At 55.7% G+C, this 251,850-nt stretch overlaps 4 protein-coding genes across 6 annotated transcripts; 2 read left to right on the top strand and 2 right to left on the bottom strand.

Moving 5' to 3' along the window:
* Nucleotides 1-37,987: 37,987 nt before the first annotated feature.
* On the top strand, nucleotides 37,988-63,331 carry CLPTM1L (CLPTM1 like). Of its 3 annotated transcripts, none has more exons than XM_054555110.2 (17): nucleotides 37,988-38,379; nucleotides 38,608-38,708; nucleotides 41,172-41,361; nucleotides 43,646-43,788; nucleotides 44,663-44,741; nucleotides 47,319-47,436; nucleotides 48,088-48,182; nucleotides 52,281-52,365; nucleotides 53,760-53,863; nucleotides 55,296-55,361; nucleotides 56,300-56,350; nucleotides 57,246-57,328; nucleotides 58,029-58,063; nucleotides 59,116-59,171; nucleotides 59,256-59,300; nucleotides 60,255-60,370; nucleotides 62,743-63,331. In XM_054555110.2, the coding sequence occupies exons 1-17, from the start codon at nucleotides 38,218-38,220 to the stop codon at nucleotides 62,825-62,827; spliced, it is 1,614 nt and encodes a 537-aa protein (XP_054411085.1). In that variant the 5' UTR covers nucleotides 37,988-38,217; the 3' UTR covers nucleotides 62,828-63,331.
* Nucleotides 63,332-85,667: 22,336 nt separating this feature from the next.
* Nucleotides 85,668-132,954, top strand: TERT (telomerase reverse transcriptase). The gene is made up of 16 exons (XM_054555363.2): nucleotides 85,668-85,951; nucleotides 86,056-87,409; nucleotides 96,059-96,254; nucleotides 98,409-98,589; nucleotides 99,426-99,605; nucleotides 100,080-100,235; nucleotides 113,084-113,179; nucleotides 114,118-114,203; nucleotides 116,684-116,797; nucleotides 118,788-118,859; nucleotides 121,154-121,342; nucleotides 125,088-125,214; nucleotides 126,910-126,971; nucleotides 130,400-130,524; nucleotides 131,307-131,444; nucleotides 131,997-132,954. The coding sequence occupies exons 1-16, from the start codon at nucleotides 85,733-85,735 to the stop codon at nucleotides 132,098-132,100; spliced, it is 3,399 nt and encodes a 1,132-aa protein (XP_054411338.1). The 5' UTR covers nucleotides 85,668-85,732; the 3' UTR covers nucleotides 132,101-132,954.
* A 7,042-nt stretch (nucleotides 132,955-139,996) lies between these two features.
* Nucleotides 139,997-160,046, bottom strand: SLC6A18 (solute carrier family 6 member 18). The gene is made up of 12 exons (XM_002815387.5): nucleotides 159,887-160,046; nucleotides 153,415-153,555; nucleotides 152,887-153,024; nucleotides 150,107-150,288; nucleotides 147,728-147,838; nucleotides 146,635-146,747; nucleotides 145,537-145,665; nucleotides 143,453-143,609; nucleotides 142,555-142,759; nucleotides 141,957-142,116; nucleotides 141,560-141,722; nucleotides 139,997-140,475 (listed from the first exon to the last, which is right to left on the bottom strand). Exons 1-12 carry the CDS (start codon nucleotides 160,044-160,046, stop codon nucleotides 140,227-140,229), a joined length of 1,908 nt encoding a protein of 635 aa, XP_002815433.3. The 3' UTR covers nucleotides 139,997-140,226.
* Nucleotides 160,047-160,407: 361 nt separating this feature from the next.
* On the bottom strand, nucleotides 160,408-184,314 carry SLC6A19 (solute carrier family 6 member 19). The gene is given in 12 exon segments (NM_001133063.1): nucleotides 160,408-163,763; nucleotides 164,151-164,313; nucleotides 165,826-165,985; nucleotides 166,643-166,847; nucleotides 169,151-169,307; nucleotides 169,410-169,538; nucleotides 172,033-172,145; nucleotides 172,491-172,601; nucleotides 173,557-173,738; nucleotides 175,245-175,382; nucleotides 176,896-177,036; nucleotides 183,874-184,314. Coding segments are annotated over 12 exon segments (1,905 nt in total). The 5' UTR covers nucleotides 184,076-184,314; the 3' UTR covers nucleotides 160,408-163,559.
* Nucleotides 184,315-251,850: the final 67,536 nt, after the last annotated feature.

Raw genomic sequence — 251,850 nt, 5'->3', positions numbered from 1 at the left:
TGCATGGGTGTGTGCCAGCATGTATGGGTGTAGGGTGTGCAAGGCAGGTGTGTGCATGGGTGTGGGTGTGCATGTGTATGGGCACGTGCACGTGTGTGGGTATGTGCACCTGTGTATGGGTGTGCATGTAGGGGTGAGCATGTGTGTATGGATGTGTGTACGTGTGCACAGGTGGGTGTGCAAGTGTGTGTCGGTGTGGGGTGCACACAGAGCAGGGGTGTGTGGGTGTAGGTGTGCACACGCCTGATGGGGGACAGGAACCTCAGTTTCCTTCCTACTGTTCTTTCTGGCCCCACTAGTGGATCCGGAGTAGAAACCAGCCAGAGAGAAGCGCACAGGGGAAGCACAGCCATCACTTTGCAAAAACACTTAGTGAAATCTGGGGGAAAATGAGAGTGGGCTGAAGGCAAAATCAGTGTGCTCTTTCAACTGGAGAACACAGCAATCAGGGGAACAGGGGCATGGAACAGCCCGGAAGCTGGATACAGAGAGCTGCGCAGCCGTCATACGCCCCAGGAGGAGGAGGGCGGGGGATGTGTTCATGCACCACGTGCAGCCCCAGCTGCTCTGCTACTGGAGTCCATTCGAGCTGCTGTGACAACACGCCTATGCCTGGGCCACTTGTCAACAACAGACATTTATTGCTCACAGTCCTGGAGGCTGCAAGTCCAAGACCAGGGTGCTGGCGGATGTGGCGTCTCATGAGGCTGCCCTCTGCTTCCAAGATGGCGCCTCTTGACAAGGCTCGCGGTGGACAGAGCGAGGGAGCTCCCTGGAGCCTCTTCTACCGGGGACTCATGCCATTCGTGAGAGCACAGCCGTCATGATCTACTCACCTCCCAAAGGTCCCACCTGTTAACACCATCACATTGGGTATTAGATTCCAACCTATGAATTTTGGGGGCCACTAACACTCAGGCTACAGAAACTACTAATGCATCCTGGGATATTGTGAAACTGAGATGACAACGTGCCAGCAGCCCTCGCTCGCTCTCGGCGCTTCCTCGGCCCCCGTGTCGGCTCTGGCCGTGCTTGAGGAGCCCCTCAGCCTGCCGCTGCGCTGTGGGGCCCGCCTCCGGGGCTGGCCGAGGCCGGAGCCAGAGCCAGCTCCCTCTGCTGGCGGAGAGGCGCGGGCGGGAGCCGGGGCTGCGCGCAGCGCTCGCGGGCCGGCGCGGGTTCCGGGTGGGTGCAGGCTTGGCTGGCCTGCCGACGCCTGCTGGGCTTGATCTGGGGATGAGCTCCCTCTGGGCTGCCAGAGTGCCCGGAGTAGATGCTGCAAAGTCGTAAGGGGAATGCCACTGAGAGGTGAGGCTGGCTGGGCTTCTGGGTCCGGTGGGGACTTGGAGAACTTTTCCGTCTAGCTAAAGGATTGTAAACGCACCAATCAGCACTCTGTATCTAGCTAAAGGTTTGTAAATGCACCAATGAGTGCCCTGTCCAAATGGACCAATCAGCTCTTTGTAAAAAGGCCCAATCAGCTCGCTGTAAAATGGACCAATCAGCTCTCTGTAAAATGGACCAATCAGCAGGATGTGGGTGGGGTCAGATAAGGGAATAAAAGCAGGCTGCCCGAGCCAGCGGTGGGAAGTCGTTAGGGTCTTTTTTGGCGTGGAGGGGAGATTTGTTCTTTTGTTTTCTGTAGTAAATCTTGCTGCTGCTGGATGTTTGGGTCTGTGCTGCGTTTGTGAGTTGTAACACGGTTTAGAGGTCTACAGATTCACTCTTGAAGCTAGCGAGACTATAAATCTATTGGGAGAGACAAAGAACTCTGGATGTGCTGCCTTTAGGAGCTGTGATGCTTACCGCGGAAGTTTGCAGCTTCACTCCTGAAATCAGTGAGACCACGAACCGCACCAGAAGGAGCAAACTCCACACTATTTTTAAGAACCGTAACATTCACCGCGAGGGTCCACGGTTTCATTCTTGAAGTCAGCGAGACTATAGAACCCACCAAGTTCTGGACACAAAACCACCCCAAAATGTGAGTTTCTAAAGGATGAGCTGAAAATAAAGACCACGAACGTGTTGCCCATGGTGATGGCTCTACACGTCCAGAGACGATGTTTCAGCCCCGCTCCAGGAGAGGTATGTGGGCAGGTCGGGGAACAGCGTTCCTCCATGGAGCCTGCTCTGGAGGGCTGGTGCCTGCTTCGTGGTTGTATTCAGCCCCTAACAAAGCTGTAGGCAGCCGCTCCGTGTGGTGCTGGGGAAGCCGGTGCAGGCATTGCTCCTACAGCGTTCTGTGTGGTTTTTTTTCTCGGTACAACCCCACTGCTTCCACTGTGAGGTTTAGTTAATGCCGGATGGTAGTCTGATCTTATGTAGCCAGGTACAGATAAAGTACAACACACTCCTTAGTCTCCTCCCGTTTCTGTCCGCCAGGTCCCCACAGGGGGCCTGCACTTCAACTCCTGAGCAGCTGGGCTCCCACCCCTAGCCTGAGCCCTGCTGTTTCCTGCTCTCTGCCCTGTACCCTTCTTAGAGCCTCAGCCCCTCTCCCTGTGCTGGGCTGGCCCAGGTGAGACGGAGGGACGGACGCCTGGCCCTTAACGTCAGTACCCAGTGCACACTTACCCAGTGTGTGCAGGGCCAGCAAGCGGCACCCAGCCATGGGGCGGCAGAAATCCCTCACTGCCTGCAATCCTGCCACCTTGGTCCTCTGTCTCCCCAGGGAGTCTCCACTTTGCAGGAGAAGTGGGGGCCAGAGAGGTGGGGGGAGTCAGTGGAGGGAGCAGGGAGACAGGCCCTTCCCTCGTGGTCCTCAAAGGTACAGGCGCTGGTGGGCTTGCCTATTATGGAGGCTGCAGCTTTTGTGTTCCTTCTAGGACCGCAGAAATATACCACACACTCTCCAAAGTAAGTAAGTGATTAAAATCAACCAGGATGGGGGCTTCAAGCCGAAATGGAATATAAACAGTAACAGGTGAACTTCATCGAAGGGGGGGGGGAGAACACCTACCACATGCCTTGGAAGACAGTTTCATGGGTTGTAAGACAAAAAGAATGGCGTGCAGACACTGTGCCCTAGTTTGTGAAGCTGTTTTGCACAGCAACCTGAGTTAGCAATTATGAGATTACTTTGTGTGTGCTCCAGAATTGAGCAAGCAAGTACATTGTGGGTAATTAGAGCCGGGTACATAATTTGCGGGACCTGGTGCAAAATGAGATTTGCAGGGCCCTTGCTCAAAACTCATTAAGAACTTAAGGATGGCAACAACAGAGCCTTAAACCCTTTGAGCAGGAGGCCGTGTCTGGCAGCTCAGGTCACCTTCCGGCGGCCACGCTGTGGGTGACGAGCCTCGCTGCTGGAGAAGGGGAGCTACCAGTAAGGAGTATGAGAGGCTGGGAGGGGAGGCGAGGCGGCAGTAGGAGCTTGTAGTTTCAGCACGGAGGTGTCGGTAGACAGGTGGGTAGACGGGTGTGAGCCTGGCATGGGCCCGTGTGTTCTCACCGAGGCTTTAGCTGTGTCCACTGGGGGACCTCGGAGCAGGGACACCCCACAGCCATGGGCACCCCCAGAGCCGGATCTCGGGCACTAACATCCTTCTCCAGGGCCAGGCACTGGGGCCCCCAGATATAGTACTGAGGCAGGGAGGGTCCCGGGTGAACGTGGAGTGGTCCCCCAAAGTAAGATAGAGCGCCCAAAGGGCAGCGGGGGGCCGAAAGGACGCAGGACTGATCTACACGGCTCCAGAGCCAAACCTGGGACAATCGGAGCAAAACAATACATAAGTATACTAATAGGCCAGGTGCAGTGGCGCATGCCTGTGATCCCAGCACTTTGGGAAGCCGAGGCAGGCAGATTGCTTGAGTCCCGGAGTTCTAGACCAGCCTGGACACATGGTGAAACCTTGCCTCTTCAGGAAATGAAAAATTAGCTAGGCATGATGGTGCATGCCTGTGGTCCCAGCTACTCAGCAGGCTGAGGTGGGAGGATCATTTGAACCCGGGAGGCAGAGGTTGCAGTGAGCTGAGATCATGCCACTGCACTCCAGTCTGGGTGACAGAACGAGACCGTGTCTCAAAACAGAAAATTATAGAAATAGCTCATAACTCATGAGGCTAAATGCCCCCAAGTCCATACATAAATGCATAGATAAATAGGGGGAAAGAGGGTGAAATGCTCGTTTCCTCCGAATTGCAGTTAATAAATGCAGAAGGAATGATGGCAACAGAGAATGGCCATTTTGCAAACAACACAGGAACCATCCAGAGATGTTACGATTAGTAGGCAAAATTAGGATGAGAAATGGGATATTTCTTGGCCTCAAACTATCTCCCGACAAGATAATTAAAGGGAAAATGTAACTTTGTGGCAGAGAGGCCTGGCAGATAACCCCTGCTCCCAGCAACGGAGCTTAACACACCAGTAACAGGCCCACATCATAGGTCTCCTGATGAGATGCCCTGAAGTCAGCCTGGCATAGCTTCTGTGGGTCCTGCCCAGAGGACGTGTCCTAAACGCAGTCATGAGAAGCAACTGTGTGCTGGGCAATGGCCCCACACTCCAAGCTGTCCCCACTGGGAGGCAGCCAGGGAGAATGACAACCAAATGCAATGTGTGGGCCTGGACTGGGTTGTGGGCCAGAAAGACACTGGGATGGGGCCTGTAGATGAGTTAATAGTATTGCATTTAAAATAATTTTTTAAAAATAGTATTGCGTTGGTGTTAATTTCCTAATTTTGAACATTGCACCATGGTTCTATATGAGGTAACTTCCAGGGAAACTGCTTACAGGATATGCTGGAATTCTTTGCACTTTTTTTTGAAACTTTTTTCATAACTGAAATTATTTCAAAATGACTATTTAGAAATTAAAAATGAAAACAAAAGATCTTTTGTCCTCAGAGAATATCCTTCTAAGTATAAACAGTGTGAGTGCTGTGCTTACAAGTCACCTGAAAGCTGGGCGTGGTGACTCATGCCTGTAATCCCAGCACTTCGGGAGGCCAAGGTGGGCGGATCACCTGAGGTCAGGAGTTCAAGACCAGCCTGACCAACATGGTGACACCCCTGTCTCTACTAAAAATGCAGAAATTATCCGGGCGTGATATCCCAGCTACTCAGGAGGCTGAAAGAGGAGAATTGCTGGAACCTGGGAGGTGGAGGTTGCAGTGAGCTGAGACCACGTCACTGCACTCCAGCCTGGGCAACAGAGCAAGACTGTCTCCAAAAAAAAAAAAAAAAAATCACTTGAAATAATTGTGTGGGCACATCACCAGCACTGTGATATGTAGTTGTCCCATGGCAAACGGAGTCCTCCAAACACATGTTCACCCAGAACTGCAGAATGTGAACTTGTTTGGAAACAGGCTCTTTGCAGATGCAATGAGTTAAAGCGAAGTCATTCTGGATTAGGGCGGGCCCTAAATCCTATGGCTCGTATCTTACAAGAAGAGTACAGACAGACCAGCGCAGAGGAAGAGCCCTGTGCTGAGAGGGAGCGGACTGGAGGGATGCAGCCACTGTGGGAGAAGGGGGTGGGAGGAGCCCACTCTGCCCACACCTCACTGTCAGACCCTCGCCTCTGAGACAGAGAGCAGGTGCCTGTTGTTCCGAGCCATGCGGTGTGTAGCACCTTGTTATGGCAGCTACAGGAGACCAACATCACCATCCAGCTCACGTCTCCACTTTAGAGTTCACCTTCTTTCTTTCGATGGCGAGGACGGCATTCTGCAGACGTGGAAGACTTACACGCTCGGAAGCCAAAACCACAAAGCGGGATTCCTTTGGGGAGGTCTAGCTGCTGTACAGATAACTGCTTTATTAGATTTTAGGTTTCTTCCCACCCAGCCTTCATTTCCCCCATGATCAGACCAACGGTAAGGCAGCCTCACCCTTTTTCTGCCCCTTCGTCCTTTAATGCAGGAAAGATGAGCCCTAAAATTGGGGTTTTGCCGGGAGAGTTCTTGACTTCACCCAGGAAAGAGTTGGAGAGCAAGCCGGCGGTGTTAGCCGCTCCCTGTGGAGCGGGGTTGACTCACAGGCAGTGCGCCCAGAGCCCACAGTGTATGGGCTGTTGGCAACTGTATTTATACCCACTTTTACATGCAGATTAAGTGGGGATCAATGCAAATTGAGGAGCAGGTTATTTAGAATTGTCTAGGAAAGGAGTGACAACTTCTGGGTCATTGCCATGGAAAAAGGTGGTAACTTCCAAGTCATTGCCATGGCATTTGCAAACCATCATGGCACTGGTGGGAGGGTCTTATGCCAATGAGCAGTGATGGCAGCCAGGGTTCACCCTCCTCGCTGTCTCCTGATTCCTGTCTCCACTTCATCCCATCCAGACCAGATCCTGTTTTGGTCAGTGGGTCTGTGACCAGAAAATCCTGCCACCTTCCTACTTCATCCCCCACTTCGGAGATGAGATCCTTCACCTTAATCTTAAAGGGGGTGCAGAAGGGCAGGGTCTGTCTTCTAGAATTGCTTCCTGCTGTGTTCATGGGCATAGGCCCTGCGTAACGTTGGAGAAGGGAAAATCTCTGGTACCTGATCTAAGGGCCCCACAGGTCAGAGGATAGGATGGGTTGAAGCCTGTACTGGTGTTGTCTTTGTGTGGAATTGTTGCAATCTGTAGGACTCGAGCTTTGCTAGGAGCCAAAAGTTAGTAATGATAAGGTAGTTATTAAAGGTCCTGGGAAAGGTCCTTTGCCTTTCCAACAGCCCACACGGTTGCCAACATCCCATATGCTGTGGACTCTGGGCGCACTGCCTGTGAGTCAGCCCCGTTCCACAGGGAGCAGCTAACACCTCCGGCTTGCCCTCTGACTCGTTCCTGGGTGAAGCCAAGAACCCTCCTGGCTAAACTCCAATTTTTAGGGCTCATCTTTCCTGCATCAAAGGAAAATGAGGCAGAAAAAGGGTGAGGCTGCTTTACCGTTGGCCTGATCATGGGGGAAATGAAGGTTGGGTGGGAAGAAACCCAAAATCCGATAAGAGAGCCAAAAGTGAGGAATGATGAGATAGTTATTAAAGGCCCTGAGAAAGGTCAAAACCAGATGAGAAGAATCGGTATGGCTGATGACTGCACGTGCTCCTCGCCATGTGATTTATGTGTGTATTTGCAAAACAACAGCTTTACGCCTTCCAGGGGCTCACAGGTGAAGGGCATGGTGTCCTCCCCTCATGCCTTCAGGGACGCAGAAGACGCAGGTTTAACCCTGGGCAGGTGTACCCAGTGAGTGACTTCCTGCAGTTTAACAGCAGTGGGAACACTTAACACCTGACATAGGCCCTTTTATTTTGGTTGTAATTGATCCTTGGGGGATCCTCCTCTTTAAGGTTTTAATAAGACTGAGTCTTCTGGCTGAACAGGGAGCTATTTGCCGTCATTAGCCTGCCATCATGCCTGGCAAATTTTTCTATTTTTCGTAGAGATGGGGTTTCACCATGTTGCCCAGGCTGGTCTCCAATTCCTGACTTCAGGTGATATGCCCACCTCACCCTCCCAGAGTGCTGAGATTACAGGCGTGAGCCACTGCTCCTGGCTGCCTTATAATTTTTGAAGGGCCTTTGTGCCTGGCCTAAATTCCAGGCAGAGAGGCATAGTGAGGCGTGTCCAATCCCTGTTTCCTGTCATGGCCTGAATTAGATTTTTTAGGGTTTTTTTTTTTGGTGGGGGGAGCAGGGAGGGGATTTCCTTTGGCCAAAGAACTTAGAGTCAAAAGACTTCTAGCCAATAAAACATTCTAGGCCAGACAAGAATAGAGGGGGGGCAGGCATGCAGTAGTCCTCAAAACCCTTTAGAGCAATAAGAGTCAAAAACTAAAACCCAAAAAGAAGGTTATAAGTCAAGAAAATCCAGGGGCATAGCATCAAGCTGTACTGGGGCAAACACTGCTCCCACAGACCTCAGAGGAAACCTTTAGCATCAGGCCACAACATCAGTTAGAACTGGCAGAGAAAAAATTACAGGAGCTGACGAAGAAGCTAAAGGAAAGAGCCACCATCCCAGACCTTTTCAAAGGGAGAAAGCTGACAGCAGAGACACACAACAGCTGAACCTCTGGGACACCAACCCAGGCAGTTTTTGTTTGTTTTGTGGGACAGGGTTTTGCGCTCTCGCCCAGGCTGGAGTTCCTGGCCTCAAATGATCTTCCCACCTCAGCCTCCCAAGTAGCTGGGACTACAGGTGTGCACCACACCCAGACTACATTTCTTTTTAAAAGTGTTTTTTTTTGGTTTTTTTTTTGTTTTGTAGAGATGGGTTTTTGTCATGTTGCCCAGGCTGGTCACGAACTCCTAAGCTCAAGTGATCCACCTGCCTTGGCCTCCCAAAGTGCTGGGATTACAGGTGTGAGCCACTGCACTCAGCCCAAAGAAGTTCTAAAGGAAGCTGGTTATAGCATTAAAAGCAAAAATTCTCATAACTTAATAAATCAGTACCTTAAGAAAACCCGGTTCCAATACATAGACCATTCCCTAGAAAGTCTACCACAAACCATTTTTCTTTAATCAGCGGAATGCGGTGGCTCATGCCTGTGATCCTAGCACTTTAGGAGGCCAAGGCGGGCAGATCACAAGGTCAGGAGTTTGAGACCAGCCTGGCCAATATGGTAAAACCCTGTCTCTACTAAAAATACAAAAATTAGCCAGGCATGGTGGTAGGCACCTGTAGTCCCAGCTACTCGGGAGGCTGAGGCAGGAGAATCACTTGAACCCGAGAGGTGGAGGTTGCAGTGAGCCGAGATCACACCACTGCACTCCAGCCTGGGTGACAGAGTGAGACTCTGTCTCAAAAAAAAAAAAAAAAAAAAAAAAAAAAAAAAAAAAAATTTAATCACAGCAGGCTTAATTGCACACAAAACTCCTCTCAGAAATTCCCCTTCACAAATCCCATTACAACCCACACAGACCACCCATGACATGCATGGACTCTGACCTGTCCTACACCTCCCTCGCAACCAGTCTCTTTATTCTAGGACCAGAGATCCCTTCTCATACAAAGTCACTCTTTCTTGGCTGGGTGCAGTGGCTCACGCCTGTAATCCCAGCACTTTGGGAGGCCGAGGCGGGTGGATCACCTGAGGTTGGGAGTTTGAGACCAGCCTGGCCAACATGGTGAAACCCCGTCTCCACTAAAAATACAAAAATCAGCCAGGCATGGTGGCGGGTGCCTGTAAGTCACTCTTCATATCCCTCCTGAAAAAAAAAATATATATATATATGTGTGTGTATATATATATATAACTCTCCCCACTTCTCTTTTTTCTACTCATACTGGTTCTCTCATATTTTGAGCCTCTCATTTAATACTTTCTGGACGAAAGTTATTCTTTTCCCAATAAAGAATATATCTTCCCTAGCACATTTTACATACAGGTAGGAAGCAGTAGGAAGCAAGAAATCCTGAACTGCCCAACAGACATTAGCATCCTGTAGATGAGAAGCATTCTACAGTTTCAAGATTTTTCAGCCATACAAAAAAGCTCACTAGTCATTTTAACCATTCCAAAACCTATGAACATCAGTGGTTTACCTAGATAAAAATTTTTAAGTTAAATTTTAGAAGACGCAACATTCCCTTCAAACTAACATGTTTAGACTTATTTAATTTATGAGAACTCTTATTTATAAGCCAATTTGATAGCGTGCTAGACACAACACATCACGCAAATGAAGTGACCTGTATAAGACAGCTAGACCCAAATTATTTATAAAATTGGGACCTGTTTGCCTGACCAAATTTTATTTGCCCTGATAAGTACGAAAGACGGGGAAGTGGAGAAAGATTGTGTAGAAAGGAGGGGGGTGGATTACGTGGCTCAGCGTGAGTCCTTGCAGTCCCTGAGCCACCAGAGAGCTCACCCAGCAGCAGAGACACCAAAGAATGTTTAAGTGGCCGCTTGTCTGCCTGTAGGAAGCCATCCACCAAGCTAAGGGTTGGAGGCCCCCAGTACACTGACTTGAGCAAAACGCCTCGTTGGGGTCAGGAGATTGAGACCATCCTGACATGGTGAAACCCCATCTCTACTAAAAATACAAAAAATTAGCCAGGCGTGGTGGTGCACACCTGTAGTCCCAGCTACTCGGGAGGCTGAGGCAGGAGAATCACTTGAACCTAGGAGACAGGGTTTGCAGTGAGCCGAGATCGTGCCACTGCACTCCAGCCTGGGTGACAGTGAGACCCCAACTTAAAAAAAAAAAAAAAACCTTGTTGGGACTAGCATAAGAACGTTAGCTCTAGTGTTGAAAGGCAGCTTTTTTCTTTCTCACCAGGGAGGGTTAGGACATTCTCATTGCCAATGGCCCTTTTGCTTACGGTAGGCACACTGATTCTGACCCAGGGGCCGGCAAGTCAAGAAATCTTGTCTGGGCATGTCAGATGTCAATCTCACAACACTCAGGATGGGTAAGACTGAGGGGCAAGGCACTGACAGCAACTGTTAGCAGTTGCACATTTTGGCTATTTGTCTTGCTTTTAATTCTACCTCTTTTGCCCTGTTCCAATTGTTGCAAACTTTAAAGGGCATGTTTAGGAGTTGGCTCATAGGAGTTCAGGTCCCATTTCTGCTTTCTGTAACTTCCTCCTGTCGGAGGCAGATTCAGGGATAAAATGTATACCCAGGAGAGCTTGTCCTTCTGGGGAGTCGGGGTCTGCGTCAATACGTTTCCTGAGTGCCTCAACCAAACTACCTTGAAACAGAGTGCGATTTTTCATCCTTCTGTGAGTTATTTCTCTAACCTTGTCATAACTGACTGGCTTAATCTCACTTCTCCCTCTGCTTCTCCCTCCCATCACAGCAAGTGAGCAACAATGCTTGCAAGTCATGACAAGTGAAAGAGCATGGTAGACTTGATTCTTCCATAAAACCCCAGGTTATCTGAAAACCGGCCACATGCCTCCTTGCATGAAGCCAAGTCAGACATAGAAAATGGCACCTGCACTCCAAGTGCCCCCATTTCCATCAGCTGCCTCTCGCCACAGACACAAGTTTGACTTGAAGGGCTGATGTGGGGCCCTGCTGCTGGGGGTGCCCGTTGGGCTTGCTTTCTTAGCAGTCAGGGGTATAGGCTGGGGCTAGTTGGATAAGGGGGACGGGGGCCTGATGACCCTGGGTGGAATCCTGTGCTGGCTGAACCCCCCTCAGAATTGGGGAACTGAGGAGGGTCCAAGGAGGGCACAGGCCTTCTAGGGGGAGCAGCTACGAGGGGTTCCCTTAGATGTGCCTTCCTGGTGCCTGGAAGTAACATGAGCCAGTAAAGGGCCATAAAAGCATGTACATAAGGGACCTCATCCCATTTTTCTTTTTTATGGAATAAGTCCAATTGTGAAATAGCATTATAATGTATAGAACCATGTTTAGACCAATTCTCTTGATTTTCTAATTTTTGTATTGGACCCAAATGGTCCTTCAATAGAAAATGAATTTAAGTCGAATTTCATCTATTACATATTCTATACATCAAAGATGAAATTAACCCTTCGTGTACCATCAAAACTATAGGACACTGATGATACTGATGCTATGAATATGCAGATTATGAAGACTTAAATTTTGACTCTTCCATACTCAACAGATCTAAAGCCAGGAGAGCTATTGATTACTATGAGCTATGATAAAGCTGACAATTGAGTAGTCTTCCCTATAGAAATATCAATTCATACACTAATTTCATCAGAAGATGTTTTACGTTCATGAGCTGTACCGTCACCAGGCCTGAAAACAGATGCAATTCCAGAACACTGAAACCAAGCAACCTTGATGTCTACACCGCCAGGCCTTTGCCGTGACCAGTGCTCAGGAATCTGCAGGTCCAACCACAGCTTTATGCCAGTTGTTCTTGGGCTAGAGCTAGTACCCTGAAGAACATCGAACGCTGGCCAGCATAAAAGACACTCCAGCTGCAAGTGTTCTGGGATGCTCATCATCGTCCTTATGTCTAGCAAGGATTTCTACTGGGCACAGGCATTTTTCTAAGTCTAGCAAGAGCAGAAGCAGCTGGACCTTTGCTGTCGTCCCCTTTCAGATTCCCATGTCCTGTAGAGAAGGAATAAATCAGGGTAGCAAGGCATTAAAAAACTGCTGGCAAACAAAATATGACAAAGCAAGTATTTTTACCAAGCAAAGCATAGAAGGAAAAGTGTAGATAAAGTGACAATAAGAAAATGCTGTTTCAGAAAATAATTTTCAGTACAAAACAAGAAAAGGCAAGGCCAAGATTCCCCTAGGGTGGCCTCTAACCCACAATCCTAGAGGGAATGCCAGTGCCAAAAACTCTGGAGTGTCTGGGGGTGGCCTACAACCCCAAATGCCAAAAACCCAGCGCAGTCGAGTATCAGCCAACAAGAGTCCCCACACCAATGTCAAAAACCCCAGAGCATCTAGCTGGTGGCCAACAGTGAACCCCAAAGGCCAAGCTGGGGCCACGGAACAACATGACCCTGCTGTCCTAGGGTCAACACAACAGGGGACCTCCCACAACCAAGTGCCCCTTAAATAACTGCCCAAATAGAGTTAGCAGGGAGCCAAAGCAAAAATTGCAGATGAAATGTACATTTCAAAAGCAGAAATTAAAAGAAAATGGCCAACAGGCAGTGAAATGGCATTAGAGGAGAAAGGATCGAGAGAAGGAATGACAAGGATGTGGCTGGTCAGGCGTGCTACAGGGACTTCAAACTGACCATCTGGCCAAAGGCCTAACTTCCTGGTTAATATTGGCAGGGGTGGGCAAAGGGGAGGACACTCACCCAACCACAGGGGCCAAAATGGCGCTGCCCATTCTCCACCTTAATTCCTAGGTAAAGATCTCCTCCCAGGGTTTCCCCAGCTTGGGCAGGCTTGGCTGCTGCGAGGAGACTGGCACATGGACCGGTGACCTGCTGGCCAGGGCAGGGGTCCCACCTGTGGTGGTGGCACTATGGTCAGTCCCCCAACCAGTCGGCTCTGCTGCCCGCTGGGAAAGATGATGGCTCTGAAAAGAGCCTTTGGCTAAGGTTACAGCTCTGCTGCACTAGCAGCTCTGTGACTCTGATTTTCTTTGATGGCTGCAGAGCCAGTCGCCATCTCTCTCTGATCGCTGCTGCTTTCCATCTCACCAATCACCGTTTAGTCAATCACCAGATTGCTGGTTGCTGTCTTGCTACCTCTCCACCGTCCAGCCTTCTTGTCAATTGCCACCTCACCACTTACCATCTTTTGAGAGATCGCAGTTGTCCCACTCACTTCGGACCACCACCTCTCTGCTGTCTCACCACCCCTCCACCCACCACTGCTACCTCCACTGTTTCATCTTCATGGCTGTCAGGGGATGCAGGCCAAAACTGGGGCTTAGTAGCCCAGGAGGGTTCTTGGCTTTGCCCAGGAAAGAATTCAAGGGCAATCCCGCGGTGTTAGGCAGCAAACTTTTATTGACCAGCACTGTTCCTTGCAGAGTGGGGCTGACTCTTAGCATGCCCAGAGTCCACAGCATATGGGTTGTTGGCAACTGTATTTATACCCACTTCTACCCACTTTCAATTACATGCAACTTGAGGGGCAGGTTATATAGAACTTTCTAGGAAAGGGCTGATAACTTCCAGGTCATTGCCATAAAAAGCAGTGGTAATTTCTGGGTCGTTGCCATGGCATTTGTAAACTGTCATGGCACTGGTAGGTATGTCTTATGCTAGTGCAGCCAGGGTTTGCCCTCTTACCATCTTCTGGTCTCTGCCAGCTTCTCCACTTCACCTCATCTGGACCGGGTCTGGCTTTGGTCAGCAAGGCTGTGACCAAGAAACAAGCCCCACCACTCTCCTGCCTCCCTTGCACTTAATGCCACCTCTAGAAGATAACTGCTTATCAGCACAGAGATAGCTTTTTTATTCTTCTTTACAGATGCATTTTGTGGGTGTGTCTCAGTTATTCATTAAACCTTCTGCTCTTTGATATTTGGGTGTTGCCAAACCTTTGCCACTGCATGTGATGCCACAGTGAACAGCATGGAGCACTTGCTGCGTGTCTGGCCATCTCAGGGACGGATGTCACATTTGTTGCTGTAGCTGGGTAAGTGGGAGGCCCCCCCGCAACAGCCACCTCCCCTCCCAGGCAGTGGCACCCCATGAGCTGCCCATCTCTTTGGGGGTGCAGAGGCGCTGTTGGAAGTCTGCATCTCGGACAATCTGATGGGTGGGAAATGGTGTGCACAGGACCGGGAGGTGTGCACTTTTACTGTAAGTGAGGCTGAGTGTCTCTTCACAGGGGAGAGCCCATTGCCTTTCTTTTTCTGCCCATTTTTCCAGCAGATAATTGGGTTTTTGCCTGGATTTTTAGGAGCTTGTTATAGTTTGCAGAGCTTGATCCTTTGTGCGATAAGTTGTAAGCATTTCCTCATGTGCTATGGCTTTCATTTCCCCATGTGCTACACCTTTGATTTTCTTCATGGGTGTTTGTTCATGCAAAAATGTATATTTCTGTTTTGGTTTTGTTTTTTTTTTTGTTTTTTTTTTTTGTTTTTTTGAGACGGAGTTTCACTCTTGTCCGGGCTGGAGTGCAATAGCACCATCTGGGCTCACCACAGCCTCTGCCTGCCGGGTTCAAACAATTCTCCTGCCTCAGCCTCCGGAGTAGCTGGGATTACAGGCATGCGCCACCACACCCAGCTAATTTTTATATTTTTAGTAGAGACGGGGTTTCACCATGCTGGCCAGGCTGGTCTTGAACTCCCACCTCAGGTGATCTGCCCTCCTTGGCCTCCCAAAGTGCTGGTATTACAGGCATGAGCCACTCTGCCCAGCCTGTATATTTCATTTTTAATGTTTTATTTTTTAGAGCAGTTTTAGGTTCACAGTAAAATTAAGACAAAGGTACAGAGATTTCCTATAGCCCCCTTCCGCCACTACAGCCTTCCACAATGAACTTCCCCACCAGCGGTGCATGTGTTACAGCTGATTTTCCTGCACTGATCCCCGTCGTCATCACCCAGCGCCTGTAGCCTACATTCAGGCTCAGTCTCGGTGCTGTATCCTCTAAGGTTTGGACAAGTATCTAACGACACGTGTCTACAATTATAGCATCACATAGAGGAGTTTCACTGCCCTAAAAATCCTCTGTGCTCCTCCTGTTCAACCTTCCCCCCACCCCAGCCTCTGGCAACCACTGATCTAGTTATATCATCTCCATGGTTTTGCCGTTTCCCAAATGTCCTAGAGTTGGAAGCCCACAGGGTGTAGCCTTTGCACTTTGGCCACTTTCACTCAGTAATAAGTATTTAAGTTCTTTCCCTGCCTTTTCATAGTTTGGCAGCTCATTTCCTTTTAGTGTTGAGTCCACTGTCTGGATGTGCCACAGCTTGCTTACCCATCCGCCTACTGAAGGGCATCTCGGTTGCTTCCAGGTTTTGAAACTTACGAATAAAACTGCTATAAACACCCATGTACAGGTTTTGTGCGGACAGAAGTTTTCAGCCCCTTTGGGTATATACCAAGGAACACAATTACTGGACCGTATGGTGAGATCATGTCTAGTTTTGTGAGAAACTGCCAAACTGTCTTCCACAGTGGCAGCCCCATTTTGCATTCCCACCAGCGATAAAGAAGAGTTCCTGCTGTTCCGCATCCTTGTCAGCATTTGATGTTGCCAGTCCCTGGGTTTTGGCCACGCTAGTAGGTGTGTGTGGTGTCTCAGTGTTGCTGTAATTTGTATTTCTCCGATGATGCGTGATGCAGAACATCCTCATGCACATATTGCCATGTGCAGAACTTCTTTGGTGAGATTTACGTTTCAGTATTTTGCTTACTTTCAAAATCTGTTGTCCATTTGTTGTCGAGTTTTAAGAGTTCTTTGCATATTTTCAGTACTGTCCTCTATTAGATAAGTCTTTTGCAAGTATTTTCTCCCAGTCTGTGGCTTGTCTTCCCTTGACAGTGTCTCTTGCAGAGCAGAAGTTTCTCATGTTAATGAAGTCCAGCGTACCCATTATTTCTCTCATGGATCATGCCTTTTAGATCCAACAGGCATGTTGAATGTTGAATCTAGAAGGTCATCTCATGCCTAAGGCCATCTAGGTTTTATTCTATGTTCTAGGAGCTTTATAGTTTTGTGTTTTACATTGAGGTCTGTCATCCATTTGGAGTTCGTTTTTGTGAAGGGTGGGAAGTCTGTGTCTGGATTTGCTTTTCTGCACATCGGTGTCCTGTTGTCCCAGCACCATTTGTTGAGAAGACTCTCTGCCCCATGGAATTGGCTTTGCTCCTCTGACTGCATCCACTTGGGTCTGTTTCTGAGTTCTGCACTCTGCCCCCTTACCTGCCCCCTTATCCACCCCATACGCCCCCTTATCTGCCCCCTACCTGTCCCCTTATCTGCCCCCTCCCCACCCCCTTATCCACCCCTACCCGCCCCCTTGTCCACCCCCATCTGCCCCCTTACCCATCCCCCTTATCTGCTCCTTACCCACCCCCTATTCCCCCTTATCTGCCCCCCGACCCCCACTTATCCGCCTCCTACCCGCCCCCCCATCCGCCCCCTTATCTGCCCTCTCGCTACCCCCTTATCCACCCCCTTATCTGCCCCCTTACCCACCCCCCTTATCCGCCCCTTAATCTGCCCCCTTACCTGCCCCATTACCCGCCCCCCTTTATCCGCCCCTTAATCTGCCCCCTGACCCGCCCCCCTTTATCCGCCCCCTTACCCGCCCCCCTTTATCCGCCCCCTTACCCCCCCATCCGCCCCCTCCCTGCCCCTTTATCCGCCCTCTACCTGCCCTGTTATCTGCCCCCCCCTTACCCATCCCTACCCGCCCCCTTGTCCAGCCCCATCTGCTCCCTTACCCACCCCCCTTATCTGCCCCTTACGCCCCCTTATCTGCCCCCTTACCCGCCCCCCTTATCTGCCCCCATCCACCCCCCTAACTGCCCCCTACGCCCCCTTATCTTCCCCCTACCCACCCCTTTATCCACCCCCTACCAGCCCCCTCCCTGCCCCCTTATCTGCCCCTACCTGCTCTGCCCCCCTTACCCGCCCCCTATCTGCCCCCCCTTATCCACCCCTACCCGCCCCCGCTTATCTGCCCCTACCTGCCCCCTCATCCATCTTTCATTCACCACCCTGCTTTGATTAGTGCAGCTTCATCAGGAGCCTAGGAGCCGGGCAGCATGAGTCCCGTGACTTTGTTCTTCTTCAATTTTATGTTGGTTGTGCTGGGTCTTTTCTTTCTCTATGTAAACTTCAAAATCATTTCTCAATATCCACAAAATAACTTGCTAGGATTTTGATTGAGTATATATATATGTATACACACATATATATATCCACATATATATATACATACACATACACATACATAGACACACACACACATATTTGAGATGCTCCTGGAGTGCAGTGATGCGATCTCAGCTCACTGCAACCTCCACCTCCCGGGTTCATGCAATTCTCCTGCCTCAGCCTCCCTAGTAGCTGGGGTTACAGGCGTGTGCCACCAGGCCTGGCTAATTTTTGTATTTTTAGTAGAGATACGGTTTCATCATGTTGGCCAGGCTGGTCTCAATCTCCTGACCTCAGGTGATCCTCCTGCCTCGGCCTCCCAAAATGCTGGGATTATAGGTATGAGCCACTGTGCCAGACCTGAGTATACGTTATTTTAAGTGATAAATTTTGGCAATCTTGTATTTGTTCTTCTGAATTACAAGATATGGTTAGAAAGCCTTTTCCTCTACTGTGACATCCTGCAGCTGTGTTTTCAGCCAGATCTTCCTTCTTGCACAAAGATCTCTGGTCTTTGGGGATTATTCTGGTGTGGAAGATAAGCTAAAGGTTAAGTTGTATCTTTTTCTTTTCTTTTTCTTCGAGATAGAGTCTTGCTCTGTCACTCAGGCTGGAGTGCAATGACACGATCTCAGCTCACTGCAACCTCTGCTTCCCAGGTTCAAGCAATTCTCCTGCCTCAGCCTCCCAAGTAGCTGGGATTGCAGGCACCCACCACCACACCCGGCTAATTTTTGTATTTTTAGTAGAAATGGGGTTTCACTGTGTTGGCCAGGATGGTCTCGAACTCCTGGCCTCGTGATCCACCCACCTCAGCCTCCCAAAGTGCTGGGATTACAGGCGTGAGCCACCACGCCTGGCCACTTTTGTATTTTTAGAACTATGGGTTTCACCACGTTGACCAGGCTGGTATCGAATTCTTGATCTCGTGATCCACCCTCCTCGGCCTCCCAAAGTGCTGGGATTACAGGCGTGAGCCACTGTGCCTGGCCAGTTGTATCATTTTCTATGTGGCTATCCAACTGTCCCAAAAACCTATTGTCAAAAGTCCGTCTTTTTCCACCTCATCATATACCTAATCTCTACATATATTTGGTTCTATTTGTAGACTTTCTCATCTATTCCGTTGGTCTGCCTATCTAAAAAGCAAAATTTCAAATACTGACACCAATAGATGAAGACACTTTAGCTTCTTCCCTGTTTCATCCAGTTGGGGGCTAAGTGTCCTTCGGTTTGGACTGTGCAGCTTGGGTCACCTTCTCTCTGTAGAAGAGCAACTGAAGAGGCAGAGCCGTGTGTTCCAAACCACTCAAACAATTGAGAAAGTGGGAACCCATTATTCCCCAAGCCCAGCCAGCAAACCTCACCGATGTAACAGATAAGCACTTCCTGCAGGTGGGGCTGACACTGGCCAGGACACAGCCCTCTCTCTCACAACAGTGTTCCAGGTTGTTCGTGCACAAAATTTCACAAAGGTCAGAGCTCGTCTCTCCAAACAGATGAGCTTTGCGGTTAACCTGAATTCACTGAACTGGGATTTATTATTACTATTATTCTATTTTACCTCTAACAGAAGTTTAAGGTCCGTGTAAGTCTCGTTCCTTTCTCTGACTGTAGGGGAGACGCCCAGTGCGCCGTTTGGAGGGGAGAACCTGGCCTCCTTTCCTTATCTTCTTTTCAGGTACCCAACTCCTAGCAAATGTGTCTTCCTCCCGGGTTCTTTGGGGTAAAGAATTTGGTGAGAAGGAGCTGAATGTTACAGCTGCACTTCTCAGACACCTGCTCAGAGCCAAGCGTCCTCTCACCCTTTCTTTCAACTGGTAGCCAGAAAATACGGGCTGAGCATCAGGGATTCTCAACTTTGTCAGCTCCACCCCTGCCTGTTGTGACAGACATTTCCTGATGCCTCTTGCTCTCTGGAATGAAGGTCGTGGGCAATATTACCCACACAGCCCCATTCAAAATCAATCGGCTTTGTGACCTTTTGTGAAAGGATGGTGATTGCCGTGCCAGCATGTGACATGGACTTGGATGCCTGTGCACACAGGTGCACCTTCCAGAAGGTGAGGTCGGCCCGAGTGCCCACCGCCATGTGAGTGCACTGATGCACAATGACCAGTTGCTGGAATGTTCTGAACAGAGCCCAGTGCCACCCACTTTGATGTGTGCTATTGTCAGATCTCTGGAAAAATCGGAGTGCGTTAAATTCCTGCAAAAATTCTGTGTCTGTCTCTACGTAAATAAGCTAGGGCTTTGCTCAGCCTCGTCCCTGCATCTGGCAAGAAGAGAAGCAATTTTTAATTCATGTACTTGAGGGCAGCCAGCACCCAGCACCACACCACAGCAGCTCCTGCGGAGGGCAGCACCCAACACAGCACAACCCTAATTCGTGTACTTCAGGGTAGCCAGCACCCAACACACCACAGCCCTTCCCAGCCAGCGGGACAACCAGCGAGAGCCCCAGGAACTCCCACAGCAGCCCCCGGGGAGGGCAGCGCAGGGCCGTGCAGGGAAGAGGGAAGAACCAGGAGCAGCCCAGGCTGCCTGGACCCCAGCAGATGAGTCCAGTGGTCCACAGAGCACTCACTGAATGGCCCAAACTGCTTTTTCTTTTTCTTTTGAGACAGAGTCTCACTCTGTCTCCCAGGCTGGAGTGCAGTGGCGTGATCTCGGCTCACTTGCAACCTCCACCTCCACGGTTCCAATGACTCTCCTGCCTCAGCCTTCCGAGTAGCTGGGACTACAGGTACCCGCCACCTTGCCTGGCAATTTTTTTTACGTTTAGTAGCGACAGGGTTCTCCCATGTTGACCAGGCTGGTATCAAACTCCTGACTTCAGGTGATTCACCCTCCTCAGCCTCCTGAAGTGCTGGGATTAAGGTGTGAGCCACTGCACCTGGCCAAACTACTGCTTTTACTTTCATTTCCCTATGGAGAACCAATGCTAGTCACTTTGCGTGGAAACCTGACATTGGCTCTTGCCACAACTAGAAACAGGATGGCCGTGTAGACTCCTCCGGAGCTTTCTCAGCCTCGCTCACATTACCCTCCTTGCCACAATAAGGACTAGAATTATTGCAAAAGCTGGAGCCATGCACTTAAGAATAGGAAGTGGAAACTCGCTTTCTTTTTTGTGGATAAAGGAAAGCTGTTCCTTGATTCACAACACGGCCGACAACAAGCGTGTTGGTTTTACACACCAGCCAATTCTCCGGTTCTCTGCAGACACCACCCGAGTGTCCTGCAATTTAATTCAGCTCTGACACTGCCCGGCGCTAACGCAGACCCTGAAGGTCGAAGGCTTTGCCCATGAGGCTGCCCCCACTCCGCCAGTCACAAGCATCGTGTCCCCAAGCCACCCACATGTCTGTCCAACGTGGCTGCAGATGGAGGGTCCCACGGTCCCCTCGTTAAATTCAGTAATTTGCTGGGATGGCTCGTGGAAGTCAGGGAAACACTTTGCTTACCATTACTGCTTTCTTGGAGAAGAATATTGTGAAGAATACGAGTGAACATCCAGATGTGGAGGTGCCTGGGGCGAGGGCTGGAGGGGTCCCAGGCACAGGAGATTATGTTGTCCCCGTGGACTTGGGGTGCACCCCCTCCCACACGTGAATGTGTTCACCAACTCGGAAGCTCTCCAAATCCCATGGGCGAGGGTTTCTGATGGAGGTGTCCTCACGTGGACACAGTTGGTGACATCGCTGGTGATTGTTCATTGGCCTCCATCTCCAACCCCTGGCCCCAGAGATTGAGGAATGGGGCTGAAAGTTTCAGCCTTCAATCACACGGCTGGTTCCCCTAGCAACCAGCCCCACCCTCAAGCTATCTAGGAGCGTACCAAGAGTCCCCTTGTAGCATAAGCTCAGGAGAGGTTGAAAGGGGATTGTTATGAATACTCACCTCCTGCCATGCAGAACATTCCAAGAAGCACTGTCTCAGGAACTGGGGACAAAATAGAATATATATGTGTGTGTGTGTATTTTTTTTTTTTTTTTTTTGAGACGGGGTGTTGCTCTGTTGCACAGGCTGGAGTGCAATGGTGCGATCTTGGCTCACTACAACTTCCACTGCCCAGGTTCAAGCAGTTCTGCTTCAACTTTCCAAGTAGTTGGGATTACAGGTGCACGCCACCACACCCAGCTGATTTTATTATTTTTTTAGTAGAGATGGGGTTTCACCATGTTGGCCAGGCTGGTCTCAAACTCCTGGCCTCAAGTGATCCACCCGTCTCGGCCTCCCAAACTGCTGGGATTACAGGCGTGAGCCACTAGGCCAATCCTGAATATACGTTTTCTGTCACAGCAGATATTCCCAGCATCCCCCTCCAACTTCCCACCCCTGAACCCAGCCCCACCATGAGTCCCAGCCTGCAGAAGACCCCATACCAGCCTCAGTCCCAACCCAAGACAGCCTCCAGCCCCCAAGTGTTCCCTCCAGTGTGCCCCCTGGAACCCACAGACCTGCCCTCCGCCCTGCCCTGATTGGCCCCAGGCCTCTGCACCCCACCCCTGTGTCCTCACCAGCTTTCTCCACTCTGACAGGGCAACCCACCAGCAGCCACACCCCGAGGCTTTTTTTTCTTAAAGATCCCTCCCGCCCCGCAACGAGCCCATTGCACATCTAACTGATGCTGGCAGTTACCTGCGTCGTCCACGCCACAGCCCACCTCTCCTGTGGCTTAGCACCTGCGTTGGACACCATTAACCACCCCCTCCTCCTGCCCGCTCCCCAGCTTCTGCTCCCCCAATCCCTGCGTGTGGATGTCTGGGACACTCAGTAGCCTGGGTGCTCCTGGGACCTTGGAGAGTGCAAAGGTAGCTGGGGCTGTGCTCCACCCGGCCGGAAGATTCCAGGGTGTCCCCAGGACCATGAGGGGTCCCTGCAGGGACCCCTTGGCCACCCTCTCACCCCATCTGTCCAAAGCTGGTAGCTTTGGAAAACTCTCCTCACACCCCTCGTACTCTGAAGCAGGAGCTGGGTGTCAAGTGGAGGGTCCCTGCTGGGAATCCTCTGACCCGGGCCTGAGAAAGGAACCTCAGGCTGTGATCACCACGAGAGCCACTGTCAGGCCTTGTGTGGACCAGAAGCCACTTGAGGGTCAGACACCACGAGAAGGGTCCCTCCATCTGGCCCACTCAGGGCACTGTGCAAAGTGAAAATGTGGAGTGCCTCATTAAAAAGCAGGGGAAAGTGCCGTGCAAGGTATTAAAATATACAACTTTTTGTTTTTTATCAGACAGTCTTGCTCTGTCGCCCAGGCTGGAGTGCAATGTCACCATCTCAGCTCACTGTAACTTCTCCCTCCCGGGTTCAAGCAATTCTCCTGCCTCAGCCTCCCAGGTAGCTGGGACTACAGGCATAAGCCACTAAGCCCAGCTAATTGTATTTTTAGAAGAGACGGGGTTTCACCATGTTGGCCAGGCTGGTCTTGAACTCCTGACCTCAGGTGATCTGCCCGCCTTGGCCTCTCAAAATGCTGGGATTATAGGCATGAGCCACCGTGCCCCGCCTAGCTTTTGCTTTTTCCACAGTTTCTCAACTTATTTTTTAGTTGCTATTTTATGTAATTCTAAGTAAAGAAATTCCGAAAATTAGAATCATTAGCATGGATCTGCCATTTATCTTACATTGTCCAGTTTTATTTTTTTCACTTTAAATTTTATAAGAAACAAGACTTTTAAGAAATGAATATAAGATTCAAAACCACAGTGAGTTATTAAACCCATTTTCTGTATTCAAACACTAAAATTCCAAAGGTGGAATATCATCCAATGTGAGACACATCGTAGCCCGGCACATATATACATGGCACACAGAGCTCTGTCCATGTGTACACGGCACACACAGCTCAGCCTGCGCTCATCTGTGAACTGCTCATTTACATGTCACTGATACAAAACCTGCAAGGGAACTTCTACTCCTCAGTTCTCTTCCCCAATACATCGTCACATATTTTTAAGGAACTTCAGGGATATGAAGAAAATGCATTGAAGTGGGCTTCTGCTAAGGGCTCTCCATGTTTTGCTCTGACCAATTACGCACTACATCTTGAGAAAAACTTGCAGCTCATTTCCAGCTAAGATAGCAGAAAACTCTAGATCTTTGCCAACATGACATTGTCCAGTTTTAAATGCAAAAAGGAAAGCATGGAACTCATGCGGAAGGTGAAATCTGTTTCTGTTTCACAGTTCGCACATGCACCTGTCCTCAGGGACCCCCAGAAAGGAGGAAAGATCCCACAAAACAGCGCAGTGGCTGCTTTTATTCCACCTCCCAGTCACCACATTCCACCCTCTCTGTTACCACATGCCATCAGCACCGCACCTTCCACAGGACCGCCTGAGGAGGAAGGATGAGAGCCGGGCCGCTGGCGTTTGCTTCCACTGGAAGCTGCTCGGCATGAAGGGAAGGCGAGGCTGGGGCTGCAGCTCCTCACCCCATCCTGGCTGCGACCAGCCCTGTGGCCGCCGTGAGCCTTGCTCATGCGCTCTGTTCAGGTTCTGAGCGGCGTTGGGCTCAGAGGGCGCCCGTGGCTTGCTCTTGCAGGGGCTCTATGCCCGTCCTACCTTGCTTGAAAAACATAAGCTTAGTGATAAAATTGGTAAGAATTTGAAGACAGCAACCCGGGAGCCTTAAACTCAAAGTGACCCTTGCCCTCCCCAGGCACAGCGGGGCACCCAGGGGCAGGCAGGGTGGTCCTGGAGGTCATTCTGGGAGGGGCCAGTGCCTCGGCCTTGATGCCCATGCTGTCCCCTCCACATGTCCTCACCTATCCCTGAGAGCTGAGTGACCGCCAGGAGCCAGCCTGCACCCCTGCCGCAAGGCCTGGCCCTGCTCCTAGCATTGCAGGCTGGAGTTGCCTGTGGGGCTGCCCAGTGCACAGCTCCTGCATCACACAGGCATGGGTCCTCGTCTCCATGGGAGGGTGGTGCTGATGCAGGGGCACAGCGCAATTCTTGCATGGGGTGCTGGGTCCCCCACGTGTGACCCCGTGGTTGGGGGCTTGCAGCCTTTCCTGCCACCTGCTGGCCTCTCCATGGCCACATGCTTCTTTCCCACTCCCTGGATGGCACAGGTGTGGCGTGGCCTGTGTCCAATGTCAGGGGACACATGCATAGCCCCCAGGGGTGGCCCTCAGCCTTGCTCTCCCACCCTCTTCCCCCTCAGGTGGGGCTGGGAGTCTCAGGACAACACCTCCTCCCCACGGCCCTCCTTGTTGGCACCACCGGGCCCTTGCACACACTTGCCAGGGTGGGCCTAGCAGGCAGCTCAGCGGGTGGTCCTGAGCCCTGGCCCCAGCCCAGGCATCTGGCAAAATGCTTCCTGGCCTCGGCTCATCTGTGCAGTGGGCATGACCATCGCTCCGCCTCGGGCAGTCGTGGGCATGGAACTGAGTTAATCCACCAACAGAGCTCAGGATGGCACCCACTTAGGTCCATTGGTTTCTTTTATATCATCTGACGCCATCTCTTGTCAAGCGCCTGGGCCATATCTCTGTGACATGGAGCTTCCTGCCACTGGCATGCACCTGGGAGTACCTCAGGCCATCGGCATCTGCACCCCGTGTCCCAGGAGCCCAGGGTCCCCCAGTAGCCTGGTCCGCTTGGCCCACAGGGGAGCTGCCTTGCTCTGGGAGGGCTCTGTGTCCCACTTTGTAATCGTACATCACAGCTGTCACCATTGCAGTGGTCAAGGGGGCAGTGACAGCAACAGTCAGGCCAGGGGCTGAACTCCGGGCACCTGTCGGCACAGAGCGAGGGGAAGCTGGATGAAGCAGCAGGCGCGGTCGTGGGGAACCGACTTCTGCCAGGAGAAGGGCTATTTCCATAAGCTGCTGGCTGTCAAAAGGCATTTAGCTCCCCCTGTGTTCCAGAGAACATAATCTATTATTTGTTCAAAAGTAGGTTTCCTGAGGTAACTACAAAACCCCCAATATTGATGCTAAGTCACATGGAGAGCTGCGGGAGGCTGGCCGGGCTTTTTGTAAGATAATAGCATGGCTTGTGTGTTCTGTGCTGAAACCTGCCATCCCATCCATTTCCTCCTGGGAAACTGGGCCATCGATGAGGGTGACAGCCCTGCCAGCCAGCGACATCCTTCTATGCTCAGTGCCCAGGCAGTGCGGTCAAAAGGTGAAAATCTGAGTGCTGGAGAGCCCTCTCCTCCCCGCAGTGCCTGCCACCCATCCCTTCCTCCTCCTGACACTGGCCCCCAGTAAGGACAAGGGCAGCACGATGCCCCTCCCTACAGCCCTGCCCAAGTGGGGACCCCGTGGGCAGAGTCCAAGGTCCTTCCTCTTCCCGCCTCCCTCTCATCACTTGCAGCCCTCATTCCCATGAAGCTCACAAGGGCAAAGCCTGTGCTGACCCTTGGGGAAGACTCGAAGTGAGATTGGAGGGCTGTGGAGGACAATGGGCTGTGATGGGTGGGACTGTGCCTGCCTCCAAGTTTAAATGTTCAAGTCCTGACCCCCAGGATCTCAGAATGTGATGGTATTTGGAGATGGGGTCTTTACAGAAAGGATTTCTGTTAAATGAGATCAAGAGGGTGGGCCCGTTGTGACTGGTGTCCTTGTAAGAACAGGAGATCAGGAGGCGGACACGCAGAGAGGGGCGACCCGGTGAGGACTCAGGGAGAAGACGGTGTCTGGAAGCCGAGGAGAGGGCTCTGGAGGAAGTAGCCCTGCCACACCTCGATCTGGGATCGCCAGCCTCATGGACTGTACTTTGAGCAATAAATATCCTGTCTAAGCCCCAGCCTGCGGTCATCAGAGGCACTGGAACCAGAGCGACTCCACTTTGAGTGAGGGCTGGAAAATGAGGCTAGGGCTTGCTAGGCTCCACTCCCAGAGAGTCGGGCATTCCCAGCCTCTAGATGTTTACGGATAAGGGAACAAATAAGTAATGTTTACTAAACAGACCCAGACTTGGGAGTCCAGATACCCCGATATCGAGAGAACAAAGGCATTCCTAATTTTGCTTTAAAGATAATAATGATTCTTGCAAAATATACTAATTAAGAAAATTAATTCTTTATCATCAACCCTCGTAGCAGAGCACATCGCCGCATATATACCAGGATTCTACCCTGGGTGGGCGCCTTTCTCCTCTTAGTTTCGGGAATGTCCTGCTCTGTCTATGGAGCAGCCGTCCTTTCACTTTACTCTCTTAATAAACTCGCTTTCACATGGGACTGCGGACTCCCGCTGAATTCTATCTTGTGCGAGATCCAAGAACCCTCTCTTGGGTTCTGGATCAGGACCGCTTTGCTGTAACATGGTGCTGCTCCATGGCCACGTGAGCCGACCGATGCAGAGACCAACGGCAGGCTCTTCGTTACCCTGGCCTACCCAGGCTCCCACGCCCCCCAGCCCTTCTGTCCTCGTGCTCTGATGGTGGCACCGTGTGGCCTGCCCTGCGCGCTGGGCACTGCTCAGCTGCTCTGTGGGTTGTGGGCACGTCCTGACACTCTACAGCAAGGGGCCTTCCTGGAGTCATGAGACAGGACACTGAGAGCAGCCACCTCGTCTGGAGACTGAGTCCAGTGTCAGGGACAAGCAGTGGCTGCCTCCCTGATCTCTGCTTTCTCCACGCTGGCAACAAAGGCGGGAAGCAGGAGGTCAGCCTGACACCAAGGAGCAGACGGCAGGGGCCGCGTTTCATCCCAACGCCCAGGAGCTGTTCCTGCAAGTTCTGCTTGTACGTAGGTGACGCCCAAACTGCATTGTCTACACTTCGCCAAGCCTACAAATTCGCTTCGTAGGATTTTATTTTTACTGAATGAATCCTACAGGGCTTGTCTCCCAAGTGCTGAGATGAACGGATGATGGTTGCTGTCATCCCTGGAGCTCATACATCCCCCAAGGGCACCACAGCTCCTGCTGCAAATAAGCCTGTTGTTTTTTCTTTTCTTTCTTTTTTTTTTTTTTTTTTGAGATGGAGTCTCACTCTCTTGCCCAGGCTGGAGTGCAGTGGCACGATCTCGGCTCACTGCAACCTCCACATTCCAGGTTCAGGCAATTCTCCTGCCTCAGTCTCTTGAGTAGCTGGGATTACAGGTGCCTGCCTTCATGCTCGGCTAATTTTTTGTATTTTTAGTAGAGACGGGGTTTCACCATGTTGGCCAGGCTGGTCTTGAACTCCTGACCTCAGGTGATACACCCACCTTGGCCTCCTAAAGTGCTGGGATTACAGGCATGAGCCACTACACCAAGCCAAGCCTGTTAGTTTTCATGATCAGAGAACTAGAAATGAAAACATTGAGTTACAACATCTCTCCTATCAGGTTGGCAAAACTCCACAAGGTCACCAGCACACACTGATGGGGAGGCTGCAGGGAAACAACCTCATGCTTTGCTGCTGGGATGCAAACAGCACAGCCCCTGCGGGAAGAAGCTCAGAGATGCCCGGAAAGATGTATGCATTCACAACTGCATCCTTCAATTCCACTTCTAAGCAGCTATCTTAAAGTCACAAAATATCAGAAAATGGATGTTCAAGGTCATTCAACGTAACCCTGCTTTTAATACCTACAGACATATTTTTAACCAAAGGATATATCCTGGCAAAACACATTATGTATGTATATAACTAAATGGAACCTCTGAGATGAAAAATACATTTGAAATGAAAAATTCATAAAATGAGCTTAGCAGCAGTTTGAAAACTGCAGAAAAATACCAGTGAACTTGAATACAAGTGAGAACTTGAATACAAGCATTAGAAAGTATTCAAACCTAAGCACGGAGACGGGAGAAAAGTTTCAACATAAAAATAAACAGAACTTCACTGACATTGAAACAGCATCAAGCAGCTCATATACATATAACTGGAGTCCCAAAAGGAAGAGGCAGACAGAGAAATATTTGAAGAAACCTTGGCTGCACCATTTTTAAACTTGATAAATCTCACAGATTGATAAGCTCAGTAAGCCCCAAGCAGGACAAACAAGGCAAAAGCAGCCAGACAAATACACGTTAAACACAAAGAAACACAGAAGAACAGCTGCCAATCTGTCATCAGAAGCAATGCAAGTCAGAAGACAATCGACTGAACGATGTGATTTAACATGACAGAAGAAAAAGTGCCCATTAACTTAGAGAATTAGTGAAAATATCTTTCAAAAAACGAGGGCAAATTAAGGATATTTCCATACAAATGACAAGTGGTAGAATCCATTTTCAGTAGATCTGCATAACACAAAATGCTAAAGGAAGTTATTGAGGCTAAAGGAGTATATATATCAGCTGTATTTCACGTGAAAGTGAAATGTATGACAATAAAGAAAGGAATAGAACAGAAATGGATCGTTGCTGTTTAAAGTCATTAAAATCCACATGAAGGGGTATAATATCATCTGGAAGTAGACTGGCTTAAGTTTAAGCTGCAAATTGACAATTGTAGAAAAAAACACTGAACAAGTAAAGCAAAAAGATCTAGCTGAAAAGCCAATAAGACATATTTGAATCCAAAAAAGATAAATTTATAATTCTAAAAGAAGGAAGAAAAAAGAGGAAAAAGAACAAATAATGAATAGGACAAATAAGAAAACATTGATAATTACATTAAATTTAAATGATGTAATACTCCAATTAAATGGCAGAGATTGTTGATTGAAATAAACAACTAACTCTAAGCTGCCTACAAGAAACCCATTTTAAATATAAATACACAGATGGTTAAGGCCAAGCATGGTGGCTCACACCTGTTATCTCAGCACTTTGGGAGGCCGAGGAGGGAGGACTGCTTGAATCCAGGAGTTCAAGACCAGCCTGGGAAACACGGTGGAACCCCACCTCTACAAAAAGTACAAATATTACCTGGGTGTGGTGGCGCACCCCTGTGGTCCCAGCTACTTGGAAGGCTGCGGTGGGAGGATTGCTTGAGCCTGGGAGAGTGAGGCTGCAGTGAGCCAAGATGGTGCCACTGCACTCCAGGCTGGGTGATAGAGCAAAACCCTGTCTCAAAATTTTACTTAAGAAAAAAAAATAGGTTGGGCATGGTGGCTCACACCTATAATCCCAGCACTTTGGGAGGCCAAGGCAGGTGGATCACCTGAGGTCAGGAGTTCAAGACCACCCTGGCCAACATGGTGAAAACCTGACTTTACTAAAAGTACAAAATTAGCTGGGCATGGTGGCAGGTGCCTATAATCCCAGCTATTTGGGAGGCTGAGGCAGGAGAATCACGTGAACCTAGGAGGCACAGGTTGCAGTGAGAGTTAGATAGTGCCATTGCACTCCAGCCTGGGTGACAAGAGCAAAACTCCATCTCAAAAAAAATATAGATAGATAGATAGATAGATAGATAGATAGATAGATATGTATATTTAAGACACAGGTAGGTTAAAAGTTAAAGGAGAGAAAAGGGCATGCCAGGGAAGTGCTGTCAAAAGAAAGCTGAAGTAATTATGTTGACATGACACAAAGCAGACGTCAGAACAAAGAACATCACCAGGTATAAAGAAAGACAACAGGGTCAAGTCATCAAGAGGACACAGTGACCCCAAATGAGTATGCTCCTACTAACAGAGCTTCAAAACACATACAGCAAAATTCAAAAACTTTTATCACTGAAACATGATTACATTGGATGTAGTAAAAATGTTCATCTTTTCTCTTTGAAAGTCACCAGAAGGAGAGTGGTGTTGGCAAGAGGGCTGACTAGAACTGTCTGGCGCTCATCCCCTCCTCCCCACAAGGAAGGATCAAGGCAACAAGTTAACAGTGACAATTTGACTGGAGTGTTAAAGGTGGAGTGCTGGACTGCAGCAGAGGCCTGGAGACACTCCTGTGGTGCTTGGAAGCCCAGGAGGCCTCTGCCGCACACTCTTCCTCACCCACCAGTTTGACCTAGAAGCAAAGAGGGACTTCCTGTGGCAAGGAAAAGGTAAGCAGATCTCTGCCAGCTGCCACTGCTACAGCAAACGCTGACAGTCCTTGCTTCAGGAGAACCCACGGTCCTTGCAAGCCCTGAGCCCAGTTGGGAGCACTGCAGGGAATTCTCACAGCAGTATTCCCCCGATTAGGAGCACAAAGTGTGCACCTCCCACCCCACACCCACACCATGAGCCAAGCTGCTATTGCATCAGGAGGGGCTCTGCCCTGGGGCCAGTAGCACCTGCACCTCTCCAGCACTGGGGCTCCACCTTCATGCCACTGAGCCCACATGGGCAGCTGAACACCACAACCCCAGCTGCATGGAGCTTGGGCCCAGGCTCTACTGTGGCTCTGGTCCTGCACAGCAGGGAAACCCATCCCCACCACAGCTCTTCCAGCTGTCTGCTCCTCCCGCCTGCAGCAAACTCACCCTTGAGCCAGCCAAACAGCTGCAGGCCTCCTCACGTAGGACCCGTCGGCCTCCAAGCAACTGATAGCAGGAGCTCAGGGCCTGATAAATCAGCCCCATAGCACCCCCACCTGCAGGTACGCCCCTGGGCTGCCCAATGGCTCTGTGCCTCCAATAAGGGCCTAAGAAAAAGTGCCACAGGCTGCCCCTGGCAATATACAAAAATTAGTAGCATTTCTATATACAAACAAAAAACTAGCTGAAAAAGAAATCAAGAAGGCAATCCTATTTCCAATAGCAACAAAAAATATAAAATACCTAGGAATAAATTTAACAAAAGAAGTGAAAGACCTCTACAAGGAAAACTACAAAACACTGATGAAAGAAATTGAAGAGGATATGAACAAATGAGAAGACATCTCATGCTCAAGGATCGGAAGAATTAATATTGTTAAAACGATTGTGCTACCCAAGGCAATCTATATATTTAAGGCAATGCCTATCAAAATACCAATGGCATTCTTCATAAAGAAATAATATTAAAATTTGTATGGAACCACAAAAGACCCCAAATAGCCAAAGCCATCCTGAACAAAAAGAACAAAGCTGGAGGCATCATACTCCCAGACTCAAAATACACTACAAAGCTACAGTAATCAAAACAGCATGGAACTGGCATAAAAACAGACACACAGACACACGGACCAATGGAACAGAACAGAGGGCCCAGAAATTAATCCACTTTCTATAGCCAACTGATTTCCAACAAAGGTGCCAAGCACAGTCACCGTGGAAAGGACAGATTCTTCAATAAATGGTGCTAGGCTGTGGCTCACACCTACTACAGCTACTTGAGAGATGGGAGGATTACTTGTGCCCAGGAGTTCAAGACCAGCCTGGGCAACATAGCAAGACCCCATCTCTATAAAAAGTTTAAAAATTAGCCAAGTGTAGTGGTGTGTGCCTGTAGTTTCAGTTACTTGGGAGGCTGAGGTGGGAGGATTGCCTGAGCTCAGGAGTTTGAGGCTGCAGTGAGCTATGAGCCACTGTACTCCAGCCTGGATGACAGTACAAGACCCTGTCTCTAAAAAAAAATTTGTACTCTAGTGCTTACAGCAGACCAATTCATAGTGACCGGAAATGGGGACATCCTACTGCCTATCAACTGCCCATCAGCATCTGGGTGGCTAGCCCAGCTGTGGTACATTCATACCAAGGAATGCCACTTGGCAATTAAAAGGAACTACTGTTACGTGGAACAATGATGAGTTTCACAAACACTGTGCCAAGTAAAAGAAGCCAGATACAAAAGACTGAATGATGCCATCCATGTAAATTTCTAGAACAGATGCATCCACAATGACAGAAAACAGTCTGGCTGCAAAGGGGCAAGAAGGAGGTTTTGGTTTTTGTTTGGAGTCAGGGTCTGACTCTGTCACCCAGGCTGGAGTACAGTGGTGAGACCGTGGCTCACTGCAGCCTCGACCTCCCAGGCTCAAGCAATCCTCCCACCTCAGCCTCCCAAGTAGCTGGGATCACAGGCATGTAACACCATGCCCAGCTAATTTCTTCCATTTTTGTAGAGATGGGGCCTCACTATGTTGCCCAGGCTGGTTTTGAACTCCTGGGCTCAAGTAATCCTCTCGCCTCGACCTCCCAAAGTGCTGGGATTACAGGCATGAGCTACAGTGCCTGGCTGTTTTTAAGTAATGGAAATGTTCTATATCCCCATTGTAATAGGGTTTGTATGGGTGAAGACATTTGTCAAAACTCATAGAATTGCACACTTAAAATGGGTTTTCTTTAAATTATTCATCAGAAAATTAAAAGGGAAAAAAGGCTAGGGATAACAACAAAAATACCCTTTTAGATGAATATAAAATAATCCTCAGAGAACCATCATCTCCTTATCCTTGGCAAGCATCCCCTCAGGGAGAGCTGCTGTTCTCTTTCCACCCCTCTGATGTCAGCCCCAGTTCCTGGGAGCCCAGATTCACAGCGTTGTCAGCCTAAGAGAGAGATTCTCTAGAAGAATAGATGTTAGCTTGAGAACAGAACATTACAAGGAGAGTACACACACCATAGTAAACCATATGTCTATTCAGGGAGGTCAAGGAAGACGAAGGTCTTTAAAGGGAAAAGCGAGCAGGATCACAATGGTTTTGAGGTAATTATCCTTGGTTACAAACATCAATAACAAAGGTGATTCCAGTCTGAGGTTGGACAGGCAATTGCTGGGCAGTTGTCCTTGCCGAAATATTTTTTGTGTAAGGGTGCGATGGCCTCTGTGCCGGGTTATGGTTTTTGTAGTCCTTTCTGGTATCAGGCATGCAAGCATAAGTGTCCTCTCTTCGTGGCCTTCCCCACCACTCTTTGTCAGGGCTTTCTTAACATTAGTGACTCCATTTTGATTCTGACAACTTTCACAGCATGTATTTAGAGCAGCCGCTAGGTGTTCATCCACAGAGGTGGCCGTGAGCAGTTCATGGGATCATAACAAGAGTCCATTCTGCTTGGGGCTTATCACAAATGAATTAAAGACAGGCCCTTGGGGAAAGGTTGGGCAGACTGAGCCCCACATGAGCAGGGCAGGAGATGGGCCCGCACACCAACAGAAATGTCAGGCAATCGTCAGGTGATGGTCAAGTGGTTGTTAAACTGTCTAAAATAATTATTGGTTGCAGCTGGTGCCAGGGAAAGGCGGGCTCCCAACAGATAGAAAACACCTGAAACTGGTGATGAGCCACTTCCCTATAAGAGCTCAGGAGTCGGCACAGGTGGGAATTGAACAATGAGAACACTTGGACACAGGGCGGGGAACGTCACACACCGGGGCCTGCCGTGGGCTGGGAGGGACAGCATTAGGAGAAACACCTAATGTAAATGACGAGTTGATGGTGCAGCACACCAGCATGCACATGTATACCTATGTAACAAACCTGCACGTTGTGCACGTGTACCCTAGAACTTACATTAAAAAATAAAATCTCAGGACTTGGTGAGTGAAGTCAAGCATGCACACTACGAGGCAAAGTGGCAAAGTTTAACCAGCGTGTGACCTTCCCCTAGGAACTGGTAAGGGAAGACTGCCTCAAGAAGGCACCGCACAACTCCAGTAAGCACACTGTGCACGCGGCCCTCCCAAGTGCCAGCAGGCCACTGCACATGCGGACAGCCCACCCCAAGGGAAGAATCAGGGTAGAAGGGACATAGCCCCCCAGAAGCATGCCAACATATAAACCCCAAGTCAAAGGTCAAAACTGTGTACTTGCTCTCTCAAGAGGCCCACCTGGCCCTCCTCCAAGTGTACTTCCTTTCGTTCCTGCTTTAAAACTTTTTAAATAAATTTTCACTCTTGCTCTGAAACTTACCTCAGTCTCTCACGCTGCCTTATGCCCCCTGGATGAATTATTTCCTCTAAGGAGGCAAAAGCTAAGTTGCTGCAGACTCATACGGACTTGCTGCTGCTGACACCAGGAGATGGCGTTCTGGGCTCCCTGCGGCCCTGGAGAGTAGCAGCCTCCCCTCTTTCCCCAGGAGCCCCCCCACTAGGAAGTGGCAGCAGGCACTCAGCTCGTTACAGCCCATGCCATCGATACCTGTGTGTGCATGAGCCCCAGTCTCACCCAGGGTCCTAGGAATGAGCCACGGCCTCCCTCTGGCACGAACGGTTAGCCTTTGGGGAACCCTCAGCAGATGCCCACATTCAACTGGCAAGATTCTCAAACACTGGCCCACAAGCCAGCACCTGGAGGGCTGCTCATGCACATGGTGGTACTTATCAATGACTTTTCAATGATGGAGAAATCTTATCAATGACTTTTCAATGATGGAGAAATCTTATCAATAACTTTTCGATGATGGAAAAATGTTCTTGGGTGGGCTAGGAAGTCCTGTAAGAGCTGTGTCCTTGCCAAGAGGCAAGCCAGCACCTGGGCACAGGGGTCACACCTTGGGCCTAGATGTCCCTGCCCCTGACCTGCTAGAAAGCTGGCTGGTCTGCCACAGAACGCTTCTGCTTTGCCTCCAGGAAAAGGCCTTGTTATCTGCGAACTCCCAGAGGCACCCATCGCAGGATACCCAGCTTTGCCTGAGGGCTCTTGTCCCTGCTTGCCTATAAATATCTGCACCTGGGATGGAATTTAATCCGGATCAAAACTCAGTCTGAGACTTGCTTTCCTAGAACTACAACCCCAGGGGCAGGTAGTGTGGGCAGAGACAGAGTTCCACCCCGCCCTGCCAACACAACATCTGTTGAATGAGACCAAATGTGGGTTTGTGGCCCTTCATCCATAAATCCTGCAGATATGCCAGGCACGGTGGCTCACGCCTGTAATCCCAGCACTTTGGGAGGCCGAGGCGGGCGGATCACAAGGTCGGGAGATTGAGACCATCCTGGCTAACACGGTGAAACCCCGTCTCTACTAAAAATACAAAAAATTAGCCGGGCGTGGTGGCAGGCGCCTGTGGTCCCAGTTACTCGGGAGGCTGAGGCACGAGAATGGCATGAACCCTGGAGGCGGAGCTTGCAGCGAGCTGAGATTGCACCACTCCACTCCAGCCTGGGCGACAGAGCGAGACTCCGTCTCAAAAAAAAAAAAAATCCCGCAGATGTTAGAACACGCGGAAGAGAAAGAAACCCAAAGTGTGAACGAATACAGAGAGGCAGGAGATCCAACATCTTCCTCCCCAGGAAAGCCCGGGCACGAGGTCCCCGAGCTGAGCTGAGCCTGGGGGCGGGCTCCAGTCTGAGGACCCCCGCAGCCCTCACAGCAGGGTGTGTCCACATTCCGATGCCCTCCTCTCTCCCTCCATCCCCCTCGCAAGACTGCATCGGCAGCTGTGGCCTCGTAGGGAGAGGTGTGGTTTGGGGGTGCCATTCCTATTTCCTTCGTGTCTGACCACTGCCTGAGGGCCTCACAAAGGAACCAGATCTCTTGGCGCCTGCATTTCCTGTCATCCTGAGTGGCCGTTGGAGTCCTCAATGTATAAGGACAGCAAGGGCCAGCTCTTTGTGTTAGCTTTCTGGAACATTCCAGGCACTCCATGTACTAACAGGTTCCTTGCCAGAGGGCCCTCAAATGATGGAATTGATAAAAGCATTTTAAAACGTTGATAAATTCTCTAACCATAGACGTGGAGCTCAGTGAGTACGAATGCAAGATGTGACTCCCCCAGGCCTAGAAAGCAAGCCTTAGCTTCAGAGACATGGGTAACCTTGGCTCCCCACGGGAGTGAGGCCAACAAGGCCGGCAGAACAGGGTCAAGCAGCTCCTGTTGCCCAAGCAGCCACAGCTGCCTGGCCTTCACTGCATCCAGCTGTGCAGTGGCAGAGAGGGTGCTGCGTGGGGACAGCAGGAGGAGAGGCCTTCAAGACCCAGGCCAACTAAGCCTGGGGAGACAGAAGCAGCCACCACACTGGGGGAGTGTGGGCAGGAGTTTGAGGAGTTCTGTGGGGTGCTGAATGGGGTCCTCCTCTGGCGCTTTCTCGAGGGAGTTCTGCAATGATCCACATTCTTTCCAGGGACTTTCTTTCAAGTGCTGTCACATGCTGGCGTGGTTCGCCAGCAGCCCAGCCTCAGGCGGTCAGAGTCAGAAGGCGACAGATGCAGGACTCCCTTTCCTCATCTGGTCTCTCAACAGGGCAGGGGGACGGCCACGAGTGTGCAAATGTGTCCAGACCACTGCAGAACCTCTCATCTGCTCAGCTGGAGAGGCTCTTCCTGTCTCTGTCATCTTTCCCAAGATGGCGAATGTCCTGCACCACCAGCCACCCCTTCCGTTGGCCACTGTGGATGACACTAGGGGTGGACACTGACCAAGGAGGCACCAACCTGATTCCAGCTCCTAGAGCTGGCCAGGTGCCTGACAGGAAAATGAGGCATCTGAAGAACAGGGAGAGGTGGGGGTAGGGTGCTAGGGAGGGAGGGAGATGAAGCCACACCCCAGAGCTCCTGGGTTTGCAGCTCCTTCCTGAGGCCTGGCTAGGTCCCTGCCTCTGGATGCCGTGAGATGTCCACCCTGGATAGCCTGCCAGTCCCCTTATGTTTGACAGCTGGAGTTGGAATTTGCCTCCCGCAGACCACAGGTCTACAGCCTTCATTCACATGTCGCACAGACTGTGGCAGGACCAGCACCTGCTGCCGGTGTGGGACGCCTGGCCCTGTAGGGGCCCCCAAGAGTGGCTGGAGAGCAGGGCGTGATGCCTCTTGGGCCACCCTGCAAAGGGCTCACGAGCCTGCTGAGGAGGATGCATTTGATCAGGGTAACAGGAGTCAGCAGAGGGCTTTCCAAGGACAGGTTTGCCAAGAAGCGAGAACAGACTGAGGCGGGGAAGGACAGAGGCACTGGGTGTAGTCAGACACCATTGCAATGGTAGACGAAAACCGCGCCGTGAGAAGACTCTGTGGGGAGGGTAACCAGGTGCATGAGAGTGAGAGGGGCGAAAAAAGCCTCGGACAGCTCCGAAGATCCTGGCCCAGCTTTCAGGGGTTGGTGGCCCAGGACCGTCCCTGCACGCGGCCTCGGGTGCCTGCTCCAGGCAGGCCTCCTTCTCTGGCCCAGTCTCGGCACCAATCACTGTCCCATCCGCTAGGGAGCCAAGTCCTCTGAGTTCTTCCCGGAGCCCAGCACCCTGATGCAATTGTCCCTGCTCTGAAAACCCTCAGCAATCTATTGGGTCTTCAGTAGCATCTACTCTTTCTAGAAATGTCGAACAAGGTTTTCCGATTGTGGTGCACGTGTGGCAGACACAGACAGAAAAGGAAACGACCTTCCAGAGAACTGGCCAAAGGACGGGAGCTGCTCCAGTAACTGAAAGGCACAGACTGAGCGCTTCTGATGGAGTCAGGGAGGTCGCTGGCCCATCCACTGGCTGCCCGAGGGCCTCCCACTGACTTCCCCCGGCCGCCCTCCGAGGAGCCTCTGCTGACCTCGCCGTGCTGGGCACGCTCGGCCTTAGCGGGAAGCTGGGGGTCAGGTTCAAGGCTGTGAGAAGCCACTTCAGCCGGGGAATTTGAATTTTTTCTTCAAAAGCGCCTGTCCCCACAATGGGTTTGTACTGGGGAAAAAACCCCACACACGGGACGAGGTGCCTGGCTTCTGTGAGGGTTCTGAGCACTTCGTTTTTCTTCCCTTTAGATTTTGACAACTGTGGACTAAAAGGGTTGCAGGCCCAGTGCCGGAATTCCAGTACCACCTTCCACCAGGCTCCCCACACATCGACATGGCCCCCACTTGGTGGTCTGGCAGGCGTCGTCGGTTCGGGGCGGCGCCCCGGGGACCCCGCGGCCCTAGCCTTCCCCGGCGCCCCGCGAACGCCCTCCGCGGCCCCAACATCGGAGCGCCTGGGTGCCTGAGAGGCACGCCGGGAGGGCGGCGCGGGCGGGTAACGTCACACACGCGCCGCATCCCGGACGCGCGTGCGCGACGGCGGCCGAGACTCCGCTTCCCAGGGAGCCGCGCGGCGCGTCCACTTCCGGCAGGCGGCGGGGCCCGGAAGCGGCGCGCTGGGCCGGCGAATCCCGCGGCGCCAGGTCGGAGCGGGGCCGGAGCATGCGGGGCGGCCGGCGGTCTGCGGCGCGCGGCGCATTCGTTCCCCCGCGGCGGTGGCGGCGGCGCGCGGCGGCTCTCCAGTGAGCGGCGGAGCCCGGAGCGGCGGGCTGGGCGCCGGGCGGGCGGGGCCCGCGGCTGAGAGGCGGGCGGGCCGTGGGCGCCGGGCGCGGTGCGCGGGGCCGCCATGTGGAGCGGCCGCAGCTCCTTCACCAGCCTGGTGGTGGGCGTGTTCGTGGTCTACGTGGTGCACACCTGCTGGGTCATGTACGGCATCGTCTACACCCGCCCGTGCTCCGGCGACGCCAACTGCATCCAGCCCTACCTGGCGCGGCGGCCCAAGCTGCAGGTGAGCGTCCGCGGGGCCGGGGGCCGGGCGGGTTGGGGTGGGGGCCTCTCCTTCAGGCCCCAGACGCCGCTGTCCCTTCCCAGTTCGGAGCTGTGGCCGCGCGAGTCGAGATGGAACCTTTCCTGGTTCCCCAGCGGCCAGGTCTTCCGCCCTCCAGCTGGCCGTGGGATGCGAGTGCGTCCTGCCAGGGCCTGGCCGAGCTGGCTCTCGACGCCCCCTCCTTTCCAGCTGAGCGTGTACACCACGACGAGGTCCCACCTGGGTGCTGAGAACAACATCGACCTGGTCTTGAATGTGGAAGACTTTGATGTGGAGTCCAAATTTGAAAGGTATGGGCGTAGGACAAAATGCCAGTGAAAGGGAAAACATTACTCATGTTCAGATTGTTTAAAAGTTAGCTTTCTGTACATAACATGTTTATCTTAGAGAACTAGTCTTACCGAATGTCTTTAAGTGGTAGGATATCGTAACTGGAGGCCTATGCGTGGCCTGTAAACATTCAGCCTGGAAGGTGACAGGTGATGAATGTCGTTTAGGAAGTGGCTCTCAGCACGGTCTGATGGCAGTGGGATGTCCTGCACGGGGAGGCTCCGAAGGAGCAGGGGCCACGCTTGGTGAACCAGTGGAGAGCAGACAGCTCTGCAGTTTCACTACCGGGGCCAACTTGTCTTTTCCTGGTGGAAGTAGTTCGCTTAAGTTACTTGTGAGGGAAAAGGGATGAGGATGGAGGAAGTAATTTTGTAGAAAACCATAAATAAGTGACGTATAACGTTAAAATAGATCAATGTCCAAATATGTAGAGTACCTTAAAAATTACATCTGACATGGCCTAATTTTTTTAATTGAATAAGTATAATTTTAAATATGATTTGCTTCTCACAAGTCGACAATTTCCCTTCATTGCTTGGGAGATATCTGAGGAGAGAATAATGAAAGTTTGAGACTCATGCTGGACTCCACGCCCTCTGGGCGGCCAGCCCCTGTGGGTAGCTGGAGGCACTGGCAAGCCGGTTTCTGCCTGGCCTCTTTGGGCCTGTGACCTCAAGCCAGTTACTGCCCTCTCTCTGCCTCCATGAAAGAGGCCAGAAGTGCTGGCTTGGTCACCAGTCGGTTGTAGCTGCCCACACCTTTCAAAAATGTTCAGGATTCATCTGCACTGGGTTTAATTTCCCAGACATGAATACTTCCTCTTCCATGCCGGGCCCTGTACCAGTTACCAAGGACAGCTAGTAAGGTTTTCCATTTGACCTGGCACAGTGTCAGCCTGGAGGAAGTGGGGAGAATGAGCACTCTAACACAGCTCCCCCTCAAGTGTCTTGAAGTGCACATTCCACCAGAGATACACAGCCCTGCACCCCCTGCCTGAAGAGAGACACTTAAGATGTCTTGGTGGAGAGGTACTCTTTTCTGGGTAGTGAGGAGCCATAGATTCCTTTGTGTTTTTCATTACAACTTTGGCCGTAAGTTTTTTTTTTGTTTTTTTTTTTTGAGATGGAGTCTTGCTCTGTTGCCAGGCTGGAATGCAGTGGCACAATCTCTGCTTACTGCAACCTCCGGCTCCCAGGTTCAAGCGATTATCCTGCCTTAGCCTCCAAAGTAGCTGAGACTACAGGCACCCACCACCACGCCTGGCTAATTTTTTTATTTTTAGTAGAGACGGGGTTCACCATGTTGGCCAGGCTGGTCTCAAACTCCTGACCTCATGATCCGCCCGCCTCGGCCTCCCAAAGTGCTGGGATTACAGGCGTGAGCCGCCACACCTGGCCAACCATAAGATTTTTAAGGAGAGGCTGGGCACAGTGACTCGTGCCTATAATCTCAGCAGTTTGGGAGGCTAAGGCGGGAGGATCACTTGAGCCCAGCAGTTCGAGACCAGCCTAGGCAATGTAACAAAACCCCATCTCTACAACAGTTTTCAAAGTTAGCCAGGCGTGGTGGCACGCCCACCTGTAGTCCCAGCTACTCGGGAGACTGAGGCGGGAGGTCACTTGAGCTCAGGAGGTTGAGGATGCAGTGAGCTATGATTGCACCCTGCACTTTCAGCCTGGTGACAGCGAGACCTCGTCTCAAGAGACTTTTAAAGAGGAAGAAGAACTCATGTAACCATAAACAGGTGGAATGCGAGGTTTTTCCATGGGGCTGTAGTATGGACATCGGGCCCTGGTGTGCGGGTGAAGAGCCAGGCGCCTGGTCCGAGGCCTACAGTTGTAGCAGCTCAGCGGGCCTTTCCTCAGCTCGTGCTGGATGCCACACAGTCAGGGCAGACAGGCTTGAAAGTCAGTCCTTTGTGGCTGATTATCTTTTTTATCTTTAAAACTACAGCACCCAAAAAAACTACCCACATTAAATTTCTGAGACTCCAGTAGTGTGGGCCGAGGCACCTGGAGCCCTTGCGGCTACTGCCCTTCCCTTCTGTCGCTTCGGAGTTGGGTGATTCAGTGTGTGTGGTCAGCTGGTATCCTGGCCAGGCCCAGAAGCTGCTTTCCATCTGGCTGCTTCAGCCCTGTGGCCTCAGGTGGGTCATTGACCTCTCAGCCTCCTGAGATGGAGGCAGAAAGTGCAAGCCGTTTTGCTTTCAGTTGTAGGCGCCCACACCTGTGCCGAGTTCTCAGGACACACACACACACACACACCCCCACCCAGGACTCGTAAAGCCCCGGGCAAGTGGGTTTCATTTTTAGTACTTCTGAGCTAAAATTAGTTTATTGAAACAGCTTTGTAAAGGTATTTGAATAGTCTGTAAAGACACAGAATATAACATGTATGTAGTGGAAATCATTGTTCTGTTTCAGGACAGTTAATGTTTCTGTGCCAAAGAAAACGAGAAACAATGGGACGCTGTATGCCTACATCTTCCTCCATCATGCTGGGGTCCTGCCGTGGCATGATGGGAAGCAGGTGCACCTGGTCAGTCCTCTGACCACCTACATGGTCCCCAAGCCGGAAGAAATCAACCTGCTCACTGGGGAGTCTGATACACAGGTGAGGGTCTTCATGGGTTACTGACAACAGGCTGTGCCTCCCCGTCAGAACGGACATGTCTTTCTCCACACAGGCGGGCGATGTCTAGGGCTCCAGTGACTTTGTTGGGAGTAAAGCCAAAAGCCATTGGAATGTTACTGGCGTGCATTTCTGACTTTCAGCTGAATCATATCCATGAGTTTGCAGACAAGTTTTATCTAGAATTAGGGGCAGTTGAAGTGATCGCTGGCGTTCTTTATGCAGAGTCCCTCAGGGAGTGGGCCCTCTCAGTCTCTGGGGGCACCTACTGCACCTGGTGGGGTGGAGTGCTGGTCCTGCAGAGCTGGCCTGCAGCTTCTCACCAGGAGCTCTGGGATGAGAGCTGGGCTCATTCTGCATTCTGTGTAGGACTGGACTATTCCTAGATGTTTATTCTAAGAATGTAACTGGAGATTATGGAAAAGGTAGAGGTACAAGTTGTAGTTTGTACATCTGTAGAAAGGTGTATGCGCAAATAAAAACTGGAAGTCAATTAAGTGATCATGAACACAGGCCAAGGATAAAGCAAGGGAATTCTGACACCCACCTTTGTGTTGACTGGAAGGTGAGATAATTTACAAAACAAGGCTGGGTGCAGTGGCTCATGCCTGTAATCCCAGCACTTTGGTGGGCTGAGGCAGATGGATCACCTGAAGTCAGGAGTTCGAGACTAACCCAGCCAACATGGTGAAACCCTGTCTCTACTAAAAATACAAAACTTAGCTGGACGTGGTGGCACGCGCCTGTAATCCCAGCTACTCGGGAGGCTGAGGCAGGAGAATCGTTTGAACCCGGTGAGGTGAGATGATGCCACTGCATTCCAGCCTGGGCGACAGCGGGAGACTCTGCCTCAGAAAAATTTACAAAACAAGATGGCAGCTTTCCAGGAAGAGGCTGTGAAATTGTTCTGGACAGAGAGAAAGAGAGGCGTCTCGGAGTTGATGTGGTTTTGAAAGCCCTGCCAACACCTGCTCCTGCCTCTCCCCAGTTTGCATCTGTCTCCTTAGGAACATCCCTCACCTGCCCCTCTCCGTGTCCCCCTTATCTGGGGCCCGCATCCCTCCTCGCCAGTGTCCTGAAAAGTTGGTGGGGTGATGGGTATGTCGCATGTAGCGCAGGTAGCCTCCCTTGCAGGTAGCAAATGTGAGGAGGTGTGGAAGACCATTTGTAATGTAAATTATTGCTAAACTGTGTCTTTAGGTAGGAAAGGGATAAGGCGATAGTGTTTCCTAGAATGTATCAGATCTGAAACGAGCTAAGATTTCCATGTCAGTCAGTGTCCCTTTTAAGTTTAACTTCATTTAAGAGCCATGCATAATCCTCAGTGTATCTCCTCCTTTAGGCAGCTCCACATGCTTGGTTTTAGAAGCTGACTCCCTCTCACTCTCCTTACAGCCACAGGGCTGTGTGAGCTCTGGACTTGTACAGTCTTCTGCCAAGGTCAGGGGGCTCTCACCCTCTCAACTTCTGAGAAGTGGGCCCACTTAGTTTGAGGACCCCAAAAAAGGAATTGGTAAAGTCCGTGACCACATGTTGCAAAGCAGCACCCCCTGGCTTCTGTGAAGATAAGGATGGGGGAGTGTTTTGCGAGAGTCTGGGGGAATTGGCAGCTGTGGGGCTGCTGTGCCCTCTCTGCTGGGCTCTCCCCAGTTGTGCCCGTGCGTGGCCATCTGTTCACAGGTTAGGGTGCCGACCCTGCTGTCCGGGCACGGTTTTTCCATCTGCGTGGCCATCTGTTCACAGGTTAGGGTGCCGACCCTGCTGTCCGGGCGCGGTTTTTCCATCTGCGTGGCCATGTGTTCACAGGTTAGGGTGCCGACCCTGCTGTCCGGGCGCGGTTTTTCCATCTGCGTGGCCATGTGTTCACAGGTTAGGGTGCCGACCCTGCTGTCCGGGCGCAGTTTTTCCATCTGCGTGGCCATGTGTTCACAGGTTAGGGTGCCGACCCTGCTGTCCGGGCGCGGTTTTTCCATCTGCGTGGCCATGTGTTCACAGGTTAGGGTGCCGACCCTGCTGTCCGGGCGCGGTTTTTCCATCTGCGTGGCCATGTGTTCACAGGTTAGGGTGCCGACCCTGCTGTCCCGGGCACAGTTTGCCTGTCTGTGTGGCCATTCTGTTCACAGGTTAGGGTGCCGACCCTGCTGTCCCGGGCACGGTTTGCCTGTCTGTGTGGCCATTCTGTTCACAGGTTAGGGTGCTGACCCTGCTGTCCCGGGCATGGTTTTCTGTCCCAGCATTGGCCTCTGTTTTCCTCACTTAACAGCAGATCGAGGCAGAGAAGAAGCCGACGAGCGCCCTGGATGAGCCAGTGTCCCACTGGCGACCGCGGCTGGCACTGAATGTGATGGCGGACAACTTTGTCTTCGACGGGTCCTCCCTGCCTGCCGATGTGCATCGGTACATGAAGATGTAAGTGGGGCCCCAGAGCTGGAGCGCCAGAGGGAGGGTGCTGGGACCCTGGCTGGCCAGAACTCGCCAGTGGGCCACTCCTGCACCCTGGAGTCCCCTCTGTGGCGAGGCACTTGCTGCCCGGGCCTCCCAGCTCTTTCCCACTTCCTCGTTGAGGTTGTGCTGCTACCACAGGGCTGGAAGGGGGAAGAAAGGAATTCAAGCTGGAGCATCCTGCCCTTTGCTCCTGGCTGGCGAAGGCTTCCATGGAGAGAAAATGGAAGGCGCTGACAGGAACGGGTTGCTTTGCTCCCCTTGTGATTTTTTAACTTGGCTCATTTCGATTTACTTAAAAGTTAATGTTTAGATTATTTAGTATCACTTGCCATCAGTTAAATACAATAATTGGAATTCATGTGTTTGGCCACCTGAGCTCATCTCATGTCTCCCATGTGTTGGGGATCCCTCCCAACTCCTGCGCCACAGCTCCGCCTCCCAGGTGGCTGCAGGTGACTCGCCCTTCCAAGTGTAGCAGCCACATCCTGGGATTGCTCTGTGTCAGTGCGTCCTGGGATTGCGCCGTGTCAGTGCGCAGAGGGCCCTGGGCTCCGCTGTACGGCCGTGTCCCTGTAGTTCCCCCACTCCTAGTGGCCATGGAGGCATTTTCCCACCTGTGGCCATCACTTCGTGGGGAGTGGGTCTCACAAGCGTGCATATTTGTCAGGCTCTCTGCTTCCATTTGGGGAGGCCGTGCCCTGGGGTCATTGTGACTAAGAAGCAGTTGAGGGTGGTGCTGCGGGCACTTCTCTGGGGTATACCCAGTGTCTGGATGTGTTGATTCATTGAAAGGTAAAAGCCTTGGTGCTGGTTTTGGAAAGTTGTGCTTTAATCCCAGGATTCAGCTGGGGAAGACCGTGCATTACCTGCCCATCCTGTTCATCGACCAGCTCAGCAACCGCGTGAAGGACCTGATGGTGAGTGACGCCTCTGCCCACCGGTTGTGCAGCTGGCAAGACACTGACCCCAAGACTGGCCCCGCAGCCCCAGCACCCTAATGGACAGGGCCATTGCTGACATTTGACACGGAGCTTTTACCCGTGCTGGGAAGCACTGCCTTCGAGTGTGCGAGGGCTGTGACGGGGGGCCCTGGTGGTGCGCTGGGTTTGCTGTTGGCTGGCCGCGGGGTCCTGCTGAGCCTCTGGATCGTCACTGGTGAAAGGCCCCTGAAAGATTATTTATGCAGCGTGTAGAGGGCAGCGCTTAGAGGGCAGGTGCATGAGTACTGTGTGAAATAGCGTCTGCGTGTGACCTCCTGGTGTACCATGTAGATTAATGCACAGTGTCCTGAGCAAACTCCTGCTTTCCCCGCCAGGGCTGGTCCTGCACAGCAGCCAGAGGAGTGGGTGACAGCCCTTCCTTGGAGCTGGAGCCCCCGGGGTGGCCCCTGGCAAGGCGGAAGGCCTGTGCGAAAAGAAGTGGCTGCTCTCTGGGCTCTGGCGCCTGCTCTGCCAGGGTTGCTTTGAGAGGAGATGAAATGTAGCCAACCTTTGGCCAGTATTGAGACTCATAGAAGCGGTTAATATTTAATGTCTCTTACTGCACATGAGGCACTGTGCTAAGCACTTTGTGAACCTTTCTATAATCGTGGTGCTGGGAGCTGTGGCGTTGTTTCACGGATGAGGTTATTTGGGGTTCAGAGGTGAACGCTCAGCTGGGGCCCTGCAGGATCGCCGCCCTGTCCTGCCCTGCCTCCCTGCGAGCTGTCGCTGTCACTCCGGACCACCCACTAGGAGCCGGCCACTTCCACTTAAGGCTTTCGGCAGCTCTGAGGCGGGCCCTTTCCCCTTTTTTGTTGATGAGGAAACTGAGTCCTGGGGAGAGCAGAGAGCTTGCTGGTGGTGGGTGCAGCTGGGAAACGGAGGAGCGGGCACCTGGCTGCTTTGATCTCTGCCCAGGCCCTGCTGCCTCCTGCTGACTGTGGCTCTCAGAACAGTCCGTCTGTACGGCTGTTCCCTCAGACCCCTCGTGGTCCCTAACATTCTGCCTCCTTCCCTTCTGGGGTCACTGATTGCTCCTATACAACCTGCAGGCTGGGGGCTGCGCAGGCAGTGGCTGGCGAGCAGGTCTGGCGCTCCAGCCTCTCCCTGAATAGTTTGTCTGTCGGCCCCTGCAATTCCAACCTCTTTCTCTGTTTGCTGGAGTTTGCTGGTGTGCTGCTGACAAACCTCAGGACAGCAAGTTCTGCTAAAATGCCCCATGCAGAGCTGTGTGAGCTGTGGCACCAGCTCGTGGTCACCTCTTGTGAAGCTTCATGCCGCTGACTCCTTGCAGGTATTCAGGAGACGGTGGACGGGGGCAGGTAGCTGCAGAAGGCTGCCCTGTGTGTCTGTCTGCAGATCTGTCTCGTTAGAGGCCCAGGGCAGGCTTTGCGGTGCAGCTGTGCCAGTGGTGGCCCGCGCTGCAGTAGTTATGGGGACACGTGTGCTGACGGCAGCTTTTCCCCCGAATCACAGCCTCTCTCATGTGTCGCTGTTGCTGTGTCTCACTTGGGGCCAGATTTGAGAGGTGCTGTCTTGAGAGAGGAAGCAGGCAGCTGGGATGCAGCAGGTGCAGGAAGTCGGCACCTTCTGTGGCTGGGCCCGGCACTGCCAGATGGAGGAGGCAGTGACACCCTTCGGACACGCTGGGCAGCTCGAGGGGTGCCTGGAGGCCACTGTCCACGTGCACTGATGCCACTTGGCTGCGGGGGGCGCCCTGACAGCTGCTCTCAGAACAACCTGGCACCTGCTGGTTGTGGCTCTGATTCCACCACACCCTGACACCAGCAGTGCCTGCCATGACAGGGCAGGTGGATTAGAGCACAGCCCTCGTTGGATGTTCCAGCACGTGGAGGGTGGCGCTTACCGAGTGTGGTCACTGTCCACGTGCTCTAGGGTGTGGGCTCACGCTTGTGAACCCGTTCCTCACCCTCCTACCTCAGCACCCTGGGACCTGGCCCGCAGCCTGTGTGCATGAGGCCCTGGCGGGCTGCAGGACTAAGCTCATGCTTCTGAGGCCTACACATCCACCCTACTGCCTGTGCTAGCTTTGCGTTCCAGAAGCTTTCTGTTGTCCCCATGGCCACCCCTGCTCTGTGCCTTAGGCCCTGAGGGCACTTCGCCCATGTGCTGCAGGGCTGTGCTTGTCCCGTGGTCTCCAACTCTTAGGACGGGCCGGGGCTCTGCAGGCTAAGCTCAGCGCTGTATGCTGTGCCATGGATTCCTAGCAGATGGGTGGCAAGCACCACCTCTGGGGCACCAGGACTTGTGCGGCTTGAAATTGAAGGGGCACGTGCGGCAAAACAGACTAGACACTGCTGGTGCTGCTGAGCTCACAGGGTCCTGGCGGGGGTGGGACAGAAGGAGGGACTGGGGGACGCTTGCTGGGCCCAGTCATGGCTGACCTGGGGCCACACAGGGCTGGGAAGGGGGATGGCACGGTTGGCGAGGGCTGCCAGGAGGCTGGGCGCAAGGGTATGAGGGCAGGGCCCTCAGTGTGGCTTTCTTCATCAGGTCATAAACCGCTCCACCACCGAGCTGCCCCTCACCGTGTCCTACGACAAGGTCTCGCTGGGGCGGCTGCGCTTCTGGATCCACATGCAGGACGCCGTGTACTCCCTGCAGCAGTTTGGTATGTGCCGCACATGGCTGGCATCTGGGTGAGGCCGCCCTGGAGCCCCTCGGTCGTCCAAGCGCGAATCCTGACACAGGCTGGGGCCTCCACACCTCCTGCTGCAGATCCTCGCACAGACATTGAATCGGAGGCTCAGCAGCGCCTGCCTCACTTCTCTCCTTGGAGATGACCTGGTTGATTGTCTGGAAATTGGCTTTATTAAGAACATAATATGTGAAATGCTATGATTTTGGTCAAATGAACCTTAACTGTTGACGAGATTTATTTATTTTTTTTTTTGAGACAGAGTCTCGCTCTGTTGCCCAGGCTGGAGTGCAGTGGCTCAATCTCTGCTTATTGCAGCCTCCGCCCCCCAGATTCAAGCCATTCTTGTGCCTCAGTCCCCCCAGTAGCTAGGATTACAGGCGCGCGCCACCATGCCTGGCTAATTTTTGTATTTTTAGTAGAGATGGAGTTTCACCGTGTTCACCAGGCTGGTCTCGAACTCCTGACTTCAAGTGATCTGCCTGCCTGAGACTCCCAAAGTGCTGGGTTTACAGGCATGAGCCACTGCGCCCGGCCTAAATTTTTATATTGAAAACTGTATTTGTAATGTTAGGTAAGATTGACATTGCTTGTTTTATATTGTATGTTTTTTTTCTTTGACAGGGTTTTCAGAGAAAGATGCTGATGAGGTGAAAGGAATTTTTGTAGACACCAACTTGTACTTCCTGGCACTGACCTTCTTTGTCGCAGCGTTCCATGTGAGTCGTCCACCGGGGGGCTTGCCGCAGGCACTGGGGGGACTCCCTGGGTCCCGGGCCTCCTGCAGGGGCCCTGGACCTGGAGTTTGTGGGCGCCGTCCAGCCCTGTGGCCCTCAAGCGTCTGCTCCCATCACTCAGCAGCCAGCACGCCTGACACTTGGCGACCATTGTCCAAGTGGGCAGTTTCTCCCAGTTCTGAAAAGGGAGGGACCATAGAGCTCCGTCCACAGCCTTGGGGACTTGCGCTGTGCTGGCTTTGGGGACGATTTTGAAAAGGATCCAGGGTACTCTGAGCAATGTCCACACCAGTGACAGGAGTAGGTGCAGACATCTCACTCTCCCCTGCCCAGGCCCCGACCCCATGCAGAGCTGGGGCGGAGCTGGGCAGCCTCTGGCAGAAAGTACTTCTCTTGTATAAATTCTAACACACTGATTTTAAATGTAAAAAGTCAGTCCTGTGTGTATACAGTAGTTCCCCCTTACCCGATGTGTGTACAGTAGTCCCTCCTTATTCTCATCCGGTGTGTATATAGTAGTCCCACCTTATCCGGTGTGTATACAGCAGTCCCCCCTTATCCTCATCCGGTGTGTATACAGTAGTCCCCCCTTATCCTCATCCGGTGTGTATACAGTAGTCCCCCCTTATCCTCATCCGGTGTGTATACAGTAGTCCCCCCTTATCCTCATCCGGTGTGTATACAGCAGTCCCCCCTTATCCTCATCCGGTGTGTATACAGTAGTCCCCCCTTATCCTCATCCGGTGTGTATACAGTAGTCCCCCCTTATCCTCATCCGGTGTGTATACAGTAGTCCCCCCTTATCCTCATCCGGTGTGTATACAGTAGTCCCCCTTATCCTCATCCGGTGTGTATACAGTAGTCCCCCCTTATCCTCATCCGGTGTGTATACAGCAGTCCCCCCTTATCCTCATCCGGTGTGTATACAGCAGTCCCCCCTTATCCTCATCCGGTGTGTATACAGCAGTCTCCCCTTATCCTCATCCGGTGTGTATACAGCAGTCCCCCCTTATCCTCATCCGGTGTGTATACAGCAGTCCCCCCTTATCCTCATCCGGTGTGTATACAGTAGTCCCCCCTTATCCTCATCCGGTGTGTATACAGTAGTCCCCCCTTATCCTCATCCGGTGTGTATACAGTAGTCCCCCCTTATCCTCATCCGGTGTGTATACAGTAGTCCCCCTTATCCTCATCCGGTGTGTATACAGTAGTCCCCCCTTATCCTCATCCGGTGTGTATACAGTAGTCCCCCCTTATCCTCATCCGGTGTGTATACAGCAGTCCCCCCTTATCCTCATCCGGTGTGTATACAGCAGTCTCCCCTTATCCTCATCCGGTGTGTATACAGTAGTCCCCCCTTATCCTCATCCGGTGTGTATACAGTAGTCCCCCCTTATCCTCATCCGGTGTGTATACAGTAGTCCCCCCTTATCCTCATCCGGTGTGTATACAGCAGTCCCCCCTTATCCTCATCCGGTGTGTATACAGTAGTCCCCCCTTATCCTCATCCGGTGTGTATACAGTAGTCCCCCCTTATTCTCATCCGGTGTGTATACAGTACTCTCCCCCTTATCCTCATCTGGTTTGTGCACAGTAGTCCCCCGTTATCCTCATCTGGTGTGTATACAGTAGTCCCTCCTTATCCGGTGTGTATACAGCAGTCCCCCCTTATCCTCATCCAGTGTGTATACAGTAGTCCTCCCTTATCCTCATCTGGTGTGTATACAGTAGTCCCCCCTTATCCTCATCCGGTGTGTATACAGTAGTCCCCCGTTATCCTCATCCGGTGTGTATACAGTAGTCCCCCCTTATTCTCATCCGGTGTGTATACAGTAGTCCCCCCTTATCCTCATCCGGTGTGTATACAGCAGTCTCCCCTTATCCTCATCCGGTGTGTATACAGTAGTCCCCCGTTATCCTCATCCGGTGTGTATACAGTAGTCCCCCCTTATTCTCATCCGGTGTGTATACAGTAGTCCCCCCTTATTCTCATCCGGTGTGTATACAGTAGTCCCCCCTTATCCTCATCCGGTGTGTATACAGTAGTCCCCCGTTATCCTCATCCGATGTGTATACAGTAGTCCCCCCTTATTCTCATCCGGTGTGTATACAGTAGTCTCCCCCTTATCCTCATCCGGTGTGTATACAGTAGTCCCCCCTTATCCTCATCCGGTGTGTATACAGTAGTCCCCCCTTATCCTCATCCGGTGTGTATACAGTAGTCCCCCCTTATCCTCATCCGGTGTGTATACAGCAGTCCCCCCTTATTCTCATCCGGTGTGTATACAGTAGTCCCCCCTTATCCTCATCCGGTGTGTATACAGTAGTCCCCCGTTATCCTCATCCGATGTGTATACAGTAGTCCCCCCTTATTCTCATCCGGTGTGTATACAGTAGTCTCCCCCTTATCCTCATCTGGTTTGTGCACAGTAGTCCCCCGTTATCCTCATCTGGTGTGTATACAGTCGTCCCTCCTTATCCGGTGTGTATACAGCAGTCCCCCCTTATCCTCATCCAGTGTGTATACAGTAGTCCTCCCTTATCCTCATCCAGTGTGTATACAGTAGTCCCTTATCCTCATCTGGTGTGTATACAGTAGTCCCCCTTATCCTCATCCGGTGTGTATACAGTAGTCCCCCTTATCCTCATCCGGTGTGTATACAGTAGTCCCCCCTTATCCTCATCCGGTGTGTATACAGTAGTCCCCCTTATCCTCATCCGGTGTGTATACAGTAGTCCCCCCTTATCCTCATCCGGTGTGTATACAGTAGTCCCCCCTTATTCTCATCCGGTGTGTATACAGTAGTCTCCCCCTTATCCTCATCTGGTTTGTGCACAGTAGTCCCCCGTTATCCTCATCCGGTGTGTATACAGCAGTCCCCCCTTATCCTCATCCAGTGTGTATACAGTAGTCCTCCCTTATCCTCATCCAGTGTGTATACAGTAGTCCCTTATCCTCATCTGGTGTGTATACAGTAGTCCCCCCTTATCCTCATCCGGTGTGTATACAGTAGTCCCCCTTATCCTCATCCGGTGTGTATACAGTAGTCTCCCCTTATCGTCAGTGTATATGTTCAAAGACCTTCACTGGATGTCTGAAGCCAAAACCTAGAAAGACTGGTTTCTCCTGTAAATATATGTATTATATAATGGTTATGTTAAAGTTCAGTTTATAAATTAAGCACTTAGTAAGAGATTACCCACAGTAACTGGTAACAGAAACAGGACAGGACAGTGTGATAAAGTTACGTTGGTGTGGTCTCACTCTCAGAATATCTATCTCATCGCACTGCTCCGTGGTAACTGAAACCACAGACGGTAAACCATGGGTAAAGCAAGGCTGCTCTGCTGTTACTGTCGTTCGTGGAGCCGAGCTGCTAGGGAGAGCCATCCTTGTAGCTGTTGGGCTGGCCTGTGGTTAGGCAGCACCCAGGAGTGCGGCCGGCACTGGTTCTGAGTGCCTGGGAGTTTGGCTGCCAGTCAAGCTAAAACTTTCCAAAGCCGTACTGGAGAATTAAACGATTTTTATTAAAAGGTCAGTGTCTCTAAGGATGAGCTCATGCATGGTTAGGTTTTTTTAAGTTTTTTTTTTGGAGACAAGTCTCACTATGTTGCCCAGGCTGGTCTCAAACCCCTGGGCTTAGGCGGTCCTCCAGCCTTGGCCTTGCAGTAGCTGGGACCACAGGCATGGGCCACCATGCCCAGCCCTTGCGTTTTTAGCACAGTTGAGAGATGAGGCTGCCCTGAGTGGGCACAACCCGAGAGCAGGGGCACCCATCCAGGCCCACAATCCAGGGGAATTCAGAGCCTCCAATTGCCTGTGGGCCTTTCCAGCAATTCAAGTCAAAGATACATATTATTTCAGAAGTGCCCCTGTGAAGCCCGCCTGGGCACTCTAGGTTCTGACGTGGCAGGCCGGGCGCGTAGAGGCATGGGTCCCGAGTGTAGACATCTATCCTGATGCGTCCTGAGGCTGAGCACACCTGCAGTCTCACGGTCACACATGAAGCCTCTATCTCTGTCTCACAGGAGATAGAAACAGCAGGAGATGTGAGTTGCTGTTGTGTGTGTTCTCTCTAGCTTCTCTTTGATTTCCTGGCCTTTAAAAATGACATCAGTTTCTGGAAGAAGAAGAAGAGCATGATTGGCATGTCCACCAAGGCAGGTAGGTGCCCCGAGCGTGGCCCTGCTTAGATGCTCTGCCCAGGGGGCGCTCACTGGAGCGTGCGGTAGAGGGCTGCTTGCCTCACTGCTGGCTGCAGACACAGCCCCGGGTGTGTGCTTGGCTCTTGAGAAGCCTTTGAGACCAGGCACCGTAAAGCCCAGGGAGCCGTTGCGGCAATTGTGGTGGGACCGTCGGAGGCTGCGCGGCTCAGGGCCTCCAGAGGCTGTGCGGCTTCGGGCCTGGCTGCGGACTCTGGCGTGCAGGGGGTCTGGGCCTGGGCTGTGGAGAGTGAGATGCATGGACCTCTCGAGCCTTCCCGGCTGCTCATGGGCGCTGAGCAGGGCTGGGGCCTCACATCCCCTGTCTTGGTTCCCTCGCCCCGTCCTCCCACCGGTGTTCCTTCCCCGACCAGCGCAGGCCTGCGCGTGTGGGGCCTGCCAGGTGATGGCAGTTGATAGGCCCGTGGTGCTGTGCCTGGCAGTGGCAGGCAGTGTGCAGCTGTTAGGGAGGGCAGTCAGGGACCCCTGAGGCCAGGCAGCCCAGGCAGGAGGCCTGCCAAGATCTGGGACCGGTGTTCCTGGCCAAGGGTGCCTGCCGTGGTTAAGGGGCCCAAGTGAGTGAGGGGTCCTCCTGACCTTGCAGGGGTGGAGGTTGTCACAGTGGGATGGGGAGCTGCAGTCTGGACAGGGGCAAGGGGTTGACGGGTGTGAGGAGGAGGAGTGGGGGGTCCTGTTGGTTAGGAGTGAGGAGCATTGGGCTTCAGTATCAGACCCAAACAAGTTGTTTTTCTCACATGGAAAAGACAGCCAAGCAGGTGGCCCTGGAAGCCTGGGGGCCCTGCCATGTTCTGTGTTGTTGTCTCCGAACCCTAATGCCTTTCCCAGCGTCCCGGGTTGGGGTGCCCATGGCCACTCTTTGTCCTGTGGCTCCGTGGATCTGGCTCCCCTGCCTGCCCTGGGGGCTTGTGGGAGGAGGAAGATGTGTTGGATAAGCCAGAGTGGTTCTTAAGGTACAGCTGGGGAGGAAACAAATCCAGACTTGAAAAGCCACGCGCTTATCACAGAACTGGCATAAGACCCGCCCGGAAGCAAAGCTGTGCTGGCCCCGTCATCCGACCTCTGCCCACGTTCCATGCTCATTTGCAAGTGTGGCTCAGACATGTATTTGTGGAGCTGGTGTGGGGCCAACTGTTCAGTTCAGGAGCCTTCAAAACACTTTCCTAGCTGCTAGATGCTTCATTGTTCTTTTTAAACGGGGTGACGTGGACTGGGGAGTATCTGGAGCTTCTTGGGCGTGGTGGGTTGGGATGGGGGACTGGGGGTATGTGTGTGACTTGGGGGGCACAGGTGGGGTCTGCCCTGCACCCCCTCCCAGCCCGACCATCCTATCCCCAGTGCTCTGGCGCTGCTTCAGCACCGTGGTCATCTTCCTGTTCCTGCTGGATGAGCAGACGAGCCTGCTGGTGCTGGTCCCGGCGGGCGTTGGAGCTGCCATTGAGGTGAGTCCCGGGCAGTGACCTGAACTGTCTGAGGTCCATGGGCCTCCACACACTCAGGAAAGGCTTTCAGCCCCGGGACATGAGACCTTCGTTGGAAGCCTGCGTGCTTGTTCCCGATGGCCTCAGTGTTCTGGAAGCTGTGGGATGTCAGGTAGCGGGTGTAAAGGCTTTGAACAAGTGGAGAGCAGGGAAATGGGTGTTCGGGTGGTATCAGCTCATGAGGCCCCGTCCACCAAGCAGAGAGTCCTGAGGCCCCGTCCACCAGGCAGAGAGTCCTCAGGCCCCGTCCACCAGGCAGAGAGTCCCCAGGCCCCGTCCACCAGGCAGAGAGTCCTCAGGCCCCGTCCACCAGGCAGAGAGTCCTGAGGCCCTGTCCACCAAGCAGAGTGTTTTCACTTGCTTGAGAAATCCCACCATGCGCAAAGCATTGGTGTAAACCGTGGGGCCTTGAGAGGCTCGTGCTGCGGCTGGAGATCTGAGCACAGCGGCCAGGTAGGCAGTGATGGAAATCACTCGGTGCCCTGTGGTCCAGCCCTAGTTGTTCTGGAGCTCAGAAAACCCAGCCAAAAGGGAGCCTCGTGGGGCAGGGCCAGCTTGGGAGCAAAACTTGAGGGGGGCGATGGCCTTCAGGGTGAGAGGGCCCAGACATCCGCCTAGCTCCTCCCTGAGCTCTGTGCCACCCCGGTGGGAGCCGGAGTCTGAGGGTCCCGCAGTTGGTGGCCCACCTGTGGGTGGGGGCCTGTGCGGCCGTCATGCCTGTAGAGGAGGAGCTGGATTAAATGTGCCTGTAGAGGAGCTGGATTAAATGTGCCTGTAGAGGAGGAGCTGGATGAAATGTGCCTGTAGAGGAGGAGCTGGATGAAATGTGCCTGTAGAGGAGGAGCTGGATTAAATGTGCCTGTTGAGGAGGAGCTGGATTAAATGTGCCAGTTGAGGAGGAGCTGGATTAAATGACGCTGGAGCACCACAGGCAGGGGCCCTCCATAGGTACGAGTCACAGTGCCATGCCCGGCTCGGGCACCAGTCCTGAGCTCCGTGGGTGATGCCTTCCAAGGATGCAGCCAGGAGGTGGCGGCTCTCAGAGCGGTCCCAAAACAGGCTCCAGGGCTGCCCGAGTGCCAGGCAGAAGGAGATGGGGGCTAATTTGGGTGCAGGCAGGGTGGTGTAAAGAACCGCACTCGCATGCTGGTTTTGTTGTCTGCTGGGCGGTGGCCGTGCAGCCCACCTGACCAGGTATACCTGCCGGGTGTGGGTTAGAGGCCCAGGTCCGGCCCCCACTGCTCTGGCCTGAGCTGTGGGAGGGACAGGAAGAGGACAGTGGGCTGGGCAGGGCCGTGGGCAGCGGGTCCTACCCGTTACTGTTTGGGTCATTCATTCGGGGGCTCCTGGCCTTGGAATATTAAAGGAACTATTTCCCGATTTCTCCCCTCAGCTGTGGAAAGTTAAGAAGGCATTGAAGATGACTATTCTTTGGAGAGGCCTGATGCCCGAATTTGAGGTAGGATTTAGTTGTAGTGGCTGAACCCCAAGCCTCTCTGAAGAGTGTGGTTTTGCCCCCTGCGCATGGAGTAAGGTGGCTATCTGCAGATGAGTCACTGCAGGCTTCTGTCAGGGGAGCCTCCGTGGTGGAGGCAGCGCTGGTTTCTGATCGCAGCCACTCTCTTTGCCTGAGGATTCCCCAGTCATATACCTAGTTCTGACCCTCTTCAGTGCAGATGGCAGCACTTCTGGGCCTGAGCCGGCCTCTGGGAGAAAGGATGCTGGCTGGCCAGCACGGGTGCTTCGTTTTGGCACCTTGCCCAGAGGCGCTCCCAAGGCTGGTGCTGACTGGGGTCCGTACAGTCCTGGCAATCCTCAAGTGAGTGAGCCCCTGCTCTGAGCTGGTGGCTGCCCCAGTGCCTGGATGCTCATAAGGCCCCTAGGTAGATGAGGGCTGGGGCAGAGCTGGAGTTGAATCTCAGTGCCCACGGACGGACCTTGTTTGAGGCGGGGCCCTCAGCAGTCACAGGCTGAGATTTTCCATGCTGTGGGCAGGGGGTGGCAGAAAGCCCAGCAGATGCAGCGCACCCACTGTGTTCCACCTTGCCCCGTGGCTCCTGGCCGGCTGCTTCGGAGCAGTGTTGGCTGTGCCTGTGCACTCTGCAGTGTTCTCACTGAAGGAGTGGCACTGAAAACTGAGCCGCCTGAGCGAGGAACAGCAGTGAGGCTGCGTTGTCCCCGTCAGGCTTGCGGGACCCAGGGCCAGGGTGAGGCGGGAAGGATCCATGCAGATCCCTGTCCTCTGGGTCCTCTCCTCGCCCGGTAGGGACCTGAGCGCCCTCTGTAGCGAGGCCTGGGTCAGCTCTGCAGCCATGTGTGACGCCCCTTAGTCACAGCTCAGCTGTGCCCAGATCCTCCCTGAGTGTATTAATATGACTGTGTTGAATTTCACAACAGTTTGGCACTTACAGCGAATCTGAGAGGAAAACCGAGGAGTACGATACTCAGGTAAGTCACGTGTGACTCAGGGCACGTGCATCCCAGGCAAATCCAACACTCTTGAAGACGGGGCTGTCACGGTCATTGCTCGGTGCGGAAGTCTCCTTGGAGTACGGGTCAGCCCGCCTTGAGCAGGGATCCCAAGAGCGAACACATAAAACCCAAATTTCTTACTGGGAAGGGCGGGGGCTCGCAGAGACTCATTTCCCAGTCCTTACAGGCACAGCCTGCCTGTGTCACCGTATAGTAGGGGTATTTTCATCGTTTGTAAGTCACATTCGCCAGGCAGCTGACGCAGGCCATGGTGTCTGCTGTGGTTGCTGGGAACGCACTTGCCGTCACCAGGGCCATGACGGCCGCAGCCGCACGGTGGCCTGGAGGAAGGGCCCCAGCAGCACAGGGCGCCACCTTTCCCCATTGCTGTCGGGGGAGCTGGAATTCTCAGTGCAAGTTAATAGAACATTTCTGCACAGGAATGATTTTAGTTTGGTTTAATCTTCACCAGCTTATATCTGACTTTCATGGAGTTGTAAAGCTGAAATCAGAATAGATACAGCTGGTGATGTAACTACATCACTTAGTAGGCATTTTTTTCAGGTTTCTTTCCATTATGTTTATTGATCTGTTGTGGGTTGGTTGGTTTTGACCAACCAGAATTGATCTATTATTGTTAACTAGCGCCTGTAGTTACACCCGGGCTCTGGCGTGTGCAGTGCCTCCCGGGGCTGTGGCGAGTGCGCGATGTCCTGCCTGTGCCCCTCACGCCGCCCCCTGCAGGGCAGCCCTGCCACCCCGAGTGCTGTAGCTCGTTCTGTCTGTCCCTGTCGGGGTGAGCTCCGTGCAGTGTGTTTGCAGAGGCTTGGCGTTTGGGCCTCTAACTGGAAGCCATCTTTGTTCCCTGCAGGCCATGAAGTACTTGTCGTACCTGCTGTACCCGCTCTGTGTCGGGGGCGCTGTCTATTCACTCCTGAACATCAAATACAAGAGGTAGGAGGCCGCGCACGCTTCGCCTGCTGCGTCTTTCCCCTGAGAAAGCCATTTGGATGACTGAGCCAGAGCAGGGTGCAACTGGAGGGCAGACCCGGGGCCGGGGCACTGGGGCAAGCGCCTGGGAGGGGTCCTGCCCCTGCAGCCGCACACGGTGGGCTCTGGGCCTCAGTGTCCCCCCTGGTAAGGTGTAGCTGAGAGGACTGACTCCGGCCACCAGGCTTCATGAGAGGCTTGGGCCTGAGCTGAGAGGGGTCCTGGAGCCCCTGGCCTCTGCTGCCCAGGTGGGGTGCTGGCCCTGAGCCGAGAGGGGTCCCGGAGCCTCCAGCCTCTGCTGCCTGGACAGGGTGCTGGCCCTGAGCTGAGAGGGGTTCCGGAGCCCTCTGCCTCTGCTGCCCAGGTAGGGTGCTGGCCGTGAGCCGAGAGGGGTCCTGGAGCCCCCGGCCTCTGCTGCCCAGGTGGGGTGCTGGCCCTGAGCCGAGAGGAGTCCTGGAGCCCCCGGCCTCTGCTGGCCTGGCGCGGGTGCTCAGCGCTGTCTCCAGCTTGAGAACCAGGCTCAGCACTGCTGCTCTTGGCTGCCGAGCTGCCGTGAGAGCACCTGGGTGTTTTCAGAGGATTTTTAATGAATTATTTTTCATCAATTTAATACAGATATTAAGCTATGCGAGAAATGGGTCTTCTCTTTTTTTTTCCGTTTCAGCTGGTACTCCTGGTTAATCAACAGCTTCGTCAACGGTGAGTCCATGTGCTTCCCTGCTTCAGTAATAGTGTTTACAGCAGACACCAATTTAATTGTTCTTGCATTGTAACCCATTGTGGCAGGCCCCCCTGTGATTTAAGGCTAATCCCTCCCCACCCTGTTCAGGCGCATGTGCGGTGCCCAGGGCTCCCCCCAGGCTGTGAGCAGATAAAGCCCTGCGTGGCTTCATGACAGTGACTGATTCTGAGAAACAGGTCCTTGTACAAGCGACGGAGAGCTTACACCAGATGTGGCTGCCCCTCCACGCCAGGCTGTGTGGTGCAGCCGCCTGGTACATGTGTCCATCGCTGATGAAAACGGCGTTGTGTGGTGCATGACTGTTGTCTGTTTTCTTCATGGAAACAAGGAAACCTAAGCATTAAAACAACACCATCCACGTCTGGTTCCTTAGAGCAAATGGAAGCACCAGGCTCTGGTGCACGGCACGCCCCCTCCTGCCGATGCAGTGTGGGGACCCTGCAGGACCCTGTGCTTGGGGCCACATGTCCTGGGAGGCCCGCCCACCCCCGCCTACCCCAGGTGGCACCTTCAGCTGCATGGGCTGCTGTGTCCATCCCCCAGCCCCACCAGACCAGCCCCGATCGCAGCTTTGTGGTCTCTTTGGGAAGTGGTCCCGTGAGCATTAAGGACAAGGGCCTGTCTGGTGTACAGCAGGTGGGTCCTGCACTGCCGTCCTCCCTGGTAGGAGTCCCACACCTGACCCCTGGGGCAGGACCTTGTGGGTCAAGAGGCCGTGTCCTCATAGCCCCAGGGTGCTCCAGTGCTCTCACTGACTTGACCCCGTGGGCAGCAGTTACACTGATTAATAAATAGAAGAGCTTTGCTCTCCAAAGTTGTCGTAGACTCTTGATAAACTTACCAGCCAGAAAGCTGCTTCACACCATGACAGACTCTGAAGTTGTCTGGACAGCAGACCTTGTTTTCTGCCCACTATGCATAGACATGGCACACCTCGTAAGTGCTGTCTGTGAGTAGACGTGGCAGCCCGGCCCTCCGCACCTCGTGAGTGCTGTCTGTCTTTCTGCAGGGGTCTATGCCTTCGGTTTCCTCTTCATGTTGCCCCAGCTCTTTGTGAACTACAAGGTAAGGCGGTGTGTGCTGCCCGCAGCCCGGCCCCCGTCTCCTGTGCTGCCCACAGCTGACCTGTGCCTGTCTTTCCTGTTTCAGTTGAAGTCAGTGGCACATTTGCCCTGGAAGGCTTTCACCTACAAGGTGAGTGTGACAGCTGGTGAGGAGTCACTTCTCACTGAGCAGAGCTTAAGCAAGGGCATCTTCCAGCCAACAGCATTACCGGGGCCATCTCTGCCCAGAGTGCATCTGCAGCTATCCCTTTCATTGAAAAATATTAAGGAGGCTCCTTTAAAAAAAAGCGAAGAGCTGTAGAGTAACTTCAGATCCTGAAAGACTGGGGTGCTTCTCTCACTTGTCACAGATTTGGTTTTCTTTTTCTTTTCTTTCTTTTTTTTTTAGTGTTTATGTTTCTTCTTAGCACATGTGTCAAGACACAGACCCCCTGTGGCCCAGTAACCAGTGCCTGGGGACAACGGATTCAGGCCTCCCAGGCAGGAATGGAAGCCCCCATGGGCCGTGGCCATTCCCCGCCGGCAGAGCTGTGGAGGCCCCCTTGGCTCCATGTGGGATTAGAAGTGCCTCAGCATTGCAGGCGGAGCTGAGTTAATGGGACATGATTTGCACTTTTCTGAAATCAATTACAAGCTCCCAGAGGAAAGGGCAATGCTCAGGCGGCTCTCCCCTTGGCTCTGTCTTGGGCGGCTCCAGCCTTGGCTCTGCCCTTGGCGCTCCCCTTGGCTGTGGTCTCGGGCGGCTCCAGCCTTGGCTCTCCCCTTGGCTCTCCTGTTGGCTGTGGTCTCGGGTGGCTCTGCCCTTGGCTCTGGTCTCGGGCCATTCTCTTTGGGTTCACTGATGTGGGAGCCTGGGCGAGACCCGCAGTGTGTCGGGTGCCAGCGGCTGTGGGGAGCCCATGAGGGAACAGAGCGCCGTGTCTCCACTTGCCGGCTTTCTGCTCTTTTTGTTGTTGCTGTGAGGAGTTCCAGTTAGTTAGTTCCAAGTATCTGCCAAAAGCCGTTTGCTTGGTTAGGTTACCAAAAACAGTAGGATTCCAGCCCCAGCAACTGGAGTTCACCCTCCTCCCGTCTGGCCCTGCAGGCTTTCAACACCTTCATTGATGACGTTTTTGCCTTCATCATCACCATGCCCACGTCTCACCGGCTGGCCTGCTTCCGGGACGACGTGGTGTTTCTGGTCTACCTGTACCAGCGGTGGTGAGTGCGGCTGTGCATGCTCGGCTCTTGGTCCGTCTCAGCGGCGTGGCGCTGCTGCTAAACAGAATGATGGCTTTCACAGCACCCTGCGCCTGTTTATCCATTTGAGGGAAAAGATAATTTGCAGGTGGTGGTTTTTCCTGTCTTGCCTAAACTTGGGTTCCAGTTGCCCATGATATGTCCTGGCAAGAAACTGTTCCAGCTCTGTCTCCTCATTGTGCTTTAGAAATACTCGTTTCTGTGTGAATTATTGATTAGCTACTGAAAGCAAATTTCTCTCCTTAAGCTATTTACCTATTCACAGTCATTGCTATTGAGCAGAACAGAGACCGTAGCACGGCTAATCCATACTTGGCGCTAGCCTTGAAGTGTCCGGCTGGCAGTCCCGGGCCCAGGTCTCCAGCGTCGGGAACAGGCCCTGGGCCACTCTTGGGCTGTGTGTCCCTGCAGAGCAGAATGTCACTGGAGAGCTCGCTCACCTCAACATTGGCCACACCCCTTAAACCAGCCACCAGGGCCTCTGAAGACTACCTTGTGTTGACCTCTCAGCTTGGCCTTCAGGTTGAAGGCTGACGGCTAAGGAAAAGGCTTTGTGGAATTTTCTAAACGCAGAGGCTCAGGCCCCACCCTGGGCCTCCCGCTTCCCCACCAGGGCTGACATCTGTCCTCTCTGTCAACATTTCTAAACACAGAAGCTCAGGCCCCACCCCGGGCCTCGGAATTTTCTAAATGCAGAAGCTCAGGCCCCACCCTGGGCCTCGGAATTTTCTAAACGCAGAGGCTCAGTCCCCACCCTGGGCCTCCCGCTTCCCTCCAGGGCTGACATCTGCCCTCTCAGTCAGCAAAAGCTCCCTCCAGCTGTGCTGTGCCAGGGTAGGAGCCAGGGATCTGGGGCTCCCCTCGGGAGGGTTGTATCTGGACCACTGCAAGCACTGCCCTCACCTCCAGTCCTGGCCCCAGGGCCTTGTCCAGGGGTGGAAGGAGTGTGTCACCCCCAAGACCTGCTGCCAAGTGTCTCAGAGTCTCCTGGCTGTGTCTTTTCTCTGGCCCTCGAGGTCCCTCTTCCCATCTCCCTCCCCCCCGGCCAGGAGGCCACCACTCACACACCATGGCTGTGACACTTCCCTGCACCCTTCCGAGGCCATGGCTCCCCTCAGGGCCTGGGGCCATCCTACTAGTGCAGGAGAGGGATCCTCTTCCCCCAGGCCGTCCTGGTGAGTCCTGCCTAGGTCCGGGGTGCCGGCCCTTGGGGAGCGCAGTGCTCCCGTCCCCGCCCTGTCTCCACACTCAGCCTCGCCAGGTGTTTCAGAGCCTCTGTCCCAGCCAGTGTGAGGCTGGCATTGTTCTGCCTGTTTTAACTCTTTGTTCGGGTGCAGTTGGCACATCCACACAGTGGCTCATGGCCGCCCTTGTCTAGCTCTACAGGCCTGGCCGCCGGCTGCCCACCCATCCTGTTGCTGTCCCATGCAACCCCTGCACTGGAGCTCCAGGTTGTGTGTCAGCGGGAAGGGCCATTTCACCATAAGCAACACTCACACTCACAACGGGGCTTGGTTCCTGTCCCTAGTTCACCATTCTCAGATCCCCCAGTTGGCCTCCTGCCCCCTGCAGAGCTTGAGGTTGTCCAAGCCATGGAGCCCCGGACGCTGCTGCGCGTGGTGTGGTTGTCACTCTTCGGGGTTCTGTCTCAACTGTGAGCCCTTCAGGTGGCTCCCAAGTCCTCGCAGGTGCCCGGGGTGTGCCTGAAACTGTGCTATACTCAGGCTCTGTGTGTTTCTGGCTCCAGACCTGCAAACAGTGTTTGGCCAGGATCACAGGGCCCTTGGTGGGCAGCAGGTCCGTTTTTAAGCCGAAACCCTGTACTTCTGTTCACAGCCGTGTAGAGCTGCCCCTCACGCCACAGCTTCCTCATCCATATGTAGGGGTGATGTTGGCAAGGCCTCTGGGGCGCTCAGGCTCAAAGGCGGTGGCGGTGTCCTGCCAAGTGTTCATAGCTGATGAGACGCGGTCCCTGAACACGGCGGTTCCTGTTCTGATCACTCGAGTCTCCATGATTCCACAGTTCCCAGAAGGCAGCCAGTGCGGCCTCCGGGTCCTCCCTTCGGCCGTGGCAGCCGGTGCAGCCTCTGGGTCGTCCCTTCGGTCAAGCTTCCCTTTCCTTGAGAGCAGCGCACTGGCCTGGCCATGCAGAACAAAACACAACTCAGAAATCCCTCCTCAGCCCTCGGCAGTAAAACTTCTGAGGATTCAACTTTTTAGTTAATTTGCTCACTGTGGCAGCTCACTGAAAAATAAATTGAGGATGCCAAGTCCTCTTAGAAAAATAGCCCCTGCAGTGGGGTTTGCTGATGCGCTCATTTGTGTCGTTGCAGGCTTTATCCTGTGGATAAACGCAGAGTGAACGAGTTCGGGGAGTCCTACGAGGAGAAGGCCACGCGGGCGCCCCACACGGACTGAAGGCCGCCCAGGCTGCCGCCGGCCAAGTGCAACTTGAATTGTCAATGAGTATTTTTGGAAGCATTTGGTGGAATTCCTAGACATTGCATTTTCTGTGTTGCCAAAATCCCTTCGGACATTTCTCAGACATCTCCCAAGTTCCTGTCACATCAGATTTGGAGCTGGTAGCGCTTACGATGCCCCCACGTGTGAACATCTGTCTTGGTCACAGAGCTGGGTGCTGCCGGTCACCTTGAGCTGTGGTGGCTCCCGGCACACGAGTGTCCGGGGTTCGGCCATGTCCTCACGCTGGCAGGGGCGGGAGCCCTCGTGCTGGCAGGGGGGCTGTCGGATTTCCATTTCAGGTGGTTTTCTAAGTGCTCCTTATGTGAATTTCAAACACATATGGAATTCATTCCGCATGAACTCTGGGATCAAAGCCTCTTTCCTCTTTTGTTTGAGAGTTGGTTGTTTTAAAGCTTAATGTATGTTTCTATTTTAAAATAAATTTTTCTGGTTGTGGCATTTTTCTTGACCTGGTATAATGAAAGCATTTCAGATATTTGAGTTTAACCCTTTTCCAGAAAGTAATACATGATATGGATTTATTTATGCATTAAAAGAGCAAATTTAAAGAGCCCTTCCCAAGCCTTTGAGTCATGAGTGTTCTTAAATACGCAGCATCTCAGTTTCTTAAGACTAAATTACTGTACAGAGCCATGACCCGTCAGGTCAAGCCTATCTTGCCCTAGGTTGAGGCAGAGAGGGAGAAGTGGAATAGAAAGATGGGTGGAGAACTGCTGGACTCAGTGTGTAGTGAAATTTAATGTTTGTTGAAGTTAGTTTTTGTGGGGTTTGTTGTTCTCAGCTCACAGCAGCCTCCACCTCCCATGTTCACGCAATTGATCCTCTTGCCTCAGCCTCCTGAGTGGCTGCGACTACAAGTGTGTGCCACCACATCCAGCTTTTTTGTATTAATGTTTTTAGTAGAGATGTGGTTTTGCCATGTTGTCCAGGCTGGTCTCCAACTCCTGACCTCAAGTGATCGCCCGCCTCGGCGTTTTGAAGTGCTGGGGGTACAGGCATGAGCCACCACACCTGGCCTCTAAATATATAATCTTTTTTTATTCCTGGTCATTTCCTTGCTCTAAGTCTCCTTTGCCAAAAACATAGCTTTCATCCTCGTGTGTTTCTGGAACAGGCTTCTCTCTCATGGGCCTGGCCTCGCAGCTGAGGGGCTTCAGGAGCCCTGCTCAGAGTCGCAAGCCTGCAGGAGGCCTGTTGCATGTGTCTCCACGTAAATGGACGAGACACACCATTCCAGGATGCTCATTCAGGCTGAGAACCAAATCCAGATGCTCTCAGGCCATTCACAGATGACAGTGAAGTTTCTGTACACTCTGCTTTCTTTCGAATCAGATAAATCTTTTATAATTAAGGTGTTGTAAACTTCACTCCATTTGAGAGGAATGCACTGGGGCTTCAAGTTGTCATCTTTTAGTTTTATCATCTTTTAGTTTTATCCATTAAAATACGAAGATACCAGGAAAACAAATACGAATACACAGCCTACTGCGTTACTTAGTCGTGTGTTGTAAGTGGGGTCTGGAAGGGTGGCTGGGAGAGCGAGTGAACTGCTGGTTCCAGATGGGACGCACAGCACCTCAAGGGGCCTGGGGGGCACACGGGAGGCGGCTCCAGAGGCAGGGCAGATAGTGGGGACCCGCGGGCAAGTCAGCGGTGGGGGAAAGACAGGAGAAGGCATGAGGGGCTTCACTGGTGTGTGTGAAGGTCACGAGGTCACAGGGCCCTGCCCATCACAGGTGCGTCAGTGCGGGGAAGTTGAGGCATCAGGAACAGGAAGTTTTAAACGTTTACAATGGACCTTACCCACACAGGTCGTGCCTTTGCCTGTGGTGTCAGATTACTAGGGCGGGGTGCGGTGGAGGGTGTCCCTTCCACACCTGTGGTTTTATTTGTCTTTGGGGGAGGGGAGCCTTGCTTTATAAAACACACAACTGGCTGTGTTCTGTAAGGCTTCACCCAGCACATCCTGTTGGCAGCAGCTAAGCACACAAACAGGAAAGGAGTATCGTCCAACTCCACCGATGAACTCAAAGTGCCTGGCTTTGCCTGGGGGATGCTGGCAAGGTCAGGTGCGGTTCCCAGCATTTCTTCTGCCTCCTGGGGCACATCCCGCGGTGGGTCAGTGCCTGCGGCAGGCTGCCGCAGAAATAGCGTCATTCAGCACTTGCATCAGCAGCCAAAGCCGGGCCTAACTGTCAGGAGCTCTGTGGACAGCTTTGCTGCTCTCGCTTTTCAGTTTCAGTATCAAAAATAGTTGCTACAAGAACTCATTTTTGCCATAGCACCTGCTCTTCCATTTGGGCTGGCGTGCTGAGCAAAGGTAGGTGCAGGAGCCTCATCAGCCTGACAGCAGAGTCAGCTTAACCTGAGTTTTCAGGAAGCACTGTGGCAGGGCTCCCAAAAGGGGCAGATGTCCACCGTGCACTGCGTCTGCTTCTGCAGTCGGCCCTCCAGTGCTGTTTTCTTTCACCTGCAAAGGGCATTGTGCATGAACCAGCTGCTGGCGACTGTTAGTCTTGCTCTGTTTAAACAGTAGCAAGTTGCAGATTGTTCCTTTGAAGACACCGCAAGTCACGTGTGTCAGTTACTCCTGAGAGGTTGCTGGGGCGCCTGCCTCTCCATTTTTTAAGACGAGCAGAGATTTAAAAAAAAAAAAATGAGTTTGGGGAATGAGGCCTTGAAAGTCCTTCCAGCTTCAGGACAAGCACTTGCTCTGACAGTCTTGACTTCTGCCCTGTGGGTCCTGCAAACTGGCAGTGTTTCAAGAGAGGACTGAACCTCGTGCAGATCCATCTCATGGGAACCCTGAAGCTTCACTGACCAACAGAGGCTCCAGCTGGGCGACTTGAAACGCACTTAAAGTGTTTATCCATCATTTATCCCGATGAGTTTAGTTCTGTTTTCCTCTTGGATTTCATTGATATTTCTTCATAACATCAAGGCCCTGTCTCATGATCGATCATGAGGTGGGACTTAAAAATGCTCTAAGTACCTGTTGATTTTAGAATGTGTCAAAGCCCTCAAAGCTGAAACAGAGGACTGACATGGCGAGGGTCCAGGGTCCCCCACGGTGGAACTGTAGTGTCCTGATCGCAGCTGGTGGGCTCCGTACCTGGGCAGGACGGGCTGTACTGGAGCAGCCAGTGTCCAGAAGGAGCTTCTGTCTCTACCCCTTGGCACTGGCCACTCGTTTTATAGAAGAGATTTTCTTTAGACCAGAGTTTATTAGAAAGTCCAGGAAAATGAGAACACATCCCCCTGTGAAGTACCTGCCACACATAGCCCTATTGAAGCCAGTTTGGTGGCTGTCGGGTCTTTGGCATCGAGATCAGTCTGTTGGCCTAGGCCCCGGTCCAGGGGTCTGGAGGAAGGATGGGGTGCAGCCCGCGATAGGTGAGGCTACGGAACCCTGACAAAGCAGGGGCTGTGTTCGAGGAGTGATCCATGCGGAGGAGGGAAGCCAGGAGGAGGTCTTGGTGTATACCACACTGCTTACCCCTTTCCTGAAGCAGGCACAGGACCCAAGGGGGCATGGTGCCCTGTGGCCCACCGTGCTTTCAGAGCAGCAGCCTCTGCAGAGACGCTGGTCCCGGAAAAGCCACTGCCTGAGTGTCCCCCAGCCACAGCCACAGTCCCCACAGCTTCCATGCTTCAAGCAGCATATTTGTTCTCTGATGGTTCTGGAGGCCAGAGTCCAGACGAGACCTCCCTGGGTGGCCGCTGGGGTGTGGGCAGGCCGTGCCCTCCAGAGGCTCCAGGTGCTCCGTTCCTCGTGCTCACCACCTCAAGAGCTGTGCTCCTTGCATTCCTGGCCTCGTGGCCTTCTTCACCTCACCCTAACCTTTGCCTCCATGGTCATATCCCTGATTCTCACCCCGACCCTCCGTGGTTCCATCAGTCCCAGATGATTACCCAGCATCATCTCCCATCCAAGATCCAAGTGTGATGGTGGCCACCGAGTCCACTCCGGCGCGTGGGGTCACATCCGCGGTTCTGGGGCTGGACCGGGATGTCTGGGGGGACATGCCCACCTCCCCCTCATCCTGCCATTTCCCTTGTTGAACCTTCAGTTGTGATGTACCAGTGGCTTCTGTCCTGCTGGCTGGACTCAGCTGGCGCACTGAGAGGCAGACACTTTTTTTTTTTTTTTTTTGAGATGGAGTCTCGCTCTGTCACCCAGGCTGGTACTGCAACCTCTGCCGCCCGGGTTCAAGCGATTCTCCTGCCTCAGCCCCTTGAGTAGCTGGGGTTACAGACATCTGCCACCACGCCCGGCTCATTTTTGTATTTTTAGTAGAGATGGGGTTTCACTATGTTGCCAGGCTAGTATTGAACTCCTGACCTCAGGTGATCTGCCCGCCTTGGCCTCCCAATGTGCTGGGATTACAGGCATGAGTTACTGCACCCGGCCGGCAGGCACTTTTTAAAAACTTGTTGCTATGCAGTTTCCACACAGTGTCGTGGCAGATGCACCCTGTGCAGCTCAGCAAGCCCTGCACGCTTCCAGACTCCAGGACCAAGCACCTGAGTCAGGCTACAGACGGACCCCGGCCCCACGGGGCCCTCTCAGTGGAAACCAGGCGGGTGAACCCAGCCCATGGGTCACCGGGTCCAAGTCCCACACATGAACAGTCACGCTGGGAGCTCTGGTACCCAGGTTCTTGGGCTGGGCTCTGTCTGGCGTCCATCTGTGTTGTTGCAAGCGGTGCTCATTGTGACTTTCTTCCACGTGGCATTCCGTGGCATGAACCGGGGCCGCTGTGGATCAAATCACGCACGTGGCTGTGCCTGCCTTTGGGCGCAGACCCAGGGGGACATGGTTGTCGTGGTGCATGTGTGCTGAGCTCCAGTACATGTCACCCATGTTCTAAGGGGGCTGTGCCACTCTGGCTGTGCATCGTGACACGTGAGCCCCATGGCATCACCCCTTCTCCAGCACACAACGCTACTGTCTTTAATTTTAGCCACTCTGGTGGGTGTGTAGTGGAGTCTTTTTGCGGTTTAAATGTGCATTTCCCTGCTGACTAGCAGCGTTGAAAACCTTTTTGTATCCTCACCGGCCATCTGGGTGGCTTCTCTTTGTGTTTTCTGTTTCCTGTTTCCTCCAATCACACCTTGCAGAGCCGACTGTGCAGGGCTGGCTCACTGAAGCTGCCGTGGCCACGGACGGTGAGGCTGAGACCATTTCCTCCTGTCTGTTGTCTAAAATCATCCCCTAAGGCACTTGTGGATGCAACTGATGAAACCGCCTGTCTGTGGTTTCCTTTGTGGGATATTTTTTTCACTACTGTTTTAATTTTTGTAACTTCTGTGATAATAATACCATGCAGATTTTCTATTTCCCCTTGACATTTTATTATATTTTGTTTAAAGGATTTGTCCGTTTGACCTAAAATGACAACTGTCTTTTTTTTTTTTTTTTCGAGACAAGGTCTAACTCTGTTGTCCAGGCTGGAGTGCAGTGGTGCAATCTCGGCTCACTGCAGTCTCAACCTCCCTGGGCACAGGTGATCCTCCCACCTCAGCCTCCTGAGTAGCTGGGACTACAGGCACACCCGGCTAATTTTTGTATTTTTAGTAGAGGCGGTTTCACCATATTGGCCAGGGTGGTCTTGAACTCCTGACCTCAATTGATCTGTCTACCTCAGCTCCCCAAATTGCTGGGATTACAGGCCTGAGCCACCATGCCCAGCTAATTTTTGTATTTTTTTGTAGCAATGGGGTCTTGCCATGTTGCTTAGGCTAATCTCGAACTCCTGGGCTCAAGCAATCCACCACCCACCTTGGCCTCCCAAAGTGCTAGGACTACAGGTGTGCACCACTGCGCCTGGCCCAAATATCAACTGCCTTGGCATGACGTTGGCATAGCACTGTCTTGATTTACGTGACACCTGTGGCAACGTCTGCTTCTCCACCCCTGTGTGAGCTTGTGGAGGCGGCCACAACAAAGCACTGCGGCTGGCAGCTTCAATAGCAGACATTGGCCAACTCAGTTCTGGAGGCCACGGTCCCAGATCAGGTGTGGGCAGGACTGGCTCCCTCTGAGGCTGCGAGGGATGCTCTGTGTCAGCCTCTCCTTGGCTTGCACACGGCCGTCTTCTCCCTGTGTCCTCACATCATCTTCCCTTGATGCCCGTCTGTCTCTGTGTCCAGATTTCTCCTTCTTATAAGGACACCAGTCACTGGCTTAGGGCCACCCTAATGACCCCATCTTAACTAATCACACGTGCAAAGATCCTATTTCCAAATAAGGGAACATTCTGAAGTCCTGGGGCTTAGGACTTTAACACGTAGATTTTGGGGAGGACACAGTACAATCCGTAACAACTTCTTATGAGACCAGAGGTGGGGCTTGGACCCCGGACCCAGTTGAGGACTAGCTGAAACAGGGCCAGGGCGGAAGCGGCTTTCCATAAGACACGCCCACCAGTGTTCACCATTGCCGCGGCAACCCCCAGGCATTACCACCTGCTTCCATGGCAATGACCCCACTACCCGACGGTCACTACCCCTTCCCTAGAAATTTCTGCATAAACCACCCCTTAGTCTACATGTAATTAAAAGTGGGTACAAACCTGACTACAGACATGCCCTGAGCTGCTGTTCTCAGCACACCACCTATGAGGAGCCCCGCCTGGCAGGAGCAGCCCCGGGGCTGTCACACCGCCTGTGGGGAGCCCTGCCCTGGGTGCACTGACTTCGGGAGCCCTGCCCTCGGCGTGCCGCCTGTGGGGAGCCCTGCCCTCGGCGTGCCGCCTGTGGGGAGCCCTGCCTTCGGCGTGCCGCCTGTGGGGAGCCCTGCCCTCGGCGTGCCGCCTGTGGGGAGCCCTGCCTTCGGCGTGCCGCCTGTGGGGAGCCCTGCCCTCATTGCCCCGCCTGTGGGGAGCCCTGCCCTGGGCGCACCGACTTCAGGAGCCCTGCCCTCGGCACACCGCCTGTGGGGAGCCCTGCCCCACGGGAGCAGTCCTGGGGCTGTCACACTGCCTGGCCTGTAACCCTGCTGCTTCCATACAGCTGTTTCCTTCCACCCTACTGAGGCAGGAGAATAGGATCTGGAGGCAGGGAACCTAAGGCTGATTCACGCTGACTTCCTAGAACTAAATCAAAAGGAAAACCCCAACTTTCCATGTCCAAGTAACCAAAGAACCAGAAGCTATTCCCTTTGCAACACCTCCCCCTTTTTTCTGAGTGGCAGATGAAAAATTGAAAGTACCTCTGATGAGTCCCCTCCTGCAACCAATCAGACTGGTCGTGGGCCAAGTCTTCATTTGTATGGGAGTACAATGCTGTAACTTCACTTCACCCTCTGATTGTTCGCTTCCCACAACCAAGCCAACCAACTGTGGGTCACTGCTTCATTTACATAGGGCATACACCAAGTAACCAATGGGAAACCTCTAGAGGATATTTAAACCCCCAAAATTCTGTACCTGGGCTCTTGAGCCACTTGCTTGAGCCCACTCCTACTCTGTGGAGTGTACTTTTGTTTTAATAAATCTGTGCTTTTTTTTTTCATTGCTTTGTGGATTTTGTCCAATTCTTAGTTCAAAACACCAAGAACCTGGACACCCTCCACCAGTAACACTACCACTGGCTCATCCTTGAGTGAAGCCAAGAACCCTCACCTGCTAAGCCCCACTTTGGGGCTTGCCTGTCCTGCATCACTTACATAGTTACTTGTATCTTTATTTTTCTTGAATGACCTGTTTTTGTCATTTTCATTATTATTAGTCTTTCTTAGAAGAGTAAATGTTAAATGTTTAGCTTTGTTGATTCTTGATATTTTCTTTTCTCCTTCACTAATTTCTGCTCAGATCCATTACTTGTTTCTTTGTACGTTCATTGGTCTATTTTCATATTTCATTTCGTACCTTTAGAGCTGGTTAATGAGCTCATTAATCTTCAGCCTTGTTCTAGGAACTTTCACTTCTGGACAAAATGAAACAACAGGAACGGGATTCATCCTCCCATTTGACATGATAACACCACCAACAATAGACTAGACAAAACATATGAAATCACAGCCCTAAAGATCCTGAAGCTCGGCCAAGGAAAGAAGGTGAACCTTAAAAGGCAGGAGCCAGATGCGGCAAGCCTACAATCGCTTACCTGGGAAGACTGTCCGGGCAATGGTGTCCACCTGAGGCTGGACCTGGTCGTCTCCCTGGGGCGAGGAGATGGAGCTGGAGACCAGGGAGGCCAAGGTGGCTGAGGTCCGAGAAAGCACTGGAGGAGTGAACTGTGTGGAAACTGGGCTTCGGGATATGTGGCTGATGGCTGGTCAGCATGTGTGTCAGAAAAAGGACTGGATTACAGGAAAAGGTCCAAATAAGAACCTTCCAATAGAATTGGAAGGAACGGTGTTCGCACAGGAATAGTGCCGGTTCTAATCAGCCAGAGTAGAAAATCTTCTAATTCACCAGGTTTTTTTGTTGTTGTTTGTTTTGTTTTTTTGTTTTTTTGTTTTTGTTTGTTTTTGAGACAAGGTCTTACTCTGTTGCTAAGGCTGGAGTACAGTGGCTCGATCTTGACTCACTGCAACGTCTTCCTCCTGGGTTCAAGCAATTCTCCTGCCTCAACCTCCTGAGTAGCTGGGAGTACAGGTGCATGCTATTATGCCTGGCTAATTTTTGTATTTTTAGTAGAGACAGGGTTTCACCATGTTGGCCAGGCTGGTGTCAAACTCCTGGCCTCAAGTGATCCACCCATCTCGGCCTCCTAAAGTGCTGGGATTACAGGCATGAGCCACCACACCCAGCCCTAATTCACCAGGTATTGACTGGAGTACTCAGTAGAGCCTGGCCTCAGAGACAGGGTCTCACTGTCACCAAGGCTGGAGTACAGGGGTGCGACCTTGGCTTACTGTAGCTATGACCTCCCCAGGCACAGGTGATCCTCTCACCTCAGCCTCCCAAGTAGCTGGGACCACAGGCACATGCCACCACATGTGGCTAATTTTTATATTTTTTGTAGAGACGGAGTTGCATCATGTTGCCCAGGCTGGTCTCAAACTCCTGGGCTCAAGTGATCCTGATCCACCTACCTCAGCCTCCCAAAGTGATGGGACTACAGGCGTGAGCCACCACGCCCAGCCCAAATGTCAATTATCTTGGCATGATGACTCTTCGGAGTACTCCAGTCAATACCTTGTGAGTTAGAAAAGCTCAATTCACAAGGTATTGATCAGCGTATTCAGAAGAGTCTGGCCTCAGTAGCGGAGAAAAAACCTTCCTCATGGATCAACCCCTGCCCTGGTCCCACTTACTGGAGCCCAAGCACAGGATTCAGAAGGATCGAGTTTTTCCAAGGAATGTAACTGTTTCCCAGGAAAAAACTAAACGATATTTTTAGGAACATAAAAATATACATCACCAAACAAGATGAAACTCACACTGTGTATTCCTGCAATAGGGAGAAAACCACCCAGAGCTGACCCGGGAGCGACAGACATGACAGGATTCGTAGAAAAGGACATTAAACCCGTCATTCACCTTTATTCCGTGTGTTCAAGTCGCTAGAGGAAAGATTAAGATGTTAAGCAGAGACATGGAAAATAGCAAAAGATCCTTGTCAAATGTCTACAGATAAAAAGTGTAATGTCTGAGAAGAAAAATACATTAGATTAGATCAATGGAAGATGAGGCATTGCAGAAGAAAAGATTAATGGATTTGAACACACAGCAACAAAACTACGTGAAGTGAAACACAGGAAAAAAAAAATAAAGAAACGAAAAGAAAAGGGCATCAGTGAGCTTCAGCAGAAGTTCCATCGGCCTTACATATGTGTAAGCAGAGGCCCTGTAGGAGCAGAGGCAGGGGGGAAATACTTTAAGAAATAATGTCTAAAAGTTTTTCAAATATGAGGAAAAACATAAAACCACAGATCCAAGAAGCTCAACAAAACAAAGCACAAGAAACAGGAAGAAATTAAAAGTTATATCACAGTCAAATTGCTGAAAACCAGCAACAAAGAGAGTATCTTAAGAGTATCAGAGGAAAAGAGATTAATGACAGACCAAGAAACAATGAAAACAATACAGATTTCTTGTAGGAAACAACACAAGATAAAACACATTTTTTAAAACCAAAAGGAAAAAAATGCTACATTAAAATGTTTTTTACCCACTGAAAGTATATTTCAAAACATATTTTAGGCCAGTCTTGGTGGCTCACACCTGTAATCCCAGCACTTTGGGAGGCCAAGGTGGGTGGATCGCTTAAGGTCAGGAATTCGAGACCAGCCTGGCCAATACAGCGAAACCCCATCTCTACCAAAAACACACAAATTAGCTGGGTGTGGTCACACATGCCTGTAATCCCAGGTTCTCAGGAGGCTAAGGCAGGAGAATCACTTGAACTGGGAGGCAGAGGTTGCGGTGAGCCAAGATTGCACCAGTGCACTCCAGCCTTGGTGACAGAGTGAGACTCCATCTCAAAAACAAACAAACAAACAAAATACATATATATATATGAAAAAAGAACTTTTGGCTGGGCACCTTTGCAAATCTCATGGTACATATAAGTCTCATGGTAACTTCAAATCAAAAAACATATAACAGATACACCAAAAATAAAAACCAATAAATTAAATCATACCACCAGAAGAAATCACCTTCACTAAAAGGAACACAGGAAGCAAAGAAAGAAGGAAGAGAAGACCACGAAACAACCAGAAAACAAACAACAAAATAGCAGGAGTAATTCCTGACTTATCAATAATAACGCTGGGTGTAAATGGACTAAACGCTCCAATCAAAAGACATAGGGTGGCTGAATGGATGAAAAAAACAAGACTCAATAATCTGTTGCCTACAAGAATATACTTCACCTATAAAGGTACACATAGACTGAAAATAAAAGGAAGGAAAAATATTCTATGCAAATGGAAACCAAAAAAAAAAAACAGGAATAGCTATACTTAGACAAAATAGATTTCAAGACAAAAAGTATAAAAAGAGACAAAGTAATTATATAATAATAAAGCAAAAAGATATAACAATTGTGAATTTATATGCACCCAACACTGAGACACCCAGATATATAAATCAAATATTATCAGAACTAAAGAGAGAGAGAGATCCCCATACAATAATAGCTGGAGACTTCAACACCCCACTATTGGACAGATCATCCTGACAGAAAATCAACCAAAAAATTGGACTTAATCTATAATATAGACCAAATGTGCCTAATTGATATTTACAAGACATTTCATCCAGTAGTTGCAGAATACGCATTTTTTCCTCAGCACATGGATCATTCTCAAGGATAGACCATATATTAGGCCACAGAACAAGCCATTAAAAATTCAAAAACATTGAGCCAGGTATGATGGCTTATGCTTGTAATCCCAGCACTTTGGGAGGCTGAGGTGGGAGGATCACTTGAGCGCAGGAGTTTGAGACCAGCCTGGGCAAAATAGTGAGACCCTGTCTCTACAAATTTTTTTTTTTTAATTAGCCAGGCATAGTGGTGTGTGCCTGTAGTCCCAGCTACTCAGGAGGCTGAAGTGGGAGGATCACTTGAGTCCAAGAGTTCAAGGCTACAGTGAGCCATGATTGCAGCACCGCAGGCCAGCGTTGGTGACAGAATGAGATCCTGTCTCAAAAAAAAAAAAAAAAAAAAATTCAAAAAAATTGAAATAATATAAAGCATCTTCTCTGGCCACAATGGAATAAACCCAGAAATCAACAATGAGGAATTTTGAAAACTATACAAACACACGAAAATTAAACAATATACTCCTGAATGACCAGTGAGTCAATGAAGAAATTAAAAAGGAAATGGAAAAGTTTATTTAAACAAATGATAATGGAAACATAACATCCCAAAACCCATGGTATACAGCAAAAGCAGTACTAAGAAGGGAGTTTATAGCTATAAGCAGCTACATCAAAAAAGTAGAAAAGCCGGGCGCAGTGGCTCATGCCTGTAATCCCAGCACTTTGGGAGGCCAAGGCAGGCAGATCACCTGAGGTCAGGAGTTCGAGACCAGCCTGACCAACACAGAGAAACCCTGTCGCTACTAAAAATACAGAATTAGCTGGGCATGGTGGCACATGCCTGTAATCCCAGCTACTCAGGAGGCTGAGGCAGGATAACCACTTGAACCCAGGAGGCGGAGGTTGCAGTGAGCCGAGATCATGCCATTGGACTCCAGCCTGGATAACAAGAGTGAAATCCTGTCTCAAGAAAAAAAAAAAAAAGTAGAAAAACTTAAAAATACAACCTAATGATGTATCTTAAAGAACTAGAAAAGCAAGAGCAAACTAAACCTAAAATTGGTAAAAGAAAAGAAATAATAAAGATCAGAGCAGAAATAAATGAAACTGAAACAAAGATAACAATACAAAAGACCAACAAAATTAAAAGTTGGTTTTTTGAAAAGATAAACAAAATTGACAAACCTTTGCCCAGACTAAGAAAAAAGGAAAGAAGACCTAAATAAAGTCAGAGATGAAAAAAGAGACATTACAACTGATACCACAGAAATTCAAAGGATCACTAGACGCCACTATGAGCAACTGTACACTAATTAATTGAAAAACCTAGAAGCAATAGGTAAATTCCTAGATGCATACAACCCACCAAGATTGAACCATGAAGAAATCCAAAGCCCAAACAGACCAATAACAATAATGGGATTAAAGCCATAATAAAAAGTCTCCCAGCAAAGAGAAGCCCAGGACCCAATGGCTTCCCTGCTGGATTTTACCAATCATTTAAAGAAGAATGAATTCCAATCCTACTCAAACTATTCTGAAAAATAGAGGAAAGAATACTTCCAAACTCATTCTGCATGGCCAGTATTACCCTGATTCCAAAACCAGACAAAAACACATCAAAAACAAACAAACAGAAAAACAGAAAGAAAACTACAGGCCAATATCCCTGATGAATACTGATACAAAAATCCTCAACAAAACACTAGCAAACCAAATTAAACAACACATTCGAAAGATCATTCATTGTGACCAAGTGGGATTTATTCCAGGGATGGAAGGATGGTTCAACATATGCAAATCAATCAATGTGATACATCATCCCAACAAAATGAAGGACAAAAACTATATGATTATTTCACTTTATGCAGAAAAAGCATTTGATATAATTCAGCACCCTTCATGATAAAAACCCTCAAAAATCCAGGTATACAAGAAACACACAGGCCAGGCACAGTGGCTCACACCTGCGATCCCAGCACTCTGGGAGGCCAAAGTGGGATGATTGCTTGAGCCCAGGAGTTTGAGACTAGCCTGGGCAACAAAATGAGACCCGGTCTACAAAAAACTTTTTTAAAAAATTAGCCAGGCTTGATGGCACATGCCTGTAGTCCCAGCTAGTCTGGAGGCTGAGGTGGGAGAATCACTTAAGCCTGGGAGGTCGAGGCTGCAGTGAGCCATGAACATGTCACTGTACTCCAGCCTGGACAACAGAACAAGACCCCATTGAATAAGAAGAAGGAGAAGAGAGAAGGGAGGGAGAAGGGAGGAGGAGGAGAAGGAGGAGGTGGAGGAGAAGTGGAAGGGGAAGGGGAAGGAAAAGAGGAAGAAGAAGAAACATATTTCAACATAATAAAAGCCCTATATGACAGACCCAGGTCGTATTATGAGGAAAAACTGAAAGCCTTTCCTCTAAGATCTGGAAAATGACAAGGATGCCCACTTTCACCACTGTGATTCAACGTAGTACTAGAAGTCTTAGCTAGAGCAATCAGATAAGAGAAAGAAATAAAAGGCATGCAAACTGGAAAGGAAGAAGTCAAATTATCCTGTTTGCAGATGATATGATCTTATATCTGGAAAAGACTTAAGACACCACTAAAAAACTATTAGAGCTGAACTTTGGTACAGCAGGATACAAAATCAATGTACAAAAATCAGTAGTATTTCTATATTCCAACAGCAAACAATCTGAAAAAGAAACCAAAAAAGCAGCTACAAATAAAATTAAACAGCTAGGAATTAACCAAAGAAGTGAAAGATCTCTACAATGAAAACTATAAAACATTGATAAAAGAAATTGAAGAGGGCACAAAAAAAAAAGGAAAAGATATTCCATGTTCATGGATTGGAAGAATAAATACTGTTAAAATGTCCATACTACCCAAAGCAATTTACAAATTCAATGCAATCCCTATTAAAATACTAATGATGTTCTTCACAGAAATAGAAGAAACAATTCTAAGATTTGCATAGAATCACAAAAGACCCAGAATAGCCAAAGCTATCCTGAGCAAAATGAACAAAACTGGAAGCATCACATTACCTGACTTCAAATTATACTACAAAGCTACAGTAACCAAAACCACATGGTACTGGCATAAAAACAGACGACACATGGACCAGAGGAACAGAATAGAGAATCCAGAAACAAATCCATGCATCTACAGTGAACTCATTTTTGACAAAGGTGCCAAGAACATACTTTAGGGAAAAGATAATCTTTTCAATAAATGGTGCTGGAGGAACTGGATATCCATATGCAAAATAACAATACTAGAACTCTATCTTTTACCATATACAAAAGCAAATCAAAATGGATTAAAGGCTTAAATCTAAGACCTCAAACTTTGCAACTACTAAAAGAAAACACTGGAGAAACTCTCCAGGACATTGGAGTGGGCAAAGACTTCTTGAGTAATTCCCTGCAGGCACAGGCAACCAAGCAAAAACAGACAAATGGGATCACATCAAGTTAAAAAGCTTCTGCCCAGCAAAGGAAACAATCAACAAAGAGAAAAGACAACCCACAGAATGGAAGAAAATATTTGCAAACTGTTCATCTAACAAGGAATTAATAACCAGTATATATAAGGAGCTCAAACTACTCTATAGGAAAAACACCTAATAAGCTGATTTTTAAAAATAAGCAAAAGATCTGGGTAGACATTTCTCAAAATAAGTCATACAAATGGCAAACAGGCATCTGAAAATGTGCTCAACATCACTGATCATCAGAGAAATGCAAATCAAAACTACTATGAGATATCATCTCACTCCAGTTAAAATGGCTTTTATTCAAAAGACAGGCAATAACAAATGCCAGTGAGGATATGGAGAAAAGAAAACCCTTGGACACTGTTGGTGGGAATGGAAATTGGTACCACTATGGAGAACAGTTTGAAAGTTCCTCAAAAAACTAAAAATAGAGCTACCGTACAGCAATCCTATTGCTAGGTATATACCCCAAAAAAGGAAATCAGTGTATCAACAAACTGTCTCCACTCCCACATTTACTGCAGCACTGTTCATAGCAGCCAAGGTTTGGAAGCAACCTAAGTGTCCATCAACAGACGAATGGAAAAAGAAAATGTGGTGCACATACACAATGGAGTACTATGCAGCCATAAAAAAGAATGAGATCCTGTCATTTGCAACAGCATGAGTGGCACTGGTCAGTATGTTAAGTGAAATAAGCCAGGCCCAGAAAGACAAACTTTTCATGTTCTCCCTTATTTGTGGGAGCAAAAATTAAAACAATTGACGTAGAAATAGAGGAGAATGGTGGTTCTAGAGGGGTGGAGGACAGGGTGACTAGAGTCAACAATAATGTATTGTATGTTTTAAAATAACTAAAAGAGTATAATTGGATTGTTTGTAACACAAAGAAAGGATAAATGCTTGAAGGTGATAGATACCCCATTTACCCTGATGTGATTATTACACATTGTATGCCTGTATCAAAATATCTCATGTATGCTATAAATACAAACCCTACTATATTAAAAATTAAAATTTTAATGGAGAGGCATGGTGGCTCTTGCCTGTAATCCTAGCACTTTGGGAGGCCAAGGCGGGTGGATCACCTGAAGTCAGGAGTTTGAAACCAGCCTGGCCACCACGATGAAACCCTGTCTCTACTAAAGATACAAAAATTAGCCAGGCATGGTGGCACACGCCTGCAGTCCCAACCACTCAGGAGGCTGAGACAGGAGAATCGCTTAAACCTGGGAGCTGGAGGTTGCAGTGAGCTGAGATCGCGCCACTGCACTCCAGCCTGGGTGACAGAGCAAGACTCCATCTCAAAACAAAAACAAAAACAAAAAAAAGAAAATTAAAATTTTAATTTTTATGTACCCTATAAATATATACTCTATTAGAAATTAAAAATTAAAACAATTATAAAAGGTAATTAACCACTTAATCTAAAATAAGAATAATGTATTGTGGGGTTTCTAGCTTCTGAAGAAGTAAAAGTTATGGCCACAATGGCAGAAATGTGAGGAGGGAGCAGTGGAAGTTACTGTTGTTAGACGCTCATACTTTCTGTAAGTGACTTAATTTTAACCAAAGACAGGCTGGGAGAAGTTAAAGAGGCATTCTATAAACCCTAAAACAACTGCTAATAATGGTGAAAGGTAATCTTTATTAATTACCAATAATTACAGATATCTGTAAAATCGAACTGCAGAATTGGCATATCTGATTACACTGTGTTTTTGTGTTCGTCTTGTTTCTTCCACCTCTCATTGATGGTGCTTTTTTTCTCGTATGCTTGGAGATTTTTGATTGCGTGTTCATGTTTGGTTAAACTTAATCTGTATGAATCCTGAAACCAAAAATGTTGGTGATTTCCTCCAGAAGAATTAGAGTACCTGGCAGGAAGCAGGTGGCTCTGTGGACCTGAGCCACTTCAGATCTTCAAGGGTCCCCAGCCAAGACCCAGGTGCAAGGCAGAGGCCTGATGACCCGAGGGCAGGAAAGCTAGGGTGGGAAGGGGCGATGAGAAGGCTACCTCGTTGGTGAGCAGCACATGAAGTGCCCTTATCTATGCTTTTCAAAGATTGCTCTGGATGCCACCTGGAAAAGGTGGCCGGCAGGAATGCAAGGAGTCAGAAGCCTCCTGCTCAAACCCAGGCCAGCAGCTATGGCACTCACCCGGGCATGTGCCAGAGGGAGAGGAGTCAAGGCACCTCGAAGTATGGCTTAAATCTTTTTTTCATCTGAAGCAGTGATCGAGGTATGTTCTGAAGGAAGCTTGAGATAGGTGCCTTCTTTAAAACAGAAAGTCACGGAAGCACCCTTCTCAAGGGAAAACCAGACGCCCGCTCTGCGGTCATTTACCTCTTTCCTCTCTCCCTCTCTTGCCCTCGCTGTTTCTGATCGGGACAGAGTGACCCCACGGAGCTTCTCCAAGCCCCTGCTGAGGACCCTCTTGCAAAGGGCTCCACAGACCCCCGCCCTGGAGAGAGGAGTCTGAGCCTGGCTTAATAACAAACCAGGATGTGGCTGGGGGCGGACAGCGACGGCGGGATTGAAAGACTTAATTCCATGAGTAAATTCAACCTTTCAACATCCGAATGGATAATTTTATCTTACTATTTTCTTAAATTTCATCAAATAACATTCAAGAGTGCAGAAATCCAAAGGCGTAAAACAGGAACTGAGCTATGTTTGCCAAGGTCCAAGGATTTAATAACCATGTTCAGAGGGATTTTTCGCCCTAAGTACTTTTTATTAGTTTTCATAAGGTGGCTTAGGGTGCAGAGGAAAGTACACGAGGAGAGGACCGGGCAGCAGGACTATGAGCACGGCAAAGCCACCAGGGACAGAGTCCCCAGCCTGGGAGGCTGGCAGCAGCACCACTGACCGTCCTCCCTGGGAGCTGCCTCATTGGGCAACGTGAAGGCGGCCACGCTGTGTGTGACTCAGGACCCCACATCAGCTTCCTGGGCCCACCCACACTAACCCAGGAAGTCACGGAGCCCTGAACCTGTGGAAACGAACATGACCCTTGCCTGCCCGCTTCCCTGGGTGGGTCAAGGGTAATGAAGTTGTGTGCATGAAATGACCATGCAAATTATATGACTGAACTGATGGGGACCGTTACTTCCATCATTATTCATCTTCACCCCTAAGGATTGAATGATTCCAGCAACTTCTTCAGGCGTGACAAGCCATGACAAAACTCAATTCTTTTACTAAAAACACCATTCTTTTACTAGGCCCACAGAGCCTGGCCCACACCCCTAATGTATTAGAGTCCAGGAGAGATGAGGCTGCTTTCAGCCACCAGGCTGGGGTGACAACAGCGGCTGGAATAATCTGTTCCTTTAGACTAGTAGACCCTGGGAGACAGGACCCTGAGGCTGCCCTGGCAGGCAGTCCCCCAGATTCTAGGGCCTGGCTGCTGCTTCCCGAGGGCACCATCTGCCCTGGAGACTCACCCTGGGGTGCCACACTGAGGCCAGCCCTGTCTCCACACCCTCTGCCTCCAGGCCTCAGCTTCTCCAGGCCTCAGCTTCTCCAGCAGCTTCCTACACCCTGGGTGGGCCGTGTTCCAGCGATGCTGTCTCACCTGTCCCACTGTGTCTTATCTCAGCAACACAGCTCGCACGGTTCCTCCTCACATGGGGTGTCTGTCTGCTTCCCCAACACTCACATGCGTTCAAGGGAGGAGATTCTGCACCTCCCAGACTGGCTCCTCTGAGCCTGAACCCGGCTCGTGGCCCCCGATGCCGGTTCCTGGCGTCCGGCTGCACGCTGACCTCCATTTCTGGGCGCTCCCCTTCTCCTGTCATCTGCCGGGGCCTGCCAGTGTGTTCTTCTGTTCCCGTGCTCCTTTCCACGTCCAGCCGTCCAGCTGCGTGTGTCTCTGCCCGCTAGGGTCTCGGGGTTTTTATAGGCACAGGATGGGGGTGTGGCGGGCCAGGGTGCTCTTAGGAAATACATTTGGGTGTGAAGGTAGGAGGGCCTGTCCTCACCTAGGTCGGTGGGCACAGGCCAGGGATGGAGCCCTTGCCAGGGACCCGCCCTTCTCTGCCCAGCACTTTCCTGCCTCCCTCCCTCTGGAACACAGAGTGGCAGTTTCCACAAGCACTAAGCATCCTCTTCCCAAAAGACCCAGCAATCGCACCCCTGGACATTTATCCCACAGCCCTGGGAATTCACGTGACTATGCACATCATGTACAAACTCCCGTCCACGACCCACCCCCGCTGTTTTATTTTAACAGCTACAAAGCGGGGAAATCCCTGCTAAAATGTCCTTTAACAAACTGGTTAAGCAAACGGGTCCGCCCGCACCGTGGACAGTTCCTCAGCAGTGAAGAGGAACACGCCGTTTATAAAGCCTGCAGGCACCTCAAGGGAACGACACCGAGTCAAAACTGCCACCACCATGGGATACATACACAACGTGCTCAAAAAGAAAGAATTTCACCCCATGGCAGGGGAGTGGTTGGGGGGTTAGGGACGGTGGGGGCAGCAGCGGGGGGCTACTGCACGCACCTTTTACTAAAGCCAGTTTCCTGGTTCTGACAGTATGGGCTCAGTTATGGGAGACTAACCATAGGGGAGTGGGGATGGGGGAACCCGGAGGCTGTGCCATCTTTGCCATGCCTGAGTGTCCTGGGCAGGATAATGCTCTAGAGATGCCCACGTCCTGATTCCCCCAGACCTGTGGACAGAACCCGCCCGGCCCCAGGGCCTTTGCAGGTGTGATCACCGTGAGGACCCTGAGGTCCAGGATCCTTTGGGATTACCTGCAGGCCCGAAAAGTAATCCAGGGGTTCTGGGAGGAGGCAGGCAGGAGGGTCAGAGGGGTGCAGCCTCGGGACGATGGAGGCAGAGTCAGTCTGAGGCTGCAAAGGGAGGAGGGGCCTCGAGCCCAGGCCTGCAAGCACCTCCAGAAGCTGGACAAAGTGGGGAAGGGACCCTCCACGGAGCCTGCAGCAGGAAGGCAGCACTCACGCTGCCCTTCTAGCACGAAGTGTGTGGGGATTTGCAGAAGCAACAGGAAACCCATGCACTGTGAATCTAGGATTATTTCAAAACAAAAGTTTACAGAAACATCCAAGGACAGGGATGAAGTGCCTCCAGGCAAGGGCAGGGCAGGCACGAGTGACTTTATTTAGCTATTTTATTTTATTTACTTACTTTTTGAGACAGAGTTATGCTCTTGTTGCCCAGGCTGGAGTGCAGTGGCATGATCTCGGCTCACTGCAACCTCCGTCTCCTGGGTTCAAGCAATTCTTGTGCCTCAGCCTCCCAAGTAGCTGGGATTTCAGGCGTGCACCACCACACCCGGCTAATTTTGTATTTTTAGTAGAGATGGGCTTTCACCATGTTGGTCAGGCTGATCTCAAACTCCTGACCTCAGGTGATCCGCCCACCTCAGCCTCCCAAAGTGCTGGGATTACAGGCATGAGCCACTGCACCTGGCCTATTTAACCATTTTAAAACTTCCCTGGGCTCAAGTCACGCCCACTGGTAAGGAGTTCATGGAGTTCAATTTCCCCTTTACTCAGGAGTTACCCTCCTTTGATATTTTCTGTAATTCTTCGTAGACTGGGGATACACGGTCTCTTGACATATTCACAGTTTCTGTGACCACTTGTTATGCCATGGGACCCACTGCAGGGGCTGCGATGCCCCCACCCTGCCAGCAGCTGGGAGGCTGCAGGCCTCAGGTCCCAGTGGGGTTGCCATCTGCCAGTAGAAACCTGATGTAGAATCAGGGCACGAGTGTGGACACCGTCCTGAATCTCAATGTCTCAGTGTGTGCTGAAACACGTAGAAATTAAAGTCCATCTCTCTTACTCTACTGGGATTGAGCCCCTTCCCTATCCCCCCAGGGGCAGAGGAGTTCCGCTCACTCCTGTGGAGGAAGGAATGATACTTTGTTATTTTTCACTGCTGGTACAGAATCCACTGTTTCATTTGTTTGTTTGTTTTGTTTTGAGAGGGGAGTTTCACTCTTGTTCAGGCTGAAGGGAGTGCAATGGCGCGATCTTGGCTTACCACAGCCTCTGCCTCCCAGGTTCAAGTGATTCTCCTGCTTCGGCCTCCTATTTGGCTGGGATTACAGGCACGTGCCACCATGCCCAGCTAATTTTTTGTATTTTTAGTAGAGACGGGGGTGGGGGGGGGTTCACCATGTTGGCCAGGCTGGTCTCGAACTCCTGACCTCAGATGATCCACCTGCTCCGCCTCCTAAGTGCTGGGATTACAGGTGTGGGCCACCATGCCCAGCTCAGAATTTACTCTATTTAGAAACACCTGGGTCTGAGGTAGGACGCTCACCCCACTCAAGTGTTGTGGTGTTTTAAGCCAATGATAGAATTTTGTTGTTGTTGTTAGAACATTCTTGATATTTTACACTGTGATGACTAAGACATCATCAGCTTTTCAAAGACAGACTAACTGCACCCATAATACTGGGGTGTCTTCTGGGTATCAGCGATCTTCATTGAATGCTGGGAGGCCTTTCCTCACCATGCACATGCTGTTAATTACTCCAGCGTAATCTTCTGCCTCCATTTCTTCTCTTCCCTCTTTTAAAATTGTGTTTTCTATGTTGGCTTCTCTGCAGAGAACCAGAGTAAGCTACAACTTAACTTTTGTTGGAACAAATTTTCCAAACCGCCCCTTTGCCCTGGTGGCAGAGACAATTCACAAACACAGCCCTTTAAAAAGGCTTAGGGCTCACTAAGGGGATTTCTAGAAGAGCGACCTGTAATCCTAAGTATTTACAAGACGAGGCTAACCTCCAGCGAGTGTGACGGCCCAGGGAGGGTGCGAGGCCTGTTCAAATGCTACCTCCATAAATAAAGCAATTTCCTCTGCCAGTTTCTGAAAGCAGGAAAGGTTACATTTAAGGTTGCATTTGTTAGCATTTCAGTGTTTGCCGACCTCAGCTACAGCATCCCTGCAAGGCCTCGGGAGACCCAGAAGTTTCTCGCCCCTTAGATCCAAACTTGAGCAATCCGGAGTCTGGATTCCTGGGAAGTCCTCAGCTGTCCTGCGGTTGTGCCGGGGCCCCAGGTCTGGAGGAGCCCAGTGGCCGTGTGGCTTCTACTGCTGGGCGGGAAGTCAGGCCTCCTAGCTGTGCAGTCTGAGGCTTGGAGCCAGGTGCCTGGACCCCGAGGCTGCCCTCCTCCCTGTGCGGGCGCGATGTGACCAGAGGTTGGCCTCATCTGCCAGACAGAGCGCCGGGGCCCAGGGTCAAGGCTGTTGTGGCGGGTGTGAGGCGCCCGGTGCGCGGCCAGCAGGAGCGCCTGGCTCCATTTCCCACCCTTTCTCGACGGGACCGCCCCGGTGGGTGATTAACAGATTTGGGGTGGTTTGCTCATGGTGGGGACCCCTCGCCGCCTGAGAACCTGCAAAGAGAAATGACGGGCCTGTGTCAAGGAGCCCAAGTCGCGGGGAAGTGTTGCAGGGAGGCGCTCCGGGAGGCCCCGCGTGCCCGTCCAGGGAGCAATGCGTCCTCGGGTTCGTCCCCAGCCGCGTCTACGCGTCTCCGTCCTCCCCTTCACGCCCGGCATTCGCGGTGCCCGGAGCCCGACGCCCCGCGTCCGGACCTGGGGGCAGCCCTGGGTCTCCAGATCAGGTCAGCGGCGAAAGGGTCGCCGCACGCACCTGTTCCCAGGGCCCCCACATCACGGCCCCTCCCTCGGGTTACCCCACAGCCTAGGCCGATTCGACCCCTCTCCGCTGGGGCCCTCGCTGGGGTCTCTGCACCCTGGGAGCGGGAGCGGCGCGCGGGCGGGGAAGCGCGGCCCAGACCCCCGGGTCCGCCCGGAGCAGCTGCGCTGTCGGGGCCAGGCCGGGCTCCCAGTGGATTCGCGGGCGCAGACGCCCAGGACCGCGCTTCCCACGTGGCGGAGGGACTGGGGACCCGGGCACCCGTCCTGCCCCTTCACCTTCCAGCTCCGCCTCCTCCGCGCGGACCCCGCCCCCGTCCCGACCCCTCCCGGGTCCCCGGCCCAGCCCCCTCCGGGCCCTCCCAGCCCCTCCCCTTCCTTTCCGCGGCCCCGCCCTCTCCTCGCGGCGCGGGTTGCAGGCAGCGCTGAGTCCTGCTGCGCACGTGGGAGGCCCTGGCCCCGGCCACCCCCGCGATGCCGCGCGCTCCCCGCTGCCGAGCCGTGCGCTCCCTGCTGCGCAGCCACTACCGCGAGGTGCTGCCGCTGGCCACGTTCGTGCGGCGCCTGGGGCCCCAGGGCTGGCGGCTGGTGCAGCGCGGGGACCCGGCGGCTTTCCGCGCGCTGGTGGCCCAGTGTCTGGTGTGCGTGCCCTGGGACGCACGGCCGCCCCCCGCCGCCCCCTCCTTCCGCCAGGTGGGCCTCCCCGGGGTCCGCGTCCGGCTGGGGTTGAGGGCGGCCGGGGGGAACCAGCGACATGCAGAGAGCAGCGCAGGCGACTCAGGGCGCTTCCCCCGCAGGTGTCCTGCCTGAAGGAGCTGGTGGCCCGGGTGCTGCAGAGGCTATGCGAGCGCGGCGCGAGGAACGTGCTGGCCTTCGGCTTCGCGCTGCTGGACGGGGCCCGCGGCGGCCCCCCAGAGGCCTTCACCACCAGCGTGCGCAGCTACCTGCCCAACACGGTGACCGACGCACTGCGGGGGAGCGGGGCGTGGGGGCTGCTGCTGCGCCGCGTGGGCGACGACGTGCTGGTTCACCTGCTGGCACGCTGCGCGCTCTTTGTGCTGGTGGCTCCCAGCTGCGCCTACCAGGTGTGCGGACCGCCGCTGTACCAGCTCGGCGCTGCCACTCAGGCCCGGCCCCCGCCACACGCTAGTGGAACCCGAAGGCGTCTGGGATGCGAACGGGCCTGGAACCATAGCGTAAGGGAGGCCGGGGTCCCCCTGGGCCTGCCAGCCCCGGGTGCGAGGAGGCGCGGGGGCAGTGCCAGCCGAAGTCTGCCGTTGCCCAAGAGGCCCCGGCGTGGGGCTGCCCCTGAGCCGGAGCGGACGCCCGTTGGGCAGGGGTCCTGGGCCCACCCGGACAGGACTCGTGGACCGAGTGACCGTGGTTTCTGTGTGGTGTCACCTGCCAGACCCGCCAAAGAAGCCACCTCTTTGGAGGGTGCGCTCTCTGGCACGCGCCACTCCCACCCATCCGTGGGCCGCCAGCACCACGCGGGCCCCCCATCCACATCGCGGCCACCACGTCCCTGGGACACGACTTGTCCCCCGATGTACGCCGAGACCAAGCACTTCCTCTACTCCTCAGGCGACAAGGAGCAGCTGCGGCCTTCCTTCCTACTCAGCTCTCTGAGGCCCAGCCTGACTGGCGCTCGGAGGCTGGTGGAGACCATTTTTCTGGGTTCCAGGCCCTGGATGCCAGGGACTCCCCGCAGGTTGCGCCGCCTGCCCCAGCGCTACTGGCAAATGCGGCCCCTGTTTCTGGAGCTGCTTGGGAACCATGTGCAGTGCCCCTACGGGGTGCTCCTCAAGACGCACTGCCCGCTGCGGGCTGCAGTCATCCCAGCAGCCGGTGTCTGTGCCCGGGAGAAGCCCCAGGGCTCTGTGGCGGCCCCCGAGGAGGAGGACACAGACCCCCGTCGCCTGGTGCAGCTGCTCCGCCAGCACAGCAGCCCCTGGCAGGTGTACGGCTTCGTGCGGGCCTGCCTGCGCCGGCTGGTGCCCCCAGGCCTCTGGGGCTCCAGGCACAACGAACGCCGCTTCCTCAGGAACACCAAGAAGTTCATCTCTCTGGGGAAGCATGCCAAGCTCTCGCTGCAGGAGCTGACGTGGAAGATGAGCGTGCGGGACTGCGCTTGGCTGCGCAGGAGCCCAGGTGAGGAGGTGGTGGCCGTCGAGGGCCCAGGCCCCAGAGCTGAATGCAGTAGGGGCTCAGAAAAGGGGGCAGGCAGAGCCCTGGTCCTCCGGTCTCCATCGTCACGTGGGCACACGTGGCTTCTCGCTCAGGACGTCGAGTGGACACGGTGATCTCTGCCTCTGCTCTCCCTCCTGTCCAGTTTGCATAAACTTACGAGGTTCACCGTCACGTTTTGATGGACACGCAGTTTCCAGGCGCTGAGGCCAGAGCAGTGAACAGAGGAGGCTGGGCGCGGCAGTGGAGCCGGGTTGCCGGCAATGGGGAGAAGTGTCTGGAAGCACAGACGCTCTGGCGAGGGTGCCTGCAGGTTACCTATAATCCTCTTCGCAATTTCAAGGGTGGGAATAAGAGGTGGGGACGAGAACCTCGTCTTCCTGGGGGTGGGAGGTAAGGGTTTTGCAGGTGCACGTGGTCAGCCAATATGCAGGTTTGTGTTTAAGATTTAATTCTGTGTTGAGGGCCAGGTGCGGTGGGTCAGGCCTGTAATCCCAGCACTTTGGGAAGCTGAGGCAGGTGGATCACCTGAGGTCAGGAGTTTGAGACCAGCCTGACCAACATGGTGAAACCCTATCTGTACTAAAAATACAAAAATTAGCTGGGCGTGGTGGCGTGTGCCTGTAATCCCAGCTACTTGGGAGGCTGAGGCAGGAGAATCACTTGAACCCGGGAGGCGGAGGTTGCAGTGAGCTGAGATTGTGCCATTGCACTCCAGCCCCGGGGACAAGAGTGAAACTCTGTCTTAAAAAAAAAAAAAGTGTGCGTTGACTGTGCCAGGACAGGGTAGAGGGAGGGAGATAAGACTGTCCTCCAGCACAGATCCTAGTCCCATCTTTAGGTATGAAGAGGGCCGCATGGGAGCAGAGGACAACAGATGGTTCCACCTGCTTAGGAAGGGACAGTGTTTGTGGGTGTTCAGGGAATGGTGCTGCTGGACCCTACCGTGTCCCCACCATGTTTTTCTGGATTTGATGTTGAGGCACCTCCGCTCCAGCCCCCTTTTGGCTCCCAGTGCTCCCAGGCCCTACAGTGGCAGCTAGAAGTCCCGATTTCACCCCCTCCCCACAAACTCCCAAGACATGTAAGACTTCCGGCCATGCAGACAAGGAGGGTGACCTTCCTGGGGCCCTTTTTTTTTTTTCTTTTTTTTTTTTTTTATGGTGGCAAAAGTCATATAACATGAGATTGGCACTCCTAACACGGTTTTCTGTGTACAGTGCAGAATTGCTAACTCGGTGGTGTTTACAGCAGGTTGCTTGAAATGCTGCATCTTGCATGACTGGAAGTCCCTTCCCATCGAACAGCAGCTGCCTCACACCTGCTGCCGCTCAGGTGGACCACGCCGTCAGATAAGCATCATGCAACCCATTTTTGCTTTTTGCGCTCCAGCTTCCTTCGTCGAGGAGAGTTTGAGTTCTCTGATCAGGACTCTGCCTGTCATTATTGCTGTTCTCTGATTTCAGATGAGGTCACAATCTGCCCCTGGCTTGTGCAGGGAATGAGGCGTGGTCCCGGGGTGTCCCTGTCACGTGCAGGGTGAGTGAGGCACGGCCCCCGGGTGTCCCTGTGACGTGTAGGGTGAGTGAGGCGTGGTCCCCGGGTGTCCCTGTCATGCGTAGGGTGAGTGAGGCACAGTCCCCGGGTGTCCCTGTCATGTGTAGAGTGAGTGAGGCACAGTCCCCGGGTGTCCCTGTCATGCGTAGGGTGAGAGAGGTACAGTCCCCAGGTGTCCCTGTCATGCGTAGGGTGAGAGAGGTACAGTCCCCGGGTGTCCCTGTCATGCGTAGGGTGAGTGAGGCACAGTCCCTGGGTGTCCCTGTCATGTGTAGGGTGAGTGAGGCACGGTCCCGGGTGTCACTGTCACGTGTAGGGTGATTGAGGTGCGGTCCCCGGGTGTCCCTGTGACGTGTAGGGTGAGTGAGGCACGGTCCCCAGGTGTCCCTGTCATGCATAGGGTGAGTGAGGTGTGGTCCCCGGGTGTCCCTGTCATGTGTAGGGTGATTGAGGCGCGGTCCCCAGGTGTCCCTGTGACATGTAGCGTGAGTGAGGCACAGTCCCCGGGTGTCCCTGTCGTGTAGGGTGAGTGAGGCGCAGTCCCCGAGTGTCTCTGTCACGTGTAGAGTGAGTGAGGTGCGGTCCCTGGGTGTCTCTGTGACGTGTAGGGTGAGTGAGGCACAGTCCCTGGGTGTCCCTGTCATGTGTAGGGTGAGTGAGGCACGGTCCCGGGTGTCACTGTCACATGTAGGGTGATTGAGGTGCGGTCCCCGGGTGTCCCTGTGACGTGTAGGGTGAGTGAGGCGCGGTCCCCAGGTGTCCCTGTCATGCATAGGGTGAGTGAGGTGCGGTCCCCGGGTGTCCCTGTCATGTGTAGGGTGAGTGAGGCGCGGTCCCCGGGTGTCCCTGTGACGTGTAGGATGAGTGAGACGCGGTCCCCAGGTGTCTCTGTCATGCGTAGGGTGAGTGAGGCACGGCCCCCAGGTGTCCCTGTCATGCGTAGGGTGATTGAGGCGCGATCCCCGGGTATCCCTGTCATGCGTAGGGTGATTGAGGCACGGTCCCCGGGTGTCTCTGTGACGTGTAGCATGAGTGAGGCACGGCCCCCGAGTGTCCCTGTCACGTGCAGGGTGAGTGAGGCACGGTCCCGGGTGTCCCTGTCACGTGCAGGGTGAGTGAGGCACGGTCCCGGGTGTCCCTGTAACGTGTAGGGTGAGTGAGGCACGGTCCCCGGGTGTCCCTGTCACGCCTAGGGTGATTGAGGCACGGTCCCCGGGTGTCCCCATCATGTGTAGGGTGATTGAGGCACGGCCCCCAGGTGTCTCTGTCATGTGTAGGGTGAGTGAGGCACGGCCCCCGGGTGTCCCTGTCATGTGCAGAGTGAGTGAGGCATGGTCCCCGGGTGTCCCTGTCATGCGTAGGGTGATTGAGGCACGGTCCCCGAGTGTCCCTGTCATGCATAGGGTGATTGAGGCGCAGTCCCCGGGTGTCCCTGTGACGTGTAGCGTGAGTGAGGCACGGCCCCCAAGTGTCCCTGTCACGTGTAGGGTGAGTGAGGCACAGTCCTGGGTGTCCCTGTCACGTGCAGGGTGAGTGAGGCACGGTCCCCGGGTGTCCCTGTCGCATGCAGGGTGAGTGAGGCACGGTCCCCGGGTGTCCCTGTCACGTGCAGAGTGAGTGAGGCACGGTCCCCGGGTGTCCCTGTCATGCGTAGGGTGATTGAGGCACAGTCCCTGGGTGTCCCTGTCATGCATAGGGTGATTGAGGTGCAGTCCCCGGGTGTCTCTGTGACGTGTAGCGTGAGTGAGGCACGGCCCCCGGGTGTCCCTGTCACGCCTAGGGTGATTGAGGCACGGTCCCCGGGTGTCCCTGTCACGTGCAGAGTGAGTGAGGCACGGTCCCCGGGTGTCCCTGTCACGCCTAGGGTGATTGAGGCACGGTCCCCAGGTGTCCCTGTCACGTGCAGAGTGAGTGAGGCACGGTCCCCGGGTGTCCCTGTCACGTGTAGGGTGAGTGAGGCACGGTCCCCGGGTGTCCCTGTCACGTGCAGGGTGAGTGAGGCACGGTCCCCGGGTGTCCCTGTCACGTGCAGGGTGAGTGAGGCACGGTCCCCGGCTGTCCCTGTCACGTGCAGGGTGAGTGAGGCACGGTCCCCGGGTGTCCCTGTCACGCCTAGGGTGATTGAGGCACGGTCCCCGGGTGTCCCTGTCACGTGCAGAGTGAGTGAGGCACGGTCCCCGGGTGTCCCTGTCATGCATAGGGTGAGTGAGGCACGGCCCCCGGGTGTCCCTGTCATGTGCAGAGTGAGTGAGGCACGGTCCCCGGGTGTCCCTGTCATGTGCAGAGTGAGTGAGGCACGGTCCCCGGGTGTCCCTGTCATGCATAGGATGAGCGAGGCGCGGTCCCCGGGTGTCTCTGTCACGCGTAGGGTGATTGAGGCACGGCCCCCGGGTGTCCCTGTCACGCGCAGGGTGAGTGAGGCGCGGCCCCCGGGTGTCCCTGTCACGCGCAGGGTGAGTGAGGCGCGGCCCCCGGGTGTCCCTGTCACGCGCAGGGTGAGTGAGGCGCGGCCCCCGGGTGTCCCTGTCACGCGCAGGGTGAGTGAGGCGCGGCCCCCGGGTGTCCCTGTCACGCGCAGGGTGAGTGAGGCGCGGCCCCCGGGTGTCCCTGTCACGCGCAGGGTGAGTGAGGCGCGGCCCCCGGGTGTCCCTGTCACGCGCAGGGTGAGTGAGGCGCGGCCCCCGGGTGTCCCTGTCACGCGCAGGGTGAGTGAGGCGCGGCCCCCGGGTGTCCCTGTCACGCGCAGGGTGAGTGAGGCGCGGCCCCCGGGTGTCCCTGTCACGCGCAGGGTGAGTGAGGCTCGGCCCCCGGGTGTCCCTGTCACGCGCAGGGTGAGTGAGGCGCGGCCCCCGGGTGTCCCTGTCACGCGCAGGGTGAGTGAGGCGCGGCCCCCGGGTGTCCCTGTCACGCGCAGGGTGAGTGAGGCTCGGTCCCCGGGTGTCCCTGTCACGTGCAGGGTGAGTGAGGCTCGGTCCCCGGGTGTCCCTGTCACGTGCAGGGTGAGTGAGGCTCGGTCCCCGGGTGTCTCTGTCACATGCAGGGTGAGTGAGGCACGGTCCCCGGGTGTCCCTGTCACGTGCAGGGTGAGTGAGGCACTGTCCCCAGGTGTCCTTGGCTTTTGCTCACTTGAGCTTGCTCCTGGATATTTGCTCTTTCTATAGCCACAGATGTGCCGGTTGCCCATTGCCTGGGTAGATGGTGCAGGCACAGTGCTGGTCCCCAAGCCTATCTTTTCTGATGCTTGGCTCTTCTTGGTCACCTCTCCGTTCCATTTTGCTACGGGGACACGGGACTGCAGGCTCTTGCCTCCCGCCTGCCAGGCACTGCAGCCACAGCTTCAGGTCCGCTTGCCTCTGTTGGGCCTGGCTTACCCACCACGTACCCGCCACACCCATGCTGCCAATACTCCTCTCCCAGCTTGTCCCATGCTGAGGCTGGACTCTGGGCTGCCTGTGTCTGCTGCCATGTGTTGCTGGAGACGTCCCAGAAAGGGTTCTCTGTGGCCTGAAGGAAAGCAAGGCACACCAGCCCCTCACTTGTCCTGTTTTCTCCCAAGCTGCCCCTCTGCTTGGCCCCCTTGGGTGGGTGGCAACGCTTGTCACCTTATTCTGGGCACCTGCCGCTCATTGCTTAGGCTGGGCTCTGCCTCCAGTCACCCCCTCACATGGATTGACATCCAGCCACAGGTTGGAGTGTCTCCGTCTGTCTCCTGCTGTGAGACCCACGCAGAGGGCCGGTGTCTCCACCGGCCTTCGTCAGACTTCTCTCTTGGGTCTTAGTTTTGAATTTCACTGATTTACCTCTGACGTTTCTATCTTTCCATTGTATGCTTTCTTTTGGTTTATTCTTTCATTCCTTTTCTAGCCTCTTAGTTTAGTTATGCCTTTCACTCTAAGTGCTGCCTTAGCTGCACCCTGTGTTTTGATGTGAAGTAATTTCAACATCAGCCACTTTTAAGTGTTCTTAAAGTACTTAAAAGTGTTAATACTTCTTTTAAGTATTCTTATTCTGTGATTTTTTTTTCGTGCACCCTGTGTTTTGATGTGAAATCATTTTGATATCAGTCACTTTTAAGTATTCTTTAGCTTATTCTGTGATTTCTTTGAGCAGTGAGTTATTTGAACATTGTTTATGTTCAAGATTTGTAGAGTATCAAGATACGTAGAGTATTTTAAGTTATCGTTTTGTTATTGATTTCTAACTCAGTTGTGTAGTGGTCTGTATAATACCAATTATTTGAAGTTTGTGGAGCCTTGCTTTGTGATCTAGTGTGTGGATGGTTTCCAGAACCGTCCATTGTAAATCTGACATCCTGTCAATAGTGGGCATATGCATGTTCACTATATCCAGCTTATTAAGGTCCTGTGCAAAGCTTCTGTCTCCTTCTAGATGCATGAAATTCCAAGAAGGAGGCCACAGTCCCTCACCTGGGGGATGGGTCTGTTCATTTCTTCTCGTTTGGTAGCATTTATGGGAGGCATTATTAGGTGCAGGCACATGGTAGTATTTTTATCTTCCTGATGAGTAAATCTTTTGTAGACTTCTATGTCTCTAGTAATCTAGTAATTCTTTTTTTAAATTGCTCTTAGTACTGCCACACTGGGCTTCTTTTGATTAGTATTTTCCTGCTGTGTCTGTTTTCTGCCTTTAATTTATATTTTTTTATATATATATACAATTTTTTTTTTTTTTTTTTGAGAGAGTCTTGCTCTGTCGCCCAGGGTGAGTGCAGTGGTGTGATCACAGGTCAGTGTAACTTTTACCTTCTGACCTGAGCCATCCTCTCACCTCAGCCTCCTGAGTAGCTGGAACTACAGACACGCACCACTACACCTGGCTAATTTTTAAATTTTTTCTGGAGACAGGGTCTTCCTGTGTTGCCCAGGCTGGTCTCAAATTCTTGGACTCAAGGGATCCACCTACCTCGGCTTCCCAAAGTGCTGAATTACAGGCATGAGCCACCGCGCCTGGCCTAATTTTCAACACTTTTATATTCTTATAGTGTAGGTATGTCCTATTAACAGCATGTAGGTGAATTTCCAATCCAGTCTGACAGTCGTTGTTTAACTGGATAACCTGATTTGTTTTCGTTTTTTTGTCACTAGAGACCCGTCTGGTGCACTCTGATTCTCCACTTGCCTGTTGCGTGTCCTCGTTCCCTTGCTTCTCACCACCTCTTTGGTTGCCGTGTGCATGTCCTGCTGAGTGTGTGTTGATCCTGTTGTTGCCTCCTGGTCACTGGGCATTTGCTTTTATTTCCCTTTGCTTAGTGCTACCCCCTGATCTTTTTGTTGTCGTTTGCTTTTGTTTATTGAGACAGAGTCTCACTCTGTCACCCAGGCTGGAGTGCAATGGCGCAATCTCAGCTCACTGCAACCTCTGCCTCCTGGGTTCAAGCAGTTCTCATTCCTCAACCTCATGAGTAGCTGGGATTACAGGCGCCTGCCACCACACCTGGCTAATTTTTGTATTTTTAGTAGAGATGGGGTTTCACCATGTTGGCCAGGCTGGTCTCAAACTCCTGACCTCAAGTGATCTGCCCGCCTTGGCCTCCCACAGTGCTGGGATTACAGGTGCGAGCCACCACGCCCGGTGTACCCTGATCTTTTAAAATGAAGTCTGAAACATTGCTGCCCTTGTCCTGAGCAATAAGACACTTAGTGTATTTTAACTCTGGTCACCACCCCCAGCCTGTGTGCTGTTTTCCCTGCTGACTTAGTTCTATCTCAGGCATCTTGACACCCCCACAAGCTAAGCATTATTAATATTGTTTTCCGTGTTCAGTGTTTCTTTAGCTTTGCCCCCGCCCTGCTTTTCCTCCTTTGTTCCCCGTCTGCCTTCTGTCCCAGGCCCGCCGTCTGGGGTCCCCTTCCTTGTCCTTTGCATGGTTCTTCTGTGTTGTTATTGCTGGTAAACCCCAGCTTTACCTGTGCTGGCATCCATGGCATCTAGCGACGTCCGGGGACCTCTGCTTATGATGCACAGATGAAGACGTGGAGACTCACGAGGAGGGCGGTCATCTTGGCCCGTGAGTGTCTGGAGCACCACGTGGCCAGCGTTCCTTAGCCAGTGAGTGACAGCAACGTCCGCTCGGCCTGGGTTCTGCCTGGAAAACCCCAGGCATGTTGGGATCTGGTGGCTCCGTGGTGTTGAGTTTGAAATCGTGCAAACCCGCGGTGTGGCGCCAGCTCTGACGGTGCTGCCTGGTGGGGGAGTGTCTGCTTCCTCCCTTCTGCTTGGGAACCAGGACAAAGGATGAGGTTCCGAGCCGTTGTCGCCCAACAGGAACATGACATGAGCCATGTGGATAATTTTAAAATTTCTAGGCTGGGCGCGGTGGCTCACGCCTGTAATCCCAGCACTTTGGGAGGCCGAGGCGGGTGGATCACGAGGTCAGGAGGTCGAGACCATCCTGGCCAACATGGTGAAACCCCATCTGTACTAAAAACACAAAAATTAGCTGGGCATGGTGGCAGGTACCTGTAATCCCAGCTACCTGGGAGGCTGAGGCAGGAGAATCGCTTGAACCAGGGAGTTGGAAGTTGCAGTGAGCCGAGATTGCACCACTGCACTCCAGCCTGGCAACAGGGCGAGACTCTGTCTCAAAAAAAAAAAAAAAAAAAAAAAATTCTAGTAGCCACATTAAAAAAGTGAAAAAGAAAAGGTGAAATTAATGTAATAATAGATTTTACTGAAGCCCAGCCTGTCCACACCTCATCATTTTAGGGTGTCACTGGTGGGAGCGTCACTCACAGGACATTTGACGTTTTTTGAGCTTTGTCTGCGGGATCCCGTGTGTAGGTCCCATGCGTGGCCATCTCAGCCTGGACCTGCTGGGCTTCCCGTGGCCATGGCTGTCGTACCGGATGGTGCAGGTCTGGGGTGAGGTCGCCAGGCACTCGGTGAGTTGAATGTGCGGTGTCTGGATGGTGCAGGTCCGGGGTGAGGTCGCCAGGCCCTTGGTGAGCTGGATGTGCGGTGTCCGGATGGTGCAGGTCCGGGGTGAGGTCACCAGGCCCTCGGTGATCTGGATGTGGGGTGTCCTTCTCATTTCAGGGGTTGGCTGTGTTCCGGCCGCAGAGCACCGTCTGCGTGAGGAGATCCTGGCCAAGTTCCTGCACTGGCTGATGAGCGTGTACGTCGTCGAGCTGCTCAGGTCTTTCTTTTATGTCACGGAGACCACGTTTCAGAAGAACAGGCTCTTTTTCTACCGGAAGAGTGTCTGGAGCAAGTTGCAAAGCATTGGAATCAGGTAGTGTATCTGCACACCCATCCTCTGCTTCTCACAGTCCTGGAACACCAGCCCTGGCCTCAGCGTGCACCTGTCTCCACTTGCTGGTGCTTCCCTGGTTGTGCAGCTCTGGGCTGGGAGCCAGGGGCCCCATCACAGGCCTGGTCCAAGTGGATTCTGTGCAAGGCTCTGACTGCCCGGAGCTCACGTTCTCTTACTTGTAAAATCAGGAGTTTGTGCCAAGTGGTCTCTAGGGTTTGTAAAGCAGAAGGGATTTATATTGGATGGAAACACTACCACTAGCCTCCTTGCCTCTCCCCGGGATGTGGGTCTGATTCTCTCTCTTTTTTGTTTTTTTTTTTTTTGAGATGGAGTCTCACTCTGTTGCCCAGGCTGGAGTGCGGTGGTGTAATCTTGGCTCGCTGCCACCCCCACCTCCCGGGTTTAAGCGATTCTCCAGCCTCAGTCTCCTAAATAGCTGGGATTACCGGCACCTGCCACCATGCCTGGCTAATTTTTGTACTTTTAGGAAAAACAAGGTTTCACCATGTTGGCCAGGCTGGTCTGGAACTCCTGACCTCAGGTGATCCACCCACCTTGGCCTCCCAAAGTGCTGGGTTTACAGGCTAAGCCACTGTGCCCAGCCCCCGGTTCTCTTTTAATTCGTGCTCTTCTGTATGAATCTTTAATCTATTGGATTTAGGTCATGACAGGATAAACTCCCGCCCAGTTGGCGACTCACTGCAGGGAGCACCTGTGCAGGGAGCACTTGGGGATAGGCGAGTTCCACCATGAGCTAACTTCCAGGTGGCTGCATTTGAATGGCTGTGAGATTTTGTCTGCAATGTTCAGCTGATGAGAGTGTGAAAGATTGTGGCAGATTCAAGCTGGATTTGCATTAGTTAGGGACTGGAGCGCTCATCTGGGAGACGCCAGCCTGGCTGAGCCCAGGCCATGGTATTAGCTTCTCCGTGTCCCGCCGAGGCTGACTGTGGAGGCCTTTAGTCACAAGGTCAGGGCTTCCCCAGCTCCTCTGCACACTCGAGTCCCTGGGGGGCCTGGTCACACCCCATGCCCCAAATCAGGATGTCTGCAGAGGGAGCTGGCAGCAGACCTCGTCAGAGGTAACAGCCTCTGGGCTGGGGACCCCGATGTGGTGCTGGGGCCATTTCCTCCTGCATCTGGGGGAGGGTTAGGGCTTTCCCTGCGGGAGCATGTTAATACACAATGCACCCTACTTAGACTTTACACATATTTAATGGTGTGCGACCTAACATGGTCATTTGACCAGTATTTTGGAGAGAATTTAATTGGGGTGACCAGAAGGAGCAGACGGACATGGTGGCCCCCAAGATGCTCCTTGTCACTACTGGGACTGTTGTTCTGCCTGGGGGGCCTTGGAGGCCCCTCCTGCCTGGACAGGGTACTGTGCCTTTTCTACACTCGGCTGGGCCTGCGGCCTGGGGTCAGGGCACCAGCCCCGGAGCACCCGCGGCCCTAGTGTCCACGAAGTGCCAGGCCGTCAGCCACAGATGCCCAGGTCCAGGTGTGGCCACTCCAGCCCCCTGCACCCCCATGGGTGGTTTTGGGGGAAAAGGCCAAAGGGCAGAGGTGTCAGGAAACTGGTGGGCTCAAGGGAGCTGATTCTGCTCCTTGGCTGAGCTGCCCTGAGCAGCCTCTCCCACCCTCTCCATCTGAAGGGATGTGGCTCTTTCTGCCTGGGGGTCCTGCCTGGGGCCAGCCTTGGGCTACCCCAGTGGCTGTACCAGAGGCACAGGCATCCTGTGTGGAGGGGGCATGGGTTCATGTGGCCCCAGATGCAGCCTTGCACCCCATCTTGGGTGGCGGCCACCAGACAGGCAATCTTGGGGGGTTAATTATGGGACCAGGCTCCCTGGTGCTGACGGTGGGACAGTCACCCTGGGGGTTGATCACCGGACTGGGCGTCCCCAGGGTTGACTATAGGACCAGGTGTCCAGGTGCCCTGCAAGTAGAGGGGCTCTCGGAGGCGTCTGGCTGGCGTGGGTGGACGTGGCCCCGGGCGTGGCCTTCAGTGTGTGCTGCCGTGGGTGCCCTGAGCCCTCACTGAGTCGATGGGGCCTTGTGGCTTCCCGTGAGCTTCCCCCAAGTCTGTTGCCTGGCTGAGCAAGGCTCCTGAGGGGCTCTCTATTGCAGACAGCACTTGAAGAGGGTGCAGCTGCGGGAGCTGTCAGAAACAGAGGTCAGGCAGCATCGGGAAGCCAGGCCCGCCCTGCTGACGTCCAGACTCCGCTTCATCCCCAAGCCTGACGGGCTCCGGCCAATTGTGAACATGGACTACGTCGTGGGAGCCAGAACATTCCGCAGAGAAAAGAGGGTGGCTATGCTTTGGTTTAGTTTCCTTTTTAAACAGAAGTGCGTTTGAGCCCTGCGTTTGGTACCAGCTTAGATGAAGGGCCCGGAGGAGGGGCCACGGGACACGGCCAGGGCCACAGCACAGCTTCAACCCATTTGTGGTCACGGTGAGGTGGCCGAGGTGCCGGTGCCTCCAGAAAAGCAGCGTGGGGGTGTGGGGGGAGGTCCAGGGGGCAGGGACAGGCTCTGAGGACCACAAGAAGCAGCTGGGCCGGGGCCTGGACGCCGCAGAACCTGAGGTCCCGGATCCGTGTCCTGCTGTGGTGCTCAGGCACCGTGTGCTTCCGTGTACGGGGCCCGGGGACCAGGCCTCGGCTCAGGCACCGTGTGCTTCCGTGTACGGGGCCCGGGGACCAGGCCTCGGCTCAGGCACCGTGTGCTTCCGTGTATGGGGCCCGGGGACCAGGCCTCGGCTCAGGCATTGTGTACTTCTGTGTATGGGGCCCAGGGACCAGGCCACGGCTGCCAGGAGCCCACTGGGCTCTGAGGATCCTGGGACCTTGCCTCACGGCTCCTGCACCCCACCCTTGTGGCTGCGGTGGCTGCAGTGACCCCGTCATCTGAGGGGGGTGTGGGGTGAGGTGGACAGAGGTATGGCATGAGGATCCCGTGTGCAACACACGTGCAGCCAGGAGCACGTTTCAAACAGGGCCTAGGGAAGCTGGGAGGGGTTCTAGGTCCCGGGTCTGGGTGGCTGGCACACTGGGGTGGGGCTGCTTCTCCCCTGGGTCGCTATGGTGGGGCGGGGCACTTGGCTGGGTCCACTTTCCTGACTGTCTCTCATGCTGTCCCTGCCAGGCCGAGCGTCTCACCTCGAGGGTGAAGGCACTGTTCAGCGTGCTCAACTACGAGCGGGCGCGGCGCCCCAGCCTCCTGGGCGCCTCTGTGCTGGGCCTGGACGATATCCACAGGGCCTGGCGCACCTTTGTGCTGCGTGTGCGGGCCCAGGACCCGCCGCCTGAGCTGTACTTTGTCAAGGTGGGTGCCGGGGACCCCCGTGAGCAGCCCTGCTGGACCTTGGGAGTGGCTGCCTGACTGGCACCTCATGTTGGGTGGAGGAGGTACTCCTGGGTGGGCCGCAGGGAGTGCAGGTCACCTTGTCACTGTTGGGGACACACCCGGCACCTGGGGTGGAGGCCTTCAGCCTTTCCTGCAGCACGTGGGCCCGACTCTGCACCCTGACTGCCCAGGCTCCTATTCCCAGGGAGGGTCCCACTGGATTCCAGTTCCCGTCAGAGAAGGAACCGCACTGGCTCAGCCACCAGGCCCCGGTGCCTCGCACCCCAGTCCTGAGCCAGGGGCTGCTCAGAGAGGGGACACAGCCCGCCCTGCCCTTGGGGTCTGGAGGGGTGGGGGTCAGAGAAAGAGCAGGGGACGCCGCCAGGCCAGGCCCTGGGTGATGTCTGAGTTGCTGGGTGGTCACTGTCAGCCTCCTCGCCTCCACTCACGCAGGTTGATGTGACAGGCGCGTACGACACCATCCCCCAGGACAGGCTCACGGAGGTCATCGCCAGCATCATCAAACCCCAGAACACATACTGCGTGCGTCGGTATGCTGTGGTCCAGAAGGCCGCCCATGGGCACGTCCGCAAGGCCTTCAAGAGCCATGTAAGGCTCACGTGTGATACAGTTGTGTCCAGGATGTGTGTCTCTGAGATATGAATGCGTCTAGGATGCGGTTGTGTCTGTGATGTGTTTCTGTGATGGAGGTACTTCCGTGATTTACACATCTGTGATATGCGTGTGTGGCACGTGTGTGTCCGTGGTGTGTCTCTGGTGTGTTTGCCTGTGGCGTGCATATTTGTGGTGTATGTGTGTGTGTGGCATGTGTGTGTCCGTGGTGTGTCTCTGGTGTGTGTGCCTGTGGTGTGCATGTGTGTGTCTGTGACACATACATGTCCGTGCTGCATGTCTGTGATGTGCATATTTGTGGTGTGTGTGTGTGCATGTATCCGTGACATATGCGTGTCCATGGCATGGGTGTGTGTGGTCCCTTGGCCTTACTCCTTCCTCTTCCGGGCATGGTCCACACCGTTGTCCTCACGCTCTCGGGTGCTGGTTTGGTGAGCTCCGCATTCAGGGTCCTCCCTTCCAGCACGGATGCCCCTGTCCTGTCAGAGGGCTGGGCCTTGGAGACTGCAAGCTGGGTTTGAGAGGAGAGTGGGGACGCTGGTGGTACCTTCCTGGGCCCCTGGCACACCCAGGATCCCAGCCTGGCCTATGCCGGCTCCATGAGATACAGGAAGGCTGATTCAGGCCTCACTCCCCAGGACACACCCCTCCCAGAGCGGCGGGGCACCTTGGGGCTCGGCAGGGGTGAAAGGGGCCCTGGGCTTGGGTTCCCACCAATCGTCATGAGCACGCTGGAGGGGTAAGCCCCCAAAGTCATGCCAGGCTGGGGTGCAGAGGTGAAGGAGTATCCCTGGAGCTTCGGTCTGGGGAGAGGCACATGTGGAAACCCGCAAGGACCTCTTTCTCTGACTTCTTGAGGCTATCGCAGCTATTTGCAAATCTCATGTATGACTCAGCAGAATTTTACCCCCCGTGGAAACCTGATGGCCGCCCCCCTCGCCTGAGTGTAGAAAGTCACCAGAGCCCAGGAGACCCCCCTCCCCACCGCCCCCCTCGCCCGGGTGTAGAAAGTCACCAGAGCCCAGGAGACCCCCCTCCCCACCGCCCCCCTCGCCGGGTGTAGAAAGTCACCAGAGCCCAGGAGGCCCCCCTCCCCACCGCCCCCCTCGCCCGGGTGTAGAAAGTCACCAGAGCCCAGGAGACCCCCCTCCCCACCGCCCCCCTCGCCCGGGTGTAGAAAGTCACCAGAGCCCAGGAGACCCCCCGCAATCCCCACCGCATCGGAAGCCGCCGCCCCCACTGTGAACCTGGTTCCGACCTCGACCTGTCTCCCTCTCCCGGTCTCCACAGGCAGGAGGTGGGTTATGGGGTCCGACCCTCAGCTGTGCTGAACGCCTCAGCCACAAGTTCTGTCCATGTATGGCATCCATTGTGGAACACGCCACATGGATGTATCCTTCCTGCTGCTGTGGAGGCTCCTGGATGCGGACTACACGGCTGCGCCTGCTGTGAGCCTGCTGGGTTCTGGGAGTGTCCCAGAGGTCAGAGGCCCTCGCCTCTGGCTGAATTCCAGGGGTGGGGTTGCTGGGTCACAGATGTGCTTTAGGGATGTTGTGGGAGTTTCCAGGGGGGTGACGGTGACACCCCGGCTGGCTGCTTGCGAGGGCAATGCCTCCGGTGGCCGCTGGCCTGATGGTGTTGAAGCTGCCTTGTGGGATTGTGCAGGGGGCTCTCTTGATGCCCACGTGCCCACACTGTTCCCGTGCTGGCCGCCCCGGGGCTCTTGTGGGAGGTGCCCGTCCGTCCTGCCCTGCTGTGTACAGGGCACCTGCCTCCCATCGTCGGCTTGCAGGAGCTCCTTGTGTGTTCTGGTGCAAGTCTAGCATCAGATGCATGCACTGAATCTCTGCACCGTGTGTGTCTTGCTTTTGTGCTCTGAAGTCAAGCCTTTTGAGGATTGGAAGATTGTACTTCTAATGCAGTCCACTAACGCAGTCCACTTTATCAGCTGTTTGCAGCTAAAGCTGTTTGTGTTCTCTTCAGGAACTCTGTTTACCTTGAGGTCGTGGTGACATTGCTTCTGCGTCTCCTTTTAGAACAGCCTTTACTGTGTCAGCCTTCAAACCTAGGTGGGGATCTGTGCGATTGGTTTTTATCCGTGGTGTAGGTGGAGATCTGTGGAATTGGTTTTTATGTGTGGGATAGGTGGGGATCTGTGGAGCTGGTTTTCGTGTGTGGGGTAGGTGGAGATCTGTGGAATTGGTTTTTATGTGTGGGATAGGTGGGGATCTGTGGAGCTGGTTTTCGTGTGTGGGGTAGGTGGGGATCTGTGCGATTGGTTTTTATCCGTGGTGTAGGTGGAGATCTGTGGAGTTGGTTTTCGTGTGTGGGGTAGGTGGGGATCTGTGGGACTGGTTTCGTGTGTGGGGTAGGTGGGGATCTGTGCGATTGGTTTTTATCCGTGGTGTAGGTGGAGATCTGTGGAGTTGGTTTTCGTGTGTGGGGTAGGTGGGGATCTGTGGGACTGGTTTTCGTGTGTGGGGTAGGTGGGGATCTGTGGAGGTGGTTTTCGTGTGTGGGGTAGGTGGGGATCTGTGGAGCTGGTTTTCGTGTGTGGGGTAGGTGGGGATCTGTGGAATTGGTTTTTATGTGTGGGGTAGGTGGGGATCTGTGGAGTTGGTTTTCGTGTGTGGGGTAGGTGGGGATCTGTGGAGCTGGTTTTCGTGTGTGGGGTAGGTGGGGATCTGTGGGACTGGTTTTCGTGTGTGGGGTAGGTGGGGATCTGTGGAGCTGGTTTTCGTGTGTGGGGTAGGTGGGGATCTGTGGAGTTGGTTTTCGTGTGTGGGGTAGGTGGGGATCTGTGGAGCTGGTTTTCGTGTGTGGGGTAGGTGGAGATCTGTGGGATTGGTTTTCGTGTGTGGGGTAGGTGGGGATCTGTGGAGCTGGTTTTCGTGTGTGGGGTAGGTGGGGATCTGTGGAGCTGGTTTTCGTGTGTGGGGTAGGTGGGGATCTGTGGAGCTGGTTTTCGTGTGTGGGGTAGGTGGGGATCTGTGGAATTGGTTTTTATGTGTGGGGTAGGTGGGGATCTGTGGAGCTGGTTTTCGTGTGTGGAGTAGGTGGGGATCTGTGGAGCTGGTTTTCGTGTGTGGGGTAGGTGGGGATCTGTGGAGCTGGTTTTTATGTGTGGAGTAGGTGGAGATCTGTGGAGCTGGTTTTCATGTGTGGGGTAGGTGGGGATCTGTGGAGCTGGTTTTCGTGTGTGGGGTAGGTGGGGATCTGTGGAGCTGGTTTTCGTGTGTGGGGTAGGTGGGGATCTGTGGAGCTGGTTTTCGTGTGTGGGGTAGGTGGGGATCTGTGGAATTGGTTTTTATGTGTGGGGTAGGTGGGGATCTGTGGAGCTGGTTTTCGTGTGTGGGGTAGGTGGGGATCTGTGGAGCTGGTTTTCGTGTGTGGGGTAGGTGGGGATCTGTGGAGCTGGTTTTCGTGTGTGGGGTAGGTGGGGATCTGTGGAGCTGGTTTTCGTGTGTGGGGTAGATGGGGATCTGTGGAGTTGGTTTTCGTGTGTGGGGTAGGTGGGGATCTGTGGAGCTGGTTTTCGTGTGTGGAGTAGGTGGGGATCTGTGGAGCTGGTTTTCGTGTGTGGGGTAGGTGGGGATCTGTGGAGCTGGTTTTCGTGTGTGGGGTAGGTGGGGATCTGTGGGATTGGTTTTCGTGTGTGGGGTAGGTGGGGATCTGTGGAGCTGGTTTTCATGTGTGGGGTAGGTGGGGATCTGTGGAGCTGGTTTTCGTGTGTGGGGTAGGTGGGGATCTGTGGAGCTGGTTTTCGTGTGTGGGGTAGGTGGGGATCTGTGGGACTGGTTTTCGTGTGTGGGGTAGGTGGGGATCTGTGGAGGTGGTTTTCGTGTGTGGGGTAGGTGGGGATCTGTGGAGCTGGTTTTCGTGTGTGGGGTAGGTGGGGATCTGTGGAGCTGGTTTTCGTGTGTGGGGTAGATGGGGATCTGTGGAGCTGGTTTTCGTGTGTGGGGTAGGTGGGGATCTGTGGAGCTGGTTTTCGTGTGTGGGGTAGGTGGGGATCTGTGGAGCTGGTTTTCGTGTGTGGGGTAGGTGGGGATCTGTGGAGCTGGTTTTCGTGTGTGGGGTAGGTGGGGATCTGTGGAGCTGGTTTTCGTGTGTGGGGTAGGTGGGGATCTGTGGAGCTGGTTTTCGTGTGTGGGGTAGGTGGGGATCTGTGGAGCTGGTTTTCGTGTGTGGGGTAGGTGGGGATCTGTGGAGCTGGTTTTCGTGTGTGGGGTAGGTGGGGATCTGGGGAGCTGGTTTTCGTGTGTGGGGTAGGTGGAGATCTGTGGAGTTGGTTTTCGTGTGTGGGGTAGGTGGGGATCTGTGGAGCTGGTTTTCGTGTGTGGGGTAGGTGGGGATCTGTGGAGCTGGTTTTCGTGTGTGGGGTAGGTGGGGATCTGTGGAGCTGGTTTTCGTGTGTGGGGTAGGTGGGGATCTGTGGGATTGGTTTTTATGTGTGGGGTAGGTGGGGATCTGTGGAGCTGGTTTTCGTGTGTGGGGTAGGTGGGGATCTGTGGAGCTGGTTTTCGTGTGTGGGGTAGGTGGGGATCTGTGGAGCTGGTTTTCGTGTGTGGGGTAGGTGGGGATCTGTGGGATTGGTTTTTATGTGTGGGGTAGGTGGGGATCTGTGGAGCTGGTTTTCGTGTGTGGGGTAGGTGGGGATCTGTGGAGCTGGTTTTCGTGTGTGGGGTAGGTGGGGATCTGTGGAGCTGGTTTTCGTGTGTGGGGTAGGTGGGGATCTGTGGAACTGGTTTTCGTCTGTGGGGTAGGTGGGGATCTGTGGAGCTGGTTTTCGTGTGTGGGGTAGGTGGGGATCTGTGGAGCTGGTTTTCGTGTGTGGGGTAGGTGGAGATCTGTGGAGCTGGTTTTCGTGTGTGGGGTAGGTGGGGATCTGTGGAGCTGGTTTTCGTGTGTGGGGTAGGTGGGGATCTGTGGAGCTGGTTTTCATGTGTGGGGTAGGTGGGGATCTGTGGGATTGGTTTTTATGTGTGGGGTAGGTGGGGATCTGTGGAGTTGGTTTTCGTGTGTGGGGTAGGTGGAGATCTGTGGGATTGGTTTTTATGTGTGGGGTAGGTGGAGATCTGTGGAGCTGGTTTTCGTGTGTGGGGTAGGTGGGGATCTGTGGAGCTGGTTTTCGTGTGTGGGGTAGGTGGGGATCTGTGGAGTTGGTTTTCGTGTGTGGGGTAGGTGGAGATCTGTGGGATTGGTTTTCATGTGTGGGGTAGGTGGGCATCTGTGGAGCTGGTTTTCGTGTGTGGGGTAGGTGGGGATCTGTGGGATTGGTTTTTATGTGTGGGGTAGGTGGGGATCTGTGGAGTTGGTTTTCGTGTGTGGGGTAGGTGGAGATCTGTGGGATTGGTTTTTATGTGTGGGGTAGGTGGAGATCTGTGGAGCTGGTTTTCGTGTGTGGGGTAGGTGGAGATCTGTGGGATTGGTTTTTATGCGTGGGGTAGGTGGGGATCTGTGGGATTGGTTTTTATGTGTGGGGTAGGTGGGGATCTGTGGAGTTGGTTTTCGTGTGTGGGGTAGGTGGGGATCTGTGGAGCTGGTTTTCGTGTGTGGGGTAGGTGGGGATCTGTGGAGTTGGTTTTTATGTGTGGGGTAGGTGGAGATCTGTGGAGTTGGTTTTCGTGTGTGGGGTAGGTGGGGATCTGTGGGATTGGTTTTTATGTGTGGGGTAGGTGGGGATCTGTGGAGTTGGTTTTCGTGTGTGGGGTAGGTGGAGATCTGTGGGAGCTGGTTTTCATGTGTGGGGTAGGTGGGGATCTGTGGAGTTGGTTTTCGTGTGTGGAGTAGGTGGGGATCTGTGGAGTTGGTTTTCATATGTGGGGTAGGTGGGGATCTGTGGGATTGGTTTTTATGCGTGGGGTAGGTGGGGATCTGTGGGATTGGTTTTTATGCGTGGGGTAACACAGAGTTCAAGGTGAGCTTTCTTCCTGGAGTGGGTCTGCAGTTGCTCCGACAGCTTTATTGAGGAGAGCACACCTTCCTTTGAACTATGGGTGTGTTTATAGTAAGTCAGGGGTGTGGGGGCCTCCCCCGGGCTCCCCATTCTGTTGCTTCCACTCCTGGGTCATGCGGTGCCTGCTGTGGTGTGTGGCCGGTGGGCACGGCTTCCAGGCCTCCCTGTGTTCATTGGCCTGGATGTGGCCCTGGCTGGGCTCCGTCCTTGGAATTCCCCTGTGAGTTGGAGACTTTCTTTCTTTCTTTCTTTCTTTTTTTTTTTTTGTAATGGAGTCTCGCTTTGTTGCCCAGGCTGGAGTGGATTGGCGTGATTTCAGCTCACTGCAACCTCTGCTTCCTGAGTTCAAGCAATTCTCTTGCCTCAGCCTTCCAAGTAGCTGGGATTATAGGCGCCCACCACCATGCTGACTGATTTTTGTAATTTTAGCAGAGACGAGGTTTCTCCATGTTGGCCAGGCTGGTCTCGAACTCCTGACCTCAGGTGATCCGCCCACCTCGGCCTCCCAAAGTGCTGGGATGACAGGTGTGAGCCGCCGCGCCCGGCCGAGACTCGCTTCCTGCAGCTTCTGTGAGATCTGCAGCGATAGCTGCCTCCAGCCTTGGTGCTGACAACCTCCGTTTTCCTTCTCCAGGCCTCGCTAGGGGTCTTTCCGTTTGTTTCATGACTCTCTTCACAGAAGAGTTTCACGTGTGCTGATTTCCCGGCTGTTTCCTGCGTAATTGGTGTCTGCTGTTTATCGATGGCCTCCTTCCATTTCCTTTAGGCTTTGTTTATTGTTCTTTTTCCGGCTCCTTGAAGGAAAAGCTTTGATTATGGACGTTTGAACTTTCTTTTCTAAACAAGCATCTGAAGTTGCAATTTTCCCTCTAAAGCAGGGGTCCCCAGGCCCCTGGCCATGGAGTGGCACCGGTCTGGGGCCTGTTAGGAACCAGGCGCACAGCGGGAGGCTAGGTGGGGTGTGGTGAGCCAGCGTTCCCGCCTGAGCCCCACCCCCTCTCAGATCAGTAGTGGCACACGGTGCTCAGAGGCGCACACACCCTACTGAGAACTGTGCGTGAGAGGGGTCTAGATTCTGTGCTCCTTATGGGAATCTAATGCCTGATGATCTGAGGTGGAACTGTTTCCTCCTGAAACCATCCCCTTCCCCACTGCTGTCCTGTGGAAAAATCGTCTTCCACGAAACGTGGAAGCCCACATACCACAATGGCTGGGGACCCTGCGCTAAAGACCTGCTTCAGCAGCATCTCATCGGTTTTGATGTATTGGCTTTTCTGTATTGAGTCCAGAATAATCACGGATTTCTGTGATGCTTTCCGCCGACCTCAGACCCATGGGCTATTTGTGGGTGTGTTGCCTGCTCCTGGGTTGGGAAGAGTGCAGGCCCCATGTACCTTCCTGTTACTGCCTTCCAGGTTGTTTCTCAGGATTGAATGGTACTCGATGTGGTTTTAGCCCACGGCCCTGCCGCCAGCTCCTGGGGGCTGGGGAACATGCTAAAGCACAAAGTCGCCATGCGCCTCGTTTGATGTCTCACAAGCTCAAGGTCTCCTGTGTCTGTGTTAGCGTGTGTCACATGCCTGGTCACATCCTATCTTGGGGACGCAGGGGCTTAGCGGGTCCTGTGGTAAATGGCAAGCGTCCTGGGAGAGTCTGCAGAACAGGAGGTGGGGGTGCCGGTCTGTCTCCCGCATCTCCAGACCCTTCTCCTGCCTGTGCTGTGGCTGTACCTGCATCCCTGGAATTCCTCCAGCATTGGGCTGGAGAGGCCCGGGAGCTCGAGTGCCACTTGTGTCACGAGACTGTGGATGGTGGTCGGTCACGGGGGTCTGATGTATGGTGACTGTGGATGGCGGTCGGTCACGGGGGTCTGATGTGTGGTGACTGTGGATGGCGGTCGGTCACGGGGGTCTGATGTGTGGTGACTGTGGATGGCGGTCGGTCAGGGGGGTCTGATGTGTGTTGACTGTGGATGGCGGTCAGTCACGGGGGTCTGATGTGTGGTGACTGGATAGCGGTCGGTCGTGGGGTATGATGTGTGGTGACTGTGGATGGTGGTCGGTCACGGGGGTCTGATGTATGGTGACTGTGGATGGCGGTCGGTCACGGGGGTCTGATGTGTGGTGACTGTGGATGGCGGTTGGTCGTGGGGTATGATGTGTGGTGACTATGGATGGCGGTCGGTCACGGGGGTCTGATGTGTGTTGACTGTGGATGGCGGTCGGTCATGGGGGTCTGATGTGTGGTGACTGGATAGCGGTCGGTCGTGGGGTATGATGTGTGGTGACTGTGGATGGCGGTCGGTCGTGGGGTATGATGTGTGGTGACTGTGGATGGCGGTCGGTCACGAGGGTCTGATGTGTGGTGACTGGATGGCGGTCGGTCATGGGGGTATGATGTGTGGTGACTGGATGGCGGTCGGTCATGGGGTCTGATGTGTGGTGACTGCGGATGGCGGTCGGTCATGGGGTCTGATGTGTGGTGACTGCGGATGGCGGTCGGTCATGGGGTGTCTGATGTGTGGTGACTGTGGATGGCTGTCGGTCGTGGGGTATGATGTGTGGTGACTGTGGATGGCTGTCGGTCGTGGGGTCTGATGTGTGGTGACTGTGGATGGCGGTCGGTCGTGGGGTCTGATGCGTAGTGACTGTGGATGGCGGTAGGTCACGGGGGTGTCTGATGTGTGGTGACTGTGGATGGCGGTCGGTCATGGGGTCTGATGTGTAGTGACTGTGGATGGCGGTCGGTCACGGGGGTCTGTTGTGTGGTGACTGTGGATGGCGGTCGGTCGTGGGGGTCTGATGTGTGGTGACTGTGGATGGCGGTCAGTCACGGGGGTCTGATGTGTGGTGACTGGATAGCGGTCAGTCGTGGGGTATGATGTGTGGTGACTGTGGATGGCGGTCGGTCATGGGGTCTGATGTGTGGTGACTGTGGATGGCAGTCGGTCACGGGGATCTGATGTGTGGTGACTGCGGATGGCGGTCGGCCGTGGGGTATGATGTGTGGTGACTGTGGATGGCGGTCGGTCATGGGGTCTGATGTGTGGTGACTGTGGATGGCGGTCGGTCACGGGGGTCTGATGTGTGGTGACTGTGGATGGCGGTCGGTCACAGGGGTCTGATGTGTGGTGACTGCGGATGGCGGTCGGTCGTGGGGTATGATGTGTAGTGACTGTGGATGGCGGTCGGTCACGGGGGTCTGTTGTGTGGTGACTGTGGATGGCGGTCGGTCGTGGGGGGGTCTGATGTGTGGTGACTGTGGATGGCGGTCGGTCGTGGGGTATGATGTGTGGTGACTGTGGATGGCGGTCAGTCGTGGGGTATGATGTGTGGTGACTGCAGATGGCGGTCGGTCGTGGGGTATGATGTGTGGTGACTGTGGATGGCGGTCGGTCATGGGGTATGATGTGTGGTGACTGTGGATGGCGGTCGGTCGTGGGGTATGATGTGTGGTGACTGTGGATGGCAGTCGGTCGTGGGGGTCTGATGTGTGGTGACTGTGGATGGCGGTCGGTCGTGGGGGGTTCTGATGTGTGGTGACTGTGGATGGCGGTCGGTCGTGGGGTATGATGTGTGGTGACTGTGGATGGCGGTCGGTCGTGGGGGTCTGATGTGTGGTGACTGTGGATGGCGGTCGGTCGTTGGGGGGTCTGATGTGTGGTGACTGTGGATGGCGGTCGGTCATGGGGTATGATTTGTGGTGACTGTGGATGGCGGTCGGTCGTGGGGTCTGATGTGTGGTGACTGTGGATGGCGGTCGGTCGTGGGGTATGATGTGTGGTGACTGTGGATGGCGGTCGGTCGTGGGGTATGATTTGTGGTGACTGTGGATGGCGGTCGGTCATGGGGTCTGATGTGTGATGACTGTGGATGGCAGTCGGTTGTGGGGTCTGATGTGTGGTGACTGTGGATGGCGGTCGGTCATGGGGTCTGATGTGTGATGACTGTGGAGGGTGGTTGGTCATGGGGGGGTCTGATGTGTGGTGACTGTGGATGGCGGTTGGTCACGGGGGTCTGATGTGTGGTGACTGTGGATGGCGGTCGGTCATGGGGTCTGATGTGTGGTGACTGCGGATGGCGGTCGGTCATGGGGGTCTGATGTGTGATGACTGTGGATGGTGGTTGGTCATGTGGGGGTCTGATGTGTGGTGACTGTGGATGGCGGTCGGTCGTGGGGTATGATGTGTGGTGACTGTGGATGGCGGTCGGTCGTGGGGGTCTGATGTGTGGTGACTGTGGATGGTGGTTGATCATGGGGGGGTCTGATGTGTGGTGACTGTGGATGGTGGTCGGTCGCGGGGTCTGATGTGTGGTGAGTGTGGATGGCGGTCGGTCGTGGGGTCTGATGTGTGGTGACTGTGGATGGCGGTCGGTCACGGGGGTCTGATGTGTGGTGACTGTGGATGGCGGTCGGTCGTGGGGTATGATGTGTGGTGACTGTGGATAGCGGTCAGTCACGGGGGTCTGATGTGTGGTGACTGTGGATAGCGGTCGGTCACGGGGGTCTGATGTGTGGTGACTGTGGATGGCGGTCGGTCGTGGGGGTCTGATGTGTGGTGACTGTGGATGGCGGTCGGTCACGGGGGTCTGATGTGTGGTGACTGTGGATGGCGGTCGGTCACGGGGGTCTGATGTGTGGTGACTGTGGATGGCGGTCGGTCACGGGGGTCTGATGTGTGGTGACTGTGGATGGCGGTCGGTCGTGGGGGGGTCTGATGTGTGGTGACTGTGGATGGCGGTCGGTCGTGGGGTATGATGTGTGGTGACTGTGGATGGCGGTCGGTCGTGGGGTATGATTTGTGGTGACTGTGGATGGCGGTCGGTCATGGGGTCTGATGTGTGATGACTGTGGATGGCAGTCGGTCGTGGGGTCTGATGTGTGGTGACTGTGGATGGCGGTCGGTCATGGGGTCTGATGTGTGATGACTGTGGAGGGTGGTTGGTCATGGGGGGGTCTGATGTGTGGTGACTGTGGATGGCGGTTGGTCACGGGGGTCTGATGTGTGGTGACTGTGGATGGCGGTCGGTCATGGGGTCTGATGTGTGGTGACTGCGGATGGCGGTCGGTCATGGGGGTCTGATGTGTGATGACTGTGGATGGTGGTTGGTCATGGGGGGGTCTGATGTGTGGTGACTGTGGATGGTGGTCGGTCGCGGGGTCTGATGTGTGGTGAGTGTGGATGGCGGTCGGTCGTGGGGTCTGATGTGTGGTGACTGTGGATGGCGGTCGGTCACGGGGGTCTGATGTGTGGTGACTGTGGATGGCGGTCGGTCGTGGGGTATGATGTGTGGTGACCGTGGATAGCGGTCGGTCACGGGGGTCTGATGTGTGGTGACTGTGGATAGCGGTCGGTCACGGGGGTCTGATGTGTGGTGACTGTGGATGGCGGTCGGTCGTGGGGTATGATGTGTGGTGACTGTGGATGGCGGTCGGTCACGGGGGTCTGATGTGTGGTGACTGTGGATGGCGGTCGGTCACGGGGGTCTGATGTGTGGTGACTGTGGATGGCGGTCGGTCACGGGGGTCTGATGTGTGGTGACTGTGGATGGCGGTCGGTCGTTGAGGGGGTCTGATGTGTGGTGACTGTGGATGGCGGTCGGTCGTGGGGTATGATGTGTGGTGACTGTGGATGGCGGTCGGTCGTGGGGTATGATTTGTGGTGACTGTGGATGGCGGTCGGTCATGGGGTCTGATGTGTGATGACTGTGGATGGCAGTCGGTTGTGGGGTCTGATGTGTGGTGACTGTGGATGGCGGTCGGTCACGGGGTCTGATGTGTGATGACTGTGGAGGGTGGTTGGTCATGGGGGGGTCTGATGTGTGGTGACTGTGGATGGCGGTTGGTCACGGGGGTCTGATGTGTGGTGACTGTGGATGGCGGTCGGTCATGGGGTCTGATGTGTGGTGACTGCGGATGGCGGTCGGTCATGGGGGTCTGATGTGTGATGACTGTGGATGGTGGTTGGTCATGGGGGGGTCTGATGTGTGGTGACTGTGGATGGCGGTCGGTCGTGGGGTATGATGTGTGGTGACTGTGGATGGCGGTCGGTCGTGGGGGTCTGATGTGTGGTGACTGTGGATGGTGGTTGATCATGGGGGGGTCTGATGTGTGGTGACTGTGGATGGTGGTCGGTCGCGGGGTCTGATGTGTGGTGAGTGTGGATGGCGGTCGGTCGTGGGGTCTGATGTGTGGTGACTGTGGATGGCGGTCGGTCACGGGGGTCTGATGTGTGGTGACTGTGGATGGCGGTCGGTCGTGGGGTATGATGTGTGGTGACTGTGGATAGCGGTCGGTCACGGGGGTCTGATGTGTGGTGACTGTGGATGGCGGTCGGTCATGGGGGTCTGATGTGTGGTGACTGTGGATGGCGGTCGGTCGCGGGGGTCTGATGTGTGGTGACTGTGGATGGCGGTCGGTCACGGGGGTCTGATGTGTGGTGACTGTGGATGGCGGTCGGTCACGGGGGTCTGATGTGTGGTGACTGTGGATGGCGGTCGGTCACGGGGGTCTGATGTGTGGTGACTGTGGATGGCGGTCGGTCACGGGGGTCTGATGTGTGGTGACTGTGGATGGCGGTCGGTCACGGGGGTCTGATGTGTGGTGACTGTGGATGGCGGTCGGTCGTGGGGGGGGTCTGATGTGTGGTGGCTGCAGGTGGAGTCCCAGGTGTGTCTGTAGCTACTTTGCGTCCCTGGCCCCCCGGCCCCCGTTTCCCAAACAGAAGCTCCCCAGGCACTCTCTGGGCTTCATCCCGCCATCGGGCTTGGCCGCAGGTCCACACGTCCTGGTTGAAAGAAACAAGTGCCCAGCTCTGGCCGGGGCGGACCACATGTGTGGCTCATGCCCTCTCCTCTGCCGGCAGGTCTCTACCTTGACAGACCTCCAGCCGTACATGCGACAGTTCGTGGCTCACCTGCAGGAGACCAGCCCGCTGAGGGATGCCGTCGTCATCGAGCAGGTCTGGGCACTGCCCCGTGGGGTTGGGCACGGACTCCTGGCAGTGGGTCCTCCCCTGGGGCATCACTGGGCTCATCACCGGACAGACTGTTGGCCCCGGGTGGCGGTGGGGGGAATGAGCTGTGGTGGAGGCATGATGAGCTGTGTGCCTTGGTGGAATCTGAGCTGGGCCATGCCAGGCTGTGACAGCTGCTGCATTCAGGCACCTGCTCACGTTTGACCGCACGGCCTCTCTCCAGCTCCACAGTGCCTTTGTTCATGATTTGCTAAACGTCTTCTCTGTCAATTTTGATCTTGAGGCCAAAGGAAAGGTGTCCCCCTCCTTTAGAAGGACAGGCCATGTTTGAGCCATGTCCTGCTGAGCTGGCCCCTCAGTGCTGGGTCTGAGGCCAAAGGAAACGTGTTCCCCCTTCTTAGGAGGACAGGCCGTGTTTGAGCCACGCCGTGCTGAGCGGGCCCTTCAGTGCTAGGTCTGTTCACGTGGCCCTGTGGCTCTTTGCAGATGCCTGTTAGCACTTGCTCCACTCTAGGGGACAGTCGTGTCCACCGAGTGAGGCTCAGAGACCTCTGGGCGAATTTCCTTGGCTCCCAGGGTGGGGTGGGGGTGGCATGGGCTCCTGGGACCCAGACCCTGTGCCCGGCAGCTGGGCAGCAACTCCTGGATCACATGTGCCATCCGGGCTACGGTGGGCTGTGCAGGTGTGAGCCCAGCTGGACACACAGGTGGCCCAGAGGAGACGTTCTGTGTCACAAGAACATCTGTGCCTAAGCCCATGTGTGTCTGCAGAGACTCGGCCCGGCCAGCCCACGATGGCCCTGCGTTCCAGCCCAGCCCCGCACTTCATCACAAACACTGACCCCAAAAGGGACGGAGGGTCTTGGCCACGTGGTCCTGCGCCCACCGGCTCACTCCCATGTGTCTCCTGTCTGCTTTCCCAGAGCTCCTCCCTGAATGAGGCCAGCAGTGGCCTCTTCGACGTCTTCCTGCGCTTCGTGTGCCACCACGCTGTGCGCATCAGGGGCAAGTGAGTCAGGTGGCCAGGGGCCATTGCCCTGTGGGTGGGTGGGCGGCTGGCAGGGCTTCTGCTCACCTCTCTCCTGCCCCTTCCCCACTGCCCTCCTCCCCGGGGCCACCAGAGTCTCCTTTTCTGGCCCCCGCCCCTCCGGCTCCTGGGCTGCAGGCTCCCGAGGCCCCGGGAACATGGCTCAGCTTGCGGCAGCCGGGGCAGAGCAGATGCCACGCGAGGCCTGGAAATGGCAAGCGGGGTGTGGACTTGCTCCCGTGTGGAGGACGAGGGGCGGGGGGTGTGTCTGGGTCAGGTGTACGGCTGAGCATTTGAGCCTGCAGCTTGTCAGCTCCAAGTTACTGCTGACGCTGGACACCCGGCTCTCACACGCTTGTATCTCTCTCCTAATACAAGAGGATTTTATCTGATTCTCATTCCCGTCCCTGTCGTGTGACCCCTGCGAGGGCACGGGCTCTTCTCTCTGTGGCTACATTTCCCATCTGGAAAGGGGGGGTTGACCGTGTAATTTGCTCCTTTCGGGAGGCCTGTGCTGGCCATGGGCCAGGCGGCCTGGGAGAGCTGCCGTCACACAGCCACTGGGTGAGCTGCACTCACGGCGGTAGAGCCACCGTGCCCGGTGCCACATCACGTCCTCTGGATTTTAAGTAAAACCACACACCTCCCGGCAGGCATCTGCCCGCGACCCTGGGTGTGCCCGGGGAGAGTGATAGCAGGGAGGAAATTCGTGCACACTCAAGGTCATCAGCAAGGTCATCCGCAGTCAGGTGGAACGTGGAGGCCTCTCTCTAGGATCGTCTCCAGCAGATACAGGACTGTGCACAGCTTCGGAAACTTTTATGTAAAAATATAACTATTAATTATTGCATTATAAGTAATCATTAATGTTATAAGCAATTATAATATTTATTAAAGTATGATTAGAAATGTTAAGTAGTACACACATCCTGGAAAAACACAAATTGCACATGGCAGCAGAGTGAATTTTGACCGAGGGACACGTGTGCACATGTGTGTACGCGGCCCCCTGGCCCACAGAAGCCGCTGACAAAGTCACCTCCCCAGAGAAGATACCATAGGCCCCCTTCCTGGCCGTGAATTTTATTAAGATGGATCAAGTCATGTGCCATCCGCGTGTGGCAGGGCTTTGGGGAATGTGAGGTGATGACTGCATCCTCATGCCCTGACAGACCGGAGGTGACTGTGTCTGTCCTGTCCCTAGGACACGGACAGGCCCGAAGCTCTAGTCCCCATCGTGGTCCAATTTGGCCTCTGAATAAAAGCATCTTCAAAACCTGTTGCCCCAAAAACTAAGTACAGAGAGAGTTTCCCATCCCATGTGCTCACAGGGGCGTATCTGCTTGCGTTGACTCGTTGGGCTGGCCGGACTCCTAGCGTTGGTGCGTGTGCTTCTGTGCAAAAAGCACAGTCCTCTTGCCCATCAGGTGATATCTGCACCAGCAAGGAAAGCCTCTTTTTTTTTCTTTCTTTTTTTTTTTTTTTTTTTTTTGGGACGGAATCTCACTGTTGTCTGCCTGGGCTTGAGTGCAGTGGCGCGATCTCAACTCACTGCAACCTCCGCCTCCCGGGTTCCAGCATTTCTCCTGACAGCCTCCCGAGCAGCTGAGATTACAGGCACCCACCACCACACCCGGCTAATTTTTGTATTTTTAGTAGAGAGGGGGTTTTGCCATGTTGGCCAGGCTGGTCTCGAACTCCTGACCTCAGGTGATCCACCCACCTCGGCCTCCCAAAGTGCTGGGATTACAGGCGTGAGCCATCACGCCCGGCCGGAAAGCCTCTTTTTAAGGTGACCACCTACAGCGCTTCCCGAAAATAACAGGTCTTGTTTTTGCAGTGTCTCTTAGCAACAGGAGTGGCGTCCTATGGGTTCTGGGGATGACTGAGGGTCGCGTGGCAGCCATGCCTTCTGCGTGCACCTTCAGGTTCTAAGGGGCTATTCTGCTCTCACTGTTTGTCTGAAAACACACCCTTGGCGTCCTTGTTTGTTTGGAGAGTTTCTGCGTCTCGTTTGTCGTGGTGAAACTAGAGGCAAGGTTGTATCTGTTGGCACATAGCTGCTACATGTAGGGCCATGAGTCTTTCACCGTGGATAAATTCCTTGAAAAAAAAAAAAAGGAGTCCAGTTAAGCATTCCCTCTGGGTCAAGTGTCTGGTTCTGTGAATAAACTCTAAGATTTAAGAAACCTTAATGAAAGAAAGCCTTGGTGATTCAGAGCAAGGATGTGGTCACACCTGTGGCTGGATCTGTTTAAGCCGCCCCAGTTCACGGTGAGAGTGGGGAGCAGGGATTGTTTGCTCAGAGGTCTCGTCTGGTATGTTTCTGAGGTGTTTGCTGGCTGAATGGTAGATATGTCGTTGGTGTGTATGAGGGTCTGTGTCTGTGTGTGGCTCTGTTTGAGTGTACACATGTCCAGCACATGCCCTGCCCATCTCTCACCTGTGTCTTCCCACCCCAGGTCCTACGTCCAGTGCCAGGGGATCCCGCAGGGCTCCATCCTGTCCACACTGCTCTGCAGCCTGTGCTACGGCGACATGGAGAACAAGCTGTTCGCGGGGATTCGGCGGGACGGGTGAGGCCTCCTCTTCCCCAGGGGGGCTTGGGTGGGGGTTGATTTGCTTTTGACGTGTTCAGTGTTAATATTCCTGGTGCTCTGGATACCATGACTGCTCTGTCTTGAGGAACCAGACAAGGTTGCAGCCCCTCCTTGGTATGAAGCCGCACGGGAGGGGTTGCACAGCCCGAGGACTGCAGGCTCCATGCAGGCGCTGTCCAGCGGCCATGTCCAGAGGCCTCAGGGCTCAGCAGGCAGGAGGGCCGCTGCCCTGCATGATGAGCATGTGAATTCAACACCGAGGAAGCACACCAGCTTCCATCACATCCACCCAGGTTCCTTTAGGGTCCTTGGGGAGACGGGGCTGGTGCAGCCTGAGGCCCCGCATCTCCCAGCAGGCCCTCGACAGGTGGCCTGGACTGGGCGCCTCTTCAGCCCATTGCCCATCCCACTTGCATGGGGTCTACACCCAAGGACGCACACACCTAAATATTGTGCCAACCTAATGTGGTTCAACTCAGCTGGCTTTTGTTGACAGCAGTTACTTTTTTTTTTTTTTTTCATACTTTTAAGTTCTAGCGTACATCTGCACAATGTGCAGGTTTGTTACATATGTATACATGTGCCATGTTGCTTTGCTACACCCATTAACTCGTCATTTACATTAGGTATATCTCCTAATGCTATCCCTCCCCCCTCCCTCCACCCCACGACAGGCCCTGGTGTGTGATGTTCCCCTCCCTGTGTCCAAGTGTTCTCATTGTTCAATTCCCACCTATGAGTAAGAACATGTGGTGTTTGGTTTTCTTTCCTTGCAATAGTTTGCTCAGAGTGATGGTTTCCAGCTTCATCCATGTCCCTACAAAGGACATGAACTCATCATTTTTTATGGCTGCATAGTATTCCATGGTGTATATGTGCCACATTTTCTTAATCCAGTCTATCATTGTTGGACATTTGGGTTGGTTCCAAGTCTTTGCTATCGTGAATAGTGCCGCAATAAACATATGTGTGCATGTGTCTTTATAGCAGCATGATTTATAATCCTTTGAGTATATATCCAGTAATGGGATGGCTAGGTCAAATGGTATTTCTAGTTCTAGATCCTTGAGGAATTACCACACTGTCTTCCACAATGGTTGAACTAGTTTACAGTCCCACCAACAGTGTAAAAGTGTTCTGGTGCTGGAGAGGATGTGGACAGCAGTTACTTTTTTTATGAAAATAGTATCATTGAACAAGCAGACAGTTAGCGAAGGATGCGTCAGGAAGCCTGCAGGCCACACGGCCATTTCTCTCGAAGTCTCCGGGTTTTTCCTGTGCATCTTTTGAAACTCTAGCTCCAATTATAGCATGTACAGTGGATCAAGGTTCTTCTTCGTTAAGGTTCAAGTTCTAGATTGAAATAAGTTTATGTAACAGAAACAAAAATTTCTTGTACACAAGCTTGCTCTGGGACTTGGAGGGAAGTGTCCTCAAGCTGGCGGCACACTGGTCAGCCCTCTGGGACAGGATAACTCAGGCCCATGGTCACGGGGCGCTGGGCTTGGGCCTGAGGGTCACACAGTGCACCGTGCCCAGCTTCCTATGGATAGGATCTGGGTCTCGCATCATGCTGAGGACCACAGCTGCCATGCTGGTAAAGGGCACCATGCGGCTCAGAGGGGGCGAGGTTCCCAGCCCCAGCATTCTTACCGTCTTCAGTTATTTTTCCCTAAGAGTCTGAGAATTGGGGCCGCGCCTGATGGCCTTCGTTCACCTTCAGCTGGCGCAGAATTGCACAAGCCGGTGCTAAACACTGAGTACTTATAATGAATGAGGAATTGCTGTAGAGTTAACTGTAGAGAGCACATCTGTTGGAAAGAAATTTAAGTTTTTGATTTAACCACTTTGGAGAATGTTACTTTATTTATGCCTGTGTAAATTGTTTGACATTCAGCCCCTCATAGACAGATACTATGTAAAAAGTGTAAAGTTAATCTTGCATGTGTATTTTCCCTTATTTTAGGCTGCTCCTGCGTTTGGTGGATGATTTCTTGTTGGTGACACCTCACCTCACCCACGCGAAAGCCTTCCTCAGGTGAGGCCTGTGCCGTGTGTCTGTGGGGACCTCCACGGCCTGTGGGCTTTGCAGAGTTGAGCCCCCCGTGTCCTGCCCCTGGCACCGCAGCGTTGTCTCTGCTGAGTCGTCTCTCTCTGCCGGTGCTGGATCCGCAAGAGCAGAGGCGCTTGGCTGTGCACCCAGGCCTGGGGGCGCAGGGGCACTTTCGGGAGAGAGTGGGTACCGTGCGGGCCCTGGTCCTGCAGAGATGCACCCAGGTTACACACATGGTGAGTGCAGGCGGTGACCCGGCTCCTGCTACTCTTTGGAAAGTCAAGTGTGGCGGCTCCTGGAGCCCCAGTGAGACCCCCAGGAGCTGTGCACAGGGCCTGCGGGGCCGAGGTGGCAGCCTCCTCCCCAGGGTGCACCTGAGCCTGCGGAGAGCAGGAGCTGCCGAGTGAGCTGGCCCACAGCGTTCACTGCAGTCATGTTCCCGCATGGGGTTGTTTGGGATCGGTGGGAGAATTTGGATTTGCCGAGTGGTGCTGTCTTGAACCACGGAGATGGCGAGGAGTGGGTCTCAGAGTTGATTTTTGTGGCTCAAACTAAAATCAGGCACAGGGAACCTGGCCTCAGCACAGGGGATTGTCCAATGTGGTCCCCCTCAAGGGCGCCCCACAGAGCCGGTGGGCTTGTTTTAAAGTGCGATTTGACGAGGGACAAGAAAGCTGTAAACGGACCCCTCAGAAAATGTGGCCGCCAGGGGTGGTTTCGGGTGCTTTGCTGGGCTGTGTTTGTGAAAACCCATTTGGACCCGCCCTCCAAGCCCACCCTCCAGGTCCACCCTCCAGGGCCGCCCTGGGCTGGGGGCACGCCCGGCGTTCCTCGTGCCGCAGCCCGGAGCACAGCAGGCTGCGCACATTTAAATCCACTAAGATTCACTCAGGACGAACCCAGGTCCCAGGCAACTGAGGGCTCAGGAGTCCTGAGGCTGCTGAGGGGACGGAGCAGACGGGGAACGCTGCTTCTGTGTGGCAAATTCCTGAGGGTGCTGGCCAGGAAGGTGGCTCAGAGTATATGTTGGGGTCCCACTGGGGGCAGAACTCTGTCTCAGGAGATGAGTTGGCAGCCATGTAACAGGAAGGGGCGGCCGCAGGGAGCTGGGAAGACACCAGGGGAACTGAGCAGCCGGCCGAGGTCCCAGGGCCAGGCAACAGGAAGGGCAGGGGAATGCCCGGGGCCACAGCAGGGGCTGCAGGAAGGGAACGGGATGCCCAGGCCGGAGCAGAGGCTGCCAGGCACAGGGGAGCTCCCTGAGCTGGGTGGGCGAGGCTCATGACTCAGTGAGGGAACCTCCTTGACGTGAAGCTGAGGCTCATGACTCGGTGAGGGAACCTCCTTGACCTGAAGCTGAGGCTCATGACTCAGTGAGGGAACCTCCTTGACGTGAAGCTGAGGCTCATGACTCGGTGAGGGAACCTCCTTGACGTGAAACTGAGGCTCATGACTCGGTGAGGGAACCTCCTTGACGTGAAGCTGAGGCTCATGACTCGGTGAGGGAACCTCCTTGACGTGAAGCTGAGGCTCATGACTCGGTGAGGGAACCTCCTTGACGTGAAGCTGAGGTTCATGACTCGGTGAGGGAACCTCCTTGACGTGAAACTGAGGCTCATGACTCGGTGAGGGAACCTCCTTGACGTGAAGCTGAGGCTCATGACTCGGTGAGGGAACCTCCTTGACGTGAAGCTGAGGCTCATGACTCGGTGAGGGAACCTCCTTGACGTGAAGCTGACGATTGGTGTTGCCCAGCTCACAGCCCAGCTGGGTCCCACGCTTGAGCGCGAACTCAGAACCCTCCCCTTTGTCTAAAGCACAGCAGATGCCTTCAGGGCATCTAGGAGAAAACAGGCAAAGTCATTGAGAAATGTCTTAAAAGAAGGTGGGATGGTGGCAATTTCTTGTCCAGATTTTAGTCTGCCCCGGACCACAGATGAGTCTTTATAACGGGATTGTGGGGTTGCCATGGGGACACATGAGATGGACCATCACAGAGGCCACTGGGGCTGCACCTCCCATCTGAGTCCTGGCTGTCCCAGATCCAGGCCAGGTTCTTGCACGATCACCTACCTGTCCTGCCCGGGAGACAGGGCAAGCACCCTGAAGTCTGGAGCAGGGCTGTGTCCAGGCTCCTCAGAGCTCCTGCCATGCCCAGCACCCTGCTCCAAATCACCACTTCTCTGGGGTTTTCCAAAGCATTTAACAAGGGTGTCAGGGCAGGCACCTCCTGGGTGACAGCCCCACATCCTGGGGCTGACATTGCCCCTCTGCCTTAGGACCCTGGTCCGAGGTGTCCCTGAGTATGGCTGCGTGGTGAACTTGCGGAAGACAGTGGTGAACTTCCCTGTAGAAGATGAGGCCCTGGGTGGCACGGCTTTTGTTCAGCTGCCAGCCCACGGCCTATTCCCCTGGTGTGGCCTGCTGCTGGACACCCGGACCCTGGAGGTGCAGAGCGACTACTCCAGGTGAGCGCACCTGGCCAGAAGTGGAGCCTGTGCCCGGCCGCGGCAGATGCTGCTGCAGGGCCTCCCATCCACTCCTGCTTCCGTGTGGGGCAGGCGACTGCCAATCCCAAAGGGTCAGAGGCCACAGGGTGCCCCTTGTCCCATCCAGGGCTGAGCAGAAATGCGTCTTTCTGTGGGAGTGAGGGTGCTCACAAGGGGAGCAGTTTTCTGTGCTATTTTGGTAAGAGGAAATTGTGCACCAGACCCGGGTGCACTGAGGTGTCTTCAGAAAGCAGTCTGGATCCGAACCCAAGATGCCCGGGCCCTGCTGGGCGTGAGTCTCTCCAAACCTGAAACGCCGGGGCCCTGCTGGGCGTGAGTCCCTCTGAACCCGAGACCCTGGGGCCCTGCTGGGTGTGAGTCTCTCCGAACCCAGAGACTTCAGGGCCCTTTTGGGTGTGAGTCTCTCCACTGTGAGGCCCACACTCCAAGGTTCGTCCACAGTCTACAGGATGCCATGAGTTCATGATCACGTGTGACCCATCAGGGGACAGGGCCGTGGTGTGGGGGGGTCTCTACAAAATTCTGGGGTCTTGTTTGCCCTGAGCCCGAGAGCTCAAGGCCCCATCTCAGGCTCAGACACAAATGGATTGAAGATGGACATAGATGCAGAAATCTGTGCTGTTTCTTTTATGAGTAAAAAGTATCAACATTCCAGGCAGGGTGAGGTGGCTCACACCTGTAATCCCGCACTTTGGGAGGCCAAGGTGTGTAGATCACTTGAGACCAACCTAGCCAACATAGTGAAACTCCATTTCTACTTAAAAAATACAAAAATTAGCCTGGCCTGGTGGTGCACGCCTGTAGTCCCAGCTATGTGGGAGGCTGAGGCAGGAGAATCATTTGAACCCAGGAGGCAGAGGTTGCAGTGAGCCAAGATCACACCACTGCACTCCAGCCTGGGCAACAAAGTGAGACTTCATCTTAAAAAAAAAGCCAAAAAGTATCAGCATTACAAAACCATAGTGGACAGGTGTTTTTTTATTCTGTCCTTCAATAATATTCACTGGTGCCATGCTAGAGGCCGGAACTGGGGGTGCCTTCCTCTAAAAGGCACAGCTTCATGGGAAGAGAAATAAGTGGTGGGTGGTTGTTAAACCAGTGGTTTAAACTGGGGTCCTGTCATTCTGAATTGAACAGTCCAGATCTGGATTTTGCCTCTTTCCAGAATGCTCCCTGGGGTTTGCTTCATGGGGGAGTGGCAGGTGTGGACACCCTCGTGATGGGGGAGCAGCAGGTGTGGACGCCCTCGTGATGGGGGAGTGGTAGGTGCAGACGCCCTTGTGCATGGTGCCCAGCATGTCCCTGTTGCAGCTCCCTCCCCACAAGGATGCCGGTCCCCTGTGCTCCCCACAGTCCCTGCTTCCCTCTCACAGCCTCACCTGGTCCTGGCCTCTGCTGACTTTGTCTGGGTGATTTCCAGATTTCCTGGGCTCCCAGCACCTCCTCGCCTCTCCCAGGCACCTCTGCAGCGCTGGCCATACCAGTCAGCTGTGAACCATCCACTGCTTATTTTGCTCCCCATGAAATGTATTTTTTAGGACAGGCACCCCTGGTTCCAGCCTCTGGCACAGCATCAGTGAATGTTATTGAAGGACAAAGGATAGACAAACAAATCAGGAAAATGGGTTCTCTCTAAACACATTGCAAAGCCACAGAGGCTAGTGCAGGATGGGTGGGCATCAGGTCATCAGATGTGGGTTCAATGCCAGAATATTCTGTGCTCCCAAAGGCCACTTGGTCAGAGTGCCTGCTTGCAGAGGTGGCTCTAAAAGCTCAGCAGTGGAGGCAGCGGTTCGCCATACTCAGGGTGAACTCACATCCTCTGTGTCTGAAGCATACAGCAAAGGCTTGAAGGGCATCTGGGAGAACAAAACAGGCAAAATGATTAAGAAAAGTGAAAAAGGAAAAGTGGTAAGATGGGAATTTTCTTGTCCAAATTTTAGTCTCCCAAACCACAGCTCAGATGGCAGAAGGTGGTGAGAACTGCTGGACAGAACAATAGAACAAAACGGAAGCCCTATCTCTCAGAAACATGGGTTAATGTGGCGTGTGGCACAGCTGACGGAAAAGAGAGTGTGTGTTTAATTTTTTTTTTCTGAGAAAACTGACTGGAAGCAAATAAGTTGTGTCTTTACAACATATACCAGAGCAGATTCTAGGTAGAAGAGGAGATACGTGCAAACAACACCAGCAACAGAAACAAAACAAAAGACTCAAAGGGAAGGGAGGTGAACATTTCCTGGCTTGGTGTTGGGAAAGGACACACAGGGAGGCAGATGAAACCAGTGAGGCAACGGGCATTGCTTTCACTGCAGAGAAACTCAGCTTGCCTGAGCCACAGTGAAAATGGCCATTCCCTGGAGCGTTTGTGCGCATGATTTATTTAAGGTGCCCTGTGAGGTCCTGCACATTCATCCTCTCACTTTGTTCTCCTAACCACCTGAGAGGTAGAGGAGGAAAGGCTCCAGGGGAGCAGCTGCCCTTGGTCACCCAGCTGGCAAGGGGCATGCATGATTGCAGCCTGGCCTGCTCCGGGGCCCTTGCTCTGCCCGAGGACCCCACACAAGTCCGACCCACAGGCTCAGGGCGAGCCGGAGCCCAAGGTCGTGTTGGGGATGGCTGTGAAAGAAGAAATGGACGTCTGATGCACACTTGGGAAGGTCCTACCAGCAGCATCAAAGAAATGCACGTGAAACTGATAGCGAGACCCGTCCCCATCCCTCATGCTGGCTTCTTTTCTGGGCTTGCCAAGAGCCAGCATCAGGGTGAGGCAAGCTGGAAAGACTTTTCTGGAAAGCAGCTTGTTTGCATGGAAGTCCTCACAATGTCTTGTGTCTTCCCAGTAATTCCGCTTCTGAAGTGACCAGACATTATCACAGGTCTTATTTACCATTTCCAGTGTTCCAGGCAGGGGGACTTGCCACAGCAAGTCACGAACCTGCCCAAATACAGGACTAAGCAGATATTATGCATCACAAAACTTACTCTGCCATTAAACATTTTTCAAAGAATTTTTTAAGAATGTTTAATGGCACAAAATGTTTATTTCAATGTAGCAGTGTTCAAAGCTGGATGTAAAAGAACACACCCCAGGAGCCTGCCATGGATGTCATGTGTGTTCATCTTTGGACATGGATGTACACGGGCAGTGAGTGGTGGTGAGGCCCTGGAGGACATCGGTGGGATGCCTCCGTCTTGCCCCTCTGGAGACACCGTGTGTGCCACGTGCACTCACTGGAGCCCTGTTTAGCTGGCACCACCTGGCTCTTCCATCCCTGAGATTCAAACACAGTGAGATTCCCCACACCCGACTCAGTGTTCTCCCACAAAAAACCTGAGTCACACCTGTGTCCACTCGAGGGACGCCCGGGAGCCAGGGCTCCACGGTTTATTATGTGTTTTTGGCCCAGTTATGTGCAGATCTCATCAGGGCAGATGATGAGTGCACACACACGGCCATGCGAGGTTTGGATACATTCAACATCAGTAGCCAGGTCCTGGTGGAGTTTGGTTGTGCAGGATCCAGATGATGGGTAGCATTTTGAGTCCATGGGGTGAGCACCCAGCCCCCTCGGGCTGCAGCACATGCCCCACGCAGGACAAGGAAGCGGGAGGAAGGCAGGAGGCTCTTTGGAGCAAGCTTTGCAGGAGGGGGCTGGATGTGGGGCAGGCACCTGTGTCTGATGTCCCCCCTGTGTCTCAGCTACGCCCGGACCTCCATCAGAGCCAGTCTTACCTTCAACCGCGGCTTCAAGCCTGGGAGGAACATGCGTCGCAAACTCTTTGGGGTCTTGCGGCTGAAGTGTCACAGCCTGTTTCTGGATTTGCAGGTGAGCAGGCTGATGGTCAGCACAGAGTTCAGAGTTCAGGAGGCGTGTGCGCAAGTTGTGTGTGTGTATGTGTGCACGCGTGCCTGCAAGGCTGACGGTGACTGGCTGCACATAAGAGTGCACATGTGCACATATATGCGTGAGCACATACATGTGTGCATGGCAGTGTGTGCACAGGTGTGCAAGGGCATACGTGTGAATGTGCACATGCGAATGCATACCTGACATACACGTGTGTTCGCGTGCAGTCGTGTGGGAATTCACGTGAGGTGCATGCACGTGGGTGTGCAGTGTGAGTAGCGTGCATGCACATAACGTATTGAGGGCTCCTTGTGTTCACCCCGCTAGGTCCTCAGCACCAGTGCCCCTCCTTACAGGGTGAGATGGGGTCCCAGGCCTTGGTGGGCTGAGGCTCTGAAGCTGCAGCCCTAAGGGCATTGTCCCATCTGGGCATCCACGTCCACTTCCTCTCCTGTGGGTGTCCGTGTCCACTCCCCCTCTCCTGTGGGCATCCACACCCCCCTCCTGTGGGCATCTGCATCCACTCCCTCTCCTGTGGGCATCCGCATCCACTCCCTCTCCTGTGGGCATCTGCATCCACTCCCTCTCTCCTGTGGGCGTCCGTGTCCGCTCCCCCTCTCCTGTGGGCATCCGCATCCACTCCCTCTCCTGTGGGCATCTGCATCCACTCCCTCTCTCCTGTGGGCATCTGCATCCACTCCCTCTCCTGTGGGCATCCGCATCCACTTCCTCTCCTGTGGGCATCTGCATCCACTCCCTCTCTCCTGTGGGCGTCCATGTCCACTCCCCCTCTCCTGTGGGCATCCGCATCCACTCCCTCTCCTGTGGGCATTTGCATCCACTCCACTCCCTCTCTCCTGTGGGCGTCCGTGTCCACTCCCCCTCTCCTGTGGGCATCTGCGTCCACTCGCTCTCCTGTGGGCATCTGCATCCACTCCCTCTCTCCTGTGGGCGTCCGTGTCCGCTCCCTCTCTCCTGTGGGCATCCGCATCCACTTCCTCTCCTGTGGGCATCTGCATCCACTCCCTCTCCTGTGGGCATCTGCATCCACTTCCTCTCCTGTGGGCATCTGCATCCACTCCCTCTCCTGTGGGCATCTGCATCCACTCCCTCTCTCCTGTGGGCGTCCGTGTCTGCTCCCTCTCTCCTGTGGGCATCTGCATCCACTTCCTCTCCTGTGGGCATCTGCATCCACTCCCTCTCTCCTGTGGGCGTCCGTGTCCGCTCCCTCTCTCCTGTAGGCATCTGCATCCACTTCCTCTCCTGTGGGCATCTGCATCCACTCCCTCTCCTGTGGGCATCTGCATCCACTCCCTCTCTCCTGTGGGCGTCCATGTCCACTCCCCCTCTCCTGTGGGCATTTGCATCCACTCCCTCTCCTGTGGGCATCTGCATCCACTCCCTCTCCTGTGGGCATCTGCGTCCACTCCCTCTCCTGGTTCCTTCCTGTCTTGGCTGAGCCTCGGGGGCAGGCAGACAACACCGAGTCCTGACTCCCCCAGGGTGATTCGCAGCTGCCAGGTGAGGGCCAAGCCGGATTTCACTGGGAAGAGGGATAGTTTCTTGTCAAAATGTTCCTCTTTCTTGTTCCATCTGAATGGATGATAAAGCAAAAAGTAAAAACGTAAAATCCCGAGAGGTTTCTGCCGTTTCCCCCTCTTTCTTGGCGCCTAGGTGAACAGCCTCCAGACGGTGTGCACCAACATCTACAAGATCCTCCTGCTGCAGGCATACAGGTGAGCCGCCACCAAGCAGGTGCAGGCCCAGCCTCCGGGGACCCTCCACACTCTGCTCGCCTCTGACCCAGGGCTTCACCTTGGAACTCCTGGGTTTTAGGGGCAAGGAATGTCTTACGTTTTCAGTGGTGCTGCTGCCTCTGCACAGTTCTGTGTTCACGTGGCTCTGTGCAAAGCGCCTGTTCTCCATCTCTGGGTAGTGGTAGAAGCCGGTGTGGCCCCAGGTGTCCCCGCTGTGCCTGTGCACTGGCCGTGGCATGTCATGGAGGCCATCCCAGGGCAGGAGGGCATGGGGTAAAGAGATGTTTATGCGGAGTCTTAGCAGAGGAGGCTGGGAAGGTGTCTGAACAGTAGGTGGGAGATCAGATGCCAGGAGGATTTGGGGTCTCAGAGAGCAAAGAGGGCCGAGGTGGGTGCAGATGAGCGTCGCTGGCTCCGCCCCCGGGAAGGTGCAGCAGAGCTGTGGCTCCCCACACAGCCCGGCAGGCATCTGTGCTCCTGGAACATTCCCTGTCCTGGCTGGTCAGGGGGCCCCCTGCCAAGAATCGACAACTTTATCACAGAGGGAAGGGCCAATGTGTGGAGGCCACAGGGCCAGCTTCTGCCTGGAGTCAGGGCAGGTGGTGGCACAAGCCTCTGGGCTGTACCGCAGGGCAATCGGGCACCATAGGCCCAGGCCTCCACCTCAACAGGCCTCCACCTCAACAGGCCTCCTGAGCCAGTGGGAGCTGAGTGCCAGGAGGCCGAAGCTCTCGCCCCATGAGGGCTGAGAATGAGTGTGAGCATTTGTGTTACCCAGGGCCGAGGCTGCGCGAATTACTGTGCACACTTGATGTGAAATGAGGTCGTCGTCTATGGTGGAAACCCAGCAAGGGCTCACAGGAGAGTTTTCCATTACAAGGTCGCACTACGAAAATGGTTTTTAACCCGAGTGCTTGCGCCTTCATGCTCTGGCAGGGAGGGCAGAGCCGCAGCTGCGTGTTACCGCCTTTGCGCCAGCTCCAGAGGCTTGGGACCAGGCTGTCTCAGTTCCAGGGTGCGTCCGGCTCAGACCGCCCTCCTCTCTGCCTTCTCTCTCTGCCTCAAATCTTCCCTCGTTTGCATCTCCCTGACGCATGCCTGGGCCCCCTCTTGCAAGCTGCTTGACTCCTTTCTGGAAACCCTTGGAGTGTGCTGGATACAGGTGCCACTGAGGTGTCTGACACTGTGGTTGACCCCAGGGTCCAGCTGGCGTGCTTGGGGCCTCCTTGGGCCATGATGAGGTCAGAGGAGTTTTCCCAGGTGAAAACTCCTGGGAAACTCCCAGGGCCATGTGACCTGCCACCTGTTCCTCCCATATTCAGCTCAGCCTTGTCCTCATTTCCCCATCAGGGTCCCTGGCTCCGAGGAGCTCCCGTAGAGGGCCTGGGCTCAGGGCAGGGCTGCTGAGTTTCCCCACCCATGTGGGGACCCTTGGGTAGTCGCTTGATTGGGCCACGGGCTGTTTCCAAACACAGAGCCAGTCACTTGGAAGGCCCAGGAATCCCCTTCCCTCGAGGCAGGAGTGGGAGAACAGAGAGCTGGGCCCTGATTTCATGGCAGCCAGGCTGCAGTGCGCGAGGCTGTGGTGGTCCACATGGCGCTGGGGGCGGGGTCTGATTCACGGGGGCCAGCCTTCCTGGCCTGTGCTGGCCGCGCCTCCACACGGGCTGGGGGCAGACGCCCCGACCTCTAGCAGGTGGCTGTTTCTCCCTTTGGAAGAGAGCCCCTCACCCATGCTAGGTATTTCCCTCCTGGGTCAGGAGTGTGGCCCTGTGGCAACCCCAGGACCTTAGGCTTATTGGTTTGTTTAAAAAACATGCTGGGCCTGGCTTCTCTCATTGCTAAATGGGGAAAAGACGTCCCACCTCAGCAGAGTTATTGAGAGGCTGAAACTGGAGTGCTGGCTTGACTGGTATGATCTCAGGTCATTCCAGAAGGGGCTCAGGCAGTCAGTGAGACCAGGTACATGGGGGACTCAGGCAGTGGGTGAGGCCAGGTACATGGGGGGCTCAGGCAGTCAGTGAGACCAGGTACATGGGGGGCTCAGGCAGTCAGTAAGACCAGGTACACGGGAGGCTCAGGCAGTCAGTGAGACCAGGTACATGGGAGGCTCAGGCAGTCAGTGAGACCAGGTACATGGGGGGCTCAGGCAGCGGGTGAGACCAGGTACATGGGGGGCTCAGGCAGTCAGTGAGACCAGGTACACGGGAGGCTCAGGCAGTCAGTGAGAACCAGGTACATGGGGGGCTTAGGCAGTGGGTGAGGCCAGGTACATGGGGGCTCAGGCAGTGGGTGAGACCAGGTACATGGGGGGCTCAGGCAGTGGGTGAGACCAGGTACACAGGTGCCCTGATCACACACACATATGAGCACATGTGCACATGTGCTGTTTCACGGTGGCCAGGTCTATGCACACCTGCCCCAAAGTCCCAGGAAGTTGAGAGGCCAAAGAAGGAGGCTGACAGGGCTGGCGCGGTGGCTCACACCTGTAGTCCCAGCACTTTGGGAGGCCGAGGCGAGAGGATCCCTTGAGCCCAGGAGTTTAAGACCAGCCTGAGCAACATAGTAGAACCCCATCTCTATGAAAAATAAAAACAAAAATTAGCCGAGCATGGTGGTGTTAGCCGAGCGTGGTGGTGTTAGCCGAGCGTGGTGGTGTGCACCTGTAGTTCTGGTACTTGGGAAGCTGAAGTGGGAGGATTGCTTGAGCCCAGGAAGTGGAGGTTGCAGTGAGCTGAGATTGCACCACTGTACTACAGCCTGAGTGACAGACTGAGAGCCCATCTCAACAACAAAAAAGACTGACAAATGCAGTTTCTTGGAAAGAAACATTTAGTAGGGACTTAACCTACGCACAGAAGCCAAGTCGGTGTCTCGGTGTCAGTGAGATGAGATGATGGGTCCTCACACCATCACCCCAGACCCAGGGTTTATGCACCACAGGGGCGGGTGGCTCAGAAGGGATGTGCAGGACGTTGATGTACAATGACATCAAGGTTGTTTGACGAAGGGCAGGATTTATGGTAAGTACTTGCTGTGGTACACAAGGAACAATGGATAAACTGGAAACCTTAGAGGCCTTCCCGGAACAGGCTAATCAGAAGCCAGCATGATGGGTTGGCATCCAGGATGGAGCTGCTTCAGCCTCCACGTGTGTGTTCATACAGATGGTGCACAGAAACGCACAGTGTACCTGTGCACGCACACAGACACGCAGGTACTTGCACACACGAGCACACATACACAGACATGCATGCGTGCATCCGTGTGTGTGCACCTGTGCCCACGAGGAAACCCATGCGTGTGCGTTCATGCATGCACACACGCAGTGGCAGGCCCTTGCCCACGCCCACGAGCACTGTCTAATTAGGAGGCCTTTCCTCTGACGCTGTCCGCCATCCTCTCAGGTTCCACGCATGTGTGCTGCAACTCCCATTTCATCAGCAAGTTTGGAAGAACCCCACATTTTTCCTGCGCGTCATCTCTGACACGGCCTGCCTCTGCTACTCCATCCTGAAAGCCAAGAACGCAGGTATGCGTGGGTGCCTGGCCTCAGTGGCAGCAGTGCCTGCCTGCTGGTGTTAGTGCATCAGGAGACTGAGTGAATCTGGGCTTAGGAAATTCTCACCCCTTTTTGCATCGGGAAGTGGTTTAACCCAACCACTGGCAGGCCCATCTGCCCACCCTCTCGTGGGGTGAGCAGAGCACCTGATGGAAGGGACAGGAGCTGCCTGGGAGCTGCCGTCCTTCCCACCTTGCTCTGCCTGGGGAAGCGCCGGGGGGCCTGGTCTCTCCTGTTTGCCCCATGGTGGGATTTGGGGGGTCTGGCCTCTCCTGTTTGCCCTGTGGTGGGATTGGGCTGTCTCCTGTCCATGGTGCTTAGGGCCCCTGTGCAAACCCACGCCAAGGGCTTAGGAGGAGGCCGGGCCCAGGCGACCCCACCCCTCTCAGGAGCAGAGGCCGTGCGTCACCACCGCCGAGCCCCGGGCCGTCCTCTGCTTCCCGGTCACCGTCCTCTGGCTCTGGACACTTTGTCCAGTGTCAGGGAGGTTTCTGATCTGTCTGAAATTCAAGCCATGTCGAACCTGCGGTCCTGAGCTTAACAGCTTCTACTTTTCTATTCTTTCTGTGTTGTGGAAATTTCACTTGGAGAAGCCGAAGAAAACATTTCAGTCATGACTCCTGCGGTGCTTGGGTTGGGACAGCCGGAGATGGAGCTGCCCCGCAGACCGTCGGGTGTGGGCAGCTTTCCGGTGTCTCCCGGGAGGGGAGCTGGGCTGGGCCTGTGACTCCTCAGCCTCTGTTTTCCCCCAGGGATGTCGCTGGGGGCCAAGGGTGCCGCCGGGCCTCTGCCCTCCGAGGCCGTGCAGTGGCTGTGCCACCAAGCCTTCCTGCTCAAGCTGACTAGACACCGCGTCACCTACGTGCCACTCCTGGGGTCACTCAGGACAGGCAAGTGTGGGCAGAGGCCAGTGCGGGCCCCACCTGCCCAGGTGTCATCCTCGAACGCCCTGTGTGGGGTGAGCAGCCTCAGATGCTGCTAAAGTGCAGACGCCTCCGGGCCTGACCGTGGGGGCCTGGAGCCACGCTGGCAGCCCTATGTGATTAAATGCTGGTGTCCCCAGGCCACGGAGCCTGGCAGGGTCCACGACTTCCTGAAGCCCTGCTTCCCATCTCAGGGGTGATGCCTCCCCACCCTTGGGAGCCTTCTGACCCCTGACCTGTGTCCTCTCACAGCCTCTGCCCTGGCTGCTGCCCTGAGCTCCTGGGTTCCTGAGCTTCTGGGGTCCTGAGCAAGTTCTCTCCCTGCCCCGCCGCTCCAGCATCACCGGGCCGCTTGTCTGCTCACCCCAGTGGAGGGGTGTCTGTCCCTTCACTGAGGTTCCCACCAGCCAGGGCCACGAGGTGCAGGCCCTGCCTGCCCGGCCGCCCACACGTCCCAGGAGGGCTGGAGGAGGCCGCCTCTGGCCTCTTCTGGAACGGAGTCTGATTTTGGCCCCGCAGCCCAGACGCAGCTGAGTCGGAAGCTCCCAGGGACGACGCTGGCTGCCCTGGAGGCTGCAGCCAACCCGGCACTGCCCTCAGACTTCAAGACCATCCTGGACTGATGGCCACCCGCCCACAGCCGGGCCGAGAGTGGACACCAGCAGCCCTGTCACCCTGGGCTGTATGTCCCAGGGAGGGAGGGGCGGCCCACACCCGGGCCCGCACCGCTGGGAGTCTGAGGCCTGAGTGTCTGGCCGAGGCCTGCATGTCCTGCTGAAGGCTGAGTGTCCAGCTGAGGCCTGAGCGAGTGTCCAGCCAAGGTCTGAGTGTCTGGCTAAGGCCTGAGTGAGCGTCCAGCTGAGGTCTGAGTGTCCAGCACACCTGCTGTCCTCACTTCCCCACAGGCTGTCGCTCGGCTTCACCACAGGGCCAGCTTTTCCTCGCCAGGTGCCCGGCTTCCACTCCCTATACGGGAATAGTCCCTCCCCAGACTTGCCATTGTCCACCCCTTGCCCTGCCCTCCTCTTCCCTCCACCCCCACCATCCAGCTGGAGACCCTGAGAAGGACCCTGGGAGCTCTGGGAATTTGGAGTGACCAAAGGTGTGCCCTGTACACAGGCGAGGACCCTGTACCTGGACAGGGGGTCCCTGTGGGTCACACTGGGGGACTGTGGGAGTAAAACACTGAATATATGAGTTTTTCAGTTTTGAAAAATGTCTCCTGTTTGAATCCTAATGTGCACTGTATAGACACCACTGTATGCATTTACAGAAGCGTATGAGGGAACGGGGTGGTGGTCAGTGCGGGCCCATGGCCTGGCTGGGCCTGGGAGGTTTCTGATGCTGTGAGGCAGGAGGGGAAGGAGGGTGGGGGATAGATAGTGGGAGCCCCCACCCTGGAAGAGGGAACAGTAAGTCCAGGCCCGAAGGGCAGCAGGGATGCTGGGGGCCCAGCTTAGGCGGCGGGGATGATGGAGGGCCCGGCCGGGGTGGCAGGGGTGACGGGGGCCCAGCTGGGGTGGCAGGGATGATGGGGGGGGCTGGTCTGGGTGGCGCGGAAGCTGGGGAAGCCTGGCTGGGCCCCCTTCTCCCCTGCCTCCCACCTGCAGCCATGGATCCAGATGTGCTTCCCTGGTGCACATCCTCCGGGCCATCAGCATTCATGGAGGTGGGGTCAGGGGCATGACACCATCCTGTATGAAATCTAGGATTCCTCCTGACTGCCCCAACTCAGGTTGAAAGTCACATTCTCCCTCTGGCCATTCTCTTCAGAGTAGACCAGGATTCTGATCTCTGAAGGGTGGGTAGGGTGGGGCAGTAGAGGGTGTGGACACAGGAGTCTTCAAGGTGGGGCTGGTGATGATCTTTCATCCTCTTATCTCCCAGTCTCATCTCTCATCCTCTTATCATCTCCCAGTCTCATCTCTCATCCTCTTGTCTCCCAGTCTCATCCAGACTTATCTCCTAGGGCGGGCGCCAGGCAAGCAGTGGAGTTGGACACACGTCCTTCCTCAGGCCGAAGGAACTGGAAGGATTGCAGAGAACAGGAGGGGCGGCTCAGAGGGACGCAATCTTGGGGTGAAGAAACAGCCCCTCCTCAGAAGTTGGCCTGGGCCACACGACACCGAGGGCCCGGCGTGAGCGGCTCTGGAGCCTTCCAGCAGGTCCCTGGTGGGGCCTTATGGTATGGCCAGGTCCTACTGAGTGCACCTTGGACAGGGCTTCTGGTTTGAGTGCAGCCCGGATGTGCCTGGTGTCGGGGTGGGGGCTTATGGCTGCTGGATATGGCCTCATTTATTGCTGCTGCTTCAGAGAATGAGTGACCAAGCCTAATGTGTTTATGGTGGGCCCAAGTCCACAGACTGTGTCGTAAATGCACGCTGGTGCCTGGAGCCCCCGTATAGGAGCTGTGAGGAAGGAGGGGCTCTTGGCAGCCGGCCTGGGGGCGCCTTTGCCCTGCAAACCAGAAGGGAGTGGCCCCGGGTGCCATGGGCGGACGACCTCAGTGAGAGGTTGGACAGAACAGGGTGGGGACTCCCGGGAGCAGAGGCCGCTGCTCAGGCACACCTGGGTTTGAATCACAGACCAACAGGTCAGGCCATTGTTCAGTTATCCATCTTCTACAAAGCTCCAGAATCCCATTTCTCGAGGTGTTTTTTGTTGAAATTTTACTCAGGAGTACTTATATCTTTTGCTAAAGTATTAGATCCTTAAAAAAGGTATTTGCTTTGATATGGCTTAACTCACTAAGCACCTACTTTTTGATTTGTCTCTTTATTAATTATTATTATTATTATTATTATTATTAGAGATGGAGTCTACTCTGTCACCCAGGTTGTTAGTGCAGTGGCACAATCATGGCTCACTGTAGCCACAAACCCCCAGGCTCGAGTGATCCTCCAGCCTCAGCTTCCCAGAGTGCTGGGATTACAGGTGTGAGCCACTGCCCTTGTCTGGCACTTTTAAAAACCACTATTTAAGGTCAGGCCCAGTGGCTTCCACACCTGTCATCCCAGTAGTTTGGGAAGCCGAGGCAGAAGGATTGTTTGAGGCCAGGAGTTTGAGACCAGCATGGGTAACATAGGGGGACCCCATCTCTACAAAATATGCAAAAAGTTAGCCAGGCGTGGGGTCCAGCATCTATAGTCCCAGCTGCTCGGGAGGCTGAGTGGGAGGATTGCTTGAGCCCAGGAGGTTGTGGCTGCAGTGAGCTGTGCGCTCCAGCCTGGGTGACAGAGTAAGACCCTGTCTCAAAAAAAAAAAAAAAAAGAAGGAGAAGGAGAAGAGAAGAAGAAGGAAGAAGAAAGAAAGAAGGAAGAAGGAAGGAGAAGGAGAAGAGAAGGAAGAAGGAAGGAGAAGAAGAAGGAGAAGAGAAGAAGAAGGAAGAAAGAAGGAAGAAGGAGAAGAAGAGAAGAAGAAGGAAGAAGGAAGAAAGGAAGAAGGAAGGAGAAGGAGAAGAGAAGAAGGAAGAAGAAAGGAAGAAGGAAGGAGAAGGAGAAAAGAAGGAAGAAGGAAGAAAGAAGGAAGGAAGGAGAAGGAGAAGAGAAGAAGAAGGGAGAAGGAAGGAAGAAGGAAGGAAGAAGGAAGGAGAAGAGAAGAAGAAGGAAGAAGGAAGGAGAAAAGAAGAAGGAAGGAAGAAGGAAGGAGAAGGAGAAGAGAAGGAAGAAGGAAGAAAGAAGGAAGAGGGAAGGAGAAAAGAAGAAGGAAGAAGGAAGGAAGAAGGAAGGAGAAAAGAAGAAGGAAGAAAGAAGGAAGAAGGAAGGAGAAGGAGAAAAGAAGGAAGGAGAAGGAGAAAAGGAAGAAGGAAGAAGGAAGGAGAAGGAGAAAAGAAGGGAGAAGGAAGAAGGAAGGAAGAAGGAGAAGGAGAAGAAGAAGGAAGAAGGAAGAAAGAAGGAAGGAGAAGGAGAAGAGAACAAGAAGGAAGAAAGAAGGAGAAGAAGGCCTGCTAGGTGCTAGGTAGACTGTCAAATCTCAGAGCAAAATGAAAATAACAAAGTTTTAAAGGGAAAGAAAAACCCCAGCTCTTTGGACTTCCTTAGGCCTGAACTTCATCTCAAGCAGCTTCCTTCCACAGACAAGTGTGTATGGAGCGAGTGAGTTCAAACCGGAAAGGGAGGAGAAGCAGGCAATGGTGGAGGCTGTGGGTGACACCAGCCAGGACCCTTGAAAGGGAGTGGTTATTTTCCTGCCTCAGCCCCAAGCTCCTGCCGGTCCTGCACCTGCTGCAACCCTCGATGTTGGTGCCAGGTTCTCACCTGGGAAGGATGCTGTGCAGGGGGCTTGCCAAACTTTGGTGGGTTTCAGAAGCCCCAGGCACTTGTGGCAGGCAGAATTACGGCCCCTCCCCAAAGATGCCCACGTCCTTCTCCTGGAACCTGTGAATGTGTCACCTGCAAGGCAGAGGCTGGTGGAGGCTGCAGGTGGAATCATGGCTGCCAGTTAGCCAATCTTAAGGTCATCCTGGATTATCTGGTGGGCCTGATATGACCACAAGGGTCCCTAGAAGTGACAGAGGGAGGCAGGGGAGAGTCAGAGAGGGGATGTGAGAAGGACCACTGGCCACTGCTGGCTTTGAGATGGAGGAGGGGACCCCCAGCCAAGGAATGGGGACAGCCGCTTCATGCTGGAAAAGCAAGCAATCCTCCTCCATCCTGAGGGCACACAGCCCTGCCCATGCCTCGATTTCAGGCCAGTGGGACCCATTTCAGCTTTCCAGCCTCCAGAGCTGTAAGATAATGCATTTGTGTTAAGCCACTAAGCTCCAGTGATTTGTTACAGCAGCAAATGGAATACCAGTACAGGGAAATGAATACAGGGACAGTTCTCAGAATGAGACTCTCAGCCCACCCCTGGGGATCATGTGGTATAGCTCAGGTGGAGTTGCTGCCGAGAGGGAGAGAGGAACAGAGACAGTGGGACTTCTAGCCTCCCTGCGTGCTGGTCACCGGGGGTCATGATGAAATGTGTGTGCTGGGGCAGCAGAGCTCCTGTGCCCATCCAGCTCCAATGTCCGAGGCTGCTGGTGGGGTCCTCACACTGATGGGCAGGGATGGAGCCTCTTCACCCTGGATCCAGCTTTGAGCAGGGCCCCTGGTGAGTGCAGGTCACCCAGGTTTGTGGAGCCTGGTGTTGGGCATTCCACTGTGGCCTGCAGGAGGGTCGGACAGGTCTCCAAGGTGCCATCTGGATGCATAGGTTCCATGGTCCCATTTCTGCGGCCCCAGAGAGCGAGCATCACGACAGGCCTGGGCCTCACCTCAGCCTCATGCAGGCATGAGAGAACCGAGTCTTGCGGGAGGGGGCCTGGCTGGCTTTCTCCTCTGACACGGCACGAAGTCCCGGGCTCGCCGCCTGGAGTGGTGCATCCCCAGCCCGCAGTGTGGATGGGAGACTCACGCTCCCTGGCCGTGGCAGTGGGGTCCTCTCTGTCAGGTCCAGGCCCACCCTTGCTGGAAGGGGCTGCTTCCCTTGGAGCCGGGTGGACGAATCCTGGGGCAGCTCCAGTGCTGACTGTGCCCTCCATAACCTCCCGCCTCACTTCTCCTTCTGCACTTATGTCCTTCACGCATTTTCCCCTGGTTCTTGGTGACCTCAGACTCTCCCCTGAGGATGAGCCCCATCAGGCTTTTGAAAACTGGGCCCTGAACCTCGTTTTCCCATCAAGTGCTCCCTGACTCCTCTGTGCCTGGCAAAGCAGCCCTGGGGTCACCCTCTGCCAGGAACCAGCTCACGGGACAGCCTGTCCTCATGTGACCACCACAGTCACGGGAGCTGTGTCCATCTCCGGGGCCGGCTGGCCTCATCTGCAGCCAGCTTTATTTCCAGTTCAACACGGCGGTCCCTGGAAGGGGAGAGCCCCTGTGGAGCTACAGATCCTCTATTCCAGCCACTTCTGGTCAGGTGATAGGAGCATTCTGTTCCTGTCCGGACACTGGCCAGTCTGAGACACTCACCCCTGGAATGTTTTTCCCAAGGGTGAGGGACAAGTTGAAGGTGTTGAGTATGGGGCGTGGCCACGCAGGGTCAGTCCATCCAGTTCTGCTCTCACCGCCTGGCCCTTGTCTCCCCCTCCCTCGATGGTGCTCGGGTACCTCCGCAGCCCATGAGACCTCAGCCCCTGTCCCTGAACAACCTTGGCAATGTGATGGGACAGACCACTTCTGCCTCCCTTTGGGGTGTCCATCTGTCCACCTGTCATCACCTATTGGGCCACCTCTGTCCGTCCTCCTTTCTACCCATTTTTATCCATGGCTGCATCAGGCACATGTGTGGAGTGGCATTTTCTGGAGGGCTGAGCATCCACTGTGTCCTCTCTGTCCCAGCCCCCCACCCCTTCCCTTTTCGTCAGCTGGACAAGGACTCTGAAGCTTCAGGGTGGGGCTATAGATGCTGCTGCTTCCAGCTCCCCCTATACAGAGTGCTGGGCAGAGCCCCAGTGCTCATTAGGATGTGCTACACCCAAAAGTCTGATCCAGGATGGGAGCAGAGGGCACCTGCTCACATCCTAGTTATTTTCTAAGTATGGTATTGATGCAAAATGTAACCTCAGATAAGTCTGAGTGACTTGTCAGCACCCCTGCTGCCAACAGCTGCCTGTTTTTCTTGTCTGGGTCAACGACAGGACTTGCAGGCCCTATTGTGAGTTGGGGAAGGTGTCCCAAGAGCTGCCTTTGGGGACACATGCCCCTTGGCAGTGTTGGCTTCTGAGCAGGTTACTCCACCTTTTTCATCTGTGAGTTGGTGACACCATGGAACGCAGCTGTTGCTTTGGCTTCTGGAGGCTTTCCTTTGGGGAACCACCCCTCCCTCCACCCCACCCTCCAGGCTCTGCAATCACTTTTCCCTGCAATTTGATGTCTCGACTCTGAAGGGGGAGGATCTCACCCAGATCAGGATTTTGGACTGGTCATGGAGACGCCCTACTTAAAAAAGCTGAACAGTGCGGGGAGAGAGTCCCGTGGATCCTGTGAACTCCTGGGTCCAGTAGGGCCTGAAGCCCACCCTGAACTTGGCCAGTTCTGAGAGCTAGTGAAGGCCATTTGGTGTGAGTTTGTTTGTGTCAGTTACAATGGAAGAGGCTGGCTGTTAGGCCCAAGGCATGGAGTTGTGGCAAGATTGTGAGGCTGAACTGGGGGATGCCAGACTGTCCTCTGCAGCAGCCCCATCTCACAGTGGACTGACTCCCTTTGTGACATGTTCATCCTCAAGTCCTCCTGCCTTACCACGGGTGTGGGGGGCATCACGACTGCAGGACGGAGGGACGAAGTGCAGCTCCCCCCTGTTGTGGGCTCGGGACACGCTTAGGTGGGTAGCTCCCCCCGTGCAGTGGGCTCAGGACTCACTTAGGTGGGCACCTCCCGCTGCCGTGGGCTCAGGACATGCTTAGGTGGGCAGCTCCCCCCGCTGTGGGCTCGGGACACGCTTAGGTGGGCAGCTCCCCCCCTGCTGTGGGCTCGGGACATGCTTACGTGGGTAGCTCCCCCCGCTGTGGACTCAGGACACGCTTAGGTGGGCAGCTTCCCCCACTGTGGGCTCAGGATGCGCTTGGGTGGGGTGCACTGGCGTTAACTGCATGTTTAGCACTCAGTTTATCTGCAGGTGGGTAGCGGTGCACGTGCTTTTGTTTACTCTGAGCTGGCCGTGGGCAAGGACGGGTTCCCGACAAGAATGCGTGTAATGGACGCTTAGAACAGAAAGGCGGCCATTCCTTGATGCTGGGATTTTTCAGCACCACGGACAGTGCTGCCTGGCCAGGCGCCCTTTTCAAAAGCGGGAGCAGGTGTCTTGGGTCTTCACAGGGCCCCTTCCGGCGGCCGGAAGCCAGGACCTGCGGGGCCTCCCTCCGTGTGGTGAGTCAGAGACCTGATCCCTGGCTCCGTGGTGCTCTTGAAGGAGAAGGAGAAGAGGAAGAAGGATGGGGAGGAAAAAGGGAGGAGGAGGCAGGAGGGAACAGAGGGAGAGGGAGGAGGGAAGCACGCGCGTGGCGCGTGGAGCCGGGGTACTCTGGAGCAGAGCGGGCTGGACGGGGGGCTGCACAGTGCGCTTGGCGCCCGGGGCGCGGGTGACTGCCCCACGTGAGCGAGCTCCTGCCTGTCGCTCCTCTGCCCTGGGACAGCAGGAGCCTTTTGGTACCTCCTTAATACAATTCGACAGTTTGGAAAAATAAAAGTGGCAACCTACAGTGTTTCTCAGAAATGTCAGGAAGGGTCAGCCAGACCGCAGACTCCAGACCCCAGGCCCCCGCTCCCAGGCGGGAGGAAGCATCTGTCCTGGGTACCCCTGCCGCCTGCGAGCTGTAGGGGGACAGCCCGCCTGGGACCTGGAGCCGGGGTGTTGGCCCCCTGAGCCACCTGGGCGGCCGCTCTTCCCCAGAGACCAGCCAGGCTAGGTTCAGAGTCTGTGAGACTGGGATCCCCGCACCTGTGAAGATCCCTGAGCCAGCCCGGCCAAGCGCAGGGACCCCAGCCGCTGCAGGACGCCCAGGCCGCGTGCTCAGCAGGGATGCCGGGACCCTGTGAGACCTCCCTAGGGGCGGGTCCCAAGCAGCAGCGCTGCCTGGGCGTCGGGAAAGCAGTAACCACGAGTACAGAGCGAGTCGTTGGTGCATTGGGGTTGGCCCTGTGGGTGGGGCCCCGGTGCATTGGGGTTGGCCCTGTGGGTGGGGCCCCGGGGCCCCGCCCACCACGCGGCCCCACCCACCCACGGACCCGCCCATGCAGGCCCCGCCCCCGGCCCGCTCCGGGCGGCTTCAGCGCGTGTCCGTGTCTGGGCACGTGTCCGTGTCCGGGCGCCTGTCCCTGTCCGAGCGCCTGTCTGTGTCCGGGCGTGTGTCTGTGTCTGGACACGCGTCCCTGTCCCTCCACGTCCGCCTCTGCCGGGTGAGCAGCTGAGCAAGCGCGGCCACTGGGACCCACAGCACGGGCAGCAAGGACAGCAGCACACAGGCGGCGCGCACCCAGCCCGGGTAGAGCTTCTCCTGACGCGAGGGGAACAGCTCCTGCGGGACCACAGCCTCATTAGCTGGCGCCGGCCACCCTGGGCCGTGAGGCTGACCCCCCTGCTCCTCAATCCAAGGGGCAAGAGCCACCTGCCCACCCGGACTTGGATGGGGATGGAAAAGACGCGGCCAGAGCAGTGGCCAGGACTTGTAGCCACTCACCACCGCTCCTCTGGGCCAGGAGTTTGGGGACCTGGGCTGAGCTTCTCCTGGGGCTGGGGACTCCCCGAGGTAGGCCTAGGTGTTGTGTTCTGGAACCAGAGGGGCTACGTGGCCTCAACCCACTGGGCATCGTTGGAGGCCGTGTCCCCAGCTTTCTCCCCTATACACTGGGTGGCACCACCCACCCGGCTGCAGGTACTGTGGAAATTCTTCAAAAATACATGGTCACTCCTCCTTCACCTGCCCTTGGTGTTCTGCTACGGAGGGACTTTCCGAGGCACATTTGGAGAGGAGTGGCGTCCACATTCCCGAGAAGGGGTGGCATGGTGAGGTTTTGAGCAGCCACCAGTGGGTACTTAGACAGGGTATGTCAGGGGCTGGCACTGCTCAGAGCCCCTGAGGCGTTTTCAGAGTGTGGCTGGCACTCTGATCCCTCCTCGGGAGGCTCTTGTGTGGAAACAGCCTCCAGCCAAACTGACCCACTGAGTGGCAGTAGGGGTCTGTGCACAACCTCTCTCGTCACAGACCAGGAATGGGCAGTTGTCCGGCTGCCCATCCCTATGCCACATGGGCAGGACACAGGCAGGGAGGATGAAGCCACATCCGCAAGAAGGAGCTCTAGGGCCCTGTGGGGTCCCTGGGCTCTGGGCACTGCTCAGGTCCTCACTCCACTGACCAGGCGCTTGCCCATGGTCATCTCGATGCCATTTCTGATCCCAGCTGGCACTCAGGGGCGCTGCACAAAGCCCATCCTGTTCACATCCCCGGCTTCCCAGTTTGCCAGGCAGAAGTGACCACGCCACCTTGTCACTAGGACGTGAATGTGCACCGCATGGGTCATCGGGCACCAGATGGCACCATGGGGGCCAGACCGAGCCTCAGGGGTCCCAGGACTCCCCAGGTTCCCCCCGGAAGGACCTACGTATTTGGGGTTCCAGGCCTTGTAGCTCAGTGGCTTCCAGAACAGGAGGATGATGTAAGCCACGAAGATGGTCAGCAGCAGCAGGGGACTGACCACCCTCCAGGTCAGCCGCCAGTAGGGGCTGGGCCGCCTCCCGGTCATCCACGCAATGTCATCGCAGAACCTGCACCAGATGCTGGGCTCAGGCTACACATGGCCTGTGGAAGGTCCACCCACTCCAAGCCGAGGACTGGACCCTAACCGGGGTCCAGCCTGCACCCTCTGGTGCCTCGGCAGCTCCCCAGGGCAGAATATTCTCAGCGGTCTGGGCAGCTGTGGGTTGTGCCTGTGCCCGGCAGCCATTCCCTGTCCCACCCTGGTGGGTCCCAGAGGAGCGCTCGGTGGGGCAGCAGCTCACCGTTTCATTCCGTAAACATAAACGACACCCACAACCTCGAGGAAGGCCAACATGAGCAGGTTCAGGGAAGCAGCAAAATTGTCGAAAATCTCCAGCCAGTAGTTCCCAGACTGCAGCGTGAAGCAGGTGGCGGAGAGGAAGCAGACCAGGCAGACCAGCCCTGGGGCAGGGGGAGAGGGGTGTGGGTGTAAGGGGGTGGGGGGTGGAGGTGTGGGGAGGGTCAGGAGGAAGCCAGCCAGGCAGACCTTCCCTGGGACAGCGGGGAGGGCCAGGGCACCTGGGCTGGAGACTTCTCTCAGCTTCCCACCCTCCATCCCTGCCCTCCCCGGTCTCTTTCCTGTATTGTGCTCAAGCAGCAGGAAGGACCTGCTTTCCTGCTCCGGATGGGGGATGTGGGGGAGGGGCAGCCCTGACCCTCCCTCGACCCTCAGCTCTCCTGTGATGGCTGTCAGCAAGGAGCAGCCTGGCTCAGCCTTTCCCTGAACTCAGGCTTGGCCCCTTGCGCTCTCCATCCAGGAGGGGCGTCTGGACAGCGGGTGGGAGTGGATGGCCAGATGCTGGGGACGGGTCCTCCAGGGCGGCCAAGCTGTGCACTCACCAGTCAGGGCCTCCTTGGGGACCCATCTCGGCAGGACCCCCACGTCCAGCAGGGGTGTGATGACTGCCTCCACGGTCCCGAACATGGTCGATAGCCCCAAGGTGAACAGCATCCCAAAGAAGAGCACGGCCCACACAGGAGCCCCCGGCATGTGGAGGACGGCCTCTGTGAAGACGACGAAGGCCAGGCCCGGGCCCGAGGCACTCTGCAGTACACGGAGCCCCAGGCTTCGGGCCACGCACACACACACACTCCACCACACACACACGCCTGCCTGCAGGACACACACTCTCCCAGGCCGAGGACACGAGTGCACATCACCCCTCCTGGTGTCGGGCTGAGGTGGCTCAGGGCTGGCCATGGCTTCTGGGAGACCAGGCTGCAAGCGCAACTCTGCAGGGAAGGGTCCTTCCCCTTTAATAACCCACAGCAGGCAGCTGGGCCTAGAACCCAGGGCCTTTCATGCCTTGAGTCAGGCACCCTGAGTTGCATCCCACACCTGCCTCCTGGCTGTGCACCCCTGCCTGGTGCCCCCAGGTCCGGGCATCCACTGGCCCTGAGTGTGGCTGGACTCCAGCCATGCCCTGGCACTGTGACCCTCATGTTGGCCATCCCCTCTCCCGGGGTCTGGGCACCAGCAATGCCCACTCTCTCGGGTCAGCCCAACCCCCAAGACTGCTGGGTGCAGCGTCTGCTGGACACAGCTGCCCCCGGGGCTTCGGGCTTTCCAGGAGGCCTGGCAACCCGAGACAAAGACAGACCGGGGTCCTCGGTTCACAGGCCCTGGCCCTGGGTCTGTGGGAATTGTTTGCAGCCTTTGGCAGTGGGACACAGCCAGTGCTGCCCTGGTGCTCCTGTGGATGGCCCCGCCTGGCTACCCCAGGGGGTGTGCAGGTACCTTATCCAGAAAGTCTTCCAGGAGGCAGGCCTTCAGGGGGAGCTGGGCCACCCTCTTGGGCCAGGTGGCGTTCAGGTGCATGAGGACAGCTGGGTAGTCGTCCCTGGAGATGCTCTGCTCTGGGAAGTCAAACTCGTTGATGAGGCTGAGGATGTTTCTGCGGGGACAGAGAAGACTGGGCTCGCGGCCCTGGTTCCCAAACACATCCAGAGAAACCCTTCGTTGGTGCTGGGAAGAACAGCATCCCTGGGAGGGCTGGGCCCCTTCTGCCCCTGTTGGGATCGTGTGGACGCCTCCTGCCCCTGTTGGGATTGTGTGGACGCCTCCTGCCCCTGTTGGGGTCGTGTGGACGCCTCCTGTCCCTGTTGGGATCGTGTGGACGCCTCCTGCTCCTGTTGGGATCGTGTGGACGCCTGTGCTGTGACAGGACGGCACTGGTAGGGGCAAGGTTTACTCCATGCACACTGCCGGGTGGGGGGAGAAGCTGTTCTTTATCCCCCTGGGCTTGGAAGGGGAGCACTCCCCCCATGGGTGCAAAGGGGGTGGGGGTGGTGGCAGCTTCCTCACTTCGAAGGTGGGTCCTGATTCGCCCTGAGGGGCCGCCCTGCAGACAAGGACCTGGGCTTCTGAAGGTTTGCTGGGAGGACTTCAGCCCACCCACCCGCACTTCTGTCTCCACTGCCAAAGGCTCATTCTGTCCTCAGGGCTTAAGGTTCAAGCAAGACAGCCAAGGGCGGGGCACATGTATACCAGCAAACACCTTTTTGGGGCTCCAGCTGTTCCTAGAACAATCCTGAAGAGAGAGGCCTCCCTCCCCTCACTTCCAGCCCCGTGTGGCATGCGAGGCCAGCTTGGACTGCACGGCACAGGGCGTTGTGCGCATGGCTGGTCCTTATCTGCCTGCTCACTAAGATGTGCTTGTAACCCCAAGTCAATATTTGCGCACTTTTGTGGTTATTTGCGACATTCAGAGTGAGCAGAAATCGGAGTTGCCCGCCATACACGTCCCTGGCTGGGGCTGAACAAAGCCCAGCTCTGCCTTCTTGACTCGGCTCATCCTGTAAATCCTATAAATCACCGTCCTCCCTGACCCGGCTCATCCTGTAAACCACTGTCCTTTCTGTGGCCTGTGAGTGCCATGTTTTCCACTTTTGTGTGCGTTTTCTTGGTGACGTCCTTGTTGAAAAGCGCCGTCAGGTGCAGTGCTGACGTGCTGCCCTGTTCCCAAGCACTGGAGGCTGGGGTTGGAACACTCAGGGCCGGTCACCATCTGGGTGGGGCCGACCTGGACACTGTAGGGTGCTATGCAGCATCCTCGGCCTCCACCCACTGGATGCCAGGCACACCCCTCACACAAGTGTGGCCAATCAAAAATGTCTCCATATGCTGCTAGATGTACCCTGGTGGGGTCAGAGTCACCCCACATTGCAGGGACGTGCTGTCTGCCCAGTGGGTTCTCAAGGACCCACCTGAAGGTAGTTCACAAACAAGTCGGGTGCTCTAAGAAGGCCGTGGGTCTGATGAGGCAGCTGCCTGTGCAGGGGACAACCTAACTGCATCAGGTCCTGGGACCACCGCAGCAAACGACCAGCAATGGTGCCTTAAAACCACAGGAATTCATCCTCTCCCATTCTGGAGAACTGTGACGTCTGAAATCCCAGTGTGGCCAGGCCGCATCCCTCCCGAGTCTGCACGGGAGACTCCTCCCGCCTCTTCTAGCTTCTGCACCTTCAGGCGTCCCTGGGCCGTGGCCACAGCGCTGCGACCTCTGCCTCTGTCTTCACGTAGCTTCCTCCTCTGTGTCCGTCTCCTCTTCTTATAAGGACTCCAGTTATCGGATTTAGGGCCCACCCTACTCCAGGGGGACCGATCCTACTTAATTACATCTGCAAAGACCCTTTTCCAACCAGGTCACATTCTGAAGTTTTGGGTGGAAGCGACCTTCTGGGGACACCATTCACTCCACACCCCTACAGAAATGAAACGTGCCATGCCACACCTCCTCATGCTGTGGGATTCTTGGTGCGGCGGGCACCTGCCCGGCGGCTGTGCCCCACAGAGCCTGGCGCGGCACCTGTGCTCACCTGTCCAGGCAGTGCTCGTAGTCATTGGTTGCCTTGAACCCCAGGACGGAGAAGACAGCGATGGACGCGTACAGGGAGGTCATGCTGTTGACCAGGGCGATGGCCACCGCATCCTTCTGGCAGTCATTCCTGGGCACAAACGCACGCTCATCACGGGCTTTGCAGGAGGTAACTGGGCCTCACCCAGGGGAGGAAGTGAGGAGGGGGCTTCCCTCCTTGACCCTCTCTCCTGCCTGGGATGCCCCTTCTCTGACCCAGGGGCTGCTGCTGCCAGTCCTGGAGTCTCAGGATGGCCTCGGATCCCTCCCCACAGTCTCCTCCAGCAGCCCCAGCTCAAGGCTGCTAAGGGTCTGAAACCCATTGACACCCCCACCAAGGCCTTTGGGCCCACAGGGAGCTGAGAGGCAGGGCATTCGTGGAGGATCTGAAATGTAGATGCTTTGGAAAATCATCTCCAATGGAGAAACGCACACAAGCGCAGCTCCAGTGTGAGTTCAAGGAAGTAAGGTGTCAATCACAAACATTTAAAGCTTCCTGGCGTCCCAGCTGGCACTTCACTCCCTAAAAGCTGCAAGCGGGCAGAGCTGCCCAGGGACCAACCTGCCCCTCCCATCTCATGCAAACTGCCTGCCTCCGAAGGGGGCAGAAATAACTGGCAGCCACAGGAAATAAGGCTGTTTCGGGTTCATCACAGTGCACTGGGCTATGCATTTTATGATCCGTGGAATTGCACTTTGTAGGGCTCTGTGCATATTATGACATCATAAAAGCAGCACCCGCTCACGTCGGCACCAACAGGCCTTGAGTCTATTTCAGGTGACCATCGAGGCTTTTATGGCCCCATGTGTCATGTGCATTTTGATTGGTATCATGCCCAGTTACACCCTGGTTCCTGGGTGTGATTATCCAGGCTGTCTTCCTGCAGCCAGCTCCGGACATGCTGGGAGCTGCCGCGAGGGCCCAGGCCGTGGCGTGAGGTTCTTATCTCAGGTTCACACGAGGCCACTCTTGGATCCACAGTGTGATCCTGAGATCAGGAAGTGCTCGGGGCGTCTCCCCAAAGCTGCTCTGGCTGGACAGCTGAGCCCGACTGCCTACCTGGGTGAGTTGTAACTTGCAAAAGCGATGTGTCCTCCAAAGGCCAGGGACAGAGAGAAGAAAATTTGGGTGGCTGCGTCCAGCCACACCCGGGGGTTCTGGAGAATGTGCATCTGGAATGAGTCAGGGAGAGCGTCTCACTCAGCAGGCAAACCACACCAGCTGGTGGCCCTGACTGTTCCAGAACGTTCCCAAGGTGGCTTTGGGGACACTCGTGAGCAAGTGTGAGCTGTACAGACACCAGGAACAGGGTAGGACCACGTAGGTGTGCAGGTGTGGAGTGGCAGCTCTGGACACGGCAAATGCCAGGCCCCTGTCCGGGACGTGGCCGAATGAGCCAGTGGCTGTCAGGCCCACGTGAGAACGTAGCTGGCAGGGTTTTCGGGGCTGGAGATGGGTTTGAGCAGCTCCTGCGTGGGCATGTTTACTGTGCCCTGTCTAACCGGGCAGTTCTGGGTGATTTGAAGGCCCGAGGGCAGGGATGCCATGCACGGAGCCTGGCTTTTCTGCTTCTGGGGGCCTGGGAAGGTGTCCTCTGTCTTCTGCTAGGACTCTGGGCAGACATGCCCATACCCAGGTGCCCACTCCCACACCAGCCCCTGGAAACTGCCTCGGGACGCTGGGCAGGGAGTGCCATGATCTGGGATAGTACGGAATGCTCTAGAAGCCGTGCAGGCTCCTGGAGCAGGCGCTGGCTCCTGTGGCTCCCCGGTGGGGTGCATGCAGCTGGACAAGGCCCTTGGTGGAGTCGGGCTCAGAGCAGAGACATCTGGTCCCCAGCCAGCCTCTCCCTGAACCCTGTCCCTCCTCCCCGACCCCTCACATCCATGTCCACTTGGTGTCCCACAGGTGCCAAAGTCCACCCGCCCCAGATTGAAGTCCTCCTCCAGGCCCACTCCAAACCTGACCTCTTTCCTGAGGCCCCCCCGCCTCCTGCGCCGTCCTGGGCCAACCTCACCTCTGACCACCAGGCAGCCCAGCTGCTGGAGTGGCTCCTGGCCTCTCACGCTTGCAGGTGAGGGAGGGAGCTGCTGGCCACGGCCCTGAAATGTGTGTGCTGGAGGCCCTGAACTTTGATCCAAGACCCACTTACGTTGGGAGTGAACAAGTAGATGAGTCCTTTGGTTGCCCCCGGCAGGGTCAGCCCTCTGATGAGAAAGATGGTCAGGACCAGGTAAGGGAACAAAGCTGTGAAGTAAATCACCTTGAAACAAAAGGTGGAGTCATGAGACTTGAAATGGCCTCTGGTCCGTCCACAAGCTTCAGAGAAGCAGGCTCCAGACACCTCCCTTGTGGTCAGAGTAGCCGCCTCTGGTAGGGGATCGACCAGGACAGATGGGGTGCACCTTGGGAGATGGTGGGGTGCAAGCTCGGAGGGTTTGGGGTTCACCAGACACAGTCACTTGCACATTCGTTTACATGTTTGTGCCCCATGGAGCGCTGGCCATCTGGGAGACTCAGGCCTCCTTTGAGCAAAGGGGCTGGGCCCTGAAGAGGGGTCTGGGCCATACCCCTTCCCTGGCCTCCCTCTCCCAAGCCACCCGCCTCCACTTGCCTCTCTCCTGGTCACCCTCGTTTCTGACTATATCCTTTCCCTGCTTTGATCCCCTCTCCAGCCTCTCTCCTATCCACTCTCAAGTTCTCAGCCCTTCTGCATGGCCAGAGTCCTCTTTCTGCCACCCCCCACCCCGGTGCCCCCACCTGGCTGCACCTACCCTGTACCCCTTCTGCCCACATAGAGCTATTTCCCACTTCTCATCAGCTGTGGACAAGGGTCTGCACACTAGGCATCCACATGGAAAAGCATCTACAAATGGACACTCCTCTCTCACTTCCCTCCTCAGTTCCCCCAATACAGACGACTGCAGAATCACCTGGGATGCATTTTTTTTTTTTTTTTTTGAGACAGAGTCTCGCTCTCTCGCCCAAGCTGGAGTGCAATGGCCCAATCTCGGCTCACTGCAACCTCTGCCTTCTGGGTTCAAGCAATTCTTCTGCCTCAGCCTCGCAAGTAGCTGGGATTACAGGCTCCCAACACCATGGCTGGATAATTTTTTTAATTTTTAGTAGATGGGTGTCACCATGTTGGCACGGCTGGTCTTGAACTCCTGACATCATGTGATCTGCCTACCTTAGCCTCCCAAAGTGCTGGGATTACAGGCGTGAGCCACTGTGCCCAGCTTGGGATGCATTTTTAAGGGCCTTTATAATAGGATTATTTGGAATTTCTGGCTGGCTGCTTTGTCTAATTCAGTAATTCCAGTCCTCTCAAGCATGAAGATCCCTGCCCTCCACGTAAAAGGAATGACAACCTCAGCACACTGAGACACTGCACAGGGCATGGGGCACCAGGGTTCTGAGACACTGCACAGGGCATGGGGCACTGCACAGGGCATGAGGACACTGCACAGGGCATGAGGCACTGGGGTCCTGTGTCTGAGGCCCACGGGTCAGGAGGCACGGTCCAGGGTGCATGGACTGAGCACCGTCATTTGAAAGGAATCCACACATGTGTGATACCAGACTAGATATGATAGCACACACTAGAGAATACAGGGTGAGGACTCTTCTTGCTTGAGGGGCCCAGGCAAGCAGGAGGCTCAGGTTCTACTGGTCCTTTCTGTTGCTCCCAATGGAAACCACATGGGTGAACATCAATACAGTTTTTCTCATTATTTAAGCCTCTTTGAAAGATAATCGCTTGTTTAAAACAAAACTGATAACAGTGCATTTGCTGTTTATATAACATGTTATGAGTAAAATGTATGACAACAATAGTGCAAAGCCTGAGAGGGGAAAATGGGATAAAATGCAATGACATTCTTAAATGACCATAGAATGCCCTAAGATTACTTAATGATAGACCATGATAGGCTAGAGACGTAGACTGTAACCTCTAAAGCAGTTACTAGAATAACGAGAGAGTTAAAGCTAAACCAACCAAGGAGATAGAGCAGGATCCTGAAAAATACCTAGAGAAAGAGAGAAACAAGAATAAAAAAAAAGATGGGGCAAATGGAAACACATCTGAGGATAGAGCTAAACCCAACCATATCAATAATCACATTAAATGTAAATGCTGTAACACCCCAAATAAAAGGCAGAGATTGTCAGACTGGTTAAAACAGCCAGATCCAATTGCATGCTGTCTGCAAGAAAAACACTTTCAACATAAAGACACAAAAAGTTTAAAAGGAAAAGGATGGAAAAAAATACACTCTGTTAACATAGCCCAAAGATATCTGGAGTGGCTGTTTTAAAACAAAGTCAATTTCAGAGCCAAGAATATCACCAGGATAAAAAAGGTTGCTTCACAGTGATAATGGGATCAATTCCCTAAGAAGACATTGCAATCCTAAATGTTTATGCCCCTCGTAAGAACTTGTAGACACAAAGTGAACACAGGTCAATGGGGAGGGGTCTTGGGGGCTGGAGGAAGAAAGAGAGGGAATCAGGTCCTGCCAGCTCTCACCTTCCCTGTAGTCTCAATGCCTCTGATGACACACATGTACACGACTGCCCAGGAGGCTGCCAAGCAGATGAGCAGCCACCACTGGATGGAGCCACTGTCATTAATGTCGGCTGTGATGTTCAGTGTCTGCCGGTACCAGAAGTAGCTCACGGCACTGCTGCCCTGGCACTCCTCCACGAACCCTGAAACCAGGGGGCCTGTCACAGACTGGCTACTGGGCGTAGGCACCCTCACCATGTGGCTCTTGAGCTCAGTTTCCCTGGGCTGCTCGCAACACTGCCCTTTTGGGCTGAGGTGCCCATTCACTTCTTTCTGGGCCCAGGGCTGAGATGGAGAAACAGACGTGGCTGTGAATATGAACAGGCTGAGTGAACCTCAAAGGGAAGCTCCACTTTGTGAAGGTTTATGAGCCCTGCTGAGCCAGGGCAGCCTGCAGCCCCTTGGACGTCACTGTCACCGTGTAAAGCTGGTCCCCTCACTTCCTCCTGCCACCCACCATCCCAGACCCCCAAGGGTGGCACAGAAGCACTGGATGGAGAGCGGCTGCATGTGTCAAGTGTGTGACTGGCTGGTGCTTGGGGAGAAAGTGAGGCTGTGGCCAGGCGGGCAGATTGTCCTGTAACTCCCACTTCCTCCTTGACAGGGCCACAGGCTGATGCAGCGGGATCCAGAGGCAGCGTCTGACAGCAGCAGGCTCCCATGACATCTCTCAGGACCCACTGCAGCCCATTTCTGGGACACTTGACTGGGGAAATGTGGGGGGTCCCTCATGGAAAAGTCTGAGGATTACCGGTATCCTGACCGGGCCACTGCCCATGTCACAGGGCTCCTCCCTCCACACTGTCCTCTGGCCCCAAGTCTTCTTCTAGGTCTCCTTCTAAGGCCCTGCCAGTCATTGACCCGGGCACTGTCACAGCCCAGCTCTGAGTGGGCACTGCCTGCCCCACGCTTGGCTGAGGGAAGGGCATGGGCAGAGCTGGCCCCTCTGGGCCCTTTTCTTGGGAAATTTTCCTTCAGTGGAGCGCGGGGCAAATGTGGGAAGGGCAGTTATGGGGCCCTGCCGTGTGCATTGAGAGAGGACTTAACCCCTCTGGGCCTGCCTGAAAATCAAAGGGCTGGCCTAAGTGACCCCAAAAGTAAACCTTGGACAAAGTAGAAGGAATTTGGGACCCACAAACCATCACTCAGGAACTCAGGCTGCAGATAGCCTGTCCTGGGGCCACTTCTGGAGTGTGGCTGGGAGGAACCCTGGCAGGACCACCCACACTCAGAGAGGCGCCAGGAGGCTGATGGCATAGTCAGGACTCTTGGCCTCCCCAGGGTGCCCAGCTCTGGCCCAGGGCATCCAGGTGCAGACTCAGTGTTGGTCCCCAAGGCCGGCCTCATCCAGCACCAGCCCAGCATGAGTTTTAGCAAAAGGCAGAAAGGAAAGAAAGTCAGAGTTGCTTCCTGAGCAAGTCATTGAAAGATATGACTGTCAGTTGAGTGCAGTGGCTCACGCCTGTCATCCCAGCGCTTTGGGAGGCTGAAGCAGGAGGATCACTTGAACCCAAGGGTTCAAGACCATCCTGGGCAACATATTGAGACCCTGTCTCTATGAAAAATAAAATTAGCTGGGTGTTGGCCGGGCATGGTGGCTCACGCCTGTAATCCCAGCACTTTGGGAGGCCGAGGCCGGCAGATCACGAGGTCAGGAGATCGAGACCATCCTGGCTAACACGGTGAAACCCCATCTCTACTAAAAATACAAAAAATTAGCTGGGCATGGTGGTGGGCACCTGTAGTCCTAGCTACTTGGGAGGCTGAAGCAGGAGAATGGTGTGAACCTGGGAGGCGGAGCTTGCAGTGAGCCGAGATCGCACCACTGCACTCCAGCCTGGGTGACAGAGCGAGACTCCATCTCAAAAAAAAAAAAAAAAAAAAAATTAGCTGGGTGTGGAGGCACTTGCCTGTGGTCCCAGCTACTTGGGAAGTGGAGGTAGGAGAATCACTTGAGCCAGGAGTTGGAAGTTGCAGTGAGTCATGATCGCACCACTGCACTCCAGCCTGGGTGATAGAGGGAGACCCCGTCCCAAAAAAGAAAAAAAAAAGAAGAAAATATAACTGTCATTCATGTCTCGAGGATCTCCTCAGATGGAGCTGAGGTCTGGACCCAAAGTCTGTTTTTTGTTTGTTTGTTCGATTGTTTTTTGATACAGAGTCTCACTCTGTCACCCAGTCCGGAGTGCAGTGGTATGATCTCAGCTATCTGCAATCTCCACTTCCCGGGTTCAAGCAATTCTTCTGTCTCAGCCTCCCAACTAGCTGGGAATACAGGTGCCCACCACCAGGCCTGGCTGATTTTTGTATTTTGAGTAGAGACGGGGTTTCACCATATTGGTCAGGCTGGTCTTGAACTCCTGACCTCAAGTGATCTGCCCACCTCGGCCTCCCAAAGTGCTGGGTTGACAAGCGTCAGCCACCGCGCCCGGCCTAACGTCTTAAATCTAACAACAGCAGTGCCCTCTCATGACCATGCCATGCACATGGCTGCAAGGGGACCTCGGTGGTCCGGACCTGGCAGGGAAACACAGGACGGCATGGAGGTCATAAGAACTGGACTGCACGTGTGCTCCTGGGGAGACCGAGGTACGTGTGTATGCACACAGAGCAACCAGTTCCCCGGCCCTCCCCCTGCGGTGAGCATCTGCCACCAGCAGCTGCTCTGGTGCCAGGTACGCTGCAGCGCATGCCTCTCTCGGCTGTGCGCAGACCCACACAGCAGGCGGCACCCAGATCACCTGTTCTGTTGAGGTCCGGCGGGCAGGAGCTCCAGGGCAGCGGGTGCTGGAAAGAGTTGAGGAGGTACCACAGCACCCACGCCACAATGGTGTTGTAGTACAGGCTGATCAGGAAGGACAGCGTGACACAGCCCAGCCCTGTGGACAGGGACCATGTCAGGCGGCCGCGGGGCTCCTCCCAGCTCCCTCTGCCCAGAAGCAGTGAGAATAAAACAAAATAACAGCATAAAATAACACATGCTGAAGGGCATGGCTGAAAGCCAGGCCTCCCTCACACCTGACACATGAATGGCAACACCAGCTTCCAGGTCCTTCCGGGATGTCCCGGCACACATGGTCTCCATTTCTGATTCTCCCCGAGTCACCGCTGCTTCTCACACATACCCAAGGGCTCCCTGCCACCCCACCCGCCGGCCTGGCCTGGCCACTTCCATACCACAGGCATGGACCCGCCCCCACCCCACCTCTCATCCAGGAGGGCCCTGTCCCTGGCAGCCTCAGTCAGGACATGAGAGGACAGTGGCCTACCTACTCCACTGAGGTACGGGGAGATGGCCGTCCACACGCCGACGCTGCCCTTCCGCAGCCGCTGGCCGATGGCGAGCTCGACGTGGAAGATGGGGATCCCCTCGAAGACCAGTGCGATGACGTAGGGAATGAGGAAGGCCCCTGTGAAGAGGGGGTGGTCAGCACCTGCCCAGGCTCAGGGGGTGGGGGGGGACTGTGGCATGGGCTGGGGGAGCCACCTGTGGTCTTCAAGGGGCAGACGGGACCTGAATGTTGAGGGCACCACTTGGGCGGCAGAGACACCCTCGGGGCACTGTCGGGTTGCCAAACCCTGCCTCTGATTTCGGCTCAGTTGCTGAGACCTCTGATCAAGAGGGCAGGGCCCTGGAGGGGAGCAGGGGACCCAAAAGGAGGCAGCCGGCCCTGGACTAGGACTTGGGGTCTAAGCGTGACCCCTGTGTTGCATTTGCTGAGGGACCAGCATTGTTTGCGGCACCTGCCTTTTCCTGGGGGCTGCTGTGGCCGACAGTGGGGACTCAGCCTCTGTGGGAAGGAGGCATGCAGAGGCCTGGCGGAACCACACTCAAAACCTCTGCCATCAGCCTCCCCACGGGAAAACAGCTCCTTTCATTAACGTGATTTTCCGAAAATTCATGAGTGCAGAAATAAAGTGTTGACTGAGCATGTTTTTTAAACACCCCAGTCACTGGAGGAGTTCTGGCTGCTTTTGTGTGAGGTCGCCTGTTGGCTCCCCGGCTTCATGCTGCTCTTGTTGGAGCTTCATGCAACAGATGGCATGAGCTGCTCTGTTCCCACAGGGACCCCAGGGCGGCTTGAGGGCTGCTCTGTTCCCGTGGGGACCCCGGGGCGGCTGGCAGGCTCTCCTGGGAACTGGAACCATCTTTGCTCATGGGGATGTCGCAGGAGAGTGGTGTCTCAGACCAAGGCTCTGAGAGCTGCATCAGGGCTGGACCAGTCGCCCCAATTCCTGGCATCTCGGGCCTCTGTACCTCCATCCAGCGCCATGATAGGGATGCCCACAGGCACGGCAGGATGAAGGCCCCACGGGACCCAGGGCAGGGGGAACAGGCCGGCTCCACTTCCTGGAGCCAGTGGAAGCACCCAGTAGAGATGAATGGCCGTGCCTTCTGCCTGGGGCACCCTCAGTGGAAGGGGCAGACAAGGTGCCAGGGCCTGGTGCTGAGGATGTGAGCAGGGCTGGCTTCCCGTGGAGTCCACAGACACTCCTGGCCCCAGCAGCAGAGCTGGGCATGATCGATTCCTGCAATTTGACCTCTAAGTTCAGCTGCTGCCTACAAGACCTACTGGGAGGATGCTGGTTCTCTCGGGCTCCTGGTTCCATGGGCATCACTACGCAGCTGAAGAGGCCGCTGTGTCTGCACGCTGCGTCTGAGTCCTCCTGGTGGCCTCACAGGGTCAGCAGCTGCACTGTTCCCCAAGCGAGTCACCATCTGTGCACGAGTTCGGGTCTCTGTGGGGCACCACTTCTGTGTCCAGGGCTGTTGACTTCTCCCCACCTGCATGCACAGGTGCTGGGACAGGCTCTGGGGTGGCACTGACCTCAGGCCTTCTGCCCTAAGACGCTGACCTACATGGGTGCCAGCTGCCTGCACTCTTCCCCGCCGTGTGTCTCCACGCCTGGCATCTCCCGTCAGCTCCACTTTGCCAGGCAGGGTCCGGCTTCTACAAGCTCGTTTCCAGGTCATCAACACAGCCTTGCTATGGGTTTGTGTCACCATGAGAATGTTCTGTGACTGCCACGGGGACACGGAGGCCCTAGAGCAGGAGGTGAGCCCTCACCCCTGTTGGCTTCTGCACAGGACTCCAGGGCCAGCATGTGGGGGCGGGACGGCTCTTGTCTGTGTCATTTACACAGCGGCAGAAAGACAAGCATTGAAGAGGGGAAGCTGAGGTCTACGGGGTCAGCCTCACGTGGAGGCACCTGACACCCCAAGATGCCTCCTGGGAGGGTGGGGACAGCTGTGGCCAGGGCCTGGAGCAAAAGGGAACAAAACCCAGGGCACCCCAGGGAGCTCATGGCAGGGAGTCACCATACCTGCCTTTCTCAGGGCCAGGCTCCCATGTGAATGGGGGAACACCCCCAAGCCAGCCTCTCTTCCCCCACCTCCAGCCTGTACCGTGAGAGCCCTTCTTCCCCCACCTCCAGCCTGTACCGTGAGAGCCCTTCTTCCCCCACCTCCAGCCTGTACCGTGAGAGCCCTTCTTCCCCCACCTCCAGCCTGTGCTATGAGAGCCCCTCTGCCCTCCCCCACCTCCAGCCTGCACTGTAAAAGCACCTCTTCCCTCCCCTCCAGCCTGTACCGTGACAGCCCTTCTTCCCCCACCTCCAGCCTGCACCTGACAGCCCTTCTTCCCTCCCCTCCAGCCTGCACCTGAGAGCCCTTCCTCCCTTCCCTTCCCTTTAGCCTGCGCTGTGAGAGCCCCTCTTCCCTCCCCCATCTCCAGCCTGAACCATGAGAGCCCCTCTTACTTTCCCCTGTTCAGCCTGCACTGTGAAAACATCACTTCCCCCCGACCTCCAGCCTGCACCTGAGGTCTCACGGCCGGTGTGTGACCAGCCACCCATCCCGCAGTAGCGGCTTTCATGGCCACACTCAGGCCTCAGGCACACAGTGGCTGGGTGGAGGACAGATGTGGGTGGTGTGGGCACCATGTCGTGATGGGCAGGGCCTCTGGGTTCCAGATATGGGATCCACTGTCCAGGGAGCACTGCAGACTCCAGGCCGGCAGATGCCCTGGGCCCCATTGACCCCTGCTCTGTGGGGAGGGCCATCGAGCCTGGGCTGGGGCCTCAGGTGACCAGGCTGAGGTCAGTTTGGCAGAGACCACCCTGATGAGATCATCGAAGGGAAAGATTTGGGGAGAAGTGAACTTCCCTCTGTGACTGATTTGGGGAAGCTGAATCTGCTGTGTTTAGGGGAGAGGAGATGAGAGGGTTTTCTGTGAATTGAGGGTTTCTGTGTTTAGGGGAGAGGAGATAAGAGGGTTTTCTGTGAATACGAGATTGAGGCCACAGCTGGGATCTTCACGAAATAGGAACGTCGACTCTGTGGTACACCGGATGCATTTAAAGCTGTATTTAGACTGCCGTGTGGGCATAAATGTAAATAAAAAACCAACCAGAGTGTTGTGGTTGGGGGTGGTGGCTCTGTTGGCCAACCCAAGCCCAGCATGGACGGCGCTTTCCCTGGCCTGCGTGGGCACGGGTCTCACTGGGCAGCCTTTACGTTGAATGCGCAGGAAGAGACAGTCAGTCCCTGCATTTTTTCCGAATTTGAAGAAAGAAGAAGGGTTGATTCCACATGGTAAGAATGTCTACACAACTCCTTTTTGGGTGTTTGTTTTGAGACAGCATCTTGCTCTGTCACCTAGGCTGGAGTACAGTGGCACAGTCATGGCTCACTGCAGCCACGACCTCCCAGGTTCACGCCATCCTCCCACCTTAGCCTCCTGGGTAGCCAGGGCTACAAGTAGATGCCAGCATGCCCGGCTAATTTTTATATTTTTTATGGAGACAGGGTTTCGCCATGTTGCCCAGGCTGCAGCTCCTAGTTTTAACAATTACATGAAGTTTAGCACCATCGTTCATGAGCATGGAGGACGCAGTGGTGTCTGCCGAAGATGGGAAAGGTGGCCGCGAACAGCTGGCCGCTGTTACAATCGTCCACACGGGATCGAGAGAAACCTGCACCCCACCACACCGAGGCTGAGAGATGCAGAGGCCGCAGTGCAGCCACTGAGCAAATGCAGAGGAGAAGCAGGCTCTGCTCAGAGCAGCGGCAAAAGCCAGGATTGCTGAGAATCGACCAGAGACACGCCCAGGGTCATGATGGAGAGACCCGCAGGAAGGCAGAAAGGAGACCGAGCCGGGAGCCGCGAAGGTGCAGACGGTGCTCCGGGGCCGGCCCCCACTGCCTGGGCACTACCTCCAAGGGGTGAAGGCCGTCAAGGTGGAAACTCCCCCCAGGCAGTGTAGAAAGCAGCGTAGGGCTGAGGGAGCGCCGAAGAATCTCTTCTGGAAATTGACAACCTGGTGTAAAGCTCAGAGGAAAAGTAGCAGCTGGCAAAAGTTCAAAGAATAAAAAAAAGGCCTTGCTCTACTACTAGGTGTCGAGACTTACGAAGAAGCCATAGTAATTAATACAGTGTCGTTTTTGGTGCAAGAATCCACAGATCTCAACAGCACCTCCCAGATACAGAAGTCGGTTGAACACCGGAGGCAGAAAGTAGTGGGGAGGGGGCGTGCTTGATGAGTGACCTCACTTGTGTGGACACAGCCAGCCCAGGGCCACCAGCTTATTCATAAAAGCTTCCTGGGTTGAAACCTTAAACCACAGCAAGTGTTAAGAGTGTCCCGGGCAGCTGGCCTGAACCCATCGCTTGGCATTTACGAGTCTATGTTCCTTTGATTTAAAGACGCTGAATGTGTAATAAAGCAGCTGCCGTGAAATGTCATAGATGTGATAAAATCACTGTAAATCTTTATGCAATGTTTTGCTACATTCTGTTACATTGTTGCTTTACAAGTCTTAGCTTTGAAGAGAACATTTATGTAGTTAAATACTTATGAATGGGAGAGCAAATAATATTCGCCTTTGGTAGTTATGAGTATATGCAAATTTTAAAAGCTGCACATTACCCGGTTCTTAATTATATCTTGTTTTCAAAATCATCAATGAGTGATCCTCACAGCGAGACAAAGTGAAGGGCATGTTCACGCACGGGGTGAGAGTGCTGACGGCAGGGCCCTTAGGAAACATGTGAGTTAAATGAACTTGGATGTTTCATGACGTGCGACCCGGTGGCTTGCATCAGGAAGTTGATGGTAGAGTCGTTCATGAATGGAGCAGCCCTGAAGTCCCCGTGCAGCTGGCGGGCAGGGCTGTTCTCCCTCCTCAGCAGCACCCCAGGTGGGGGCCTCCCCAGCTTTGCCCCAGCGTGGAGCAGCTGAGTTTAAGGGAGGCTAGTGCCAGACACTTCCAGCCCACTACAGGCGCTTAGCAATGGTAACTGGGTTTCGGTGGGCAAGGCATCGGCGGGCAAGGTGTCAGTGCGCAAGGTGTTGGCGAACAAGGTGTCGGTGGGTAAAGCGTTGGCCGGCATTTCCAGCTCTGCGTGAAGCCCACACAACCTTGCACGCTCTGGTGACTCTTAGCAGACCGAGCCGCAGCACAGGCAGTGAGGGCCCCTGGAGCCAGGGACGCCGCAGCACGGACAGCGAGGGCCCTGGGAGCCAGAGACGCCTCTGCCCTCTGCTTTAGGGCTTTGGTGCTTTCAGAAATGCCTTCAAGGGGACTCTTTCATGATGAGAAGATCCAAGGCCCAATGCGCCCTCTCCAGCCCCAAACCCTCAAAGAGACCCCAGTGCCCCAAGGGTGGCAGTGACGGGTGTTTCTTTTTGCTTTTTCCGTTTGTGCGCATTTCCAGCATTTTCTGCCTGTTGAGAATCTTTTCTTAAGCAGGAGGAAAAACCCTTTAAAGGAGTAACCTTCTAACAAGGGATAGTTGTGCAGGGCTCTCAGGGAAGGAGCTGAGGGCCCGGGGAACAGGCTGACCAAGCGCGGCCTGGCCTGAGGAGTACTGTGCGGCCTGGGAAGCCCTTGCCTGTGTTGCCTGGGGAAGACCTGGGTGTCCATGGGTGATGTTGTATGTCGGCTCCCTGAGAGCAGTGGTTCATGCCTGTCCCTACCTCCTGTGTCCCCACATGGAGAGCAGAGTGTGATCCCTGCATGAAGAGAAGCAGGCACAGGGTGAGGGGAGGCTCAGGGTGCGTGGGAGCCTATTTCAGTCACCAATGCACTTCTGGGGGTGGCGAGTCCAAGGGTCAGTAAAGTCACCTAGACAGTTCTGAACATCCCGGCACCCCCCACAGGGCTCTCCCAGAGAACCAAAGCCAGGGAGGCGAGGGGTGGGCCCCCAAATTCTTGCAAAGAACCTCGGGGAAGGGCACTTGAGCACATGTCTGGACACACCAAGGCTGTGGCGAGGAAACCCAGAGCGGATTGCCCATTCTTAAAAGAACTGACGACATTCAAATGGAAGAGCGCTCACTGTTTGTAGTGTGTGTGTTGGGCAGGGCGGCCCATTCAACCTGACACCTGGCAGGAAGCTGCCCTGAGGTCCTGGAAGACCATAGTGGACCCCGAGGGGACTGGATCCTCCCTGCTGTGGGCAGTGGTGAAGCTGCCCTGAGGTCCTGGAAGACCACGGTGGACCCCGAGGGGACTGGACCCTCCCTGCTGTGGGCAGTGGTGAAGCTGCCCTGAGGTCCCGGAAGACCACAGGTGGACCCTGAGGGGACTGACTCTGCCGTGGGCAATGGTGCACCCTGGTTTCCTGGAGGACTGACTCTGCCCAAGCACTGGGGATGTGTGGCAGGCGCCTGGCGGGTCAGGGTGGAGATGGCCTCCCCTGCTTAGGGGTCTGCCCCAGGACGCAAGCGGGTGCTTACCTCCTCCATAGGTCTGGCACAGGTATGGGAACCGCCAAATGTTCCCCAGCCCCACGGCAAACCCGATGCAGCTCAGGAGGTACTGGGCCTTGTTGTCCCACTTGGGCCTCTCATCCCCGAGGTCGCTGGCAGCCGGGTCTGGTTCTGGGGCATGAGCCATGGTGACTGAGTGCCCCAGGCTTCAGGGCGAGGGTGGTGCCTCAGTCCACACCCAGCACTAGAGAGCCGTCTCCAGCCTCTGCCGACGTTTGGAAGCCACAAGCAGCCCCCCTGCAGCTGTATTTATTCATTTCTTTAAAGGAAAACCAGTGGAGTGCTGTTAATGGGTAACTCAGGCCCAGGCCCTGGCTCTGACACCGGGGTCCTTCCCTGGCACCCACGTCCTCTTCTTCTCTCACGCTCTGTGTTCCAGGCAAACGCCGGGCCTGGCACCACCCCCAGCACCATGAGGACCGTTTGCAAAGACAGCCTCAAGTTTTTTTGTTGCGGACACCAGGATTCCCAAGACTGAGGCATATTTTAATGGTTTTAAATTTCTTATGTTTTATTTAACCATTTGATGTTGAGATACTTGTAGATTGTCACTCTGTCACTGTCAGAAACAACTCAGATCAGATTGCATGCACCCGAAGCCCAAATTCCCGCAGGGATCCTCTCAGCTGCTCTTGGGAGGCCGGGGGCTGCCCTCACACCCACTGCTGCCCTCGGGCCGCTGGGCAGGACAGGGTGACAGGTACCCACCATACGTGGGGGCAGAGGGCTGAGTCCTCTCCTGTGCTCGGGGCACCCCTGTCCATGGGTGGAGGGTTGACGAGCTGACGCCGGGTGAGTTCAGCTCTAAGGAGCTCCGCACAGTGCTCCCTGGACTCTGGGGCTCCTCCTTGCAGATGCTCCCGCCAGGGACAGGCCAAGGGCCCCCAGGACCACAATTGCCCCATTCCACTGGACACTGCACCCCTCAACCGCAAGGCCGCAACTCCAAATCCATGAGTCCCAGGGCAGGGGCCCAGGTGGACACATTTTTGGAAGGTTCTTATTTGAGTGAGAGGAAGTGTGAGGAAAGAAGATGTGAAGAGCTGGTTGGTCCCCGTCGCAAGGCCACAGGCCTGGGCCATGGCCTCTTCAGAGCAAGCCCCCAAAGCCAGACCCCCAGGAGGAGGCAGGAGCTGGACCTGCCGTCCCCACCATCCCCTCTGAGGTCACTGGCTCACTTATCCCTCTACGTCTGGACAACAGTAACTTTTAGGGTGAGAATATTAAATAGAAGGGATTCATTTAGAAACGTACACTTTATGCCCATAAAGCCTGCATTTCTACCACATTTACAGAGACATTGAAACCTATGAAACAACGCATGAATCAGGAGATGTAGATGAGATGGGAGCTCCCGCCCAGGGTCCTATGGCAGGCATACCAGGGTACACCAATGGACGCCAGGGCACACCAGTGCACACCTGTGCATGCCAGGGTAAACCAATGCACACCTGTGCATGCCTGACAGGGCCTCCTGGGCAGACGCCACAGGGCAGCATATTAATGGGGCACTGATGGGAATTTTCTCGATTAAGGGCCCAAGAGCTGGAAAAGATGAGGTGAGACCCTGTTGAAGCCATCAGCAGGCGATCCCCTCGGTGGCATCACAGCCGGGGGCAGAGGCTGTGATGTTTCCCCCCACCTCTGCTGCTGTGGAGTCTTGCACATCCCAGGGCCCAGTGACAGTCAGCAGGGGTGGAAGAGGCTGGCAGGAGGACTCAGTGTGTGCAGTCACCGCTGGATGGGGTGCTGGAAGGGACGATTGTGACCAGGTTTCTGTGGGTGGAACATCACACTGGCACACACCAGGCTTTCAGTCCTGCCTGTAGGAATTCTCAGAACATCAGTTTAATGTAAGCATCCAGAATCTTCCATGGAAAGCAGAGGTGACCTGTCCGTAGGAATTCTCAGAACATCAGTTTAATGTAAGCGTCCAGATTCTTCCATGGAACGCAGAGGTGACCTGTACGTAGGAATTCTCAGAACATCAGTTTAATGTAAGCGTCCAGATTCTTCCGTGCAAAGCAGAGGTGACCTGTCCATTGAAGCAGATGTCCCAAGTGCCGACTGCCTTTGGCTGAGATAGAACATCGAACCCCAACGGGGGCCCATCCTGTGACGGGGGCAGGGCGGGCGCCAGGCTGGGCTTCACGGAGTGGTGCAGGGGCTGGAGGCTTCTGGGGGTGCATGGTCTCCAAGGTGCCCTGGACACACAGAGTGCCCAAGGATGGCAGCCAGGGTTGAGTTACCCTGTAACCCATCTTTTCCAAAGGCTGGCTAAAAATTCACACAGCTCATGTCCTCTTAAGAAAATGCACAGTGGTATTTGCCTTGAATTATGCCAAGTTGAGTTTCATTTAACTGCTCATCTATTTGTGGTGGCAGGAGCAATGATTAAATGGCTGGCATTCATTAAGCCGGGAGATGGCCAGAACGCAGAGACTCGGCAGGGGCCGACTGGAGGCAGGGCCCCGGAGGATGTGGCCAAGTTTTCTCAGAATCGCCAGCAACTGCCCACTCCAGCTTCCAAGAGGCTGCTCCCAGTCGAGGGCTACAGGGCCCTGGGAACCCCCAGGTCAAAGGTCAACACCAAGGGGAAGGGGATGGGTAGGGGTGGGCAGCAAGAGTCGCTCCCAGGAGCCAAGACAGTAACCTGTGCTTTTGTCTCCTGCCATCCACAGAGATGAAGCATGGAGGTGTTGCCCCCCACCCCAGCTGCAGCTTCCGCTTCCCCTGGGCATGTGCAGGGCGCAGCACCTCCCCAGTGGTCTGCTCCCCTCTGCACATGCCCCGCGTGACTGTGGCAAGGACAAACACAGAGGGCAGCTGGGCCCCGAGTGGCAGGCACGCATCCCATCGACGTGTATGCACACATATCCTCACGTGTCCATATGCGCACATACACACACACAGGCACGCACAAATGCACACCTGCCTGAATATGCACACACACGAGCACACGTCACGCACATATACACAAACAGGTATAGACACATATATACAACACACACGTATACACACACGTACACATGCTCACATACACATGTCACACAGGCATACATGCACACACGTGCATATATACATGCAAGCACACATACACAGAACACACATACAATTGCATGCATGTATATACACTCACAGGTGTACATACACGTGTGCATGTGGACACCCATTGTAAGAGCACACATGCATGCATGTATACACGTGTGTGTTCACACATATGCACACCATACACAACACTGGCATGTATGTCCATATATACATGCACACACACGTGGGCAGCAAATATTGCACACACGTATATGCATGCACACTTGTACACTCACACAATGTCCATACATGTACATGCACACACACGACACACATCTGCACACGTGGCACATGCATATACAATACACACACCCACACACATGTATATGTGTGCACACACGTGCAAACTCACACAGTGCCCATGCATGTACGTGCACACATGATAAATATCTGCACACATGACACATGCATGTATAATACACACACTCACACACATGAGCATACACTCACACTCACACACATGCAGGTGCAGCCCGGCCCCCACCCCACAGGTCTTGCTGGTTCCTCCTTCCCTGACACCAGTGTGTGGCACGCCGTGGGATGGGCCTTCTCAGTACTTCAGGTCCCCGTTCATGGAGGCTGTGGACAGTGTGCTCACCAGCCCCTGACGGTCCCCTGGCTTCTGGCAGCAGTTCCTGATAAGCTTGTAGATGGCATAGCTGGGGATGGTGAGGGAGGGCACTCCAGCCACAATCACCACCACCGCATACACCCAGTTCGGGTGGGAGATCTTCTGGGATTTGGGAAATTCCTCCTGGGGAGAGAGCCCCATGGGTGAGTAGGCATCTCGGGAGCCAGCAGGGTTCACTTTGGGGCAAAGGCCCCTCACCCCATGACTCTCACCTCCTGTCCTGTGGGGTAGGCAGGGTGGCCTGGGGCTCCTCCAGCTTCCCCTTTCCCCTACCTCCCAACTCCCAGCCCACCCACCTCCCTCCTGGGATGGCGTGACACATTGGTGTCAGGGAGGCGGGAACCAGCAAGGTGCGTGGGGTGGTGGCTGGACTGCACCTGAGTGTGAGTGTGTGTGCCCCTGTATGTGGGTGTGTGTATTGTGTGTGCATGGGCCATGTGTGTGGATGAGTGTCCTCCTTTCCCCTTCCCCATTCCTCTCCCCACCCCAGGCGACTGCCTGGGTACTTACGTAGCCAGGGTTCCAGATGCTGTAGGTCAGCTCCTGACTGACCTGGACCACGAAGAAGAAGACGAGGATGATCAGCATGAGCAGGGGGCTGACCACACGCCACGTGACTTGCCAGAAGATGTTGGGCTTGTGGCCGATCATGAACTCAATGTCCTTATTGAACCTGCCAAGGCCAGAGACAGCTGTCACTGCTGCTACCAGCTCGGCTTCAACTTGCCAAGCTTTCTGTGCGTTCTGCTACCCTAACAGATGGCGTGCTGCGAGGTGCCTGGCCTCCCCTCGCCAGGGCCCGATCCCTCCCTCCTGGCCGTGGGTGCCTTCTCAAGCAGACCCCTCTGTGGGCATGGCCAGCAGCTGTCTCTGCCCTACGATGCCACCAGCCAGTGCTCGACAGCTTGCCCATGGTCAGAGGTGCCCCGCTCTCGCCCACGTCTGAGGTGGTCACCAGTGCAGAATGGGGGTTGGAGGAGGGAGCACCGCCAGACACCCCCAGCCTCTCCTTCCTTAGCAGCACCCTGAAGTCGGAAAACCCCACACCTTCCCCACCCTACGGCTCAATTCCCATCCTCTACTGAACCCTCTTCTGCGCAAAAGAGTTTATCGTCTGCAGAAATCAGGATGGAGCAGGCAGAAGGTTACACCCAAGCCGGTCCCAGGCCTTCAGTGTCCAGGTGGGTACCCGTGGTCCCCGCAGAAGCGTGTGAGGAGGAGCTGGTCCCACGTGCTCCACATTTACTTGGTTATGCATACACCTCACACCCGGCAAGGGCTTACTGCCCTTGCGTCCTGCAAACCCCACTGCTGGGGTTTTCCCAAGCCAGGAGCCTGCAGGGCTGTGCCTGCTCAATGTTAACTGAGTCTGTCCAATTATTTCTTTTCTTCCTCTTCTTTTTTTTTTTTTTTTTTTGAGATGGAGACTCGCTTTGTCACCCAGGCTGGAGTGCAGTGGTGCGATCTTCCCTCACTGCAGCCTACACCTCCCAGGTTCAAGCGATTCTCCTGCCTCAGCCTCCCGAGTAGCTGGGATTACAGGCGTGCACCACCATGCCTGGCTAGTTTCTGTATTATTAGTAGAGACGGGGTTTTATCACGTTGGCCAGGCTGGTCTCAAACTGCTGACTTCAAGTGATTTGCCCACCTTGGCCTCCAAAAGTGCTGGGATGACAGGCATCAGCCACCGTGCCCGGCTTTGTCTGATTATTTCTAAAGTTGTGGTGGCTCCAACCAAGAGTCCCTGTCTGAGGCTCGACCACACTGCTGGAGCCTCTCTGCCCTAAAAAGGCCTGAAGGCCTGGAGCATCAGGGAAATAAAGCACTCCCCACTCCCCCCCACCCCCCCCCCCACACACACACAAGGAGCATCCCCGGCCGTGGGCCCTGCAGTGGCCTCAAGCATGCAGCTCTGGCTCTCTGGGTGGGCACCGCCAAGGTCTGGGCTCCACCGGGCTTCCCGGCTTCCAGCAACACAAAGCTCCCATTATCGGCATGCCAGGGCCCTGCTGATGCCCTCTGCTCCCGCCAGGACAGGTCTACACCAGCCTCCGTGGCCGGCCGAGGCCCCAAGTCATAGATTCTCCCTCCATACCCTGAACACGGCCCGGGTCCTCCCTCACAAGAATGCCCTGTGACCTGGCTTTTCTGCATTAGAGGCGCCTGTCCCCACCGTGGCCCCTACCTGTCCACACCGTACACGTAGACCACAGAGAACATCTCGCAGAAGGCGATGATGAGCAAGGGAATGGAGACGGCATAGCTGTCCAGCAGGGAGAGCCAGTACTGGCCGGAGTTCAGCGTGAAGATGAAGCCAATGAGGAATGTCCCCAGGCAGATGAGGCCTGCAGGCCAGGGGACAGAGCTGTTCACACACTCGGGGGCTGCACACACAGCCGGGGGACAGAGCTGCCCACACATCTGGGGGCTGCATGAACAGCTGGGGGACAGAGCTGCTCACACACCCGGGGCTGCACACATGGCTGGGGACAGAGCTGCCCACACACCCAGGGCTGCACACATGGCCGGGGACAGAGTTGCCCACACACCCAGGGGCTGCACACACAGCTGGGGACAGAGCTGTTCACACACCCAGGGGCTGCACACACAGCTGGGGACAGAGCTGTTCACACACCCAGGGGGCTGCACACACGGCTGGGGACAGAGCTGCCCACATACCCGGGGGCTGCACACACGGCTGGAGACAGAGCTGTTCACCCACCCGGGGGCTGCACACACGGCTGGGGGACAGAGCTGTTCACACACCCGGGGGCTGCATGCATGGCCGAGGACAGAGCTTCCCACACACCCGGGGGCTGCTGAACAGTCGGGGGACAGAGCTGTTCACACACCTGGGGGCTGAGTGCATAGCGGGGGACAGAGCTGCCCACACGCCCTGGGGCTGCACACACGGCTGGGGACAGAGCTGTTCACACACCTGGGGGCTGCCATCCCACAGGTGGTACCATTGCCATGGGGACCCCTCCCGACTGCACACGTACCTGTGAGCAGCTCCTTGGGCCACTTCGGGGGGATGACTTTGAGGTCCTGCAGGGGCACAACAACGCCCTCCATGTTCCCAAACATAGATGACAGCCCCAGGCAGAAGAGCATAATGAAGAAGAGCACGGACCACAGTGGGGACACTGGCATCTTGGTGATGGCCTCGGTGAAGACGATGAAGGCCAGGCCTGTGCCCTCCACGCCCTGCACGGATGATGCACAGTCACTAGGGCCTGTGCCCTCCATGGGCTCCCTCTCCTCCCTGCCCGAGGTCTCGTGCACGCCAAGCCACGCAGCATGGGGCGGGCAGGTCTGAGCTGTCATGAAATAGCTGGATCTTGTTTTTTAGGCCCAAAGTGTATTTTCAAAAGCTGAACTATGCATCAGGACCAGCACGTGGATCCCATCATCAAGCGGCACTCAGAGCCCCGTTCCGCCCACAGACGGGATCTCCCAGCACAGGGAGCTTCTGAGATCTCACAGCCTGCACAGCCCTGATCCAGTGCGGCTGAGCCACATACCCGAGGTGTTACGCGAGTCGCCTGTTAATAAACACATGCCCTGGATGTGCTCGAAAGTCAGGTGGCTGAGGGCCGGGTTAGAGCAGGCTGTGCCCACAGACAGGCTCTCGGGTAAGAACCACCAAGGCGCCGCCACCCGGAGGCCCCAGGGCTGACCTTCTGCTCCTGTGTCTGGTTCCAGACCATCACCGAGAACCAGGCCCCGGCCCATCACGGTCCTGGTGATCAGCGGTCCTAGCTGCGGAATCTCCGGAGAAAAACCTCCACCCATGAGGCTGAGGGACCTGCCCAGCTCCTTGGGGCTCCCTGAAGGGAACTGGCTCAGGGATTGGATATGGCAGGACTCAAGGACCCATCCGAAGACAGGGTCCTCCACGGCCGCTTAACACATCTATGTGAGTTCCAGAGACAAGAGTGGAACCCCTTACACAGCAGGACATGGCTTGTGGAGGACTCTGAAGAGTTTAAAAGGAAATTGTCAGAAGGAGGCGGCAGCAGGTGCATACAAGGCATGCTGCTGCTCTTTAGTGCAGGGTGGGACGTGGTGGGAGGTGGGAGGAGGTGGGAGGAGGCGAGAGGAGGCGCCAGGATGGAGGCGCCGACTTGAAGCAACTCTGGTGCTTCTCGGAATGGCACTGCCAAGGGCACCCTGCCATGAGATCACGCACCACGGGGTTTCTTTCTGTGGCGTTTCTAGAAAAGGCAGGTGGGCAGAGCAGCAGAGGGGGTGCCTGGGTCTGCCAGGGTTGGGGAGCAACAGCAAACGGAAACCTTGAGGGCACGGACGGAGGTGCTGCACGTGGCTGTGCAAGGCACTGAAAATGGGTGAATTTCATGGTGCATAATTATACATCACCAAAGTTGCTTTTAAAAAAGACATTTAGGCCGGGCACGGGGGCTCACGCCTGTAATCCCAGCACTTTGAGAGGCCAAGGCAGGCGGATCATGACGTCAGGAGATCGAGACCATCCTGGCCAACATGGTGAAACCCCGTCTCTACTAAAAATACAAAAATTAGCCGGGCATGGTGGTGGGCGCCTGTAGTCCCAGCTAGTAGGGAGACTGAGGCAGGAGAATGGCGTGAACCCGGGAGGTGGAGCTTGCAGTGAGCCGAGATTGCGCCACTGCACTCCAGCCTGGGCAACGGAGCGAGACTCTGTCTCAAAAAAAATTAAAAAAAATAAATAAAATAAAATAAAATAAAAAAGACATTTAGACCAGACGGCCCTGTTGGGCCCCTCCTGCCTGCGCATCCTGCACTTAGAGACCTCCTACAGTTGGCGGAACAGGGCCGGGAGAGGCTGCGGAGCCCTCTGCCTGGCTCCAGCTGGTGCGGAAAGGGCTCGCTCTGCCCAGCTCTTCTCCCAGCGGCCACTGGAGAAGCAGCACTGGGCCCTGAAGTGCCTCATGCCCGCAAAATATGGGGTGGCTCCCTAAAAGAACACTGCATAATGAAAATCGGCAAATGTCGACCTTTAATTGTAACAGCATCTAAACTTCGTTAACTATGGAAATAGTATTCAAAAACACTCGTTACATGGAGTATCCTCAGTATCAGCGTGGCTGAGCCTCGCCGGCCGGTCCAAAATAAAACCTGTCCTAGTGGCCTCACGAGTTCAAAAACAGCTACAAAAACTCTTTCAATGTTGATAGAAGTCATCATATTACAGATGGCCCCAGGGGGTGTTTTGTGTGTTTGATGGGAGAGAATGGAGGGGCAGCCCATGGTGTTCCCCGGCTCCTGCCTCTGAGCCTATGCCTCTGAGTGTAACAGGAGGCTCGGAAGTGAAATCTCGTGGCCTGGCAGACACCAGTGCCCAGACTGAAGAGCCCTGGATGCCAGGCAGAGCAGACAGTGGGAGCTGGGCCTCCCAGCTGAAGCTCAGCATCTGCGTCCTCCACAGGCCAGGGGCCCAGGGGTGGCCGGACTCTGAGGTGCCAGCAAGGGGTATCCTCTCCCTGCCTCGAGCTCCGGAACCGACCTACCTCTGAGAGGAAGGAGTTGATGTCACAGGTCTGGAACACCAGCTGCGCGTAGGCCGCGGGGTTGGAGGCGTTGCACTGCCGCTGCATCTCCACAAAGTTCTCCTGGGTCACGTTGCCTTCAGGCAGGTCGAACCCGTTGATGAGGGTCAGGATGTTCCTGCGGGTCAGATAGAGGCTGACGGGCACCTGGGGCCAGGGAGGCTGGGAGGCTTCCTGCAGGCGCAGCCCAAGGCACCAGGATGGCGGTACGGCCACTCACGTGCTGAAGCAGTCGTCATAGCGCTGCGTGGCACGGAACCCAATGATGGAGTAGATTACAATGGCCACGTACACCGATGTGAAGCCGTTGATGATGGACACAATCACCGAGTCCCTCTCGCAGTTGTTGCTGCAGACGAGACCAGTGTCATGGCAGCTGACGATGAGGTCCTGGGTCAGGACACAGCACAGGGCAGCATCCGCGTCCCGCCCAGAGTGCCAGCCCCAGGAGTGAGAGGCTGAGCCACTGAGTGACACAGGGAGGCAGTCGGATCCCCTGCCCCACTCTGAGCAGGCTCAGGGGATGCAGAGGTGGCCCTAGGGCAGTGCCTGGTCCCCTGCTGACCTGGCCTCAGCTTAGGGGCTGCCCGGGGCTAAGACTGCTCCTGACTCCCCAGACCACTCTGGTTATAGAGCTCAGGTCTCTTCCCTCCCCGTCTTGTGCCTGTGGTAACCTCCGTCAAGCCTCTAGGGACAGCTCCAGGCCAAAGACATCACATCCATTCTCCCTCAGCCCCCACCCTAGGCGTCCTGTCCAGCTGCTCAGCAGCTGAGTCCTCACCATTTCCTAAAGGCACCCTGTGCTCAGCTTGTCTTGAACTCAAGCCCCGACCTCCCTGACCCAACCCAGCCAGCTCACTCCACCCTTCCCATTTCGGTTGATGCTGACACCATCCCTCCAGATGCTTCCATCAAAAGCCGAATGTGTTATCCTCAGGGAAATGCCAATCAAACTGCAGTGAGACCTCACCACACCCCTGCTGGGATGGCCAGAAACAAAAGTCAGACAATAACAAGTGTTGGTGAGGATATGGGGAAACTGGAGCTTCCTACACGCTGGTGGGAACGTGAGTGGTGCAGCCACTGTGGAAAACAGCCTGACAGCTCCTCGAAGGACTGCACACAGAGGCCCACATGATGCAGCAACTCCACTCCTAGGTGCACACCCAGAAGAACGAAAGCATGCGTTCACAGAAACACGTACACACAGGCTCATGTCAGCGTGACTCACGATAGCCAAAACGTGGAAAATGTCCATGGATGGATGATGCACAAACCGTAGCCCACGCACACCATGAAATATTGCTCAGCCCTAAACAGGAATGGCTCTGTGACGCCAGCTGTGATGGGATGAGCCTTGAGGGTGTTGTTCCCCATGCAAGGATTAGACATAGGGGCTATGGCAATGTGGCCACCCCATTCGCAGGAAATGTCCGGACCAGGCACAGCCACAGAGGCAGAGAGTGCATCAGTGCTCACCCGGGGCAGGAGGACAGGGCACTGGGGAGCGGCTGTTCACATATGTGGAGCTTTTGCTGACTGGAACATTCTAGAACTAGACAGTGCTGACGGCTGGCTTCACAACTCTGTGAATGTACTTAAGACCATTGAACTGGGCACTCCAAATGGGGGAGTTGTGTGGTATACGAGTTATCTGAATAAAGCTGTTATAAAAATAATTCACTCTCAGTTCCACCTCAGCCACTCCACAAAAAAGTCAGAGTCCTCAATCCTGCCTCGGCCCTGCCCCAGCTGCCTGCAGTGCCCAGGGGTCCTCCTAGCACCTGCCCTCAGCACCCAGGGGAGCTCCTGAGGCCTGCGTGGGGCTTCACTGCTCCACCCAGTGCTCGCACAATGACTCCAGGGTCCTTTCTGTCCCTCCAACACCCTCTCTGCCCCCAACCCCATCCTGCAGGTGTCTCCAAGTGCATCTCCCTCTGCACCCCAGCCCTCCCTGCCTGGGCTCTACACCTGTCAAACCCCAGCCACGCCCCAGCTATGCCCTCCCTGCCCAGCCCTGCCTCACACCCAGGGCCTGCCCTCCCTACCCAGACCCCTGTTCCAGTCTAGGCCCCACCCTCCCTACCCAGGCCCTGCTCCCTTGCACTGAGGGTCCCCTGTGTCTGACTCCAATCACACCTTCCCAGCCTGGAGGGCCACCCTGACCCCTAGGAGTCCTCCCTCACCCCCAGCCCCTTCTGCTCTGAAATTCTGGTCACCACACAGAGGACAATTTCTGCACTTGTTTGTCAACCTGCAGAGCCACAGGTCACTGAGGGCAGGTCCTGATGCACCAGGTCGGGCACACAGTAGGTGCTTCATAAATGTGAGTGGAAATTAACTGACACCAGCTGTGCTCCTCCCACACGCTGCTGGGGACTCCAGGGTATGCACCCTTCCCAGGGGCACTGGGAAGCACAGTGGGTACGTGGGGAAGGGGCAGTGGAAGGATCAGACCTTGGTCAGAGACGTGGAGGGTGTAGGGGGCGCCACATGTCTGGGGGCCTGGGATGCCCAGGGGTGGGCTGGGAGCGATGTGGGTGTGGAGCAGGGAACTGGGGAGAGCACAGGAGGGGTCTGCACCAGGCTCGTGGAGGGACGGGTGTGGGGAAAGCTGCAGGCGCCCAGCTCCTGGCCCTCCTCGCAGGGAGACCTGTCCCTCCTCCACACGCTGCACTCTAGACTCAGCTCACATGGACCCTGAGCAGGAGGGAACGGGCCCATCCGGGCAGCAAGGCCCCGGCCACACAGCCACAGAGCGCTCTCCACCTTGTCTTTTATCCTCCCAGCAAGAACCCCCCAGGACTGAGAGGGCAACTGAGGCCCGCCACGCCCACACTCACTGCACAGAGTTGTAGCTGGAGAAGGAGATGAGGCCCCCGAAGGCCAGGGAGAAGGAGAAGAAGACCTGTGCGCCCGCGTCCAGCCAGGTGACCGGGTTGGCCAGCTCTGTGACCTGCGCCACACGGAGACCCTCAGCCACTCGCGGTGCAGATGGGGCCATGGGGACCTGGGAGGGTGTGCTCCAGGGAGGCTGGGGAGGGTTGAGGCTATCGGGGTGGTCGGGACAGGCCACAGCCCCCTGGGGTGGCAGCTATGCCTTCCCTGTGGGGGCTCCATCGGCTCACAGGGGCAAAGCCACCCTCCCAGAAGCTGCCCCGGGCCCCAGGGACAGGCCTTGCCCTTGCTGGCCCTGTGGACCTCCTCAGGCCTGGGACTGGTCGAGCAGCAGGCTGCCTGTCCCCGTGGATGAGAGCTGGTATTGAGGCTGGGGGGGCCCAGGGCAGCCTCGGGGACTCACGTTGGGCGTGAAGAGGTAGATGATGCCTTTTGTGGCGCCCTTCAGCGTCAGGCCTCGGATAAGGAAGATAGTCAGGACAACATAGGGCAGCGTGGAGGTGATGTACACGACCTGCGGGGGCGGGACATGTGGGATGGGCGGGGAGGGGAGGCCGGGCATGAGGGGAGGGGCACGTGGGGGTGGGGTATATGGGGAATGGGGGCTGGGCCTACGGGGGGCGAGGCATGCTGGAAGGGTTGGGAGGGGGCCAGGCCTGTTGAGGGGACAGGGCACATGGGAGGGGTGGGGATGGGGGCAGGGGCTGTGGGGGCGGGGCTTGCGGGGGGCGGAGCATGTGGAATGGATGGGGATGGGGTCCAGGCCTGCAGAGTCAGGGCATGTGGGACGGTGCGGAGGGGGGCCGGGCCTACGGGGGTTGGGGCATCTGGGGAAGGGGGCCCAGGACGACGGGGGGCCGGGCATGTGGGACGGGTGGGGATGGGAGGCAGGGCCTGCTGGGGGCCGGGTATGTGGGATGGTGCGGAGGGGGGCCGGGCTTGCGGGGGTTGGGGCATCTGGGGAAGGGGGCCCAGGACGACGGGGGGCCGGGCATGTGGGACGAGTGGGGAGGGGGGCAGGGCCTCACAGGCTGCCGGCCCACCAGAAGAAAGGGCTGGCCGCTCTGGACCTTGTACCAAACATTCCCATGTAGGGGAAGATCAAGCCTCACTCTTCCATTTCCACCTTCCTGTTTTATCATCATCATCATCATCATCATCATCATCATCATCATCATCATCATCGTCTAACTCTTTCTGGTAGTTTCTATTACTCCTACATAACGCTAAGTGTCGTGTGGGCCAACGCCAAGTTCCTGGGGCCCCAAGTCTGGTCATTTCAGGAAACCTGGGTCAGGCAGGGCCCCTCCCGCCCAGGCCAGTGAGCCTAAGGGCAAAGGCAGCTCTCTTGGTGGGGTCTGGGGAAAGGCTGAGCCCGGGACCCCGAGAGCTGGGTTTTAGAGTGCAGCCGGCCAGAGGCAGGGCTGCCCGCACCCGCCCTCTGCAGCCTGGCCCGGCCCATGCAGTACCTTCCCGGTGGTCTCGATGCCGCGGATGGTGCACATGTACAGGACGCTCCATGCGCAGGCCAGGCACAGCAGCATCTTCCACTGGATGGAGCCCGAGTCGCTGATGGACGTGGAGATGTTGAGCGTCTCTCGGTACCAGAAGTAGTCCACAGGGGAGCTCCTGGCACACTCATCCACATACCCTGGGGAGAGGGCCATTCACACACCTCAGGGTACGGGTCCCCCAAGGCAGGAAAATGGAAGGCCTTGAGCTGGAAGAAATGCCAGCCACGCTCCAGAGGCCTTGACACCAGTGACACGCCCACACGTGCACATGAACACAGACACACATGCTCACGTGCACGCACGCACACAGCACACATGCACAGCTGCACCCTCGCGTGCACATCTGGTCCATGCACCTGCACACCCCACACATGCACATGCACACACACAGCACACACATGCACACAGGCACACGTGCTCACATGCACGCACATGCATGTACACACACAGCACACAAGCGTGACTGTACCCTCACGTGCACATCAGTACCTGTACCTCTACACCCCACACATGCACATGCACACAGCACACATGCTCACGTGCACACACATGCATGCACACACATAGCACACACATGCACGCACACACACACAGCACACATGCACAGCTGCACCCTTGCATACATGTCTGGTACACACACCTGCACACCCCACGCATGCGCACACCTTTGTGAGCACATGAGCACACATGCCTACACAGGTGCACTGGTTAGAAGGCTCCAGCCCCAACAGTCAGGTGCACCCTGGGCCTCACGCTGCTCCCTCTTCCCTGTGCAAGTCTGGCGACCTCAGAGTGTTTGCGCTGCCAGGCTGGGGCCCTCGCCTGCAACTGCCCACTCCACACACTCTCACCACTGTGGGCCTCTCTGGGCTTGTGGAACCACCCTGAGACCCTTCTAACGGGGAAGTGGTCTAATTCCAGAGGACCCCACACCCCCAGAGGCAGGAAAGGGCCCCGACAGTCCCAGCGTGCAGTGAGGGTTGCAAGTATCGTGGGAGGATCTGTCTTATTCCAACCCCAGGGGCCATCTTGCCGGCCTCGACAGGGCAGTAGCATGCAGGGAAGCCCCACTGGCCCCGTTGTGCTGGTTGGACCAGAAGCCAGTGGTGACCAAGCCGGTCAGGCCCCAGGGCCACGTGTGAATAGCCGTGAGCTGACTACATGTCACACATAGAGGGTCTGCCCCCTACGCTCCCTCCCTGGGCAAGAGGGTTCTGGAAGGGCCGGGGTGGGAGGACAATGCGGGTTCCACATGGGCAGGACAGACCCACCTGTGCGGAGCAACGCAGGGATGCATGGGGCAGGAGGCGGCAGTCCTGACACCACATGCCTTCCTGGAGAATAGGGAGCAGCCTCCCAGCAGCCCTGGGCTCCAGGCTGGTGACCGGGGGTCCTCAGAGCAGGCACAGCCCTGCCGGGCTCCCATGCTTTCCTCCCAAGGGCCTCATCCTCCACCACACCCCCGACACAAGAGCCACCACTTTTAAGGCCTTTTCTCTCGTGCTGTCATTTTTTGACACCCTGTTGCCTTGGGGCTCTGGTTTCTGCCATGCCTGACCCGAGTTTCGTGAGGCCATGTGCCTGCTATGAGAGGCGCGACAGCCCCACAGGTGAGACGGACGGGGCTGTTTGCAAGGACTCACCTGTCTGGTTCTCGTTGAGCGGGCACTCGCTCCAGGGCAGAGGCTCCTGGAAGGAGTTGAATAAGTACCACATGATCCAGGAGATGATGGTGTTGTAGTACAGTCCCACCACGAAGGACACAAGCATGGAGGTCAGGCCTGCAGGGAGGCTGCTGCTGAGGCTTGGGGCCGAGGCACACCCTCCACTGGCCGCCCGTCCCCACTCTGAGCAGGAGGTCCCAGGGCTGGTACAGGGTGTGGCTGGGATGGGCTACTCCAGAATCTGAGGGGCAGACCCAGTGCAGGCCGGGACCATGCAGCTGATGCCGTGGTGCAGCCTGTACACGCCTTCCTGGTTCCTGGCTCACGCCTGCCCTGCACACGCCTGCCTGGCTTGCCCCAGGCATGGGTCTCACCTGCCCAATGCAACCTCCAGCAGGTGCATCCAGACCACGGCCTTGGCAGAGAACTTTTGAGGTACCAGTAGCCTGGTTGCTGCTTACAGGCTGGGGGACTGCCCACTTGGCCCTGTCCCAAACTGGGAAGCCCCCGTGGCCCAGGACAGGTGGGTTGGCTTCAGGAAAGCCTTCCCTGTGGAGGACTCATGAGAGGGGAGACAACAGAAACTGCAGAGGGGAATGTTCTCAATTATTTGGGGACAGCTAGGCAGGATGAAAAGTGTGCTATGTAGTACATGCTTTATTGAAGTTTCACCAAATGTGTTGTGAATATATGAGTGTGAGATGGGGAAGAGAGACAGAGGGAGAGACAGAGATAGGGGAAGAGAGAGAAGGGGGAAGAGACAGAGAGAATAGGAGGGGGAAAGAAAAAAAGACAGACTGAGAGAGGGAGAGAGAGAGGGGGGAAGGAAGAGAGAGAGTGGGGAAGGGAGAGAATAGGAGGGGAAAGAGAGAGTGACAGAGACAGAGAGAGAGGAAGAGAGAGGGAGAGACAGAGAGAGGAAGAGAGAGGGAGGAGGGAGGTCTTAGAGACTCAGCGAGAGGGCGTGGGCACTGCCCTAGGCCTGGAGGGAGGCCTTGGAGACTCAGGGAGAGGCTGGGATGAGGGTGTGGGCTCTGCTCCAGGCCTGCAGGCTTCCGAAGGGCAGGTGCTTCCTGGACTCAGACCCCTCTCTGGAGTGGACCCTGCCCTTTCCTCCTCCGTCTTTCACCGTTTGTCCATATTCTGAGGCGTTAATGAGCCGTGTCCTCTTGGTGAGGCTGCACTGGGTCTGCTCTTGGGCCCCAGAGCTTATAAATGTGTGACTATGTCTGGGGGTGTCAGTGCTGGGGACCTCCTCACTAGGTGTGCGGGAGTGGACACAGGACACTGGCGCCCCCTCCTGGGCCCGGGGCTCTCGCTGAGCGCTGCTGTGGGCAGGGTTTGAGGGGTCACTCTGCTGTCCAGCGTCTGGACCCTCCTGGGCCCTGGGCTGCCAGGGACTCGGGCGGCCTCTGCTGGCCTGTCTGGCTCCTGGTGACCAGGAGTGGCCTGGAGTTTCCAAAGGCCTCCAGGAGGAGATGAAGCTGGGACCTTTGTTGTGCCAGAAACAGACAGGGAAGGCGGAGCAGGGGCACCGAGGCCAGCAAGGCGAACCCTGGGCCCGGGTGGAACGGCTCTGCGGGGCAGAGGTGACCCCTGGGCCCAGGTGGAGTGGCTCCGAGGCACTCACCTACGCCCTTCAGGGCCGGGTGGATGGAGCTCCACACTCCCAGGCTGCCCCTCCGCAGCCGCTGCCCAATGGCAAACTCCAGGTGCAGCAGGGGGATGCCCTCCAGGACCAGCAGGATGAGGAACGGGATCATGAAGGCTCCTGCAATGGGAGGAGTCCGCCACACCTGAGAGCGGTTCCCGGGAGAGCAGGAAGGCCTCCCTCGGGAGCAGGCATTCACCACAAGCCTTGCAGCCCCTGTGGCCGGCCCACCACGTGGGAACAGAGCTGAGATGGAGCAGCCAGTCCATGGGATCAGGGCCAGAGCTGACTCCACGTTCTAGAAGCACTGCTGGGCAGCTGGACTTTCCTGACCATCACACAGGCTGAGGTCGCCTATGGGACCTCGGGACGTTGTGGTCGTTAAGGGAGGTGTGGTCCATGCCCCATGCGCTCTGACCAACGTGCCACCACAGCCACTGCCTGGGAATCGACCTCCACACCCACCCCCTGGCAGTCCAGGAGTCCCACGGAGGAGCTGCTTTTGCCTGTCCAGTCAGGGGCTTCCAACAGCAGCGTGCCCACCTCTGCCCCACCTGTGCCAGCTGCACCTGCCGCGTCCTTCCTTGGCTTAATGAACGTTCTGTGGATTTGGCAGGCCTGTGGGGAGAGGCTGTTTCCTGGCAATCGTGCGTGGCCTCAGTGGGGAGTTAGGGTTTAATGGGGACCGTTTTGGTTCTTCAGACAGAGTTCTAAAGATGGACCTGAGCCCAGGTGCTAGTTACATGGCATTGTGGATGTCTTTAATACCACTGAATTGTACGTGTAAAAATGATTAAAATGGAAAATTTTACATATATGTATTCAATAACAATAAAAAATTGCAAAAAGGAGAACCATGTTGGGACACTTCTGCTTCTGGTGTGACAACGGTTTTGTCTTATGGGGGATCTACCCACCTCTGCACTGCTACCTCTTTGCCCTAAAAGGACACCTTCAGCCATCATTCTGGGGCTAATTCTCTAATGTGGAACAGTGTAAGATCACCTTTGAAATATGATGCTATTTAATCTTTGTGAAATTGTAGTCATTCAGTCTGGGCTAGAAACGTAGCAGGGAAGTGGGACTGGCCAGGCGCTGACAGCCAGGAGACAGGTTATTCACTCATGGTCTAAACCGAGGGCCACTTTTAGTGTTTCAACTGACTGGAGAGTTGTTTGTTTGAAAATTGGTTTGAAATAGATAAAAGATAGGATGTGCTGATCCTGAGAGGAAGTCGCGTGGCTCCTGTGATCATCAGGCGCAGAGGCTCAGAGTCAGCCTGGGACCAGGGGAAGAGATTCAGGAAAAATAGCAGATGCTTAGAAGGATTTCACACTCACATTTCCTCACATCTTTAAATTCTGTCTCTTTTAAAAAACCAAAGCTGAAAAGCATAGGTCAGCTTCCTCTCAGAGCTCAGCAGCAGCCAGCATCCAGAGAAGGGGCCTGGCTGGGCCCATGAACTCCACTCGCCCAGCCAAGCGGGCTGCCCTGGCCGCTCCCTCTGCGGGTGGATGTACAGCCTCCCAGCTCAGCCACAAAGCCCCAAGGCTACACACAGGATGAGCTGCAGCCACTCCTGGGCATCATGACGGTGCCCAAGGTGCTCAGCAGAGGACGAGGAGGGACACAGCCTTGGCAGGGCTCCCATCCAGCCAGGGCAGTGTGGACACCAGTGGGTCCTTCGCTCAAAGGTGGAGAAGGACGAGGGTCAGGGAACAGCAGAGATGAGTGCAGGCGTGGGGCCCGGCTTCCGAGGCTGGCCTGACACCGCGCAGTGCGTCTCCTACCTGAACCCAAGCACCCTGCTATGGGGACGCGGAAGCAGCTCCCGTCGCACCTGCCCCAGGCTGGACGGAAGGGCCACGCTGCAGCCGGGGGGAGCACAGCGAAGCCGACAGCCGTTGGGACCGAGGTCAGCAGCTGCAACAGCGCAAGAATTCCAAACACAGCTGTGGCTGAAGGGCGTGGGGGTGTGCAGGTCCCAAACCCCAGTGAGCCTGATCCCGACCTGGGTCCTGTCTCCTGGGGGCCACCTTTCTGTCCCGTGGTGACTGACCCTGAGAGGGAGTGCTGCGGGGATGCTCACATGACACTGGGGTCCCAGCGACAGCCCCTCCTCACGCTGCATGTGCCTGGGGCCTCTCAGGAGGGATGCGTGACCCACCTGCCTGCATCCTCCCCACCGGCAGAGCCAAGCCCCCATCATCCTCCCGCCCCCCAGGCCGGGCACCCTCACCCTCCTTCCCACACACGTGTTCCATTTGTTCTTCTCCCACCGAATCTCTTAAACCCTGAGCTCCCTCCATTCCATCCCCATTGCCTCCCTTCCCCGACCCAACCACTGTCTCTCCAGCTAGCAGGGCCATGTCAGACCCCAAACTACCGTCCTCAGGGGATGGCACTGCACGTGTGTGAGAGACAGACACACACAGAGACAGTGACACAGAGAGACAGAGACAGAGAGGGAAGCAGGGAGAGAGACAGAGACACACGCAGAGACACAGTCACAGAGAGGGAGATGGAGACACACACACAGAAACAGAGAGAGACAGAGGAGAGAAATAGAGACAGGGTGATGGAGAGAGACAGAGAAAGAGAGAGAAGGAGGGAGGGAGGCGTAGAGGCGAGAGGGAGGAGCTGGGTACTGGAGGCTGTGACTTCCTCACTTGGCCCCTGCCAGCCTTTCTCACTCCTCCGTCTCCCACTTTAACACCGAGCCTTTTCTCTCTCCTCCCTCTGTGTCCACTTGGTGCCTGCCTGTTGAGTGGAACAGGGCCCTCTGGAGCCCAGGGCCTCTATCCCCACACAGGCCCCTCTCTCTGAGCTGGGGTTCCAGGGACAGCTTCCTTCAGAAGCAGGAGCTGCAGGTGGCAGAAGCAGAGCCAGGTGTGTACGGTGGGCTGGCGGGATGCTGGATTCATCGTGAGATGAAAGGCAGAAGGGAATGGTAGCCAGGTGCAGGAGATGCTCACCAGCGGGTCCCTGTGGGAGGGGGTGGGGGCTGCAGGCTCACCTGCAGGGACACCCAAGACCCCAGCAGGGCCTGCTCATTAGGTTAAAATAAGAAAAGATTCACTCCTCCAATTTTTTTTCACAAGAGCTTGATTTGAAACTCTTCCAGACAAAACTACCAGGAAAAAGCAAGTGCATGATCCCCAGTGTCCTCCACCCCCTCCCTTCCCTCCACTATGCCCTAACCCTAAATGCTCGGGTCTTCCCATCGCTCCATCTCCATTGAGAAAACTCCTACTCATCCTTGAAAACCCCATCAGGGTGTCCCCTCTTCTGAGAGTCTCAGTAGTTGCCCTTGCTCCTGGTGGCGTTCCTTTCTGAAAGTTCCTCGGGGCAGGAGACCCTCAAATCCCCAACCTCTGGGGCTCAGGCTCAGCATGGAGCAGTGAACAGAGAGGACTCGGTCGGGGGGCACACACCCATTCCACCCCAAATGCAGCCCGGAGGCAGCCAGGCCCTCCATTGCTCCCAATGAAGGAGGCTGTCCTGCCCCAAGAAACTCAAGGAAAGCCAAGCATTCTTGACAATTAAAGCCACCAGAATATGAATATTTATCTTTTAAACGCAGCGACTTCTTCCTAGTGTGGGGTGAGGTGCAGAGGAAGGAGAGAAGGAAAGGGGCGGCCAGCGCCCAGGGGACACTGCGTGGCTCTGCCTGGTGGGGCAGTGCAGGGTGCCTGGACGTGGTTGCAAAGGTCCCTGGAAACCAGGCCTCTCTGCAGTGCTGCAGACGTTGGCTCACTCAGGTGGAAGCAGGTAACCGAGAGAATGGGGTGGGGACGTGGCCAAATGGAAAGCACCCAGAGAGAAAGAGACACTGGGCACAGAAACAGTTTCTCCTGTCTGTCCTTGAAAAAGTAGGAAACCAGGAGAGGGAGGGGGAGGAGGGAGCTGCAGTTCTCACGCAGGGACTAAGCTTCCCCTTTTTTCTCTCTCCAGCAGATGGTGTTTGTGGCACCAAGTAAATGCTGCATGGATTTTTGCTAAGAATTAGCTGTAGGTGGACTAAGGGGAAAGCTGACCCCGGGGCCAGGCGTTGAGCAGCAAAGAAGAGACAGCTGGAAACAGTTGTGCTGGGGCCACATGGTCCTTGAAGGGGCGGCTTCTCAGGCTCCCGCACACCACCTCGCTCACGTGCACCATTACTGCCATGTGCAGAGGAGCTGGGGAGCAGCCCCTGAGGGGCCAGCTGTGGGGTGGGCTCTGTCAGCAGCCACTGATGGGGACACACGGGGCAACTGAGGTTTCTGGACAGACACAGGTGGGCACGAATGCGTCTCCGCCTGCGCCACCAGCACTGTGGGGCCCCGCCGTGGGGATGTGGTGCTCCCAGGTGGGGGTGAGTGGGGTGAGCCCTGGCTGACCATGCCTCACGGCTTTCGGTTGCTGTTCCTGCACACCTGCCCCCTGCCCCCAACACCACTCTCGGGGGGCTCCGCCATCACACCCATTTCCCAGGTGAGAACGCCCAGGTGCAGCACGCCCTTGAGGTGGCTCAGGTGAGTGGGGCGGCTGAGTTTGGAAATGCCCTTCCTCAGGAAAGGGTCCCTTGAGCCTGCCCACCTGGCACAGGCTCTCCAAGGAGGGCAAAATCTGTTAAGACACAGGAGACTCGGAGGCACACATAAATGGTTTTTAACCTCGAAGGACAATCCCAAACACTCAGGAGGCTTCCAAGAGGGAACCAGGAGGACCCAGCTGCCTGCTTCCCCTCAATTTGGTCTCGATGACCCGCATCAATTAGGAAATCTGGTGTCACTGACACGGCATGCATGCTGGGGCCCTCACTAAGATGCACAGAGAGAGAGTGCGCTGTCTGTGGGTGCGGTCTCCCAGGGACGTGGCCTGCTCTGCTGTTTTGGTGCCCATGAGGCCCCCAGGAGCCAGAGGAGGGGACCCTGTGTCCCCAGGTCCTTTCAGCTGCCTCCCTGAAAGCTCCCTCGTGGCAGAGCTGCAGCCCAGATTAGATTCACCAGGAGACAGTTGCCCTGCTGGGAAACCCGGTGGCCTGCAGAGCCGTCTCCCATTCTCGGGGCCCTGCCCTCCTGGCCCGAGTCCCTCTGGCTGCAATGTGGGCTTCAGCTCTTTCAGGCTGGTGGTCTGGTATGTGGGGTCCTGGTCAGCCCCCACAGCGTGACCAAAAGGCACGGGGTTCCTCCAGGCCGGGGGGACTGTCAGAACCCTGTGGAGCCATCTGCGATGCTGCAGCTGATGGGGGCCCAGGTGACAGTGGCCCTCAGAGTCTAGCTGGTGACCTGGTGGCCCAGCCAAAGGGCCAGGTCAGGGGCAGCTTGTCTGGGGTCTGGGGTCTGGGGAGAAGGGCCTGCTGGTATCCACCCCACGAGTGGGACCATCTGAGACCCAGCACATCCCAGAGCCCTGCTCGGACCTCCTCACCTGGGCCTGCCTGCCCGGAGCCCGCTGCCCCCTGCCCGCACCTGTCCGCCCCAGCATGGCCCAGGGTGCAGCGCCAGCACCTGCTGCTTGAAAGCTGCTCGCTCCCAGGCTCCACCGTGCACAGCGGCTGGTCTCTCGGTGTCAGAGCGGGGACTATCTGAGGTGCTGAGAGCCCCATCAGATTCCCACCCAAGCCCGCATCTTAGAACTTGCCCTTCTGTGCAAAGACAAATAACTTCCCAGGCAGGCTCAGGCAGTCCCAACCCCTCCTCTTCCCAGGAGGCATGTGTCTGCCCCTCCGTCCCCAGTGCCTGTGGCTCAGTTTCTCCTCCAAGCTAAACAAACTCAGGGTGTGGGTGAGCGCAGGGATCCTCCCCACAGGATAGGGCCCTGAGGGAGGAGGCGAGGACAGTGGCCAGGAAGTCCCTGAGGCTTTGGTGAGCTGAGACTTGGGGACTGTCAGGGACTATAGTATTGGAGTGGCCGAGGTCCCCTGCCCTGCCTCCAGTGGAAAGTGCAGGCTGGACCAGAGGCTCATGAAGCGCCCGCCCCCCCGCAAGGCAGTGATCAACTCCTTGACAACGCTGGAGGCGAAACTGATTCAGGAAAAGCCCATTTCTGTTTTTCTTTAAAAACCTTCACATCACAAAGCCCACGTGAGGGACAGCAGCTCTCCATGGTGAGAAAGAACAGGGCCCACCGAGGGAGGGCTCCTCTAAACGGAGGCTGAGACCCTCACGGCCCGCCGTGAACTGCCCCAGGGCAGCAGGAAGCCTGTTTCCCGAGGGTGCCTGGCCCTCCTGGACCTTCTACTGAGAAAGCAGCAGGTTTATGAGGGCAGCAGCTTTGGGGTTTGCCAAGCCCAAGGCTGAGCTCAAGTGTGGGGTCCTAGGTGCAGCCCCCTGCCAGGCCTGGGAGCCACTTCTCAGATGCTCTGGGCCACTGGACGGGAAAACAAATGTCACCTCCATGCCAGCAGCGGCCATGCCCACCTGGGCCCCAGGAGCCAGAGGAACGAGAAGCAGTCAGGCTTGTGTGTTGGGTGGGCACAGCGGCTCCCGGCCTCCAGGCCTGAGGGCACCTGGCTCAAGAGCCAGGCCCGAGTCCACAGGCTCCAGCTACCCACTCTGCTCCTCTAGGGTCACCTGCCCCCAACCCAGCTACCTCCTCTGCTCCCTGCACTGGCAGGTGTCTGCCTGTGGGGCTGGGACGAGAGGTGATGCCCAGGAGGGCTCAGCCCCGCGTCTTCCGAGGAGGTGCTGTACCGGGAGAAGCACCCTTCCCCCGGCCCCACCCTCAGGCCAGAACGTTCCAGGACTGCCAGTCTGGAACACAGGGCCCTCCCTGGAGCCCCACACGAAGTTCTGGGGCCGTGCCGGCCACGCCCGTCTCCTCACCAGCAGCCTAGGAACCGGGCACGGGGCCCGTGGGGGCCCCAGCTGCCCCCACACCCTCCGTGCTTGGGGAGCCGAGGGTCCGGGGAGGACGTCTGCCCAGGGCCTCTGCGTGTGTCTGTGTTTCCCCGGCCCCGCCCGGCAAGCTTACCTCCTCCGTGACTCTGACACAGGTAGGGGAAGCGCCACACGTTGCCGAGGCCCACGCAGAAGCCCACGCAGGTGAGCAAGTACTGCGCCTTGTTGTCCCACTTCGGCCGGGAGCTGGCCTCCTCCTGCTCGATGGTCTCCAGCTCAGCCAGGGACAGGATCCGGGTGTCCAGGCCGGGGTTGGGCAGCACGAGCCTCACCATGGTGGTCGCTGGACGGCTCCGCACACAGCAGGCAGGGCAGAAGCTGGAGGGCGAGTGGCCGTGGGCCGGGAGCCGGGCACTTTATAGAGAACCTTTGGCACCTCGCCCCACGCACCTGGGCAGAACGGAGCCAGTCGTCAGCAGATCTGCAGGGTGCGTCCGCGGAGGGACTGTTAATGCCTTATCTGCAGAGACGCCCGGCCCCGGGGCCAGCAGAGCCACCCACTGCCTTCGGGCAACCGAAGGCTGCTCCGTGGGCGCTGGCCACCCCTCCCCCTGCACAAACGCACACACAAATGCGCACAAACGCCGGTGCACCCGGGGAGGAAGAACCAAGGCAAACAAACAGGACGCTGGCTCTGCCCCAGTCTGGGAGCCCCCCGCTGCCGCACACCCCCACCTGCAGGAAGCCGGGTGGGCCTCTCCACAGCTCCCTGGAGCACAGGCATCCCCGGCCCCCACCCCAGTCCAGGGAGAGGGAACTCAGCGGGAGCAGGGGCCCTGGGGCAGCTCTTGGTCTGCTCACACCAAGCACAGCGAGGCCCTGGGCCCCTCCAGCCGGGCTCTGGGCTCTAGACGGCTGCTAGGGGGCCCGGCTTCCCACCAGTCCCCACGGAACCACGGCTGCTTGGGATGTGGCCTGAATCAACCTGAGAGTGGGGTTCCCGTGGCTGTGCCCCCTGGGCCAGTTTCATTCTGGGGTTCGTAATGAACTTCATAATGAACAGCTCATGCTGCCCAACCCCAGCCTGGACGCCCAGATCCCACCCCTGGCTGAGCTGGAGAACATGGAGCAGGAGGAGTCCAGCTCCCAGCCATAGGTTCAGGACCCAGAACCACCCTCTGGGGCAGCCTCGTCCCCAAGGGCCCTCTGGGGTCACCAGGGATGCAGGGTCCCATGCCATGGAACCTGCAGTCACCCCAGATCCCCGCCTTCCCGATGACTGCAGGGTTTCTGTCCTTCTGTGGAGCACTTTGTGGGGGGCAATCCTGTGCCGGGCGCGGGACAGCGAGGGAGATGGCGTCCCTGCTCCCCAGCAGAGAGGCTACAGGGCTGACCACGGGGTCCAGGAGGGGCCGGAGGAACGTTGCAGGGAGTTCAGGAGAGGGTCCTACCCCGGGGGTTGTGTCTCCAAAGCCAGAGCGGGGTTCTCCCCTGGTTTTCCACACAGGGAGTTGGGGGGCCCTCCTCTGTCGGGCGCTGCCCGTTTGGGCCCCCACCTGGGCCTCCCCTCACGTCTCTCCCATCCAGGAGACCTCAAGCTCTGGAATCCCGGACCAGCCTTCCTGGGGCCGGGGACGGTGCCACACCCTGCCTCTCCCCAGGCCTTCCTCCCTTCGCCTCTGTTCAGCCTCTGGGCTCACCTCCCTGGGGGCCCTCGCTGGCCCCCTGCCCCCACTGCCCACACAGCTCCCTCCATAGCCGGGGCCTTCCCGGCAGGAACGGGACTTTCTTGCTAGCCTCCTGGTTCCTTTATCTCAGTCTGCACCGCTGGGCGATAAGGACCCAGAGCCGCCCCCGCCCCCACCTCCACCCCGCACCAGGCTCACCGACATTCGCTGAGTAATGGAGATGAAGGCGCTGGGGGCGTCACTCAGAGATGAGCAAGTTTAGGCGCCTGACCTTTGCCCCAAGGACACAGGGACTCAGAAAGGGAGGCCAGAAGGAAGAGATCACGTTTGCGTTTAAGGACGCCTGGCTTCCGAGCACAGTGCAGATTGGAGGGAAGGGTGGGGACCTGGGAAGACAGAGAGAGAAAGACAGAGACAGAGAAAGAGAGACAGGGAGAGACAGAGACAGAGAAAGAGAGACAGGGACAGGGACAGAGAGAGGGAAAGACAGAGAAAGGCAGAGACAGAGAGAGACAGACAAAGAGAGACAGGGAGAGAGAGAGAGAGAAAGACAGACAGAGAAAGAGAGACAGGGACAGGGACAGAGAGAGGGAGAGACAGAGACAGAGACAGAGACAGAGAGAGATGGAGACAGAGAGAGAAAGACACAGAGAGAGACAAAAACAGGGAAAAAGAGAGATGGGGGAGACAGAGACAGAGAGAAAGAGAAAGAGAGAGGGAGAGACAGAGGCAGAGAGACAGGGAGAGACAGAGAAAGAGAGAGACAGAGAGATAGACAGAGACAGAGAGAAACAGAGAGATAGAGACAGAGAAAGAGACAAAGAAAGAGACAGGGAGAGCCAGAGAGAGAGAGACAAGGAGAGACAGAGATAGAGAGAGAGAGGGAGAGATAGAGAGAGAGAGGAAGAGACAGAGAGAGGGAAAGTACAGAGAAAGAGAAACAGGGAGAGACAGAGGCAGACAGAGGAAGAGAGACAAGGAGAGACAGAGATAGAGAGAAAGGGAGAGACAGAGAGAGAGAAAGACAGAGAAACAGAGAGGGAGAGACAGAGACAGAGAAGAAGAGAGAGATGGGGAGACAGAGATGGGGAGAGACAGAGAGAGAAAGACAGAGAGAAAGACAGGGATAGACAGAGACAGATAGACACAGAGAAAGACAGAGACAGACAGAAAAAGAGAGACAGGGAGAGACAGAGAGAGAGAGAGGGAAAGACAGAAAGACAGAAAGACAGAGACAGACAGAGAAAGAGAGACAAGGAGAGACACAGAGAGAGAAAGTACAGAGAAAGAGAACGGAGAGATAGAGGCAGAGAAGGAGAGAGGGAGAGACAGAGACAGAGAGAGGGAGAGACACTGAGAGAGAAAGACAGAGAGAGATAGAGAGATAGAGACAGAGAAAGACAGAGACAGAGAAAGAGAGACAGGGAGAGACAGAGATGGAGAGACACAGACAGAAAAAGAGAGAGATGGGGAGACAGAGACAGGGAGAGACAGAGACAGAGAGAGATGGGGATAGACAAAGACAGAGAGATAGAGATAGAGACAGACAGAGAGAGATGGGGAGACAGAGAGATACAGAGACAGAGAGAGAGAAAGACAGAAACAGAGAGACAAGGAGAGACAGAGATAGGGAGAGACAGAGAGAGAAAGACAGAGAAAGAGAGACAGGGAGAGACAGAGACAAAGAAAGACATAGGGAGAGACAGAGAGAAAGAGACAGAGAGAGACAGAGATAGAGAGAGAGAGGGAGAGACAGAGAGAAAGAGAGACAGAGAGAGAAAGTCCGAGAAAGACAGGGAGAGAGAGAGAAAGACACAGAGCAAGATAGACAGTGAGACACAGAGAGAGAAACAGAGAGACAGAGACAGACAGAGGGGAAGAAACAGAGACAGAGTGACACAAAGAGACAGAGACAGACAGACAGACAGAGAGAGTCAGTGGCTGGCCCAGGCCTGGAGTGGGGACTCAGGAATGGCGGAGGGGACAGGACAGTCTTCAGATGGGGAGGACGTGTCTCCTGGACCCCAAGGACCAGCAAGGGAGAATGAGCATGGGATGGTTGAGGGCAGGTCTTCTGAACGAGCTTTGTGGGAGACCACACCACAGACGATTGGAGGCATGAGCCCAGATGTGTGTGGACGGTCCCTGCCCCTTGCAAGCCCCACCGGACACACCTGAGTTTCACCAGGGGCCTTGGTGCCCAACTTAAAGGGTGCCTGGGGCCAGTGGCCTTGGGGCTTCCTCCTCTCCCCAGTGCCTCTAGAAACTTCTGCAGAGGGAACCAGGTTGCTGGGTAGCAACCAAAACCAACTTGGACCACATTTGCTGGGCCACTGGCCCCACAGTTCTTAGTGCCCTCAGGCCCAGCATTCGTATATGTAAAACAAAGCTAGTACCCAACTCTCACAGTACCGAACTCCTGCAGTACACAACTCCCACAGAACCCAACTCCCACAGTATCCAGCCCCCACGGTACCCAACTCCCACAGTACCCAACCCCCACAGTACCCAACCCCTGCAGTACCCAACTCTCACAATACCCAACCCCTGCAGTACCCAACCCCCACAGTACCCAACCCCCGCAGTACCCATCCCCTGCAGTACCCAACTCTCACAATACCCAACTCCCACAGTACCCAACTCCCACAGTACCCAACTCCCACAGGATCCAACTCCCACAGGACCGAATTACAATAGTACCCAACTCCCACAGGATCCAACTACAATAGTACCCAACCCCTACAGTACCCAACTCCCGCAATACCCAACTCCCGCAGTACCCAACTGCCACAGTACCCAACTCCTACAGTCCCCAACTCCCACAGTACCCAACTCCCACAGTACCAAACTACTATAGTACTCAACTCCCACAGTACCCAAATCCCTCAGCACCCAAATACAATAGTACCCAACTCCCACAGTACCCAACTCCTGCAGTACCCAAATCCCACAGTAGCCAAATACAATAGTAGCCAACTCCCGCAGTACCCAACCCCCACAGCACCTGACTCCTACAGTACCCAACTACAATAGTACCAAACACCCACAGTACTCAACTCCCACAGTACCCAACTCCCACAGTACCTAACCCTCACAATGCCTAACTCCCATGTACCTAACTCCCATAGTACTCAACTCTCACAGTACCCAACTCCCAAAGTACCTAACTCCCAACGTACCTAACTGCCACAGTACTCAACCCCCACAGTACTCAACTGCCTTGTACCTAGGTAAGTACTCCATGCTTGTTCCCTGAGAAAATATCTAGAAATAGCTATGACTGATGGAAGACCAGTGCCTGACACCTGCAGCAGCTCCCACGACAGGGCCTCGAGGGGCCACTTTGGTTCTGATCCTGCACCGGAGCTTTCTTCCTGCAGAAGAGAGCGTCTCATCTGTCCCTGCCTCTGAGGAATGGGGAGCCCTTGGGAGGGGCTCAGCGCCACCACCGCCTGAGCTTCCTGAAGCCCCCATAGCCCTGGCTGGCCCTGCCCATTGCCAGCTGGCAGGAGGGACGAGGCAAGCCAAGGACCATGGACCTCACTTCCTGCTGCAGAGCCCGAGGCCGGGTCACCAGCATGAGGCCTCTGTGATGCAGCTGTGGTCTCAGAGGCCATCGACTGCATCCCCGGGAGGTGGGAGGTGACCGTCTGTGATGGCCGTCGACTGTGTCCCCAGGAGGTGGGAGGTGACCGTCTGTGATGGCCGTCGACCGTGTCCCCGGGAGGTGGGAGGTGACCGTCTGTGATGGCCGTCGACCGTGTCCCCGGGAGGTGGGAGGTGACCGTCTGTGATGGCCGTCGACCGTGTCCCCGGGAGGTGGGAGGTGACCGCCTGTGATGGCCGTCGACCGTGCCCCCGGGAGGTGGGAGGTGACCGTCTGTGATGGCCGTCGACCGTGTCCCCGGGAGGTGGGAGGTGACCGCCTGTGATGGCCGTCGACTGTGTCCCCGGGAGGTGGGAGGTGACTGTCTGTGATCGTCATTCCTCAGAGGCAGGGAAAGATGAGATGTCCTCTTCTGGGCTCCAAGGTGGGGCAGGGGCCAGGGAAGCAGCTCTCAGGGCCTCTGCACTCCCCAGGTGGTCACCAAGTCCCTCTCGCTCACAAAACTTCAGTGTTCATTAGAGCAAAGGCCATGATCCCTGAGGGCCAGCAGGGTCCTACCTGCCCTGTGCACGGCCTCTGACCCTGCAGGGTCCTCCCACAGGCCTGGCCTGCACCTGCTGCCGGCTGAGGGCTGCTTCCCAGGAAGTCGGCTTGGTCAGCACAGGCCAAGCATGGGCCACGCAATGGGACTGCGCTTCTCCCTGCCTTTCCTTTGCATAGCAGGATCTTCTCCAACAGGCTGTCCAGTTTGTTTAGCTGTTGGACTAATGGCTCATGCTCTCTCTTCCCCACTTGGACATAAGAGGGACCAGGTAGGAATCTTTGTTGCCTCTGTTTACTGGTAAGCCCCGAGCCCCCAGAACCTGCCTGATGCCTTATGATGCCTCATCGATATCTGATGCCCTGCAGCCTGGGGGCCCCAGAGACGTTCGTCCCCACCACCTCTGCCCCTCCCTTCCTAGCTCCAGGGACTGCAGGAGACCCCTACCATCTTGCTGATGGGGGTCAGGGAATGAAGCTCCCTTCTGAAATCTGGGGCAGCTTGGGGGCAGGTGAACTACCCCGGGCTTCTGCCTGTTCCGGGTTGCATTTGAGACTCATCAGAAAGGCCAGGGCGGCCAGAATGATGTCCTCCCTTAAGGCCGGAGAGGCCACCTGGGGCACTTAGCGAAAAGTTACCTTTGTCCGTGATGAGCACATGGAGGGGGTCATTGTCGTGGGTCTTTGCAGAACAGGTTTCCATTCACCTTGTCCACACAGACCTGAGGAGGGTCCTTTGGGGTCCGCAGTCGGAAACAGTGTGCCTTCGTGTTTATGGAAACAACTTATTGCGAAAGCAAGTTATTACAAGCTCAGCAAAGGAAATTGGAGCATTTTCAACACCTCCTGGAGAAAAATGCTGTCAATGGTTTCCTCCCTGTCCTGTGGTGTATAAATATCTGTGTGTGATACACTCACTCATGATGTGAGATTCAACTCTGTGCATGATTTTTACTAAACATCGTGTCTCGTCTGCACACTATGTCCCTCACAGCACTAGTCACAACAGCAAAGACATGGAATCAACCTACATGCCCATCGTCGGTGGACTGGATAAAGAAAATGTGACACATATGCACCATGGAATACTATACAGCCATAAAAAGGAATGAGATCATGTCCTTTGCAGCAACATGGATGGAGCTGGAGGCCATTACCTTTAGCAAACTAACACAGGAACAGGAAACCAAATACTGCATGTTCTCACTTACAAGTAGGAGTTAAATGCTGCGAACACCTGGGCAGATAGAAGAGAATATCAGACACTGGGCCTGTCAGAGGGTGGGTGCTGGGACGGACAGGGTCAGGAAAAATAATTAATGGGTACGAGGCTTAATACCCGGGTGATGAAATAATCTGTACGCAAACCCCCATGACACACATGAACCTCTGTAACAAACCTGCACATCCTGCACATGTGGCCCTGAACTTAAAATAAGTTAAAAAAATTAAAAAATAAACATTATCTCATGAGAGGTTTCTGTTTATTAAATGTTTAGATTGTTAGGTTTGAATTTTTGTTTAATTTTTCTTTCAAATACCATCCGGAGTGTGACATCGAAAGCCCTCTGCACCGGCTGCACCCTCGTTGATTACGGAAATTCACGGCAGCCGTGGCTTATCATTTTCCCCAAGAAGCCTTGCTGGGGTGGACGTGCTGCACCTGCGTCTTTCTCCAGGTGGAGGAACTTTCAGGAAGCGGCACATCCGCGGAGCAAACCCCTGCCCAGAGCAGGAAACGCAATGTTCCAGAACCCCAGCAGCCCGGCTCCCTCAGCCCCATCCCACTTCCAGAAAGGAGCCACTGTCTTGAGCTGGACACTGCAGGCGGCTCACTGTTCTGCTCAGAGCTGTCCGGGCCTCGCACCCTCGCTCGCTGTGCCTGCTACAGGTCCACGGCTGCAGCTCCTTCACTGCTCCGTTGTTGAGGGTAGGGGTCCCATTTGCGCCATGAGGATGAAAGCCGCCGTGGACGTCCGTTCCTGCCTCTCCCACACTCACACCCGGAGTTCTCCGAGGTAACGTCCATTCCTGCCTCTCCCACACTCACACCCGGAGTTCTCCGAGGTAAGCGCCCACGAGGGGAGGTGCTGCCTCCTGGGGCAAGTGTGTCCGGCTGGAAAGGTGCAGGCAGGTGATTTCCATGAACAGTCCAGCTGGTCACCCTGGCCCTGCACCTCCACCCACACCCACCCCTGGCATCCAGCCTTTCCACCTTTTAGCCACAGGATCTCGGTGCTTTGAATTTTGGTTTTCCTGGTGGCCAGGGACGCTGGACATCATCTACGGCTTTCACGGGCCATCGGCTGCTCCAAGGAGCGCCTGTCCACACGCCCTGCACTACTGATGCTGACTTCTTCCTGGGGATTTTCAGGACTCTCAACATATTCCAAAATGTCCTGTTCCTCAAACATCTCCCCCTACTCACAGCCTTTCCTCCCCCACCATGACATCTCCCCCGACTCACAGCCTGTCCTTCCCCTCCGTGACATCTCCCCCGACTCGCCGCCTGTCCTTCCCCTCCACGACATCTCCAACTCACAGCCTGTCCTTCCCCTCCACGACATCTCCAACTCACAGCCTGTCCTTCCCTCCACGACATCTCCCCCTACTCACGGCCTGTCCTTCCCCTCCACGATATCTCCCCCTACTCACAGCCTGTCCTTCCCTCCACGATATCTCCCCCTACTCACGGCCTGTCCTTCCCTCCACGACATCTCCCCCTACTCACGGCCTGTCCTTCCCTCCACGACATCTCCCCCTACTCACGGCCTGTCCTTCCCTCCACGACATCTCCAACTCACAGTCTGTCCTTCCCTCCACGACATCTCCCCTTACTCACGGCCTGTCCTTCCCTCCACGACATCTCCCCCTACTCACAGCCTTTCCTCCCCTCATGAAATCTCTTCCACTCCTCAGCTTTTCCTCCCCCCATGATATCTCCCCCTACTCACAGCTTTTTCTCCCCCCACGAAATCTACCCCACTCAGCTTTTCTTCCCCTCACGACATGTCCCCCACTCCACAGCCTTCCCTCCCATGACATCTCCCCCCACTCCTCAGCCTTTCCTCCCCCCCATGACATCTTTTGATGAACAGAAGCTGTCAAGTATAAGCCGACCAATCTTCTGCTCTTTATGAGCACCTCTGCCCGCCTTCAGGCCCTGGAGCTTCCTCTTCCACCTCCTGCCTCTGCAGGCGGCCCCTGCCTCCCACCCACGTCCAGGCCTGTTGGATCAGCTTCTGCACTGCCTCTTTTGTTCATTGGTCTTCTTGTCTCCTTTGCACCAATAATATACCATCCTATTCCCTGGAGCCTTCCGATAAGCCTTGGTGTCTGGTGGTAAAGTCCTTCCACTTTATTTTTCTCAGCAACAGACATTTTATAACAATCTTGTAACTTTCTACAGAAAAAAGCCGGCTGGGATTTTAATGGAAATGCATTTAATTGAATCTGTAGATCTGTAAATCAGTTTAAGTGGAAATCTTTACAGTGTTAAGGTTTTCAAACCGTGAACACCGTCTATCTCTCCATTAACTTATGCTTGCTTTCTTTGGTTATGTTTCATAGTTTTTGTGTAGAAGTCCTGAAGATCTTTCATTACATTTATTCCCAGTTATTTATCTTTTGACGCTGTTGTGAATGGTGTTGTTTTGAAATGTCTGTCTCCTAACCTGCCTGACTGGTGGACGTCATGTGAGAGCTGTCAGATTTGAAACGGGGTCCCATGAATTGAACCTGCTGAAACTGGAGCCTGCGAAGGCCCCGAAGGGTGGGGTCTCCCGCGCGAATGCCTGACAACAAGAACCACAGAAAAGACTGCAAACCCACAACCTTGCACAAAATGCTTCTTTGCGGACATCGGCCCACTCACTGCCTGTCCAACCTTGGACTGACGCCACCCTCATGGTTGATGCTGTCACCAAGAAGAATTGTTCCACAACAATGTGTGCGACCCTCTTCATTTTCCCTTTAAAGCCCCCCTGACCACGTTCCCTGCTCCCCTCACAACGCCTGTTCCCAAGCAAATAGTTTCTTTTTTTTTTTTGAGATGGAGTATCACACTGTCACCTGGGCTGGAGTACAGTGGTGTGATCTTGGCTCACTGCAACCTCTGCCTCCTGGGTTCCAGTGATTCTCCTACCTCAGCCTCCCGAGTAGCTGGGACTACAGGCACCTGCCACCACAGCCGGCTAATTTTTTGTATTTTTAGTAAAGATGGGGTTTCACTATGATAGCCAGGCTGGTCTCGAACTCCTGACCTCATGATATGCCCGCCTCAGCCCGGCCACAAATAGTTTCTTTTAGTCTCTCTCTATCCGCTCTCTAGGTTTGACAATAACAGTGCAATTACTTTTTGTATATTGACCTTATGTCAAAATGTTTTTCTAATATTTTACCCATTGATTTTTAAAGATCTCTCTTTTTTTTTTTTTTTTTTTGAGTCGGAGTTTCGCTGTTGTTGCCCAGGCTGGAGTGCAGTGATGCGATCTCAGCTCAGCGCAACCTCCGCCTCCTGGGTTCAAGCAATTGTCCTGTCTCGGTCTCCCGAGTGGCTGGGATTACAGACACCTGCCACCACACCCAGCTAATTTTTTGTATTTTTAGTAAAGACAGGGTTTCACTATGTTAGCCAGGCTGGTCTCGATCTCCTGACTTCGTGATCTGCCCACCTCAGCCTCCCAAAGTGCAGGGATTACAGGCGTGAGCCACCACGCCCGGCCCTTTTAAGATATCTTAATACAAAATTATGCCAACTGCAGGTGCCGGCTTTATTTCTCCTCTCCCACTCTGTCACCTTTGCTTCTTCTGTTTTTCTTGTCTTGCCGCGTTGTGTCCAGCACAGTGCTGGGTGGGGTCCCCATGGCAGCCTCCTGGCCTTGCCCCGCCTGTGGGAAGCCGTCAGCACGTCACCCCCGGAGCACGTCACCCCCGGAGCCACCTAGTATGGTGGAGACTTTTGTACAAGCTCATTTCAGATTCAAGGCGCCTCCTTCTGTTCTCAGTTTACTAAGAGTTTCTTTTAATTTTTTCATGAGCTTTATTGATTCTCACACCGTAGAATCCACTCGCTTCAAACCCATGATCCAGTGGCTCTCGGGGAACTCACGTCATCCTGCAACCGTCACTGCGATCGACCCTGGAACGTGCTCATCCCGAAAAAGAAATTCCCATTGCCCTCAACCCTCCTTGATGTTCTGCTTTTTATCATGAATGGTGAGAAACTTCATAAAATTATTTCCTACGTTTTTGAGGTAACCAAACATTGTTGTTCTTCATTCTTCATTATTTTCATGAGGTGATTACACAGTTTGTTTGTTTGTTTGTTTGTTTTTTGAGAGGGAGTCTCCCTCTGTTGCCCAGGCTGGAGTGCAGTGGCGTAATCTTGGCTCACTGCAACCTCCGCCTCCTGGGTTCAAGCGATTCTCCTGCCTCAGCCTCCTGAGTAGCTGGGATTATGGGCGCGTGCCACCACACCTGGCTAAATTTTGTATTGTTAGTAGAGGCAGGGTTTCACCATGTTGGACAGGCTGGTCTTGAAATCCTGACCTCAGGTGATCCACCCGCCTCGGTCTCACAAAGGGCTGGGATTACAGGCACAAGCCACCACGCCTGGCCCACAGTTTGACTGTTAAATATTAAACCGATTTTACCATCCTGGAATAATCCCAACCTGTCCATCATGCATAATTTTTACAACACTGGCTTCACTTCACCACAAATAGAGTTTTATAATCTATGTTCCTTGACCATATGACTTAATCCACATTTCCTACAGTGTCCTTGGGGTGGATTGCTGTGATGGGAATTATGAAGTCACAGGCTGCCCTTATCCTCCAGGTAGATACGTACATCACAAAATTCTCCATGAAAAGCTGAGTTACTCTTCCGCCAGCGAGAATTAGGGATCTTCTACTCACTGAACTTTCACGCACAGTAGGTAATATTATTTATTTAAAACCTTCACTAATTTCATAAGCTTAACAACATACAGCTGAAATACACCAAAGAGCTTCTGGAATCCTTTGTAAAGGGGATTTGACCCTTAATCAATTTCATGTTTTTGCCTCTCGGATTTTATTGAAATGGGGCAGGCTTTCAGCTTTAGATGTTTCCCACATAAGATGCCCCATCTTTCAAATCATCTGGAAGAGACGACATTTTAGTCGGCACAAGAGAGGCTATACTGCAGGAACAAACATCCCCCAACTGTCCAAGACAACGTCCTATGGGCCAGAGACCCTCCAGGCAGCTGCACCTCCAGAGCACCTGCAGAGTCCACAGCTGCTGAGGCTGGCCGGGGAGAGCTGGGGACCCGGTATGGGCCACCCCTGCCCACAGTCTGCCAGCCAAAGCCATTCCAACATCCAAGCACCTGCTCCTTCAAGGGGACAAGGAGGCACAGCACCCTCAAGGCTGGAGGAGGAGAGCCTGAAAGCATGGTCAGAGGTACCCACATGGCCAGGATGGACGGCCAGGGGCCAGGCACTCCGAGGACTGGCCGCAGCCGCCCCAGCCCCACACAGGCCCAGCACTGCATTTGGACACGCTCTCTGGCTTCTTTCTCTCCTGGGGGACGGCCACCTCCTCCCAGCCACTGTGCCACCCCCAGCCCCCACCCAGCCTGCTGGCAGAGGCCTCAGCTCCCAGCCAGGACCTCTCAGTGCTGAGCAACAGAGGCCTCCGGCTGTGCCTTCAGCCCAGCGTGGTGGATGGACCCTCAGGTCTGCAGAGGACTGCTCAGGCACAGCAGACTGGTAATGACCTGGCTGCTCGGCCGGGCCCTCACTGAGGGGCAGCATTTGGAAGCCACCAGGCCAGCAGGGGTCCCAGCGTGCCCTGGCCTTGGCTTTTCGGGGCCCCGGGGCATCTCACAGGGACCAATCCCGCAGGAGACACACACGTGGGAATCGTCGCTCAGGTCCTTGCTCCCCTGCAGGGAGGAAGAATGACCTCTCAGTGGGCAGGGTGGCGGGGAGGGGGCCCTCCTCGGAGACACCGCCCTTTCATAGCCTCTGAGCCTTTTCAGGAGATGGAAGCAGCAGGAAGCCAGGCTTGGTCCTCCTGTGCCGCCTCCACCATCTGCTCACAGCCAGCCAAGGCAGGGCTGCCATCCCCAGCACAGGGTCAAGTGCCCCGACAAGGACTGGACCTGCTACGTCCTGGACTCCACAGCCCTCCCACCCATGCCTGCCTGAGAATTATCAGTGGAGGCTCATCTTCAAGGCCCACGTCACCCCAGCGGGGCCACAGGGCTCCTGCATCTGCCCTGGAGGAGCTGCCAGCTGGAGCGTGGTGGTCAAAGCTGAGGCGTGGCTGGAGCTATCACAGCGAAGTACAGGTCTCTCCTGAGGAGGCCCAAGGTCCTGACTCCATCCCTTCTGGAAACTTCCAGGTGCAGCAAGATGAGCATGAGTCTGGGCTGGGCTGGGCCCAGGAGAGAAAAGCAGGAGGGGGTGGGGGTGCCCACATCCTGGGACAGCCACCAGGACAGGGCAGAGACATCCTGAAAGCACGGACGCCCCCCATGCCCAGCCAGAGACAGGGATGCCGATGGCTCATTGGTGGTGCCTCTCACGTCCCTCAGCACATGGCATCGGGCAGCAGCCAAGAGGGCAGCCATGGAGAGCCTCGTGATCGCAGATCAGTAACCTTTGTTCTGAACGGGGTGGTTTGTTTTCATGGAGGAGCCGAGTTTGTAAGGCCCAAGTTATTGAGCAGCAGCTTCCTAAGTCACGAGACCCTGAGGCCTCCCACGTCCCCCAGGCCTGGAGCTAAATCCACAGGGTCAGCTCCACCTCCGACATTCATCCTGGTCGCCTTCACCCCTGCCCTTGCCTCTGCCTTTGCTTTCCAGGGAAGGGGAAGCAGAGTGCCCACCCACCAGGGCAGGAGGCCAGGGGGCAGGGGAGAGAGACAGCGAGACATAGAGGCAGAGAGACAGAGAGACAGGGAGATAGAGAGACAGAGAAACAGAGACAGAGAGACAGGGAGATAGAGAGACAGAGAAACAGAGACAGAGAGACAGAGAGGCGGAGAGAGATTGCGAGAGAGAGACAGAGAAGGAGGGAAGAGGAGAGGAGAGAGGACAGAAGGGGAGAGAGGGGGCCAGAGCCCACAGTCCTGTCCCTGGCACCCACGGCACTCATGGGTGCTCCACGCTGGGGCCACTGCATTCCCAGGAGGGGCCGTGCCCCAGATGCTCTTGTCCCTGGGTGGGAATTCCCAGGACACCTGTGCGTGTGGTGCTCTGGGCGCCTGCCAGCCAGGGGACGCTGGCCTTGCACTGGCACTGTCCCTCCCCCATGGGCATCACATTCCTGGCTGTGTTTACTGCTGGGTTATCAGGAGAGCCAGTGCTTACCCAAGCGTGGATCTTTGCGGAAATAACCCAGAGATAAGCTGGGACAGGCTGCAGTTTGACTTTCCTCTGTGTCAATATAACAGCTGAGATCAGCGGGTGGCAGTGGAAGCACAGAGAGGGGCTGCGACCTCCTCTCCACAGAGTGTGTCAGATGGGGCCCTGGCTGCCCTGAGTGGACGACATCCAGGGAGGCTGCCCGGCCAGAAGCCCTGGGCCTGGAAGCAGCTGGCTTGAAGCTTGTGGCCTGGAGGCCTGGGGGCCAGAATCCTGCCCGGAAGCCCTGGTCCCATCCATGGAACCATTCTGCTCTATGGTGCACAGCTGGGAAAAGTGAAGGGACACCCCTAGTTATTGTCAGAGAAATAACAATAGTGTAAATGTGTGTTTTTGTAACTTATGTGATTATAAAAGTAATACAGTTTTGTAACATATTTGGAAAATGCAAAACAAACACAAGGAGAGGAGAAGCGTCCTCATTTCACCATCCATGGGGGCGAGAAACAGCCAATTCAGCATTTTCCATCCTGACACATGTGCATATGTACACACATATCACATGTATGTGCCAATTCCATTCTGACACGTGTGCAGATGCACACACGAATTACACATATGTGCAAATTCCATCCCGACATGTGTGCAGATGCACATGCATATTACACATATGTGCCAACTCCACCCCGACATGTGTACAGATGCACATGTATGTTACACATATGTGCCAACTCATCCTGACACTTGTGCAGATGCACACACATATCACATGTATGTGCCAATTCCACCCCGATATGTGTGCAGATGCACATGCATATTACACGTATGTGCCAGCTCCATCCCGACACGTGTGCAGATGCACACACATCACACGTATGTGCAAATTCCATCCTGACCCATGTGTGCAGGTGCACACGCATGTTACACATATGTGCCAACTCCATCCCGACACATGTGCAGGTGCACACATGTATCACACGTATGTGCCAACTCCATCCTGATGCATGTGTGCATATGTACATGGATATCACATGTATGTGCCAGCTCCATCCCGACACGTGTGCAGATGCACACACATATCACGTGTATATGCCAATACTCCCTCATGGGCGTTGGGGGAGGAGCTCCTTCCACAGACCCTCCAGGAACTTCAGGTACCTGGTGACAAAGGGCAGGCTGGGTCAGCCCTCATTCTACAGATGAGGGAACTGAGTCCTGGGGACAAAGAGACCACTCAGGCTGGAGGCCAAGGGGCACCAGACCCCAGGTCTCCTTCCCACAACCCAGCCCAGTCCAATGGCCCTGCTCACCTCACAGCCCCATCCAGGATAAGGCCCTCCCAACGGCCTCTCCCAGAGGAGAGGACCTCTGCGCCCAGAGGTCCTCCCCAGGCAGGACCTGCCCCATCTTCCAGCTGGGGGCCCAAGCATCCACCCAGGGCCTGGTCAGTAAATGAACCCAGATCCTCAAACTAGCAGCTCAGCCACCCCTGGCCTCCATGGCCCAGAAGAAAGGTCCTGGGACGTGGGCACAGTGTCCGTGGGTCCTGGTGAGGAGGAGCGGTCTTCACCTCCTTCCACCTGACCCCCAGAGTGTGAGCGGTCCTCACCTCCGTCCACCTGACCCCAGGGCATACAGGGGCCTCCACTGCAGGGGAGGCTTGGTTGCCAGTCTCAGCCCCAGGAGGCACCAAGTTGAGTTTGTGGATGGGACAGAAGGGACATCCAAGGCCACAGCCTGACCCGACCCCGCAGCACCTGGGTTATCCCTGAGCTCCTTCTCCAAGCACCTCTAGAATCCTGTAAAATGGTTTCTAAGCAACAGTTTGTGATTAACCATCAACTGGGGAGGTGTCTTCTCAGTGGCCTGTGGTTTTCCAAGAAGCACCTGTGACCCTGCTGAGCATCTGTGAAGAGAACCCGGGCAGAGTGGGGTCGGCCTCTGTGGAACATTCCAGGAGCTCTGCCTGCCTAGCACCTGCGCCCAGAGTGGGGTCAGCCTCTGTGGAACATTCCAGGAGCTCTGCCTGCCTAGCACCTGCGCCCAGAGTGGGGTCGGCCTCTGTGGAACATTCCAGGAGCTCTGCCTGCCTAGCACCTGCGCCCATGCGGGGTACTCAGGCAGCTCTTGTCCCCAGGTGAGTCTGCTCTCTGGGGCCTCCAGGTTTCTGCCCACGGCTGGGATGCCCGTGTCCCACCCATCCAGGCCCCTTCCCCCAGACCCTGGGTGCTTCTCCTGCCCCACCCCAGGGCCGTGTGCGCCCAGCCCTTCATCATCTCCACGCCCTGATGTGCAGAACCCTTGGTGGCCCTGGCTGGGCCTGCCCATGGCTCTCCAGCCTCACCAGCCAATCGGGAGCCTGGGGCTGCACCCGGGGTGGGGACAGGGGCTCCCCATTTAGCAGCCCAGACTGGAAGTCTCAGGTGGAGGTGGAGCACACACAGCTGGTCAGAAGGGGTCTGCTGCCCTGGAAAGAGTTGGGGAGCAGTGAGCTCCCCTTATGTCTCCTGTTTCCCCCTCATGCCCCTTCTTGCCCCTCCCTCACCCCCTGTAGCAGCCCCTGAGGGGTCTCAGAGCTTGAAAACCAAGCAAGGAGGAGCTTCGCTGTTACCCAAAGGCCGCTGGCCCTGCCCCTTCCTGCCTCTGCCCAGCCCTGACCACAGAGCCACCTGCTCTCCTCCTCTTCCCTGGGGCCGGCCCTGGTGTCCTCCAGGCCTTACTGAGTGCAGTTCTGGGTGCTGCGTGCTGGGTGCTGGGTGCTGGGTGCTGCATGTGGTTTACCCCATTCCTGCCCCACCCCTGTCCACGGCTCCTGGGGATTTTGTCCTCCTGTCCAGATGAGGAGCATCCCCGGCTCAGTATCTGTGCATCTGGAGTCTGCACCCTGGCCTCAGAGCTGGCCTTGGTGTCTTTATGGAGCTGCCCCATGTAATGACAGCAGACTCCCAGGAACAAAGCCTGACTTGTCTACAGAGCCTGTGCTGCTGCTGACAGCAAGGAGCGTTATTAAAAACCCTTTATCTTTGCCCCTCCTGTGGGCTCATTGACCTTCAAGGGCCAAGCAAGGCCCTTTGCAGCTGTATTTTGAAATGGAAGTGCTTCCAAGGAAACATTGTTTGGGGGAACATTGTTAGCAGGTGAACGAAACTCACAGTTCACCAATAGCAATCATGCCGGAGACGTTTCTCACTGTGCCCCACAGCTTCTCTGGGGCGAGCAGGCCTGGCGACAGGACACACGTCTCTGGGAGCCGGGTTTATTGGAGCCAGCATGGACTCCCCGGGCACCCTCCCCCCAGCAGCTGTCCGCAGGAGCTGCGAGCTGCTAGCTGCGCTATCACAAATGTTAAAATGTAACTCCTCTTTGCTTTTCCTCAACCAACAGCAGCACAGCCGAGCAAAGGTGAACCGTGTGGTGTTGATAAGCTCATCCGGAGCACAGTGCCTCCCCGGGCGGGCGCCCCATTCGGATCTGCTGCCCCTGAGAGGTGGGCCTTGGGAGAGGCAGGGCTCGGACGCCCTTCCTCGGGGCAGCGGGGGCAGGGAGAGCTCTTCTGGCCGTGAGTCCCTGAGTCCCTGACCTGGCGCCCCTTCAGCTAGGTTCTCAGGCACATCTGCCGGGGGTGCTGAGGGGACCTGAGATGGATGGGCCGGGAGGGAGGCTGAGGTAAGACCTCGCCTCTGCACACAGTGCTGGGGCCTCCCTCGAAGCCCGCTTGAGGTGAGGTCCCCACAGCTGTTAGAGGACACGCAGGGTGGGGGCTCCTGGGTGAGAAACAGGTAAACCTCGTGGGCACCTGGGGCTGGAGGCCTGAGTGGTCCTGAAAAGATCATTCAGACTGGGCGCAGTAGCTCACACCTGTAATCCCAGCACTTTGGGAGGCTGAGGCAGGTGGATCCCAAGGTCAAGAGATAGAGACCATCCTGGCCAACATGGCGAAACTCCATCTCTACTAAAAATACGAAAACTAGCTGCATGTGGTGGCGGGCGCCTGTAGTCCCAGCTACTCTTAGGGAGGCTGAGGCAGGAGAATCACTTGAACCCAGGAGGCAGAGGTTGCAGTGAGCTGAGATTGTGCCACTGCACTCCAGCCTGGCGACAGAGCAAGACTCTGTCTCAAAAATAAATAAATAAAAAAGAAAAAGAAAAGAAAAGATCATTTAGTGAAAGGAGCAAGAAAGAGAAGGCATTCTGGGCAGACCCCAGCCCCCGGGGCACAGGTGTGCAGTGTTTCCCTTCCAGGGTTTGGTGGACACTCGGAGGGACCAGGTCGGGGTGTGGCCTGGGAGGGGTGGCCAAGGTCCAGGGGTCAGGGTCACTGCGGGGAAGTCCAACGGGCAGTGCGGAGCCTCCACTGGGGGCATGGGAGGAGCCTACCAGCCAGCATGTCCCAGAGGAAGGAGGGGCTGAGGGTCAGAGGTTGTGGGAGAGAAGAGGCAGTGGGGCAGACCCTCTCCCAAGGCCATGGGGATGGAGGAGAAACAGTGCCTTAGGGCCTGTCCTGATCCTCCTCCAGGGCCTGCTCAGAGTGGGAGCAGCCCCTCCTCCCTTCCCCTCCACCACCCAGGCACAGGTGCAGCCTCCCCCTGGCCCGGGGACCTGCGTGAGGTCAGCCCTCAAAGCACTGTCCCTTCTGGCTCACCTGGGCCCAGGGTGAGGCCCGACCCCACGGTGGACCCTGAGTCACTGCAGCTTCTGTGCCCAACTCGGGAACACAGCCGCCTTCAAGGCCAGGACTGGGGAGGGGCTCGGCTTTTCCAGCCCTCGGACACCACTCGACTCTTCCTGCCTGGGTGTTGGCAAAAAACTAGCACGGCCTCTGAAGCACTGAAAAGACAAGGGCCCTCTCTTTTCCAGAAGGTCCCAGAGCCCACCATGAGCAGGCACAGTGTTTGGGAAAAGCCCGGGGAGGCGGCGGGGGCTCTGAGGAGCGGGGGATTCTAAGGGGTTATAGCTGCGCTGAGCCCTGGGCTCCTCGGATGCCTCAGAAGGAGAAGGGGGCTCCTTTGGGGGCATCCTCCCTGCATCCGGGGTGTTTCAGGGTGACCTCCCATAGTGCCAGCAGGGGCGGCCCCTCAGTCTGGCGGGAGAAGCCCAGCCACTGTCCCGTATGGTGGATGTCAGGCCCAGTGCCATGTTTCCGAAGGAGGGAAGGGGTGAGAGGCAGCAGCCAGACACCCCGCTGAGCCTGCCCCGACCCTGAGCACGTGGGAGCTGGAGACGGTGTCACACACCTGGCCTGGCTTTGGGACCATCCCTAGGGCTTCTGTGGGGAGGAGGAAGGAGGAGCAGACGTGGAGGGGCTGCCAGGGCCCCAGCAGGTGGGGTGGGGACAGGGGAGAGCCAGGAAGTGTGGGCGCCTGGGGGAGTCACAGATGGAGGTCTGGTACCTAGAGCCTGGAGAACGAGGGCTCTCGGGACAGAGGGCCTCAGACTCTGGCACACCAGCTGTACCTATGACAAGCTCCATGGGGTAAGAACCAGGCACCTGGATGCATGGCTGTGAAGCCCCCACCCAACAGGGGCCCTAGAGGCACAGACTCCAGGCTCCAGCGGGGAGGGCACTGCATCCCACCCTGGGCGCATAGCTGTGAGGCCCCCACCCCACAGGGGCCCCAGAGGCACAGACTCCAGGCTCCAGTGGGGAGGGCGCTGCATCCCACCCTGGGCGCATGGCTGTGAGGCCCCCACCCCACAGGGGACCCAGAGGCATAGGCTCCAGGCTCCAGTGGGAAAGGCCCTGCTCCCCACCCCTGCCCCCGCCCCAGGCTTCACTGAGATGGCCCCCGGGGACCCCGGGAGCTTTCTGTGACTGCTTGGCAATGGGTTCCCCAAGGCCTGGCACAGGCTCTCCTTAGAGTCAGGCTGTGGACCCAAAGCCTCAGGCCAAGTCTCAGGACCAGATGGGCGGCTCTGGAGGCCTCACCCTGGACTCTGGAGAGGACCCCACAGTCCAGGGTGAGGTGCGCCCCACTGGGGGCAGCGCTGCCCGTGGAGAGGACCCCACAGTCCAGGGTGAGGTGCGCCCCACTGGCGGCAGCGCTGCCCGTGGCCGTCTCCATCCATCTCACCCTGACGCAAGGCCGGCTTCCTCTGCGTCCAGTGGTTGGGGCCTTGGAGAGGCCAGCAGGGCCCGTGGGGGTCACGTTTCTTTCCCGTGGCCTCAGCTCTTTTCCCAGCAGGCCTCTTTGCAGCTGGGTGCAGCAGCCAAGCCCTGGAGTCTTTGGAAAACTGTGGCCTGGCGGGGGCCCAGGCAACGCCACCTTACAGGGGACACCCACACAGGCGGTCCCGAGGAGGGGTGTGCTGCCGCCCTGAGCTCAGCCAGGCATCGCCATGTTGTCACCGTCAGCTCGGGTGGCACCTCTGGGGCTGCCCTCTCGGCTGCTACTTCTCATGAAACTGATGGGGACTGAACATGAATGATGTGGCTTATAGCTGGGTGCCCCCATCCTGACCACAGGTGCCACGCCAGGGGAGCCACATTCTCTTCCTGATTCTATCTCCACGGGTACAGAGACAGAAGCTGCCGTCTTTAGAAATAAAACTTTTTTCTAACTACAAAATAATACAGTTTAATATAGAAAATGTGGAAAATGGGGTATTCGGGGTGGATATTGAGAAGAGAGAAGCAACACCAATTCTACGTGCGAGGCGCTAGCACTTCCCAGCGTAGCCTTGTGTTCTTGACCCTGGGGTGGCCTGGGCGTGGCCTGTGGGGTCCCTGTGTGAAGGTGTGGAGGGGGCCCTGAGTCGTGCAGGGCAAGTGATCAGGGCCCCAGGCCCAGGCTGCCTGGAGCGAGATGACTGGGCCTGGCCCCTGAGGACTTGCTCTGACAAAACCCCCCGCTCCCCTACTCCTGAGCCCCTGCAGGAGCAGCCCTGGGAACGTGGGGAGCAGCTCCTTCTGCCTATGTGCTCCGGACTCAGGAACTCTTGAGAGAAGAAACACGACCCCACAGGCCCCGCCTGCCTCTCCTGCGGTCTCGAGGCCCCAGGGAAAGCCCCCGCTCTAGGCAGGGGGTTGGGTGCCCGAGCGAGGGTGTGGGGTGAGCAGGGTCCTGGGCATGTCAGGGCTGCGCGGGGCTCCAGCGGGCCGGGTGTCTCCTGCCCTGCAGGACCTGGCTGGCCTGGTCTGCCCTCGGCTGAGCCCCACCTGAGGGAGAGCTGGGGTGGGCTGCCTCGTTTAGGACCGTGTAGTCGTCTTTCACACACAAAGCCGTGTAAGTCCATACATGAGTCCTGTTGAAAGACAAGACATGGAATAGGAGTGACATCCGTCCCCAGGCATGAAGTGGAGAGCACCACGCTGTGTGGGTTAAACACTGGCCAAGCACGGCGTGAGTCAGAGCCGGGGACCTGGCCAGATGAGGGCTGCATGCAGCTTTCACACCCCAGGCACATGAGCACTGCCAAGCCCAGCCTCAGCCAGCAGCTGCTCTGCAATGTGGAGTCATCAGTGGCCCCAAGGACGGCAGGTGGGGGTGGCCCTGGGACTGAATTAGGCCGACACCCAAGGCCTCTGTTCCTTCCCGTCCCTTCTCTCCCTTCGGAGGATCAACTGAGAGTTTCTAGGAAAGAAGACATGGCCAGGCCCTCCTCCAGCGCCCAGGCAGGGCTCGAGCGGACGCCTGTGTGACCCCCACATCCTTTCTACCCTGTAGCTCTCTGACTCCGATATCCCAGTGGGAAGAATGAGGAGGGGATAGGCGAGGAGGAGGAAGAAGAGGAGACATGAGGGTTAGGAGGAGCACATCCTGAGTTTGTGAGGCTTCACTGACCTCTGGCCTCACAAACACACACAGGCCTGAGCTCCGGATATTTCTCCTGTTCTGGAGACAGTGAGAAGTGAAAGAGAAATGGCTGCCCCTGCACCACTTACCGCAAAGGAGGCTCAAGGCTGGGGGGCCCCTCTGCCTTCCAGTGACGGCCCGTGCCACATCCTAACCCACTCAGCAGGTGAGCTGCAGGCTGCCAATGCACTGGTGCTACTTGCCTCTGGGTGTCTGGGTGGCTTTTGTGCAGCTGCGGCAGCTTGCGGGCCCACATCCCAGGCACGGGTGGTCCTGAAGGTGCTGGGGAAGGGATATGCCCTGGGAGGCAGGATGTCCACACTAAGTGGGTTGCTCACCTCCACTGGAGGAGAGATGGCCAGAGGCGTGGATGCACACTGACTCGTGGACGCACACTGACTCGTGGACGCACACTGACTCATGGAGACTCGTGGACGCACACTGACTCGTGGACACACACTGACTCGTGGACGCACACTGACTCGTGGAGACTCATGGACGCACACTGACTCGTGGACGCACACTGACTCGTGGACGCACACTGACTCGTGGACACACACTGACTCGTGGACGCACACTGACTCGACGCACACTGACTCGTGGACGCACACTGACTCGTGGACGAACACTGACTCGTGGACGCATACTGACTCGTGGACGCACACTGACTCGTGGACGCACACTGACTCATGGAGACTCATGGACGCACACTGACTCATGGAGACTCATGGACGCACACTGACTCGTGGACGCACACTGACTCGTGGATGCACACTGACTCGTGGAGACTCGTGGACGCACACTGACTCGTGGACGCACACTGACTCGTGGACGCACACTGACTTGTGGATGCACACTGACTCGTGGAGACTCATGGACGCACACTGACTCGTGGACACACTCTGACTCGTGGATGCACACTGACTCGTGGACACACACTGACTCGTGGATGCACACTGACTCGACGCACACTGACTCGTGGATGCACACTGACTCGTGGAGGCACACTGACTCGTGGACGCACACTGACTCGTGGACGCACACTGACTCGTGGAGACTCGTGGACGCACACTGACTCGTGGACACACACTGACTCGTGGATGCACACTGACTCGACGCACACTGACTCGTGGACGCACACTGACTCGTGGATGCACACTGACTCGACGCACACTGACTCGTGGACGCACACTGACTCGTGGACGCACACTGACTCGTGGATGCACACTGACTCAACGCACACTGACTCATGGATGCACACTGACTCGTGGAGACTCATGGACGCACACTGACTCGTGGACGCACTCTGACTCATGGATGCACACTGACTCGTGGACACACACTGACTCGTGGATGCACACTGACTCGACGCACACTGACTCGTGGACGCACACTGACTCGTGGATGCACACTGACTCGTGGAGGCACACTGACTCGTGGACGCACACTGACTCGTGGACGCACACTGACTCGTGGAGACTCGTGGACGCACACTGACTCGTGGACACACACTGACTCGTGGATGCACACTGACTCGACGCACACTGACTCGTGGACGCACACTGACTCGTGGACAGCCGCTGTTTGACGACACCGTCGAGGAGGGAGGGGCACCCGTGGAAAGGTGTGGCAGGGTGGTCGGGGCAGAGGCATACATCAGCCTATCTGATGCTCACGGCTGGAGGATGCCGCGCCCTGTGAATGCTCACTGAGGACCTTCCCGCGCACCGGGGCTCTCCATGTGAGAATGGACAATACGCCACCTTCCCAGCTGCCCCGTCCTTCCTGCGAGAGCGTGGGGATGGGTGGCCACAGTGGCACTGGGGAGAACACAAGGGCTCCCCAGCAAGCGTTTTCTCTCGTGGAGGTGGCTCTGGTCACAGCGTCACTGCAGGGTGCGGCCACAGTGACGGCCAATGGAAACTGGGCTCTTCTTTTTTTTTTTTTTTTGAGACAGAGTCTCGCTCTGTCACCCAGGCTGGAGTACAATGGCATGATCTCGGCTCACTGCAACCTCCGCCTCCCGGGTTCAAACGATTCTCCTGCCTCAGCCTCCTGAGTAGCTGGGATTACAGGCACCAGCCACCATGCCCGGCTAATTTTTGTATTTTTAGTTGAGACAGGGTTTCACCATGTTGGTCAGGCTGGTCTCGAACTGCTGACCTCGTGATCTGCCCGCCTTGGCCTTCTCAAAGTGCTGGGATTACAGACATGAGCCACCGTGCCCGGCCAAAACTGGGCTCTTCTACGGTGGCGAGGGCAGAGCTATTCCCTCTGGGGTGGGTGCTTGTCTGGGACTTGTCACCATCCCTTACTCCAGGGCTGTCTTCAGCACTGTCACCCACAGTCTTTCCGAATGCCTTATTCAGATGTTATAATTTCCCACACAATGTTCCTGACCAAGAAACGCATTTTACAGCAAAGGGGTGAGGAACGGATCTGTGGCCATAGGATCCCAGAGCCGTGTCCCCGCCACTCAGGAGCAGGCGACCTGAGCAGAAGGGCTTGGCGCTGGCGGGCAGGGGGAGCCCTGCCATGGGCGGCCGGGGGGGTAGTGGGATCCCCGCCGTGGGCAACCCCAGGGGCGGTGGGAGCCACACTGTGGATGGGCAGGAGGCCCTACTGGGTGTGCTACCAGAAGGGAGGTCCTGACTGTGAGTCCAGGTTCCTGGCATGTTGAACAAAGAATTGAACAAAACTCACAAAACAACAAATAACAGAGTAATGAAAGCGCAGATCCTTTGCAGCAAACGTGCACTCTACAGAGGGGACGCAGACTCCAGCAAGTGCTCCAGAGCCCCCATTAGAGTTTGTATTGGGTGAAACAATTTGGTAACACCCCCAGGTGCCCTTTCGGGTCCTTGATTGGCTGCACCCTATGAAGGACTGGCCTGCGGCCAATCAGAGGCTGAGGTGGAGACTCCTGTCTTGTTTTCCCAGGAAGGAGCCTGCGGCCTGTGTGCTGCCCAATCCAGCCAGGAACCGGCGGCACCTACTGCCCTCCTGCTTCTGCCTTAGCCCTTGGTGACCCCATTCCCTGTTCTCCTGCCTCAGGTGCAGGGCGATGGTTCTCAGTCAATGCTGGGGCCAGAGCCGGGGCTGGGGCCGCCCCTTCTGCACAGGTCCGGGGGGTGGCAGTGAGCAATGCTCTCGCTCTCGCTCTCAGCGACCCACGTGCAAAGCGCCCCCCCACCCACCCCACCATCCTCGACCCCGCAGCTTTGGGCTCTGCTGACTTCAAGGCTTGATTCTTCTGCCAGGAGAACACAGCAGGTCCCTCCGACCGCAGTCGGCCTCTCCAGCCTGTCATGCCTCTGGCCATGAGGCGACCCGCTGGAGTGATGGATTCGGGTCCCTCCCACCCACAGGGCGAGGGGGTGCATTGGTCTGCTTGGGCCACTGGAACAAAATGCCACAGCCTGGGCGAGTGACTGACATTTCTTCCCCACTGCTCTGGAGGCTGGAGGCCGGAGATCGAGGTCCCTGACACTATTTCGGTGATGCCGGAGCCCAGGAGGAGTCCACCAAGCCCCAGCGTGGCCATAAGCACCTTCGCAGGACCACGGAGTCGCTGCAGGTGTTCAGCCCTGTTGAGAGTGGCAGTCGGTGTCGATGGTCACATCTCAGTAACTCATCGTCACCAGCGAGTACCACAGAGCAGACACAACCGCGCTTCTCTGTAGAGCCTCCAGTCGATGCTGAGAGCCACTGGGGCGTCTGACACCCAAGGGTGCAGAGACGTTCACTCCGACTAAGTCCAGAGACCGCGCCCTTTCTAAGGCCCTGACTCACAGCCACCCCATGCTCATTGTGCTGGATGTTTCCACAGCCACAAAGACCGTACGTGAAGGTGGGTGATGCAGGGTGGGCACTCCAGGTACAGAACCCAGAGGTGCTTCCCGCCCCTCTTCCAGGCCTCGCCCCCGCCCCCTCCCTCAGCAGCAGCAGGGTTGGGCCGGGGCCTTCCTCGACATCCACCATGTATTCCAGTGATAGTTTAAGTCGATCCCACACTAAATGGCCCACTAAAAACACGATTTTGCCTCGGGAAAGCTTCTTTCTGAGTTTAGTCCACATGCTGATTTCATGCTCTGTTCAGGGGGTGAATGTTAAAATCTCTATTTAATGTGAGATGCAGCCTAGTGCATATGACTCACAGAAACATGAAGCCACAGTGGACGCCTGGATGAGACACAGATCACCTTCCAAATCTGAGCGTGGCCTTGGGACCAACCAGGCAGCCAGGAAGAAGGCAGAGACCAGAGGGAACCCAGGTGCCCTCAATCCCAGCCTCCTCTATCCCAGCCTCCTAATCCCAGCTTCCTCCATCCCAGCACCCCCACTCCCAGCCTCTGTGATCCCAGCCTCCCCTAAAGCCCAGACTCTATGAATCCCAGCCTCTGAGGTGGGAACTGTTAGTATCCCCACTCCATGGACAAGAAAGCTGGGGCCTAGTGAGGCTAACAGTCTATCCTGATGGTGTGAGGGAGGGATCGGCCTCTGAGGGCTGCTTCCACCCGTCTCACCAGTGGCTGCAGGCTCCAGGTGCCACTTTCCTTAAGTCTATGTTCTTTCCAAGCATCCTGCTGCTCCAGAAGCTCTGGAGCTGCCAGCACTGCGAGAAGTGATGGCACTGCATGCAGGGTGAGTGTAGGACCGGGCGGAGCTGCTCTGTGGCTGGCGGGCACATTCTTTGTCAACATGAGCATCTCTCACTGTTCCTAGACCCACTAGCTCCCCAGCTTCCTTGGAGCCAGGCGTGGCCACAGGAAAATGTTTAGGTCAATGACAGGTGAGCAAAAGTGTGAATACAACCTCCAGGAGTTTTCTTAAAGGATGGGACAGGCCCTTCCCCTCCTCATGTCTCCTTCTGGCTGCCTGGAAGGCAAATGTGAGGGCTGGAGCCTGAGCAGCCACCTTGGGACATCAGGAAGGAAGCCTGTGCTGCAATGGTAACTCAGTGACTTGGCGAGACTCACAGAGCCTGCATTCCCAACACCTGGTGCCCTATACCAGCCCCGGGCCCCTTCTGTGCGTATTCTTAGTGTGGGAGAAAAATCAGCTTTGGTCTAGCTTAAGGCTCTGGGTGGGGGACGGAATGGGATAGAATGGGGAGTCCGGTTCCCCCAGCTGAGCCAGGTGACCGTCCCTCAGGAAACGTTGTTAACAGCGGTGTCTGGATGGACCAGCAGAGGGCACTCGCACCCACAGGGAAAAATCGTGCGACCGGGCTGGTCCTCCGCCAGAAGACGCCGCTACACAGTGAGTCATTCCACAAATCCCTGCTCTCATGGGATCTCTGGAGATAAAGGCAGTTGAGAATCGACAAATAGGACTCCTTCTCCGTTTATGAAATTTGAGCTGCCCTTAGACTTCACGGCAGAGAATATAGAGACAGTAAACCCTGGGGTTGAAGATGGGACCGCGAACCTGGGGGCACTTTCCAGGGACGGATGCTTCGTGTGGGGGCATCCCGGGGAGGGGGTGCCCTGGAGCCTGAGTCAGTGCCAGGCACCTTGAGTCTAACGCTCTCAGTGCAGTTGCCTCCTTTGAAAAATAAAAGGTTTGGACAAAATAAGCTCCAAAGTCTCGTTCTGGTTTGAAATTTTTAACAAGCAGAACCACTTAACAAGCAGAACCAGTTCCAGTGTCACCGAGGACCTTTTGGAAATGACTTTCAGCCTCTGCCTCACTCTCAGCATCAGGCTCCTGGGGAGGGACTGGGGGTGCTTCAGGGAGAGGGCAGCCCCCAGCAGAGGGAGGGGAAGCGGCCCAGGGACACCCCTCGGAGGGGCCTGAGGTGGGAGATGGCACCAGCAGTGCCCCAGTGCCCACGGTACCCCAGGGGCGGCTCAGCCCCACCTGCGTCCATGTGTGTCCCTGGGCATGGGTGGGACGAGGCCCCTCGGGCTGGGTGGGGCGCTCCCCTCCTGACAGTCTGAGTTGCACCCTCAAGTACTCAGACCCAGCGATTTCTCCCTGCTGGCGACACGGGGCAGCAACACAGGCGCCACGCTGGGTTTTATACAAGACACTGACTGCATTCTGGTCGCCACCCGCCTCACAGTGGAAGATGATGTGGATATGCTTTCCCGGAGGTGCCTGCGGCCGGGGCCTGTGGAGCCTCCTTGCCCTCTGTCCACACCAAGTCCACTGAGCAGCCATCAGCTGGCCTGGTCCTTGGTCAGGCCAGACACAGGCCCCTTCACTATCGTGGGCGCTCTCTGCCCTCAGGCACAGGGGCTCCCAGGGTCTCTGCAGTGCAGACCCTGACTACCATCCACCCCACACGGCCATTTCTTTCTTTCTTTTTTTTTTGAGATGGAGTCTCGCTCTGTCGCCCAGGCTGGAGTGCAATGGTGTGATCTCGGCTCACTGCAATCTCCGCCTCCCCATGAGAGGTGAAGCCAGCTGGACTTCCTGGGGTCGAGTGGGGACTTGGAGAACTTTTCTGTCTAGCTAAAGATTTGTAAATGCACCAATCAGTGCTGTGTCTAGCTAAAGTTTGTAAACGTACCAATCAGCACTCTGTAAAAACGGGCCAATCAGCACTCAGTAAAATGGACCAATCAGCACTCTGTAAGATGGACCAATCAGCAGGATGTGGGCGGGGTCAAATAAAGGAATAAAAAGCTGGTAGCCGCGCCGTTAGCGGCAAACTGTTTGGGTCCTTTTTAGTGCGCTGGTGTCTTTGTTGTTTTGCTCTTTGCAGTAGGTCTTGTTGCCGCTTGCTCTTTGGGGCCGCGCTACCTTTATGAGCTATAACACTCCCCGCAGAGGTCTGCAGCTTCATTCCTGAAGCCAGCGAGACCACGAACCCACTGGGAGGAACAACCAACTCCAGACGCGCCACCTGTAAGAGCTGTAACACTCCCTGGGAAGGTCTTTGGCTTCGCTCCTGAAGTAAGCGAGACCAGGAACCCACCGGAAGGAAGAAACTCCGGACACAAAGAACTGCAACACTCACCCGAGGGTGTGTGGCTTCATTCTCGAAGTCAGCGAGATTAAGAACCCCCCGGAAGGAAGAAACTCCGGACACAAAGAACTGCAACACTCACCCGAGGGTCTGTGGCTTCATTCTCGAAGTCAGCGAGACCAGGAACCCACCGGAAGGAACCAGTTCCGGACACCCCAAGTTCAAGCCATTATCCTGCCTCAGCTCCAGAGTAACTGGGATTACAGGTGCACGCTGCCACGCCCAGCTAATTTGTATTTTAGTAGAGTCGGGGTTTCACCGTGTTGCCCAGGCTGGTCTCGAATCCTGAGCTTGGGAAACCCACTCACCTCGGCCTCCCAAAGTGCTAGGATTACAGGCGTGAGCCACCAGGCCCGGCCCACGTGGTGGTTTCTACTCCGGACTGACTGTGCTGAGTCTTGGTCACTCTGCAGAATCCTGGCGTGGACTGGGGCCTCGGCCAGGGGAGGGCTTGCGAGGAGCCCCGGACCTACTGGCCTTTATAGGGTGACGGGAAGCTCATCCCAGGATCCCATGGCACTTGGTCAGGGAAGCCTCCCCAGAGAGGCCCAACTCACCAGATCCAGGTGGGGAGTCAGGGTACCAGTCAGGCCGTGTTCCCGCCCCAGCCATACTGCTGGCTTCCGTCCCTGTGGGGTGGTCACCCAGGCGGCTCACGCCTCCATGCACAGCGTTGTGGACACCCCCACGCCACCCATAGTCAAGTCAGAGCCCACAGAGCAGATGTGGCCCGCCATGAGGGGATGGTGGGCCGGGAGGGTCCTCTGTGGGCAGCGCCAGGTTCCTGATCTCCCCAGGGCTGCTGGGGGATGGGGTGGGGCAGAGGAGGCCACCTTCCCATTTCCCACTTTGCTGGGTCTCCCTGTCTGCTGTACAGTGTTGGGGCAGGTTACACACCCATGACAGTGTGAGGACTGAGGGTGCGTGCTGGAGCCTTCAGGGCTTGGGTGGAGGGGGTAGCTTGTCCCCCTGGGGCCTGGGCCAGAGATCCCATTCTGAATGCGGGGAGCCAAGATTCTACCGGGATCCTGGCCTTGTGGGTCACTGTGACGGCCCAGAGCTGACTTTATGTGACAGTTTGTCCTGAGATTTAAAACTGAATATTTAGACAGTGGGATCTGGGCATCCACTTCAACCAAGGATGGGGACAGGCAGCAGAGGGTGGACGATGCAGGAAGATGCTGTAGGACCAAGAACAAGGGGGCTGTGGGGCAAAGGAGCAGCATGAGGAGCCATGTGTGCCCACTGCCACTTGCAGCCTCATTTCTCAACCCGACTGTGATGACTGTCGCTTGCTAGAAAGATGCTCTGAAGACACAACGAACTGAGCATGCGCCACCCCGACTCCTGCTTGAGCCACTCCATTCCTTAAAGACGGTACCTGACTCATGTCGTTGCTGTGTCCTGCACGAGATAAGGTCTGGCAGGGTTGGTAATTATGCCTCTGGGATCTGTAACCAGACATTCTCTGTAACCATTCTGTATAATCCGAACGTTCCCTATAATCCAGATGTTCTCTGTAAACTGAAGTTCTCTGTAATTAGACTTTCTCTATAACCAGTTGTTCTCTGTAATCTTCTCTATAATCCAGACGTTCTCTGCAACCAGATGTTCTCTCTAACCGGACACTCTGTATAATCCAGACATTCTCTGTAACCAGATGTTCTCTATAATCCAGACTTTTTTTTTTTTTTTTTTTGAGACAGTTTCACTCTTTTTGCACAGGCTGGAGTGCAATGGCGAGACTCGGCTCCCTGCAACCTCCACTTCCCAGGTTCAAGCAATTCTCCTGCCTCAACCTCCCGAGTAGCTGAGATTACAGGCACGCACCACCACGCCTGGCTAATTTTTTATTTTTAGTAGAGACGGGGTTTCTTCATGTTGGTCAGACTGCTCTCGAACTCCTGACCTCAGGTGATCTGCCCTCCTCGGCCTCCCAAAGTACTGGGATGACACGTGAGCCACCGCACCCGGCCCCGGATGTTCTTTTTAATCCAGATATTCTCTATAACCAGACATTCTCTGTAATCGGACATTCAGTATAATCCAGGCTTTCTCTGTGACCAGATGTTCTCTATAATCCAGGTGTTCTCTGTAACCCACACGCAGCTCAGTGTGACTCTGCTCTTGTGTGACTTCTGTCTATAATCCAGACGTTCTCTGTAACCCACGCGCAGCTCAGTGTGACTCTGCTCTTGTGTGACCTCTGTGCACATTTCGAGCTGCATCACCAGAGCTGTGCCAGGAGCTGGGACTGTTCTGCAGCAGCCTGACCATGTGCCTCTGAAAGACCCCTCCCGGGCTGCAGTGCTCAGAAAACCTTCCAAATAAGACGAACTTCACTTACTTAAAAGCTTGACTCCTTTTATAGTGGACAGGGCTATGAGCTGAGGGACACGAGACGTCCAGGACGGGAGGGCCGGCCTCGGCTCAGGCCCTGCTCCCTCACCAAAGGCTCTGTGCTTTGTTCTTCTGAGCCAGCTGTCCTGAAACGGAGGCCCTTTTGCGACCCAACTTGGTCTGTTGACGGGGGACAGACACCAAGGCCATGTCTCACACCTGTCATAGCCAGCGCCCGGCCCTCCTTCCCGCCTCCCCTCCTTCCCTGCTGTAGCCTTTAGTGTTCAGACCCTGACTGTCCTGTCCTCATTGGGGCCGATGCCCTGCCATGCCCCCCAGGAGCCCCCATGCTCGGCAGGCTTGGGCTGGGAGGCGCAGTCCCCAGTCTCCAGCAGACACCACCTTACCCAGGAACATGGCACTTTCCTCATTAGGGTGACATTTTCCTCATTAGGGAGCCTCTCACCTCCCGAGTTGCAGCACCCCTGTGCCAGCGTGGCTGGTCTCCAGAGTCATGCAGGAGCATGGCGGGCTCACCTCCAGGAACCAGAGGGTCCTCTGGGGGTCGGGGCACAAGGGGCCGCCCTGACCTCCCCAGACCCCAGTGCGATTCCCGCAGCTCTCGTCCACGAAGCACCAGGCCTCGGCCACGTTTCTAATCTCGTGCTCCCTCCTGGAAATCCCAGACGTGACAGATCCCAATGGGGTGATGCTCACATCACTGAACCAACTCCAGGACACTGGAGAGCTGGCCGTGTGGGGAACCCATGGATCCACCTGGGCCCTGGAGCTGGGGATGTTGGCAGTGTGCGGGGAGGCGGCAAGGCAAGACAGGCAGGAGGAGGCAGCTCTGTCCAGGGCCCAGGCGTCCCTCACGCCCTTTCCAGGCACCCGCAGACTTCAGGAGTCTTAGTCATCGTTGGGTGTTTGGGGCTCTCTAGTCCCAGTAGGCGCTGGGACTCTCACTTAAACCTCACAGCTACCACCCTGGTGCTATCGTTATGGACGATCGGACTTTTGAGAAAATTGGGCACCTGTTGCCAGAGCAGCAGTTAGGCCTCAAGCCAACTAGGCTCCAGAGCTCCTGCCGCCAACCATCATACCACAGGGCACAGTCTCGGATATTAAATGTCCAGTTGGATAAAAATCAAGACCACAATTTCTCATTGCACTGGGAGCTTCCCCACGCACCATCTCTGGGCTGACACAACAACCTATGGCCCTGGGTCCCTGGAAATAGATCCTGTGTGTTGTAAGTGGGCCGGCCTGGTGGTCAGGGCTGCGCATGGGGCCTCTGGGCTGTGGCTGGGTGATGGGGTCCTGTGATGGGGCGTGTGTTGGGATGTTTATGACCTTGAGAATCATGGTTTCTGAGGGAGACCAAGGCCTCTGTGTCAGGGCCAGCCTGTTGGGGGTTAGGGGCAACTGAGCTCAACACCAACAAGCAGAAACAGGCAAGTTATCTCTTGCTCTGTGCCTCAGTTTACTCATCTGTCCATCGTAGTAACACTTGTGTTTTTAAGGATTCTGCAAAAATAGCATCATGCATGTGAAATGCTTGCAGGTTCCTGGAATGGACAGTGCTGAGCAGAGATGGCTGTTGTTCTATTTCAGCAACCGAATGCCAAAAATACGGAGGAGGCAGTGCAGCATGGAGGCAGATCTGCCTTATGAAATGGGCAGGGGCCCCACGCGCGGGAAATGGCACAGGCATTTGGAAGAGTGTGTGGCACTTTTTCAGGAAATGCAACATCTTCCACTCTGTGATCCGGCTGCTCCGCCTGGTGCTTACCAGAGAGAAATGGACGCAGATGTCTACACAGATGCAGGCACAGGAAGGTTCGTAGCCGCTGTATTTCAATATTTTAATTGCCCCAAACTGGAGATGACACAGAGTCCAGGCTCAGGAGCACGACTGGCAGCTGTGGCACGTCTGTGCCATGGAGTGCTGCTCAGCACCAGGGGCAGGGGCTGTGGATGGAGCTGTGGACACAATGTCAGGACCACGGTGGGTGAGGAGACAACGGGGAGGCGGGGGCCCTGTCCTGTGGGGTTCTGGAGCAGGCAAAGCATGCCTGGGGCAGAGATGGCCAGGCCAATATTACCCCTGGACGAGGGCCGACAGCAAGGCCAGGACTGAGCTTTCTGGGGTGGTGTTGATGCAGGTGGACACAGCTGTCTACACGGAGTCCACATCCCCCACTGCCAGCATCTGTACCGGAGGGCTCGGCTCACTGGCAGTTTGTCCGCAAGGTGGTGCTCAGTCACCATGCACAGGACATTTTTGACCGAAAGTTCTGTTTTTGCCATAAATTGCACCCTGACCACACCTGCCCCTTCTGAAAGCACCTGGTGCCCAGATGTGCCCATCCCATCCCCGGCTGCATTTCCTGAGTATGAAACTTGCAGGAATTTGTAGCAGGGAGGATGGGACTAAGATTATGTGTGTGTGAAGTGGGCGGGAGCTACCAAGAGCCCTGAAACCACTCAGGGTTTTGCTTGGCCATAAGGAGCCATGGAGCCTTCTAGATTGAGGGAGGCCTTTGTGGAGAAAGAAGAAAGCACCTGGATCAAGAAGGTTATTTCAGTGCTTATCATCATCACCTTCTGGACCGTAAGTGGCAGGCACACATGTTGAAAACAACAACAGAAGACAGAGGCTACTTTGACTCAGATGTCTGGGCGGGCAGGGCTGGCCAGAAAGCTGGAGGCGGGACTGACCATGGCCTCTCTGCAAATCTGTGTCGTTTATTCCCTGACGCTGGTAGCCTGGGGGTCCCCCTGCCTGAACACCTTCTGGCTCTTCTTAACTGCTCTGAACCCCTGGCATCAACCTGATGGGCGGGCGCTTCCCCCATGCCTCCTCTCCCTGCACTGCCCACCCCACGGCTGACCTTCCCTGGATTCCTCACACACCCCTTCAGTGCCTCTCACTTCCCTCCTGATGGAAGACATCTCAGGACTGCTACCTTGGGGGGTTTCCCTTTGTGTCCCCAGCCACATAAGGTATCTCATTCTCTGCACATCCCCATACCATGAATGGATGGATTGGTGGATGGGTAGATAGATGAATGGGTGGATGGATGAACAGATGGATAGGTGGGTAGATGGATGGGTGGATGGATGAGTAGATAGGTGGGTGGGTGGGTGGATAGATGGATGGAAGGATGGATGGATGAGTAGATAGGTGGGTGAGTGGATGGATGGATGGAAGGATGGATGGATGAGTAGATGGGTGGGTGGGTGGATAGAAGAGTGGGTGAATGGATGGATGGATGGATGGATGGACAGATGAGTGGGAGGGTGGGTGGATGGATTTATGGGTGAATGGAATGATGGATAGATAGGTGGATGGATAGATGGGTGGGTGGATAGGTGGATGGATGGATGAATGATGGGTGGGTGGATGGATGGATGGATGGATGGATGGATGGATGGATGGATAGTTGGGTGGGTAATTGGATAGATAGAAGGGTAGGTGGATGGATGGATGGATGGATGGATGGATGGATAGGTGGGTGAGTGGGTGGGCAGATGGATGGATGGATGGACTGATGGGTGGATGGATGGATGGATAGATAGATGGGTGGGTAGGTGGATAGATAGAAGGGTGGGTGGATGGATGGATGGATGGATGGATGGATGGATGGATGGATGGACAGATGGGTGGGTGGGTGAGTGGGTGGATGGATGGATAGGTGGATGGATGCATGGATGCATAGATGGGTGGGTGCATGGATGGATAGATGGGTGGATGGGTAGATGGCTGGCTGGATGGATGGATAGATGGGTGGGTTGGGGGGTAGATAAAAGGGTGGGTGAAAGGATGGGTGGATGGATGTATGGATGGATGGATGGATGGACAGATGAGTGGGTGGGTGAGTGGGTGGATAGATGGATGGATGAATAGATGGGTGGGTGGATTACTGGGTGGATGGGTTCATGAGTGAATGAAAGAATGAGTGAGTGAATGAGTAGGTGAATTTGTTTCTCAGGCCCTGGAGCTGGATCTACCTTACTGTCCCTGAGTGGCCTGTGTCTCATGCACCAGTCTCCGTGAACTATGCTCCACACAGAGGCAGGAGCCTGACTCCTGAGAGATATGGGTGTAACCTCTCAGGGTGTTACTCACTGGGACCATCCAGGAGCTCCTTGCAAAGGTAAAGGCTCCTGGTCTCCCAGTAGGCAGAGCCTCAGTCTCCAGGATGTGGCCTGGGGCCGGCATTTTTCCAGCCCTGGGTGGGGTCCTTTACATCAGCCTCTAAGTGCCCCCTTAGGAGGGACTGGTCTTTCCACTCAGCTCTTTGTGTCCTTAGGGGCCAAAACATCTCCCTGCACCCTAGGGGGATGACCCTGCTCTGGTGCACCAGGGCACTTATTGTGTGTCCCAAGAAAGGAGAGGGCTGAACCTGGTTTTTCTTCATCAGAAGGATGGTGCGGCCAGCCTGGGAGTAGGGGCTGCCTGGGAGAAGGCTTCTGCATGGCTGTTCAGAGTGCAGCTGTGCTGGCTGCCCAGTGCCTCTTGTCTCAAGGCACAACTCTCAGGTGGACGGAGGACAGAGGCCCTGGAAACCACGGGCCTGGCTTGTCCCCACCCTGGTGCTGCAGCTTCAGCTCATGGACCAGAGCTCCTGCCAGTCCCCGGGCCCGCAGAGTCTCAGCCTCCTTCCTCCTTGCTCAGTGTCTGTGCTTGTGTCTGGAAAGGGCATGAAGCAGAGGTTGTGACATTGGCCCCAGACACTCCCTCCGAGAGCCCTGTACCCGCCCTGACCTTCATGGGCCTCTCGTCTGGGAGACACAATGCTATCTGATCGAGGAGGACTCCCCACTCTGCATCACTGCTCTCCTTCCACAGAGACACAGGGTGTCCTGCAGGGAGAAAAAGGGCCCAGCCAACTGGCTCTGAACGAAAAGTACCCTCTGGAGAAGGATTTATCCGTGCGCTGGCTGTTCGTGCAGCCAGAACATGTGGTCTCTGAGGCCAGCACAGGGAGCGCAAGGGACACGTAGCCCCCGCCCCCCCCCCCCCCGCCCCCAGTGCTGGTGGCTTCATTCATTTCAACAAATTAGGAGCAAAAGCTTCTCAGTCAATCGGGGTGGGCCTGTGGAGGAGGTGGTGAGGTGACAAAGGCGGAGCAGCTGGCTGTGTGTGTGTCTGTGTGTATCTGTGTGTGTCTGTATTTCTCTGTGTGTGTGTCGGTGTGTGTGTCCCCATATCTGTGTCTGTGTATGTCTGTGTGTATCTGTGTCTATTTCTGTGTGTATCTGTTTGTGTCTCCATATCTGTGTGTCTCCATCTGTGTGTTTCTGTGTATCTGTGCATGTCTGTGTGTATTTCTGTGTATATCTCTGTGTGTGTTTATCTGTGTGTGTCTGTGTCTATCTATGTCTGTGTGTGCACAGATCCACACTGTGAGATGAGAGTCCAGGGTGCTATGTGTCTGGTCCTGGTGGCCCGAGGGGGGCACCTGATGTCGCTGTGGATGTGACTTCCCTGGGCCTGAGTCTGTCCTCCAGTCTTTCGGACTCCCATGACCCTCAAGGGAGCCCACACCATCCTTCCCACCCACTGCCGCTTACCAGGCTGAATCCTTGGTGGGCCACAGCCCCCACCACCCGCGTGCAGCAGTGCCCAGGCCACTCACGAGGGAGACAGAGCTCACGGGCATCTGCAACCCCCTGCACTCGACGGCCACAGGCTCCTCCTTGGGAGGCACCTCAGCGGGGCTTGGGCCAGCGTCCCCTGAGCGCCTCTCGCTGGAACAGGCTGAGGCAGCCTGGAAACCCAACCTCGATGGGGAGCCTGGGGCCCACAGGGCCGCAGGATCAGGTCGCAGCGCTGCGCCAGGCCATGGGTCAGGTGGCCAAGTTTCCATGTTTGCAAGTTTCAAGTGGGGCAGGTCTCACCGTGGGGAGGGGCCCGTGGGCAAGGACTGGCCCAGTGACCTTTCGGCATCAGGCAGGGCTGCAGGCCAGGGAGGCAGGCCAGGCCCACCATGGGGGTTTCTGAGCACCTTGACCCTGGGGATACCCCAAGACTGATCTTTCAGCCCAAATCCCGGAGACCCATCTGGGATGTCACCCCTCACCCCACAGCACTGGGTACGGCTGCTCAATGAGCCAAGGCAAGAACCAGGACCATGTGCCCCTGATTGGCTACTGGAACTGGGCCGTGGACCCCACGATTGTGGCTCAGTGTCCCCAAACCCCTGCCACGGCCCAGGGGAGACCACCACCCTGACCAGACCACCTTGCCTGCTCCACAGAAAAACGTGTCCAGAAATGTTACCGTTCCCTCAACCCTCACCCCATGACTGGCCCCCACACCTGGCTAGTCAGAGCCTTGCATTGCACCTAAACAGCACTGCGGGGGCAGGCCCTGGAGATGGCTCAGACCTCTGCCCCCAGGAAGTCCCCAGGGGGCAGGAGCACAGCCACCCTCCCAGTGGGGAGCCCCAGAGCTTACTGCAGAGCACATGAGTGGGAGTGGGAGGTTGTAGAGACACTCTGAGACCACCGAGAGCCCCTCCAGCACTCAAGCCCTCCCTGGAGCCCAGCCCAGCACCAAGCTCACAGCTCCAGCCGCTCACCGGCTTGCTGGGCCCACATCCCCCTCCTCTTCTTCCTAGCAAGGTGACCAACGGCTGTGGCCCTTGGTTTGCTCTTCTATAAAATGGGGACAGCCATGGCCCCTCCCCTAGGGCTGCCATGGGAAGAAAAGAAGTTCTTACAATAAGCCCTTAGCTGCCTCTTGGCAGGTGGCAAACACACCCCTTGTGCTGAGCTCATTGTTAAAGAAAGAAAGAAAGAGATATCAAAAAGAAGAGTCTAGTGACAGGAGGGAATGTTTCAGAGGGAAGAAAAATTATTGAATCCGGCCAGTCAAAAGCCAAGTTTCTTCCTCAAGAAAAACAGAAGTTGCCTTCGTTGGCATCCTCACCAGGCTGGGGCAGGCGCCAGCTCTCAGCCCCTGTCCCTGAACAGAACCTGCTGCCAGGCGGAGGCTGCACCCAAAAGCCAGGCCCCTGAACGTCTGGATGTTTCGTTTCCGCTCTGCTCAGAGTCCCCTAGAGCCCAGATTCTATCCTAGGCCCAACCCTGTGCACGTCACCCACCCTGCAAAATCCCAAAGGCAGCCGCACCTTAGACACGGATTCCTTAGTCTGAGAGAGGACACACCCACCCCCCACCCCCAGGGCCTCGAAGGGCATCCTCGGATGCAGGAGGCACATGACAAATGCAGGGGTGACTAGGGGAGGGTGGCTTGGTTTCTGCCGCCTGGGAGCTTCCTCTCACCTGTTCCAGTGGGTGGCCGCGTGGCCAGTGCTGGGTCAGCTGCCTGTCCTGTCATGGGACCCCTCGGGGTCAATGTGGCCTCAGGAGGACTGGCCATAGGAACATGGCGAGGACACATCCTCAGGCCACGGGCAGCTGGTTTTGCTGACGTGGGGTGGGTGGCTTGCCGGCCACCACCCAGTGAGTGGGCAGGGGTCTCGGCCAGAGTGGGCACTGGAATGGGGCTGGAGGAAGGTTCTAGAAGCAGGGAGGGTACTGGAAGAAAATGAACTCTGCTTTGGGTCATCTGCGGACCCCAGGAAACTCCTGCTGTGGCCTTGCATGCACAGAAAGCTGGGAGCCTCTGTGTCTGCACAGTGAGGGTGTCCCTGGCTGGATGCACCTTCTGGAGCAGTGGGGATGCAGGATCCTCCCCATCGGCTTCTGTTGTGATTTGCTCCCTGGCTGCTGTCCAGTAGCCGGGCACATGTCCAGCACCCTCCGTCGCTGGGCACTGCACATCCCAGCCACAGCCTCACCCCAACCCCTCCCGTAGCTCCTCTCTTGGCTGGGGGCCAGCAACACAAGGCCGGGCTGCTCAGCTTAGCCTGAACGTGACCTCCGTGGATGGGCAACGGCTGGGGTCCCGGAGCAGCTCCTACTCCTGTAGGTCTGCTGCAGGTCCCCCACTGGCCTGGCCCTGGTGAAGGTGATCCCAGACCTGGCTGAGGGTCAGCAGATGCCCAGCCCTGTGGCGGCCGCCCCCAGCAAGGGGCTGTGCCCTGTAGCTGCACCATTCCTTAGGCAGTGCTGTCTCCATGTCACCCTCAACCCTGGGCCTTCGTCTCCAGGAAACGCCACTGAGCTAGCTGCTCACAAAGGGCAAATCGTGGACCAACAGACCATGCGGGAGTAGAGAGCTGAATGGGACACTTTATTTCAGCAGGTGAAGTAGCACCTTTGCAAACAAGGTGCAGAGCACCAAGGGGGAGTTTCAGGGAGTGCCTGGGCTGGAGGACACAGTGGGTGTGCACCTGGCAGCTGGAGTTACAAAGCGAGCCTGTTGTCTCTCCCACCACAGAACCTGCCCAGAGGGAGGGCCCAGCCCACAGAACCAGGGAGCAGTCTCACGCCCAGCACCATGGGCCATGGAACAGGCTGCGGGGATGGGGCTGGGCCACCTTCGCCTGGTCCTGGAAGTCAGAAACAAGAGCAGCCTTCACAGAGGACAGAGCGTGCAGAGAATTCCCCTGCGCTGAGTCATCTCATCCTTGAGCCCGTCCTAGGGCGGAGGCACCATTGTTCTCCCAACTCCGGATGTGAAGAGGCTGAGGCCCTGGGAGGATTTACCTCAGCAAGGGGGTGCAGGAGAAGTGCATCAGTCTGCTGTTGGGTGGGTAACACTGCATAACAAGTCAAGCTGCCGTTACTTTTCCCTGCTCACTGTCCGGGCCAGCTGGTCTAGGCTTATCGGCCCTTCTGGGCCGTGCTCTGGGCTGAGGTTGGGCCCAGAACCTCTCTCCAGGTCTCTCACCCTCCAGGAGCCGGTAGCCTTACCTGGGATGTGTTTCTTTTCTTTTCTTTTTTTTTTTTTTTGAGACAGAGTCTCGCTCTGTCGCCCAGGCTGGAGTGCAGTGGCGTGATCTCGGCTCACTGCAAGCTCTGCCTCCCGGGTTCACGCCATTCTCCTGCCTCAGCCTCCCGAGTAGCTGGGACTACAGGCACCCGCCACCACGCCTGGCTAATTTTTTGTATTTTTGGTAGAGACAGGGTTTCACTGTTTTAGCCAGAATGGTCTCGATCTCCTGACCTTGTGATCCGCCCACCTCGGCCTCCCAAAGTGCTGAGATTACAGGCATGAGCCATCGCGCCTGGCCCCTGCAGTGTGTTTCTTACGGTGACAGCAGAGGCCAAGCCCAGCCTGCTTGAAATCCATTATTGATCCTCTATTGATCCAGAGCAGAGAGTGCCTGTGTCCTCAGAGGGGTAGAGGGGGAAGAGACCAGGTGTTTGCTGAACAATAATCCAAGCACCCCCGTGATCTCGAGGCAGAGGGAATGGAACCCAGCCCCCAGCAGCAGTGTCGCTGTGTCGCTGTGGTGGCACCCTGCCTGCTCTCCCACCACCCTTCAGCAGCTCCTCTCCAAAGTCTGCCCCTCCAGGGCCCCGTCACAGGGTGCGGGGAGGAGGCGTCCCATCGTCCAATGTACAGTTCAGTAAATGGTGGGGAGAAAGGGTTAACATCCTCTCTCCTGCCCCTTGCCTCCACCCATCTCCGTCTCTCTCTCTCTCTCTCTCTCCCTTCCTGTCTCTCTGTCTCTCCCTCCCTCTCTCTGTCTCTGTCTTTGTCTCTATCACTCACCCTGTGTCTTCTGTCTGTCTGTTTTTCTCCCTCCCTCTCTCTGTCTCTCCCTCCCTCTGTCTCCATCTTTCTCTGTCTCTGTCACTCTCTCTCCCTCTCTGTGTGTCTCTCCCTCTCTTTCTCTGTCTCTGTCTCTGCTCCCCACTGCACTGCCATTGCTCCTCACTCCCAAAGGCTCTCCCATTCCCCAGTCACCTACCTTGTTGAGGCTCCCCCAGGAGGGCCTCCAGGTCTGTGGTGAGACCCCAGGGATCTGACAGCAGGTGGGAGTGAAGTCGTGGGAGCCCAGGTGCGGGTGACCCCTGGAGGTGACCCCTGGGTCCCTCTGACCTGGCTGCGGAATGAAGGTGGAGGTGCCTGCATGCGGCCTGACCACCCTGCTGGCAGTCAGCCCCCCACAGAACTTGCAGGAAAAGTGGCAAGTCTTACTGTTCGCAGATCAGACCTCAATTTTGCAAAGTGACAATTTAAAAAATTAGGGGCTATAAGTAGGTTGTTAGTCAAAGAGATTAAAGTTGTCATTACAGACAGTGGAAAACAATGACACCAAGAGACCAAGGCTGTTTTCAGGGGAAACTGTATAAGCTTCACTGTTTTCTCTATTTAGCAAGATAAACAAAAAGCATGAAGGAGTACTCAGATCAAGATGGGAGGAAGAACTGTCTTGAAAGAAAAAAGAGGTAGAAGCGGAATTTAAGACCTGGAGAGGAGGATAAAGCAGGAACAGTGGTTAGCCTGTGCTCAGCCTCCTGGTGTCTGCGGCCGTCTCCCCACCGAGGGACGCGTGTGGCCGATGCACCTCTCCCCCATCCTCAGCCACTCGGCATCCACAGCCCTTGTCCTTCTTCCCATCCACTGCTCAACACGGAGAACTTAGGGGAGCCAGGCTGCATTTCTGTCTTTAGTATTTCATAAAAGAACCTGGATTCTTACATCCTTTCTCTCCTGTGGAGGCGTCAGAGGATCAGAGCCCGTTGGGCCTCCTGTGTCTCCAGTCCTGTCTTCGGGAGGCATTCACCACAGTCCTCCCGGGACACATGCAGCCACTGTCCACGGGAGGCCAAGGCGGGCAGTGGCCGCAGTAAGCCCCATCGCTCAGGCTGATTCAGCATGGCTAGAGGCTTCTAAGGGGTTCCAGGGCCTCCCATATTTCTGGAGTAGCCTCAAACCCAGGGACAGGGTGGGCAGAGGGTGTGGCTGAATGGCAGAGATTGGGGCATTTGGAAATGAAAGCTGGAGACAGGCTGCCCTTGGGGCCGGAGTCCGGAGGAGCTCTCACTTGAGGAGCCTGAACAGGGGAGGTGGAAGGCCGGGAGGTGAGAGGATCTGAGTTGTGGGACCTCCTTCCTCCTCAAGTCCGTCCCAAGCTGCCTCCGGGTCTCAGGGGAGGCATCCAGGGTCGGCCTCATGGGGTAGAGTAAGAGGCAGCACTTCAACTCCCCAGCTGGCACAGTGCTTCCCGGAGACACCAGAACCACCCTCATGTGAGTCCAGGCCAGACACGCAGTTCCACCAGCAACACGGCCCTGGATATCGCCCTGGAATTTCTAGGAAATTCCAAAACAAGAACAAAGGGGTGAAAAGAAAGCAGAAGAGGTAAAAACAGCCAAAAAGGACAACGATATCATTACTTACAGGTTAAAAAAATTCCTTACAGGCCAGGTGCGGTGGCTCAAGTCTGTAATCCCAGCACTTTGGGAGGCTGAGGTGGGCAGATCGCTTGAGGTCAGGAGTTCGAGACAAGCTTGGCCAACATGGCGAAACCCTATCTCTACTAAAATACAAAAATTAGCTGGGCGTGGTTCGAACCTGTAATCTCAGCTACTCAGGAGGCTGAGGCAGCAGAATTGCTTGAACCCGGGAGTTGGAGGTTGCAGTGAGCCAAAATCACACCACTGCACTCCAGCCTGGGTGACAGAGCAAGACTCAGTCTCCAAAACAAAACAAAGCAAAACAAAACAAAACAAAAAATCCTTGCAAAATGCAAGAGGTCGAACTGGAAATGTATTTGAATAATAGGATTTAGAGTTCTTCGAGGTAGAAGATTACAAAAGAAACACACAACAGCCAGAGGTGTTTCATTCTGTTTTTACATGTCAGTCCAGTAGTGACAAGAATGTGAATACACACACATAAATTAATGGAAAAAATGTGCAGGACCTGCATGAAAAGATTTGACACCATAAAGATGTCAGTTCTCGGCAAATTTATTTATACATTTAGTGACTTTTCAACCAAATCAGAAATGTATTTGGGGGGAACTTCCAAAAATGATTCAAAAGTTCATCTTGGAAAAAGGTGTGGGGAGGTGGGAACAGGTGTGAGAAGGTTGAGCAGGTGGGAAGAGGTGTGGACAGATGTGAGCAGGTGTGAGCCAGTGTGAGCAGGTGTGGGCAGGTGGGAACAGGTGTGAGTAGATGTGAGCAGGCTGGAACAGGTGTGGACAGATGTGAGCAGGTGTGAGCCAGTGTGGGCAGGTGTGAGCAGATGGGAACAGGTGTGAGTAGGTGTGGGCAGGTGGCACAGGGGTGAGTAGGTGTGAGCAGGCTGGAACAGGTGTGGACAGATGTGAGCAGGTGTGAGCCAGTGTGGGCAGGTGTGGGCAGGCATGCCTGCCAGTGCCACATGAGTGGAGGCGGGGTGATGGTGAGAAGATGTGCTGAAGAAAGGTCTCGTCCTCCCTGGTCTTTCCACTGGTGCTAGATGTGCCCTTGAGACCCAGCCTCTGGTGATTTCTTATCTATAGCACCACAAACATGGGTGAGGCATGTTTCTCAGCCTTCTGCATACGAAGGTATGGCCACAGGACTAAGTTCTGGCTAACAGGATAAGCAAAGGTGCTATGTGCACTCCTAGGCTTCCTAGGCTGTGCTCTGTGAAGGAGTGGCTAGCTACCTTTCCTGTTTCCTCACTCTACTGCTGGGATTCAGATGTGATGGCTGGACCAGCAGCAGCCACCATGGATGACGAGAGCAGAGTATGACCAGAGGCAGCACAGCTGACCACTTGCTCCCTGTAAGTCACTGTCTAGATGTCACCTGAGGCCCTCCCCACACCTCGGAGCTCTTACCCTTGCCTCCCTCTAGAACGTACACTTCACAGAGGCAGGGGTTCCCTTCTGTCACCTGCAGGGCCTGGCACAGGTCAGCATTCATAAATATTTATTGAATCTGTGAATACACATTGTAAAGTGCTCAATACTTCCACACAAGGTGGTAGCAACAGCATCATTAGAGGGGAGGACTGAGCCAGTTGCAGAATTTGTGCAGCTGCGGCGGTTGCAGGAACCCCTGAAGAGCAGGCGGGGTCTCCCAAGACTTCCAGGGTCCGCGGCTCCCAGTGCCTCCGCAGCCAGGCTGGCCTCCGCCTTCCGCCGTGGCTGCCCCGGGGGGGCTTTCTCCCCAGGTGGAAGTCCCAGGAGGAGGCCTCTGCCCCGCAGGCACGCACAGCTGAACCCTGCTTGGCCAAGGGCTGGAGTTTGGGGATGGGGGAAGGTGGAGGCTCCAGATCAGGGCGCCCCTCCCCACGGACCCAAAGGCCAGCGAGACCTCCACCCTCACCTGCCCCCTGGTCCCGGCCCTCGGTGGGCGTCGCCAGAGACCCCGGGCTGCAGCGCTGCTGCCAGGGTGGTCGTCGTCGGTTCCAGGCGGCGCAGAGCGAGGTCTGTTCCTCCCCTCAGGCTTCTGCACCGCGCGCTGACCCGGTCGCCTGGCTGGGGCGTCTCCAAGGTCACGCAGCGAGACCCGAGGCCTCTTCGTTCTTCGGGGGCTGAGGCCGTGGTCCCCCCCGCGGGCAGGGACCGCTGCCAAGGTGTCAGCCGGAGTCCGCCTCGCCCTCCCGCCCCTCCCCGCGCCGCGCCCCCATCCCCGGCGGTGCGCTCCGTCCCTCTCTCCCTCCCGGCCTCCCGCGCCCGCCCCGCCGGCCCCGCCCTCCCCGCGCTCAGGTCCCCGCTCCCCGCAGCCGTCGCGGACACCATGTCCCAGCGCTTCGTGGTGACCCCCGCGGCGGGGGATGCGGGGCCCGGGGCCAAGGAAGGCGGCAGCCGGCGCCCCACCCCGAGCCCCCGCTGGGCCCCCAACCCCGGCCTGGACCCCGCAGCCGCGCCCGAGCCGCCGAGCGAGGACCCGCTTCCCATTCTGCTCTACTGCCGCGAGCCCGGCCGCTACGGTAGGTGCGCGCAGGTGCCCGGTCCCCTCGAGGGGCGCGGGTGGGCGGCGGCGGCCTGGCGGGGCGGGGGTGGGGCTCCTGGTCAGCCCGGGGGTCGGTCCCTGCCTGGCGTCCCCCCCCAGCCCAGCGGAGCCCCGCCACTGCCGCCCGCCGCGCGCTCCGGGGACCTGGGGCAGTTCCCTGCGGGGATCCCGCCCTGTCCGGGGCCTGCAGGTGACACCGAGCCGGGGCAGGGGCCGGGGGGACGCCGTCCGCGGGGATGGGCCGACAGCTCCCGGGGCGCCCTCTGACCTCGCTGTTCCCGCGGCTGCAGAGTCCAGACGGGGTCACCTCGCGGGGAGGGCGGGGACCAGGCAGAAAGGGGGCCCTGTTCCCGTCCAGGGCTGCCGCTCTCGGGACCACTGCGGGTCCCTGAGGCCTTGGGCGGGGCTGTGATTTGATGATTTATAGCGCGGGAGGGTCGCAGGGGTCTGGCCCGGAAGATCTGGGAGGCAGTGGGGGCTCGTCCCTGCGGGGAGCAGAGCCGTGTCCTCCTGGCCTCTCACTGCTCACACGGGGGTCCCGAAGCCTGAGGTGGGCGAGGGGCCTGGGAGGACTGGGCAGGGGCGGGGAGAGGCAGAGGACCCAGAGCCAAGCTGGCTTCCAGTGGGCTGAGGAGGGCCCTGCCTGGGATCATGGAGTGCCCCCGCCAGCCTTGGCCACACAGAGGCCACCAGGCCTGGACCCTGGCTTGGGCTTAGAGCTCGTGGTCCTGAGGACAGATGTCCCTGAGCTGTCACTCTCTCGTGGGACCTGGGTGCCCCGAGGGTCCATCTGCTGTTCCCGCCTGGCATGGCCAGGCTGAGCTGCTCTGAACACCTGTGGTTACTGCAATGTCTTGCCCTGTGAGGGGACTGGGGATGAGACAGGTCCCAGGCAGAAGGGCCTCCGACAGGGCCCTGGGGGACCCAGCTCACGTGTGTAGGGGCCGTGTGTGTCCGTTTCACCTGTTCATGTATGTCACACATGTGAGAGCCCACAGCGAGGGCAGGCTTTACACGCCATGGCCCAGAGGAGCGAGCATCTCAGGCTCCTCAACACGTTTCTGTGCTGACCTCCTGCGGCACTGCCGGGAACCATATGAGGGTCCATGTCTGTGTGTGTGTGTCCCTGTGTGTGTCTATGTGTGTGGTGTGTGGTATGTGTATATGTCTATAGTATGATGTGTGTATATGTGTGTATGTATGGCATATGGGGTGTGTGTGTCTATATTATGTGTGGTGTGTGTCTGTGTCTAGATGTGTGTGGTGCATTGTACGTGTGTCTCTGTGTGTGCGCACACGTGTGTGTGTGTGTGTGTGTTGTGGACACCACTTCTCCAGGACTGCATGGATTGGTACAGGGGTGTGGTGGGAGCTGCAGTCTGTGTCTCAATTGGATTCCGCTCAGTGCCCTAGATAGGCTGTAGACACACACGTTTTGGAGACAAGGTTAGGGTTAGGGTTGGGGTTAGGGATTAGGGTTAGGGATTAGGGGTTAGGGGTTAGAGTTAGGGTTAGGGACACACGTGTGTGGAGACGAGGTGGACGGGACACCTGCCCTTCTGGGTTAGGGTTAGGAACACACGCGTGTGGAAACGAGGTGGACGGGACACCTGCCCTTCTGGGTTAGGGTTAGGAACACACGTGTGGAGACGAGGTGGACGGGACACCTGCCCTTCTGGGTTAGGGTTAGGGACACACGTGTGTGGAGACGAGGTGGACGGGACACCTGCCCTTCTGGGTTAGGGTTAGGGTTAGGGACACATGCATGTGGAGACGAGGTGGACGGGACACCTGCCCTTCTGGGTTAGGGTTAGGGACACACGCGTGTGGAGGCGAGGTGGACGGGACACCTGCCCTTCTGGGTTAGGGTTAGGAACACACGTGTGGAGACGAGGTGGATGGGACACTTGTTCTTCTGGGTTAGGGTTAGGGTTAGGAACACACGCGTGTGGAGACGAGGTGGATGGGACACCTGCCCTTCTGGGTTAGGGTTAGGGACACGCGTGTGGAGACGAGGTGGATGGGACACCTGCCCTTCTGGGTTAGGGTTAGGGTTAGGGACACACGTGTGTGGAGACGAGGTGGATGGGACAGCTGCCCTTCTGGGTTAGGGTTAGGGTTAGGAACACATGCATGTGGAGATGAGGTGGACGGGACACCTGCCCTTCTGGGTTAGGGTTAGGGACACACGTGTGTGGAGACGAGGTGGACGGGACACCTGCCCTTCTGGGTTAGGGTTAGGGTTAGGGACACACATGTGTGGAGATGAGGTGGACGGGACACCTGCCTTTCTGGGTTAGGGTTAGGGACACACGTGTGTGGAGACGAGGTGGACGGGACACCTGCCCTTCTGGGTTAGGGTTAGGGACACACGTGTGTGGAGACGAGGTGGACGGGACACCTGCTCTTCTGGGTTAGGGTTAGGGTTAGGGACACACGTGTGTGGAGACGAGGTGGACGGGACACCTGCTCTTCTGGGTTAGGGTTAGAGTTAGGAACACATGCGTGTGGAGATGAGATGGACGAGACACCTGCCCTTCTAGGAGGCAGCTGTGGCTCTCGAGCCCAGCCCTGTCCTTCTCCTGACCCTGGAGTCATTTCTTGGACTCCAGGGTCATGCCCTGCAATGTCTGATACAGGATGCTGTGGTCTCCTCCCTAAAGGAAGACCCTGTCTTCAAACAGCTGCTGTGTGGCACTCCGCAGATGTGCACAAAGGTTTCTCTCTAGTTCTGAATTCAGCCTGCTCACCAGGGTGCACGTTCCTTTTGATTTTCTCTGTGGAGCCCAACAAAGGAGCTGGTGATTCTGCAGGTCGTCAGTTAGTGTGAACTAGAGCGCCAAGTCAGGGCTGCAGGGTTCTAGGGCGTCCTCAGGCCTTGTTTGTTCTGGGGGGAAATGGTTTGACAACACGGCTTGTGGCAATAGGGGCTTCCCCATGGGCACTGTCCATGGCATGGGCTGTTCCTCGGCTCTGTAGTGCCAGGGTCACAGCACCCCAGGCATGGACAGGGTCCTGAGTCGGGCTGACCCTACTGGTCTCCTCCACGCCTCGTTCTCCTTTCTAGGAAGCCTTGGCCTCTCCCCCTGGTGCCCAGCACACTGGCCCATGGACCCCCCCAGAGGCCTCTGACGGGGCAGGTGAAGGTCTGAACTCATCTGTCCTTCCCGCGTCGGGCTGTGAATGTTTGCACATTCATGTTGGCATGAAGGGAGGTGTTGCCTTAATCCTGGATGGAGCAGGTGGGAGACCCCGTTTAGGCCTAGCCTTCCCCCACCCACCTCATCTCCTCTTGGGGGTGGGTGCTCGGAGGCTGGGCTAGAAGGCCCAGGGGCTGGGCAAGCCCGTCCCTCCTCCCATGTCAGCACCCGGGGGTAGAGACCCTGTACCCACAGCTGTGCGGCTGCCTGGCTGCCGTGGACAGCTGGGCTCCAGTCCTGTGGGGGTTGGAGGAGGATGGCTCCAGCCAACGATCAGCTGAATGATTTTGTGTCGTGCCCACTACGTATGAACAGAAGACCTATTATTTAACACTGCCATTAAGACAATGTAAACTAAGTTTAAAAAAGCAAACAAAGATTTTATTGGCATGCCTCGGGCACCACAGGAATTGCACGCCAGGCGGGCCATTTGTCCTGGGCTGACCTTCCCTTGCAGATGTGTGGGCCGGTGATCAGATGAACTTTCCAATCCTGCAGAGACGCTCCTCTCTGCTCACAGGCCCTGGGGATAAGTCAGTAATCCCCACAGGCCTCCCCTGTCTCGGTCATCCCTGGGTTTTCAATGCAGGAATCCAGACCGACTTGTACTCATTTGACTTTGCTGTGAATGGCTGGGGTGTGTCGGTGCTGAGGCAGTGCATGGTGGGGCGGGTCTCCGTTCTCTAAGGGGGTCGCCCTTCTCTAGCTTGGGGTCTCTGTTCTCTAAGGGGGTCGCCCTTCTCTAGCTTGGGGGTCTCCCTTCTCTAGTTTGGGGTCTCCCTTCTCTAGCTTGGGGATCTCCCTTACCAGGGAGGTCTCCCTTCTCTAGGGAGTGGGTCCCTTCTCTCTGCCACAGGATGTAAACATGCCATTGGGACCCTCGCCCTGCGCCAGCATCCCCCTCGGTCCCGCTGGGTGAGCCCATGGGCACAGGCAGGTCTGACAGGAGCTTTCCGGCTGTGTTTTTGCATCAAGGAGGGTGGTGCCACTTCCTGCTCAGCAGGGAGCAGCCTGCGGCTTCTACACTCAGTTGGTGGCCGGCCACAGAGTCAGCCTTGCAGGCATGACTGCCCCCTGCACACTGTGACATCTTCTGTGGGCACAAGTGTAGGCGGCCGGTGCGCAGGGCAGAGGGGAGATGAGCTGGGGAACACCAGACAATCGCACAGCCTCCTAGTCCTGCGGGAGGGTCCAGCTGGGAGGTGATGGGGCTGGCTATTTCACAAAGCAGAGGAGAGGGGAAGGGAGGGGAGACGGGGAGCACCAGGCAATGGCAGAGCCCCCTGGCCCAGTGGGAACGTCCAGCTGGGCGGTGATAGGACAATTTCACAGATGGTTCCAGAGGTTCCAGAAGGTGAATGTGACTGCACCCTCTTTCCCAGTGAAGGGATGCCGATGATAGCCCCCATGTAGCTTCCTTTGTGGGACGGTTTCAGTGGGGTCCCAGATCCAGCTATCAGGACATGGCAGGATACATCACCTGGCGTGCCCCCAGACCCAGAAGGGATGGGGAAAGGTAGGTCCCCGTGTGCAGGAGGCTGCCCAGAGGACAGGACGTTCAGGGAGGTCCAAGTGGCTCAAGGCCACAGCTGAGGGGGAGCACAAGACGTGTGCCCCTCACCACCCACCCCCTGTCCCCCGCCTCCCGGGCTGTGCTGAGCCTGCTCTAGAGGATAGGCAGTCTGGAACTCAGGGTCCCTCAGCCTGTCGGACCCTTCTGGCACCGGTCGGTCCTGGTGGTTTTCACCCCGGCACTGGGACAGAGACCAGTTCTGAGTCCCTGATTAGAGGGTTGGGCCTTTTGTTCCCTGCAGCTGTTGTTATGGCTGGCGGGGCCATCAGAGCCCTACAGATGCTCGTAATTATACCTGGAGGGTTGTGTGCAGCCCAGAACACTCTGGGAGGCTAAAGGAACCCTCCCCTAGTGCTGGGGTTGGCAGAGGCCGGGCCCCTGCAGAGACTCCAGCTTGGCAAGGGCAGCCCACTGACATCTTCAATGAGATGTGTGCCAAGGCCAGGCTGAGGTTTCTTTGTGTGTCTGTGTGTCTCTGTGTGTGAGTGGATGTCTGCATCTCTGTGGAGCGCGTTGGGTTTTTGCCGCTTAAGGAGAGGGTGAAGAGTCCGTTGCCTGAGCCCTGGAAACTGCTCTGGCTGGGAAGCAACACTCACGGTAGAAGGCGCCTTTGCAAGCCTGAGCTTTGTGAGCTGGGATCCCAGGGACCTGGAACAGGAGGATCCTTGGGTACCGCCCACGGGCCCAGACCCTGCTGGGCACAGCAGTGAGGCTCTGGCCCTGCCATCTCTGTCCAGCTCCCAAGGCCGCCCTCCCCATCTGTAGACCCCAGGAGAGCGGGCTGCCCCCTCAGCCTTTGCCTTCTGATGGGGGAAAGCCTCAGGAAAATCCCATGTCCTCAGCTGGCTCCATGCTCTCCTTGTCGGGAAAACCAGGACCGCCAGGCTGCTTCTGCGTGCCCTCCTGGGCCGCTCAGAAACGCGGTGTGCAGATCCCAGGCGGAGCCGCCGGCTCTGGTGTCTGAAAACCCGCCGGCCCCACGGGGCAGACTCTGTTTTCTTTTTGCTTAAATATTTCATGGAGCTCGGCCGTCGTGTTCATCCATGAGCTGCCTCTAGTTATCCGTGGAGCAGGACAAGCTTGCATTTTGTCACTTTGCTCTTAAAGAAGTCTCGACTCAGTGATTTTAATTTTGGCTTTAAAAGAAAATGCTTGAACACATGTACATCCTTTCTGTTCTTTGCTATTTAGTGTTTAATTTGGCTTCTTTTTCCACGGGAGGGGGCCTGTGTTCTGAGACACCAGCTCCGTGTATACACCAGAATTTTCTTTAAACACTTGAACATCCGGAAGAGAGCCCGCAGCTCAGCTGCTTGTGGCATGAGTTGGGGTCCTCACTGTGGGCTGGGCCTTTGGGCCTTGGTGCAGGGCTCCACCCAGGTGCCTCCTCTGTTCCTCTGGTTGAGGCCTGTGCCCTGAAAATGAGGGATGGGGTTAGGGGGCAGGTGTGTGTGCATGGATGTCGGCTCCTGCATGGTTCTGTCGGGGTCGGGGTCGGGGCAGAGGAAACTACAAGCACAGACTAAAAAAAATGCAAACACATCAGAGGACACACACAGAGCGGAAGAGCAGCTTCTGGGATGGGAGAGAGCGTTTGCAAATCATAGAGCTGATGAGGGGTTCATACCCAGAGGATGCTAAGAACTCCTACAACTCAACAGCAACAGCAAACAAATACACCCTTTTAAAAATGGGAAAAGGGCGTGAATAGCTATTTCTCTGTTTTTATTGTTGTTGTTTTTTTCTTTGAGATGGAGTTTCGCTCTTGTTGCCCAGGCTGGAGTGCAATGGCACAATCTCAGCTCACCGCAACCTCCACCTCCCAGATTCAAGCGATTCTCCTGCCTCAGCCTCCTGAGTAGCTGGAATTGCAGGCGTGCGCCACCACGCCCAGCTAATTTTTTGTATTGTGAGTAGAGATGGAGTTTCACCATGTTGGCCAGGCTGTTCTCGAACTCCTGACATCAGGTGATCCGCCCACCTTGGCCTCCCAAAGTGCTGGGATGACAGGTGTGAACCACCGGGTCTGGCTTGAATAGCCATTTCTTCAAAAAGATACACAAATGATAATAAGCACTTGGAGAGATGCTTCACATCCCTAATCACTAGAGAAATGCAAATCAACACTAATAGTTGTGAAGACACCACTTCACAACTATTTGAATGGCTCTTATTTTTATTTTTATTTATTTATTTGTTTTTGAGAGGGAGTTTTTCTCTGTTGCCCAGGCTGCAGTGCAGTGGCACCATGTCGGCTCACTACAACCTCTGCCTCCCGGGTTCAAGTGATTCTCTTGCCTCAGCCTCCAGAGTAGCTGGGATTACAGGCACGTGCCACCATGCCTGGCTAATTTTTGTATTTTTAGTAGAGATGGGGTTTCGCCATGTTGGCCAGGCTGGTCTCGAACTCCTGACCTCAAGTGATCTGCCCACCTTGGCCTCCCAAAGTGCTGGGATGACAGGTGTGAGCTGCCGCGCCTGGCCAGGCTCTTATTTTTAGAATGGAAAATACCGTGTTGGTGAGGATGTTACAAGTGGGGACCCTTGTGTGCTGCTTGTGGGAATGTAAAGTGGCATGGCTGGAAAACAGATGTCAGAAGCTCACACGGTAGCATCATAGGATCCACAGTCCCCCTTCTGGGTGTAGTATTGTAGGATCCACAGTCCCCCTTCTGGGTGTGGCATCATAGGATCCACAGTACCCCTTCTGGGTGTAGCATCATAGGATCCACAGTCCCCCTTCTGGGTGTGGCATCGTAGGATCCACAGTCGCCCTTCTGGGTGTGGCATCATAGGATCCACAGTCCCCCTTCTGGGTGTAGCATCATAGGATCCACAGTCCCCCTTCTGGGTGTGGCATCGTAGGATCCACAGTCCCCCTTCTGGGTGTGGCATCATAGGATCCACAGTCCCCCTTCTGGGTGTAGCATCATAGGATCCACAGTCCCCCTTCTGGGTGTGGCATCGTAGGATCCACAGTCGCCCTTCTGGGTGTAGCATCATAGGATCCACAGTCCCCCTTCTGGGTGTGGCATCATAGGATCCACAGTCCCCCTTCTGGGTGTGGCATCGTAGGATCCACAGTCGCCCTTCTGGGTGTAGCATCATAGGATCCACAGTCCCCCTTCTGGGTGTGGCATCGTAGGATCCACAGTCGCCCTTCTGGGTGTGGCATCATAGGATCCACAGTCCCCCTTCTGGGTGTAGCATCATAGGAGCCACAGTCCCCCTTCTGGGTGTGGCATCATAGGATCCACAGTCCCCCTTCTGGGTGTAGTATTGTAGGATCCACAGTCGCCCTTCTGGGTGTAGCATCATAGGATCCACAGTCCCCCTTCTGGGTGTGGCATCGTAGGATCCACAGTCGCCCTTCTGGGTGTAGCATCATAGGATCCACAGTCCCCCTTCTGGGTGTGGCATCGTAGGATCCACAGTCGCCCTTCTGGGTGTGGCATCATAGGATCCACAGTCCCCCTTCTGGGTGTAGCATCATAGGAGCCACAGTCCCCCTTCTGGGTGTGGCATCATAGGATCCACAGTCCCCCTTCTGGGTGTAGTATCGTAGGATCCACAGTCCCCCTTCTGGGTGTGGCATCGTAGGATCCACAGTCGCCCTTCTGGGTGTGGCATCATAGGATCCACAGTCCCCCTTCTGGGTGTAGCATCATAGGAGCCACAGTCCCCCTTCTGGGTGTGGCATCATAGGATCCACAGTCCCCCTTCTGGGTGTGGCATCGTAGGATCCACAGTCGCCCTTCTGGGTGTAGCATCATAGGATCCACAGTCCCCCTTCTGGGTGTGGCATCATAGGATCCACAGTCCCCCTTCTGGGTGTAGCATCAGGATCCACAGTCCCCCTTCTGGGTGTGGCATCGTAGGATCCACAGTCCCCCTTCTGGGTGTGGCATCGTAGGATCCACAGTCCCCCTTCTGGGTGTAGCATCATAGGATCCACAGTCGCCCTTCTGGGTGTAGCATCATAGGATCCACAGTCCCCCTTCTGGGTGTAGTATCGTAGGATCCACAGTCCCCCTTCTTGGTGTGGCATCGTAGGATCCACACTCCCCCTTCTTGGTGTGGCATCATAGGATCCACAGTCCCCCTTCTGGGTGTGGCATCGTAGGATCCACAGTCCCCCTTCTGGGTGTGGCATCGTAGGATCCACAGTCCCCCTTCTGGGTGTGGCATCGTAGGATCCACAGTCCCCCTTCTGGGTGTGGCATCGTAGGATCCACAGTCCCCCTTCTGGGTGTAGTATTGTAGGATCCACAGTCGCCCTTCTGGGTGTAGCATCATAGGATCCACAGTCCCCCTTCTGGGTGTAGTATCGTAGGATCCACACTCCCCCTTCTTGGTGTGGCATCATAGGATCCACAGTCCCCCTTCTGGGTGTGGCATCGTAGGATCCACAGTCCCCCTTCTGGGTGTGCCATCGTAGGAGCCACAGTCCCCCTTCTGGGTGTAGTATTGTAGGATCCACAGTCGCCCTTCTGGGTGTAGCATCACAGGATCCACAGTCCCCCTTCTGGGTGTGGCATCGTAGGAGCCACAGGACCCCTTCTGGGTGTGTGGCATCGTAGGATCCACAGTCCCCCTTCTGGGTGTAGTATCATAGGATCCATAGTCCCCCTTCTGGGTGTAGTATCATAGGATCCACAGTCCCCCTTCTGGGTGTAGTATTGTAGGATCGACACTCCCCCTTCTGGGTGTGGCATCGTAGGATCCACAGTCCCCCTTCTGGGTGTAGCTTCGTAGGATCCACAGTCCCCCTTCTGGGTGTGGCATCATAGGATCCACAGTCCCCCTTCTGGGTGTAGTATTGTAGGATCCACAGTCGCCCTTCTGGGTGTAGCATCACAGGATCCACAGTCCCCCTTCTGGGTGTGGCATCGTAGGATCCACAGGACCCCTTCTGGGTGTGTGGCATCATAGGATCCACAGTCCCCCTTCTGGGTGTAGTATCATAGGATCCATAGTCCCCCTTCTGGGTGTAGTATCATAGGATCCACAGTCCCCCTTCTGGGTGTAGTATTGTAGGATCGACACTCCCCCTTCTGGGTGTGGCATCGTAGGATCCACAGTCCCCCTTCTGGGTGTAGCTTCGTAGGATCCACAGTCCCCCTTCTGGGTGTGGCATCATAGGAGCCACAGTCCCCCTTCTGGGTGTGGCATCATAGGATCCACAGTCCCCCTTCTGGGTGTAGGGGCTCAGAGAGACATTTGCACACCCATGTTCCTGGGAGCATCATTCACAGTAGACACAGGTGGAAGCAACCCAGTTGTCTGTGGATGGATGAACGGATTCATAAAATGTGACATGTACTTTTAAACAAAAATTAGGGACAGCCGTTGTTTTGAATGGAGCTCCTACACCAGGCCCCAACACATCACTCCATTTTGGTTTGGCCTAAATGCTAAATGGCATCATCAAACTGAAACTTTAAGGAAGCAGATAGATCCCAAAGCTGACCAGTTTTCCCTGAAAACAGGAGACTCCAGTCTGCCTGGTCAGTGTACTAAGGAAGTCCCTCTGCTTTAACCCTTACAACAAGGAACCTGAGGGAACCCGATGTCAACCATCAGCCTTTCTCCTGTTCCGTGTCCCTGTACCCACTTTACAAAACCCACTGTTGGCCATTGCCCAGGGGGAGCTCTCATTCCTCGATTGAGGCTGCCCCATTCGTGAATTGAGAATAAAAGCCAATTCAATCTACAGCTAAATTTGTTATAATTTTGTATAACAGTTTTGATAGTACATGTAGTGGAATATTATTTAGCCTTAAAAAGTATCAACAAAGGCCCGGTGCGGTGGCTCATGCCTGTAATCCCAGCACTCTGGGAGGCCGAGGCAGGTGGATCACGAGGTCAGGAGATCGAGACCATCCTGGCTAACATGGTGAAACCCTGTCTCTACTAAAAATACAAAAAATTAGCTGGGCGTGGTGGTGGGTGCCTGTAGTCCCAGCTAGTAGGGAGGCTGAGGCAGGAGAATGGTGTGAACCCGGGATGCAGAGCTTGCAGTGAGCCGAGATCGCGCCACTGCACTCCAACCTGGGTGACAGAGCGAGACTCTGTCTCAAAAAAAAAAAGAAAGAAAAAGGTATCAACAAAAAAAAGCAAACTCTGTAAAATATTTAAAGAGGTTTATTCTGAGCCAGTGTGAGTGACCATGGCCCAGAAAACAGCTTCAGGAGGGCCTGAGAGCCTGTGCCTGAGGCGGTTACAGTTTGGTTTTGTACATTTCAGGGAGACAGAAGTTACAGGCAAAGCCAGGCGAGGCATAATCCCAGCTCTTTGGGAGGCTGAGGCAGGGGGATTGTTTCCCTACAGGAGTTCAAGACCACTCTGGGCAACATAGCAAGATCCCGTCTCTACAAAAAATTTTCTAAAAATTAGCCAGGCGTGGTGGTGCACACCCATGGTCCCACCTGCTTGGGAAGCTGAGGCTCGAGTCCGGGAGGTCAAGACCGCAATGAGCTGTGATTGAGATACTACTCTCAGCCTGGGTGACAGAGCGAGACCCTGTCTCAAAAAAGTAATTAATTAATTTAATTAAATAAGTTACAGGCAAAGGCATAAATCAGTACATGGAAGTATACATTGATTCGGTGGGAAATGAGGGACATCTTGAAGGGGAGCAGAGAGATTTAAATGTTTTCTGATTAGCATTTGGTTGAAAGAGTTAAGCTGAAGACGTGAAGGCTTGCAGTGAGTGGAAAGAAACGCTTAGCTTCAGCTGAGGGGCTGTGGAGGCCAAGGTGCTGGTGACATAGAAGCCTCCAGGAGGCGGCCCCGAGAGGACACAGGGCAGGCAGGGTCTTCAAATGTGTGGGAACTCCTGGCGGGTCTCTCCGGGTGTGGGACCCTCGGCGGGTCTCTCCCGGGGGTGTGGGAACTCCTGGCGGGTCTCTCCGGGTGTGGGACCCTCGGCGGATCTCTCCGGGTGTGGCACCTTCGGCGGATCTCTCCGGGTGTGGGGGACCCTCGGCGGGTCTCTCCATGTGTGGGACCCTCGGCCGGTCTCTCCATGTGTGGGACCCTCGGCGGGTCTCTCCATGTGTGGGACCCTCGGCCGGTCTCTCCAGGTTGGGGGGACTCTCGGTGGGTCTCTCCATGTGTGGAACCCTCGGTGGGTCTCTCTGGGTCGGGGGCACTCTCGGCGGGTCTTTCCATGTGTGGGACCCTCAGCCAGTCTCTCCGGGTCAGGGGGACTCTCGGTGGGTCTCTCCATGTGTGGGACCCTCGGCCAGTCTCTCCATGTGTGGGACCCTCAGCAGGTCTCTCCATATGTGGAACCCTCGGCCAGTCTCTCCGGGTCGGGGGGACTCTTGGTGGGTCTCTCCATGTGTGGGACCCTCGGCAGGTCTCTCCATGTGTGGGACCCTCGGCAGGTCTCTCCGGGTCTGGGGGACTCTCGGTGGGTCTCTTCATGTGTGGGACCCTCGGCAGGTCTCTCCATGTGTGGGACCCTCGGCCGGTCTCTCCGGGTTGGGGGGACTCTCGGTGGGTCTCTCCAGGTCGGGGGGACTCTCGGTGGGTCTCTCTGGGTCGGGGGGACTCTCGGTGGGTCTCTCCATGTGTGGGACCCTCGGCCGGTCTCTCCGGGTCGGGGGGACTCTCGGTGGGTCTCTATACCAGGGTCAGGCCGGATTTGGGGTCTTACTGCCACAGAGTCCGTTCTGCCATCTTTGGATAACTATTTTGGAGTTAGTGTCCGTCAGCTGCACCTCAACTCCTAAAGGCGGTGGGGAGGGGGCTGTGACGAGGCGAGTCCCTCCTCCCTTCTGTCACCACGGGAATTTAGTGTTTCCGGTTGCCCTGGGTCCCCTTGTCCAAGAGGGGTGTTCCGTTCATTTGTCTGGGGGACTTTGGATTTTGTTTTTAGTTTACAAAAGAAAGGAAATTCAGACACACACTGACACATGGACGGAGGCTGAGGACATTGTGTGAATGAAATAAGCCTGTCCACGAAAAGAGTGAAAGTCTGTGAAATATTTGAAGAGACTGATTCTGAGCCACACAGAGTGACCGTGCAGTGACACGGCCCTCGGGAGGTGGGCGGGTGCAGCTGGGCCTTAGACATTTCAGGGGGGCATGAGACATCCATCAAATACATTTAAGATATACATTGGTCAGGTACAGAAAGGCGGGACAGCTCCAAGTGGGGCTTCCAGGTCATAGGTAGATTTTAAAATGTTCTGACTGGCAATTGGTTGGAAGTTACTATCAATAGAAAGGAATGTCTGGGTTAGGGTAAGGGGTTGTGGAGGCCAAGGTTTCATCAGGCAGGTGAAGCCTCCAGGTAGCAGGCTCCAGGGAGAAGAGATTGTATGGTAAGTGTTTCTTACCAGACTTAAGGTGTGTGTTGATGTTACTGCTGGTCGGCTTTGCCTAAATTCCGAAAGGGAGGAGGGCGGCATGAGGCATGGCCAACCACCGCTTCCTGTCGTGGCCTGAACCAGTCTTTCTGGTTAATGTTGGGGTGTCCTGGCCCAGAGGAGGGGTCCATTCAGACGGTCGGGGAGGAGCCTTAGAATTTTATTTTTGGTTTACACTGCAGAGATGGCTTTGAACACCTCTCGGCAGGCCACCACTGCTCCCACTCCCCATACAGGCACCCCAGCCTTCACTCCACGGCCAGGTCAGAGGGACCCAGGCCTGGAGGTCCGTGGTCACCAGCCTAGATGGTCACCTCCAGGGGTCACCAGCATCTGGGCTCCCACAACTCCACTCCAAAAGCCCACCTGCTGGCAGATCCCTGGGGTCTCATCACAGACCTGGAGACTCTCCTGGAGGAGCCTCAAGAAGGTGGGTGACCAGGGAACGGCCCCTCCTGCTGGGAGCAGGTTCCAGGGAGAGCCTTTGGGAATGAGGAGGGATGGGGCAGCCAGACACAGAAAGGTGAATCCTGCAGGATAACAGTTGCAGGCAGAGCCTGGAGTTGTCAAATTCTGGGAGACGGAGGCAGAATGGGGGGTGCCAGGGGCTGGGGGAAGGGAATGGGAGTCAGTTTAATGGGTGCAGAGCTGCAGTTTTGCAAGAGGAAGTTCTGGAGAAGGATGGCGGTGATGGTTTTCCCGCATTGTGACTGCATTTAATGCCACTGAACTGCTCACCCAAAAATGGTTAAAATGGTAAAATGTTACATGTATTTTATCACAATACAAAAAATACCAAAAGAAAATGCAAGCAGACAGTAGGGGCCTAGAGATAAACTAAATCCTCCCCCACCCCCAGCCCCTTCCTTCTGCAGAGGACAGAGGCGCTTGATCCTGGCCTCTAGTTTTCTGAGAGGAGGCCAGTTTGATTAAATGAATTCACACCTAGGCATGCTCTCCAGGGAGGGGGTCCTGTTTAATCTAAATTACTCTCTGCAAGGTGCTCTTTCAGGCCTCTTGGAAGAGATATTTTTGTCCAGGGACCTTCCTGTTTCAAATAACATCCTTTGTGAGCCCTTCCTGGCTGGTCCTGGAAAGGTCAGTGAAGGGGCTGGCAGCCTCTGACTTCCTGTGGGCAGACTGCAGGAAGGGGCAGCAAGCCTGGCCCCTAGGCAGCCTGCAGCCTCTGATGGCTCCTCGGTGCTCCAAGAGCACGCACCTGGCCACAGTTACCCTGCTGGGCACTCGGGGCTTCTGCAGGGACACCTCGGCTGGGAATTAGGGGGAGGGGTGACCACCCCAGCAGCTGTGTCCTCACAGGGAGGGGGGTCTGCGGAACTGGTTGTCATTCACTGCACAGACCGTGTGATGGACATGGGCCCTCGCTGGTCTTCCAGGCCCATTGGCAGCAGCCCCTGCCTGGCCCTTGCGGCCACTCACTGTCCTCTCTACAGAGACCCCACACCCACGTGTGAGGGCCAAGTACTCGGCACAGGTTCCCTTTGAAGAAGGGGTGATCCCTGGGCCCCCTGTGGCCTCTAGCTGCTGTCCCACGCGGGCTCTCTTCAGCCCTCCAGGCCCGGCCTGGCCGTGCCGACAGCACATGCTCCTTCCCCAGCCCCGGCCCGGTGGGTCCAGTGGTGCCGGCTGCTGCTGTGGGTGCTGCAGCAAACTTCCTCGGATGCAGCAAACTTCACGTTTTGCCTCAGGACGTTCCGAATCAGCCGTGGGAAATTGAACACTGGTTTAAAGCCACATTGGTGTCATCCCTGCTTTCTGCCGCTCGGAGGCCTGTGCATGCACGGCTGGGTTGGCGGCGGCCCCTGTTTACTCAGATGGGCATCTCAGCAGGGCTGGAACTCAGAGACACACCTGGTTCTAGTCTTTTCTTCCTTGCCTGTAATTTTCTCACATGTCCCCACCACAGCCTGGTAATCTGTTGGTCTGGAAGTGGATGCAGGCGTTAATGGATAAATATCTGTACTCAATTGTAAAGTATGTAAAGTATGGTGTGGTCTGCTGGTTTGAGGGGTCATTTTCAAGGCGGATGCCTGCCGGGCTGCCTGCCTCATCATCTCACCATCACCCAGCGTGACCTCACCGTGCCCTCCACCAGCGTGACCCGGAGCCGAGGGCTCCTCCCGTTCCACAGTTGAATTCCTGCCCCCAAATTGTCATGATGATGCTGGGACCCAGAACAGGTGGGTGGGGGCGGTGGCGGCAGCCTGGGAGTGACTGTTTTAGAGTTGGAGTGAAAACCCTGACTCTCCAAGATCTCGTTCAAAGGGGCCACTCCTTGTCAGAGCTGCCCTGAGCTGCCCTGGCAGAGCAAGGCCCTGGTGTGGAGCCCGGGACGTGGGCCCCTGCCTTGCGGGAGCTTGGGCGTGGTGTAAGCCCCAGACACCGTCCTCTCCCGCCACCCGGTACTGCGCCAGCCAACTTCCCCTCCCTGAGGTTGGCGGGTGCGTCCAGGTCCCCTCCCTGAGGTTGGCGGGTGCGTCCAGGTCCCCTCCCTGAGGTTGGTGGGTGCATCCAGGTCCTCTCCCTGAGGTTGGTGGGTGTGTCCAGGTCCCCTCTCTGAGGTTGGCGGTGTGCCCCTCCCTGCAGGGCTGGTCCCCCACTCCCTGTTTCTTGGCTCTGGGCTGCAGTCTTAGGACACGCTGGTGACAGCCGCCTGAGCCAGCCAGGGGTATGAGGGCAGGGTGCCCAGCAGCAGGGTGCCCAGGAGTCCAGGTTTCCCAGCGCCAGGGTGCCCAGGAGGCCACGGTGCCCAGCACTCTGCCTGAGTGTGTCTACTGGCCCCAGTGCAGCCGCGGGTTTGCTGGTTGGTACTGAGGAAGGTGCAGGGCTTGCAGAGGGGACTGGGCAGGTCACATGTCTGAGGCTCGGCAGTGGGTGCCGGCGCTCCGGGTGGAGAAGCAGCACCAGGACACAGGGAGAACCCTGGGAAGGTCAGCGGAGGTGCACGCAGGACACAGACAGCTGCCGACTGAGTCGTGCCTCCAGATTCACAGCTGAGGCCCAGCCCCAACGGGGCTATATCTGGAGCTAGGACCTTGAGGGAGGAACTTAAGGTTGAATGAGGTTGTGAGGAGGGCCCTGACCCGACAGGACGTGTCCTTGTAAGAAGAGAAAGCGACACCAGGGATGCGTGTGCGCAGAGGAGCAGCCGTGGGAGGACACGGGAGAAGCCACCGTCTGCGGGCCACGAATAGGCCTCGGGAGAAACCGCCCAGCGGCCCCTTGGTCTTGGACTTCCAGCCCCCAGGCTGCCAGGGAACAATTTCTAGTGTTGAAGCCCCGGCCCGTGGCGCTTTGTTACAATTGCTGGAGCTGATGAGGCCGGCCTTACACTTGCCACTTATCTGAGAGGACTGGCACCAGCGCTGCGGGAGGTGGCAGGATGTCGGGAAGCTCCGGTCTTGGGAAATGCCACCTTCTGCAGGCGATCTTTGAGCTGCTGCTTCTGACCCTGCAGATGGAGGGCATGTTGCCCGGGAGGCTGTGTTGGGACCCTCAGGGAAGGAAGGCCTGTGTCACAGATGGAGCCGTAAGCTCTGTGGTGCCCGGCACGGGAACAAGCCTTCTTTGGCTGCCTCTCAGCCCCCATTATCATGAATACCAGGGCCCAGGGCCCAGGGCCCTCCCAGGGTGGAGAATGGGCCAGGAAAGTCCATTTCCTCTTCTGCTGACCTACTCCCCCTTACCTCCCCTGAGTTCTGAGCACGTTGCCCAAAGAACAGGGGCTCTGAGTGAGTTTGGGATGTGGAGGGGAGGGGTGTGTTTGGGGGGGCAGCTGATGGTCACTGGTATTCTAGGGAGAAGATGTGGGGAGGGCCGTGAGCAGCTCCTGCCTGGAGTTCTGGGCAGTGGCTCAGCAAGAGGGGAGGGGGACAGAGAGAGACACAGAGACAGAGAGAGACAGGGAGACAGAGACAGCGAGAGAGAGACAGAGACACAGAGACAGAAAAACAGAGAGAGACAGAGACAGATGGACAGAGACAGAAAGAGAGAGAGACACACAGAGAGAAGCAGAGAACGGAGAAGAGAGGGGAGAGGGGAGAGAGGGGAGTGGGGAGTGCTGCTGGCAGGATCAGACCTGGTCATGCGGAGTCTGAAGTGCTCCCAGCCACCAACTGTGGCTGTTGCTTAGAGATACCCCCTTCCCTGCAGCCCTGCAGGACTTCCCGGGGCTTCCCGGCCTCCACCTTTGCTTCTGGTGCTAGAGGTGGGGCAGGTGGCGTCAGGGTGGCCGCTCCCCACCCCGGGGAGAGGGGAAAGGGGAGAGGGGACGGGAGAGGGGAGACGGGAAAGGGTGGAGGGGAGATGGGAGATGGGAGAGGGGAGAGGGGAGAGGGGAGAGGGGAGAGGGGAGAGGGGAGATGGGAGACGGGAGAGGGGAGAGGGGAGACGGGAGAGGGGAGAGGGGAGACGGGAGAGGGGAGAGGGGAGACGGGAGAGGGGAGACGGGAGAGGGGAGAGGGGAGAGGGGAGACGGGAGAGGGGAGAGGGGAGAGGGGAGACGGGAGAGGGGAGAGGGGAGAGGGGAGAGGGGAGAGGAGACGGGAGAGGGGAGACGGGAGAGGGGAGACGGGAGAGGGGAGACGGGAGAGGGGAGAGGAGAGAGGGGACGGGAGAGGGGAGACGGGGGAGAGGGGAGAGGGGAGAGGGGAGAGGGGAGAGGGTGGAGGGGAGAGGGGAGACGGGAGAGGGGAGAGGGGAGACGGGAGAGGGGAGAGGGGAGAGGGGAGAGGGGAGAGGGGAGAGGAGATGGGAGAGGGGAGACGGGAGAGGGGAGACGGGAGAGGGGAGAGGAGAGAGGGGACGGGAGAGGGGAGACGGGGGAGAGGGGAGAGGGGAGAGGGGAGACGGGAGAGGGGAGACGGGAGAGGGTGGAGGGGAGAGGGGAGACGGGAGAGGGTGGAGGGGAGAGGGGAGAGAGGAGACGGGAGAGGGGAGAGGGGAGAGGAGACCGGAGAGGGGAGACGGGGGAGAGGGGAGAGGGGAGAGGGGAGAGGGGAGAGGGGAGAGGAGACGGGAGAGGGGAGACGGGAGAGGGGAGACGGGAGAGGGGAGAGGAGAGAGGGGACGGGAGAGGGGAGACGGGGGAGAGGGGAGAGGGGAGAGGGGAGACGGGAGAGGGGAGACGGGAGAGGGTGGAGGGGAGAGGGGAGAGGGGAGAGGGGAGAGGGGAGACGGGAGAGGGGAGAGGGGAGAGGGGAGAGGGGAGAGGGGAGAGGGGAGAGGAGACGGGAGAGGGGAGACGGGAGAGGGGAGACGGGAGAGGGGAGAGGAGAGAGGGGACGGGAGAGGGGAGACGGGGGAGAGGGGAGAGGGGAGAGGGGAGAGGGGAGACGGGAGAGGGGAGACGGGAGAGGGTGGAGGGGAGAGGGGAGACGGGAGAGGGGAGAGGGGAGAGGGGAGACGGGAGAGGGGAGAGGGGAGACGGGAGAGGGGAGAGGGGAGAGGGGAGAGGGGAGACGGGAGAGGGGAGAGGAGAGAGGGGACGGGAGAGGGGAGACGGGGGAGAGGGGAGAGGGGAGAGGGGAGAGGGGAGACGGGAGAGGGGAGACGGGAGAGGGTGGAGGGGAGAGGGGAGACGGGAGAGGGTGGAGGGGAGAGGGGAGAGAGGAGACGGGAGAGGGGAGAGGGGAGAGGAGACGGGAGAGGGGAGACGGGGGAGAGGGGAGAGGGGAGAGGGGAGGGGAGACGGGAGAGGGGAGAGGGGAGAGGAGACGGGAGAGGGGAGACGGGGGAGAGGGGAGAGGGGAGGGGAGACGGGAGAGGGGAGACGGGAGAGGGTGGAGGGGAGAGGGGAGAGGGTAGGGGGAGACGAGAGAGGAGGGAGGGGAGAGCGAGGAGGGGAGTGGGGGGACAGGAGAGGGGGACAGGAGAAGGGGGACAGGAGAGGGGGGAGGTTTTCTTCCTCCTGATTATTGGGGCACCAGGGCTTATAGGGCTGGGCTGCCCCTGCCCTGTGGAGCATCTGGGCTCTGTATGGAGGGGCCCTGGCCGGGGCCCAGAGGTGCTGCCAGGGGTGGCCGGGTGAACTGACTGCGGCCCAGTGCAGCTCCGGGGTGGGGAGCGGCCACCCTGACGCCACCTCTAGCACCAGAAGCAAAGGTGGAGGCCGGGAAGCCCCGGGAAGTCCTGCAGGGCTGCAGGGAAGGGGGTATCTCTAAGCAACAGCCACAGTTGGTGGCTGGGAGCACTTCAGACTCCGCATGACCAGGTCTGATCCTGCCAGCAGCACCCACGATAATGGTGACTTGGACAAAATGAAAGTTCACTTCTCCCTCACTAAGCATTTTATTCTGAATTTGTTCATCTGTTGATCTGTCCCGGCAAACCCTCTTGTCTCTGCCTGAGTGTCCAATGGCCTCTCTGCACCAATGGAGCTGTTCCTTGTCCACGCTGTCCCATGCAGCAGCCACCGGCCACATGTGGCTATCGGCACTTGAGCTGTAGCTGCTGTGGCTGAGGACCTGGATTCTTCATTCTTTAAAAAAAATTTTAACTTAAATATAAACTTCAGTGACCACACAAGCTTAGTGGCTGCTGTCCCAGTGCGGTCTGGGTGCTGAGGACATGGCGGGGAAGACAGTCCCCAGGGAGCCTCCATCCCAGGAGGGACAGAAAAGGTGCCAGGGGTGAGCGCAGAGAGGGAGGCAGGGATGGCTGTGGTGCCCGTGGCGGCAGGGACGGCTGGGACAGCCGAGTTACAGGCTCAGTGACATCTCTCCATTAGGACTGGGAGAGGACTGGGGGTCCTACTGCCCAGCACTTGAGAATGTGATGGTATTGGGAGGGAGCTGTTTGCAGAGGTCATCAAGCGACAGCTCACAGGGATGCATCCTAATTCAATATGACGGGTGTCCTTATTAAAAGGGGGAGTTTGGACACAGAAATAGACACTCACAGAGCAGGGACGATGCAGAGACACAGGGAGAGGCTGGGGCCTGCGAGCCAAGAAGAGGCTGGAACCGGTGCCCCCCACAGCTCAGGGGAGCAGCCCAGCCACACGCCGACCTGGGACCTCGGGCCCGAGGCCGCGAGACGTGTCTGTGGTGTGCGCAGCCTGGCTGCACTCATTTCCACGGCGGCCCGAGCGGATTGGTATAAATGTCCCGTGTCCACCCTCCCCCTCAGCCTGGCTGCTCTGAACTGGCCCAGGCCCAGCTCGCTCACCTTGGCTGCAGCCCCCCACGGCTCTCCCTCACGCTGAGCCTCCCGAGGGGTTCCCCTCAGAACATTCTCCCATGGTGTGGTCCCCAGGAAGCTGCTCCGAGCTGTCATGCCAGTGCAGTGACCACATCCCTCCCCAGCCAGTGCTTGTCGACGGCCCTCCTGGGTGAGTCTCCCTCCCCTGCACCCCCTCCGCCAGCCACCTGAGCCCTCCCCGGGGCCCTGGGCTCCGCCCTCGCACCTCTCGTTGCCTGGTGACCAGAGCTTTCTTGTTCCCCTGGAGTAGAGAGTGCGGAGCCAGCGGTGCAAGTTCCTGAGCACGGGGAACTCCAGGATTGCTGGGCATGCTGGCACCATCCTGAACCCCATCTCCCTGTTTACAGAACGACGCCTCCCTCCAGGGACAGCTGTGGGGAGGGGAAGCCAGCAGGGAGCACCCCCTCACCAGCAGGGGGCACCCACTCACCAGCAGGGAGCACCCCCTCGCTGGAGCTGCACCTGTTTCCTCCTCCTCTGCTTACCAGTGTCTTCCAGACCTGGGGGTGGGAACGGAACCGAGGGAGACGGAGACACAGGTGTGGCTGTGTGTGCAGACTGGCGGTCAGGATTCACCCAAGGGGCAGTGGGGACCATGTGCCTCATCGCCTGGGATGTGCTGGCTGGGGCAGGGTCGCCTTCCTCACGGGGGGGATCTGCCTGGGTTCCCACGGGGCCCTGCTCCCTGCACGCAGGTGGGCCGGGGCTGCAGAGTCTCTCACATCCTGCAGCGGCTGGTACGAGACAGCCACCCAGCGATGGGAAACAGCGTTTCTGGGGGGCCTTCTGAGGGCAAGATGGTGCCTTTGGGGTGCTGGTCGAGGCCAAGGCAGTGGTGCCTGGTCACCGACCTTGGAGCGTGTGATGCCCTGAGACCTGGGATGCTCCGGGAGACAGAGGTGCAGGTCGGTTGTGTCCTGACACCTTCCAGCATGTCCCGGCCTGGTCCACATCTGTGACCACAGAGGTCTTCTTGGCACTGCTTGGGATCAGAGCCCTGAGGCCCATGCATCCAGAAACGCCGTTTGGAGATGTGGAAAATCCCTTTTGACTCACAAAATCTGCCTTTGTCTCAGCAAGTGTCCCAGAACCGTGGGGATGTAGCGGCCCTAGACTGGGAAGTGGGGCTCGGGAACCAGATTCAGAATTACTCACCTTCCCCAAAGACACGGGGCCTGTCAGGAGGAGAGGCGTGGGTCCTAAAAGTGGGCCGTGGCCACCCCAGGGTCAAGCAAGCTCGCCGTGTGCACTCGGGGAAGGCAGGCCATGTGGACGCCCGCAGAGGAGCATGGGGGCCACTCTGCCTCCTGTTTACTGGCACCCACACCCGCTAGGGCCACTGCCCAAACAGTTCTCGAGGCAACTTCGGCTCCATGTTCCGGCATGTGGCACCATTGCTGCTGTGTGGACACCACCCCTCAGAGAAGGCCAAGCCGGCAAGGCCCAGGCAGTGTCAACCGCCCCAGCTCCCAGAACCGCATCTGTCAGGCTAAGCCGCCTCTTGGTTGGGGGCCCAGGGCCCTCGTGAGGCTGTAGCTGAGCGCTAGTTGCATTTGCCTGGAGTGGCTCCTGCCTTCCAGGGGCTGTTCCCCACCAGGGCTGGGCTTGGGTGCAGGCACTGGGGCTGCACGTCCTGGGGAGATGCTGTTACCAGTGAGGGTCCCCCGCCAGGATCCCAGCCAGCTGCTGTGGAGGCCAAGGGATCACACTTTCCCCCTTCCTCCTGCCTGCAGACCATGAGGACTCAGCAGCCACCCAGTGGGCTACGCCCATGGGGATGAGGAGGGAGCCCAGCTGTGGGGACCACCAGAGGCTCCCAAAGTGCACCTGCTATCGCCCAGAGGCCCCCCCCAAGCTTGGGTGAGGGGTGACCCCTGCAGCCATTTCAAAGTCAAGACTTCAGCTTGCTCTCCTTTCAGAGGCCTGGGTGGTGGGTGCAGGTCCAAGGCTTCTGGCCAGTGCCCTGGAGTCGAGTATCCCCGGGCACATGTTTTAGGACCCAGCATGTGTTAATGACCTGGTAGACAGCCATGTGTTGCAGTTGAGCAGACACTCTGGGGCTCCCGCTGTGCACACAGGGCTGTGTTGGGCAGTGGGGCTTAGCTTCCTGGGCCTCTCTCTGGAGCCCAAGTTTGGACCTTGATCCTGTTTTGGTTTCAAGGTTTGTAGTAAGCTAAATGGTGGCCTCCAAAGAGCTACATCTATGTCCTGATTCCTGGAACCCGAGAATATGACCTTATTTGGAAAAGAATCTTTGCATGTGGGGTAAAGTTAAAGATCTCCAGCTGAAGTCGCCCCAGTTTATCTGAGCAGGCTCTAAGCGTACTGGCAAGTCAGAGACAGAGGAGGAGAGAGGCACGCAGAGGAGGAAGCCCTGTGAGGTTGAGAGGTGAAGCCCCCTGGGCTTTTGGGTGGGGTGGGGACTTGGAGAACTTTTCTGTCTAGCTAAAGGATTGTAAACACACCAATGAGCAGCTCTGTGTCTAGCTAAAGGTTTGTAAACACACCAATCAGCACTCTGTAAAAACGGAGCAATCAGCACTCTGTAAAATGAACCAATCAATGCTCTGTAAAGTGGACCAATCAGCAGGATGTGGGCGGGGACAAG

Source organism: Pongo abelii, chromosome 4 (genome assembly GCF_028885655.2).
Source record: "Pongo abelii isolate AG06213 chromosome 4, NHGRI_mPonAbe1-v2.0_pri, whole genome shotgun sequence".
Classification (NCBI taxonomy): Eukaryota; Metazoa; Chordata; class Mammalia; order Primates; family Hominidae; genus Pongo; species Pongo abelii.
Note: the sequence above shows the minus strand (reverse complement) of the source record. Positions and strands in the feature narration are given on the sequence as shown.

Bases quoted from the DNA above. Each gene is read 5' to 3' on its own strand.
- CLPTM1L (XM_054555110.2), top strand. From the start codon at position 38,218: ATGTGGAGCGGCCGCAGCTCCTTCACCAGCCTGGTGGTGGGCGTGTTC. The intron at 38,709-41,171 runs GTATGGGCGTAG...GTTCTGTTTCAG, and splicing joins GTGGAGTCCAAATTTGAAAG to GACAGTTAATGTTTCTGTGC. The intron at 41,362-43,645 runs GTGAGGGTCTTC...ACTTAACAGCAG, and splicing joins CTGGGGAGTCTGATACACAG to ATCGAGGCAGAGAAGAAGCC.
- TERT (XM_054555363.2), top strand. From the start codon at position 85,733: ATGCCGCGCGCTCCCCGCTGCCGAGCCGTGCGCTCCCTGCTGCGCAGC. The intron at 96,255-98,408 runs GTAGTGTATCTG...TCTCTATTGCAG, and splicing joins TTGCAAAGCATTGGAATCAG to ACAGCACTTGAAGAGGGTGC. The intron at 130,525-131,306 runs GTATGCGTGGGT...GTTTTCCCCCAG, and splicing joins CCTGAAAGCCAAGAACGCAG to GGATGTCGCTGGGGGCCAAG.
- SLC6A18 (XM_002815387.5), bottom strand. From the start codon at position 160,046: ATGGCTCATGCCCCAGAACCAGACCCGGCTGCCAGCGACCTCGGGGAT. The intron at 147,839-150,106 runs GTGAGAGCTGGC...TTTTGTTTCAAG, and splicing joins GCATTGAGACTACAGGGAAG to GTGATTTACTTCACAGCTTT. The intron at 142,117-142,554 runs GTGAGTGCACAG...CCCCTGCCCCAG, and splicing joins CCCCAAGGAGGCCCTGACTG to GGCTGGTCTGCCTGGTCTGC.